The 288358-nt window shown below is 35.8% G+C and overlaps 18 protein-coding genes and 1 pseudogene across 22 annotated transcripts; 6 read left to right on the top strand and 13 right to left on the bottom strand.

The window, feature by feature from the left end:
• Positions 1 to 535: 535 nt before the first annotated feature.
• LOC136798079 (autism susceptibility gene 2 protein-like) lies at positions 536 to 30322 on the bottom strand. The gene is made up of 10 exons (XM_067054669.1): positions 30146 to 30322; positions 9127 to 9357; positions 8433 to 8645; positions 7531 to 7576; positions 6876 to 7196; positions 6208 to 6407; positions 4455 to 4535; positions 3824 to 3901; positions 2771 to 3071; positions 536 to 2230 (listed from the first exon to the last, which is right to left on the bottom strand). The coding sequence occupies exons 1-10, from the start codon at positions 30218 to 30220 to the stop codon at positions 1440 to 1442; spliced, it is 2337 nt and encodes a 778-aa protein (XP_066910770.1). The 5' UTR covers positions 30221 to 30322; the 3' UTR covers positions 536 to 1439.
• Positions 30323 to 43028: 12706 nt separating this feature from the next.
• LOC136798078 (contactin-5-like) lies at positions 43029 to 63468 on the bottom strand. Of its 2 annotated transcripts, XM_067054667.1 has the most exons (22): positions 63246 to 63468; positions 56637 to 57014; positions 55618 to 55917; positions 54431 to 54724; positions 53795 to 54112; positions 53228 to 53512; positions 52634 to 52957; positions 52063 to 52323; positions 51464 to 51633; positions 51093 to 51186; positions 50438 to 50740; positions 49746 to 50063; positions 49330 to 49504; positions 48570 to 48739; positions 48095 to 48256; positions 47577 to 47619; positions 47307 to 47413; positions 46923 to 47057; positions 46341 to 46466; positions 45410 to 45493; positions 44710 to 44834; positions 43029 to 44481 (listed from the first exon to the last, which is right to left on the bottom strand). In XM_067054667.1, the coding sequence occupies exons 1-22, from the start codon at positions 63316 to 63318 to the stop codon at positions 44320 to 44322; spliced, it is 4407 nt and encodes a 1468-aa protein (XP_066910768.1). In that variant the 5' UTR covers positions 63319 to 63468; the 3' UTR covers positions 43029 to 44319. The 2 variants fall into 2 exon arrangements, with proteins under 2 accessions (XP_066910768.1, XP_066910769.1); XM_067054668.1 differs by lacking the exon at positions 45410 to 45493.
• A 7705-nt stretch (positions 63469 to 71173) lies between these two features.
• LOC136798076 (uncharacterized) lies at positions 71174 to 75077 on the bottom strand. Its single transcript, XM_067054666.1, has 5 exons — positions 74932 to 75077; positions 73981 to 74261; positions 73515 to 73576; positions 73065 to 73212; positions 71174 to 72901 (listed from the first exon to the last, which is right to left on the bottom strand). Exons 1-5 carry the CDS (start codon positions 74958 to 74960, stop codon positions 71850 to 71852), a joined length of 1572 nt encoding a protein of 523 aa, XP_066910767.1. The 5' UTR covers positions 74961 to 75077; the 3' UTR covers positions 71174 to 71849.
• Positions 75078 to 76321: 1244 nt separating this feature from the next.
• LOC136798075 (micronuclear linker histone polyprotein-like) lies at positions 76322 to 80851 on the bottom strand. Of its 4 annotated transcripts, none has more exons than XM_067054662.1 (7): positions 80585 to 80851; positions 80236 to 80286; positions 79480 to 79948; positions 79200 to 79335; positions 78984 to 79033; positions 78217 to 78325; positions 76322 to 77981 (listed from the first exon to the last, which is right to left on the bottom strand). In XM_067054662.1, exons 1-7 carry the CDS (start codon positions 80777 to 80779, stop codon positions 76502 to 76504), a joined length of 2490 nt encoding a protein of 829 aa, XP_066910763.1. In that variant the 5' UTR covers positions 80780 to 80851; the 3' UTR covers positions 76322 to 76501. The 4 variants fall into 4 exon arrangements, with proteins under 4 accessions (XP_066910763.1, XP_066910764.1, XP_066910765.1 ...); XM_067054663.1 differs by having other exon boundaries at positions 76322 to 77978; XM_067054664.1 differs by having other exon boundaries at positions 79200 to 79332.
• Positions 80852 to 99265: 18414 nt separating this feature from the next.
• On the bottom strand, positions 99266 to 110378 carry LOC136798085 (uncharacterized). The gene is made up of 8 exons (XM_067054673.1): positions 110252 to 110378; positions 107338 to 107694; positions 106882 to 107071; positions 106550 to 106615; positions 103847 to 104194; positions 102083 to 102226; positions 100162 to 100233; positions 99266 to 99780 (listed from the first exon to the last, which is right to left on the bottom strand). Exons 1-8 carry the CDS (start codon positions 110303 to 110305, stop codon positions 99464 to 99466), a joined length of 1548 nt encoding a protein of 515 aa, XP_066910774.1. The 5' UTR covers positions 110306 to 110378; the 3' UTR covers positions 99266 to 99463.
• An 11254-nt stretch (positions 110379 to 121632) lies between these two features.
• On the top strand, positions 121633 to 125147 carry LOC136798087 (aspartate dehydrogenase domain-containing protein-like). Its single transcript, XM_067054675.1, has 8 exons — positions 121633 to 121713; positions 121965 to 122097; positions 122310 to 122394; positions 122636 to 122785; positions 123375 to 123480; positions 123712 to 123832; positions 124386 to 124540; positions 124947 to 125147. The coding sequence occupies exons 1-8, from the start codon at positions 121668 to 121670 to the stop codon at positions 124982 to 124984; spliced, it is 834 nt and encodes a 277-aa protein (XP_066910776.1). The 5' UTR covers positions 121633 to 121667; the 3' UTR covers positions 124985 to 125147.
• A 95-nt stretch (positions 125148 to 125242) lies between these two features.
• On the top strand, positions 125243 to 134319 carry LOC136798072 (N-acyl-phosphatidylethanolamine-hydrolyzing phospholipase D-like). Its single transcript, XM_067054659.1, has 5 exons — positions 125243 to 125406; positions 126728 to 126926; positions 130998 to 131695; positions 133286 to 133400; positions 133876 to 134319. Exons 1-5 carry the CDS (start codon positions 125342 to 125344, stop codon positions 134047 to 134049), a joined length of 1251 nt encoding a protein of 416 aa, XP_066910760.1. The 5' UTR covers positions 125243 to 125341; the 3' UTR covers positions 134050 to 134319.
• Positions 134320 to 135853: 1534 nt separating this feature from the next.
• On the top strand, positions 135854 to 138356 carry LOC136798074 (uncharacterized). Its single transcript, XM_067054661.1, has 3 exons — positions 135854 to 136061; positions 136485 to 136746; positions 137200 to 138356. The coding sequence occupies exons 2-3, from the start codon at positions 136497 to 136499 to the stop codon at positions 138072 to 138074; spliced, it is 1125 nt and encodes a 374-aa protein (XP_066910762.1). The 5' UTR covers positions 135854 to 136061; positions 136485 to 136496; the 3' UTR covers positions 138075 to 138356.
• A 186-nt stretch (positions 138357 to 138542) lies between these two features.
• On the bottom strand, positions 138543 to 145479 carry LOC136798073 (arp2/3 complex-activating protein rickA-like). Its single transcript, XM_067054660.1, has 7 exons — positions 145175 to 145479; positions 142315 to 142440; positions 141984 to 142193; positions 141454 to 141722; positions 140608 to 140758; positions 140166 to 140237; positions 138543 to 139407 (listed from the first exon to the last, which is right to left on the bottom strand). Exons 1-7 carry the CDS (start codon positions 145466 to 145468, stop codon positions 139366 to 139368), a joined length of 1164 nt encoding a protein of 387 aa, XP_066910761.1. The 5' UTR covers positions 145469 to 145479; the 3' UTR covers positions 138543 to 139365.
• A 110-nt stretch (positions 145480 to 145589) lies between these two features.
• LOC136798071 (uncharacterized) lies at positions 145590 to 146470 on the bottom strand. The gene has a single exon (XM_067054657.1). The coding sequence runs from the start codon at positions 146369 to 146371 to the stop codon at positions 145736 to 145738; it is 636 nt and encodes a 211-aa protein (XP_066910758.1). The 5' UTR covers positions 146372 to 146470; the 3' UTR covers positions 145590 to 145735.
• Positions 146471 to 151209: 4739 nt separating this feature from the next.
• Positions 151210 to 154950, top strand: LOC136798070 (large ribosomal subunit protein uL23-like). The gene is made up of 4 exons (XM_067054656.1): positions 151210 to 151317; positions 151501 to 151846; positions 154512 to 154581; positions 154882 to 154950. Exons 1-4 carry the CDS (start codon positions 151299 to 151301, stop codon positions 154894 to 154896), a joined length of 450 nt encoding a protein of 149 aa, XP_066910757.1. The 5' UTR covers positions 151210 to 151298; the 3' UTR covers positions 154897 to 154950.
• Positions 154951 to 158754: 3804 nt separating this feature from the next.
• Positions 158755 to 165477, bottom strand: LOC136798069 (glutathione hydrolase 1 proenzyme-like). The gene is made up of 9 exons (XM_067054655.1): positions 165274 to 165477; positions 164843 to 164994; positions 163949 to 164107; positions 162824 to 163016; positions 162033 to 162340; positions 161428 to 161749; positions 160584 to 160824; positions 159985 to 160134; positions 158755 to 159073 (listed from the first exon to the last, which is right to left on the bottom strand). Exons 1-9 carry the CDS (start codon positions 165408 to 165410, stop codon positions 158879 to 158881), a joined length of 1857 nt encoding a protein of 618 aa, XP_066910756.1. The 5' UTR covers positions 165411 to 165477; the 3' UTR covers positions 158755 to 158878.
• A 556-nt stretch (positions 165478 to 166033) lies between these two features.
• On the bottom strand, positions 166034 to 191063 carry LOC136798068 (elongator complex protein 3). The gene is made up of 8 exons (XM_067054654.1): positions 191018 to 191063; positions 169808 to 170090; positions 169205 to 169563; positions 168853 to 169014; positions 167818 to 168229; positions 167434 to 167536; positions 166609 to 166802; positions 166034 to 166270 (listed from the first exon to the last, which is right to left on the bottom strand). Exons 2-8 carry the CDS (start codon positions 170069 to 170071, stop codon positions 166097 to 166099), a joined length of 1668 nt encoding a protein of 555 aa, XP_066910755.1. The 5' UTR covers positions 170072 to 170090; positions 191018 to 191063; the 3' UTR covers positions 166034 to 166096.
• On the bottom strand, positions 183107 to 184403 carry LOC136798105 (uncharacterized). The gene is made up of 3 exons (XM_067054692.1): positions 184399 to 184403; positions 184134 to 184282; positions 183107 to 183489 (listed from the first exon to the last, which is right to left on the bottom strand). The coding sequence occupies exons 1-3, from the start codon at positions 184401 to 184403 to the stop codon at positions 183107 to 183109; spliced, it is 537 nt and encodes a 178-aa protein (XP_066910793.1).
• Positions 191064 to 197805: 6742 nt separating the features above from the next.
• Positions 197806 to 215691, top strand: LOC136798084 (pescadillo homolog). Its single transcript, XM_067054672.1, has 16 exons — positions 197806 to 197894; positions 198318 to 198397; positions 199282 to 199545; positions 199753 to 199846; positions 200280 to 200313; positions 200487 to 200530; positions 200689 to 200778; positions 201338 to 201454; positions 202183 to 202254; positions 202517 to 202559; positions 208745 to 208791; positions 209427 to 209551; positions 210008 to 210133; positions 211440 to 211723; positions 213382 to 213545; positions 215522 to 215691. The coding sequence occupies exons 1-16, from the start codon at positions 197874 to 197876 to the stop codon at positions 215588 to 215590; spliced, it is 1674 nt and encodes a 557-aa protein (XP_066910773.1). The 5' UTR covers positions 197806 to 197873; the 3' UTR covers positions 215591 to 215691.
• On the bottom strand, positions 204301 to 205646 carry LOC136798086 (D(1A) dopamine receptor-like). The gene has a single exon (XM_067054674.1). It carries the CDS (start codon positions 205624 to 205626, stop codon positions 204517 to 204519), a length of 1110 nt encoding a protein of 369 aa, XP_066910775.1. The 5' UTR covers positions 205627 to 205646; the 3' UTR covers positions 204301 to 204516.
• Positions 215692 to 223837: 8146 nt separating the features above from the next.
• LOC136798104 (fibrocystin-L-like) lies at positions 223838 to 277439 on the top strand. Its single transcript, XM_067054691.1, has 46 exons — positions 223838 to 223888; positions 225198 to 225268; positions 228110 to 228196; positions 228671 to 228797; positions 236331 to 236442; positions 236870 to 236927; positions 237364 to 237457; positions 237874 to 237927; positions 238286 to 238359; positions 238977 to 239087; positions 239887 to 240096; positions 240956 to 241254; positions 241752 to 241881; positions 243566 to 243693; positions 244163 to 244322; positions 244657 to 244862; positions 245181 to 245481; positions 245807 to 245949; positions 246428 to 246560; positions 246808 to 246900; positions 247373 to 247560; positions 252756 to 252993; positions 253748 to 253826; positions 254036 to 254267; positions 254562 to 254667; positions 255915 to 256331; positions 256791 to 256855; positions 257186 to 257447; positions 257693 to 258054; positions 258368 to 258653; positions 259253 to 259603; positions 260059 to 260355; positions 260622 to 260764; positions 261150 to 261366; positions 261793 to 261963; positions 262413 to 262658; positions 268530 to 269290; positions 269966 to 270179; positions 270645 to 270888; positions 271213 to 271407; positions 272587 to 273224; positions 273983 to 274187; positions 275067 to 275216; positions 276057 to 276190; positions 276416 to 276775; positions 277018 to 277439. The coding sequence occupies exons 2-46, from the start codon at positions 225205 to 225207 to the stop codon at positions 277437 to 277439; spliced, it is 9567 nt and encodes a 3188-aa protein (XP_066910792.1). The 5' UTR covers positions 223838 to 223888; positions 225198 to 225204.
• LOC136798100 (trichohyalin-like) lies at positions 229005 to 234544 on the bottom strand (annotated as a pseudogene).
• LOC136798037 (trypsin-like) lies at positions 263219 to 267154 on the bottom strand. The gene is made up of 6 exons (XM_067054626.1): positions 266927 to 267154; positions 266525 to 266640; positions 266010 to 266190; positions 264736 to 264986; positions 263632 to 263833; positions 263219 to 263411 (listed from the first exon to the last, which is right to left on the bottom strand). The coding sequence occupies exons 1-6, from the start codon at positions 267003 to 267005 to the stop codon at positions 263287 to 263289; spliced, it is 954 nt and encodes a 317-aa protein (XP_066910727.1). The 5' UTR covers positions 267006 to 267154; the 3' UTR covers positions 263219 to 263286.
• Positions 277440 to 288358: the final 10919 nt, after the last annotated feature.

The raw sequence follows: 288358 nt of genomic DNA, 5'->3' as shown, positions 1-288358 counted from the left end.
TTTTTGTCATTTTTTTCGGAAACTTTCCACTGTTTTTCCCGGGATAACCGGCAAGAGATTGGAAAGAGTTTGTTTCTAAAGATATTGAAGATCTTGTATTTACACACGAAACTACCTAACTTTCCAAGGCCTATTTTTCAACCACCCGGAGTCCTGGTCTTTTTCCACTAGAAAAGTGGCAAAGGAATCTTAGTGCGGAAATGGGAATCTTATACAAAACGACGGTAAGGCTTAGGGGAGACGAGAAGTTTTTTTCGCGTTGGTGCAATGTAACATGCACTATCCCACCAACACAAGAAAAAAGTGTGTGTCCCATGGTTTTTTGTGGTTTCATGGAACAAAAAGAGAAAAATGGGGTGGAGACACGAGAAAGCGTTTCAGGTTGATGGGATGGAACATGTTGCATTGCACCATAACGCAAAAAAGAACTTCTCGTGTCCTTAAGCCTTAAGTATCTCAAATTTTATTTACCCCAATCGCTTGATAGTGTAATTTGATTAAGTGAGATTGCAGGGTAGTATCTCTCGTTTGAGTATAGTTTGTAATCAATTAGTTATATTTTGTATTCAAAAGAATTTTGTTAAAGATCTCTATTTACAAAAAAAAGTCTCTTATCAGATACATTATTCCGACAATAAAAAATAAATAAAAAATTATTCCGTTTATTCAAAAACCATTTTAGGGATAATTACCCTAAAGATAAATTCTCCTTTTAGCTATTCAATATTCAAAAGTTGTAATTCCCGTAAGAGTCACAATAATAATTAACTTGTCTAGTAGAGCGGCCATTGGTTACTGAATTATCAAAGTTTTCAAAAATCCAAGCGATTTTAAAAGGGAAATGAATTAAAGATAATATTTAGTGAAGTGACTCTAGCCCTTGGATGAAATACCTAACCAGGCTATGAAATACCCTTATATTGTAAGCAAATGACGACCCATTACAAATTTTCTCAGTTTGTGACAGGAAGGCGATACTATAAGGCGGCAGAAATAAAAAGCTTGAAAGGATACTAAAATTTCAAATCTTTATAAACTCAACTTATCACTTTCGATAAAACGTTTTTCCCCCAGTAGAGACCCTCGCTTATTTGATCTTCTATTATTCGTCGCCGTTAAGGAAAGACCTCTGAAAATACTTTCTATAATTCGAATCTCTCTTTAATTCGATCAAATAAGGTTTTTCTGTTCAAGCTCGAATTAGAGAGAGAGTAAACTAGCTGGGAAAACAGAGGGCTAAAAATAATGATTGTTATAAAAAATTAACGTTTAAAACACGCTTCTATCTATCTATATGTATTTTCTTTCAAATTTCATTACTCCGTCTTCGATATAGTCAGGGTTACCGTACTTATAAAAAACGTTTTAGCTTTAACTCAAAAAAATCCATTCACTGTACACGTATAACAACAAATAATAACATCTAGCATCTGGACATTTCAACGATGTGAACTAGACCCACCTCCATATCTCGAGGTTCCAATATTATAGACTGAGAGTAGGTTCGCGCTACTCGACGGTAGAGGCGCTTGCCCAAAAGGAGCAGGATGACCAGTGTAAGGTTTTCTATCTAGTTCATGATGACGTGGCAAAATGCGGCTTGATTTTTCCATATCCATAAAGCTCTTTGTATAAGGACCACCCGGATGATCTATTGTCCGTAGTAAAGAAGGATGGCCGGAACTTCCAGAGTCCATGCGAGGTGCGGGTGAAATACGTGGAGCGCGCGGCGACTTCGGTGCGCGACTCATGTCCGGGTACATAGCACGAGAGCTACGATCCAAGTCTAAAAATAATGGTCTGTTGTATGAAGCCCTGTCAAGGTCCATATGTGAAGGATATCGCATTCTCTCTTTGTCCATTAAAAAGTCTTGCGTTTTCATATCCCCAAACATACGCGATGGTTTGCTGTCGCGCGACGGCTTTTGATCGTGATGCGATTGTAAAATAAGAGATTTATTTTCAGGTAATTTGACGTGTTTCGTGGATAATCTTTCACGATGTGTTTGAGACATATCCATCAAAGATGATGGATCTAAACCACCATAATGATGTGATGGCGGTTTTGGGAGAAACGGATTACGTTCCGATTCCATGTTCCGTGGCGGGAAACGGGAATCTTTTTCTTTGTTTCGGTATGCAGTTGACATATGGGATTGTAATGAGTGTTGTGAGTGTTGTGAGTGTTGTGGATGAGGGTTGATTCGCGATGGGTAATTCGTAGAGGTACCTGGAAATTAGACATATTTTGAAAGTTCTACAGAAAGTTCTACAGAAAGAAACAACATAGAAAAAAGTTGATCTGAAGAATATAACAACCAAACGAGTGGCCAGTAGACTCTCCCTTATTCGAACTTCTATTATTCGAATCTTTCTGTAATTCAAAATTATTCCCAGTCCCCGTCAAAACAAACCCTCTTAATATTCTTTTAACAATTCGAGTATTTTCTTGATATGCGTAAATAAAGATGACGTCATATTTCCTAAAGGGAGCACCCAAAAAAAGCCGGATTTTACAGATTTTGATCACCGTGTTTCTTTTTTAAGTAAAAGACAGGGGTAAAATTCCGGATTTTTTCGGGTGTTTCCGTTAGAAAAATGACTTACGCATATCAAGAATCTGTTATTCCAACGAACAAGATTCCCCGTTCGAGTTTGAATAAGCGAGAGTTAATATTTTCTTATGGTCGAGCTGTTATAGAGATCCTACTGTAGTCATTGACACGAGATTTATTTACTCAAAGAAGTAGAATAGAAAAAAGATAATTACTTGATCGACCAGCACTGTGTGATGAAATTGAACTGATCAACCCAGGGTTATGAAGTTGTGGGCGTTCAGGGGTGGAAGGCGGTAACGAATGGCGTGCCGCTAAAGCTTTTGCGTGAAGTGGATGATCTGTCGAAGGCGATTCCCCGAGTCGTGATTCCCCAATTTTGGAGAAACCGTGAGACGGGAAGGAGGACACACGATGCAAAGAGGAATCCCCTTTATTTGCGAAATTTGAATAGGCGTGGAAACCAGGGCGTCTTGAACGATCGGGTGATGGTTTTTGGAATCCAATTTTCTCATTCTGAAAAGAAATTAACAATATCTTAGTACAGTTGAGCCTCCATAATTCAAACACGTGAGGAAAACTTAAGTTTGTTCGAGTTAAGAAAATTTCGAGTTATGGAGTAAAGTTTATAAGGTATTGGCAGTGGAAGGGGCCATTAAACTGGTTTGAGTTAAGGCGACATTCAAGTTATAGAGTTCCGAGTCTAGGAAACTCCACTGTGTAGCCTATTCTTAGTATTGAAAATATCGAGCCTGTTTGTTATTGAAGGAAACGGCTTCAACGTATAATCTTCATAAAGTACAATGTTCAAAAAGCAGATTGAAAAGTGTTGCATCCAATTTGGAAGAAAGTAGAAATAGGTCAAGGTCAAAGTAATATAATAATAAGCAATACGTAATATTTTTTTCAAATGACATTACCGTAGAAGAGCCCCCCCCCAGCGTAAACTCTGATCACGATATCACGCAAATATTTCTCTTCAATCACGATCACGTAAAACAGAAAAAAAAGGTCAAAATCACACATCACCACTCAAAAATCTTTCAAAGCAAGATCACGTTTTAACCTCTGATTACGCAATCACGAAATAAAATTTTCCAAATCACGTAATCACGTTAGAAAAAAGTCCCTCGCGCCACCATGAATACCGCTTAGGGGGGGGGGGACTCGTAGAAGTAATGCTAACGCTACGTTATGTGATATACATTCTGGTACAAAGTAGAAGTTAATCCGTTTAAATCAAATATGAATGAAAATCACTGTCTTACCTTTTGTTGATGTGTCTGTACGAATCGTGCTATGTGCACATGCATTGATGCCCATTTGTTCTTATTAAGTATTTGTGGCTGAAAAAAAGTAGTTGACAATATCAGTAATGAAACAGAAGTACAGTAGACTCTCGCTATTCGAACTTGCATTATTCAAATGTTTCTATAATTCGAACTTATTCCTAGTCCCCTCTCAAGAGAAACCCTCTTAAAATACTTTCCATAATTCGAGTCTCTCTGTAATTCGGACAAATAAGATTCCCCTTTCGAGTTCGAATTAGCAAAAGTCAACTGTAAAAGCTTTTTAAGAGCCAAATGAGGAAAGACCTACAGTACGTGAAACATATAAAGCCAAAATATTTGCGCCTAAAAACCAAAATAAAACACATTACATTTTTGCAAAGGATATTTCGACCCAAACTTTCGACCCGAAAGTTATGCTTTTCTATGAAAACCTTCATTTACAAATAATGTTAAAGCTGAGTAGCTGTCCTAGATGGCACGCGTTGGTTTCAACGCTAATCCAACGTTATATGGACGTTGTGGACGTTAGATAAACGTTGAAACAGCGTTGTGTGCCAGCTAAGTAGTCGTTGCATCTATCTTCGAAGATATCAAGATGGCTTCTTACCTTGACGATCAAGTTTTGATTATGTGTTGGTAGAACAGGATTCGGAAAGACGTAAGGCGATACTGGCATACCGGGATAATACTGAAAAGGAGAGATATTGTGTGAATTATATATACAGTGCAGTCACTTTAACTCGATCCTCTGTGACTCAAGTGTCTCCTTAACTCGAACAAGTTTTCGAAATTTCCTTAACAATCTTGCATTCCCCGTGTGTGCGGCTCAAGTTATGGAAACTCCGCTGTAACACAATGTGTCAATGAATTACAGTGGTTTTAGACTTGCTTCAATCTCGTGAACATAAAAATGGATCTTTTAAACCTGTTTAGGTACAGAGTCTCCATAACTCGACCATGCACGAGGAACGCTAATAAGTTCGAATTAGGGAAATTTCGAGTTATGGGGATTGGTTTATATGGCGTTGTTAACTGAAGGGACCATAAAAATTGTTCGAGTTAAAGAGACATTCGAGTTATAGAGACTCTACTGTGCTTTGAAGTTGAGTAAAACATCTTTCAGAAACAATCCATATCGGTGATACATTCGAATTTGTAGTCTAACCTTAATCTTAAGATATTTCAGTCTAAATCTTGAAACAGCAGCCAAACTCTTTCCGCAAGCCATTTCGTGTTGATATAAAAAAACATGATAGATGCAACATGTTATGAAACCCCTAGACTAGATAAATCATCTAAGTTACTGACTTTAGACTTTTCCAAATTTCCATTCATTAAATTAATTGACTTAATTTTTGGATAACAACTTGTTTGTCTTTCTTTTCAAAAAAGTCACGTATGATAGTTAACGGCTTAAGACATGGGGTGGGCGTTATGTTTTAGATAAGGACATTGTATAGCTGCTCTTCCGCATTTAAAGGATTGAGTTTGAATATACGCTCCCCCATTTTAAAGAAAGCTACAGTGAAATCTCATTAACTCGAACACCCACGGGGAACACAAGATTGTTCGGGTTAAGGAAAATTCGAGATATGGAGTAAGGTTTTTAAGGTATTTTTAACTGAAGAGACGAAAAGATTTTTTGAGTTAAGGAGACATTCGAATAGACGATATCGGCTTAACCGAATTCTCCCCGAATGATTACCCATGATGCATTGCGCAAAAAAATACACGGACGATAATCCTAACCCTAACAATGCATCATGGGTAATCATTCGGGGAGAATTCGGAAAGCCGATATCGTCTATTATAGAGGTTCGTGTTAAAAGACTTCAATGAATTTAAAAATCCTACTAAAATGAATCTTTAGAATATTATACCGGTACAAATAATCCTTTCTCTCATTTGAATCACGGACCTCTAAAAAACTTCAAGTTGTATAAGGAGCACGAATCAATTAGATAATACAGTTTGTGATAATCATGAAGTTATTCTTTATACGGAAGTACCCAAAGAAGACCGGGTGTTTGCCACTAATTTTGAATTTAAACAATACATGTAGTGGGAAACGCCCGGGTTATTTTGAGTACTTCCGTATAAAACATTACGTCATGAAAATCATAAATCAGCGAGCTTAGTCTTGTTCAAATCTAAATATCGAAAAATCATAAATCATTTCAAACTTGTACCACTTACACCACTTTTTAATTTTACTGATGGACGTGATACAATCCTTTCGTGAGCGCTATCAAAATCATGAAATGAAAAAGTGAACTAAGGGACTGTATTCGAGTTTGAAAACTTTTGGTTTTTGTGAACTTAAAGGACAGACAGAAAGAAAAACAAAAAGGTTTCTTTACCATGTGCGACATAGGGTGTCCGGAGAGGCCGAACGGAGGAGGGTGAAAATGTTGATGCTGGTGTTGGTGTTGGTGCTGATGTTGATGAATATGACGCTCCTTCGAAGGTGTGTTTTCACGACTATTACTTTCGATGGTGATCTTTTCATGTCTGGTTTCTACTTGTCTGTGTTGGCCATCTTCTTTTGTGTACTCCGCATCTGTGAGTGAAAAGGAGAGAGTAAGAACCAGGTTATAATCACAAGATTCGCTGAATACGCATTCAGATGTTCTTAACTTTTTGGGTTTCCAAGCCTGTTTTTCAATGTTCTCATCTTATAAGCTTTGTGTGCCTATTTTTGCATAATCACCGAAGGAATCGTATGTTCTACAGCCTGTAAATGCCTTTGAAATGTTCGTAATCTTTGGATATCCTTATATCATTACATTAAAAATTACTATAAAGAATTTTTACAAGAGTCTTCATCTTTCAAAATAAGTTGCTTGAAGAAGTACGTTACGTTTCAGGAGATCTGAGGACGGATCCCGTGATTTGGGTTTATTTTCGGACGTCTATTTCGGACACTTTTCGTAGAAACTTCTTTCATGTGCTAAAACCTTCTATCTGTTAATGTCAGATTTTAGTGCTGTTCTTGTGCTTATCATAATGGAAAATTTAAAAAGGATACCTTTGGTTATGACGTGTTTGCTTGACGACCCATCTCTTGGTACACTAAGCCTGAAGTCTTCAACCCCTGTTGCCGGCTTTTCACTTCGCGTCGCATTTTCTGATAGCGTCGTGGTGCCAGTTGACGAGGAGACTTTCGACGACATGACGTAAGATGATTGACGCACGTTGTTTAATACGGTCGTAACAAGGGCCGTTAGTGGGTTCGTTTTTGCCGTTAAGTCGATGGAAGGGACATTCAACGGTGGAGGACTGACTGGTTTGATACTCTCCATCATTTGACAAGAAGTTGTGATAATTGGTGCTGTACTTGTGGTGAACTCTAATAATATGAGAGAAAGTGTATAGGGTTAAATATACTACTCACAATATATTGTCAAACTATATATTGGCAAGCACCAGCAATATATTGTAAATAGCTCACAATAAATTGAAAAGGTGTCAACAATATATTACCAGCTAGCTCCATTCGTAATATTGTGAAAGTCGAAATTCAAAACGTTAAAAATGAAGAAGTTACAAAGCAAAACAGATCGAAACGTTTTCGCTTCGTTTTCGTATGAATACTTCTTATCCGTAACAAATACCACACCGGAGCAATACGAAACCGTAACATGGTCTAAGACTATAAAATAGAAAATAGAAAATAACATTACCTTGCTTCGTGGATGCTGGCATCGTAGTCGTTGCTTCGATTTCCTCCTAAAAGAATTCAGTGAAAATAGAAAAGGTTGGAACAATCAAAACATGTTAAATGAGGATGTAAGTAATCAACAAGTCAGTGTGGGCAATTTCCTATCTTATAAAAAATCTTCGTACACCTACACAGAAAGCTCTTATATAGATTTTAGTTTTTTTTCTACTTTAAGATCACAGAACCCCATCGATGCTTGAAGAAATTGTTTCACCATAACTTTATAAAAACAAGTACTGTGGAATCTCCAGAACTATAACCTCTATTACTCGAAAAGTCTCCTTAATTCGAACAAGCTTTATCGTCTTTTCAGTTAACAATGTCTTATTAGTTAATTTCCATAACTCGAACAAATTTTTGAGTTCCCCCGTACGTGTTCGAGTTATAGAGACTCCACTGTACGCAGTTACACGAACGGAAAAGAAAAAGTTTGCACATGAGTATAGCAAACTTCCTCCTCGGATTGGTGTCTGCTAATCGATGTTTCCTTCCTTAACTTTTAAAGAAAACAGAAAATCTCTTTTTCCGGAAGCTGTACATTACATAATCATAGGAGAAGAGGTGGTCCAATTTGGAGGCGAAGGGACTGTTATTATTATTGCCCACCAGGATGAATGGCCACCTAAGCTTCTTCTTGTGGTACATTTTGTAATCCGGTCTCTATTCTTATGTTAGTTGCCCACTCGGCGCTTGTTGTACTGATGCACGTGTTTATTATTTGAAAGACCGGTTCATGATTATACTTTATATAACACTTTTACTGTATTTCAATATTTTTATAGCTTTGACTTCCTGTAACAGTCATTGACGGAAATTTTACAAATTTTCTTTTCTATAAATTTTGATAATAAAGATTTGACGAACCTTAACAGCAAGTGGTACTGAGACAGGGATTGGACTTGGTATACGCTGTGACGTCATATTTTCAATGATATCACGTGATGCTTCAATGACGTCATCCTTCTGTTCTTTCTCTTCAACATCGTTGATTGGTTCTTCTTGTTTAATGACTTGGTGCGCATGCGTTGTAGTGCAGGAACTGGAACTTGTAACCTCATTGGTTGATTCTTCAGGGGTCTGGGGGAAATAACAATTATGAATGATATTCGATATGATCTGAGAGCGTACGTTGATTAAAAATTCACGGGTTTATTGGAACAGGGTTGCCGCTAGACCAAAGTATGATCAAGTAAAACGACGAAAGGCGACCCTGTATGTGAATGGAAGAAAGAAACCACCTCGGCATCTTATCGTATCAAATCGGCATATTTGTATTTTGTATCTACAATCATGGACATCAATGTTTGAGAAAAACACTGGAAAATGTTGGGAAAACAATGGAAAGACCCGTCCTTTCCTCCCAGTGGCAAAGTTGTGTACAAATGGCCGTCCCACCGACCTTTCTAATGCCCTTCAACATTGTCACTGTCGTGGGAGGAAAAGGGTGAAGGTTATATTCTACTGTTGTCCCATAAATTTTCCTCCATGATTGTATGCCCATTATTAATGTAGACGTGATGAAAAAAGCTAAGGATCTGGAAACAAGTTTAATTTTTACCTCTTCATTTTTCTTTCTTTTTATCCTCTTCTTTGGTTTTACAGCCGACATATCTTCAATTTTCTCCGCCCTTCTCTTACTCTTTTCAACAGGAGCGGTAGTGGGCGGTACATTTTGTGGCGTATTATTCTTTGAGCGCCTGTTTGACCTCTTTGTGTTTGTTGGTGGGGCGGCATTGCTTGAAGAAGTGCTCTTGATAAATGAAGCACCTGGACGAATAGGACCATCAGCCTGAAAATAAAATAGTTGATTCAAAATCAATATTCCTGTTTATTTGAAAAGTTAAAATACGTTGCAGTAAAATCTTTTTAGACTGTTTGCGGTATGTAAGGATTTTAAAAGCAATTTATATTTTTAGGTATATTTTCTGTCTCCCTCCATTCTTGAATTGTTAAAATCGGAATTCCCTGTTATCTATTTAAGTAGTTAACTTGAAATTTCATGCGGCTAAAAACTCTTAAAGCTTAATCTTAAAATGTTCTTAAAATTTTCTTATAAATGTTCTAATCCTATATAAACACGTATAAACACTACAAAACAGAGAGGGAAAAACCACACAACGCAATTTAAAGCACGAGACGAGATAGAGGGGTTCTTAATTATGCGTAAAAATTATCTGAAACAAAAGAACAAAACTGAAAGGAATGTTCTAACAAAAGAAAAATCAAACCGGGGGTCATGATATTTCGTATTTCGGTTAAAATACGTCATAATTTATGTACGTGAATAAATTATATCAATGAAAGCTGGCAAAATAAACTATTTGAAGTGGTTATGTAAAGTGAAATAGGAACTTTTATTATTCCGATTTCTTTTTGATTTATTAAGTACATAGGATATAATTTCCTTCAATACTTATGGTCAAAACTAAATTTCCAATGCTTGGAGAATATATAAAAACTGAATTCTATGACCCAATAAACACTATATGCAATTATTTAATCAAATTTCCTGCAGAGGCACATTCCTTTAAAATCAATCTTCCCCCTCTTTACGAAAAGAAATTAGAAGCTCCCATTTTGAAACGGCAGGTCACAGCTAGTAAAATTCGAATATCATAAATAAGACACAGTTGCATCAATGTGACCTCTATTGTATGAATCAGACATCTCTAATACTACTTTTATCTGTTCAAAATTATCATGTATCGACAAAAATGGGTGACATAGAACGTGGAACGTGGAGTATAAAAGTCGCTTCCCTGAAACATTCCCGCTTATATTTTTCCCATTTAAACTTATTACAATTGTTGATATCTCACGGGCCTAAAACAATACCATAAACAGAATACCATGAAAAAGATGGGAAAAAGCGTGTCTGGAAAATGCATTTTAAAGTCAAACAGAGAATTTCAAGAATTCAAGCTATGCTTTAGACGATGCTATCGTCCGTATAATATAATATTATGATATAACATAGTTTGTATACTATAAAACGTAATATGTTTCGCGGCGGATAGAGTCTGTGTTTACGGACGATATCAATTTGGCGCTTTTCTTGATTTTATCTTTGCCCTTACCGACCTTGGAGAAGGGTCGGTGATTTTTGCGAAAAATCCCTGTAGATTTATAGACGAACTTGGTAGAGAAAACCAAAACAACACAAAATCGAAGGGAAGGATGCAAGTAGGGAGTGAACTTTATCCAAAGAATGGTTGTTTTCTTTGGTGAAGAAGTATGTTATTGTGGGATAATTTGAAGGCTGAAGACCTTACTTAAATGCATTTGCTGTTTCTTTAGCTTTTTTGACAATATTAGTTAGAAAGGGATTGTTTTCCTCAAGGCCCACAAACAAATTCTAACTTTGATATTTTGGAAATTTTATTCAACTTGATGTAGCATCTAAAGGTAAGGTTTATATTCACTGGATTTTGTAGTTTATTCTTTTATGGTAGCAGGAATCAGTGTCAGTTAAAACTGGAATATTGACTTTTTCCAGTTCTGTCTTAAGTCAAGTATGATTTTGTGCACGTCAAAAATCTTCAATCACTGAAAAGTTTCTTCTAAAGAAAAAAGGCCTAAATTTTAATAGATTTTACTTCCTGCTTATTTTTGTTGGGTTTGATTGATTTTAATGTATAGCTATCTTTTTAGAATTTTTCAGCTTGGCACTTGAGTGACGGTACAGTGGTACCAGCAATATATAACCATGGTGCGGTTATCTGGCACATTTCAACCAATGCATTTCTACAAAATTCAACCAACACCTTTTTCAATATCAGACCGACAACCTCCACCGTCTCTAAACAACACTTTCTGCGATATCTAAACAACACTTTTTGCGATATCTAAACAACTCTTTCCACAGTGGCTGATCAACACATTTCCATGGTGGGCTGATCAACACTTTCCATTATGACTGAAGGGGGGGTTTTACTTTTACGGTATGACAGGATTGGCCCTTTTTTAGTACGGTATTACGGGATTTGACGGGAAAAAAAGGGGTGCATGTCACTAGTCCGACACTTTCTAGTCCGACAGTAAAATAGTCCGAATCTATAAAATAAATTTACAATTTAGAAGTCTTTTTTCCCGACGTCACTTTTGTCCGAAAAACGAAAGATTTTTAGAGTGTCGAATGTTGAATAAGGGTTCGTTAAATTTGACTCGTTCGTGAAGGCTTAATCCTAATAAGCTTCCCAAAATTTAAGAAAAGTCGGGTTTAGGGGTCCAACCTCAAAGTCAAAACTTTGGTTGCTTATAAAAGATGGGGCTCCTCTTGGGCGATTCATATTTCGTTTGATATGTTTGTTTTTTTGACTCGTTTTCGGACAAAATTGTTGTCGGAATACTGAAGCATTCGTCAAATCCAACGTCGGGCACTTTTACTGTCGGACTAGAAAGTGTCGGACTACTGACGACCTCCCAAAAAAAGACGGGAAAACGGTATTTTAAAATCAGACGGTGACGGTATTTGGCCTTATTTGTTGTCATTATGCCGGTATTTGAACCTGTACAAACCGGTGCGACGGTGTTATTATTTTTTCCAATTTTCGGGATTCCGGGATTCAGCAAAAAATTTAACGGGAAAACGGTATTTCGAACCCCTACAACCCCCCCCCCTGGAGGAAACCCTACATAATATCTGAACAACACTTTCCACAACATCTGAACAACGACCCTTCTATGATACAAGAGCAGTACTTCAAACATCTTAACCAAAAGTTTCTTTTTGACTATATTTTCCGCAAGCAGCTGGTTCATTCAAAAACAGTTTTTCTAAGCCTCAGGTCTAATGAAAATTTGAACCATAAATTTTTACGGTGTTAGAAAAATTGTATCGAAAAGAATCTTTTTTCACTTCAAATCTCCACATTCTTCTGGAGAAATGCAAAATTATCTGCTACCCAATCAGCCCATACACAGAATGCAAGATATAAAATTTCCCTTCACTTTAGGGTATAATTCAAGGTGAAACACTGAAATCTTTTATAATAATTTACGGTGAAATTTCAGCTAATCACCAAGTAATTATTGAAAGATTACAGTTTTTCACCGCCAATTCATCTATAGGTCAAGGTAATTGTTTTTTTCTTGTGATATAGTTTGCAAATTTCATCTAAAATTTTACAACTATAAATCCTGCGAAAACACAAATTTAGTTTGAATCTTGTAAAAAAATAAAAATTTATCATAATTCCTGAACCAGTGATCAAAATTACTTTAAATTTAAAATGTAGGGTCACTGTGACGATTGAAATGTATTTGTAAAAAAAAATTCCCCCAAAAATATGTGGTTCAAATTTTCAATTTTAGACCTGAGGCCGAGAAGGTATTTTTGACTGCAAACCAGATGCTTTGCAAAAAATACCTACCAAATTTCTTTATTCAAATATCCTTTTAAATGATCCAAGTGGCAAGCCTGTAACTGTAAAATCCCACGTAAAAATGAATTGATTTATTCAAAATTAAAAAAAAGATAACCAAAAATACGATAGAAATTTCATACACATTTTTTTTGCATGAAAAAAATAAATATTGAATATAATATGTCTTTATATAATGCCCTCTTGATTATATAGAAGGGCAAAATAGCAACTATTACTAATACAATAATGACCGGTTAGTGAGGGCTGTACTGAGAAATATTGCCCGAGGTCAAGTAACGACCGAGCTTGCGAGGTTGTTGCGTTGACCGAGGGCAATATTTTCAGTACAGCCCGAAAAAAACCGGTCATTATTGTATTTGTTAACCGTTTCCTTCAACTTTGATTGATTTTTAGCGCTTTATCCAGGAAAAATAGTGAAATAAAGCAGAAAAAACAAACGAAACGAAAAGAGATAAAAAATTGCTATAATTTCTGACGTCAGAAATAAAAAATGAGAGAAATGATGTCAACGCATTGTTCATTTTCCTTTGAAAAAGTGACGTCACAATGAATTTTCCTAACGACGGGCAGCTCTGGACAATGTAGGCCCGTCGTCATGCGAAAAGAACCAATTGCATTGCGCAAAAAGCCATGTAGCCCGCTTCGAAAAAGTAGCCGGTTAACAATAACATATAGCAGTCGATAAGAAGATGAATAAAGAAAAGTCTTTTCTTAATGACTATCTTGCTAGTAATGGTTGTTATTTTGTCCACAATTGAAGTTGGTGTCAACATTATTGGAAATGTTTATTATATATTTACTTTTCTATATTTAATAATTATCAAAATTATAATCAGTATATGACAACTTAGCACAGGAAAAAAATTGGTCTTTTAGTGAATTCACGGTGAAAAGCTGCAATCTGACAACAATTCACGATTAAATTTCACCTTTTCATTGTGAATTATTAATTGCAGCTTTTTATCGCGAATCCACTAAAAAGTCATGCAATGATTTACATTGAATTTTTTCTGTGTTGGACTTGAAAGGTTTTGGAAGACCATAAGGTGGGACCAATTTGAATTGTTGTTTTACGGCCCGGACCGAACCTAAAATTTATTAAAAAATCAAAATTAATGCCGCAATCATTCACACAGGAAAAATCTAAAAAAGTATATATATACCTTGATTTTCGGGTGAACACACGTATAATTAACTTTAAAAAGTTACAATTGTGAAAATGAAATCTTTTAATTTCACCCAATATATCATGGTGATTAAAGAAAAAAAAATTGCTATGTGTGTGACTAGTAGACTACTGCTTTATTCAAAAATTTAAAAGCTTTCTCAAGTTTTTCAGAATTTTATGCTCAATTTTTCAATAAAACTGCAATTCACCAATAATCTTTAATTTCACAAGTTTGGTATAATTACTGATTTTTGCTGTTATAGACTGCAGATGTTTTCACGGGTGTAATTATTTACAATACATTTTAATTAAGTATGATTCATTCTTTTTTTGCAAACCAAACTGATCCTCTTTTTTCGTTAGCTTGCGGCCTGTAAGAAAAAGCAAGCCTTATACACTGGAGATAAGCCTGGTGGTTACAAGTTTGTATTAAAAAAATATGAGTCTTTCAAAATAAAAGAGAAAAAGCCTTACTGCTTACCTCTTCTCTCTTTTATTCTTGAAAAAATATGATACTTGCTTGAATCTGAGTTCTGCTTGTTAAAAATAAATTCAAAACAAAACATTTACATAAAACACCTTGTTGCAAAGAAGTTACAAACTAAAGTACTAACTAATAGGAGGCTAAGAGACTCAAATGCTAAAGAATTGCATAAAACATTTCCACACGAACAGATCAACAACTTTCTGTCGCCCTGTTTTGGAATCATTATTCCAGTCGGGTCAATCTGTATTAGCAGCAAGAACTGCCGCGGGATTTACCAGTCAGACCCGACTGTTTGTTTACATTTGTTCGAACCGGGCCGGCCGATCACACCGCTAACCAAAATCCAAAATTTCCGCTTTTCTACCAAATTGATATAGTCTAAGACAACAGCTACTCCCGTAAAAAATTCCCGTCTTCACGTTTGTGCCTCTTAGATGAAACTCGTCTTAGACTATAGCATAGTCTAGCTATGCTTTTATCTAAAAGGATTACACGTTGTTTTTTTTATAAGAACGTCAAAAATTTTCGAAGCCTTCGGATGTTCTTAGTTTTTTGGATTTGAAGCCTAAAAATGTTCTTAAAATGTTCTTATTTTCAGCATTTTCTGAGCATTTTGATGTAATTTCTTAAGAAATTGCATGTTATTAAGTCTCCAAAGCCTTTGTATGTTCTTAGAATGTTCTTAAATTTTTGGGCCTCGAAGCCTTATGTTCTTATATAGTTTGTTCTTATAAAAAAAAACGTGTATCAAAGTAATATAAAAAAAATCAAATCCTGAATTTACAATTTTGTCTAATGAGGTGTGTATTTTAGGAAGCTTTTTAAAACATACAACTTAATTATGGGTCGTCAAGGTGCACTATGGGTAGTCAAGGAGCTATTTAATTGTCATGGTGGCATGAAATTCCAACTCATTCATTGAGGAAAAGTAATTATAGAAATTATAGACGAGTAGGAAGAAAAAATAAAGTAGTTCCTTCTTGGTTGATTATAATAAGCAGTGCCTATAAATTTGCGATTTTTCCATATTCTTTACATTTAATTTCTGAGTAAGCTCCTTGAAAGATTTCCTATGATTTTGTAGACAAAAAATACCTATTTTAATGATGGAACATTGGTATTTAAGCCTTATAGCTTGGAGATGAATGAAGGATCTATCTTTGTGCCAACTTGGAATCGTGGAAAATCTCTTGCTTTTCAGAATAGGGATCTAACATTTTTCTTTCCTAGACTTCAGGGTATCTTTATGATCCAACTTACCAGTGGAGAAGGTAAGTCAAGCCGGGTTTGTTGAAATGCCTCGAAAACCCTAATGTAAGACTGTAGTAGGATGTGTTTCGGCTTGAACGACATGTTCTATCAAAACAAGTTCTACAATATTTTTATAACTGTTTTCTTTGAAATTCAAAATCGGAGATTCAATTTCAAAAGAATGTTGCAAAAATGAAAAATGTTGTGTCGAGTAATAATACCTAAAATTGACATTGATGTCTAGTTTCAATATGTTCGATCGCCTATCTATTATGCCTAAAAGCCTGAAAGAGTTTTGTTTTAGCCCGAGAGCCGGAGTTCCAATCAGTCTAATAAAGTCGGTATATAAAAGGTAAATAACAGACACAGTCAGTACTTGAAAGAGTTGACATATTGATGTATATCTTGGCCTTTTTAAAATACTATTTAAGAAATTCTGGGATGTACTTAATCAAAATCTTGACATTTGAAAACTTGAGATGTTTGCCGGCTCTTCTTAAAAAACAAGCCGATGACATTAATATTGCACGAACGAGGTACACAGTATTAAAATGCCGCAAATGGTCCCAGTCACACATAAGAACCTTTCCTAATATTTAAGCATATAAGTCGGCCCAGTAAGGCCTAGGGCTGAAACAATAAGCTTTTCGTGATTTCGAATCAACAGTCTCTCTACTTTTTGAATATTCAATTAAATTCAAAAGTGAAAAAAGATATTGGTCATTCAATAATTTTATTGAAATTCAAATTGGTTGCTGAGTCATAAATACCACAGTACCAATTATCTACAGTACATGCAGTCATTCATGTAGATATCATCGAACTCGAAATGAAATATCTGTAATACACCTTTTCGACCGTACTCGCGCGGTCAGGCGCGTGCCACTTTATTATTTGATTATCCCCCTAAACTCGATCCCGTCTTTTTTTGCACACTTTTTTCTATTGTATATAGGTGCGAAAAAAAGACTGGGACGGTCTTAGGGTGGTAAAACAGACAGAAAAATGCCCGAGCGGCAATTGGCGGCTACGGTCGAAAAGGTGTATAACAAGTAGATATTTATTGGCCCATACAATGGTGTCTGGCTTTATTTCAAACTGTTTCTCTAAAAGAAAAGACTATCAGAGACAACTGTACTACTAGTAGCCAAGTGATAACGTGTATCGGGTCATAGAGATCAGCTTAATACTACAAAGTAGATTAAAACCGTAAATTGTGTAAAGAAAAAAGTTTTTTGATATCTTGATTTGAATCACCCTGACTGTATTGAGTGGAGGAAAACAGAACGCGGTATTTGGTTGAATTTTAATATATTCAAGCCTTGATTTCACAAAAATAAGCCAGTTTGATGAGTTTATGAATTAAAATACATTAAAAATTTTAAGAAAAAAAATATGACAAGAATGTCATCAAAAGTTCTCAAGGAAGGCGGAGTCTTGGGGTTGACAAGAAAACCAAAACAAAACTGTATGTATACATGTGTGCATTTTTTTGGCAAGTAAACCCACCAGAGACCAGTCAAATAATAATTTAAACATGATTATTTTCTTTTTCAAGTTAACTGAGCTATTTCTTAAAAATTTCAATTTTGGGGGTCCTAGACTTCTGCTCATCCTCAGAGGAAAAGTTTTTTATAGGAGGTGTACAGGTCTTCAATTCAGACTACCCCCTGATATGCTTCAAAATGAATGGTGATTTAAGAAAAAATATACATTTTCAAGGTGTCTTATATCCTCTGAACCCCCCACCCCGTATGTTGGCGTGGACCCTGTTCTTGTGACTGGTAACGAACCTTTACTATGATTGACATATTTTGAATTTGGATGACCATGCAACTTAGAAGTTTGACCTCCAAGATTTCAGCTTCTAGCTCAGAATTCAGGAAAAATCCACGAAGACTTAAACGAAGATTGAAATATAACACTCTTCCCTCAGTTTCAACACTTCAAAATACAGTAGAATACAAGTTATTTTCCTCAATTTTTCCCAAACGTTTCTGCTTCCAACGGCATTACAACAAGGGTGCGGTTATTTTTTAGTTAAAAAAACAGATTTGCTTTGCCATAAATGCGAGTTTTACCTTCCTGCACATTTGGTGGGGGAAATCTATTCCCTATGTAGGGAAGAACGAGGATGAGTAGTGTTTTCTCTATAGGGTAAATATGTTTATCAAAGTGGGAAGCAGAAGCTCAAAAAAGTTGTCAATATTCTCATAGTTGGCTTTTGAACGCGTAGGAAGGTTGAGGACGAATTACAATAACAAAAGTAGTGCTGGTTTCGAAAGGTAGGTTTTTCCCATTTACATTTTTTTTTTACAATCGAATCTCTTACACAATAAATATGTAATCAAATGTTAAAAATAGTAAACAAATGGACAGAGGTTCAATACCAAGTGAAGAAAAATTACAGGTTTTTTGGGCTATAAAAATTGTCATAAACAGCATCTTATATATTTGTCCCCATAATGAAAGGCGTAAAATCTATTCTCGTACTGTCCATATTCGGAATTTTACGTAGTAGAATTTCATGAGAGCTATCAAAGTCCTAAAAAAGAACTGTAGGGAGTTGGTAGCAGTTTGATACCAGTTTACACCCCTGTATCAGTAACCCGTTGGATAACCCGGTTTAAAAAATTACCAAAATTGGCTTAATTTAAACCCTGGTAGGGAAATGAGTAAACCCGGTTCAAATTAATTGTTTTAACCTGGACAGTAATCGTATTAGTTATGTCAACTCGGTCAAAACCGAAAAAAAACACATGAATTCTAGGAGCCTAACTACCTGAAAATGAATGTTGAGGAGAAAATTCTCACGCCAGTGAGTTTTTTAAAATCTCAAATTCAAACCCGATAAAATTTTACTTTTTCAAAGCCACCCTGTGGATTTCAAAATACCGGGTCAGTGAGACAGGGATATTAATACGGTGCAAATAAATATCCCAGCTGGCTCACAACGTTGTTTTAACGTTCAAATAACGTTATTTGGACGTTATGAATGTCACATGGACGTTGTTTTGACGTTGTGCGCCGTCTGGGATATGGATGAACTTGCTAATCAACTTCAACACACTGTGGTTGTTTGAATAAAAGCTCAATTTCAAAACATTGTGAAAGCAATTACCTTTTAAAAATCAAATGACATCCGGCTTACAACCGCAACGCTTTATTGACAGTCAAAACAATCAAATTTAATAGAATCCTGAATCATGTAAATCGAATAAACCTCAGATAAAGAATTTGGACTAAATTGAGGGACGCTAACATAGAATATTAGTGTTTCGTCTGTATTTTGAGAACAAGTGGGCATAGGGATTTCTGTTTTGGTAAGAAGTAACTTGAAAAATGTGATATTGATAACGGTGTGGTAGAAATTGTACTAAAAATTGGGGAAATTGTGTTAAAAAAAAGGATTTCTGGTCCCCTTGGATTGAAGATAAGTCCAATCAATCTTTGTTTGCAAGGATGGTCGTAAATCTAATTTCTAATATACTGGTGAAGTATTTTACATACTTAAGGTAATCCCACCCACGCTAACGAGTCGAAATTATCATTAGCTTAAGATATCCGGAAATATCTTAATTTAAAACAATAAACATAAACACCATTTGTACATTGTTTTTAGATCTCAATTTCAAGCATCAATCCTTTTAAAGATTTTGCTTTGACACAATTTCAGGCCTTACAGTGAGTTCAACTGCCAATTCCTGCATTAATTACGCATGCGTAATTTGTCGTTCTTTTAAAGCACATGTAGTTAATTCCCGTGATAAACAAAGAGGAATGAATCCGTAGGGGTGATAAAGTCACTTTCAGTCGGGGTTGTGGACGACAAAATTTGTCGTTCTTTATGAAGTTTGTCGTTATTTTTGTCTATTTTAAGTAATGCAGAATTTGTTAGATAAACCCCCTCTTACTTGAACCAAGGTTATGATTCTATGACAAACTCCATGGTCAAATGATGACGTTTTCAAGGGGAACGAGATCCATCCATTATGTGTACACCATCAAACTCTGCTCCGCATGGATGTGGCGAATGTTATGCTCTGGACTAGTTATTCAGCCAAAATATTTAAGACCGCATTGAATTTCGTCTAAGAACGAACGCTCGTGCAACGCGCGGACTAATTAAAATCTTCTTGAATATTAGGGTATGTGAATAGAATCGTCTCCTGTCAATTGGAGCAGGATGGTGAATTTTTTGGCTAAGTAACTAAATTCCAACTGTCTTATGATATGAAAATTCTTATAAGAAGCTATAAAAGAGTGGAACATATACTTAAGTTTTATCAAGTAGTGTTATCTCTTTAATAGCAAGGTCATTCGGAAATCCTTATTGACAATGTATTACATAAATAACTACCCCTTTCTCTCTATCTCTCTCTCTCGCTCTTGCTTCTTAGTCACAGGATATTATAATATGTGCAAACAAACGACACAGTGGAGATCTGCTAATAAACCCGTGTGTTATTTTGACATGTAGCCATTAACAAGGTTTTAACATAACTGGATAATTTGCCGTAGTTGACAGACAGTTTAAAACCGTCTAGACAAGGCTTGGGAACGAGAAAAAGGAATATTAATACCTAAAAACTAAAAACAATACGATTCTTTTATTGATCGTTGAACTGAACACAATATCACGAATGTATTTCGTCCGCCAAATTTTCCGAGAGATCTGTTTCCTGAACTCCAATTGATTGGCTAATATTGGGTACTTTTAGTTAAGCATTACGAGAATTGGTAACGAATCAAATAAATTGGGAAGGTAAAAACAGATCCACAGTACCGTAGGCTGCCCCCGATTCCTGGGGAAAATTTAAGGACCGCAACTCAATAGTTTGCTTTCCGAGATGACTTCAGCGAACTCGTTTCGAAATAAAAATGAAAGTGACAAGTTTAATAGTTTGAAGACAAGAATTCCTTCTTTTGATTTCAAAAGGCTTGGAAGCTCCTTGGATTTGTGTAATCATTTCAAAAGGAATAGAAATTTAGTGCTTGCTTCTGGGTTATTATCAGAGACACTCAAGTGACACAGTACACTGATCGGCGTCCTTTTTGTCACACATCAAAAAACTGTCAAGAGTTCAAAAATGATTGATTTCCACGTACACATACAGTAAACATCTTTTATAAGAGCTAGTAAATTTTTTTTAAGCTCGGACGTTCTTTTTCTGGCACAATAATCAAGTGTTCTTATCGTGTTCTTATTTTTAGAGCGAAATTCAGGCATTCTTTACCAACAACCCTTAAATTGCTTGAAATTCAGTCATTCTTTGCCCAGGCTTGCTCTAATTTATTGACGTTTCTAAATCTCGTTGCTCTTATAAAGTTACAAAAGAGAGTGTATACTGTATGAGAAGAGAAATAATAAATTGGCATTTTCATCAGCTTTTACAATCAATTAATATACCGCCTGGCAATCCGGCCAAAAGAAACAAGTTATTTTTCTCCTTTCGGCTTATATAAATAAGTTAATGGCTCAATCACTTTCTTGACTAGGGGAATAAAGGCCAACAGAATCATTCCATTCTCAGGTGTGTTATGAGCAATCACGCATTTTTTCCAAATTCACGCATTCGGTATCCATTAGCTAAATTTGGACTGAAATACCGGTAAACGAGCGTGGTAACCTTAACAACAAACTTTAAACAGAAAGTTGATGAAAACTGAATATGGAGTGACTTTTTCGAAAAGAATCAACAAGGGAAACTTTTTAATGAGTAGAAATTTCCAATAGAGAGCCTTTAAATCATATCTGTTATCCGGAGTATCAAGTTGCAACACGCTTTTCAGATTAATCTCGACATCAAACAGTTGAGGCAAACGGGTCAACAATAAAGAAAAATATCTCTTTGAAACCATTATGAAAAATAAACAACAGGGCTGAAGTCTGACTGAAGTCTGGCGGTTAATATAATGAATGAATTCTCTTAATCCAGTGAGTTTAAATTCTTTTTGGAAGTTCGAATATTTCGGAAAAACAGGACTGCACCACTACTACGGGTTGAAATGAAGTCACGTGATTCATATTTCTTTTTTTCTAGGACCTAGATAAATTTAGTCTAGATCGCAGACCTCTACAAAACCCCAGGTAGTATGACCGCAAATCCGCTAGTGGATGCAAGCAGCCTAAGATAAGTTTCGACAGTTCTTCATACATTGGCGATTCAAAATCTTTGATCTTGTTAAATAATAAAGATTTAATTCAGCTGTGTATTTAATTCGCATATAGAAGCTCACGTGTGAATCATCAACCGAAAGATTAAACATATAACCCATATAAGAGTTGTATGAAAAATTGACACCTAAAAAATGATCATATTACAAATTGATTTAGATTAGAATCGGGAATTTTTTTCCGACAGAATGAAATTTGGATTTGGACTATGACTAACCTTTTGTACCTTGCGTCCCCGTCAATCTGAAGTTTAAAGCTACGCCACTACTGAATGCTATCAGATAGGAAATAGACCTCTCTGTCTAGGTGAGAGATATGCCATCCATTATAGATACGTAGTTATCTGATATTTCGATAGCGGATTGGCGGCCGCCCACGCTAAAGCTCTAAAGGAACAGACCAATTTCCCAGCGGAGAGGAATGATAGGCGACCTTTTATGTGCCGCATACCGCAAGTCAGGTTCAGGTGCCCGTGCGCGTAAGCCTGAAAATATTACGCCTGGACCCACCCAGCCCCAAAAAACGAGGGCTGGGGTCCAGGCCTCCCACTGCAAAATCCTTGACACTGTCTTGCAAAATTCCATTTTCTAAAAATCCCAGTAGTTGAAAATGTTCGCGACCTTCAGAGCTTTTAGCGTGTCAGGTGAAAATTTCTGCATCTGTCTGTTACATAAGAAAGTAGATTTTCAGTCCTATTACGTTTTAATCGGGTAGCAGTTCCTCACATTTCCATAGTACCGGGATGCCGAAAAAGCATTCGCTCGTCCCAGCTTGCAAACAACTACGTTGTTTCGTTCATAAAACGTTATATGAACGTTGTGAACATTAGATCAACGTTAAAACAACGTTGTGTGCCAGCTGGGTGGGATGTAATGACAATTCTGATAAAAATGTGAATCATATATAATGTAACGTGTGTCTAACAACAAACAAAGCTGGGTACACACTACACTTGAATGAAGGAGGTGTAAAAAGAGATTTATGAACTGTTATTAATCGTTTAAGACGTTAATTGAATTTCAAAAGTTCAGTTTACTATTTTATAATGTTCGTGACGAGATATAAGAAATATTTGTGGGATGGCCCCATTGAGTTTGAAGCAAACATGGAGCTATAGAACAATCCACTGGATGTGAAAGTAGCATTGATTTCAAAGCCCCGAAGGGGCTAGATCCGAACCTTCTGGGTAAGAAATGAAGCCACTTATTTTGTGACCCGTGTGTTTTCCAAAAAAAGAATTTAAATGCGGGGAAAAATTAAGGCTTCACTTTTTCTTGCCTGAGAAAGGTTGAAGATTCCTCTCTAGCCCTTTCGGGGCTTTAAACTCATTGGAACGTAGTCACAAGTCGCGTATTGGGTTTGATGGTCCTGGTGGTTCGAAACACGGGTCAAAACGCCAAAACATTTGACTTATTACATGAATATATGGAAGTATTTAACGGCCTTGTTGTAAACTGCTAGAATCAAATTTAGAGTCAAAATAATGGGGTTTTTATTAACACGAAAATCTTTACGTCTCCTAATGCTAATATTCATGTAATAAGGTATTTCAGTAAAGAACACTTAAGCAGAAAAAATACTAAAAATTTCCTTTTCATAAACAAATACTGATTTAAAAATTAACCACAGTCCAATCAGTATCTACCCACACAAGAGTAGACTATTGGATATTTCTAAATGACCTCTTAATTGTTTCAGAAATGAGCGGTATCAAGTGTAACCTCTTTTACTTAATTATGATTGAAATGAAATATATCAATAAATCATATCACTTGAAAAAAACGCTAAAACGCAAAAATACTCAATTGAGTTTAAAGCACCGAAGGGGCTAGAGAGGAATCGTTAACTTTTCTTAGGCAAGAAAAAATGAATTTTGCTGCATTTAGAATGGCGGATTGACACTGTCACTGTCTTTGTACCAGAGTGTACTCTAATGTAATCTCACCTTTATCACTTCGTAGTACGCCAATGAATTTTGAAATAAACCGGGTTTGTGTACAGACAATTGTTTTAGCGGCATATTTTTCGAAATCCGGCGATAGGTTTTAGTCTGGCGTTTGTGTGGAAACCACGCAGGTCACCCGCTTTGGATGGGAAATAAGTGGCTTCATTTCCCATCCAAGGGTCTTCCCCCTTCGGGCCTTATAGAATCTATCCGATACACCCAAAGTGTCAGTTAATTAAAAAAATTTAATGCAAAGAACATGTGGGGGTCACATTTGCAATTTGGAGATTTTTCAAAGAGGCTAGTCTAATATAGACTGATTTAACAATAATTTGATCAGAAACTATATTTGAATGAGATCTTCTAATATTGATTTTGAAAATATGAAAACACATAAGGGATTTTGTGAGTAAAAGAAAGAGGGAAATGTGTTTTTCAAGAGAACCAAACAGAAAAATCGTTTTATATTTGATAACAACAACAAATATTGGATTGGAAAAAAAATTTGAATTAGTACACGATTTCTCTTTAAGAACATTATCCCTAACCTGTCTAAATTAAGCGAAGTTTGATTGTTTGTTTAATGGACGTAATCAGTTCTGTACCAAAATTAATTGTCTTAAGAATGGTGTTTCTGATAAATCCAAGACTAATAGACGTCTAAAACTAGGACAACACCGGAATTCTCCCCCTGAAGTTGGAAGACACCCCCTTCTCACAGACCCACTGAGACTACTTCCCACTGGAGAAATTGACGAAAATATCGTCCCCGATGGAAAATTACTCTCAAATTTTTGTCCCCGCTGAAAATATTCAAATAAACCAATCCTCACAGCAAGATCTCCAGCCCCGCTAAATTTTCTGATTTAAAACCATAAGAATTGAAATCCCCAACAATAAAAAATACATGGGAATACAATCTCCATCAAGTTTCAGTCCGTTATTTTCATCTCCACTGACTAAAAAAATCCTACCAAGTCTGTGAGAAGGGGGTGTTGGAAGGCGTACTCCTCTTACACTGGAATGTGCAAAAAGGTTGAGAAGGTCAGAAGAGAGTCAAACCTCATGAGAATTTCACAGCCAAATATTGTAAACAAGTTTACGCACCGTTGAGTTACCGCAAACTGCATAATATAACAGGTTTCGAACAGGATCAATAGTTCTTTTCAAATTCGAAGTAAAAAAGTTCAATAAACAAGAATTTCGCAGTAAACAAATAGCAAGAGTTATTGTCTCACATGTAATTAATTTTGGCTTACATAAGCGATTTTCTTATAAAAAATATTTTAGGCTAGATTTTTTTTTTTTGAAATGAGAGGATAATTAAGGCTAATGAGGTTTTCCGAATAATTTTAAGCCCTTACTTCTCTTCTCTCCACACCCTGCAAGATCATCTTCCGTCTTTGGTATGTTTGTTAAAGATTTTTTTCTCTACTCTAGAGTCCACCCCTGTAACAGGTCTGCACCTCTGTATCAATTTGTTATATACACCCTATCTAGCAGCCCCGGTGGAATTTCTTCTCACAGTGGGATGAGAGAGGTGCGTCGAGGATGAAGATTTCTATCGCATTCCCAATGGGGAAAGAAATTCTATTTTTCCAGGGGTCAAAAAAGTTTTTGCTGAACAGTTGTAAATGGGGATGAAAACAAAGTAAGTTTTCCAGTGGGGCTGAAAATGCAGGGTTATTTTAGCCCAAATTTGCAGTATGTAAGGGGTCCCACCGGGTCTGTCTACACCCCTGTGTATAGCAAAAATATGTTTTTTATGAGATCTCGCGTTTATTGATCCGTTAGTTCCTTGGTGAAAGAAAGACAAAAACTTATTAAGTAGTCTTAAAAATTGGGCTAAGTCACAATAAATATGTGGACGTGTGGAAAGGCTATGTCAAAAGTCGACAACCTTCGTATAGCTTTAAGAAAATTGTTTTTCCTTTTTCCGCATAAATAAGTAATCACGGTTTGATAGAAAGAAATACAGAGAGACTCATCCCGTCGTGAAATATGGCTGTGTTTTTTATTTGCTTCAAAACTCTTACTTTCTTGATGTTAATAAGAAAGGAGGGTTTTTATTTCACTATAAGTAACTGTTAGTGTCGAGTTACATTTCAATACAAGGCATACATTATAGAAAAACAAAACTTCAAAATTCCTTTTTTGATCGAGGAAATCACAACAAAAACTAAATTCAGCGTCCTTGGGTAAAAGAAAAGTCAACCCTAAAATTTCACCTTCTATTTAACCTCCTAATTTCTTCTCTTCCTCCTAAAGGTAAGGTGGCCAATCCAATGAGTTTGAAGCCCCGAAGGAGCTAGAAAAAAATCTTCAACCTTTCTCAAGCAAGAAAAAGACAAGCCCTAAGTTTGCCCCGCATTTAGAAATTGTGTTTGAAACACACATATCACGTGTTCTAGATGGCAAATAAGTGGCTTCATTTCCAATTCAGGAGTTATGGATCTAGCTCCTTCGGGGCTTTGAAATCAATGGTTATATCCGCCCAAAAGGATCTCTTGGTGACAACATGCGCCCATTTACCTACAGTAACTAACATGCTTAATCAATATATTAATCATAATTACACCAATCTCATCAACTCATTTAAATATCGCAAGATTCATTACTCACTAATTACAGAGAGAAAGAAATTACAATTTTTGAAAATGTAAACAAGATGAGAAAATGACTCCCTGAAGGATATATGCCATATTATCAAGTAATTGACACGCTGAAGAAATCTCGTACACCCGTCTCATTTTGTAATTTTAAAAGATCGGAGAATGTCGGGTATGTGCAGACCGGGCCGTCTGCGCAAGTCCGACATTTAAAGAGACAATTTAGACATTTGTTGTTTCCGTAACTATATACGCAGACAAGAGTCATTCCGACTCTACCGTCCGCAAATACCCAGCACCTATTTTTGCCTAAAAACCCCCGGGCATAAGAACAATCTTATACTTAGATTTCAGGATGGGTAAGAAAATTTTAAAAATCTTTTAGTGAAGAATATTAAAGTTTAATAACAAAATATTTGATGATTTATATAACTTTTAAATTGCATAATGAAATAAAGTTTGGTTTTGCTATTTCAGCTGTCCATCGTGCAAGTCATTATGCAATTCTTTATGAAATTATCATATAATTTATTGTTTGCTGGTGAAATGAACCAATTCGGTATGTGTAATCAGCCCTAACATCAAAAAGAACTTGTTTTAGTCATTTACAGTATCCTTTTTTTGATTTTTAAATGTTACGTATGAACTAAAACTATAGAAATCTCTTGTCGGCCTTGTGGTACATGGATGTTGAAAAAAACTAGAGCGGTTTCAAAATCTTTGCCGGCTTATCTCACTCAAAATAATCCGATTTTGACCGCTTTTAACACCCTAACTGGTCAACGTTATTTCAACGTTCATCTAACGTTGCAGTATATGAGCGGTAGGAACGTACGTTGAACGTTTTTATGATGTCCTGTGCCAGGTGAGAAGGTAGAAAATCGCGTCACGTCAACAGTTCAGAGACAAGAAATGCTTTTCATCATGACAAACGAAAACAACGTAAAAATGTCAATCTCGTTTTTAAAAAAAAGACCTGATATGTAATTTATGACGCAACCGAAAACTATCAGATGATTGATTTTTCTAAGTTAGTTGAATTGATGCCAAAAAATGAGCAATTTGTTTTTTCAAGGAATTTTGAATGTTCTCATGGAGGTTTTACAAAAAAGCCCGTTAAAAGCAGATATCCCTCAACTTTGCCCTTTAACTTCCTACGTTTGCCATAAGAAAGAGAAACATCAGCTTTTTGTATTTAAGGGTTACATAATCTGGCTCTTTCAGAAAAAGTTATTTTAAAGACCTACTCTATGAATCCACGGTTAAGGCAAACTTGAATGTTGGACAAATTCAAAACTTTTTTGATCATTTCAATCTTGATTAAAGGTAAAGTCAAGGACAAGAAAAATCCAGTGGGATTCGTTTTAGCCTAGGTCAATGCTATTTTGAATGGAAAATGCGATTTTATCGGCACATTTTCTCAGAATGTTTCCTCGCAATGCGGTTACAAAAATCTTTCGAAATTTCATACGTTTTTTTTTGAGGAGATTTTTAATCTTTTGAGTTGCATATGGTTTATGTGATTCTTATCCCATATTTTTTTCCGAACTGATAAAAAAGTTAAAATGAGAAAAAAAGGGTTTCAAACTAGAAATGAATTATTCATGTTTTTAGACTCATCGAAAATTCTGCAGGTCTTTCGAATGTAAATTTCGAATAGATCTATATCAAGGAATATCGATCTTTACTTATGGATCGATATTTTTTCAGATAAGGTTTTCACAATGTAAGTTCAACTTGATTTTGGTAGGCAGAAATAACCGAAAAGTTCGGGAAAAACGGGCAAAGAATAACCTCTCAAATTAAATCCTGAATAACGAGCTATGTAACCAACCTTTTATTACGAATTCTCGTTTATGAATTAACTTAATAGGATCATAAGAAAAGTCGTTATGTCATTCATAACACAGAGAATTTCATTGCAGACTTATTTCTATCACTTTGATTCTAAATTGCAAGCTAAAATTTTAAAGAATGAGTTAATTGGAAATCAAAATGTTCACCCCCAAAGGATTGTAAAATCATTGCATGGAATGTCGAATATTTTTTTTAAGTTATCCGGTTACTTCTCGAAAACCATTAGCGTCTAATTTCAGTAAAATATACAAGGAAAAATATACAAGAAAATGACTGATTGTAAGTTCTCGGTAGAATGGATAATTCAATAATAATTTTAAATAATTATTTCCCATCAGAATATGATTCATTCCGATTATATTGTCTGGATTTGGCTAAGTCAGTGACACGGCAAAAGATGAACCAAAAAAGGTAAAAAAACTCGAAAAAAATTTATTCCCCTTGCTGTAATAAGGAAAATATGTTTTAAACTACTCATAAGATTTTCAAGACAAAGTGTGAAGTGAAACTAACAACACGTCAAATTTAAAAACAATATCAAGAAAGTTTTTGTGAAAAGTTTGAAAAAAAACAAAATCACTTCAAAATCGGAAATTTGGATTCAAGTTATAAACTATATGAAATAAAACTACTTTAGATTTAAAATGTGTATCTTATCTTTTCTGCTAGTTAGAAATTCCTTTCAGACCCCATTTCTTCCAATATCCTTAAAATTCTAAACTTTCTGGAAAATCCATTTTCATGAGAATTTTTAATAATTTTTAATAACCCCCAAAAGTGTCCTCTAGTGGAATTGACACAATCCATTTTTTACGATCCCTTTACGATAAATTTTTGGTGGGCTTGATAATTCCGGACCGTTATATTGTACACCATAAGCCCATCATCCATAATCTCATTATAACGTTACATGAACGTCTAAACAAACACCCCTGTATCACAGACCCGTAGGGACCTCATACCCACTGGAAAATTAAGCAAAAATTTCGTCCCGGTGGGAAAATACCCTTGAATTTCAGCCTCACTGGGAAATTGACTTTGATTTCATCCCCACGCGAAATTCCATGTTTAAAAATTGCACTCCAAAACCATCCCCACAGGGTTTTTTAACCTATACAATGTCTATCCCCATTAGGATTTCAATAGGAATTTTTATATCCACTGAGGAAACAAGTTCCACCGGGGCTGTGAGACAGGGGTGTAAACAATGTTGGGTGTCAGCCTGATATTTTAATGAAGAAACGTCCGGAGATCACCAAACCAAAGTAACCAGATAAGATTAACAATATCAGGGTAAAAATAATCCCATAATACTCTCCGTATCAGTAGCACACCTACCCGAACTCTGAAGCTGTTTTATAAAATCGCAACACATTGCGTGCCAAGATGACCCGTGGCTAGGGGTCACCGAAGTGGAAGATACATATTGAAAAGCGGCGACTACAGGAAACCAGTAAAGTAGCCTTCCTTCTTTATAAAAGGGGGGAGATTTCCTTTTCCCTCCTACCTATGAAGTCTGAAGATAACGTAAGAAGTTACTTATCAAAAAGGGTTCCATTTTTATCAATCAAAGACAATTTAGAACCTTTTTCAAGAAAGAAAATTACTACCAGAGAAAATAAAAATCTACGGAAAAATAAGAGAAAATTTAAAGGGAAAAACCGAAAAAAATGAAAACAGAAAATGAAAACATACCTCCAATTCTTCCAAGGTTTTGTAGGAGATGACCAGGAACTCATCAATAACATCTTCACTTTGCGAAGGAGGCATCGTGACCAATATACACTCCTACATACGAAAAGATGATCCCAAAAAATGCTGATTCAAGTACCCAAATAAACCAATCAACCAGTTGTTCCAAAAAGACAAGACGCACACTAGAAAGTCTTTAGTATAAGAAGAAGCCTTCCAGCTTAGTTGTCTCTACGTAATATATAAAAAGCGGGATTCCTATAATGTTATTTTTCTATTTTTCTCTTATATATCTGGTTATAACTCTCTCTTTCTCTTCTCAATGTCTTTCTATGTACTACAACTTCTCCTTGCAATGAACGCTTATCTGTTCTCCTATTGTTATGAGAAAAGTCTCTCTTTTTGAATCGCGACACCATTTTTCTTGTCTTTTTATTAAAAAACGCGTTTTTTGTGTTGTATGTTGATTAAGAGGATATTCATAACCCCCGTCTCTATTTTATTGAGTTATCAAGAGTATTTTTTTGTAAGAACACTGAAAGATTGAGTTTAAACTGTAATGAGTTACAAAAAATGTGTTTCGAAAAAAGTTGTTTAAGGCTCTTTTGATGCTGGTTTGTAAGCTTAAAAACTGACCATGAAAATCTTATTGTGCACTATATAGCAAAACCTAAAGCACTATGCTTTGTCTCGAACTGTAAATCCTTGAATACAAAATTTTCTTATAAAAAACAGAATTAATTTCTATATAATAATTGGAAAGCAATCGAGACGATGAGTTGAGACAAGCATGTATGTGTGCAACTGTCACTCCTTTTGTTCTCCGTAATAACATCATCGCCTCAAATACTCGTGGGATCTGATGTTTAAGATTTTGCGGTCTGAAAAGACTTCTTTTTTAACAGAGATTATTTTTGGGGCCTCTCGTCTGTCCTTTTTACCTCGAAGGATTTGAGCAAAGAACAATGAGGCTCAAAATCGCCAAAAAATGAGAATAATTTAAGAACAATTCTGAGACTATGGGATTACTCAATTTCAAGCAATTCAGGGGTTTGAAGATGTGACAGTTTTACTGTCGCCCCTTTTGATGTCGTTGTCTCGGTGTATGAAGGAAAGGAGTGACGGCATTTTGTTGTCAAATGTGCGTGATGAGAAAATAAAGGATTTTATGCTGTCGCTGTTTACAGTGATTCAAGAAAATACGTCAGTACTTCAGTGTTTATGACCCCGGGTGTATGCCCCCATGCAATTTCTGATCCCTTTATAGCTTGCATGTATAATCGACAAACAAATCATTATTTAGTAGAACTTTAGAACGGGGACTAAGCTTTGGAATTCAATCATATAACGTTTATCTAATGCCCGTAACGACGTCAGTTCTACCGTCGAATGGACGTTAAAACAACATGTCGAATTCAAGTCTACAATTTCTTCTTCTCTAACTGTACGAGACTAAATAAGATTTTCGGGTTATCAAATGGTAGAAATCTATGCCGTCTTCTCGGGTGGCGTGAAAAAATGTACATATTGGATTTAGTGAGGAATTTACATAAATTTATCCGAGAATTTATCGATTTTCAGAAACTCTATTTTAGTGCCAAAATTTTGTAAACATGTTTTTGCGAATCTTGAAAAGTGTTTATTTCTTATAACCCTGGCATACCTTAAACTTACCACTTCAGGAACTTAAAGGCTAGTTTTTAGGCTTTTTGATGGACCATAAAGGCTGAATGAAGGCATAAGATGTTAGTATGGTGGTCATAACTCCTTGTCTAACCAGAGGAATGTAAAGAGATGGAAAAACAGCTTCTTGAAAACAAAGGAAAAACGGCTCGTCATATTAATACCAGGTCTCTTGCCCTTAAGGGAGTTTATGTCGAGTAAATAGGTTTCTTTTGTTGTCGCTATAAAAAATCTGCATAATTAGCGTGTTGTGACAAAATTCTTTTGTTTCAAGCCTGATTATGCGCAAACTTTTAGGGCTTATATTTTGGGTACACCTCTCCTATACGAAAAGGTACCCATATCTTCTTGCTCAGAATTTTCTAGTGATTCTACTGATATAACCGCATCTTGACCGCATCATTATATGGAAAGCTAGAGCGCGAGAAAATTATAACTTCATCTTGATTTTACTCGACTTCTGACAGTTTTACAAGAACCAATTTAATATCATTGCGTTAAGGATTTCTTTTGCTATACATTGGTAAAAATATTGCTCCTTATTCTTAAAAATTGAACTAGTAATCAGCGAAAAAGGAAAAACAAATTTTCATTTTTATCGTCGAATCATGTGGAAACCGTCCGATTTGTATGGCGAGCCGTCTTTTCTGGACTTTTATTTAATGACCTAATCAATGTTTTTACAATAGAACTTTCAATAGAAGTGATCGTTGAACTTTGAGTAATCAGAAAAGCTGTTTTTCCATCTCTTTACATTCCTCTGGTCTAACTCACTAGACTAAATAACATCAGAAGTAATCTAAGCTAGTGTCATCTTCCTTCGTTCCGAGTTCAAAACTCCACTATACTCTTCGAGTAAGGCCTGAAAGCATGTAGTAGACTAAAGTAATCAAAAATTACATTCAGTTAATCCTCCGCTCACTGGAAAATTGGGCCAAAATTGACTTTGCTTTTATCGCCATTTAAAATTGAATGGAGAATATTGCACTCTAAAACTATTCCACTGGATTATTTTGACCAGAGAACAATAATAGAATAGATTTTCACACCCCCCCCTGTGAGCCCCAAGTTCCGGGGCTGTGAGAAAGGGGTGCTGTAAACATACCTTGAATATTAGAAGCAAAGTGAAGATGAAAGAGGAAATTCTTCTTTTTCGACTATTCTTTTGATGAAAAGTCTTGAGTGTTAAAAAACAGCAGCTTCGTACATTTTACGTTTCGTCCTTTTAAAAGGGAAAAACAAACACATTATGAGAAAAAGTTTAAGAATGTTTTTATAAGATTATCTGAGTTAAGTTATATTTCCTTTAAAATCAGTTCTTTGACTGATGACACACATGATTGAAGTTCAAGAAATTCTTGACCTTAAAATAACAAATCAAAAACACCATATTATAATACTATGTGTTGAATGGATGAAAACTTAGTTTTAATATTTTTTTATAAGAACAGTCCTCAGTTGTTCTCATTTACATATTCCATAATATTTTACAAATTCTATATGTTCGTTAGCATATCATAACTTATACTAGTATATTATTCTATTCTAACTTTATCCTCTAACTTAAATCATATAGCTACAGTATGTTCTCGTGGTATTTTTGAGACTTAGTGTTCTTATAAAAAAGCAATTTAGAGTTCACAAAGCACTTGAGACCACACACACCTTCTTAATAGAACCTCGGTCCTTAGTATTGGATTCATAGATTTGAAAGATTTTGAAAAACAACTTGAGAATCCAGGAATGCGACATCTTCAGATATGAATGTCCATATCCATGGATAAATTGTGGAGTGTCCCAAAAAAGCTTTATCCGAGCTTTATATAAAGAAAAATCCTCAAAACTCATTACCAAAGCTGGGCTTAGAATAATTGAAATAAGATTAAAATTCTATGTTCAATCAAGAGATATACAATTCCCAAGATGATTGAAAAGGTTTTTGGATATTGAAATCTTATTAAGTAAACAAGTGATAAATTAGGCAAATATTATGAGGATAAAACTTTATATGACAATTTGTCTGCTTTTTTGGGACACACTGTATTTAGAGAAATGGTAAAGTAAGGCTCGTCCCAGTTGAGTACTATTGAAAACACATACAAATTTAATCTATACGACACCCCAGTCCCACTGGAAAATTTAGCCAAAATTTCGTCCCCGGTATACTAAAATTACCCCGAAATTTCAGCCCCACTGGGAAGTTGACTTTGATTACATCCCCATTTCAAATTTCATTGTAAAAAAATGCACTCCAAAACCATCCTCACTGGATTTTTTTAGCTTGGCTCGAGAATCTCTATCCCCATTGGGATTACGATGGATAATTTTATCCCCGCTGTTGGAAAAAGTTTTACCGGGGCTGTGAGACAAGGTTGTTATACGAAAAAAGGACACTAGAAAATGGAACTTTTGAATGAGCAAACATGGATGATATGAACTTCTAAAAATGTTACACGTTTTTAAGAACAAATATTATAAGAACAAAAGGCTTCGAGGCTAAAAAGTTAAGAACATCTTTGAAACATTTAAATGCTTCCAGACAGAAATTTGGACCAATATACTCAGAAATTGCTGAAAATAAGAACACCCTTAAAACCCAAAGTTAAGAATATCTGAATCCCTCTGAAGGCTTCAAAACTTTTTGATGTTCTTATAAAAAAACGTGTACTTCGTGGAAATAGCCCAAGCCATTAAAAACTTCATCATACTTTCCAATTAATCAATTTACTATCGATCAAATCTAAAAACTTGTGTACCATAATTGCTAACGACGTTAAAATTCAAATAAAACACAATCAGGCTTTATTCTGTAACGAGATGAGGTATTAATTGTCTTTTAGGGTCTCTCAATCTTGACCTTATAATTCGCGATAAAGTTGAAAAAGGTACACGTTTTTTATAAGAATATCCAAAATTTTCGAAGTCATCGGATGTTCTTAAATTTTAATCTTTGAGTTTTAAGCTTCAGTTCTTATTTTAACCATTTTGTGAGTATTTTTGTTCATTTTCCTAAGAATGGTGTTTTAGAGTCTCCAAATCCTTAAAATGTTCTTAACTTGTTCTTAACATTTTGGCCATCGAAGTCTTATGTTCTTGTATAGTTTGTTCTTATAAAAAAAGTGTATTAATTTTGAGTCGATAGGTTTGGTTTTAAGTTTTTTTTTAACATTACCAGACAGTTTACAAAAAGAAATCTCAAGCTAGTGTAAGATAAAGCTTCTTGTTCTTGGTATGATCTTATACAGCCGCGCTAACAAGAAGTAATTTTATATGTGTGTCATAATTTTGTAGCAACAGGAAACATTTGAAATTGGATCAGCCTATTTAACAGCAACTCAGTTATAATCAATGAGTTGTTGTTAATCAGCTATAAAAGAAATGGAAGGAGAAAGGTACTTTAACTTCCATTCCCTGGACTACTGCAAAGGGAAATAATTCGAGTTGTTAATCTCCCGAAAAAAATTATTCGAAAGTTACTGTTTGGGACCATTTTATGGGACTGTAACTCTTGTTCGAAAGAGAAAATATAAAATAATATAAGAATGCGTAACCGAGGTAAACGTTCAAAGAAAAATTTCGTAATATTTCATTTCGAGTTATCTTTCCGTATCTTTCCAACGGCTTGTAAACCTTTACACACCCCTGTGTCACAGATCCGCTGGGACCTCAGCCCCACTGGAAAATTTTGCCCAAAATTTCGTCCCAGGAGCAAAAACAAAACTACAATTTCAGGCCCACTGGGATATTATTTTGATTTAATCCCCACTGAAAATTCATTGGAAAAACTATACTCATTAGGAATTCGGTAGAAATTTTTATCCCCGCTGAGGTAAAAAGGGGCTATGAGGCAGGGGTGTCTTTATTGACTTGATGAACGTGGTGGTAGAGTGTAACAAAAGCAAGACAAAATGTATCAAAACCCTCTATCGTTCAAGATATAACAGTTGATTCTCTCTAATTCGATCTTCTATTATTCCATACGCTCGCTCCATTATTCGATGGAAATCTAATCCATGTTTCATGGCTGGCTGGTTCAGTTTTAAAGTATTTCGAAAGTTCTTATATACACGCAACATTTTCCCCACGCCTTTCATAAAACAGCCAGGGGGCAGCTGGGCAAAAGACCGACGAGTAGGTGCGGGCCCTAAGAGTACCTTTTCCAAAATGTTTAAAAAGAGGTTTAAAATGCACTGTAAGGGTTGGAAAAACTAGAGATGTACTGTAAGGGTAGAAATTTCAGAAAATTCTTGAAAAATCTAGATATTTTGCCCAAAAATATTAGAATTTTGACCATTTTTTGCACTCTAAGGGTTGAAAACTTTGGGGGAAATGCACTCTAAGGGTATGGTTTTCACCGATTTTTGCTGCACTGCAAGGGCGTAATTTTAAAAGACAACTTTTGGCCCTCACATAACGTCAGTCTGCAAACCAAGTGCCCCCCCCCCCCGGGCAAAACAGTAACCAGTGCAACAGGGGGTGAATCAAAAATCTTAAACTAAGACCTAAGAAATTTAAGGGCTTTTGTCTCCGTACGGTACCGATAAATTATCTAATTCTTATAAAAAAAGTGAGGGTAATTAAAGAGGAAATAGCTCATTAAATCTTGTAATGAGATCGGTAATTGCTTCCTTTGTTTTCTAAAGTGATTGTCGAAAATAATATATGATTTGCTTTCATGGTGGTGTGGCTACAACCAGAAAACTTCCGTCAGACTTCAAGCAAACCAGGTGTAAGACACATGCATTCAAAATCTTCATATGAATCAGGTCGGTAATCTTCACATTAAATACCACAGTGCAGAAAGGGGTCTGATCCCCCCTGCAAAATTTTTTTCTGTAAGCGACCCAAGACTTGAATTACCGGCCCAAGACCTGCGAAACTTTGCGATTTTTGAGACTTGCTTTTTTTGAAATAAGACGATAAATGATCCGTTATTCCTACTTTTATTTGATGATCTTACAATTAATGTATTCTACTAGTTTTTTTTTTACTTTTCCGGACGATAAAATTCAGCTCTTGGTCGCTATAAATTCTAAAATCAGGGCAAAAAAGCAACTTCCAAAGTCACAAAGTTTCGCAGGTCTTGGGCCGGTAATTCAGATCCGGGCCGTTAAACCAGGGCTTGGGTCGCTTACAAAAAATCATCCCCCCCGCATCCCCCTTCTTAGCATCATGACCCCAAGGATTTTGGACAAAAATAGCTAACAAATATATGTGAAATATCTTCAGAGAGAGAAAGAGAAATAATAAACTTCTTTCTTCTTTTTGACTCAGACTACTCAAACAGAAAACTTCCTTTCATGAAGACCAAATTTCATAACAGTGCTTGAAAATAATCTACAATAAATGTAAGCCCCCCTTCTCAAACTAGGGGCCCCTTTTTCATGAAAATTTCTGATCCCCCTTTTTCATTTTTTCAGAAGGTGTCATCCCCCCGTTAAGAAAAGGGGGGGGCGGGGGATAAACTATGAAGACCCGGTGGAATGACCTTCAAACTGTCCAAACTTTATTCTTGCAGAGTTAAAATATTCACCAGGGGAATGAATGTGTCAGCAGAAACATAAAACGTCAGAACAATGGCTGTGTTAAACAAATTATGAGTGGCCCAAGGGAAGTAACAAAAATTCGATGTAAAAATGAGTCAAATGTGACAGCGTACAATACCGTGGTAGAAAGTATTTTGATATTCGGGGAAGCCGAGGGGTTTGGCACGAGAGGGAAAATTCAGCCACCCCTTAGCTATGACACTGGTGTATTAGTAGAAAGGAACCCGGGGGTAGGTTCTAGGGCAAAATGGGTTACGGGGATGCGCCGCTGGTCAGGGTACCTTTTTTCACCTCCACGAGTCCCAGGTAGGGTCGCAAAAACACCAAAATAGAAAAATCAGTACCTCGTAGGGTGCCTTTTTTAGAAAATTTGAAGAAAAAGTAGAAAATTTAAGAAAATTTTGGAATTTCAGTCCCTCATTCAGGGTCACTTTGTTCGCAAATATCGGCAAAATTAAAAAAAAATATACGAGTCCCGCGTAAGGTCCATTTTTCGAACATCAGCGGAGCATTCCTGTCGGTCGGCAAGGGTAGTACCCCCCCCCCCCCCCCAGGGAAAGGAAAGAAAGATAAATCTAAGCCCTCGAATTGAAAGTCTTCCAATTCTTTAAAGCCCTGATCACAATATCACAATAAACCAGGCAAGATCTCTATACTTCCTATACTGCACACGTTTTTTTATAAGACTAAACTATATAAGAACATAAGGCTAAAAAATGGCCAATTTTTTAAGTAAATAGACAAAAATGCCCACAAAATGGTGAAATTAAAAGTGGTACATCTTGATGCATTCCACTTCAACCCTTATTGAAGTATGATCACACAAAAATGTTCCGAGATTTATCCAAAGAATTCTCATTGACGGACCATATTCTTCCTTTTCATATCATTACAAGATGACGCTAGGGAATTACATATTCAATACTAATAATCCCCAGTGCGTTTTTCCCTAGCAAAAAAACACATCATTTCAACGGTTTTTTTGCTAAACAACCCAAACAACATCTGAATGAAAAATGAAAAACGTCTCAAACAAAAGAACGAAAATGAACAATAAACCTCTTCCATTCATCAATGGAGTTTATTAGTTTTAAGTTTTTTTATAAGAAAATTCTTCTCATTCTTCGCACTCAACAACTCGTAACTCGCAAACTTGATAGCAACTTGAGTGCACTAGTTCTATTTTTTTATATGAGAAAATTGCGAGAAAACGCACTTGACGACTTGTAACTCGTATAAACTCACAAATTTGATAACAACTCGAAACTCGTATGTCACCAATTCACGAGGAAATTATTTTTAAGTTGTATATAGCATATCAAAAGGTAGACTGGGAATCCAGTCGTTTATAACGTTTTTGTTGAAAGCGGGAAATTTTTATGTCGGGATATGGTTAAAATAATATATTGATGCTCCTGTCAAGTTTTCTACTTCCTATTTTTTACTTAGTTAAGTTAAGTCGTCTAGCATGCTAGACTAATCAAAAGGTAACAATGATTTAAAAAAAACTCGATTCAAAAAGAATTTCCATTTTATTCTTGATATGCGTAAGTCGTTTTTCTAGCGGAAATACCCAAAAAAGCCGGGATTTGACCTCTCTCTTTTACTAAAAATAGAAACACAGAGGTCAAAAACCGGCTTTTTTGGGTGCATACATTAAAAAATATGACGTCATCTTGACTTACGCATATCAAGAATACAAAGGCTACACATACAAATCTCGAATCACGAAAATCTTTAAACGTAATGTCATGCTGTCAATTTGCGATCTTACCCTTTTTGAATAATTATCCGTTTCAACATGGAATTATTACAGACACTGGAAAAACAACGAGCTGATGTTGCCAATTTCTCATGTACAAGCCTTGTCCGCAGTAATGATATTATTGTTCACCCTCCTTCCACCATTAAATGATTTTCCGTAGCATTTTAATTGCATTTCTCATCAAAATACACTTATCCAATTCCCAAATGAGACTTTAAGTTCTCCTCCGAGATTCTAACTCATCTAGTTGATTACTAATTATACGTCGTTATGACGTTTTAAATTTCGAGAAAGATGCAAAAACATGTTATGTATAAGAAATTGAATATTGACACCAGAAATTTTTAAACTTCAACCTCAAAAAATCCACCGTGCCACCACGTGCCACCAAAAGATTTTCATACCACAGTGGAACTATGAGACTCGCATCTAATATATGTCAATCTCAGCTCTTCTCGGAGAAATATTGGAAAGATATTCCCAATTCAAAATTTCGTGTCATTATAAGCATTTTGTTTGATTTTACTCGTCTGATGTTCCGACCACAAGGAAGTGTCTTAGGTCCACTCCTTTTCGTTATTTACATCAATGATCTAGCTGAAGTTACCAACTCAGAAATGTTTCTCTTTGCCGATGACACAAAGCTTGTTGAAGAAATAAATAACGCTGAAGATGCAATTAGACTTCAGCACGATATCGAGGCAATGGAAAAGTGGTCTGGTGACTGGTTGTTGAAATTCCATCCTGACAAGTGCCACGTGTTGACACTAGAGAAATTCTGGAACATTCAACATGCACATCCTTACGAGATCGCTGGCTCTGTCCTAGAACATGTTGATCAAGAGAAGGATCTTGGAGTGATTATTGATAGTGAATTGAATTTCGAAGAACACATCTACACCAAGATCAAGAAGGCTAACTCGATCGTTGGATTGATTAACAGAAGCTTCGACTTCCTTTCTCCCGAGATGCTCAGCACACTTTTCATTGCATTTATGAGAGTACGCGCAAGCTGTTTGGTCTCCACGGCTGATCAAACACTCTGATGCAATTGAAAGTGTCCAACGTAGGGCCACAAGACTTGTCGGTGGTTATAGAAACCATTCATATGAAGAACGTTTACAAGTCATGAACCTAACCAGCCTCAAGATCCGGCGTAAAATCGGGGACATGGTGGAAGTATATAAACATCTTAATGTCTATGATAAATCTTCCCTATGTCAGAAACTCGTTCTTCGAAATCGACCTCAACGTAAGCACAATCTCGAATTAAAGAGGAATTTCGCTGAAGACGACATTCATTATCACCATCCTTCGACCGTTAGGTCGGAAATACCGAGTATCTCTCTCTCCACAGCTCACGGTCTGACATAACTGTTTTCAGTTCTTCTAACTCGAGCCCTGTTTCCCGCCTCAGCCTGTGATTCAGCAGTCCCAAACACACCCTTACAGTGTATTCAGCTAAAAAAAGAACCTTGTAGTGCATTCTCTCAAAAGTATACACTAACAGTGCATTTCGGGGTCTCAAAAAACCTCCCTTAAGGGCGGCACATGCCGGCCGTGGGTCGGACCATATGAGTGACCCCCCCCCCCCAGGGAAAACTAAAAACAATTAAAGAAAAGTTATTGGTACTGGGACACAAAGCTGTAAAATGTAGAGAATGTTCTTATAAAAAAACTATACTCTGTATTAGCAAAATTTAGTTTAATTTTTCACACGACAGCATTGAGAATGATTGTGAACAAGCAGACGACAAACTCATTTTGCGTGCAAACAAAATTTTTTTTCTTGCATACGACACTTCGCACAAATTAATTAATCTAATTGCCACTCCCCCAGAAAAGGATCAAATGAACTTAATAATAATAAAGACTTTTTTAAAAGTTAGGCTACGTCATATCTTCCTTCGTTTCGAGCGTAAAACTCCTACTCTTCGGGCTATGGGTAAGGCCTAAAAGCCTGGAGCTGTCATTATGTAGATTATTTAAATGTTAACTCTCTGTCAAACTGGACTGTTGACTACAAAAAAAGAAAAATTAGGTTCAAAAACACCAAAAAGCAACATTTTTAGACTTAAAAGTTAAGAGCATCCGAAGATTGTTCTTATCATGTTCTTATTCATAGGATGCAATTGAGGTATTTTAGGCGTTATACCCAATTTTTACTACTTTAGCCCCCAAATTGCTTGAAATTGAGTAATTTCAGCCTCGGCATTATTACCCTCTTATTATTGGGAGATTTTGAGCCTCCTTGTTGTTATAAAAATTTTCTTAGAAAAAAAGTGTATAATTTCATACCTTTCAACCCATTTGGAATATCTTTTCATCCAACGAGATGCATCTTCAAGGATTGGATGATTCGTCCGCAAAATTAACGTTCTTTTTTGCCATAATACCACCCACGTCAACATAATAATTATCAATATTCATTAGTATTCATTAGTACTATATTAATTTTTCATTTTTCATTTCATCTGAAAAATAGAATAGAAAACAGGTGAAAAAAGATGAAAAATTATTGAAGAACAGTCTATGCAAAAATAACAAAGAAAATTATTTTCTTTGTTATTTTTGCATAGACTGTTTCCAAGATGTAGCGAGGAGACAACAACAAACCAAATGTAAATTGTATGACGTTCAGTGTCTTCCAGAAAAACTGGGTATGGAAAACATATTGTCCAGAGGTATCAAAAAAATTCTGGAAAACTGCCATGTCAATGGGGTGATATAGCTGGTGATATATCTACCAGAGGGAAAGTTCAAGGGAATAGACTTTTGGAGGATCTAAATTTCCATGGGTAGATCATTACATTGAAAGAATAATTCATCCTCCACCCCCTTCATGATAAAGTAAAACCTCTTTCTCTAGCACACCCCTGTCTCAGTGACCCGGTGAGAATATTTTAGATAGAGGGAATCAAATGAATTGTCTCATCCACCGATGGGGGTGGAAAATCCTTAAACCTTTGAGAATTGTGCATATTTTGTACTCATGGAAATTAAATTACTTGGGATGATTTCTCTTGTATATAGGGGTCTCGCTGTCTTTGACATTTGGCTGCTTTATTATGCGGAAATTACTAAGACATTACTGATTTCAAGTCCCTTTCCAGCCTTTAAGTAAGTAATTTAACCTGATGCTTAGTCAAATTTAACGACAAGGAGTGTTCAATAGGAATAGGACTGGTCATCATGAAAACAAAGGGCATGAACTTGTATCAGTTATGTACCAGAGTTTACGTCACGTTTATCACTCGTACTACGACAAGGAATTTGGAAAGATGTACGTTCCGTAATAAGAACGTCAAAAAATTTTGAGGCCTTCGGGTGTTCTAACTTTTTGGGTTTTAAGCCTTAAATATTTCCATAGTAGACTCTCACTAATTCGAACTTCCATTATTCGAATCTTTCTATAATTCCACTTCAAAGAAAAACCCTCTTTAAATACTTTCTATAGTTCGAATCTCTCTGCAATTCGAATAAATAAGATTCTCCTTTCGGGATGAGCTGGAGTTTTTATAAGATACTTCAGTAATTGGTCATTTGAAGTAATAGAGATGACGCGTTCTTTAGAAGAAGCAATTTGTCACAAGATTCAACCATCAACCGAATCATCGAAAACCTTGTAAAAACTCCTTTCGAGTCCGAATACACGAGAGTCAATTGTAAAATGTTCCTTTTCCCGGCATTCTGAGAGTATTTTAAGTTTAAGAAGTTGCACGTTCGTAAAGCCTTAACTTGAAATTTGGCCTCGTTTTTCTTATAAAAAACTAGCATCAGGTCCGTCCCTTAATAATAAAATATTTTGTTTACAACAAGGACTTCAACCAGCAAAAGTGAACTGAACAGAAGAGAAGAATTTGATAAAATATATGATAACATATTATTATTATAATAAAATGGTAAAACTTTTATTTTTAATGATCATGAATCAAAAAAATTTAAATAATATAGAAATCAAAAATTATTTTAAACGCCCTCTCTAAGTAAAGGTATAAGAGTTTATTTTTTACAGGTAAAATATTAAAATTTCAGTACCTGCGGTGTTACGTTTTGACGTATTAACTTGTACATTATAACAAAATAACAAAAAAATGGATAAAAGTTTTTCATACTATGGAAATATTAAATAACGTATAGCAATATAAAAATATGAAAGTAATCATCATCAGTCGGACAAAAAAGTCCGAAATATTTGTATTGTTTCTAAAGGGGTACAAACTGTTTCAGAGGATTTTTAAGAACTTTAAAAATCTTTGACAATTTAGGAAATACAGCTGAATATGATAGATAGTAATTACGGCAATACAGTATACAATATCATTAAAGAGATACCGAAATTTAAATAAGTTAAAATTCCCTTGGATAAATAAGTCTTAATTTGCTCGAAATAGAATATGTTCAAACCACCCCAGCTTCAGACGTAGACCGGACACTTTTGACAGAGATCAATCTTTATCATGTCATGACTCTTAATTTGTTTCCCTATTAGACGTACCATGTAACATTTTAAATCCCTTTTAAAAATAGAAAACCAAATAAAAAAATCAAGTAACAAATATCACATCTACAGTATTATATCAATCATATGTAAAAGAAACAAGAAAAATAACATAAATTTTTTAAAAACACATATGGTCTAAGGTCTAAGATTTGTAATAAAAAAATCATATTTTCAATTTGTATAAAAATAGTGGTGCAAAATATGGACAGTACGAACTAGTCTGCGAGAATTATTTTGTTACGTTTAGTTCGTAATAGAGTGATAACGTCGTAATATATTATCTATATCATCCAAATGTTGGGAGTTTTCTTCTAAAAACGAAGATTATTCCTCTTGTACCAAAAAAATGTCTTATACGAAACTCTTGGAGCCAACTTCGGATATAAAATACATCATCGTTAGATGCACATAATAAACAAGATATCACAATTAATACCACATGATTATACCGGTAAGCTAACCTCAAACAGCAAAGATCATGTTAACCCCAGTAATATCTCGTAACTTTTGGTATCTTTAGAAGATCGAATAAAAAAGCAGCCAGTCATTCCTTCTGTTCATACCCGGGCTCCTCCAAAAACAAGCTTGATCAGGGCCTTCCAATGATGGTCAAGCAATTGATTGCAGCCAACAACCCCATATGAAACCCCAATAAAATCTCTTTTTCAATCGTGTACTCTTATACAAGGAATCCAACATATTTATCATCTTGCTCGTCAATATACTCATTGTCACTTCTGTAAGGTTTGGAACTAGCGATAGATGAGGGCGTTGGCGAATCACGCCCGTTGACGCCCTGGTGAAAACCGTTGGGCGGTGGAGGAGGTGGTTGATCGTAAGTCTGAAATAGCAAAAAATGAAGAAAATTCAATTAAAAGTAGTCACTTTATTGCATTAATGAAGCAACGAACACCTGTGCACATACAAGTCAGCAAAGATTCATTGGGTCGAAAATGATTTTGAACGGTAATAAATGGCGATAAACGTAATTCCTGAATGAAAAATGGAGAATGAACTGTTTTAAACTAGATTTCCACCCGATATCTGAGATCTGAGCTAAAGTTTTTACCTTTGCAGACGGTTTCTTGAAACGTTGAGCATTGAACGCCCCTGGCGCTCTGTTAAGCGCCCCTTCATCAGAGGGCGGGCTTCGGAGATGATCATTAGTGTAAGGTGGCTCGGGCATATCTTCATCTGAGAGGAAAAATCGAGTTAAAGCTAATTATTTTTCGGAAAGGTTTGTGATGATGAGAAAACAGGGTAATAATCATTCTAGCTCTAAAGAAATCTAAATCGTATTTTGATAAATGAGTGAGTTGGGTGGATATGTGTATGTATGAATGCATGTGTGTTAGTGCGTTTGCGTTGTAGTCTAAAAAGGGCCTAAATACCAGGAGCAGGCATGGATAAAATAGCTGCGAAAGAAAGCTCAGAAGACAATAACAAAGAGGAGAGAGGCTTGAGAAACAAAGTTATCACTGACACGAGACAGTCAACGCTAAGTCATTGTTGTTAATTGAAACAGCTGAAAAACTGAAATTCCGAATTTGTAAAAAACAGTAGATGAATTCCGGATTTTTCGGGCGTTTTTGATAAAAAAAGGCGTAACTTTGACTTAAAGATGTCATAAAACAAATTACACACAACAAAAACATCCACATATACATGCACACAAAGACTGATTATCGAAAAAAGATTAGAAGTTTTATTTGGAACAAAAGCGTGAGGAGTTGGTGTTGATGTGTTTTGTTTAGAGGGGGTAAAGTTACCTGAGGATAAGCGTCCGCGGCTATTCCGAATATTGCTGGCGGGCGGAGGCGGCCGATTGTTCTTTAACAGTGGCTGATGAGCATCTGGACGAAAAAGGGAGAACAGAGAGTCGGTTATACTAGGCAGGCTATTGTTAGTAGTTTCGGATGTATAGTTAATAGTTAGTAGTTTTGGTCCTTTTGTGATTGTTGAAATTTCTCATTTCTGTTATCAAGAATAAACCTTTCAATGTTATAAATTATTTATTTTTTATCCAGCTTGCTTTCGAGTTGAAAGCAAAGTTGTTTCAGGACTTTGGGGTGGAGTTGTGTTGGGGAATATAATTATGTGTGATTATTCTAAGTGTGATTGTGAAGTGCATGGTGTAAGAATTTACAATATAAAACATAACTATAACAATATGTCTACTACGTTTAACAGCTGTCTAGTCTATTGCTATTGTCTTCTGGCTTTATTTCAAGCATTAAGAACATTTTGACGATATATGCTAGAGAAGGAGTTCGACCACTGTTTTGATATTTTAACATAAAAAAAAACCAGGGGTCTCAGACTTTACCTTTCACGAGTGGTTCGGATAGGGAGAGGTAATCTTGACTAAAGCATATCATTTAGAATTAGATTTTCCACCAAAAAGTTTTGGGTCAAGCTGGAGTTTTTACAAGTTCTTTGATGACTCTGTTGGTCGTTAAATGTTGAGACAAACGATTTTATTACTTTTTCTAAAGAACGCATCATCCCTATTGTTGAAAAATAACCAATCAGTTAAGCATCTTGTAAAAACTCCAGCTCATCCCAAAGTTTTGTCTCCGGAAGTGTTTCAATACGGAAATGGATCGAATGGACCGACGCGTAGCGCTGAAGTAAACGTACTAGTCTCAAGGGAAATAAAAAAGATGAACGAACACGTTTAAAAGATTCAATGAAACTCACCACGTTCATAAGGGGATTCTGGGTAATCATCTAAGTTGTCAACTGAATATCTATTATTGCGTGAGATTTCTGATGGTCGTGGTCCGTGGTTCAATTGGTTCATGGATCTTGAATAATTGTTATAGTCTACGGAAAAGATGTTCAAAATTCATGACGTAATGTTTTCTACGGAAAGACCCCGGTTTTTGCCAGTAGTGGCAAATTTTATACAACTTTTGACTAGTTTAAATTTGCCACTACTGGCTAAAACCACGGTATTTCCGTAGAAAACATTAAGTCATGAAATCATGAATTAGAATTGAAATTGTTAAACCGTTAAAAGGGTAAGTGACATCACAGGGGTCGAAGCATTAGCACCATTGCATAAAACAATCAACACGCAATATTAATATACACAATGTCAGTACATTCAATATTCTTGAGCAAGTTACAGTGTGCGATGTTCAAAATATTACTCCGTTTCAAATTGCAAAATTTATTTTGCAGCTAATCCAACAAGATCTTTGAAATTTCGCAAAATTTGAAGTAGAAAACGTGAGTCTCTGTCTGTGGAAGAACTTGTTGTGGAAGAAAAAGTAGTACCTCGTTTATCTTTCTTTGGAAGTCTACCAAATGATGTATAACTTGGTGTAGGATCTTGTGGGCCTGGAAGGTAGCTCTCTGGACGGTGAACATTATCTCCATAATCACGACTTGGAGGATCAGCATAATGATGTACTAAGGAGATAAAAGTTTAAGAAGTTTGGCTACAGCACATAGAAGAAAATTATCGTGATATTTTTGATGCTCTTATTGTTCAAAGATTTATTCAAAAATGTTATTTTTTCTCCACGAATCATTGAAAACTGCAGCTTTCCAACGTGAATTTTCCAAAAATGTCACGGTGGACTTTTTCCTTTGTCAATCTGTTAATTCTGTTTAAAATAAAATTTTATAAAACTTTTGGGATCATTTCAAGGTTCTTACAGTTACTGTCGTATTCCGGAGGTGGCGATTTTGAAGAGTCGTCAATGATGGTGGAGTCGGCGTCGTAGGGTCCAGTTTCAGGGTAACTTGACCTGATGTAATCACCACTGCAGAAAAAATTAAGGAGATTAAGAAAATTAAATCAAAGAAGATAGATATTATTCTAAATATGATAAAAACAAACTTGCGTTCTTCTTAACTCAAAACTCGCAACTCGAAATCACTATCCTAGACCGTTATGTTCGATCGAATGGAATCATAATGACGTACTTTTTTATTGTGTCAATCGGTATGTCGACTTGTACGTGTGGATCTGAAATAAAAAGAGAAACCATGGTAACCACATATGTGTGGGAAAACAGTAATGAAAAACTACCAGCGATATTCTGATAACCCTGGATAACCTAACAAAATGATGGACCTTCTTCGAGATCTAAAGCATCATCTTTGAAATCACCGTGGCTGTCATTTTTTAAGACTTGATTTCATCTTTATCATATGGCAAGGCTCCATAAACATGACGGAATAAACTGCAGAAGATTTGTTTTCATCACAATGATTTGCCAAAATTTGATGGTAGCAAACACTGATCCAAAAGTCATCTGGCGTATAAGAGGAAACCCTAGAGTGTCACTTCGATTTGCAAAAAACAATCAAGAGTAAATAAAACATGTTCAAATTATAACAAATTTAAATTGTAAATTAACCTTGACACTTATTAGCCTTTGCTGCTACCTTTTAGTCAATATGTAGTCAACTGTTACAGAACAATACAAACGAACACTTACTGTGCGACATTTTGTCATCATTCTTTCGTTTATGGATGCAGATGAAGAGAACGATCACCAATAGCAACAACAATGCACCACCACATCCAACACCAATCGCTATGATGTCTGTTTGTGATAAACCTGCACTTCTCGGAGCCGCTGTGGGGTCACCCATTTTAACTGAAAATCGAAGAGAAAGATTTGTTACAAACCAGGCGACAAGGGATGGGTTCAAGTTTAGCAGGGGAAAATGACGTCAAGTTTCTGCATCCGTTACAACGGCGATGCAGTAATACTGTTTCTCTTGACTACGAGAAAAACGTCACCTCTTTTTATAAAACTAGTAACAAAATCTTGCACTTTTTTTTTTAGGAACACCACCAATATTTGCAGTAAGTACCCTTGAGTACTAACTGATTTATTAATGATACCCAAGGACTGCCTTGATACTAAGTGTCATTGTGAATGAAGCCCTTGTTACATAACCACTTACTAGGATCAGATACGCCGACTGGAGGAGCAAAGTTGCCACGTGAATCATATAAAAGGAAGTAAATGTTGTATGATTCGCTTTCATCAAGACCTTGTACAACGTATGTTCCGTTACTTGGGATGTCCGTAATCTTTTCCGTTGTCCACTCATCTTCAATGGTTGTCTGGTATCTGAAAAGTAAATCAGAATATTTATAATAGAGATACAAAGAAAATTTGCAACATCATAATTTAAATGTATAAAGTATACCACAAAAGTTGATTGATCTGCAACTCATTCTAATGTTTTTAAAGCAATACAACCAAATGACATCAAGATTTTCAAAATCAAAATGGTAATGCATCAAGGTACTTAATGATGATTGCGTTCTAATAACAACTTTCTGTTGGTTAACATAGAATCTTTGAAGTTTTGTACCAGTAAGAAAGTGATTTATGTTCTTATGGATTGCTTTATTCATTGCAGTCGTGCAACTCCCAAAGGAGCTCTGGTATAGTGGTCATTGACCTTGATTGCTGCACAGGTGATTGAGGTTCGATTCCCACTCGCAGCGGTTCACTTGGCAAGTGAACGAACCTTCGCGCGGGGTAATCCATGCCATGCGAGGGGAATTGGGTTGTGAGGGGAATTGGGTTGTCAGTCCATAGTGCTGACGGAACGCTCATTGAATACGTTTATAGTTGCGAAGATATGCCTTGGAGCCTCCTGCAACTCAACCAAAAAAAATCAAAACAAGAATAATACGGTTTGTTTGACTTACTTAATCAGTGCGTAGTCCCATTTCAATCGGTTATCGGGTAAATCACGCTTCTGTCTGCTATTGGCTTGTGGGTTTGTTTGTGGTTTTGGTTCTTTGGTGATCAACCATGAAACTATGATTGTTTTGCCATCAGTACCAAGATTGAAATCAACGTCTGCCACAGATGGTGGTGCGTCTAAAAAGGAAAGTCAGAAATTCGAAAATGAAACATTTCGGACATCAAATCAAAAGGGTAAAAAGGGTAAAAAGAAGAAAAGATTGAGTTTTAGGATCTCCAGTTAGGTACAAGAATAAGGAAATTTTATCTTTGTCGTATCATTTACAATAGTTTTTATCTCATTTGAAAAAGGGATTTCACAAGGAAATAAGCATAGCGTAAGAAAAAATTAAAAAACGTGAAGGGAGCTGTTCCTTACCACTCGTCTTGAATTCGATTGCACTAGATTTAGTGCTTGTGCCCATCATATTTTTTGCTGACATTGCAAATTCGTAAGTGGTGCTCGGCTTACGATTAGTGAAAACATATCGGTTCTCTTGCGCTTGTCCAATCCTCAATTCGCGTGGTGACTTCTCAGCGAAGAGGTCATTCTTCTCCTTGTAATAGAGGATAAATTCGACAGGGTGACCACCACTGAAGCCGGGAATCCAGGTTATGGTGATGTTGACAGCGATGGGGTAAGTAGCTTGCAGGTGATCAGTTGGTGTGTTGATCCTCACTGGTGGTTCTGGACGACCTGTTAAATCAAAAACAAGAAATCAAAATCTATCTATTGATTGCAAAGTGAACTTTCTATTACATACCCTCTACATGTTAAGCTTTAGAAGGAACTCCCTTTTCATCAAGATATGACTAAACTATTTTATCGAGAGTAGATTTTAAGTTGTTCAGTATTTCATTTCACGCCCTAGTGTTTGATCATCGGCTCCGGTTTTTAGTTTTTACTTTGAAGGAACGTAAAAAACAACTTGTAAATCGGCAAAAATTAAAAAGATAAAAGCAGACTAATGAGTTGACGAAGAGTCAAATGCTATCTCTTATTATTCTAACGAGATTTTAACCAAAAGGTCATCGACGGAGAGAAAAAATCTAAATTCCTTTCCAACCTACCTTTTGCTAGAACAGCAAAATCCTGTGCCACCTCTCCCAAAGCATTTTGTGCAGTACAAACATACTCGTCACCAATCTGCTTGACAATGAACGTCAATTTCGATTCAATACCAAATAAAGTGGACACCTCCCTGATGTTGTAAATCCCAACACCATCCAATAAGTTGCCAGTACTTCCTTTCTCCTTCCAGAAGATCTTCGGTACAGGATAACCTTCTGCTTTACATGTTAAAGTGACGGTGGTACCTTGATCAACACCAATCTTGGTGTCGGCTGGTGAAGTGGTTGAGATAACAGGAGTGTCTGCGGAAAGAGAAAAAATAACTTAGACTGACAGAAAATAAGCATAGCGTGTGATCGTATTAAAACTATGATGACAGATAAAGTTGATATGTACAGTTAAATATTTTTGACAGTTTCTCTCCTTGTTCTAATAAGGTTGGTATCCACAGAAATCGCAAATCTTGGATAAGCCCAAAAGTGAGTGCATTTCAGAAGTCTCACAAATATCAGCAAAACCAAATCGAACCTTATTAGATTTACGGAAAGTGTCCAGTCGTGAAAGTCCAGATCAATTTGCTAGAGAACAATATATAGAAGCAAATTTTGTGGGTTTTGGTAGGTTTTGGAGCATTTGTTGACGAAAAGGACTTACGTCGTACAAGGACGTCGACAGTATCGGTAGCAGAAACTTGTTGACCATCGACTTCATTGGTTGCTATGCAACTGTAAACACCTTTGTCTTCAACCTGTGTGGAAATGAATAAAATTTCAATTAAATGATAAGTTTTAAATTTGGAACAAAGTAATTGCTAGTTTTGTCTTAATTTTTGTCTTTAATTTTATACAATTACAATGACGTGAGTAATTATTTGGAGAGCAAGAAATCTTCACTTTAAACTCTTTTATGAAAGGTACAACAATAACAACCGCTACGACATTCTTAATCACAAACTGATGAAAAAGATTTCCGTTATATAGACAGCAAAGAAAATGAAGAAATTTTGCGACCTAAAGAATCGTTACCTTGATGTTTTCCAAGCGAAGGCTGTTTCCATAGCCTTTGATCTCGAGGTCTCCCCTCTTTTGCCATTTGATTTCAGGTTTTGGAACACCAATCACATTACAAGTCAATGTCAGGCTCGATGTTAAGTCAGCTATTTGTTTACCAGTAATTGAAGTGATTTCTGGCTTGTCTGAAATGGGAATCATGGAGAGATTACCGATGAGGATGGAGAGTGGTATATCTTTTTTGTTTTGTTTTGGTTTCAATTTTTTATCAACAATTTTAAAAGCATTATTAGACCTAATTTAGAAGGCTGGATTTTTGCCTAATCACCATCCAATGAAAGAGATGGCAGTAGATCGATGCAAAGTCATTAAATTAAATCTTGTTTCAAAAAGATTGGAAGTAGTCATTGCATTGACTAATAGGTTTCGAGCAACAGGTCAGAAGGAAAGGGGGCTATAGTTTCTACTCAATAAAAGTCTGGAGTGGAATCAAACAAAGGAAGCTCACTCAAGATTAATACAATAACGACCGGTTAGTGAGAACTGTACTGAGAAATATTCTCCGAAGTCAAGTAACGACCAAGTTTACGAAACTGGTTATCAAAAAGACGTACAAGTCACAAGAAGTGTTCCAATGGTGCTATTAGTTGAACCAACAGTATTCGAAGCTTGACACATGTAACTGCCTGTGTTTTCTTTCTTTGCTATCTTCACAACAAAGTCTTGTGTTGTCTTGGACGTTTCACGACCATTGAAAAACCAACGATAACTTAATGCATTGTTGGGTTTAGCGTTGACAGTGCATGAGAAAGCAATATCCGAAGCAAGTTCTTTGACTGTATAGTTCTTTAAAGGTGAAAGGAATTTTGGTGGATCTAAAATAAAAAATGGGCTTTATTTCACTCATCAAAAGAAAACAATAAATATTTATGGATGGTTGGATTTCAAGATTTTCCTTGAAAAAAAACGTTTCGGGTTATTTGTCCGGTGGGGAGAATTAGAAATTATTTCGGGTATCAGGGTAGATAAAGCAGGCTCTTGGTAAAGTAGCAATAGCTCAATGCATATATATTTTTTGATAAATTATTAATTTCATAAAAAATCTTTTTTTCTCACGTTGATTGAAAAATAAATTTCACTAGAAGAAACAGTTTGTTATTAAAGAGTTAAACAATGTTGACTTACAATTAACAACCATTTGGACACCAGCTGTTGCCCTTCCGCCTCCATTATACGCCACACAGGCATATTTCCCCTCATCCCTGGACCTGATGCCTGTAAACTGCAAAATGGCTACAACACTACGCACTCGGTCATTTGGGTTGGGTTGGTTAGAGGAATAAGACTTTGTTATGACACCGTCATCAAATTTGGTAATGTTCAATCCATCTCTGGTCCAAAAGACTTTCGGTGCAGGTCGACCAGTGAAATAACATTTGATTTGAACAGTTGCACGCTCAACAGCTGTGACTAATCCCTTAGGGAAGGGCGGCTGTGGCTGTGGACGAACTAAAAACAAGACGCATTATGGAAATCATAATTTCACCATTCGGCTAAGAATTATAACTAATCATATTCCATTGCTTTAATACATTGTAAAGCTAGAATAAAAGCAATTATATCTGGAAAATATTTTGATTCCACAAATGTATATAATGTAATCAAGCTATCTAATTCAATTTTTAACGTAAAAGATTTTCTTTTGTTTCATTTCTATTGTGCAATTTAATTGTTCATAAGGTAAAATTTGAATTGAACATAGAAAGGTAATAATCTTACTAGCAACAAGAATTTTGATTTTCCTTTGCTCCTTTGTTCCCAATTTTGGATTACTCGCCACACATATATAATCGCCTTCATCAGAAATTTGCATTCGATCAATGGTAACACTTCCCACGCTGTTGTCAGTGTTCAATTGACGTCCATTTAACTGGATATTGTATAAAGCTGCTGGTTCACTGTCACTTTTACATTCAATGGTGACTGGTTTGTTTTCTTCGATTTGGACTTCGATACGAGATTGGTTGTATCCATTGGCAGTAATATTTGTTCGTAATGGACCATCTAAAAGAAGATTATTCCCATTTCTTTACCTTATGACTTTTGCTTCAACTCATTGGGAGTTTATTACACTTAGATTTTGACATATCCCACTAAAGTTCCGCCGGTTGAAAACCTTGTAGAGGCGTCAGTCTTCTAATTTTCTCAGCGTAGTCTTTGTCAAGGTACAGGTGCTATCAGCAGTTGACTTAATGATATGTAATCAATCTCATGTAAATTGGTTCCTCAGATCTGGAGAGATTTCATGCAATAACATCATTTTTGGATTAAAAAAACATAACTTACATAAAACTTTGACCTCCATGGTGTCTTGTTTCGAATACCGTTGATCTTTATTTTTCTGATTTGGGTAATTATAAGCAATGCATTTGTACTCTCCTGTCTCGTTGACTTGGACATTATAAAGAGTCAGTTTTCCTGATTGGTTAGGTGATCCTAATTTTTCCTCTCGGACTTGACCACGGGCATCTTTATACTTGCGGTACCATTGGTAGGTGGCAGCAGGGACTGCATCACTTTCACATCTTATTGTCACATTGTGGCCTTGATTGACACTTGCTTCTTTGTCCAAGTGGTCAGGGAACCTGACAGGCTCTGGTACATCTGTAATTCAAGAATTAGGATATTTAGGTAAGGTTTCCAAGGTTCTAATAGTTTTAGATTTCTAGTAGTCAATAATGAGAATGAAATAGAACAACAAAATATGACAGAAATTCATTAAAAGTAAGGCTAAGAGTGCATTTTCACAGAGGATTGAAAGAATAAATCTATCTTGATTATATGTACCATGCGATTTCCAAAGCGCAGAAGATCTACTCACATACAAAATCCCAAGTCTTATTTCTTCACCTGGAAAATTTTATTAAAGTGAATATTTTGCTAAGAACAAGTGATTTGTCTGGATTTGTTAAATCTACTTACAAGTTACGATCAAGTAGGCTCCTTCTGGGTCTCCTGGGCCATATTTATTTCTTCCTTGACATGAATACATAGTAGCCATTTCACGGGTTGGATTGATAAATCTTAAACGCTTTCCATTATTCTCAATGATCAGGTTATCTGTATTACTCTTGATTTCTACTCTAGTTGGATAGCCTTTGTACCATGTGTAGCCTGTGGTTGGTGGGTTTCCACGAGCTTCACAGTTCATCTCTTTAGCTCCATCGCTTTCAAAAACAGTTGTGTTGAATGGTTTGTATAAGATATAAGGTTTGTCTAAAAACAGAACAACACATGAATGTTAAAATTCATGATATGCACCATTGCAATGTCTTCCATTCCACCCAATAGCTGATTGGTTGAAAGTGACGTATTGACTGATTTTACGTCACTTACGACCAATGAGTTGTTGATTCCGTGATGTAATGTCAGAAGACATTGCAGTGGTGCATATCATGAATATACTCAAATTTTGATGAGAATTAAATTTTTATTGCTAAAAACCCATAAACAAAGTAATACTGCTAGGGCGACACAATTCTACAAAGGCTGCAACAAGTTTTGTTTTTAGTTTTATGGTGACCATTGAAAGCCATTGGTATTTCAAGGTATTTTTATGTGGTCTTGAAATGTTATTTATTAGTGTAATCGTTGCATCAACTCAACGGAAAAGGGAGCTTGCAACCCAGGTATTTAATCAGTACTTAGCAGGGAGCTGGATTTTATCTCAGGCAAAATGCACTTCTCGATTTGTCAGTGTATCTCATTATTTTATTCAGATATCTCTGAATATCTTGATTATGCAAACAGAGAGGAGGAGTGCAAGACTACTAATGGAGTCCCCTAAAAGAACCAAAGGAAATGAGCTTTTTGTTTACTTATTTTCGTAAAAGCAATTGGCTATAAAGTGACCTAGAACTGGAAATTTAAACGTTGACTGCAGTACCCAGCAGAACCAGCATGTATAGTACACAAATACTAAGCAGAATATCAAAATTTTGAATCTTAAAGCCCTGTACACTAAATTCAAAAGACCAACTCACTGCAGGATACATGCCATCTTTTTATACAGACCCCGCTCTCTGTGCAAAACAAAAACTCAATACTGTCAATTCTGAAGCTACAGTATCAACAGTAACATAAGACTTGAAGAATAACAAAATACATACGCAAAACTTTGAAGACAATGTCATAACTGTCTTCCTCATTATAGCCATTGGATACAATACAAGTATAAGTGCCAGCATCTTTGTATGACAGTTTTGTGAAATTCTTATATAGTGTGTCCATAGCTTTGATTTTATCAGTCACTGGTTTAGGGTCGTCTTTTGCATCATCATCAGGTGACTTGAATACCCACTGAAACGTTAAAGGCTTTGGATTTCCAGCATTGACTTTACATTTGAGTTGGAAATCTTTGTTTTCTTGTTCAGTGATTTCAAGAGGATCTTTAATGATTTTTGGTGGTACTGGAAAAAATATAGGAGATTATTGAAAAGACTATTGAGGAAAAAAACAAAAATCCTGCCGAAGATGAGAAAAGATAAAAATAATTAGAAAAATATCAAAACCAAGAAATACACCATTGACACAGTGTTGCAAATAAATAAATTCCAGTAATTGGCTGGAAATTTTGGGAGCATAGCTAGAATAATTTGAGCAGAGGGTTATTGGGGCGCTCAAGGCTAAGGGGGTACAAAATTTTGATGATCCTGAGATTGGCTAAACACTTATTTTGATTTAAAAGAAACGAACTAAAGAAATGTAATTGACATGATGAAAAAATTACCAAAGAAGTCTATAAGCCTATTTAGCCCTTAAATTAAAACCAGACATAATGAAAAAGTAAGTTTCAGAATGACTGTTAGAGACTACAAAATGACATGTAATTATGGTCACCGACCATTATTTGCAGCACTGTATAACTCTTGACAGAAGCTTTAATAAAAGGTTATATACAGGGTTTCTAGTTTAAGTGTTTGTCATTGGGTTTGGGTTAACATGAATGTAGACAAAAGTTTCAAGCATGCACCTGGAATATATCCTCAATATATACATATACAATATCCCAAAGGAACTAGATTAAATTTCTGTTTCATTTATTATATGAAAAAAAAAACAAAATGGCCAATCCTTGCAGTTGCTTATCTGATTCACATCTAAAGTGAAATCAAAGATATGGACTTACCTATGACACCAGCCTCAATTTGGCTTTCAATGTTAGGTTCTGTGAGGCTTGTATCAATTCTACGTAACTGGTAAATCCCTTCTTCTAAAATTGTCATACCAGATATTGTAATCTCAAAATCAAAACCATTTGATCTACTGTTTATAATGGCCAGATTAGAAATTTTGTTATAAAATTCAGGAGTCTGTTTATTTTTTATTGTTGAAGTTTTAGAAACTTGTGCTATTGGTTGTCGTCCAAAGTCCTGACCAGGTCTTTTAAAAAATAACCGAAGCAAATCTTGGTCCCCCAAGGCAAAGTTTGCTTTCCATTTCATTGATAGCCTTTCAGATTGGCGAACAACGACGCGGGCTTTCTCAGGTTCCAACTTTTGCTGAGCTAAAAAAAAGGAAATTTCAATTACAAATGATATAGAATGAAAGTAAAAAAAATCGATTTTATACTTTTGCAGGGGGGAGAAGTATTTTCTAAGTAGAGCTCAGTCCCTCAAGCAATTAAAGAGCTCAAACTTTCTTTCCCATCTAAATAAAATGGTAAGAATCTAATGAAGTAAGTTTCAAATATGCAATGTTTTCTATTTTTAGAGAAAATCTTGATATTTGCTTCATATCAGTTAAACACACTGATTTTGTATAAGATTCCCATTTCTGCACTAAGATTCTTGTCACTTTTCCGGAATCTTTCCACTATTTTTCTGGGGATAACCAGCATGAGATTGGAAAGGGTTTGAACCTTATTTTTCAACTTCCCGAAGCCTGGCCTTTTTACGCTAGAAAAGTGGCAAAGGAATCTTGGTGCAAAAATGGGAGAAAATCTTATACCAAACAACGGTATAATGTTTTAAACTGCTTTTTTTTAGATCTGAATTGGTAAAGGTCTATTTCAAGAGATTGCTTTGAAAAAATTTATCAAGAAAATTTTGACTTGAAACTTTGCAAAAATATCTATATATTAATAGCGGTGCTCAGGGATTTTTCCAAGCACCAAGCAATGCCTCCGTTTTTACTTTCAAATTGAGTTTTTAATAAAGGCGTAAGCCGCGATATCAGAGGCTAGGGGCGCCTTGAGCCCCCTGTGGGTCCAGGGCTAGCCCTGGTGGGAGGTTGAGAAAGCTGAGCATATTTTTGTCTTAACTAGCACTTTAAAACGGTTAAAATTGAATGAATTTATAGAATTTATCAATGCACTCAATTTGAATTGAGTTTAATGCCACCGTCTAACGCCAACGGGGGAATTTGGGTGCTTGGAAAAAACACTGGGTGCTTTGTGTCAGTGTGTCACCACTTTCATTTTCGCTTTGATTGTGTTTTAAAATTATGACTTTTGATCTCTTGCTCCACAATTTGTTCTATTGGATTCGCGCCATTTGCAAAAGATTGGATAGAGGTTCAGCCTTTGTTTTGAAATTTAAGGCCCATCTACATTTAGTAACTTTAATTTCTGCCCAGACTTGCCTTTTTCTCTCTTCTTTTGTTTTAAATGTTTTCGAATGTATTTTAACGATCATATTTATTAATGACATTCGAATTCTTTTCAAAACAAAACAATTTTATTTCATAGAAAAGAATATTTCAAAAGTAAATCAAAACATAAAAATCAAAAAGATTGTGGACAACAACAGCATTCAAAAGGCGATATAAAGCATAAGAAAAAATTAGTTCACTTCTTTCTTTTTATAAAAATATTCAAGTCGTTGTGATTGTTAAAAAGTGTGTATATAACGTTTTATGTTTAAATTCGAAAAGTTATGAAAAGGGTTTAAAAAAGAAACTTAGAATTGCCTTTTTTTTTCTCGATCTGATAAAAACAAAGAGTTATGCTATTCTTTGTGACCTTCCCACTTTTTCCTGAAAAATTGTCATTTAAACTGGACGCATATTAACAAGAAAAAAGTAAAAGATCAAATTTAACCATATAAAACACTTTATAAGTCCCTCTTCTCCTTTTAAAACCTATTAAAAGGATAGATAGTTCGAGTTTACTCAGTTATCGCAGAACTGTATATTGAGTTTTATATATCACCTTCTCTTTTATTGAAAATGAAATTGAAATTATTCTTCATTTTCAATAAATAAAGGAGATGATTTTTAAACAATTTTTAGACACCTAGTGTCTATCAAGAAGATCAGATGTACGTTTACGATTGAGTAAAGTAACACAACAAGTACTTCTTACACGCCAATGGTGAAATTTAAAAAGAGCTGTGATTTAGATATTTTCAGTACAAAGTGCCTGCATGTTTATTTTAAACTCAATGCAACGCAAACAGAAAAGTTTTTTGATGACCTTTGTACGGTCAACTGCTCTAACTTGGGACGATTGGTTGAAACATGGGACTGTTGATATCTGGCCTGTTTTTTTCACTTACTGTTAAATCTCTTTGACAACAAATTTGTTTTGATAACTCCATCAAGTTTATCAATCATACTTTCTGTCATAACATGTCACGATAACTTTCACTGATGGCGCGCTTTTTTAAACTTTTTTGTTTTTATTCAAAATGACCGGACGCCCATTGGAGAATTAACAAGATGGGATAAACAAATAACGAGTGTGTCCTTTGCCGCGGGAGTGACGTCAAACGCTCCATGGTTTTGCCACTAATTTGTTCTTCTTTGTTCCAGACACTCGCGTGTGTTCCACTACAGATTTTTTTCATATTTCTATTTAAAATCCTACTTGGTGCAAAAGAGAAATATATATCAAATTTCCAAATTGCCGTCCCATGTTTTGTTGGTTCCAAGTTAGAGCAGTTGACGGTATGAATGAAGAGAGCCAACCAAACTTACAAACTGCCCAGCTAGAGGACTCATACCAAAATGTAAAAAAATGTTTTATCTTCGCTTTCAAACGATCCTGAAAAGGCACCAGGTTGTTTAGCACCAGCATTATTTTGTCTGGTGTTGGTGTGAGCAGGGGGGGGTAAAAAAGCTGTTAAAATAGCATTTTTTGGCACAGGACCAGACGTAATCAATCACCAAACTAATCGACTTTTGTGAAACTTAATCGAACGACAAAAGTTCAATTAGATTCTTTTAAAATCAAACTTTTCAAAAAAGTCGCTAAAATTTTGTGTATGCGAATAAGTTCGACAAAACATTAAGTTCGACAAAACATTAAGTTTGACAAATCAGTTCAACAAAGTTTGACAACAACAAATATTTGACAAAAACCAAAATGTTGAAAAAGTTTGAAAACAATTAAAGTTCAACAAATCGGCAAAAACTTCGTTCAACAAAGTTTAACGACAAAAAATGTTCGACAGATAATAAACTCTGCTCAACAAAATTCCGTTTGACAAAGTTTGACAACAAGAAATGATATGTTTGACACCTTTGACTTATTGCTAATGCTAGGATGATAGAATGGCAAGATCCTGGATGGTTTCCTACCGTGAGATCGGGTAACTTGCATCAGTGGAGGGAAACTTGCATAGCCATCAAATGACTGACCAATCAAAGCAGCAAAATTTCAAAACAAATGAATTACGCAGCTCGCACGCAGATCTACTCCTACCATTTTTGTTTTGATTTGAGTTTGTATTTTAATGACCTGACAGGTCATTCATTTGAGGGCTATGCATGTTTGCCTCCACTGATGCAAGTTACCTGAACTCACGGTATGTTTTGAAGAATTTGTGGGTATCGACATGGTTTCTGCCCCCCCCCCCTTAAAATAAGGGGGGAGCAAAAAAATTGCCTTTTAAAAAAGGGGGGATTTTTGTCATTTTCTTTAAATAAGGGGGATTCTTTATCAAGGGCTGCAAGAATCTATCAAAATAAGAAAAAAGGGGGGACTAAAATATTTGGTTTTATTGATAATAATTTTCTTTGTCTAATAATATCTTCTTTCCAGTTTTTGTGCTCACAATCTCATGCCCACTATTTTGCAGACCATGCTATATTGAAAGTTATGTACATTAGAACAACCTTTAACATACCAAATCAAACCATAATAATAAATCAAACCATAGAAACTATCATTCTCCCCAATTAGATAACGTTTTAAGGTGTTTTGAGGGTATAAAAAGTGAAATATTCCTTCGTCGCCCAACCATGGTGGCCAACATTTTTTTCCTCTCTTCTATCTCTTTCTATTGTAAAAATTGTTTGATGAAGGGTACAAAGATTTTCTTGAAATAGTTGGTCGACATCAATGATCTTTGACATTAATGATCTTTGACATTTTCAGCTCTGTCGCATCCAAAATTCATGTCATAAGCATGAAATCTTACTTGTGTTTTACTGCCTAAATTCTCTACTTGGGAAGACCACTTGCTTGACCTAACTTAAACTAGGACTACAATCAGAAAATATTCCCAGTTCAAATATAAAGATAGATAATATTTACAAGGCCTAAGATATGAACAAAACACAACTGTTATACCAGGTACTGCATCTTTTGTTTGGTTTTATTCATAAAAAGTTTTATTTGTATCATTTGATTATAGGATCCAGTTTATTTCCAATGATTTCTTTTTATTGAATTTTATTTAGTTGGATATCATTATGTACTAAAAAAGAATCTGAGGGGGACATTCTAACAAGGGGTACTGGTAATTTTTGTTCAATTTAAGGAGGAAGTTTTCTTTAAGGGCAAAATTGCATTTTAAGGGGGGACTGAAAAAGTTGGCAGAAACCATGATCGATCAAGTCTATTCGATTGAAGTTTGACAACCGAACTTATTTGAACATTAATCGGACAATAAAGTTTGATTAAGTTCGACAAATAATAATAATAATAATAATAACATGCATAGCCCTCAAATGAATGACCTGGCTGGTCCTTAAAATTACAAGTTAAATCAAAACAAAAATGGTACCGTAACTTGGTCTAATGTCGACATCCCGTCTCTAATTCCGACACCCTTTTTATCAGCTGAAATTGATAGAAAGGTTGAAACTGTTTTTCTTGGCTTAGCAGGGCTGCAAATGAATATTTTTAGTCAATCGAACATCATGTCCGACAGAAATGAAATCCTGTCGGTCAAACTCAAAATCCTGTCGGTCATTCAGTGTATTTTTTTTTAAGTTACGGAGAAAGCGAGTAGGAAAAATAAAAGTTACCTTTGAACATTTTTTTACTGTATATAACAGAGAAATTGATTCGATAAAAGTGATCTTAGAAACACCCTTGGAAGTTACGAAGAAAGCAAGTTGATCAAAGTTAACTTAGAAACACTCTTAAAAATTAAGAAGAAAGCGAGTTGATAAAAGTTAACTTAGAAACACTCTTGAAAGTTATGAAGTAAGCAAGTTGATGAAAATGGTCTTAAAAAAACTCTTGCAAGTTACGAAGAAAGCGAGTCGATAAAAGTTTAACTTTGAAACACCCTTGAAAGTTACGAAGTTAAAGCGAATTGATAAAAGTGATCTTAGAAACACAATTGAAAGTTACAAAGAAAGCGAGTCGATAGAAGTTAACTTTGAAACACCCTTGAAAGTTACAAAGAAAGCAAATTGATAAAAGTGATCTTAGAAACAAAGAAGGTTACGAAGAAAGCAAGTTGACAAAAGTAATTTAGAAACACCCTTAAAGAGTTACAGAGAAAGCGGGTTGATAAAAGTGATCTTAGAAACAAAGAAAGTAACGAAGAAAGCAAGTTGATAAAAGTTAACTTAGAAACACCCTGAAAGCTACAAAGGAAGCGAGTATTAAAAGAATAGGCTAAGTAAGAGACAGGGGTGTAAGAGATTTATTTTCAACTCTCAAGTTAATGGTTTATTCCTTTTTTCATTCGGACATCATGACGTCGACACAAAAGATTTTCAGTCGGTCAAATAGCTTTTTCAGTCGGACATTGATCGATGACCAACGCTTATTTGCAGCCCTGGCTTAGTGGTCACAGAGGAAAGCTTTTTCAATCAGTGATTCAAACTTTCATATTAGTCCTGTCTCTAAAAAAGGGTGTCGGAATTAAATGAGGGATGTCAATATTAGACCAACTTACGGTAGAGTGGAGCAGCGAGCGCAGCTGCGTAGTTCATTTGTTTTGACATTTTGCTGCTTTGGTTGGTCAGTCAATTGAGGGCTATCATGCATCGCATGTTAGCCTCCCCCTGATGCAAATATGACCCTGCCGGTGCACCCGACAGTCGGGTACTGTCAGGTGTTTCGTCGGGTGCTAAATTTCTAAATTTGTGAAAACACCCGACAATAGCGCAACCGACAGTCGGGTGCTAAATAAAATTCCTAACTTTGTTACATGTCGGGTGCTGTTAAAAGCGCCCAAGATGTAGCACCCGACAAAGTAACCAGGAAAGGTAAGGCAAATCCGTATCAATTGTAAATACATGGCCCAAACAAAATGTTCGGGCCGGTCCAATAATACTTTTTTGCCGACCCATGCCGTGGGTCGTCTGCGCCGGGTGCACCGTCAGGAGGGTCGTATGAAATTTACCCGACTTCACAGTACATTTTCTTCTCTCACCTTGGAAATTTCAAATTTTGCCCTTAGAAATCCTGTGTAGTCTGCCCCCATGTTACAGACAAATTCTGGAGTGGCCCATTATGTCTGGACAGGACTTCATCATGATTTAAAAACGTAAAAAGTACAATGATGGCTCATCATGGTCCTCCTCTGGAAATAAATGATAAAAAAGGTCTTACCATTGACAATTTGCCTTGACATTGATGCCAGAAGCCATGAAATGAAAAATAATCCATTTAAATTTATATACATCTTCCTAATTTGTTGTGTGTTTTCGTTTTTGTGTTTGAAAAAAGTTTGTAGAATTTTTCTTCATATGATGTTTTTAAAGCTATCGCTCCCAAACCAAAGCATCACAAGTTGACGTTATCATTCATTATCAAGGTTTCTTTACTACTCTCTAAAGAAAAGATATCATCATTATAAAATAGTACTGCTGGTGTCTTTTACTTTCCCTTTGTAACATTTCAATGGGTTTTTATATGATAAAATCAACGACCAAATCAAAGAACTGACTTGCGATTCATTAGTCATGCTTGATATTTATTCGATTTTTTTCACCCTAACCGGTTCTATTCATAAAGATTACTATAACTGAAACGGCTAGGAAATAAAACAAAAACAAATCCCGGTTGTCAAAGGTCAAAGTTAATAGGCGGGTGGCGGTAAGCTAAGTAAGATTTTGGCGGGTAAAAATCAAAATGTCAAAATTTCGCGAACGATTTTCTTTTCGCAACGCTCTGAAAACCTGCCGTTTACATAGACTGGGAATCCGGTCGTTTATAACGTTTTTGTTGAAAGCGGGAAATTTTTATGTCGGGATACGGTTAAAATAAACTATATTGATGCTCCTGACAAGTTTTCTACTTCCTATTTTTTACTGAGTTAAGTCGCTAGACTACCGTTTACAATACAATAGAAAAAGACCACAACTAGAGTCACCCTGTAGTGAAAGACCGAGAAATGCAATAAAATCAAAATAAAATCTGATAGGAGGGGTCCACTAAGGTTTCAAAGATTTGGCGATATATAATACCACGATACAGTTAAACTTTAGTTGAATTCTAATGGAAATAGAAATTCGGAAACTCGCTAGATGATGTACCACCCTGCACATTACATACATACACACATTAAAAACACATGGCAACAAAACTGACAACATCATCATGTCACTGGCACTGATCAAATAGACTTATCACACTTCCGCTAAACAAGATTCATCTATTGAAATATCCCCGTAATAAAAATACTTTGCTAATTATGCTTGGCCGGATTGAATAGCTTGAATTGCTCTTTCTAATTAAACTTAGGATTAATTGATTAGAAGCAATCGATCAAGATGCTCGCACTTTGTTGTTAATCGGCAATAAAAATTTTATTCAAGAGTGCTAATGATATGACTTTAAAGTGAGAAAAACTCGAGTGGGGGCTGGACCAATACAAAAAGTGGATAAGCATTAAAAAATACTCGTGAACTCTACTTTTCACCAGATACACCCAGAGTTAGTAAAATCCTGCGTTGCAGCAGTTGCGCTTTTGTTGTGGCTGTTAAAAGACCCAATTTCTATATGCAAAATTCAAATTTATTGGCATTCGAAATGTTGCAATAAACTTTACACGGGACGTTTTGTTCTTAATTTCCCAACGACTAATGCTTTCATTAGAACCTTCCGCCTTAGAACCGCAACTGATTTGACGATAATGCCAACAACATAGAAACAAACATGCATTCAAAGTTATCTTAATTTGAAATCTGCAAACCGAAAAAAACTATCCGATAAAAATTATTTGTTTGATGACCGTTCGACAAATTACATGCACGCTATCCATCATTGAGATTCCGTCAAAATCAATAGACATTAACCCTTAGACCACGAGAGACGCGTATATGCGTCCAAAACAAGCCAAAATACTGAGTCTCAGACTTGAGGCCATAGCTCCTCAACACTTGTTTTGAAGGGGCACAAACCAAATGCTTTCAGAAAAAGTATAAATAAAGCTTTCCAATGGTACCAAAACCATCTTCTAAATCAAAAGCTACAACCTTTTATGGCACTTTAAATTTTTGAGTTTCAAAAAAGAAATTAGAAAAAAACTTCAACTTTTTCAAAAAAAACAGCGCGCAAAAAAGGTTAATATATTTCAATTAAGAGATAGATATGATACCCTACCATACCACTATATCATTTTAACTGTTATTTGAAACTGTTTGAATCATGTTTTAATTCTTTTGTCATGTTTTATTATATGACGACGCGCTTCTTAAAAATCATAGTATGTAATGGACGGAACTTTATAAGAAACTGTTCTGGTGTACTCGTAATACCTTGGTGCCCTTAGTCAAATAATAAATTTGGAAAGACTAAAATGACTATCGCATAATCTGTTTCGATGTGCACACCCCTCCTTTTATTAAAATCGCGACTAAATTTCCTTCAAAGACATAAACTTCTTTATCACAGAAAGAAAATACATACAAAACCACTAACAAAACCGCGATCATATTATATCATGTATAGGAGAGAAACATCTCTTGTTATAACTGATTCCAGTCTGATCCATAATTTCACTTTTTACAAAAGTGACAGGTAGTTAGTTATCTTTCATTCACACGTTCCGATAAATTGACGTATAACGCATGACGCACTGTTGTTAGGGGTGGGTGGAAAGAATGCCAAAAATTGTCTGAAGAGTGGTCTGAAGTAACCAGAACCTATAACCTATAACCAACTTCCCATGTAAGTAATACTATAATAGTTATCGGGCAGTTGCGAGTAAAATATGAGATGTATTTTACAAGTTCCGAGATTTTTCAGTACAATATTCTCCGAGCTTTTAGATGAGGAAAATATACGGAGAATCCGGAACGAGTGGTTTATCGGTGACCCAAAAAATGCACTTTTTGTGTTGGAAAAAAGCTTATTTTGTAGCAAAGTGACATTAGTTTGCTGCTACCGCTACAATATGCAACAACATCTTTTCGTCAATTTATATTTTATACATGTAAAATACAAGATATATTGTACTCTTTTTAACCAATCAGATTGCAGATATTTTTTGGATCACTGATAATAGAAACTCTTTCGTTTGAAGATGAACTAGGAATAGGAAGCCTAGAAAAACTAGCGTTCATGTCAAAGCTCTGTCTCACTACACAAGACGAATATTCCAAACTGATGTTTTCAAATTTGAATGAAAAATACTCAATGACCTCAATATCTTTAGAAGTTCTAACAAAAAAATTAATCAAAATTTTACTCTAATTTTTGTACTCTATGGATAAGTTATTTTCTCTATCGGGCAATTTCTTAGCAACGTCATTATTGACCAACTACTCCATTTTCTTTTTAGTAAAATGATGTTGAAATTTAAATTGACGAAATGAGACAGGGCTGTAAAACCATATATAGCTCTATAGTCTGAATCGCAGACCTATATAGATATACTTCCTATATAGGAAGAAACCTTTTTCACTAGAGGATGAACTGAAGCCTAGGAGCTCTATGGTAAAACAACAATGTATGCAAATTGCGGGAAAAAGAGGAAAAACTTTTGAAACTTCACTTCAAATAACCATTAGTTTAAATCCACCAAATTTCAAAGCAAATTAAAATTTTTCCTCCCCTTCTTACCAAAAACACGACAAAAATGTGTAAGGTGTTGTTTTCATTTCTGAGAGAGAATCGCAACAACACTTTTGACAATCTAAAGGTCATATGTCAAATCACAAAATAGTAGACAGTATCATTACATGGTGATTTCCTTACGAAGTTAATTCAATTGTTTGTAACAGTCTGATCTCACAGTATTTCAAAATTCAAACTGTTTTCTCTCTCTACACATACTGCTATGTAATTTCTATTCTAATGTAATGCAATGACAGACTACTGTCACTGCAAATGCGAGGTAATAGGAAAATATTCTGACGTTGTGTACACCTCGTAACGCTTAAACTATCATTTCAGCTGAATTAGATAAAACGAGGAAAAAAATATAATGAACTATGAATTAGAGAATAATTTTGAGGAAGACGATGTTGAAGAAGATGAATTTTTTTCGTTTGACCAAAAAATTTTATTACCCTTTTCTCCCCGGGGGTACTAGGGTTGCGAGCTGACTGGGGGGGGGGGTACCGCCCAACTTTCGAACTTTGGACCATTACCCGGACATAAAAGGAGAAAACAAAGAAAAATTTTGTGAATTTTAAGACCCTTAGCGGGACAAATTAGACCAATCTTGACCAAATTTCGATCTTTCAGGGGGTAAAAAATTGAAATTTTCCTATTTTTCCGACCCTTAATGGACTGAAATCTATTTTCTGATTTTTCCGACCATTAGTAGGACTTTGGAAGTCCAAAAAAGGTACCCTTAAGGGCGGTACATACCATACCCTCAATTTGCTTAAGTACCCCGTACCTTAAGTACGTCGAACTCCACTGATTTCAAATATATATTAACAGAAAAAGTACCACTTGTCCGAAACGAAATAAGTGGAGGACTGTATATTTCTATTAGATGTTTCTTCTTCGTGGTCAAACTGTCAATCATAATTTCTATTCCACGACACCACTGCAAAAAAGAACACATCAAATACCAGAAAACAAAAGCCCATATACCATCTACTCAAAGAAGAAAATAAAATTCTGTAAAATTAAGAAGAAATCATAAAATTTTTATTATGAAATTTCGAAAAAAATGTAAAAACCTTAAAATAAGAAAGTGAATTACGAATTTATGAATTCTTTATCCCATCAGAACTTTGGTTTTGTAGGATAGCGGGATTTCGACTGAATATTTCATGAATAAAGAATTGGATATTAAGAAGAAACCACAAATTATTTTTGAAATCAATGCTGATGAATATTCACTTGCAAAAGCTACACCATAACTGTGTAAGAAGTACAGTTAACATATTGACAGAAGTTTTAGTTCGAATTAGAGAAAAATGATTGGAATTATGGAAAATTCTAAAAAACGAAGTTTAGTACAAGATACTGTTAAAGAATACCAGTAAAGCAAAAATTTGAAGAAAATTTTTTTTAATTTTCTTGAAAATTAACCACCTGAGGAAAATAGTCACTTTCGTAACAAGAATCTTGTTACGTGTGGTCCTTGCGAAATCGAGATTGTATATTCGACAGATCGTTTGTTTTTACACATCCCTTTAGAACTTTAGCGTGGCGTGCAGAAAACAATGTCGATCTGATCTCAGGTTATCTGAAACCATCTGATTTCCTCGTTTGAAGAAAAATTTACTAAGTAACAATAAAGCTGTGTCAAACGTAGTCTATGTAGTAGCTATTCATTTCAAATATTTTTAAGATAAGAAGAAAAGTATCAAATATTTTCAAACCCTTTCCTAACTGTCCCACCATCTGCTATAAGCTAATAGGAAAACTAAACTTTAAAAAGTACACTATAAGCTGGAACAAAAGCTTAAGCAGGCCTTTTTAAAAGTAGACTCAAAAGGAATAAAAGAGGTTTTCAGTAGAGTGAGCTTAGAAGGTAAAGGGAGGCTTTAAAATGACTTTAAAAAAAATTCTTTTGATTTGATACATTCCAATAGAAAACAAGACGACTTGAAGTCGAAAATTTCGCCTAGAATTTGAACTACATGGGAAAAACATAGATTAAGTTAATCTGGGATCTACTTTACATCGAGCCTTGATAAAACAATTTTACAACAAGAACAACGAGGCTTAAAATCGCTGAAAAATAAGACCAATTTAAGAGAAATTGTTGTTTAATTTTTAAAAACTCTCATAAAGTATATGCTTATAAAAAATAGATATGCTCTTATTGCACGCCATCCCTTGTTTACTTTGTAAGAACTAATACCGAAAGGTATATCACCATCTATCAAGAGTTATTGATTTGATTCTTATAAAGTATATGCTTATAAGAAAAATAAATATGCTCTTATTTTGCGCCATCCCTTGTTTACTTTGTAAGAACTAATTACCGAAAGGTATATCACCGTCTATCAAGAGTTAGTGATTTGATTCTTATAAAGTATATGCTTATAAGAAAAATAAATATGCTCATATTGTGCACCGTCCCTTGTATGCTTTGTAAGAACTAATTACCGAAAGGTATATCACCATCTATCAAGAGTTATTGATTTGATTCTTATGGAGTAAATGCTTATAAGAAAAATGAATATGCTCATATTGTGCCCCATCCCTTGTTCACTTTGTAAGAACTAATTACCGAAAGGTATATCACCGTCTATCAAGAGTTATTGATTTGATTCTTATAAAGTATATGCTTACAAGAAAAATAAATATGCTCTTATTTTGCCCCATCCCTTGTTTACTTTGTAAGAACTAATTACCGGAAGGTATATCACCGTCTATCAAGAGTTATTGATTTGATTCTTATAAAGTATATGCTTACAAGAAAAATAAATATGCTCATATTGTGCCCCATCCCTTGTTTACTTTGTAAGAACTAATTACCGAAAAGTATATTACAGTCTATCAAGAGTTATTGATTTGATTCTTATAAAGTATATGCTTATAAGAAAAATAAATATGCTCATATTGTGCCCCATCCCTTGTTTACTTTGTAAGAACTAATTACCGAAAAGTATATTACAGTCTATCAAGAGTTATTGATTTGATTCTTATAAAGTATATGCTTACAAGAAAAATAAATATGCTCATATTGTGCCCCATCCCTTGTTTACTTTGTAAGAACTAATTACCGGAAGGTATATCACCGTCTATCAAGAGTTATTGATTTGATTCTTATAAAGTATATGCTTACAAGAAAAATAAATATGCTCATATTGTGCCCCATCCCTTGTTTACTTTGTAAGAACTAATTACCGAAAAGTATATTACAGTCTATCAAGAGTTATTGATTTGATTCTTATAAAGTATATGCTTACAAGAAAATAAAGAAAAATCAAACCTGTGAAGCTAAAGACACAAAGATATAATGACGTAATCCAAAGAAAACCTGCGAAGATCTTCCGTGGTTGTACGAGCGTGTAATTTGTAAATTGATTTTAGTGAGTTCGTCCACCGTATCAAGTACTTTCGTTTTCTAAATTTTCTTCCGATATCGCCGCCGCACCATGCCTATCGTAATACTTTCGCTAAGGCGAAATTAAAAATTGAAACATGAAAATTTAAATTCCAAACGTTAAAAAAGATTACACAGCCAACCAAAAGAAAACCTTTATTCAAAATTCTTCATTTTGCATTTTAAATCGAGAAATCTGAGTAAGATTTCTTCTTCCAACTGATTGAAAATATTATTTTAATGCAAAATTTATGGAGTTAGGAAAATGTCTTTCCTTATTCAATACTTAACTGATGATAATCCTTAGTGAATAGAAATTTTTAAATAACCTTCAAATATTCTTCTCTTGTCATCAATGTTTCAACTTTTTTTCCTTTTTTTCAGTTTGTGTTCAAAATTTATTTTTGAAATACTTTTGGATTCAAGCTGAGCTACCGAAAAATCGAAAAATCAAAAAATTTCTTCAATTGAAATGAAACGATAAGAACTCAGGCTATGCTCCACTGAAAATGATCAAAAAATATCATTTAAGAATTTCAGTTAAAATATGATAGCACTTATTACAAATATCTTCTTAAATAATATCAATTTGTAAGCAATCCCCTCTAAGAATAAATAAAATTTTGACCAATAAAATAATACGTAGTATAGGCAATAGTATCTAAAATCTACTTTAATATCTGATATTGTATATAAGAAAATTCATATAAAAACTAAAGGAAAGCATGTAACCTTTCCCAGCAATATCTATCATGGACCACTTTTTTGCTTTTTGAATCTTATGGTATGATGAATTCTGTGTCTCACAACTTTTTGGTACTAAATCATTGAAGAACAAATGCGAAGGAGTGCTTTAAAAAAACGAAATTGCATTGAAATGGATAAAGTAACATCACTCGGTTGAAGGAACTGAACAGTCCTGTCTCACAGCCCCGGTGGAACTTTTTTTTGCCAGATTTTCCAGTGGAGCTGGAGTCCCAGCGGGTCTGTGACACAGGGGTGTAACTGAGATGCTAAAAATGATACACCTCCACCGCAAAGACAACAAGAGAAATTGTATCAGACACAGAATGGTGCCTAACTGTAACAGACCGTACTCCGCGGTTCTTTTCTCGTAAAGAAGAATTTAGCTAGGAAGAATGCAGAGTTTAAACTATAATTTTAGACAACCCCGAGGTTTGTATGAAAATTAAATACGATGTAAAAATTAAATATCAAAATTATATGAACAAAAAAAATAAACTAAAAGCTAGAAAAATACCTTGCGATGTCATATGAAAGATCTCACGTTCTAGACTACGAGCCAGTTTATCTATACGCTCATCATCTCATTATACAATTAACTCTCTATAATTCGAAACTTTCTGTAATTCGAACTAAAATATTAGTCCCCCAGCAGAAAAGTGGTTTATTACTAATTACTCTCTGTAATTCAATTATTTTTCTAACTTGTAATTTTTTTGGTCCCTTGAATATCGAATTAGAGAGAGACAGTCAACTGTATTAAAACTTAAATCCTTCAAAATAATAGATCAATGTCCTTGAATAAGAAGACTACTTTTACAGGTTTTGCCAAAGTTACGTAGCTATAAAGAAAATTCAAACTTTTAGAAAGTAAACGTCTATTCATGATAATAAAATCAGTGGCAAACGCTATTTTGGGCTATTCGGGGCTATTTTGGGTGCTTCCGTATAAAACATTACGTCATAATACCATGAATCAGCCACATTACACACGTTCAGAATCACCATCAAGAAATCCAACCTTTCCTACCAAACAATAAGAAAGGATCATAAATAGTTTTCCGTCTACGACCAGTATTAAGCTCAACTTTATCGATTGCTCTCATAACCAACTTTTCAATCTCTCGTTGTTGGTCGCGTACGACATATCCGTCACGTAAAGATCGCGCGATAGTGTAAAATCGTGGGCGTACAGTCTGTCTTATATACTGTAAGATATCTGAAAGTTTTTCACCACGTTTATATAAATCTGCTTCGGTTCCTATATGAAATTCTTTCACGAATCGACTATTTGGAAACACGTTACCATGACAAACTGAAAATTCCGTTTGCTGGTCCTTCCCTAAAAGCCGTTGACTTGATGACAAACAAAAATGTATTTTCGATAAACTGTCAATCTGTTTCGGCGATAGAGTCAATAAGAAAATGACGAATTCCGGCAATGCTGTCGGTTTTAAAAAGTACTTCCCGGTCATTGAAGTGATTGCATCATTAAGTTTTTGTCGGACAGCTCGAGTATCTTTTGGTTCAGACTTCAAGTGTAAATACAAAAACATGTCAGAGATTTTATGAAACATTTCTTTCAATTTTTGGTTAAGGTCAGTCTCATCTTCAGAATTCTTCGGCGAATACAATTCAGGTAGAATGGCATCTAAAACCTTTTGCGTTTTTAATGAGACACCATGTTCTATAAAATTTTCAACGCCACTTTCGCAACCAAAATAATCTTCATCTATGTCAACAAACACACTTAAAGTCTTCTTAAAAGTAATATCTTCAATAAAATTCGATTCGGAAATCTCAATAAAGGCAAAATTCCGAAGTTTCTTACAATCCGTTAATGGGATGGTTGTTGCGTTCAAAACATTCCACGGGTTCTCACGTATACAATCATACATACCGCCCGCTACGTAGCCATTACGTAATGGGCGTTCGCAAGTACACGCTACATCGCCCTTTAAACCTTTGATTTTTGTAGTACCTACGAAACCTTTCGTGTGGTACGTTTGATTGTTCTTTAACCAGCTAGGTTTGACCCATATGACTCGATCCACAAAACCTTTGAAGAAGGAAGCATAAAATTGAAAAGAATGGAACTTTAATGTTGAGATACCAAAGGCCAGCAAAATGCAGGATTAAGTAATACGATTTTACCATATGGTTTTTGTTGCTATCATAAATATCTTCAAAGCTTAGAAGGATACACTCATACACAAATATACCTTCATAAATTGACGAGAAAATGAATCGATCGTTGGATTCCATCAGTGGAAGAAAGTCACGTTCCAAGCGAACTTTGTTGTGTTGGAAGTATTTGAGTTTGTTGAGTAAAGAAGGTGAAGCTGTGTCCGAATGCGCATCGATGTGAATCTGTCCGAAAAAGTGCAAGATTTATTAAAAGCCGTCTAGTAGGTTTCCTTTTATTCTCTAACGAAAAAACTCCTTATCTGGTACTCAGACTAGCCCTCTGACCCTTCTTATTTCCAAGAAATATTAAGAAGGCAATGTTTTAACTTATTTGTTCACAACTGAAACTCAAAGATTGATTTTGGTCATTATTGCTTTAAAGTAAAGCTGTATTACTATTAGTTAGTTTCTTAGTTGTGCCTTTAGGTTCCTAAAGAACTTTTTAGCAATTACGCTAGCGCTGTATATACTCAAATAACTCTTACAATAGTATTTCCTTTGGCCTGAATCAAACCTTCGACAATAGCTTTGTACCAGTACGGTATCACTGAAAAAAACAAAAGATGGGTATAACAATTGAACATGTTTTTCACCTGAGATCGGTTATGTAAGTCTTAGGATCTCAAAGCCTTTGTAAATTTTTAGATTTTCATATATATACAGTTTTTTGAAAACTGTGTAGAAAAATTTAATTTCGCCAGTATCGTACTTTTCTTGTCTACAACGAGGAGGCAAGAAATTCACATACTTGAAAGAATAGTAACTTAAGCTAACCAATGGAAAATTATAAACGCCTATCCAAAATTCCTGTTACTTTCTTCATTTTTAAAAAAATTCTATAATCAGGTGACACTGCAACACTATAGGCTCTTATCTCCTCTTAAAAGACCATTTGGATCACACCACCAGGAGGAAGGAACCAAAAACCAAAGCGAAAACACGTTATGATACCTTCTTGATGTTGGTCAACAATGACAACTGGTACATCCCTCCCATGGAGTGCGCTCATTTTCAAATCTCTATATCTTTCCTCATATGGTCTTATTGGTTCTTCTTCGTCGTGCATGAGGTGAGGTGCACCAGCTAGAAAGACGTAGATCAATAACATCACAATGATGGAGAGCGCTATTATTTTGTTTCTCTTGCTCTTCCTCATGGTGTTGTCTTGTTGTTTTTGTTGTCCTCTCTTCAGTTGTTTTATTGGAAGTTCATTATCATTGACTTTGATGTACCTGAAACATTAGAAAAAATGAAATTACAATCCTTTTCATAATATTAGAGACATTTTCATAACCACAAACGTATTGTAAGAGGTCTAACTTTTAGGTCGGAAGGATAGTGTTTTAATGTTAGACTTAGAACCTTAGGATTTCAGAATCCAAAAATTCAAAAATGAGTCATAAGGCTCCGAATATGACCTAGACATCTATAAACCCCTCCAAAATTGAAAGAATCGATTGAATCACAGCGTTATAAATCATATATATTGTGTGATTTTTGTTATGCATTTTGTGACTCAATTTCCATATTTTGGTCTCAAGAGTTTTAAACTGAAGAAAAAACATGGACCATGGTTTACTGTATACGATACGATACTGTTTACGATACTAATAACTTTCAGAAAACAATAGTCTAACTAGAGACGAATACACGTTTTTTATACAAGAACAAACCATATAAGAGCATTCGGCTTCGATGCCAAAGATATTAAGAAGAAGTTAAGAACATTTTAAGGCTTTGCAGACTCTAAAACACCCGATTTCTCAGGAAATTGGGCAAAAATACTTACAAAATGGTAAAAATAAGAACATTCTAAGAACATTTTTAGGCTTAAAACTCAAAAACTTAAAAACATCCGAAGGCGAAATTTTACATGTCCTTATAAAAAAAACGTGCACATACCGATGAATAGAGGTTGATATTGGAGCCATGACACATTGTTTTTCTCGGTGATGGTCTGGTTACTGGAGGTGAATTGTCAATAAATCTGCTGCTCATAATGTAAATTGTTCTCTTTTATTTCGTTTTTTGTTTGTTTCTTTTTCGCTAAAGATAATTGAAACATTTGAAAAGAGATTAGCAGAAATTCATTCCAAATTATTGAAATAGGAAGTTCCTTTAATAAATGACGACTTCCAACTTTTGAATACTAAGCAATACTATTTCATTCACATTTACACATGTCAGGATATCTAATCCATCCTAACTAAAATCCTTGACCCTTTAGATTTTCTTCATTTTCAAACCTTTACATATTAGTTTTTTGACCCATAGATTTCTGGTGGAAGAGTGTCCAGTTTTGAAGTCGACTAGTCTCCCATGTTGTATTATTTTAACTTAGACTTTCGAACGTTCGAGTTTCACAAGATTCGAACCCCGTAGGTCGTCAAGCAGGATAAAAACGAAAATGACGGACTGGTGAGCTCAAAAGCTGGACACACTTTATTTCATAAGAAAGCTCGATTCAGCCAAGTAGTTAATACATAAACTCGGTAATTATATCCTGACATGGTTCTTAAATTGGTTAAAACAATTAGGTCTACATCACTTATAAAAAGAAGGCAAGAAGTGCTTATCGGTCAAACGAAATTGAAGTTCTTTTTGTAACACAGCAAGTTATCATTATATTCTATGAGTAATACCAATTATTTTGAATTATATTAAAATGTTTATAAAATATTGTTCAATATTTATTTATAAAGATGAATTCAAATCATTCGTATAAACAATCTTGAACATTTTTGAAATTTTGTGTAGGAATAAATAAATATCAGCTGACAAATTAATAAATTCTACCATGGACAAATCTACAAAGTTTTCATTTGGAGATTTAGTACTGACAAAATGACCTGCATCAAAAGCTACAAAGGTATTTGCAACTTTTATTAAAAGACCGACCAAATTTAAGAAAGAAGTTGTTCAACAGTTCTGGCAAAATACCCAGTTACAAGTTTTTTCGACCTAGGTCTTGTCAAACTTGGGTCGAAGAATGAGTTTTTCCTTTGATAATTTACTCATTTACGAATATTCATGATAAAATTGGCCAAAAAATTAAGAATGTGCCAGAATATCACGATCATACATAGAATTTGGCAAAATATGCCAAGAATTCCATTTTTAGAACATTTTAAAACTATAAATTACCAATTACCTTCTTTCACAAAAATGCCATGTTATGCTTTAGGTTCGTATAACATGTTCAATTCTTACTTATAAAAATGTTGTAAGAAGATTTTTAGGATTATTTTCCCCAGAAAATTAATTTCATCCATGATGAAATGAAAAACACCACTTTTATAAAAGAAAAGCGTGTATTCAGCAAATAAATAACTTTTCTAAATTAGTATTTTATTAATTACAATGGATAAAAAATAATTACATAGAAAAACATTTTCAAGGAACTCTCAAACAAAGCAACATCCAAATAACCAGTCAAACAATAAATTAATGAAACAATCAAAAGCCAATACCATCAAGGAGTGGTACAAATGATAATTGAATCTCTAGAAACAGGACTATAATGGCGGAAAGTTCTTCTGAATTTTCGAAAATTGAATGCTTTCTTATCTCCAAACGGTGAAATAGGACTAATATCAGCTTTAGATTTCTTAACCATATCTTTCAGAGGTGTCTCCTCAATTATAGTTTTTCTACAAGTCGTGGAGGTTTCGAAATTCTTTTGTCCCTCTATGCAATTTGTAGACTTTCTACCTGTTTTGGATGAGTTTGGATTTTCCTTTGGAGTGGTTGCAACTCTATCAGTACAAGTTGACTTTTGCGATAAAACACATGGAGATACTGTCTCGTCAAGTGAATTCGAGTCCCAGTTGAAATCATTAAGAATGTCGTTCACGGCCGATGGTGTGTGTAAAACAGACGCGAAAATACAGTCATCCTGGACTGAATCATCTTGAATTGAAATATTGATGCTTTTCCCTCTGTTATCCAGTTTGGTCACTCTATTCTCTTTGTTTTTTAAAGAGCTAGCATCTCTGGAACTGGAAGGTTTACTTTGGTTTACACCAGAATAAATTATATTGGAACAGGAAGATGATTCTATTGCAAGTTTGTTTTCTTTGCTGTCATTCACAGTACTCCATAAAGAAGGTCTTGTTGTGCAAATCCCCGATTTCCCAGATGCCATCATTTTAGGTTCATTGTTATCATCATGTTTGATTTTGCGGAATTTGTATTGTCTCCTAGGAGGTGTTGTCTTATGTTGATCAGATATTTTAGGGTGTGTGATCTCCACCGTGCTTTCAGAACTTTCATCAAACTTTATTTCAAAATCACATAATTTTCTCTTATTTTCTGAAGATCTTGTGATGGCTGTATTGCTTGCTGGTGATGAATGTGTTGATAGTGGAATAGGTGAGGCTAGATCATCTGATGTTAAAATAGTTTTCTTTTCATTGCATTTCCTGGGGGGAGGTTTACGCACAGGCGAGTCTTCTTGTTCGAAACTGCTGTCAGGTAAAAGTTGCAGACGTTTAAGTCGTTTTGATCTTGTAGTAACTGGCTCAATCATGCTTAGATCTTCGTCGGAATTTTCATTATTAGAGTGTTGATCTTCATCTGAAGACAGTAATACTTCTATGCGTTTTTTCATATCATTTGCAATCTTACAACTGCTAGAGCTCGCAACATTTCTACCACGTAACTCCTCTCCTCTCCTCGAAGAGCCTTGTTGGTTATCATGACTATCTTTTGATTCTAATTCCGTTCTATCTTCTTCTTCAGAAGATTCGCAATCTTCCTCACTGGATGAATTTTGTTCTTCATTCTCTGGTGAATATTGAGATACGAATGTTGTCATTGACATTTGAACCATTCTGTTTTGTCTCCTAATTTTCTCCATTGCTTGATCTCGACCGACACGACTTGGATATTTCTTGGAATTGGATGAGGTTGAAGGGGTTGTGATGCTTGGTCTCCTTGGTTTTATAGTTCTACTTTGATTGAAAATGAGAAGACAAGGATTGAAAGACAATAATTTAAAGTAATAACCTGGAAATAACTTAAGAGGTAGAAAATTGAAAATTAACGTTTCATCCTCTTTAATGAAAAGAATTTGACCGGCTTTTTTATCATTCCACAAAGTCATTGTTGGGAAATCGACCATTCCCAGGTATTTAGTATGATTAGAAGACTGGATACTCAGAACATTGAATAAAATTTAATTCTGACCTTGTTCTTGAAGTAGTTTGTTTGTGACTCATATCAATCCATTGTTCTCGTGTCGAACCTGAAGATCTTCTTTTGTCAACCTTTGGACAATATCTGATACTTTTACGCTCTGAATATTTGAAAAAGATGTTTGAATTTTAAAGACAATTGGAGACAACAGACAAAACGGTAGATTGTTACAAAAACCATTCCTAAGGTAAAAATATAGCTTCATTAGCCACCATAACTTTTTGCCTAACAACTTTGGCCAAACTAATGCAATATTCAGTTGAGCGCTTAGAGGAAGAGAAGAGACGTTTTGGCCCTGAGTGAGACATAGCATGCAAATCAAACCAAAAACCCAAAATTGACAAGCTTTACCTTATTGGAACTAATTTTTGCGGGTTTTAATTTTAGCGTTTTTCGCAGTTTTTCGTCAAAATCGCGAAAATTTGATCCCGCGAAAAAATTTGAGAGTTGAAAGCCGCGAAAATTAATTCCCGCGAAATACAGCTTTTTCCAATTTTATTGAAAAATTTGAAAAATCCCTAGGAAAATGAAAGAAATTTGTCCAAAAAAGGGCAAAACCGCGAAAATTAAAACCCGCCAAAATTCCAGAATGAAAAAAACCGCGAAAATTAGAACCCGCGAAATGCAATTTTTCTGATATATTTTTTTCCGACCGCGAAAATTAGTTCCCGCGAAAATTAGTTCCAATAAGGTAGTCTACAATCAAGAAACTCTGTGAGACAAACTTAAAACAAAATGAAATTTTAGAAAATTCTTACTCTTTCTTCGTTTGGGAGGCTTTATTACTGTTGAAGAAATTAAGATTGAGCTGAAAAAAAAACATGGACAATTTCAATTAACTTGAAAGCTGACTGAAAATAAATCACGACAGTCTAGCAGTCACTTTACCAAGAAAAAACCAATGGATAATTTAAAAAGAAAATTTGTCTTGAAATCTTTCTAGGAGCTTTGTATTAATGAAAAGGGACGTATACCTGGATTGCGAAGAAACAGTTTCAATGGAATGTTTATCTTCTTCTACAGCTTCTGCTTCATCATTGGAACTGTTTTGCACTGAATCGCTCTCATTGTCATTGTTTATTGGTAAATCCTGCACATCCTGCCTAACTGCTGAAAATAACGAAAGTAAAATATTATGATATAAGTAAGGTATGATTTGTACAAACAGCAGAATTATAATATTTTGAATACATAAAGTCTAACACTTGGAAATGTATGCTAGCAAAAATACCACATAAAACATTTTAATAAAACCTGAAGTTGTTGTTGAAGCTGCACTTGGTTCCTCAAATGCATCATCGTCATCATTAACATCATCGTTATCAAGAGGAGCTACAAATTCATCTTCAGAAGCATCTGTTTCTTGCTCTTCTGTCAATTGTTGTCTCCTAGCAGCTCTGGTTTGTCTTTCCCTTGAGCTCTGTTGTCGCTGATCGCTACTACTAAGTTGTGCATGTCTGGTTGTATAATTTGTTATTAAAGATGAGGCTGTAGATGTTGTTCGACCTGATCTTAATCTGATGGCTCGACCTCTGACAGTGGGAATATTGTAACTTGGCGTGAAGCTTTCATCAGGGTCATTATCGGTGTCTTCGGACAAAGAATCTTCTGCAATTAGACCCATTGCTACTTCATAATCGTCTTCAGCAAAACTGATGTTACTCTGGTTCTTGTCCTTGATACGTACTTTTTGAGTGGGAATGTAAGGTTTACCTACTGTCACCTGGAAAACAAGAATTATTTACTGTAAAGAAAAGATATTTGGTATTTTCTAATTCAATTTTAAAATCCCACTTGACCCAGAGTCTTTAGCGTTGTCTGTATATATAAGTTATAAATACCATTATTATACACTAATTATTAAATATACCTTATTGAATTTTGTATTTTTAAAAAACGTAATTTATTTGGCTGATAATTGTCCTCAATACGGGCGGCATGAAACTCTGAGTACCAAAATATACACGTCTCATTTTTAATCAATTAATACAAATATAAAAATTGCAATACCTTTGTAATACATCGGAACCTTTGTTTACACAGTGGGCAAGTATTTGTTTTCTAAAAAAGTGAAAATATACAAATAAATTGACTGTATGGATTGAATGGTTTAGGAAAAATAAAATTCCTTCTTAAACTATCCCCCCCCCTTTTTCATGAAAATTTCTGACCGCCCCCTTCCTCATTTTTGTGGAAGGTGTCACCCCTCACCCTTAAGAAAGGGGGGGGTCTGAACTAAGCAAAGAAAATCTGTCCAAGGGTTTTCATTTAAATGAGCTGTGTTCTGTTCTTTCTATATTGTTACTATGCATTACAAGGAAGAAACGAAAGATGAAAGTGTCAACAAATATCTATTTACCTTTGACCACTCATGAATGCAAACAAAACAAAACCAGTGTGCACAAATGATGACACCTCTAACATTCACTTTATCCAAACAAACTACACAATCCTTTGGTGCTTCATTTGCATCTGATGATGAATGATTGTTTTTGGTTCGACCTCTGTTCATTAATTCAAGACCTTTTTGTTTGGCTTTTCTTGAAAGTGCCATTATTGCCTTCAGAAATTCATTCAGATTGTATTATTGACATTTTTACTAAATAAAACAATGGGCATAGGTGGAGTTAGCCATTGGAAAAAAGAATACTTTTTATACTTCTATATTTATGGTGCACCCGGTACAAAACCAAACTTAAAAAAAGTAGATTTAAAAAAAGCAGATATCAAAAGATTTTGGGAAGCTGATATCAAGAAAATGTTGACACTAAATAAGTTTATTTAGGTTTCAAAAATCTGCTCAAAACATTTCTAGGACATTCTATCTTATCTTAGGGGAGAAACTATTAGTCATTGTTACCTGCTGCAACATCTTCAAAACATTTAAGCAGGTTAGATTGTTGAATTCTTAGGCTACATCACCATCGACCCTGACTTGACAACAATGGAAAACAAAATATGACAATATACATTATTAGTATAACCAAACGTGTTCAAATGTGTCCAACGCACTGGGTTTAATTTCAGTAGCTTTAAATTATTCATGGGCCTGATCGTAGTAAAACAAACAAAAAAGTACTAGTGCCAGGCCCCAAAAATTAAAATTTTTGAAAAATGAAAAAAAAACACCAAATATTCATCCTAGGGAACAAGTGTGCCAAAATGTTAGCCAAATCTGAAAATTTTTGAAGTCTCCAGGCTTCCCCAAAGTTGGAAATAAAACAAGCTATTCTTTTTCAGATGACGCAGGATGACGCTATGTTTTTCTTTAAAATTTCAAATTTCCAAAAACTTTCGAATGTTTTTGTAAACTGTTTCAATCAGCTCCTGATAATGTTTGAAAAGTTTGAAAATCATTTGATCAAATGATGTCGACATAACTCATTTTCTTTGAAAATAGCTGATGTCACAATCAATTTTCTTAACGACTACGGGCAACTCAGTGCTATATAAGCTTATTGTCATGCAAAAAGAACCAATTACAATGCATTAAAAACAAACTGGTACAGTACATCCCACTGTACTCACAGTACATTCCACTGTACTCATCGTACACCCATTGGACACCACTCTACAATGTACAGCAGTGTCCAGGGTCGTTATTCAGCTTGTTTGTACTAAAGATTCTCTTTCCCGCATTAAGACTTTCCTGATTTGTCTGTGATTTTTTCTGCTATCTCTCCTATAATAGCCAATATGAGATTGGAAAGGGTTTTCTTCTAAAGGTACGGAAAATCTTGTGTTTTCTTACAAGACAGCCTAACTTTTCCAAAGCTCACAAATCGAATTTGAATTAGAAAAACGTCAATTGAATCGTTTTTTAAAAGCTGATAAAATCACCCACACACCCACATCCCAAAACATCAAACACCTGAAATCCCTGAAAGTTGATGAAAAGCTGAATGAATGATTTTCGCTATATCGTCCTGTCCGAAATCATTTTTTGCATAATGTTTTATCAAAGTTACTTAAGTGTTAATTATCTTTTTTCTTTTTTCATCAGATACAGCTTGGTAATGACTAGCCTGGAGATCCATGCTATGATTTCTTATTCTATATACTGATGGCGAAATATATAGCATGGTATGGGCTGACAGTTTGAATTTCCCATATCCTAATCAAATCCTGTTATTGTTTCACTGGTCACACTTTCTTAAAGAAAGCGTAAGTTCCGAAATTTGGTTTTTATTTTAGTAAGTGAGGACAGCGCTAAATTCAAATTTCCCACTGTAATTTTTTTGAGGCCAAAATCGGACTCACAGCTCTGACCTGTCAAGTATTCATCAGATTTTAAAAAAACACGCAGACGGGTTACTGTCTAGGTAATGACACACTTTCTGCAAAATTTCATGTTTTAACTGTCTACCATTTGTCTGGAATCATAAATTTTGTGTCAATTTTTCCTTATTTTGGCAATTTTTAGTTAAAAAAATGGCTCAGTTTTATGGCAGCACTTTCTTTCCAGGAAGGTATTTGACCTGGAATTGCGATTTTCCATATATCCAACTTATTCATGTGTTTTTTTACAAAAAAACCTTTGAACCTTTTTTCCATCTTGCTCTACAATCATGGACAAAATATTTGAGACAAAGGGGAGTTCCCGGCGAAAGGATTTTTAAGCGCCTTAAACTACAGTTGGAAAGTAGAGTTTTAACTCTGAGTTTTAACATGAGACTTCATAGTGGGCACCCCCCCCCCTGGATTCTGGGGGGGTTGAGGATTTTCAGATTTTTAAAAATAGGTGCGGGTTGGGTTGATGAGAAATTTCAGGTGGGGGTAACCCTATGTAGGTGGGGGTAACATTTTTCAGGTGGGGGTTGTCAAGTTTTCTGTATTTAACTTCGTTTGATTTTGTACTTTTTTGTCTTTTTCAACTTTCCACATACTATACTAGATAAAAAATAAAACAAATGACTGTCATAAGTTCTGAAGGTTAAAAAGAGTTCATTTTTTCTCCAGTCTTTTCCTTTCCAGTTTGTAGTCCTCAGGACTTTTAACTGGGATCTTTAGTGTTCCTAAAAGGAACAAGACCTCCAAATTCGAAGGTGTGATTCGATTGCACCGTTTTGCGCATATGAGTTGGAGTATGGTGTAGCCCCTTTCTACCGGCGAGGTGTTGGCAGCAGTACACAGCATAAGTTGAAGAAATTTTGAAGTATTCTGAAACTCCAAGATATGATTTTCAAGAAATGATTTGACAGCTTTTAATTGGTCTGGTTGCTGCTTCTTAAATCTGGCAGTATTGACTCCAGCAAGCCAGATACCTCCTAAAACTCCAAAAGACTTCTTCAATTCATCTTTCAAATGTTGCTCTTCGCAATAAATTTTCTTGGAAAAAAGGATAAACTGAATTTTCAGGTGGGGGTTCAAAGATTTTACAAATTTAGGTGGGGGTTGCTGAAAAAGGTGGGGGTTGGGCTGATATGAGATTTCAGGTGGGGGTAACCCTATGTAGGTGGGGGGTGACCTTTTTCAGGTGGGGGTTGGAGGGGTGTTGCCCACTATGGACTTAAGACTTAGGACCTTAGAATCTCAGGATTTAAAAGTTCAAACTTGCTCGAATAAGGCTTGGAATGTAGCCTAGAAGCCACCAAACCCCTCTAAAATCGAAATATTCAGTGAAAGAAAGTGGAAGTGCTAAAATAGCAATTCTCACCCGAACTTAAATTCTGAAAAACGTTAAAATACACTAAAATCTCAATATATTTCGACCATGATTGTAGTAGTGATTTTCTGTTTACCTCCATTTTGTCACCAGATTTTGTCCTGTTTGAAATTGTTGCACATTACCATCATTTTTTGAAATTCTGCAAGGAATAAAGTTTACTATGGTTGAATATTGTAATCTAGGATAGAGCATATTACTTTAATTGGGAAAAAATAAAATTCAAAGCCCATTTGATTTGATTTTAAGGGTGTTAGAAGAAAATGTCCTGTCTGAAATCACTTGTCCCGTCCAAAATCATGATTTTTCAAATATCTTTCAATTTGTAGTAAAATGAGTGTTTAAACATTCAGGGAGTTATCAGACCTAATGCGTAATGGTAAGAGAAAAGTTCAAATAGGTCAATTAAAGTTATGTTTTTACACCTTAAAACCTTGAAAATAGGAATTTCTTTCAGACAATTTTCCAGTAAAAACAGGTATTACATGAAAATCACTGCTGCGTGCTAGAACAAAAAAGGGAAAGATTCTCAAGTGTTTTCTGTTTGAAATTTGTTCACTTAACTGATCATTTAGAAATATAGTGAAGTTATCATATGCACTGAAGAAAATACAAACTAGCGACTAACCATGACAAAGACAAAAAAAACGAAGGAAAAGGAAATAACATGGAAAAGGAAATAACATGGAAAAGACATTACAAATGACATCAATGGATTTTAAGCATGTTCAAATCAAAGTTCACAATAACGACTTTCTTTCATGGGAGATTCTACTCAAAGTTGTACATGTCTTTTCCGCAACAGGGTACCAAAATGCCAAATTTCAAATTGGCAATAGAGATTTTAGCCTGAGAAAATTAGAGTTTAGCTCTAAATATTGCGTTTTAGTGGGAAATACAATTCCATAATGGCGGACTTTGGCAAATTTCTAACAAGAACCATTTTGGTTCTCCCAGAGTATATCCAGAATACTTTCAGCACCAAAAGATTTCAGGACCCTATTTAAAACCATTTTTGAGATTTTAGCCTGAGAAAATTAGACTTTAACTCTAAATATCGCGTTTTAGTTGGAAATGCAATACAATAATGGCAGACTTAGGCAAATTTCTGACCCAAACCATTTTGATTCTCCCAGAGTATTTTCAGAATACTTCCAAGATCCAAAGATTTCAGAACACCATTTGAAATCATTTTTGAGATTTTAGCCTGAAAAAACCAAGTTTTAGCTTGAAATATTGGCATTTAGCATGAAAACTCGATTTCTAGGGCGCCATTATGGATTTATAGGAAATTTTTGAAAACTCAAAATTGATTTTTCCTGGAGCTTTCTCTGAAGTGTTTCATTGCTGAAAATTTCAAGTGTATACCTTAAAAAGTTTAAAATTTGTGGGTCCTCAAAAATGCTGCTTTCATGCATTTTGCTACCCAGAATCCGAGAAAATCAGCCTTTTTAGCTTGAAATTGAACATTGAGCGATCTCCCTGGGGTTATTTTGTCTTTTTATGTTGAATATTAGTGCAAGACACCATTTACAAACCATTTTGACCCTTTACTGGGCTTTCATAGTCTTAAAATGGGCAAAAAATGCCATTTTTACTCATTTTTCGCTTTAGTGCGAATCAAAGACCCCCCTGGGGAATGCTGGATTTTTGACCTAGGAGGTTAAAAATTGCGCAAAATGTCTTACAATAGATTAAATTTTCACAAAAAAATACTACACTTTGAATTTTTTGACATCATGGCTAAAATGGGAGTTGACGATCTACCCTATTTCTACGCTGAAATCTGGAATTTTGCTTTTTTTTTCAATTTTTATGCCGCCATTATGGATTTTCAGAATATTTCTAGATTTTCAAATTAACATTTTCTCAGAGTATTTTTGGTATACTTTCACTCCTGAAATTTTCAGATCTGTGGCAAAATTATTTAAAAAGTTATTTAAATTGGAAAATTGCATTTTTTTGCATTTTTCCCCCCAAAATCGGCCAAAAATAGCCTATTTTTACATTTTTCGAGCTAATTATCACTTCCATTCAACTTATTTTGTTTTGTCTCAAAGGAATTTAACCTAAGAAATGCTTTCAAGGTGATTAGAGATGTTTTCAACCTAATTTAGGGCTTAAAGAGGCCAAAAATAGCCATTTTTCACTATTTTTGACGATAGTGCGAATCGGAACCCCCAGGGGGAAACAACCAATTTTGGACTTCTGACCTTAAAAATTGTGCAAAATGTCTTGGAATAGGTTAAATTTTCACAAAAAAATACTACATCTTGAATTTTTTGACTTTGGGTTTTGACGCCACACCCTAGTTTAGGAACTAATATTTTGCCCTAAAAAGTTAGTTATAGTATTGTCTTTCCTGAATCTGAAGTCTGCCCCAAAGATTTCTGATAATTTTAAGTCTTTCCTTACCATTCTCGTAGAGTCATCAATTTTTGTTAAGAAATTATTGAAACCAAGTTTAGCTCATTTAAAATTTCCTGTTGAATGGGGAACATCAAGACTGGGTCAAAATAAAGACCAGCTTGGTTACCAACTTAGAACAACTGTTTTCTGCTCTTAAAACTACTTATCACTATCAAAATTTACCAAACTGTTGCGGAAAGGACATAATCTGAAATTTTAAGTATGCAACTGTTTTCAAAAACTGTCAAGAAAGCAATTATTCATGGTTTAAAGTATTTAGTATTCAATTTTACACTTTTAAATTGCTTAAAAATCATAAGTATGACTTTTTATGTATTCCTAAAGAAAATAAATTAGTTCTCAAATAATGTTGCGGAAAGGACAAAAATTAGAGGGAACACACTCTTGAAGATCGTGAACGGTGTAGACTGGTTGGTCTGGATTGAATGATAAGATGTCCTTAAGAGCTTTCTTTAATGTTGCCCCAATGCCATCTGGGATACCTTTACCATGTCCACTTTCAAGCCAAATCCATTTAATATCAATTTTATTATTCAGAATATGAATGTAATAACCAGTACATGGTTCTGTTTCTGTACTGAGATGTTGGCGAATCAGAAATAAAGTTTATTTTCTTAGCACCAGTCTTCACTAGTTCATCAAGAATTGGTTGAATGCTTGTCATGACTGCGGGAGCTTTATGGTCAGTGCAATCACTGATGGCGCAACGAGAATATCTGCTTATTTCGAACCATATGTACATTGGGTGAAGGCGAACTGTATCTTCATGATAATACGCTGACTTTTCTTCACGGCTTTGTCGCATTTTGGCATTTTCTGACCAATCGAGCTGAATGGTGATAACGTCAGATTTAGATTGGGCCTCTTCTCTTGCAAGTTTAAATGCTTTGTATTGCGAGTGAACACGAGACTTGTGGTCATGCATTATTTTCAATTCGTTGAGAAGTCTTTTTTTGAATTTGGTGAAACTTAAAGTTACTAGAACTTTACAGCTAACTTTCTTTAACCTTCTTTTTTTTTTCTTTGTGGTTTCAATTTTCTGCCATTATGAAAATGTAATAGGCGCACTGAAGTTAAGATCCTTAACTTTTCTGACAAGCTCATCAATATTGCGATAATCCATAGTGTCATTCCATCTTATGTCAGTGCGTTTTGTGAATTTTCTTAGTGCCTCAAGTTTTATTTTGGGATTCAAGCACATTACACAAAGACAGGTTCCCCAATCGTTTGGGTTAGGCTTCACCACATTGAAAGGGAAATTTTGCGAAAAATATGATAAACTGCACTCGTTGGAGTTTTCAGCCTTGAATTTCTCAAATAATGAAGAAATTGAACACAAACGATATCTGAGGGACAGGATCTCGTCGGGATCTGCAGGGTTTTTCTTCATTTTTTTGTATCCGTACACATACGTGAGACATCATCTCGTAGAAAAAACTTTCTTACTAGTTCTTGTAACTCAGTTAAAGCTTCCTTTTCTGATTTAAATGAAACGTTCAAAAGATTTACCCCAAGCTCTTGCCTCATTTTGGTGTTAAAGCCCAACTGGGAGACCATCATGCACCAGTTTAGATTTTACTTTCTTCTTCTGAGATGGACTTGGGCTCCACAGCTTCATTTTGGGTACTGGAGCTTGTTGAAGAAGAGGAGTGTTCATTATTTGATGAAGATGACTGTTCACCGGTGCTTGTATTATTTTTTTCATAAGATCTTCTCAAGCGTCTCATCTTATTCTTTACAATAGATTTTTGTGGAGTGGAAAAAGTGTTATCAGTTCTGGTTTGCAACCTTTTCAACTCTTTCTGTTTTGCTCTATAGTTTTTCTTTGCCAACCCTAACCCTAACCCTAACAACCCTAAAGAACTTCATTCTCGTTAGATTTTCTGTCTTAAGCTACCTTTCTGTTTGCAGCATTCTTTCTTTCGCGATCTTGATCCTTTAACTTTCCATGTAGCCTTTTGTTCTGATAAATAATTGCTCTTTTTTCTCTTGATCTCTCTGTGCTAGTTTTACCCATTTTACTATTATATCTAATCTAAAGAAAAAGATACACTTTTAAATATGAAACAATTTGTGTTAGGCTAAAACCTTTAGAAAATGAACTATCATCACAACATCAAATTTCATATTTGATTGTTTACAAAAAGTTATCTCTGCACGCCAAACGTTTTCCCATTCAAAATTGAATGTTTACAAATCAGAAAGCAATGCATGTCTTCATGAAAAGTTCAAAATTAAAAGAAACATTGGAAGAACTAAAAGTAGTCCAAAAAACCTAAATACAATCGAAAAAACATACCAAACTAACTCAGAAATTCAGTTTTAAAAAAAGTTGCGGAAAGGACATTAGTGTTGCGGAAAGGACATCATGTTTGAACCTTGATTACTTGTGGACAACACAACATTCAGAAACCAAACTTATAAAAATAATTTCTTTATAACAATGCTAGCAAACTGAATAAAGAATTCAAGCCTCTACACCCCATGGAAAAAAATTGTGTACAAATGTTTAGCGTTGCGGAAAGGACAGATTTTGGGACCATGACTTATTGACTTCCAAAGATGTATGAATTCTAGATCAAGTACAGCATCCTTTTAAAATTAAAAAAGATTCTATCAATGCTAGATAGAAGAGCTTTTAAAAAAAACCTGTTTTGGGTGGTGGAATAGCAACAGTAGAAACAATTTTTCTGACTCAAACAACAAAGTGCTGCGGAAAAGGACAAAATTTGGAGCCATAATGAAACCTGAAGTAAATACCATATGATTTTATTAGAAGCAAAGAAGGAAAAAAATCATACAAAAATTTACCTTCCCCATACCTTTAGAGTATGAAATCAAGTCACTGTAATGGTAGAACCCTTTATAAATGGTACATTTCAGTCTCAGTTCAAAGGGCACTTTTTTGAAAAAATGCCAAAAATTGGCTTTTTTCAACTTTGGACTCAAATTTTTGAAAATGACGGTCCATGTGCCAACTTAAACTGAATTTCCCATGGGGGCACATGTAAAGTAGAAGCTTTAAGCCAATAAAACCCCTGCCAGATCGTCTCCTTGAATAGCTATATCAAAAATTGTTGCGGAAAGGACAATGTACAACTTTGAGTAGAATCGCCCTCATACGACTTTCTTTTTTAAGTTATAAAACTAAAACTCGGGTAAGTTATGGCACGTCTCAAAAACTGAAAATTACCATAATTTTTAGATTGCATTAGTCGACAGAAGATGACCAAACAAATGACTGAACATGAAGGGTATATACTATGATGTTTCTAACCTGAGGTGTAACCTAATTTGTTTTTTCACTCATTTTCGCGAAAAAGCGCAAAAACTGATTATTACGTCATAATCGATGACGTCATCAAAACTAAAAATTGAATTTCACCAAAGATGTATCTCATTAAAGTTGACGTCAGCAGAAATCAGTAAAAAACGAAAAATCCTATCTTTTGCTGACGTAATCAGAATTTCAAAAATAACGAGAAGTCAGTGCTCTGTAACCTGGATAACAGCTGTTCATAATTTTTTCTACGTTATTTTCTTGAAGCCTCTTCGTAAGAGAATGTGTCTTTCTGTAAGGAATCTTATCGGTAACACTTCATGGCAGATTAAAAAGACAATCAGACAACGAAAAAAGCTTCTTCATTTTCATTTTCGCATTTATGGGGAAGAATGAAATTTTCAGAAGATGCTTTACAGTGTTATATTTGATATGAGGATTCCCATCTCCGTAAAATTGCGATTCCCCATGGATTGCAAAATGGTGGCTACGGGTAAACCCTTTGTTCTTTTGCTATATTTTCTTTTGTTCTATGTGACGTAAAGACGCTTCACAAATCAAAGTATATACTTCCATATTATCCTAACAATTTCATAAACTACGTCACAACCACGGAGCACTGACTTTTACTTTAGTTTTATGACTTGTTCTCACTCGTCTGCTTTTCGTAATAAAAAGAAAGTTGTTATTTTGAACTTTGAACATGCTTAAAATCGAGGTACTTCCACTAACTGACTTTAATTATCCTTCGATGGCATGGAGTTTGTTGTTTGATTTTATCCGGTCTGGATACCGTGAAGTCGGGTAACTTGCATCCAGTGCAGTGGAGGTTAACATGCATAGCCTTCAAATGAATGACCTTAAAATACAAAGTTAAATCAAAACAAAAATGGTAGAGTAGAGCTGCGAGAGAAGTTGCGTAGTTCATTTGTTTTGAAATTTTGCCGCTTTGATTGGTCATTCGTTTGAGGGCTATGCAAGTTAGCCTCCACTGATGCAAGCAAGTTAGCTACCCCCGACTTCACCACGGTAATTATGTGAAAACATGGCATGTGAAAAAATTGGCAATTAAAGTACCTGGTCTTGCCTGGTTAAATTTTTTAATCAAACTTTAATCGTTTGATGGAGTTCGATTAGTTCGATAGTTCGATTGTTCGATTGGTTCGACAAGTTCGATTGATCGGGTCTGTCTGGACACTGGAGTATGTTAAAAAATAACTCACAAATAACCAGAAAGTCAGAAAAACTACGAACAAGAGACTGGAAAGTATGAAATAAGTCCAAATCTGTCTTTCGTATTTATGAAGAAGCCACGACCTAGATTGATCAGTTCTGAAGTTCAACATATCTTGATCAGTTCTGAAGTTCAACATAGTCTATCACAAGATTTTTTTCTGCCTTGACCTCTTCTGTGCCGCCATAATTTTTCCGATTTGAAAATCTTGTTCCGATTTTCGCCGATTTTTTATTTCGCGCCCTTTTTTGGGCGTGGGGCGGGAGAGGGTGCAGCAAATGGCTATGCGGCGGGGCGTGGTGGTTGTGTAAGGAAAAGGCTGATTTGATTTGGAAACTACAGTGAAACCTCTAATTAGTGGACACCATCGGGGAAACGGGCTAGTGTGTCCATTAATTAGAAGTGTCCGTCTTTTAGAAGCTTTTGATTTAAAAGAGCTCCAATTTTAAAATAAGGCCATCCAATACCGTGAGTAGTACTGAGTACAGTGAGTATCACAGCGCGAATATTTTCTCTTTGAAAACTTGACCTCTGATACTCAGGGTAGCCATCCAAGGGTGTTAGAAATCAATAAATTCGAGTCTAAAGTATACCACACGTTTTTGGCCCAGCGCTAGCGAGTGGGCCTTTAAAGAGAGTGTCACTATTTTTTTCCGTGTTTCCTTCTGTGTGTCCGTTTTGGTAGAAACGGCGGTTTATACCAGTAACACACTTTTTGCCGTCTGGAGAGGGAAAAGCTTGCGAAAGTCGGGTACTGGCTAAAAAAGATATATTTTCTGATTTCGCGCTCCTTAAACAACAAACGTTTTCAAAACAAAACAGATACAAGATGGCGGTTGAAGCGAGGAGATTGATTTCATGTGTTGATTCTTACTTTCTTGAACATTTTCTTTGCTTTAGTGGTCAAGAGACTTTCAAACCAAAGAAACTTTGTAGTGATTTTTTTTTGTAAACTTTTTCAACATTCTGTCATATGTTATAGTTTTCATAAAGCTTTCTGAGTGAAAATTCTATACCTTAAATCAATTCTGACTTTCACTTTTAGTTTTTCTTGTTTTCAAAAAGACTTGATTCTGGATTTGCTGATGAACACTAAAATGGAGTTCATGTGTAAATTATAGCAAGATTGGAACTTTTTCAATCATACTACGTGTGAAAATGGTTATTTCTAGATCTGTCTCGTTTAACGAATTGGTGGCTTGGCTTGATTTTTCAAACTCAACACGGAATTATTTCAAATACCGATATTAAATGGAATATGGCAATGGAGACTAAAATGCAGCTCATGTGTAAATTTGAACAAGATTGGAACTTTTTCCATGATGCTACGTGTGAAAATGGTTATATATTTCTAAGTCTGTCTCGTTTAACGAATTGGTGGCTTGATTTTTCAAACTCGACACGGAATTATTTCAAATACCGATTAAATGGAATATTGCAATGGAGACTAAGATGCAGCTCATGTGTAAATTTGAACAAGATTGGAACTTTTTTCCATGATGCTAACGTGTGAAAATGGTTATATATTTCTAGATCTGTCTCGTTCAACGAATTGGTGGCTTGATTTTTCAAACTCGACACAGAATTATTTCAATTACCAATTAAATGGAATATGGCAATGGAGACTAAACTGCAGCTCATGTGTAAATTTGAACAAGATAGGAACTTTTTCCATGATGCTACGTGTGAAAATGGTTATATATTTCTAGATCTGTCTCGTTCAACGAATTGGTGGCTTGATTTTTCAAACTCGACACAGAATTATTTCAAATACCGATTAAATGGAATATGGCAATGGAGACTAAACTGCAGCTCATGTGTAAATTTGAACAAGATTGGAACTTTTTTTCATGATGCTACGTGTGAAAATGGTTATATATTCTAGATCTGTCTCGTTCAACGAATTGGTGGCTTGATTTTTCAAACTCGACACAGAATTATTTCAAATACCGATTAAATGGAATATGGCAATGGAGACTAAACTGCAGCTCATGTGTAAATTTGAACAAGATTGGAACTTTTTTCATGATGCTACGTGTGAAAATGGTTAATATTTCTAGATCTGTCTCGTTCAACGAATTGGTGGCTTGATTTTTCAAACCCGACACAGAAATTATTTCAAATACCGATTAAATGGAATATGGGCAATGGAGACGAAACTGCAGCTCATGTGTAAATTTGAACAAGATTGGAACTTTTTCCATGATGCTACATGTGAATATGGTTGTTTCTGGATCTGTTGTGTTTTACGAATTGGCGGCTTGATTTTTCAAACTCGACACAGAATTATTATAAATACTAATTTTAAATGGAATATGGACATGGTAAATGTAGACTAAAATGCAGCTCATGTGTAAATTTGAACAAGATTAGAACTTTTTTCATGCAATGATGTTGTTTCTTATGGAAGTTGAATTTAATGATATTTTGAATTTGATTGTTTACCTTCGGGTAGAAAGTTTCGAGCTTTCAACATTCAATTTATTTTTGATTGACTACTGTACATTATGTTTCGTTTATTTTTTCACTTCCCTGTTCTAAGAAATGAAGAAAGGGAGAATTATCCTTGTCGACTTATTTTTCATTTTATTTTGCTCGACGCAGTAAAATTTTAAATCCTTTGGACATCCCTTTCCTGAAATCTTGTTAAACATTTTTTGGAATTTTTGGAAATCGCGTAAATTACGCTTTTGCTGGGCCTTCACGCCTAACGGGCTTCTTGTTTTCTTTATAAGAATGGTGTAAATCCATTTTATCATGGATATTCTTAGGTGGCCGCATCTTTTTGATTAGCTAGACTATAAGGCGGTCTCCCTCCATATATTTTCTGTGCATATCATCACTTGTATCTTTTTTGTAGTGTTAAATGCATGGTAAATAAATACTTACTTACTTACTTAACTTTTTTGAGAAAATCATCCTAAAAAATTCTTACAGCATTCTTAGGTTAGGATCCTAATTCAGACTAAATTTTTATCGTGGAGATTCTTATAAAGTGTATTCTTAATCTTATTAAAAAAAACGTGTACTTATCTGCAGACACTAGGACACAATGAGAACAAGAGAAAGGTTATTGAAAATGCAATAATTCACTTTGCCCACCACTTTGCTTACATGACAAAATGTACTCCTTTAATTGGGGGATTAGTACTTTGAACCAGATAACGTAGTTGACAAAAATGCTGTAGTGATCACTCGAACCAAGGACACTTGTATACAAGTGTCCTTGCTCGAACAGACGAGCAGAATCAATGGTAAAGGAAACTGCACTAATGGCCAATGTGAAGTGAAGTGAAGATATGACCTGCTTCAGCCAAAATATTCAAAACCGCGTTGCCAATTAAATAGATCAAAGCCAACCTCGTTCCCTACGTATTATCAGCTTTTTAATGCTTACTGATATAGCACTAGATAATTTCTCTAATAAAATAATTGATATTCTCTGGCGTCAGTAAGCAACGTAAATAAAGCCTGGAATACACGGAAAATCGACCCATCTTGTTCAGTTAATTAATAAAGCAAGCAAAAAATAGTTCGATTTTATAAAGTTTTGCCCTTCCTTAAACACATTTTCTCACTTTTTACACCCTTACAGAGCTTGTACCATTTCTCTAATTTCGTCCCTTTCTTACAGTGTGGACTTTGAAAATCCCGAAAGTCGTACTTTTACTTTGAGTGCCAGCCAAGTCTGGGGCTGTCAATATCATCATGGATCATGGCCGAGATAACCGAAATAATATATTGAGATTTTGTGTATTTTTACAACCGCCAAAATCTGCAAACTGTCTTCTCTTGTTGTTAAGGTGACTGACTGTTTTATAATATGATTTCAAATGTTATAATTATCAAAAAGAATTTTCGACAACCATTAAAAGCTTAAACATTTGATGCAAGTTTTTTTCCTAAAAAATAACATTATTTTGAACAAAAATATTTTTTTCACGACTGAACACAAATTTAATGTATAATAGCACATCAAACTCGTCCCCGTGTATCCCAGGCTTTATTTACGTTACTTATGGACGCCAGAGAATATATTATGTTCTATCAACCTCGTTCCCTGCGTATCAGCTAGCGCTATCAGTAAGCATAAAGAAGCTGATAATACGCAGGGAACGAGGTTGATAGCACATAATTTAAGGCTTGAGGACGCGAGAAGTTTTTTTCGAGTCAGTCTTTTCTTTTTTTCCAATGCCAAAATGCCGAATAGTTAGATATGATAACAAAACATCGTTTTTTCATAGTTTTCGGGCAGTATTTAAAGATTCACTTATGGAACACCTTCAATTACAAACTAGTCTGAATCGCCGACCTCTACAAAACCGCAGGTAGTATATAACAAGTGATACTTTTATGGACCTACCTGGTTATGTATTTAACACATATATAATTGATATCTACGTGACGTGACCATTAAACAATAATACAGAACATAAACAGTGACGATCTATTAAAATTAGTCGTTTGTTTCTTAAAAAAAAACGTTTAGAAAACAAAATTTCATGCTCTTGAAATATTCTTTCATATTCAAGACTTCGTGAGCAAAAAAACATCTATCTCATCAAAAAAATTGAGTAATTTGGCTAAGAACAATTGATGTATGCTTATTAATAGTGATTCTTAAAGATAAAGATGCGTTTTTTGAGCTGAAAAATTCGTTTTTTACAAATATCTGCTTGAGCCATCTTTTAATACTTTCATGCAAAAAATCAGAAAAAAAACAATGATCCAATATTTCACAAAGTCCAAAAAACTCGTTTTTTAGCTGTTTTTTGGCCCAAATTTGCCCAAAAACATTTTTTTTCGAAAATCGGGCTGCGTCACATTCGAGGGCTTATAGTTTAGTTATGTATCTTTGTGCAAAAATTCATAAAGAATGAAAGAGCCAATCTCGAAAAAAGACAATACCTAAGTAAATTGATAATGTGCTTATAAAAAAATATCGAATTTGGCCAGTTTTTCTATAAAAAAACGCCAAGCAGCCAAAATTTCATGTCTAAACACTAATATTTATCAAAAGTAAGCAAAAAAAACATCTATCTCATAAAAAATTGAGTAATTTGCCTAAGAACATTGATGTATGCTTATTAATAGTGATTCTTATAGATAAACATGCGCTTTTTCAGCCAACAAAATTTTTTTGCAAAAATCTGCTTGAGCCATCTTTTACCTATGATAGTACCCTACTTTCATGCAAAAAATCAGAAAAAATTAATGATCCAATTTTTCACAAAGTTCAAAAAACCCGTTTTTTAGCTGTTTTTTGGCCCAAATTTGCCCAAGAAAATTTTTTTTCGAAAATCGGGCTCCGTCACATTTTGGCCACCACCATTTTGCACCTTTGGACCAAAAATAAAAAGATTCCTATGATTCAATCCTGAGAAAAGTTGCGGTAACAGACGAACGGACGAACGAACGAACACAGGTTAATTTATAGGACCTCCACCCCACCGGGGTAGGTCCAAAAAGAAGGGCAATCTCCATTAACCCGACCTCGACCCTGACCCTTGAAAAAGGCCGACCCTCGACCCTTGGAAAAAAGCCGACCCTCTCGACCAAAATACAATAAAAAGCCGACCCCGGGTTAAAAAAAAAAACAGTTTTTTTGGTAGTGTTGTTTTAAATATAAAAGTTGAGCAGACAAGCATGGGGTGGAATGGGATACACACGCTTTTTTATAAGAATAATGAATAGTCAACCTCGTCGCCCCCCCCCCCCCCCGTATTATCTGCTTTTTGATGTTTTACTGCGTGAGTGGAAGATAATATGATACCTCTCGTGCATCAACTTAAAACGTAAATATTAAGCCTGGGATATATGGATACGAGGCTGATCATACATGTTGGTCAATAATATGATGCCCGGGGGGGGGTTTGTGAAGAATATTCTCATCCTCCTCCTCCTCCTCCCCCCCCCCCCCACCGACGACTATTCTTGAAGTATTCTCTAAGTGTTCTAATGATCAGTTTTTGGAATATTCATCCAAAAAAAAATCTTATAAAAGTCGCTAAAGCATTTTTTTACCCAGGGTCGGCTTTTTATTGCATTTTGGTCCAGGGTCGGCTTTTTTCCAAGGGTCGAGGGTCGGCCTTTTTCAAGGGTCAGGGTCGAGGTCGAGGTCGGGTTAATGGAGATTGCCAAAAAGAAGCACAAATTTGTTAGAGAATGCGCAAGCAGCCTAGTTACAAGCTCCTTTTTTTATTAAGCGACACAAAATTCGAATTTTCGAACCTGATGAGTAGGAAGTAAGGGCATGGATATTTAAGAATTGTTTTGATATAATTTTTTCTCTAAAAAATAAAAGAGATAATTTTGAAAAATACATAATAAACTTCATATAAATTCCATTTTCAATAAAGTACACGCTTTTTTATAAGAACATCCAAAATTCCTGAAGCCTTCTGATGTTCTTAACATTTTGAGTTTCAAGCCTACAAATTTTCTTAACATGTTCCTATTTTCACCATTTTGTGAGTATTTTTGCCCATTTTCCTAAGAAATAGGCTGTTTTAGAATCCACAAAGCCTTTAAGTGTTCTTAACTTGTTCTTAATATTTTGGACATGATCGAAGCCTTATGTTTTTATATAGATTGTTCTTATAAAAAGTACGTGTAGTTCGTTAAATCCGAATCCGAATCTCATTTTCAAATACCTTTATTACTTTAATGGCATTCTCATAGTAGAGGGCATTTTGTAAAATCACTCGATTGTTTTGGTCAAAGCACTTGTTATACATTTTTGGAAATTTCAACCTTAGAGAAATCGAAATTACGATGTTTCCAATTTTTTTTCGGACACTTTAGTGTGATTTTCGGACAAATATGACGGTCTCAGGCAAAAATCATAGGGTTAAAAATTAATGAAAATTTTAGCTTGAGAAAACCGAGACCTGTTTGTTGTATATTTTTGGAAAGCTCTCAAAAAAATAGGATTAGAGATATATTGCAAGTATAGGTGATTTCAGTACCTAACTCGAGATATTGAGCTTCAAAAAGCGCAAAAACTGGACAAAACAGCTGTTTCTGGCTGAAAAACACGGTATTTGTCCGAAAATCACACCAAAGTGTTCGAAAAAAATTGGAAACATCGTAATTTCGATTCCCCTACCCCTTAGCTTTCCAAAAATGTATAACAAGTGCTTCTAACAAAACAATCGAGCGATTTCAAAAAATCGAACAAAATTCCCCCTACTATTTATCATACACGAAAATGTATACAAGCCTAATAGAACTATTATATATAAAAAGTATTTTCAGGATAACCAATTCCAATACACCTTTTTCCAGTTAGCCGTTTCGTATAAAAAGTCACCAAAATTTCGAGTAAACAAACCAACCCATAAACAAAAAAATGTGCAGAATAGATGTGCTTTCTATGCTCTTACTCGCTGGACATTTTTTGTTCATGTTTTTTTAGCCAATGAGATGGTTTGTTTACTCGAAATTTTGGTGACTTTTTATACGATACAGCTAACCGTAAAAAGGTGCATTGAACGTACGAAGGTCTAACAAGACAATAACTTGGTCCGTAAAACTAAATATATTAAAAAATATGAATATCATTGCATGAATATCTTTTTTGAATAAAAAAATGTGCATGTCCATGTTCAAAGTACACAAGTATACCGTATCTGGGGAGAAGTTGGAGTTTTAACAGTCATCTATATTGCTTCAAACAAGGAACTTCAAATGACAAATTAATGAAGTATCTTATAAAAACTCCAGCTCATCCCCCGGTCTGAACTACTTACGCAAAGAAAGACTTTATGGCCAATATGTAATAAATTTTAAAATTTTAAGAAGAAATTGATTATGTACAAACTTCCTATCTAATAAAATTCGAGTTTTGATTTTTAAGTTAAATTACCTTTTCTATACAGTGCTTCTTGAAAAAGATTGGACGTGATAAGAATATCTCGAAAAACTATTAACTGCATTCATTTAGATTTGAGAAATTTAGAAGCGAACGATTTAGGTTACCGGGGGGGGGGGGGGGCACTCAGGGTAAACAACCCACCGTACGTGCGGCCCTTAAGAGTCCTTTTTAAAAACTTCCCTGAGTGCACTGTAAGGGTCCTGGGTTTAGTTTTTTTTTCACAGTAGAAATCTGACCAGTTGATTCTTGACGCACTGTAAATAGAACACGTTCTACGGAGAAATAATAAAAATAATACAAAAAATACAATACAGCATTAAGAAAATAAAACACAAACATAAATAATGAAAACATTTTTCGTTCAGATATAAAAGCATAAAGTGACAAAAGTAAAAAAATATCTTACGTAAAATTTACATTAATTTGTAAAAATATTTAAAACGTGTTTGATAAGGTGTATGCGAGCACTTTTAAAGAGTCAGTCGAGCATAAAAGGACATTTATTAAAAATTACCGAGGACTCTAGTTGTGATGATCTATAAACTATTTTGAATAACGAAATCAGTGTCATGAAGATTTTTTGGGGATTTTATCCACTTTAAGTGGTTTAAAAGTAATTTTATCAGATTTGAATAAAATCAAAGCAAAAATAAATTAGAATGAATTGGGGCCCCTGGATTGTTCAACCAAAATTTGCTTGGAAATTCTAACCGATTTAGTGTCTACCACTGCAATACAATTTGTGTTTTTGCATTACACTGGATTCATTACTGGATGTTCTTTAACAATATCTAAGATTCTTTGTACCAACGTTTCATAACCAATCACTTCTAGCCATGCCATAAATTTCTCCAAAGGGAACTCTGGTTCTTTGATTCTCAATCTTACAAAGAACATATCGACAGGTTGATCCTTTTGCATTATTTCTCGGACATTTTCCATTTCAATATTGAGGTAATCCCTCAAAAAAGCCTCAATATATGGCTGCCATTTAGGATCTTCTTTGATCCAATTATCTAGTCGACGATATGGTTTGATAAGTTTGTCTCTAGCATAGAAGAGAGAATAACCTACAAATAAAATAAATATTAATTCTAAATATGGATACGTAATAGTTATTGGTGACCTAAAAAATGCAGGGCACTTTTGTAGCAAAGTGCCGTTAAATTGCTTCTGACGCTACAATGCAACAAAATCTTTTCGTCAATTTATATTTTTATATGTAATATTGTGCTCTTTTTAACCAATCAGATTGTAGATATTTTTTGGATCGCCCATAAATTTCATTTTCATTGTTAATACGTGGTGATAAGAAAGGAAAAGTGATTTAATTGGTATTGTACTAAATATTCAAAATTTGATAAGAAAAATTCAGTTTCCGTTATTGATAAACAAAACACCTGAAAACTTTTTGAATCTTCAAAGATTAAGAAGAAAAAGTCTATACTTACTCTTTACTTTTTCTGATAATTTTGGGTCGTTTGCTAAAAGCGTCACGTTGCCTGATTCAATCTTCTCGATGTCTGAAAGTTAAACAAGCAACATGCTGAATGGACCTACCTGATGATGAAACTTAGATAGCAATAAGGAGAAAAACAATCATTAAGAAAATATAGCGGTTAGCGAAGTTCCGGTTGCAAAATTGCAAAAGTTTTATTGACAATTGAATCATGCTTGATGGTGGCATTGTTATCAATAATTTTTTTAAGTGAAAAAACAAAGAAATATATGGAAAAAGCCCAATTCAAATCTGCAAAAACGGGGATTTCCGGCATACTTCCGGCATTTTCAGCCGGAAAAACATGATTCTCAAAAATCCGAACGGCCACACTTAGGGCATTGCTGATACACATCTTTGAGCAAAAATCGAGAAAAACGATTAATGAAATCTCGACAAAATGGCAACAAACCGGTTTTGACGGCATATTATAGGCATTTTTGGCCGAAATCTTTTTCTTCAAAAATCAGGCTCCGTCACATTTTAGGTATTGCCATTTTGCATCAGTGTGCAAAATTTCATGAAAAAATATAAAGTACAGCTCGAGAAATTTAAGAAAAACCGTTTTTCCGACGATATTCGGCTGTTCCGGCGATTTTTAGAAAGTCCCGGTATCAAAAATCAGTTTTATTGACAATTGAACCATACCTGATGGTTGGCATTGATACCATAATGATTTTGCGTGAAAAAACAAAGAAATATCAGGAAAAAGTCCAATGAAAATCTGCAAAAACGGCGATTTTCGGTATATTTCTGGCATTTTCGGCCAGAAAAGAATTTTACTCAAAAATCGAACTCGGCCATGTTTTGGGCATTGCTAGTACGCATCTTTGTGCAAAAAATCAGAAAAAACTAATGATGAAATCTCGATAAAATGCCAAAAAAACGGTTTTTCCGGCATATTTCCGGCATTTTCGGCCGGGAAAAATGTTTTTTGAAAATCGGGCTCCGTCACATTTTAGGTATTGTCATTTTGCATCAGTGTGCAAAATTTCATAAAAAAATATAAAGTACAGCTCGAGAAATTCAAGAAATACGGTCTTTCCGGCGAAATTAGGTTGTTCCGGCGATTTTTAAATAGTTCCGGCTTCAAAAATCAATTTTATTGAAAATTAAAACATACTTAATGGTGGGCATTGCTATTAATAATCTTTTTGAGTGAAAAAACAATCAATTATAAGGAAAAAGTCCAATGAAAATCCAGAAAAACGGCGTTTTCCGGCATATTTCCGGCATTTTAAGCCGGAAAAAAATTTTTCTCGAAAATTGGACTCAGCCATGTTTTGGGCATTGTTAATACGCATCTTTGAGCAAAAAATCAGAAAAAACTAATGATAAAATCTCGAGAAAATGCCAAAAAAACAGTTTTTCCGGCATATTTCCGGCATTTTGGGCCGGAAAATTTTTTTTTTTCCAAAATCGGGCTTCGTCACATTTTGGGCATTGCCATTTTGCATCATTGTGCCAAAAATTAGAAAAAACTAATGAGCCAATCCTGAGAAAAGCTGGTAACAGACGGACGAACGGACGAACAGACGAACGGACATCGGTTAATTTATAGGACCTCTACCCCACCGGGGTAGGTCCAAAAAAATAAAATTACACATATGAAATCGTGGATTTACATCACATGTGAAATTTTAATAAAATGAAGATATACTAGAGTGTTGTTGTCGTCGAATTGCGAACAAAGCTACGTTATATCGAATTTTTCTGTGTACACTTAATTTAAGTAGAAGATACTTTTCAGTCAACTAAACTAGCCCTAATTGTCTAAAATCCATTGATATCATTAATTTTTGCCAAGGTATCAAAATTCAGGATAAACAGGCAGATCAATAAAAAGATTTTATTAGACAAGGTAAAAGTCACACCTGCTTTGCTTAATGTCTTTGATTCTACTTCAGCATCATTATGGAGATGATTAATGGTTGTATGATGTTGGTGATCTTGTCTTGCATAAATCATTGTTTGGTAGTTGATGTAGTTAATATTGTAAGTATGTCCAACATTTGGTGCTAAGATTCAAAGGAAGATAATACAAAAACATTCATATTGAGGTTATAGTCAATATCATGGTTACATGTAGATAGGGACCGCAATGATTTTTTCAAATTGTTTTTAGCGCATTGAAACCATGCTCATTGGAAAGAGCATCAAAAAAGAAAAAAAATGAGGGGTCATTCATCAAAATCGGCCAAGCCGTTCTCGAGATATGAAATTTTCTATCTCCTGAAAATGACCCTTTTTTTGGAACGATTTTCGAGGATTTTTGAAAAAATCATGGTTAAATAGGTTTAAAAGTGAAAATCCGGGGGTTATGTCGAAAAATACATTTTTTGCAATAACTTTACTTCTATTAATGCTATAACATTGAAACTTGGCACGAAGGTTCTCAAGACAAAGTTTTAATTTTTTATCAATTTTTTTTTTCAAAATTCTCGTTTGCCGTACGAATGAATCGAAAATATCCTGTATGCCGGAGAGCTGGCAGATTGTCACTCTCCGTGGACTTTGAACTTTTGAATTGTAAACAAACAGGCGCTCAACAATTCTGTAGAATTTCTCGAATACCAATAAACTTTGAGCCAAAAAAGACAGCAGAGCGCGGTTGAAAATATTAATTTTTATTAACAAACAATATGTAAAAAAGGTTGAAATTTCATATTATCTTTGTCTTAATGCCGGGGAGGACAGCTAAAGCCCTCAAAAGTGGCTTTTTCCCAGAAAAAACTGAATAATTTTTTGTAGGATTTGATTGGGTCAATGAGACAAAAAAAAACAAACAGCGCTGATCTCTTCCAGTTCCAAAAATGTATAACATCATGGGGGTTTGAGGACGCGCTCACCTGTCTAAATCCAATTTTCTGTTGGTAGGTCGTCTGCCATTCCAAATTTTACAAAATTGCTCATATTTTCATAAAAAATAAAGTTATGGCCACCAAACTTTTACAGGACATTTATTTAATGATAAGAATGCTTCTAAAACTTATCCCATGGTTATAGGTGGTCTAAAACCTAAAAACAATATTTTGGTCGATTCCAACCATTTTACCCCCGTCTTTCGCGGTCCCTAATGTAGAGATCTTCATGTTTTGTGTATGGGATCGCCTCTAAAGATTCGAACGTTCGCTTCCATATAATGGCGAAATTATGTAACTTAGCAAAACATGAATAACCTCATTAAAAAAATTGCCACGTGTCCTAATAGACAGCTACTTTTTCCTCGAGACACCGAGGGCATTATATTATCAATAATAAATTGTGTTTTGGCGTTATTTCCGGTTGATTTTTACGATTTCTATTTCTATAAATTAATCCAAAGGGTACATTTATATTTACATACTAAGTTACGTTTGGAAATTGATTATATTCACTTATAAGTCCTCTATATGGCTTTTCAAGAACTTTCGATAAGTAAAGTGCTTTCGGGTTTTATCGTCAAAGTTTTGGTGTCAATGTTTTGGTGTCAAAAAAAAAGTCCTAAAGAATTTTCCTAATCATTTGTAGAAAAACTCTTACATACTTCATTCTTTAAAATGGACCAGGTTTGGTTGTGTCACATAAAATATGTCATGGCGGTCCTAAAGGTTTGCCCCCTACTATCATTGCAGATCACTTGAATTACTCATTTATACCTTGTGGTGGCAACTTGCGTATTTTTTGACATGTCCTGCACACTTCTTCTCTTCTTTCATTTCGTATCCTTTGATTACTACTATTTGGCTTAAACACTATAGATGAATCACATTGGCAAATATCATTTGAGTCGTGCTCATGTAGCCTTGTTACGTCACCATCACCACTATTTTCATTATCATTATTATTATCAAGAAGACATTTGTTTTCTTCTACTTCTTCATTCTCTGGCACACCTGCCAAATGAGGATCTTGTTCGGGTGCTGCATTTCGGGAATCAGTACTTTCTGATGAGATAACAATGTTGATTGTTTCTAGTTGGTTGCTATCGAAATAAACTTGTTCATCTAGAGATAATAAAAATGACACTGGTAATGAAGGTTTAACTATTCTTGGTACCATTTATAACTTATAACAAAAACAAAATCAAGAATTGAAAAAATTGGACACCCATTGGAATCGAACTCAAAGCCCCATGCATATGAGACAGACGATCTAACCGCTTGAGCTAACCACACTTTGAAAGTAATGAGAGAAAGGGTGAACTGATAAGAAAGAAAAAGGGAAGAAAGAAAAGCGAAGAAAATTAATTCCCGCTTTGATGTTGTTATCAAAAGAAAAGGATCAGTCATGCCGAAATTCCTTTCCACATGTCAGCAATCTAGTTTCTATAAATATGAAAACTAGATTGTAAGGTATATTCTAAAAAAGAAAAGTTGGTTATCTAAACAGGGACATTAATAGTGCTTTGCACTAAAAAAATTGAGTACAGGGCTGCAAATAAGCGTCGGTCATCGGTCAATGTCCAACTGAAAAAGCTATTTGACCGGCTGAAAATCTTTTCTTTTGTGTCGGTCATGATGTCCGAATGAAAAAAGGAATAAACCATTAACATGAGAGTGGAAAATAAATCTCTTACACCCCTGTTACTTACTTAGCCTATTCTTTTAATACTTGCTTCCTTTGTAGCTTTCAGGGTGTTTCTAAGTTAACTTTTATTGACTTGCTTTCTTCATTACTTTCTTTGTTTCTAAGATCACTTTTATCAACCCGCTTTCATTGCAACTCTTTTAAGGGTGTTTCTAAATTGCTTTTGTCAACTTGCTTCGTAACCTTCTTTGTTTCTAAGATCACTTTTATCAATTTGCTTTCTTTGTAACTTTCAAGGGTGTTTCAAAGTTAACTTTTATCGACTGGCTTTCTTTGTAACTTTCAAGAGTGTTTCAAAGTTAAACTTTTATCGACTCACTTTCTTCGTAACTTTCAAGAGTTTTTTTTAAAGACCATTTTCATCAACTTGCTTACTTCATAACTTTCAAGAGTGTTTCTAAGTTAACTTTTATTAACTCGCTTACTTCTTAAAACTTTTAAGAGTGTTTCTAAGTTAACTTTTATCAGAAATATATTTCAAAACCAAAAAATTTAAAAATCCATAACTCGGAGTTTCATGCTCTAAGCAATCATCAGATGTAACTAAAAAATTAAAAAGCTGTGTGAAAACATGTTACAAAATTGGTAAAATGAATTGTCAGGAGGGACATCAAATGTGTCCGGAGGGACGTCTTTAAAGTTTTTTAAAAAGAATTTGCTCATATGATGGCACATGGAGATTAGTACGGTTCTTTTGTTTATAAGTTTGTCTTTGGAAGTAATTATGTGGTACTTTTCGGTCATACAAAGGTTGCACGATTTGCCCCCATTTGAATAGGGTTTTGTGTGATCGATGACTTTCCAGGATAACAGGGTTGAAATATTTTTGCGCTGTAGTTTCCATACGTACTTTGAAAGTTCAGTGGAATTTTCTTTTTCCTCATACCTAAAAGTATGTTTATGTTGGTTCCATCTCGTTTTGAAGGTATTTTTGGTAAGGGCGATGTAGTTAACACCCTCGTCATCTGGGGAGGATTTTACCGTACATTGGTATATTAAATGCTTATCCAGACAGTTTCCGTTTAGAGGACATTCATTTTTTGCACGACAGTTGCAGGTTTCATGGGTGGTATCATTGGCTCTTCGCGGTTGAGAATTTTTCTATTATGGGATGAAATAATGCTCGAGACATTTGGGAGGCAGCTGTAGCTGACCTTGAGGTTATTTCTATTGAACAGCTTGTGTAACCTGTGCGTTTTTGGAAAATTTTTGCTCACGATTGATAGGAAACGTTTTGCAACATCGGTTCTGACGTTGAGATTGAATGGCGGATCAAACCAGATGATTTTACGTTTTCATGAAACTCCGAGTTATTGATTTTTAAATTTTTTTGTTTCGAAATATATTTTTGATTAAAGAAGCTCTAATCCTGGCTGGTTTTATCGAGCACTCTTTGAATATGATTTCACCTCATTTGATTGATAAGTTAACTTTTATCAACTTGCTTTCTTCGTAACTTCCAAGGGTGTTTCTAAGATCACTTTTATCGAATCAATTTCTCTGTTATATACAGTAACAAACTGTTCAAAGGTAACTTTTATTTTTCCTACTCGCTTTCTCCGTAACTATATACACTGAATGACCGACATGATTTTGAGTTTGAGCGACAGGATTTCATTTATGTCGGACATGATGCCCGATTGACTAAAAATATTTATTTGCAGCCCTGTAAGTACTATGGATGGGGGATTTTATCGACTGGAAAAATAGTCATACTTCAAAAATAGTTTCCAAAAGATGCATAAAATATACATTTTAAAGTCAATTCATACCTGTTGAAATATATGGTGTTGATTTCCTACAGTTCTTGAAGTTGTAATGTCTGCAGATACAGAATGCTTAAAAAAGAATGAAATGACATTATTCATATAGATTCATTAAAGCATTCTCACAAATTATTTAAAACTATGAATCATATTCTTTGTCTGAACATAAACAGATGGATGACCATCCTCTTTCACTCCTCCCCCCACCCCCACGAAAGATATCTTTTGTTAATAATTGTTAAATCAGAATCCATCAGAACTATTTTATTCAAGATTTTTTGTTCGAGAGATGAATTAAAGAACCAATTAAAAATCTAAATCGTAATCTCATACCATACCTGCAATACTGATGGCTAATACAGTAAACACAGAAATATAAATGACAGTGACATTGACTTTGGTATCTTGGGTATCATTGTGATTTACAGCCTTGGTTGTGTTTTTCATGGCTGGAGTTGCAGTTGTCTTTGGTGTTGAATCGGTAGGTGAAAGAGAAATCACTATATTACCATTACAACGACAGTTTTGCTAAATTGAAAAATTGCAAAGAAAATCAAAAATGTGTATAAACAATTATAATCAAAATAATGAAAATTGATCACCCTAGGGAATTAGAACTTTGCATGGCAATTGATCCTCATTCCCTAGTTTAGCAGTTCGAGCAATAGTCCAAATAACAAAAAGTGTTGAAAAATGGTATATATTATACAACCAACTAGACTCAACTTTCCAGAAAATTGCTGGTTTTTGGCAATGAAAAAAGAATTTATCTTAAATCAATAAAATATACTCACAATTGACGTTGGGCTACAATATATTTTGTTTCTTGCAGACATTCGTTCATTTTCTTCACAATACAACTCACAACAAGGAGTACATGTCTCAATGCTGTTCCTTCCAAATCCAGGGAGACAGTCACAAATATAATTTTGAGCCAGCGTACAGTTTTGTGTAGCTACTTCATTGTCTCCACATTTTGAGCAGTTACTACACAAACGCATCGAATTATCATATTCGTTGAAATTTACCCCAAGCTCACATGGAATGCATTTTGTGGTACCATAACAGTGATGACTGTCAACTGTCGGTTCATTCAAACCTTGTCCCTTAGGACATGTTGGACATGGAAAATATTGAGTTGCATTGACGACCTGAAAATAATTTTATCAATCATCAATAAAACTGCAGGACGACGTATATTGAAAGTCACTACAGTATGAATAGTAAAATTAGGGCAAAGTATAGGGAAAGAGATCTCCTCGATTCCTCCACAGAGAAGGCACAGGGTAATTTCCAAGCTCTTTTCCTTACCACCGTTTTGGTCTTGAAATTTGATTATGAAAAAACAACCTTAAAATTTGAAATGTTTTGGAGCAGTTTAATGTGAATGTTGATGCCAATCATGATAGGGGGGGTACAGTTTCCGAAATACCAAATAATTTAGCGAAAATTTCCAAATTTCCTCAAAGTAATACTTTCAATTCCGATACCAATATTTGGGGTATTTTTCCTCGTTTTGACTAATTTTCCATCAAATTTGATTTTTCATTAATGAATTCCGAAAAAGGAGGATAAAAACTTTATATATAATACTGAAATCTCAGAGCAAAAATTCAAGGATTTCCGATACCAAAACAATTTCAGAATTCTGAAGTACCGAAGGAATTCTCCCTGATTTCCGAAATTCCAAAGAAAAAAAGGTAGATTTCTGCAATTCCGTAATACCGTACGCCCCCCACATTATCTTTATCATTTGAAAGTTGAGTGATTAAGATAAAAACGGCAATTATTGCTCCTTTTGGCAATTATTGCCGAAAACAGCAATTTTTTCAAAGTTGAAATGCTGAATCAGCAAAATGTATTTTCCTTATAAAAGCAAAGATGTCAGAGGTGTTTGAAAATTGTAAAATTGCATTGAGAAAAAGGTTTTTCAGGTTTTTAAAAGTGATTTTTTCAATTTTTCGTTGCTCAATAACATGAAAAGTTATAAAATATGCAAAAAGACCCTGCATCAATGCCGAAACACAACCAGAAAGAGATAACAAAACCCCTTTGTATTCTGTTTACATATGACTCAATTTTGCTATCTGCATTTCCAACAAAAACTAGTTGAAAACAAAACTAAACGAGGCACAGTGGGCCTATCCAGACGCCCGCGCTCAATAGGATCGATCATCGGAATGGCTCGATGACGGATCGATATATGATCGATGGATTACTTAACGATCCAGATAGGAGATCGATAGAGGATCTATACTCAAGATTTTCAGTTAGTCACACTAGCGTCCCGCCAAAATGCGTATCAATGATTAATGCTGCGAAAGCGCTATATCGTTTACTTGACTCTCAAGCAAAAAAATGCGCCGCAAAACTTCTAAAGGGGTTCGTGAAAAAATAACCCGGCGCTTTTTAATGAAATTAACATTTTCAAAAACTTTGAGAAATTGCCTAAAATTTGAGCCATAGATGAAAAAATTTGAGCCAAGCCAACCTTGAAAACTAATTTGAAGATCAACTTCCCAAGAAAAAGATCTACGGGGGAGGCGGAACCCACCTAGATCCGCGCACCGCCGGATAGGCTATCTCCCGGAAATTTTGCCGGACCTCAGCAATGACCCATTTACATGTGCGGAATTGTTTTTATATACTTTAGCGTATAAACAAGGCCTTAAAAATCGAAGCGCTGTCTCGGGAATTGAATGACAAATTTTGGTTGGTTGATTTTGGCTGTTGCACGGTTTATTTTGTTTCCAACTTTCAAGTTTTAATTAATATTGTCTTGCAAACTTGATTCAGGTAACTCTCATCCTTGTTGTTGAAATGTATCCTGTAGATGACTGATGTTGTTTTTTCTGAAAGCTTTAATTTCCTAGTGTGACTAACTGATTTTTTTAAGCTTATGATTAGTTATCGATTATTTATCGATCTATCATCGATCTTTTATCAATCTTATCGACCCTATCGACTCATACATACTCAATTAACAATCGATAACAAATCGATTAACGATCGATGACGAATCGCTTAACGATCGATGACGTATCAGTATACTCGATTAAAATACTAGCTCGATAATGGATCAACAAAGGATCGATACTCATGACTTTTTAATGGCTGAATCTTCCATCGATCTCCATCATCCGGATCGTTAAGTAATCCATCAATCACCGATCCGTCATCGAGCCGTTCCGATGATCGATCCTATCGAGCGCGGGAGTCTGGGCCTATTTATCGCGAGGGCTCCAAATACCATGTGTTCAATAATAATAAAATAAACTTTTCTTTCCAAAAACGGGAAAAATTGCCAAAAACTGCAGTTTTTATTCATTTACTTTTTGAATTTTTCTGCTGATTCAGCATTTCATCATTGAAAAAATTGCCGTTTTTGGCAATTTTTATTTATTTACTTTTTGAATTTTTCTGCTGATTCAGCATTTCATCATTGAAAAAATTGCCGTTTTCGGCAATAATTGCTGAAAAGAGTAATAATTGCAGTTTTTATCTTAAACACCCAACTGTTTGATAAAAGCAATACTTTCATTTTGAACTAAATACTGTCAACTGCTCTAACTTGGGACGATTGGTCGAAACATGGGACTGTTGCATAGGTAGCTAGTCAGACCGAATAGCGGTGGTAAAAAAGTGCTTGGAAATTACCCTGAAGGTAGTGTAAAAAGTGAAAAAGAAAAGAAAATTACAAAGTTATACCTTCATGAGATATGAAGCTACTAGCAAAAGGAAAATGATAAATGCTTCCTTCATTTTCTAAGAAGTAGCAATCAAGAAAAGATAAAAAAAAGACTTTGACTTCTTGACTTCTTCTTTGGCCGGCCGGTTGGTTGGATAGCTCTTCACTTGCCGTGATTTAGTTGGAAAATAGCTCATTCCGATACATTTAAAATTTTCCGGGGGTTCGACTATTATTGTCAAAAAGCAAAAAAAAATGGTTTGATTTCAGTTTGATTTTAATCTTGTAGCAGGTATGGAAGTTATATTTATTGGTTATCTTTTCCTAGCATTTTGGTTTGGAAAAGATAAAACCTCTTGAATATATCTATTTAAAAATAACATCAGGTTGAACCCGATTCATGATATTCATGGCGTAATATTTTCTACGGAAATATCCCGGTTTTAGCCAATAAAAAGCCGGGGTCTTTCCGTAGAAAACATTACGTCATGAATATCATGAATTCGAGAGAGGTGAACATTCTAGAAATAAATATTATTATGTTGATTGGGGGAATTCCCGGATACTCTGTACATCATATGGACCAATTAAAAACGCGCAATCAACTTTAGCGCATGCGCAATATCTAGCGTTAAGATGTTATTTCCCAATGCATGTCAAAGGGTATTTACCATCTTCTTTTTTAGTGGTTCCATAAAATTTAACGCGCTAAAAGCATGGATTTGCATTGGCCAAGAAACTGATTCGAATTCTAGGCCAATAAGAAAAGGTTTCTTTTGCGCGCTTCTTCCTGTTGCTTGAAAAAAACATCATCCCGTTCAAAGACTGATAGTGGTGATTGTTTAGACTGACACCAAGAAGGAAAGTTGGATTTTTGCAAGGTATTGTTTCCACTTATTTTTACATGTGTTTCATACTTTTCTTCAATTTCAATTGATAGGAAGTTGTGGGGTTTCAAAGTTTATGAATATGCATGGCGGCTTTGTGCTAAATCTTGCTACCATTTTCAACTTTCCCCCAGTTTAGTCGCACTAGTGTAGCAACTCCAGAAGATTTTTCAAGTTTTAATTTTTTTTCAAAATCTATCCTATCTAGAAAGAAAATGAGGGGTCATAGGCCTCCAGTGGATTAGTGGTTGTAAAGATATTCAAATTTTAGTGTCAAAAATTTGACTAAAAATGTCAAAAAAAAGGTTAGGAAAATAGCTTGGAAAAATTCAAAAAATGTGTCAAAAAAGAAAAAAAAGAAATTTTCCAGTCATGCTTCTTAAATTTTGCATATCTCTTTTTCTAGTGTAGCTAGAGACCTCAAATTTAGAGGGAGAGTTCTTTGATGGTGTTAAAATAGGCATACTGGAGAAGTGGGACGTGGGACGGTGGGACGCTCAGGTGGGACGCTCGAGTGGGACGCTCAGGTGGGACGCTAAGGTGGGACGGTAGTGGGACGGTAGTGGGACGCTAAGGTGGGACGCTAAGGTGGGACGGTAGTGGGACGCTAAGGTGGAACGGTAGTGGGACGCTAAGGTGGGACGGTCACAGGTGTTTGCCTTAAGCAAAAGTTGGTAATGCAAAGTCTCACAAAATCGCATTCAGCAAACGCAAAAAAAAACTCCATAATGGCGGCATCATGCGAGAGCAAACAGAATACCAAAATAAACAAATTTCAAAGGCTCATTGTAAGTGATTGAGTGAAGCTATCATCAAAAAATAAAAAGAAAACAAACCTTTAACTATTCAATAATCCAAATAAACAAAATATTTCAAATGAATTGATATTTAAGTTTGAAAACAAGCACCATTTCCACCATACACTTTTAGAGCAAAAAGCAGCATTTCGCTGAAATCTGCTGCTCTTCCCGGGCAAATAATTTCTCAGAATGTCAGAGAGTCTGGTGCTGAATACATAGTTTAGTGGGTTAAGCTTGTTTTAGTTCTCTATCTTTAGATAAAGCCTGAAAACCTCATCTGAGACGGGGGTCATAAACGATCGTTGTCTATTTTGCAGTCGTACAATCTTTTACTTCTCAAAACCATTTAGATTCAGGTTTTATATATAATACCAAAGATATTTAACCGAAATTTGTTTCATTAAAGCTATTTTCTTTCAGCGAAATAAGCCTTTAGTAAATATTTAAACCCCCGGTTTTATTTCGATATTTACAATGTGATTTTATAGCGAGAGTTGGGAACCGGCTAGATTGTGTGATCTGATTGGCTGAATGAGCAAACGCGGGACTCGGCCCAGGACTTTTTACCCGCGTTTACGGCAATGTTTATTTTTTACACTTTCGTTTTCAAAATCTGTTGAACATGGATTTTGGCTTGTGACGATTACCTCGCATAACATCTGTGCGGTAGTGGGACGCTAAGGTGGGACGGTAGTGGGACGCTAAGGTGGGACGGTAGTGGGACGCTAAGGTGGGACGGTAGTGGGACGCTAAGGTGGGACGATAGTGGGACGCTAAGGTGGGACGGTAGTGGGACGCTAAGGTGGGACGGTAGTGGGAAGCTAAGGTGGGACGGTAGTGGGACGCTAAGGTGGGACGCTAAGGTGGGACGGTAGTGGGACGCTAAGGTGGGACGGTAGTGGGACGCTAAGGTGGGACGGTAGTGGGACGCTCAGGTGGGACTGTAGTGGGACGCTCTCTCGTAAGGCTTTTGTATTTTTGCTTCTCTGATAATTATGTACGAGTAAAAAAGAACTCAATATGAGTAAATGAATACTTTCACAAAACACATATACATGATCTGTTCTTCAGTTTTCAACCTACACAGGATTTCGGCCAAAATATATATATTGATTTTTTTTATCATATAGTGGATGATAAACGAATAATAATAATATTCAAATTGGATGTTTGATCGAAAAGCTACCAAGCAATATGCGTGCGAGTCAGAAATAAACACCGGAAAATGTGTAATCAATTTCTGGCTCCTTATCTTCAGGCTCATATTGTCTAATTTATAGAACAATTTTATTATTTTCCAACACTTTCAATCCTTTGCAACTTTGTCTAGGCTAAATCTGGGAAAACCTAATGGCCAGTAAAACTTTTTTACCCCCTTTAATCAGCCTGACTATATTTCGAAGAGTTTATATTTATTGAGAATAACAAAGTAATCTATCGAATCAGAGGGGTTTCCCCAGAAACACGATTTTGAATTCGAATGAAAAGAAAACATTCTAATTGTAATAAAGGGCTTTCCCCTCAACATGAGTGGGACGGTAGTGGGACGTTCAAGGACGTTCTTTTATTAGAATATTGTCTTTTTGTCTTTATAATTATTTAATGAAAAATGTGAAATCAATTTCTGGCTCCTTTTCTTTTGGCTTGGCTAGTAATTTATAGAACACTACTGTAAGTCTGCGATAACGTATTTCGAAAAAAAATGATGCACAAACAAATGAAAATAAAACCAAAAAACTCAATAAAAATCTAAAAACCACTTTCAACGATGGACACGCGACTTTAAAAATCTTTAGCCTAGTCAACTTCATAAAATTTGATGAAAGAAGTTTTTGGGCGCCACGTGTATGTTTCACCTCACGGGTTTTCCCTTTCACGTGAACAATGTGGATACTTTTATTATTCATAGGCCATTTCACGGTCGAAATGGATCATGGGTAATCAGGACTGATTGCGCCTCCATTACGGCTTCCCGTTGGCTAGACGCAAAAATCTTCAATTTTTTTCAAAACTTTGGACCAATAGTAAGTCGTTATTAGCGCGCAGTGGTCCTGATTACCCATTACGCTTTGCGACTGTGAAATGGCCTATGCTGATGGTGTAACCCTTTGTTGTCGATTCGAATGTTTTCCTTTCATTCGAATTTTGAATTCGAAAAGTAAACATCTTGTCTCTGGGGAAATCCCTGTGATTGGAATGTTCATTTTTTATATGATACTCTTTAAAATCAGTTCTCGCAGATTTAGACATTTAGCCTCTAGGCTAAAAAGAGCGTTAGAATTGTTGAAATTGCTATGTAAATTACACAATTGAATTACACAAAAAGAGCCAAGAGGAAGAGCCAGAAATTGATTTATCTGACTGACTAGCTTTTTGTGTCTTTGTAGCTTCGATCAAATTGATTATGTTATTATTTTATAATCCATTCACTATGAAAAAAGTCAAAAACATTTCGATCGATCTGTGTATTGTTTATAAGTACTTGACCTGTCCCTCTTCACTGTATTATAAAAAGAAAAAGACAAAATACATATAAAAGAGCGTCCCACTACCGTCCCACCTTAGCGTCCCACTACCGTCCCACCTTAGCGTCCCACTACCGTCCCACCTTAGCGTCCCACTACCGTCCCACCTTAGCGTCCCACTACCGTCCCACCTTAGCGTCCCACTACCGTCCCACCTTAGCGTCCCACTACCGTCCCACCTTAGCGTCCCACTACCGTCCCACCTTAGCGTCCCACTACCGTCCCACCTTAGCGTCCCACTACCGTCCCACTTGAGCGTCCCACCTGAGCGTCCCACCGTCCCACGTCCCACTTCTCCAGTATGCCGTTAAAATATTATTATATAAAAATATTTGTAAAATATTTAGTATATTTATCAAAATAACGAAAGATATATCTTTTTTTGAAAAAAGAAGACATTGCATTGTTTTATTTTTGTTTTTGAAGAAAATAGCTTGGAAAAGGTTGAAATGAGTCAAAAAAGGTGGTAGGATCCATTTTCAAGGGGCCTCTGGAAATGGAGGAACAAAAACTTATGAGTAAAGAATAAGCAGTGCGTCACAAACAGCCATATAAACAAAACTCAACATTCTCACAAAAGATGTCTTTTTGATTTCCCAAACATTCGTCTCAAGCGTTCCCTTCCACAATAATTTATGTAAATTGCAATTGCGGTCAGTCCACAGTCGGCTTCAACATATACACGTGTTTTTATTTACGTGACCGAAGTGCCTACTAAAACAATCCGGGGGTAAATAGCGAACCAACACAGCAGATTATTCGTAAGTATCTTTTGGCATTGACAATCAAATACAATATATTATACTATATTTCCTTAATTCAAAAATCAAAAATTCCTTTTTCATTCGCGAAAAATAAAAATAAAAGAATAATGAATTAATATTACATACTAAGACGCCCCCGTCTTTTACTCTCATTTAATTTCCAATATCTCGGTACGTGCAAAACGCCCGTCCGCCCAATATCCACCCAATCAGCTTAAATTCACTTTAATTGTCCTTTGACATTCAAAAAATAGTATTTAAAAATTACGAATTTATAATAATTACAAAAAACAAAAAGTTTGATACTTCATTAGTGAAATATTCAATAAATTCCTAGTTTCAATTTTCAGTGGGCGTTCTTCTAGGGCTTCGTTTATCGCGCAATTTTTGCGTCACACAAACTTTCTCGGCCGCTCGTAATAATTATACATTGCCAAATTTGGTTCTCCATTGTCGAGTATGGATCGATGGTGACGTCACCTAAGCATAAAAAAGAAAGAATTTCGTCAGTTTTATGCATATATTAATTTGCGAGATATTCTATTCGCCGCGCGAGCGCACTTTTCGTAGACTAGTCGGAGTACTTTCTTTTACTCGCGGGATTGATGGTAACTTTTCATCTTCGTTATTTTTAAAATGAAGCACAACCGAAAAAAAACGAAACTTCAGAAAGTTGCGTATTTCCAGTGAGTAAACGACTCTGACAATTAACAAAATTGATGATGATGATTTTTTTTCGGTCAGGCCAATGTCTCGTATTGGGGGTTCTAGTCTTGAGCCCAAAGCCTACACAGGATTGCAGCGTTTGGTTAAACGAGACAAAACTCTAAAAAAGCTGGTGTTTTGACGCGCTTCCGTGCTCTCGAAATATCGCGGTTTGAGACGCACTGATAAGTTTTTCTGAAAGGAGAAACCCCAAATGAAAAGAAAATCCATTTCGGCAGAAATAAAAACTTTTCTTTGGGACATTCCCATGCTAAAGAAGTAAAAAAGTTAAAAAAACTAAATGAAAATGAAAGAACTAGAATTAGCGATTGTGATTTTTGAATTCCTCACCCTTTTTCTGATAAACATACAAAGTTTCAGCCTCCAAATACATTTTCCTCCGTTTCCAGACACATTTGTTCTTCGATAGTTGCAAATTTTTTTTCTCCCGTCGGCAAACAATTTTCAAAATGTTGCAAAACGTTCTGCATTTTACCAATTTGCCGTCTAGCCCGTGTCTACAGTGTTACATACCGCTGGAAAGCTAAGATCACAGGCTTTCATTTAGTAAAAACCGGAACGCTTTAGCATACATAGAAAAAAAGTTTCAAGGGTTCAAAGTTCACGGAAAAATAAAACATTTGGTTTGACGTCAACGAAAGTTGCATGACTTCTGGAGTCGCTAACTAGTGTCCCGCCAAAATGAGTTATCAAAGATAAATGCTGCAAAAGCAGACACAAAAAACACTGACCCATTTACATGTGAGTAATTATTTTTAATTTATTGTATAAACTAGGCCTTAAAAATTGAAGCCCTGTCTCGGGAATTGAATGACAGTGTAGACCTAAAGCTCTAAAACAGCATCTAATAACATGAAATAAAACCAGAATATGATTCTTCAATGGGAATCAAAACTATAAAGTGCACTTACAAACATCAATTTGTCAGATCTAACAAAATTAATAACCGCACTGTCATCATTGACAATAAAACAAACGATTTTCTATACAGTAAAGAGCCTTGTAAACATTCCAACAACTTCCATCGAAATGATCTATCACAGCTCAGTCTACCATTTTTAGCGCGGCCCGAAGATTGAGCCGAGAACTCTCCGCGAACTCCTGTGCAGGTGAAAAACTTCAATCTGTCAATCATTTTCTCAAGCGAAGAGTGCGCGAAGCGATTCTAGCTTTACGATAGTGCCGCGGGTCATCAATGGATAGTATTCAATTATCATTATCCCTTTATTTTCATTCCTAGAACTTTTGCAAAAAAAAGGAAAAATAGAAAAGTTGTATTTTTTACTGCTTTATTCACATACTGAATTTGAAAGATCTTCTATGTGGCGTTGTTTTGCAAACTTCAAAAAACTGATTTTTGTCCCGCCTTTGCGGGACTTTGGTTTGAGTGCAGCATAGGGTACAAAGTCCAAACATACGTTTCCCATAATTTTTGTGTGAAGAGTTAGGTCTATACTGAATGACAAAATTTGGTTGGTTGATATTGTGGCTGCTGCACGTTTGCAATCGGTCATTTTGTCTCATTTTAAGTTTTCAAGTTTTAATTATTGTCTTGGGAACTTGAACTTGATTCAGGTAACTCTCATCCTTGTTGTTGCAAAAACACCCTGTAGATGACTGATGTTGTTTTTTTCTTGAAACTTGATTTCCTAAGTGTGACTAACTGCCTTCCTCAAAAAATGAAGAAGAAATTCACAACATCACGATGGAGCGCTTCATGACGTTACCCGCACGGCAAATTACCTACATGCTTGTAATTTGTTCATTATACAGGCTCTAAAACATAACAGCATCTTATAACATGACAGTCTAAACTTTAAACTCCAGGGGTTTTTCCAAGCACTAAGCAATGTCTCCGTTTGTACTTTCAAATTGAGTTTTTAACGAAGGCGTAAGCTGCGCTATCTATCCGAAGGCTGGATAACAGAGGCTGCGGGCAGCTTGAGCATATGTCTGTCTTAACTAACACTATAAAACAGTTAAAATTGAATGAATTTGTAGAATTTATCAATGAACAAAATGAATGAATTCCTTAAAAGTCCTCTCAAAACTAACCGTTAAATTTAACTTGAAATCATATTCAAAAAACAAATCAAAAAAACTAAAATTATCTAAAGAATTGCTGCCAAATGATAAAAACTCCACCAGAGTTATATAAATCTTTTCAAAAGACACTCAAAAGAGTGTTATTTTTTAAAAAGCTTTCAATCAGCAAAAGTTGAATGTATACCTAGAATTTATTAATGATCAAAGTTAATTTTAAATTACTGAAAATATCTAAATCACAGCTCTTTTTAAATGAGAAGATGACGAAAAAAATGATATAGTAATAGAACCACTATTAGCAAAAAAAAGATAAAAGAAATACCAAAAAAAGGAAATAGTGCATCTAAACCAGCACTCTACTTAATTGAATGAGCTTAAACTCAAATTAAACTCAATTAAAAATTGTCTCCTTTATTGAAGATAAATAATAATTTCAATTTCATCTTCAATAAAAGGGAAGGGGATATATAAAACTCAATTAAAAGAATCAGCTACAGCTGTGATAATTGAGTAAACTCTAACTAGAAGAGAGACTTATGAAGTGTTTTATATGGTTAAATTTGATCTTTTAGAGAAAACAGTAATAAAATCTAAAATTTTAAAACTCAATTTGAATTGAGTTTAATGCCACCGTCCAACGGGGGCATTTGGGTGCTTGAAAAAACCACTGATTACTCCCATATCATCAGGATTAGAAACTATGCTAGTCTTACCTCTTTTATCTTTCCCTTTACAAAAATGGGCCATTCCAGTTTTCATTCGTTACCCCCCCCCCCCCCCCCCAATGGACAACATGGAATTTCTGTAGCAGATTGCTTTCAAGAAAGTCAGGAATTTCTGTAACAAATTTACAAAATACCTATCAAAACTGTGGAATTCAGTTACTGTTACCTAAAAAAATCATGGAATTCAAATACTTTTAAATGCAAAATTAAGTAAAATTCATGGAATTCCGATACTTTCTCTTTAAATTTATTTCAAAAATTGATGTCATCCATTAGGGGGTAATGCTTTTTTTCGGGAATGGCCCAATACAATGCTGATAAATTGACACAACACATGTGTACATGTACATTGACAAGTACTGAGATCAGGTAACTTGCATCCTTGCATCCAGCTAACATAACAACATGCATAGCCCTTAAATGAATGACCTGGCTGGTCATTAAAATACAAAGTTCGCGGACTCTATCATTTTTGTTTCTACTGATGCAAGTTACCCGCACGGTAATCCCTGAGAGAGGGGCTGTGGTATAGTGGTCATTGACCTTGGTTGCTGCACAGGCGACTGAGGTTCGATTCCCACTCACAGCGGTTCACTTGGCAAGTGAATGAACCTTCGCCCGAGTAAACCCATGCCATGTGAGGAGAATACACCGTTTAACAGTGTCGACTGTGCACGCGTATGAACAATTTTCCATTGTTGGACCTACCCCGGTGGGGTGGAGTTCCTTTAAATTAACCTTCGTTCGTCCGTTCGTCCGTCCGTCCGTTCGTCTGTTACCAACTTTTCTCAGGATTGAATCATAGGAATCTTTTGATTTTTGGTACAAAGGTGCAAAATTGTGGTGGCCAAAATCTGACAGAGCCCGATTTTCGAAAAAAAAAATTTTGGGAGGTAAACTTGGGCCAAAACACGGCTAAAAAACAGGTTTGAAATTGGATCATTAATTTTTTCTGATTTTTTGCATGAAAGTAGGGTACCATCATAGGTAAAAGATGGCTCAAGCAGATTTTTGTTAATAAAAATTTTTCAACTCAAAAAACGCATCTTCATCTATAAGAATCACTGTTGATAAGCATACATCAATGTTCTTAGCCAAATTACTAAATTTTTTGATGAGATAGATGTTTTTTTGCTCACGAAGTCTTGAATATGAAAGAATATTTCAAGAGTATGAAATTTTGGTTTCTCAACGTTTTTTTATAAGAAATTTTAAAATTTTTAATAGATCGTCACTATTTGTGTTCTGAATGATTGTTTAACGGTCATGCTCACGTAGATATCAATTATATATGTGTTAAATGCATAACCAGGTAGGTCCATAAAAGTATCACTTGTTTTGATTTTGGCAACCACAGGAAACTTCACTCTCCCCCGTAAAAAATGGTAGGTAAACATCCAGTTCTCATAGGAAAACCCAGCAGAGAAATTGTAGGTAAAGAACTCCTTTTAATCATAACTTCTTTTCCTCTAGATGAATTTCTGTGAAATTTTCGGGAGAGATACATAAAATTGTCATTAATATCATGTTCAAATATCTAAAACATTCTCTTTAAAGGAAAGAAAAAATTGGCAACGTTTCCATTTCTCTAACCTTCCACAGTATTAAAGTGAGCATTTTTACCTACTGCCTCTACGGTGGAGATGGCGAGACTGTTAAACGGTATATTGGGTAGTCAAGTCCAAGGTGCTGACAGGGCGCTCATTGAAAGCGTCTATAGTTGCGAAAATAGGCCTCAAAGTCTCCTGCAACTCAACCAAATAGAAATAGAGAAGTTTATATCAAAATCTGCAACAAAAACGAAAGTGGTCTCTTCCACTAATGAGGTTGCCACTATTTCAAACTGCCCTTTTTTTGGCACCCGTAATCTTGATATACAAGTTTAAGTCTATACTTTCGGAATGAAAACCAGAATATGATTCTTCAATGGGAATCAAAACTATACAAGTGTACCTAAAAACATCAATTTGTCAGATCTAACAAAATTAACAACGGTACTGTCATCATTAACAACCAAGAAACAAAGCATTTTATGTCAAGAGACTTCCCTTATCAATATTTTTTGCTGAGTCAGCAGTTTTTCAGCATATTTACCCATCTTAAAAATGAATTATCTCGAGATTTGGACATCGAAAGTTAACAAACCATACCATTTTTGGATACTACTAATTCAGGGTTATCCAGCCGTGGGAATGATTTTTTCTGAAAATGCTTCTAGGAAAATGCTGACGTCATCAGAAAACGCCCAAAACGTCTATTTTTCGCCTTAAAAATGCCATTTCTCGGCACCAGGTGGTCGAAACTTAAAAACTAACTCCATTTTCTTTATCTACTTTTCAAGCTGAATCAGTTGGTAGCATCAGATATTTGATTTTCAGACTTCGAAAAAACCGTTAGTAAAGGGGGGACCCTTGATAAATTCTATCGATTAACTAAAAACCGATTCACTCAAAAACTGCAGGAGATTCGAAGGGCAAATTTAGAAATAGCACTTAGAAATATAAATTTTTGGTAATAAGAAAAAGAACATCTGTCAAGAATCTTGATGCATTCAAACAACTTTATGTCTAAATGATTTGCAATACCAATAGCATCATGTCTGCTTTTAAGGCTGAATGGCTGTAATTGTTGATACCACCATTCAAATAGAAAAACCTATTTTGTCATAACTAAAGAGTTTTGACATATTATTGTATGGTTCCCATGGGATTTCCTTCTCAGATATCAAATTATTCCCGATGAGAGCAATAATTACAAGTTCATTACAAATTTCAACCATATTGTTCCTCTAGCTGATAATGCCTGAGATACAGTATGAGATTTATAGTGTGAGAGGAAAGCAATGGATAAAGTTTTGAAAATGAAATACCATGCTCACTATTTTGCTTTTCTCTCATTTTGAAAGGAAATAATATATTGAAAATATTTTATTTATTTATGAACAAATAGTATTTTCTTTAAATATGCATGAAAAGAAAAGAATTGGAATAGTTGGTTACGGCCATATAGGTGAGTTTTTTCAAAATGTTTTTCCAGAAATAAAATCTTTGTTCTTTTTTTTCCTTAAAATGTAATCATTATATTCTCCTCCTTAGTTGAACAACCTTCATCAGAAGCCTTTGACCTTCAAGTGGCCGCTCATCACCTATGTATATCGGTCTCCCCTGTAACCTTTAATTGATATATAAAAATGATTAATTCTAAATAAATTTTATAGGTTTTACTTTTAAAAGGCTTCTATAATTTTTCATTACTGTAAGGTCAATACATTTTTGACGAAGTTCAAAAAAGTGAAAACTTGTGTGTTGACTTTGTGTGGAATAGATCCTTTGACAAAATCAAACATCTTCCGAAAGAAGTTCAACTTGAAAATCTTGATGAATTTAGAACGAGGTGAAAATACTTTTCTTTCTGATCTATCTATTATTTTTCGGAAGGATTAAATGAATCTTTCTAATCCTTTAAACCCAGAGGAAACGAAATATGCTGTCAAAACCACTTAAAAATTGGCTAAACTTTTTGATGGAAAACACTTTGAAACTATTGAAAAATATATTTTAGAAACCTTCTCATTCTTGTTTCATATTCTAATGTTTCTTCACTAGAAAGGTTGACATCATCTTAGAAGTTGCACATATCACAACAACTCAAAAATATGGAGAACAATTTTTAGAACATGCAAATTTTATGGTAAAATCTTCATTATTGTGAGCTTTTTTGTTTAAGATGTGGAAGATCTTGAGCAATGTTTTAGTTTCAAAAACTCAAATCTTATAATGCCTGTCTGATTTCTTCTGGCAGTGAATGAAATTCAATGCAATTGATTCAGAAAAAATATGTCAACAAGAAAAACCTTTCATTCACAAATTTGACAAATTCGCTTTCAACATGTCGAAAGATACATTGACTCTCGGTATCTCTCTTTCATCAGATAGGATCACCTACTGCTTTGGCTGATGAGGATCTTGAAGCCAGACTGAGAAAGAAATCCTTAGAAACTGGTTATGGATTGTTTGTTCCTGCTGGTGCATTTTGGGGTGGTGAAGATGTACAAAAGATGGCTGATCAAGGGTCATTGAAGGTAATCTTATAGACAAAAATAAGTCTCTAAAAAGATGAGACAATGTTTATTTCTATGAGGATGGATGAGCTTTTATAAAGAGTAAAAAAAGAAGTTTGATTTGATTTGATACACTTATTTTGTATCCAAATTCCTTTTATAAATCAAAGCAAAATGTATTTTCGATACGCCTTCCAACTTGGTCGACTTTTTAGGGGACTTGTAATAAATTTATGAGGAAGATTTGTTCTCAGTTAACGCCATTTTTTTAGGCCATATCTAAATCAAACCAACAAACTCCTGCCAAGACTCAGTGATATTTTCCCAAGTCTCAAGTGGTGTGAAGTGCAAACTATTTTTAGCATTTGAATTGCTTAACTATATTGATGTTACTTTATCCCTTCAATGCAAGGATATCTTACATTTTTCACAAGGGGACTCATACACTAATGTTTTCAATACTGTTGTTTGGAAGAATCCTCCTCTCCTCTCCTGAAAAGCTGACCGCGCCCCTAAAGGTTGATAGGTGTATAGCGTTTAAGGGTTAATAAATTGATGTGCCTTTTTTAGAGTTGAGTTAAATCTTAACGTAATGTGTTTTCATTTCCAGGGTTTGAAAGTGACAATGAAAAAACATCCATCTTGTTTCAAAGTCCTTGGCGAGGTAGCTGAAAGGAATGAAAAGGTTGGAGATGAACCTGTGGTATTATACGAAGGTTAGATAGGTCTTTCTTTGGTTTTTCAAATTACATGTTTTTATTACAACTGTCTCCACTTATAAGGTTTTCATCTTCTTCTCATGCACTATTCTATAATTTTCCCCATCATATTAGGTGATTTCACCTTGACAAAACTACTTATTTATCTAGACTAGCTTAATAATCCTGAACGTATTAATTCTACAGTGAAATTAACCAAATTTTGTACAATATTTTGCTTACAATTAGGTCCAGTTCGAAAGCTTTGTCCGTTGGCACCTGCTAATGTAAACACGATGGCTTGTGCTGCACTAGCCGCACATAATCTAGGTTTTGATAAAGTTCAAGGATGTCTTGTAGCTGATCGAAGGTATACAGATCTTGAACGTGGATATCCAAGCTGTAAATTACTTTCTTACTTTGATGATTCTGCTATTTACAGCTTGGCCTAGCTAGATGCTTTTCAAACCCATTCTGAGATATTCTGCCCCTTCTGATATATTATCGAGTTTATGTATTCGAGATCATCATCATCATCCTTCGACCTAGGTCCGAATGGTCCACTAGGTCCACTTTATTCGAGATAAATCTAGGGGGACGGTATGAAGCAAAGTTGACATGTCTCCAAAATCACCGTCCACTTTGCTCGACGACAGTAAAAACACCAAGATACCGTCGTCTATTTAGGTGAGCAAAGGCGATATAGAGTTAAATAATAGAGTTTGCAGCCTGGATATCAAGGCTAAACAGATCATGAACGTGATTCGAATAAATACAATTGAATTGAGGTTTTTTGACCATTGTCTATGTTATGAAAATGAAGAATGAGACAAGATTTATTTTTCGAAATTAAAAACAATCATCAGCAAAATAAAATTATTGATCATAAATTTAGTGATAATTGTTCCAGTGTTTTTTTTCAGTTTGAAATGCCACATAGTAGAGATAGAAGTGACAGGACCTCCTTTAGGTGATAATGGTGAAGAATTCACAGTCAAAACAGTTCGAACAAATCCCAGCAAAACTGGAGTTGTTACTGGTAACGCTACTTATGCATCCTTCTTCCAAAGTCTAAGGCGTAAGTCTTTTTTTCCAAACTATTTATGTTCAATACAAAACCAATACAGCTTATCTCGCCAATTCGAACTCAAATGGGAACTTTAGTTTGTTCGAGTTAAAGAGAGATTCGAATTATAGAAAGTATTTTTACGAGAACTGAGAATTAGTTTGAATTGAGAACGATTCAAATAATAGAAGTTCAACTTAGCGAAAACCTGCTTTGTTATTTTTTGGTGTGTGTTTTTTTTTGGGGGTTTTGTATCCAAGTTTAGGTCTAAGTATTATCACATTATTGTCGTTTTTTTTAAAGTCTGGTTGGTGGTTTAACAAAATCTTCCAGGGAAAATTTTTCTTGAAAAGTTCAACAAAATCTTTGTGGGGAAATTGTTTTTGAAAGTTACAATACTTTATGACTTTCTTTTTAGGTGCATATGGAAAAGGTGGCGGTATCCATTTATGCTGATTCAGCAAAAACGAAATTCTAGAGTATTTTTATAGCTTTATTGTAGTTAGGTAGCATAGATTTATTATAAAGTTATTATTATTTACCATTTACTTTTTTATATAGGAGATTAGTTCTTTTATAAAAATCATCTAACACAAATTAAAAAGTAATAATGATTATACTTTCTTATTTCTAATACTCAACCCAAACAAGTGAGCACTTCTGTCAAACAATTTTTCTACTCTGTTTAAGAGTCTGCTTTTGAATTTGAACCATTTTATATGTACCATATAACTTTCTGTGTCTTTCAGGAGAATGAATAAACGTAATGAATAAATAAAAATCATGAATACTTAAAGACGAACAAAATATTTGATGTTCAAAACAGTCTGGAATTGTCGCAGTTTCTTTAAAGATGTGAATACCTTTCATAGACACATGTAAGTCAAGTTTCATTAGTTTTGAAAACGTGTTTTTATAACAGTATTAATAAAAGGCCCATAAAGATTAAAAACGTTTAGCTTGTGTGGGCTGTGATGAAGTAGGGACCACTCAGGCAAATTTCGCCCACTTTCTCTTGTAATTCGTAATGAGAAAGTCTTTGTTAACATATTACTAGCTGTATGTGCAGCGTCGCACGCTGCGTGTCAATAACCAGTAAATCATTATACATAAAAAACTCTAACGGAAGATAGATAGCTGCCGAAGAATTATATGATTCTCATTTTATGGTAGAATGCCTGAAAATTAGTTATTCTTGGCTCTTTCTTGGAAACATTTTGGCATGTCATTTCTTCTCGATTCATATATTTCCGGAGAAAAAAGATGACCTTACATTGCAATTGTCCACCACAATTAAGTTTATGGCCCAAAAGAATTATATTACAGATCTTTTAGCGACCGTAGCATGAAGGTAGAGCATCCAGCTACGGTGTGCAAGGTTGGGGGTTCAATCCCCAGCCGGGTCATACCAAAGATTCCCAAAATGGTACTTGATGCCTCTCTGCTTGATGCTCAGCAACTAAAGAGACGGATTAAGGGTAAGTGGAGAAATCCAGGGAAAGGAGTGGCGCTCTCCCCTACCTTCTGGTAGACAGCTATACGAAAAGGGAGCCTTCGGGTCGCCCTCGACTGCGGTCGCAAACTTAAAAAAAAGAAGATCTTTTAGCCATCGTGGCTAGCCATCGTGGCTGGACAATCAAGGGTGACTTTGAAAGACTTGTTTTGAAAGTGTTTTGGAGCTAGTCTAGTGTGGTAGAAATTATGATTATGGTGCGAAAAGATGATGGTTCGACGCCATGAAGAGGAGAGTTTGTAGAGTTTTGTTAGATTTTTAAAAACTTTTAAAAAAATGTAAACACACACGCTATAGCGTATTAATATATAGATTACAGCGTCTAGTAAAGTAAAATATTGTCTTTATGTCTCAATGTCTACGTGTGTAGTTTTACGCTACGTTACTACGTGAGTAAGTAAAGTAACGCATGCGATTTTAAAGACCATTTGTTTACCGTATAATTGTGATTACCGTAACTTGGTCTATTGTCGACATACCTCATCTTATTCCGACACCCTTTTTTAGAGCTGAAATTAATAGAAAGATCGAAACTATTCTTCTTTGCTAAGTGGTCAGAGAGGAGAAATACTTTCTCAATCAGTGATTCCAACTCCAATATTATTCCTATCTCTAAAGAAGGGTGTCGGAATTAGATGAGGGATGTCGATATCAGACCAACTTACGATATCTTTCTTCTTATACAGATCAATAAATATATACCTCTGCAGAACACTAAAAATGTCGACGGAAACTACACCATCGATGGAATCTGAAAAGTACCCTTTACCGAAGCTAGAAGATGGTCGTTTCCAGTTCCCTTGGGGTGAAAAACGTCCTGGTGTACATCAAGTCTTATGGGGTTTCTATAAAAGCAAAGAGACGTCTGGTATTCCTTCCAAACAGGTACTATACTTATATTTTTTATATAATTTTTGGAGTCTGTTGGAGTATATAATCTTTGGAATATATTATATTTTGTGAAACTTTGTGGATTTAAAGTATACCTACCAAATCCACCAAAGACCTTTGAAAAGGATTACGGTTAAAGTATTTGATTTGACGATTGTATGAAACCTTTCTGTAATTTCTAGAACTAGCCTTAATTCTTAGCTTGTTAAAATTACATCTGACTTTGTTTAGAGCTTGTGTCACGTGATGAACTGTGGAAAGCCACTATGCACATATTGTGCATTTTCAAACGAAATACGAAAACAGACAAACGAACGGGGTCTTTCAAACTGCCTCTGATCGGGGTGGGTTCTCCCTGTTTGGGGAGATTTATTGTTTGACACCCAAGTATACTTGTAAACTGACGCTTATGAAGCGTGACGAACTAAATGAAGCAGAGTCTCCGCAGAGCCAACTGCGGAGGGTAAATGTTAAATGGTACTGACGAAATGAAGCAGAGTCTCCGCAGAGCCAACTGCGGAGGGTAAATGTTAAATGGTACTGACGAAATGAAGCAGAGTCTCCGCAGAGCCAACTGCGGAGGGTAAATGTTAAATGGTACTGACGAAATGAAGCAGAGTCTCCGCTGAGCCAACAGCGGAGGGTAAATGTTAAATGGCTGGACTGAGACGAAATGAAGCAGAGTCTCCGCTGAGCCAACAGCGGAGGGTAAATGTTAAATGGCTGGACTGAGACAAAATGAAGCAGAGTCTCCGCTGAGCCAACAGCGGAGGGTAAATGTTAAATGGCAGACACGGACTATGGACTGATTTAATTACAGAGACTTTACTACGTAGATTTTATGGTTATTTATTTTATTGAAGAATTGATGCATCAAACTTAAACCTTGCTACTACTCGTGCTTTGAATTCTATGATACCTAACCGGTTCTCTTCCAATAATAGCTTGGGATCCTGAACTAATCCGGGGACAAATATAAATATTGCTGTTGAGGATAATTGTCGGGAGTTACTTATTGAGCCGTAGCGTCCCGCCCGTGACAGATGGGGGCTCAACCGGGATTGTTCAGGAAAGCATCGAATAGTGACATTGGTTTGATTTGCATTACCATTGAGTTTTACCGTATTGAAATTGAACTTGAACATTATTGACATTGATTATTACGTATGGAATTGTGCATTTAAAATGGATGTGGTTATTACTGACATTTGACGTTGAATTATTATGAATGAAATTGCGTATTTAAAAGTGGATGTGGCTATTATTGACATTTCATATGAAAGTTGATTAAAGTGGTGTCAATTTTAGCAAAAGTTAGAAATACATTCAAAAGACGTACAGAAATTCATGCTGAAGGAGAGGAACGAAGTTTTGGTTGAATTGTTTAAGACCGAACTGTTTGTTTGATCACTTGAATGGCTTGCAAGTAGCTGTAAAACCTATATAATGTTTGCACGGTTGAACAAACATTTTGAAACATTTCAAGAAAAATTCGGTTGATCAAACATTGTTGAATGTAGTTGATTGATGTTTGTCTTGGTTGATCGAACAACCATTATGAACCCATTAAGCTTTTCTCTGGCTCAGGAGTTTGGATAATGGTTTTGAAATCATCAAAAAGTTTATGAGATTTTTTTTCGGCTGAGAAGATAACCTTGAAGGAGCTGTTGGAGCATAACCTAAGGGAAGAATTGCCCAAAGGGAAAAAGAAGACGAAGCTAGCCAGGGAAATCACAAGGCAAGAAAGAGAACTTCGAACGACGGAAAGGAAAATTCGAAGGCTGAGGTACTTGGAGAAGAAGCAGAAAGATCTCGTTGGTGAAATTCAAGCAATATCTACATCATTGGAGCTGAGGGAGTACAAAAAACAAGTCCTCTAACAAGTTTACACTAAGCTGTCAACGTTTAGCTAACTTGTACTTGTTCCAAGTACTTACCTAGCGTTCTGTTGATTACCTACGGACTTGGGGTTACTTCTTTTAAGAAGGAGTTTACCCATTTAACCTTGTAGGGGCTGAGAAACATGATGTATTCCTTCGACGAAGATCCAGCAGCATTGGAAGACGTGTTCCGAAATGAACTTTGGGATTTTGTTTCGATCTTCACTGATGATATTATCATTTACAGTGACACCTTCGAGGAGCACCTAGAGCATATCCAGACCATATTCAAACGACTGCGGGACGCCGGATTGAAAACGAAGCGAAAGAAGTGTCACTTTTGTGTTCCAGCCCTCAACTTCTTGGGTCATGAAGTGTCAGCTGAAGGGGTCAAGCCAAAGGTCGATAACGTCAGGAAGCTTTTGGACGCCAAGAAGCCAAAAACAACCAAAGAAGTCCAGTCATTCCTAGGGCTGACGGACTATTATCGTCGCTTTGTTCCTGGGTACTCGGAGATCACCAGACCTCTTTACAAGTGCATCCCAAAGTTTCAGTGGGGAGAAGAGCAAGACAAAGCCTGGCAAACCCTAATTGAAAGGTTGACAAACCCGCCCTTGTTCGAGTTCCCGGATTTCAACAAAGAGTTCATCCTCAACACAGACGCTTCTGGATTGGCTTTTGGGTATGTGTTGTCACAGACTTCGGGTGATGATAAGCCACATCCAATCAGATACGGAGGTAGGGTTCTGAGAAACGCAGAGATCCGATACACGATCTCAGAGAAAGAGCTGCTGAGTTTGGTGTATGCAGTTAGGGATTGCAGTCAATATCTCGAAGGACGTTTCTTCACCATATTTACGGATCATCAACCCCTGACTCATGCGTTGCGATTCCGCGATTTGAGTGGACGCTTGTCCAGATGGGCTGTTCTGCTTCAGCAATATTCTTTTGACATCCGCTACATGAGGGGAGCGAAGAACAGTGATGCAGATGGAATGTCGCGAGCTCCCATCCAACCTGTTTCTGAAGCATTCGTTGGGAGTGTTCGACTTGTGCCCACGACGGAGATAGCCGCAGAACAAGAGTGTGACCGACCATAATGAAAGTACTTTTGAGAGTTTGGGGACCAAACTTCCCGTTGGCGGAGGTGTTGTCACGTGATGAACTGTGGAAAGCCACTATGCACATATTGTGCATTTTCAAACGAAATACGAAAACAGACAAACGAACGGGGTCTTTCAAACTGCCTCTGATCGGGGTGGGTTCTCCCTGTTTGGGGAGATTTATTGTTTGACACCCAAGTATACTTGTAAACTGACGCTTATGAAGCGTGACGAACTAAATGAAGCAGAGTCTCCGCAGAGCCAACTGCGGAGGGTAAATGTTAAATGGTACTGACGAAATGAAGCAGAGTCTCCGCAGAGCCAACTGCGGAGGGTAAATGTTAAATGGTACTGACGAAATGAAGCAGAGTCTCCGCAGAGCCAACTGCGGAGGGTAAATGTTAAATGGTACTGACGAAATGAAGCAGAGTCTCCGCTGAGCCAACAGCGGAGGGTAAATGTTAAATGGCTGGACTGAGACGAAATGAAGCAGAGTCTCCGCTGAGCCAACAGCGGAGGGTAAATGTTAAATGGCTGGACTGAGACAAAATGAAGCAGAGTCTCCGCTGAGCCAACAGCGGAGGGTAAATGTTAAATGGCAGACACGGACTATGGACTGATTTAATTACAGAGACTTTACTACGTAGATTTTATGGTTATTTATTTTATTGAAGAATTGATGCATCAAACTTAAACCTTGCTACTACTCGTGCTTTGAATTCTATGATACCTAACCGGTTCTCTTCCAATAATAGCTTGGGATCCTGAACTAATCCGGGGACAAATATAAATATTGCTGTTGAGGATAATTGTCGGGAGTTACTTATTGAGCCGTAGCGTCCCGCCCGTGACACTTGAAAAAGATATGAAAAAAACTCACCTGGACGATAAATCACTACAAGTGCAATATTTAAACCTAAGTTATAAGAGGAACTTTCAACGAAACCCACTTTTTAGCCGACAAAAACCAGTTTAATTTTGCACTTTTTCTACGCATTTTCCACCGTCAAATTCTTACCCCAATAGAAACTCTAAACCTTAGAGGATCTTGTAGGATTTATTGCTTTCCGTTTATTCTTAAGGAGTTGGATGCCATAGACGCGATGAAAATTCAGAAGTTGGACACAGAGAAATTATTCAACCCTCCGTCAACTAACATTCAAGCTACATGGTTAGGCCACGCCAGCTATCTGATACAATTCGCCGGAATTAACGTTATATTTGATCCCGTATTTGGTGATCGTATCGGACCGGCTACTTCTTATGGGGTCGGACAAGCAAGATATCGGAAGTGCCCAGTGACGGACGTATCCGAGCTTCCACCGATTGATATTGTTTGTGTATCGCACGATCATTATGATCATTTAGACCGCACGACCGTCGAGCGGCTACAAGCGGTCCATGGTGATACTATACACTGGTTTCTACCATTGAAATTTGATGACTGGATGAACAGTCTAGGGCTAAAAAATGTGAACGTCAAAACCTTTAATTGGTGGGATGAGGACAATATTGAAATCAAGAATAAGTCGGGAGAAGTTAAGGCTACCATCGCTTTCGTTCCTGCTCAGCATTGGTGCTTAAGGGGGCTTACACGGAAAGGTTTATTTCCTTCATCAGATGAAAACACCCGTCTTTGGGGTGGATGGATTGTTAAATCAGGGGGTAAAACGATTTATCATGCAGGTGATACAGGATATTGTCATATTTTCAAAAGCATTGGTGAACGATATGGTGAAATTGATTTATCTTTGTTGCCGATTGGAGCATACACTCCAAGGTAAATTCATCAGCCCTAGGTTTGATTATGCTTACTTAAGCACTCTATTCAAACTAGCTTAGTCTTAAAAGATCTTGTAATTTTGTAGAGATAATGAGTCGGCATCTCTTTAATAACAGTTTACCCGGCGTAATATTCCGGTCGACTTTAATCTTTCGTTTTCGTAAAATCTAAAACAAAACCGAATCGAATTATGCTTACTGTCCAAATGTAACATGTTGTTTTTTCCTCAATTTTAGTTGAGCTAGAATCTGAGAATTTCTGTCTGTCCGTATATGTCTGTCTTCAAAGTCCCCAGGAGCTTGAACCAGTGTGGTTCACACCATTCACAGGAAAAAATTTTCGATTTCCAAGGTTGGAAACTTCAAGTTTTCTTAGTTGGAAAAAGATAAAATCCAATGGAAAATCCAACCTGAAAATGTGGGACATTCTCCAAGGTTGAAAATTTTGCATTTTCCATGGCATGGAATTTTCGTAAATCCAGGTTGAAAAAAGCCAAAATCCAAAAAGTGATGTCAGAGATGTGGAAAAGAGATCTTAAACAAGGTTTTTGTTTTTGTGAACAGTCACTCGCTAGCCTAGGCTCGATGGCTCCCGGTCAATCTCTCGTTATTGTTCGCACAGATACGTGGTTGATCTTAGATCACTCACACAGCTCAGCAGGGCGCTATTTGAAACTATGACACAAGTACCCTATGTGCTTCACTGTGCGAACTCACTGCGATTGACCGAGGCCGCTCCGAAGAGACGCCTCACAAGGACATGCGCAGAAAATGGTTAGAAAAACGTAATTTCCACATGGATTTTTAACGTTTTCCAAACTGTTTGGAAAAACACAAATTTCCAACCCAAAAAGTCTAGTTTTCCAATCGAAAGAGTTTCAATTTCACAAAAATGTGTTTTCCACATGGATTTAACGTTTTCCAAACTGTTTGGAGAAACACAAATTTCAAACCCAAAAAGTCTAGTTTTCCTATCGAAAGAGTTTCAATTTCACAAAAATGTATTTTCCACATGGATTTTTAACGTTTTCCAAACTGTTTGGAGAAACACAAATTTCCAACCCAAAAAGTCTATTTTTCCAAGAAAGGGTCTCAATCTTAGAAAAATGTAATTTCCACATGGATTTTTAACGATTTCCAAACTGTTTGGGAGAAACACAAATTTCCGACCCAAAAAGTCTAGTTTTTCAACTTGAGGTATCAAATTTACTAAAATATGTATTTTCACATCGATTTTTGACCTTTTTTTTCAATTCCCAAACTGTTTGGAAAATAAAAATTTCCCACCCAAAAAGTCATGTTTTCCAACCAGCCTTGGAAAATTGTCATTTCTACATGGGTTTTTTTCACTTGATTTTTCAAGGGCATTGGTTTATTCTACAAAACCTATGGGTAATTTACGTTTTCCAAATCAGCTTACAGTAAGGTAATCGCTCAAATTTCCAACCTTCAATTATAAAACCAAAATTTCCAACCCAAAAATATTGAATTTCCAACCTTGGAAATCGAAATTTTTTTCCTGTGATTGTGAATATCTAAAAACTGCCTGGATGTAACAAATCATATTTTTACTTTATCTTCTATCCAGAGAAGTGTTAAAGTTTCAACATATCAATCCAGAGGAAGCAGTGATGATTCACCAAGATGTTCGATCCAAACAAAGTCTTGGGATGCATTGGGGAACCTTCGAATTGACAAAAGAGGTAAAGATGAGATAGTGCTAAACGCTAAAGTATCTAATATTTAAAGGAATTAATTTTCGCGGAACTAATTTTCGCGGTGCGAGGGTACTAAATTGGCGCATTCTGCGGAACTAAATTTTGACGCACAGCCTTATTTATTGATTTTTAGCTCATTATTCTTGTGAGTCAGGAAGAAAAGACACATTTTTATTCTGCTACTGGCAGTTTCATGCCACTTTTGTGACAATCTTCAGGCACACAAAAGTGACATGAAACTGCCAGTAGCAGAATAAAAAAGTGTCTTTTCTTACTGACTGACATCGCTCAACATATGTATCGAGCACTGTAAAAGACTGAAGAATTACTTACATTATTCTTGTGAGTAATTTTTCAAGAAATTTTTATCTCATATCATTGCTATTGAATTTTGTTCTCTGACAACCCTGCCTTACGATTTTCATGTTTTTATTATACCACTCCACTCCTTTTCTTACAGCCATACCTTGAGCCTCCTGACCGCTTGAAGAAAGCCATGGAAGAGAAAGAACTCAACCCAGAACATTTTATAGCTTTAAAACATGGTGAAACGAAATTGATAGGAGATGTGAGTGAAACTGTAACACCGAAACAAGAGATTCTTGAAACTGAACTGGAATTAAATAAATTGTGAATATTTCCACGATTTTCCATGGATTTGGGAGGTACTTTCGATGGAATTTCCAAAATATTTTGTGAAAATTATCAAATTTTGTTCCCCTGGTTTTACCTTCTTGAGACTTAAATCTCAAACAGCATACACTATTTGGGCAAAGAACTCGAATCAAGTGTCATTAAAATGGTAATATAAACTTCATGAAACAAAATTTTTGCATCGAATATGTTTTGTCAAATTTCAAAAGAACTGGTATATTCAAATTGCAAAAGAAGATGTTTATTCGAATTGCGTTTTTAATTAAGTTCTTTACTGATAGAAAGTTTTTGAAGATGTTAGTGAAACTATACTACCGCAGTACAACTTGATTCTTGAACCAGAACTGGAAACTACAAACATTCCCATATTTTCTCTGGATTAAAGGAAAACTTGACTTTTGAGGAATTACGAATCCATAGCATGACACGAGTGCGTGTGTTTGGGCCTTATTAGGATATGAAGCTGTATACATTACCACATCCCTGTCTCAGCCCCGGTGGAACTTTTTCTCTTTGTGAAGACGAAAGTGTCTATCAAAATCCCAATGGGTATAGAAATTCTATTAGTAGGGGGAATTTTGTTCGATTTTTTGGAATCGCTTGACTGTTGTTAGAAGCACTTGTTATACATTTTTGGAAAGCTAAGGGGTAGGGGAATCGAAATTACTATGTTTCCAATTTTTTTTCGGACACTATGGTGTGATTTTCGGACAAATATGACGGTCTCAGGCAAAAATCATAGGGTTAAAAATTAGTGAAAATTTTAGCTCGAGAAAACGGAGACCTGTTGTATATTTTTGAAAAGCTCTCAAAAAAATAAGATTAGAGATATATTGCAAGTATAGGTGATTTCTGTACCTAACTCGAGATATCAACCCTTGAAAACCGTGTTTTTCAGCCAGAAACAGCTATTTTGTCCAGTTTTTGCGCTTTTTGAAGCTCAATATCTCGAGTTAGGTACTGAAATCACCTATACTTGCAATATATCTCTAATCTTATTTTTTTGAGAGCTTTTCAAAAATATACAACAGGTCTCCGTTTTCTCGAGCTAAAATTTTCACTAATTTTTAACCCTATGATTTTTGCCTGAGACCGTCATATTTGTCCGAAAATCACACCAAAGTGTCCGAAAAAAAATTGGAAACATAGTAATTTCGATTCCCCTACCCCTTAGCTTTCCAAAAATGTATAACAAGTGCTTCTAACAAAACAGTCGAGCGATTTTACAAAATGCCCTCTACTATATTGTTTCCAGCTCAAAAAATCCAGCTGGGATTAATTTATCCATTGACTTTCAACATTTCAAACTGGTAAGAAATCAAAAGCCATTTTCCCAGTGAGGCTGATATTGTAAGGAAATTCTTTCTTTCTATTTGGGATGAGGTCCCCGGGTCTGTGACACGAGAATTTATTATCTGTTCAAAGAACTCGAAGAAAGTATCGTTGAAAATGTGTAATGTATTATTTATCACCAATCATTCTTATGCAATTTAAAAATGTCAGAGCGATTTTGGTATTTGTCACATGATCCTTTGCCCTTTTATTTATCACATGTACTTTCAGTTTGCATTTCTTATCGAATTCATTGTCATTACTTTTATTTTAATATTTTTAGTAATTAATTATTGATAGGAAGTCAAATAACTATCAATAATTTCAAATTTTGTACATGAATTATTCAACATTTTGTAGAATTTCAAAATAAATTTTATTAGGAAAAATTCCATAAGAGAGGAAAGAAATTTATCCTACATTGTATTTTTTGTGACCTCGTGCATGACTCTGACAGATAGTATTTTGAAATTTGAAACCTTGTTTTGATTATATAAATTGTGAAAAGAAAACGAAAGGGTGAAATAAGGGCATTTTGATTTGATAAGAATGACTGTCTAAACTAAACTTGCATTGATGAAGTTGTTATTTGCAAACGTCGAGTTAGAGATAAACTTTGGAGGATTACATTATATCTGTCTACCTACGATATAGCTAAAGGTATGTCTGTTTTTTTTTGCAATTACTTTTAAGTATAGGGGGGGGGGTAAATTAAAAGCCACTCTATAGTTAGGGAGCCCCCCTCTCGAAAAAATATTCAAATGCATTCTTCGAATCGGCCAAAATTATATTCCACTCATAAAATTGACGTGGGAAGGAGTCCGAGAAATTGAGCTTGATCTCTTTAGTATCGCATTTTTGGTTTCAATTATAGATGGTGTTTTCTTATTTCCCGCACCCTCTCTTTCAGGCAAATATCTTAGTGCAAGGTCCTTACGTTCGTTTTCGTTCGTTCTTGCAGTAGAGAGGTAGTATTAGTTGAAATTCTAGGGTTCGATTTGTTAGAACTGTCATATTGGGTGAGAACCTGAAATTATTTAATGTAACATAATTTTACATATCAACCATTTTTCGTTATTATAGAAACATAAAAGGATGAATCGTTTTGCGAAGCTAGCCCGTTTTTCGATGAAAAATTTACAGCATCGATGTTACGTCACATCTAATACACGAACAGTCGACTTACGCTCAGACACTTTGACGCGGCCAAGCGCTGAGATGAGGCGTGCTATGTTTGCAGCAGAAGTCGGAGATGACGTTTATAAAGAAGATGAAACTGTGAATGAGTTAGAGAGACTAGCTGCTCAGCTATTTGGAATGGAAAAGGCTTTGTTTGTGCCGACTGGTAAGGATCGAAAATTAAATAGAATTTAAAAAATTCATTAAAATTGAAGCTTACATGCTTTTTTTTAAATAGAATACACTTTATAAGAATTTCCATGATGAAAATGGCCAAAAAATTAAGAATATGGTAAGAATATCACCATCATGAAATTTAGCAACTGAACCTAAGAATACTATTTTTAATGCATTTTAACCTGTAGATTGCCCATTTCGATCTTAACCTAAGAATACGGTAAGAATATTTTTGGATGATTTTTGCCAAAAAGTTTAGAATATCCATGATGAAATGAAAAAACACCATTCTTATAAAAAAAGCGTGTATTTAAATTTTTCTATAATATTTCAATATTTCTATCTGGTTGATTAAGAAGCAGAAGTTTTGGGCTTCCATCTTTTAGTGGCATGGAATGTATAGCAATAACTTTGAGTTAGAAAATAAATTTATTTCCATTAGGTACCATGGGCAATCTTTTATGTTTAATGTCTCATTGTTATGGGCGTGGCGAAGAGCTCATCATTGGTTCGAACCAACATGTGTATTTGTATGAGCAAGGACATTTCATGCGGTTGGCTGGAATCGGCGCACGTGTTCTACCTAACGAACCAGATGGGACGATCAAACTAGAATCAATCAAACAAAACATAAGAAACGCTTCCGATTTTCACCAATCAGAAACTAAGTTAATTTGTTTGGAGAACACTCACATGAATTGTGGTGGGATCCCTCTTACCAATGATTATTTGAACCAAGTTGGCCAATTAGCACGTGAAAATGGGTTGCAGTTACATATTGATGGCGCTAGAGTGTTTAATGCAGCTGTTGCAACTAACCAACCTTTATCTGATATTTTGGTAGAGGCTAACTCGGTTTCTATGTGTTTATCAAAAGGACTTGGGTGCCCTATTGGCTCAGTAATAGGTGGCAGTGAAGAGCTAATGAATAAGGCTATTCGCATTCGAAAATCCTTGGGCGGTGGAATTAGACAGGCGGGATTTTTGGCGGCGGCTGGTTTATACGCCCTCGAACATGGCCACATATGGATACAACGAGACCATTCAAATGCGAGAATGTTAGCAGAAGGAATACAAGAGTTGAAATTTCATGATTTAATTAAAGTTGATCTATCGAAAGTCAAAACGAATTTAGTTTTTACTGAAACGCCACCAGGAAAATCATACGAAATTCAAGACCGTTTGATAGAGAAAGGAATACTTTCCATTGCATTTTCGGACACCAAGTTAAGGTTTGTTTTACACCATGATGTGGGCGAAAGTGACGTTCATTATGCCCTTGATAAACTGAACGAAGTTTTACAAGAAATGTCTTAAAAACTTTACAGTATCATGTATATTAATATTTAGTATCAATTTTTTACTGAATTTTTAATTTATGATATTAATCATCGAAAGGTCTCATAAAATCTGTAAATTTTCAAGACAAAGCCAATTGGTCTTTTCGAGCCAACTCGAATAAAAGACGTTCGATATAGTTTGAATTTGTATTCTCTCGATTGTCTAATAGAGTCTACTACTCTAATAGGGGTCTAGGATAAGCGGGAGGGAATTGTTTGGAATAGTTTTCTGAATTTTCAGAGGGTTGGAATAAAAATATCTTTCATAAAATTTTTTTCTAGGTTGACCCTATTTTCGATGAAACTCTACTGGACTTTGTCCCGGGTAGAAAATTGTTAACAGATGGGTTGATATATAGAAGGATTTAGACAAAATAAGAAGCGGGACGTTCATCAGAGACAAGAGAGTCTTGCTGGGTCATAAAACAAATAACACGAATTTGGATTTTCCTAAATGGTAACAAAGATAAAATTGTCTTTTCAGTGAAATACATAGATTTATTGACTATTTACATTTATAATAATAAAAGGTATAGATAGATTGTGCTTTACTTTTAATGATAATAAAAGATTATAATATAAAATATACATTTCGGTAAGCACCACATTCGGAAAGTTGACAAACCTCAAATTCAAAATTCACCAACATATGTCTCACTCTAGAATCGTCATGTGATTTTGTTAGAAAAGACACTAAAAAGAGACTCTGTCTCCGTGTGTTTTAAAATTACGTTGATAGCTTTTAAAATGTGTATTGGATTTTATAAAAATCGTTTCTTACTTATCAGTTTCACACCCGTGTCTAAGACCAGAGACCAAACCCTATTGGAAAAATCGTCCTGAACAACAAACTTCTTACACGTGAACAACGTCGAATTTTCATCCATCGCTACTCGAAAAAAAAGCAATCAAAGCTTTGGGCGAATTTCTGACTAATAGGCTGTAACCGATTGAATGCAAGGCGCGAAAGGCATTTACCTCCTTTATTTTTCCTCAAAAAGACATTGGCTAAAAATTCTCACCGGGTCATCCAATGACATTATCCGATACAGAGGTGTATTCCACGATTCTTCAAAGTTAAAAAAAATCGCTCTTAAAATGGTGTTCTAGCAACTATGCGAAATAAATACAGTGTCTGTGTGCATGTCTAAAAACTTCATTCCAAACCAAAGAAAAGTATCTTTTAAATTACCTTCGCAAACATAAAATACTTTTGGACAGATCTCTCCACACTCAACATCACATCATTCTTACCAACTATCTTTTCATCATACTGCAGGCGAGGATACGAAAATTTGCGGAGAACTTTCCTGAAAGAGAAAGGATAAGAAGGGTAAGTGAAGTGTCTTCTGGATGTAAGTCAATAATGCAGTGTTGGAACATCTAGGGGCCACTCACATATTGATATTTCCCAACACTAACGTCAAGTTGACGCGTTGGGGTTTGGGTGGGGGTCAGAGGCATTGACGCTGAGAAAACCAATCAAAACATCGATTTTCGCGGCTGATTAAATTATAATTGTTCTAAAGGTTTGGGGACATGAGAACTTGCGTTGGTGCAGTGCAACATGCTCTATCCCACCAACACAAGAAAAAAGTGCGTGTCTCATGGTTTCTTTTCTTGTTTCATGGGACAAAAAGTGAGGAAAATACCCAAAAGACACGCTGATTAGGGACAAAAGTGAGAAAAGCACAAATAAAATGTTATTAAAAGAAAAATGGGGTGGAGACACGAGAAAGCGTTTCAGGTTGGTGGGATGGAGCATGTTGCATACACCAACGCGAAAAAACTTCTCGTGTTCCCAAGCCTTACTGATATTTTTTTATTTTGTTAACTACCCTCGCTACGCATAGTTTTTTCCTCTATTTTTCATGGGTTTTACACAAAAAATTGGCATCAAGACGAGACGAGGACTTGGACTAAGCGTCATTTTGACGTTAGTCGTGGGAAGAATCGATATGTGAGTGGTCCGCTAAATATCCGGAGCCTAAGAAATATCCGGAAATCAAAATAAACGAAGAAGATTACTACAAAATTCAAGGAAAAAAAACAAAGAAATGTGACCTACAAAGGGAAAGCTGACACTTGGTGATCCTTCTTTTGATAGCTCGTGTTCCGGTGTGAGTGCAGGTTTTGCATTCTATGAAAAATAGAAACAGAAAGACTCTTTTAGTATCACAGTAGTCATACACCATAAATCCAATCGAAATGTAACCCATGCCAGGGCATCGATCGGAAGAATCAAGAGAACTCTGCATAAGATGAGGTCCCTCGTAGATTTATTCTGGGTTTTAAACAAGTTGTTGATTTGATAAAAAAAGTGAAAACTAAAAATCTAATTTTATTCATTATTTGACGTTTCGGTTGTTGATTGAAAATCAAGTAGAAAACGAAAAGACTTTTTTTTAAACACTTGAACAATTTGGCAAGCCTTTGTAATCTGTAACACAATAGCTATCATGGGAGTTTACCTTTCTATCTCTTTCTAGGTTTATCGAAAATTTTCTTACGTGGAATTTCTTTTTCAATGCATTGCTCAGCAAGGGGGTCAATCCTTCTCCCATGCTCATCTCGTAATTGTTTTTCACCAGTGGTGTTCCTCCAGGGCTTCGGATGACGTTTCGCTTCCGTAAACGACTTTTGAACGGATTCTCCGGTGTTCTATTAAAAGGAAAACATGAAAAATCCTTACCTTACCAATCTAAAGAAGTACAGAAAGAGACAACATAAACTAAGGAGTGACAATATGATGCGATACACGTTTTTTTCTTTAAGAAACAAACTTTTAAGAAACATGAGGCTCAGAATGCCTAAAAACTAAGAAACATCTAAAAAACATGCTGAGGCTGAGAATGAGAAAATAACATTTTTTAATTCGTTTTTTTTTAGAATCTTCCAATGAAGACAAAGTTCCAAAAAAATACTTATAACAGTTAGAAACACTTGAGAAAGTCAGAAAATCAATATAGAAGATAGGAAAGTACCGTAGGTTAGTCTATTAGACTATTGTATTATCAACATGCGTCCTTTAAGCTTGACAAAGTTTAGAAACATGTAAGAAACATTGAAGGCTCAAAAGGCCGATTTCCGTCCGTCGTCGTGATTATCCTGGCATGCTTAACCTCAGTAATAACGACCAGTGGAGTCAGGATGGGGGGGGGTTCGTACTAAAATCTATTTTTAAGTTAATTTATTTACCACCGCGTCACTTAAAAAACATGATGGTTGAGATCTTAGTACCGACTATCCCTGGAAGGGTACGACTTTTCGGTTCAGATCAAGATTGCTGATAGTAAATTTTAGTCCAAATAAAGAATAGTAGTGGTTGCAAGCCTCTTTACTGATTTAGTAATAACCTTTTCTTTTCATGAGATCTCCGACCACCGCTGTGTTTGGTAGCAGATGATCCTTGGCCATCCCGTCGCCTTGGAGTCAACCGCTTCGGTGAAACGGTAGTTCGTTTCAACTTCACTTTTTTAAGTTGAGAAAGTGAGATCATGGGTCCTCCTCCACTCGAAGGGACATTCTCCTTGTTTGATTCTGTCAAGACCTTAGTCACTTTCTTTAGGGTGACGGTACTTAAAAGTTCTTTAGTGATCTGTGGGTTGTCTGCTATTTCCTTTTTCTGCAGAAAGAAAAAAGAAAATCAAGAACTGTAAATATAATTAGACTACGCAATACTTGTTAAGAATACGACAAAAAAGCCAAAACAATGTTTTTAAGATAACAAAGGAAGCGATAAACTACAGTTAATCATGATCACGAACATTGCCGTAATCTCCAAAAAGTAGGATAAAATCATTCTTATTAGTTCTAACACTCCATTTATTAACTTTGAACATTTCTCACAGAATCGTATAATGTGATAATAGCAATAAACTCTTACCTTTGGATTTTCGATCTTTTTAACTGAACGAGTCACAACAATTTTTGAAGGAATACTCATTGCAGGTGGTGGTGGCGGCGGAGGGGGCGGTGGCGGAGGAGGAGGAGCCATCATTTGTGGGGCGGAAGGTAGTGGTGGTGGGATCAGATTATTGATCATTGGTGCTGTGTTTGCTGATTGTGGAGGTATGCTAAGAAGTATATTTTCAACCTTGAACGTAACAATAATGAGACGATGAATTGACTATTCTGAATGAGTATTCAAGGAAGGTTCGTCTATTTAACGTTTTATTAAGATTTCTTATTCTTTGCTAAATTGCAAAAAGTTTTACCTTCTCTTGTGAGCCTTTTAACAGGGCAACCTCCTTTTCCAGATGTGATATTCGTTCTTCGTATAGTGAAAGTCGATCTTGCGTTCGCCTGAAAGGTCTCGTCAAATATTGTGAAGCGTTGTTGACCTGATGATAGAAAACATTAATTTTGTTTTCAAGAACTTAGACTGTAGTGCGCAGTGTAGACGAGTATAAGGACAAAATGCATGCTACTTAACCTGCAACCCATTTCTTCATATTAAAATTCTTCGCATTTTGTATTGTGAAGTGCCAAAGTCAAGGGCGCAAAAATTTAAATTGATTAATTAAATTAATCGCACGATGGGTTATTTTTTCTTATTTGGCACGTCGTCAAAGAGAGCAATTAATCGTTAATCCCACTTTCCAATGCCGCGCTAATGTTTACAAAATTGATTTTAATGTTTTTTCATACATTTTTTTTACATCGAACGTTTTAATTGCGTTCGAAATTTATTTTGTGAGAAAGAAAATCATATAAACAATAAAAGAAAGACATAAAGAGAAGAGAAAAAAATAAAACGCTCAGCGTAATTTCTGTAATTTAACTCTAACTGGGAAAAAGAAGTGAAAGCCATTGTGCGATTAGCTCGTAATCATATAATAACTCGCACAATTTGAAAATTGCACTCGTAATTTTTTTGTTATATTCGAATTGCACTCGTTATCATGTGATTACATAATATACTAATTTAATTTAAAAATTAATTTAATTCAAAAATCAATTTAATTGGTCAGCCTAAGCTGAGCATTCAAATAGGTAAAATTCGGTTCTTCTTCTTCTTCCATAAGACGGCAATGTTGTTTTACGATTTTCCGATCTCACTTTGATTTCTAAACTTTCTTCCGATCGGGTTAACCTTTTGGGTACTTTTAGCGTGCGTTGTTTTTACAGATCATAATGTAGTTTCAAGATGGCGGCTCAAGTGATAGTCAGATGTGATCAGTGTTGTACCAAATTATTTCCAGTGTAAATCTGTTGCAAGCTTCAATTTCTGTCATTTATTTTTTTAACTCGGCAAATCAAACAAATGATTTTCATCAAGGGGATTCTTTTTCTATATCCTTTGAAGGTTTAAAGCCGTTTGCTCAAGTTTTGTTTATGTTGAATTTTCTGATATATACTTTTTCTTTTTATTGCTGCTTTTTAATATAGTTTTTGCAATAAAAGCATATTTTCCTTGTTTGCCTCTAGGGGAATTGATGGTGTTATGTTATTGGGATTTGATAAAGTTTACAAAAGTACAGCTACTGTATAAATTTGATATAAAGACTGGATGCAATCGTGCTTTTTTGGACTTGGACGTGTTTGTGATAAAGAAGGCGAATCGCAAAAAACTGTTTGGTTCCCGTCATTTCTACTTTAAAAAGTGGGAGTCGTTCGGTCATCCGAAATTATTTTTCTGTTAAGAAGCAGCTATACATCTTGTTGAAAGGGAATTCGTGTGGACTGATCCGAATTTATAATTGAGAAACCGTGGATAAATTGGTGTTTTCGGTTTACTCTCCTAGCATGCGGCTCTCTACTTCGATTTGAAAACTTTTAAACACAGAGCGTGCAGAGGTCGACAGTGGAAATCCAGCAAAGCAGCGGAAAAGCTTTCCGACTCTCCAGCTCGTATAACCGTAAATCAGATGACGGGAACCAAATGATGACATCACATCTCCTATTATTGGACTTGCAAAATTATGACAAATGGTCTTTGGAATTTGATCATTTATATTAGTATTAATATATACAGTTCTTATTGAAATTTATCAAACTATTTTTCACGCAGTTCCGGATGCAGATTGTGTTTTTCTAACCTTTTCTAACCTTGGCGCACATTTTGACTGAATGATGGAATGGAATGAATGGCGATAACAGTTACACAACATGCTGTGCACACTCTCGTCACAACTTGCACAGTCATAACAAACAGATCAATCTGGTCTTCATTTAACATTGTTTTAAAGTTTAAAAAACACTGCCAGTGCTTGGCACAGAAGAGAGGACTCCCAGTTGAAATTAATTGCTACACCGCTGCCCTGTTGAATTTATTTATTATGGTTGTGTGTTTATTCCGCCAAGGCGGTAAATCAATCGCCCAAATTCATAGACCAATCAAAAGCGAGTTTAAAGCAAAACGGGGGAAAATGAGCTTCCCCGCATAGTTGTGAATTTTAAGTTTTGCTTTCGACTATCATTTGCGACCAGCAAAGTCTTCAAGATGGTTGTGTGCATGTTGTGTAACTTGACGGTTACTAAACTACAAAATTTATTTACCCAGACTGGCCATCCATATAGTACGTACACAGTGAAGGGGGAGAGGGAGTTCAGCAAAAGCGTACATCTATTGTTTAAACAAAGTCATTTCTACTGTTCTCTGTGTACAAGGGGGAGGGGGTGTCAAATATTTGGAAAATCTTTGCGTACGTACTATATATGGACAATGCTAAAGAGAAGTATACTTTGAGCTTCTCGTGGGGGGGGGGGGGGGGTTGGAGGAGCTCTCAGGCTTGTTTTACATAATTTTAAATCAAGTTATCAAATGTTTCACATTTTGTACATTATTCAACATATTTAGTCTACTCTGTTTCAGTGCATCTCTTACATCTGTTAACCCACTTATTAAAGCTATCTAGCTAAGCTCTATTGCCTGACCTTCCAGCCTCGGCTGGTTTATTCAAATTGATCTAGTTTAAAATCATAACCAATAACTAGAATAGTAGCGCAGGGAAAGGTTTAATATAGGGCAATTAATTTAGCTCCACTGCACAAAATGTAGTCAACATTGCACACCTGTGCACACTCTAGATGAAAAAGATTAAACAAAACCGCAACAAAGATCAATATTTTTACCTTTGAAATCGACAGATTGACCAAAAAGGTGATTGGATACATCAAACCACTTGTCACCCTCCTAAATATTGATTGTGAGGTATAGCTTGATTCTGTTTTGATACTCACAACTACATTTTTCTGTATATCATTTAATAAGTTCATTTTAACAAATTCATCTTTCATTGGAGCTATTTTCCTCTTGATTTTTGTATATTGTTTAGTAGTATCTTCACGTCTCTTTTTCAAAGTCCTCTGAGTCCATTTTTTCGCTCTATTTTCTAGTCTTGTTTTGGGTCTTTTACGGGGTGCCATTTTTAATTTGTTTTTCTGAAAAGAAAAATGGATTAGAATTAGCTGTATCTATCGACTGGAATACTGAAATTTTCTTATTTGGCTCAATATAAAAAGCTTTTGAGTTTAAAAATACACTAAATTCAGAAGGGTGGTAAAACTATCTTAAAAATCATGACATAAAAATGAATAAAATGTATGTAAAAATGTATGGTGTAAATACAAAATTCTAAAAAAAAACTATTTATGACTATCTTATAAACAGCAGTCAAGCTCCATCCAATTGTTTTAAATCCAACTTAAAGATTTCAACTCTTCATAAACAATTTCGCCCATTTTATCATACCCAAGAGGTGAAGGGTGTAGATAATCATCCCAATACAATTTCACATCTTTCTCATCCAAGGAAAACATTGGAAGCTTGCTTGATAAATCACATAAACAAATTTCTGTTGTATTGGTAGATAATGAAGTCACATTGTTGGTCATTTTGGTATTGAAGTCTCTCCTTAACTTATCACTAATTTCTTGACTCATTGAAGCCTCATCTGATTCCACAAAAAAACCCTCCATAGTGGTCAAGACTAAGATTTTACTCACACCTTTATCAACAGCGATTGAAATCAACTCTTTGAACTTTTCATACAGGTCAATTGAATGTTCAAGTTCTGGCTTTTGCAAAATGTCATTTGTACCACCTTGTATGATCAGTATATCAACTGAACCATCTTGATGCATAACACCAGGTAGCCTTTTCATCATATCAACACAAATAGTTTCACCACTTATACCAGCATTTATGACGTTAGCATTAGAATTTTGTGATAACAAGCTTTGAAGTTTTTGAGTGTAAGGGTGAAAGGCACTTCCAGCATCGATCCAACCCTCGGTAAGAGAATCACCAAAACAAACTATTTTTTTCATTGTTTTTAGGAGTTACTTTAAAAATTCATGAGTTCGTTTGGTAGAATCTAACAAACAGAGATAGTGGAGCCTTTTAGTACAATGATACCTTAAAAATGGTGATAAAAGTTAAAACTTGGTACAAATAACTGATGGAGTCTTAATTCCTATCACTCAAGACAGTAACATTCCTAATAGTATTTAAATATTCTCACAAGAGTATAAAAAGTCTAACTAACAGAGAGGACAAAGCTACGGTAAGTTGGTCTAATGTCAACATCCCTCATCTAATTCTGACAAACTTGGCTTTACGCTTGTGATGAGCTATTTTTTTCTCAATAACTTTTCCTCTTTGTCAATCTGTAATTCAGGGGGTATTGGGCCATTACTAGTTAGGTTCAGAGTTGGACTTGAGAGTCACAATAAAGGATATAAATTCCAAATCCGAAGGTCTTTGAATCCCACTCGGTGCGATAATTTGGTTGGTCGAAATTGATGGACAAATAAAATTGACATTTAAGAAAACTCAGTTACATATAGCAAACCAAGTATAAAGTCAAAAGAAACATGGTAAAGTGAAAGATAGGTAAGGGATAATATAGGTTGTCGTGCTCTGAGCATTTAGCGAAATGTATTCTATTAGGGTCCTCCAGGGTTTAGGTACCCCCAAAAAAATTAGGTATATCAGGCTATGTTTTATGCCCTTTTAGCGTCCGGTTATCGGACACTGCCCCTCCTGAAATTACTAAAATATTGGTAAAAACAGCCTTTTTAGTGGAAAAACACTGGAAAAGGTGCCTTTTTTGGCCACTAACAGACGCTGCCTTGCCTTTCTAAAATATGGCCTGTATATACCCCCAATCACTTTGGTAAGTACCACCAACATTTTTAAAATTCTAAAGTAGCCCCCAGCTTTGAGTTACCCATTTGGTCAGCGAAAAAATATTATGTTCTTCTCCTTGCGAGACTGGCTTGTTTTCCTTCACTGTGATGTGATTTAAAGTACAGTGTACAAGAAGCATACTGGGTGAAATGGGAAAGACAGACAAAGTTATAAAGTCTTAGCAGTGAAAAGGTTCAATTCAAAATTGGAAAATTGGGCTACTGTATTCAAGGAAATACTTCATACAAAAACAACAGCCCCCGCCCCCACTAATGAAAATGCAGGTACCCACAAACATATCAGGTACACAATCCTAAATTTAAGAATACTTCCAGTTACATGGCTTTTTTAATGCTTTTTTTTAGGTACCCCCAAATTTCTGGGGGGGGGTTGGACCCCTAAGATTCTGACACACCCTACCTTAAGAGCCACATTCTCTAAGAACCAGGTAGGTGGTGTTAGTATGAAATTTTGTTTGCCTTCATTTTTGGATATTTGGTAGACAATAGTGAAAAACTCAGAATCCCAAAATTTTTTTAAGTGTGAATTTTCTAGGCTGGCGAGACAAAAATAAGGCCCTGGTTACACCAGAAAACGTTTTAAGGTTTTGAAAATCATTGAAAAGTATTACTTTCCACCCCAGGAATGAAAAAAATCCAAATTTCTAATCACTGTGTAAGCCTGGAATTGTCAGTAGCCTCTGTAAATCCCTTGTAAAGTAACTGGATTTTCGGGAATTATGGGGGGTCTGTTGTTGATATAGCAAATTTTCAGGGACTTTAATCAAATATTTGAACAAAAGGAATAGCTGGAAATGATTTTCTGAGGAACCTCACCAATATCTCTCAAGATTTCTCTTAAATGTAACAAGTCTTACAAACCAGTATCTGTTTCCTGGGTAACTGAAGGTTGTTTTAAACTTGAGATTTTGTAGATTTTTGGCTACATGAGGTTTTCTTAGTATTTGTAGATGGCAAAATGGAAATTTTGGGGTTCAGTAAATATCTGATTTTCAATTATCTGTCAGTATACCATGGAAACTTTAGAAAAAAATCAACAACATGGGTTAGAATCACTTCTAATCAGCTCACAGGACTCATCCAAATTGGACTTAACTCTATGAAATAAAGAGCCCTATAAAGACTAAGTCCTAGCAATCTAAGCCAATATTCAGATCCTACTATGAGAAGATTGTTTCAGGTTTTAGGTCTGGATCTTTGATATTTCAATACTTTCCCAGGCATTTTTGGCTTAATTTTTCTCAAATCTGCTTATAGATCACATGGGTATTATTTTTGTTCCTGAAACTAGGCAACTTTCTCTACCAGGAATAATTATCAGTTTTTCCCAACATTAGTCGCAACTCTTGAATAATCGAGGCAAATATCGCACTTTTTGAGATTTGCACCTTCTTGTAGAGCCTGTAGAGCCCAGCCAGGTTGAGTGAAATACTTCAAATTTTCAACATTTGATCTTTGTTAGTTAGTGAACACTTTTTGCCAAAAATAAAATTCCTAGAATGCTGAATAATCGAGGCTTAAATTTGTTAAAAAGTGAGTTTTTTTCCATATCTAGGACGCCATTATGAAAAATGCGATTAAGGTCACATGGGTTTTTTTGGACTTTTTGACACTTTACTGTGAGTACTTTCAGAAAATCAAAAGAAACCCATGTGACCTTAGTTGCAACTTGAAATATTTCCTCTCAAAATCAGACTTTTACACTTGGCAAAAAAAGTCCAAAATTTTAACTAGCCCTCAAGCCGCCATTATGGATTTTTGGGACCCAAAATTTTGGGATTCTGAGTTTTTCACCATTGTCTACCAAATATCCAAAAATGAAGGCAAACAAAATTTCATACTAACAAAATTGTCCAAAACCACCTGGTTCTTAGAGAATGTGGCTCTTAAGTTGGTCTAAACGAACATCTCTCTTCGAATTCTCCGACACCTGTTTAGAAACATGAATGATAGGATATGGAAGGTTGGAATAACTGATTGAAACTTTACTTCTTTATTTATTGGTCAGAGAGGAAAACAACTTTTTCAAGTGATTCTGACCTCCTAGCAGTCGGAAATTTGTTCGTTTTTTTGAGGTCACTCAATTTTTTTAGTCAAAGAACTTGTTATACATTTTTGGAAAGCTAAGGGGTAGGAGAATCAAAATAACTTGAGCGCCAATTTTTTTTGGACACTTTGGTGTGATTTTCAGACAAATATGATGGTCTCAGGCCGCTTCAAAAAGCACAAAAACTGGACAAAATAGCTGTTTCTGGCTGAAAAACACTGTTTCTTAAAGGGTTATTAGGAGTAGGTACAGAAATCACCTATACTCGCAATATATCTCCAATCTTAATTTTTTGAGAGCTTTCCAAAAATATACAGAAGGTCTCTATTTTCTCAAGCTAAAATGTTCATTCATTTTTGACCCTTTAATTTTTACCTGATACCATCATTTTTGTCGAAAAATCACACCAAAGTGTCCAAAAAAATTGGCACCCAAGTTATTTTGATTCTCCTACCCCCTTAGCAGTTAGTCACACCAAAATGAGTAACAAAGATTAATGCTGCGAAAGCGCTTTATCGTTTGAGCCATAGATGAAATAATTTGAGCCAAGCCAACCTTGAAAAGATCAACTTCCCAATCGAATCACAATCGAATATTACCCAGGATTTGCCGTTCGATTGCTTTGATTACGTTCTATTGTATTCGATTATGTTTGATTACATTCGCTTGATTCAATTGCATTAGATTTTATTCGCTTTCGTACGGCACGGTACTTAAGTACTCGGCTGCACACGCTGGAAAGCTCTAACGGAGTGATCCAATTTAATTCAATCGCAATCAAACTCATCGAACATAATTGTAATCGAACGAAATCGAATATTAATCCAGATTAATCGAATGTAATTGACAATCAATCGAACCAATCTAACCTTACTCAAAAGCAATATCGAACACACAATCGAATTTTACCCAGGAATCGGCCATTCGATTGAGATTCGACAATTGAATTGCAATTATCCGATCGCGTTCAATTACATTTGATTAATTCGATTGTGATTTTTGTTCGAAGTCGTTCGTTTGACATCGTCTGGATAAAAGGAAGTTCATTCTATGGTGGCCGCCTATATCTTGAAGTGAAGGTGGTTGAACAAAATGTTTTTGGCATATTGATGGAACTGACTATATCCCTATTTTTCCTTTCTCTGAAAAGAGTATCGTAATTAGATGAGGGATGTCGGCATTAGACCAACTTACACGGTATCCCCATATTCTAAAAACTTTTAATAAACTTAATAATAACGTTTAATAACTCAGATATTTTAAGGTGAGACATGAAACCGGCAAGCCATGCAGTCAGTCAACCCAGGCTCATACGCCACAGCAAACTGCGGAGCCAGCCAACCCAAACCCCAAGTCACAACAAAGATCCCAAAACCCCACTGATGCCTCCCAGACCGACACCCAGCAGCCAATCTGTATCTAAAATCAATCTGAAAATGAACTAGCTACGGTAGAATTATGTACCACAGGAAGAAGTGTCAAAAAATTTGATAAACTTATTATTAAACGCTAGAATTCGATAGAAAAATAGATAAAACTTAAAAATAGTTAAAAAGTAAACAGGAAAAATACTGCACCGAGTTGAACAGTCGAACAGTCGAAGCTGAAAAATGAAACGTCGCTTGGTGATTTCCCACATCTTCCGCGCGATGATTTGAATTTTAAACATCGACTTTGCTTTATTACTTATGTTTTTCAACTCTTACTTATCTTTTCAATTTTGTGACTATAGTCAATTGAGAGTTTATTTTAACTTCATATAAGAGAAAAATGCATCAAAATGTGATGCTTTAGTCTGAAATAGTGAGATAATTTAGCTCAAAAAGTTTTGAAAATCTAATTTGCTAATCGAAAGTGTACTATTGTTGGCGTTCAAACTAAAATTTGGTTTAGAGTAGTAATTCGGAGAAAATAAATAGAGTTTAGTCAACAATTTGGTACCGTATTAATGTCCTCGCTGAACTTTCACGTTTCTTTTTGAGAATCAGTGAAGGCAAGATGGCTAAGCCAAAGCAGGGTAAGGCACTCCAATGTTTTTATTATTGACGGTTGATATCACAATATGAAATTGTTGTATGGATAACAGATTTTAGAAGTAATGAATTTGTTTTTGGATAGGCTATGATTTAAAGAATTACTTTTTATGTGCTGAGGGAGCACCACCATTAATATTTTGTTTTTTCTCTTTGAATATATTTAGGTGGAAAAGACAAGGCAAAGGCTTTGAAAGCCAAAAAGGCTGTCACCAAAGGACGTAAGGTGACCAAGGAAAGAAAAGTCAGAACTGCAGTCCAATTTCATCGACCAAAGACCTTGAGTTTGCCAAGAACTGGATTATACCCACGGAAATCTGCACCCAAGACCACCAGATTAGATCAATTTGCTATCATTAAGCACCCATTGACCACTGAATCTGCTATGAAAAAAATTGAAGAGAACAATACTCTGGTCTTTATTGTTGATACTAGAGCTAGCAAACCACAAATCAAGCTTGCTGTCAAGAAATTATACGATATCCACGTTGCTAAAGTCAATACTCTTATCAGGTAATAATGATACAAATCAAAAGGTTTTTTGCCCTTTATAACAGTACCAATAATGATACTTTGTACTACTTGTCCATGCCAAATCAATGGATTGATAGTGTAAAATGTGTGTGTACCATACATAATATACTAACATAAATTATCATGATATTGACGGAATCTTCTACGATAAATTTTGAGTAAAACTGCCCTAGGCTTTTGAAATTCAACAGAGTTTTCGGAAGGAATTGCGTGTCAGAATAATAAAGGGTGCAATTGCACGCTTGCAGCTTACCGCCCGTTTCAGAACAATTTCGATAAGCGTGTAATTACATCTGGATTTCCCAGACTGTAGTAGGTAGGTATATCGGAATGTTGAGAGTAAGCTGTGGTATTGATGACCAAAACGAAATTCCATTAAAAATTCAATAGAAAAAATGAAAGACCCTTTATCGTAGCGCTCACTTATTTACTTTTTCCTTTAGGGGCCGTTGACATTTGACTTTCAAATTTTTTAACGGCATTTGGCCGTTAAGGGAATGTCAAAATCTCTTTAGGGGTCAACTCACCATATCAATTCTTTTCACCAGAAAATATTGATTTTTGAGACGTTTATTCCATACAAATGTTACTTTCCATATTTCTTTTCCTCCTTTTATCAACTACTAAGATCTGCTAAAGTTTCATACCTAGTATTCACTATATTAAGTATTCACTTCGCTATTTTTTAGAATAATTTTAACCAAAACACACAACCCGATGTTTATGTCTCGTGTTCCTTTTGTTTAGACGGTCCGCGCGGCCCTTGAATTTTGCAGACGGTCGGTCTTTTTTTCTTTGAAATGCCGCTATTCTTTTGAGTATGATTACGGAGATAATTAATTCGCCCAACTTTCGGAAAAAAGTTTAGAAATTATCTCCGTTATTTTTAAAATGTAAACTGAGCGAAGCCGTAGCGATATTAAAGATGGCTGACGAAACAACGATGAAAGTGAAGGATAAAACTTAGAGTTTCATCGATTTTTGACAATTTTTTAACTTTAGAGAATTTGACGGCCAAATGCCGTTAAAAAATTCGAAAGTTGAATGTCGACGGCCCCTTAGCACGCTATCCAAAATCCTTTCCCTGAGCAATTTTAGGGGTTGTTTCAGAGTATAACATTTTTGCCTCAGAGTTTTAAAAACCAAGGCTGTTTAACAATTGTGAATTCGGCCGTTGTAAACCTCCAGAAATGGCAACATTTTTAGCGGGCTGTTTGTTTTGATTTTAGCAGGAATGGAAGCTTCAGTAAGATTTTGGTTAAATTATGAAGACCATTAACCCTTTAACTGCCCATGTCGGCATATGCCGACATGAGCATTTTCGATTTCTTTGCCCATGTCGGGATTTGCCGACATCGGCACTTTCCATTCCTTTGCCCAAAAATTTAACTCTTCTACAAAGATTTTGTATTAGATGGTTTGAAATGAAAAAAGATCTTAGTTAAAAGCTTTTCTATGTTGAAAAATAACTATTCAACAATGTTCAACTCAAAATTATAGTCCTTGGCTGATACTTCATATATTATTCAGAAAATGAAGTCAAAATCGCTACCTTTTGACCATGTCGGCAAATGCCGACATCTGGCAAATAGGTCGAACCTTCTTTTTTTCCCGTGGCAAATAGGTCGAACCTTTTTTTTTCCCGCGGCAAATAGGTCGTACCTTAAAAAAACGACGGGCAGTTAAAGGGTTAAGGCGGTCATCGAAAAATTGTTCTATTCGCGTCACCCGCCCGCATCAAATCTTCCGCTGATTTTCTGGTGCGGCGATTCTGAAAAAAATCTGGGAAAAGCAATTTGTTCTTTTAAAGTATAGCTTTTTTCTCAATTGCTCTGACGACCATCGAAAAATTGTTTTGCTCGCGTTACCACCCGCCCCTGAGTTACTGGTGTGAATAAAAAAAACCCGGGATTTTTTTTTGACCGTCCGTCCGCATGCATTTTTAATACCTGTTGCGACGCGAACAGAGCATTTTTTCGATGACCGCCTAAGAAGGTGGATAGGTATGTTTTGAAAGTAACGGTCTTTTCCCGTTACGCGTTGCAACTTTGAAAATGGACGTTGCCCCTAAAATACCTTATAAAATGAAAACAATTAAAGCTAAAACAGGGCTGCAAGAAGAAGTAGTTGATACAGAGCTAAGAATATCGAAATATGACTGAAGCTGAAAGACACTACCACCAGGATATAGTAATATAATATCTGGTCTGCCCCTGTTCCGGGCTAGGTTTGAAGGCAAAATAATTGATCAATAAATACAAGTATCGTTGATTTTGAGCCAAAAGAATGTTCCAAATATCATTCGGAACAAGGGGCAAATTAGCTTGGTCATGTTTGGGACTTTCCAAGTACAAAAACAACCCTCTGTATGGCCTAAACATGCTAAGGCCAATTAGTCATGGGAGAATGTGGCGGTCTTTAAACTAATAACTCCAACATAAATAAATGATTCTAGCAAAGTAATGTATGCTGGCAATTCTTCAACTTTAATATTATTAAATGGCCCGGAAAAGTTTAGGCCATACTGTGGTTCCCACTAAATTTGTTGAAAGAAAGCCAGGCATATCCAAAGCCAGGTATCCAAAGAACACTTTTGACCGGTATTAGGGAAGTTTTTGGTTAAACTAATTTTATGATTTTATAGACCCGATGGAATGAAGAAAGCATACGTACGATTGGCCACTGATTACGATGCATTGGATGTTGCCAACAAAGTGAGTTATTTTTAGTTTGAAAATTTTTCCACCGAGTAAACTGAACTTTACTTAAAAACTTTCTGGACCTGAAATTTTGGAAAATATTAAAGGGCTTACTTACATTGCAAGCTCAAGAATAGCAAATCTTTTTATTTTTCTTATTGTTTTAATATATTAAAATCTAATTAATTGTCCTATGCGAAGATTCTAATAAGTATTTGAATTTATTATCCATTCATGAGGTCATTACTTACTATTCAATTTGGTAATTAAGCTTTTCAACACATAACTCAATTTTCTGTCTGTTTTATTTTTCAGATTGGTATCATCTAGACAGAAACTAGTCACCATCCTTGCCTTGAAATACACAGAAAAATCCAAAAATAATGTTGTTGTTTGAATCCCTGTCTTTATTTAAGAATTTTGAGTCGTGAGTTAGAAATATTGAGCGGGGAAGCCTATACATAATGCATTGAACATTGATTTTTTGGACGTTCGTCTGTTACCAGTTTTTCTCGGGATTGGCTCATTAGTTTTTTCTGATTTTTTGTGATGCTAAATGGTGATTCCCAAAAAGTGCCCAAAAATGGGTTTTTTTGGACTTTGTGAAATGGCTTCGTTAGTTTTTTCTGATTTTTTTGCATGAAGATAGAGGGCAAGGCTCTTTTGTGGCAGAAGCAGTTTTTTTCTTTTGGAAAAACTTTTTTGGTCGTAAAAATCAGATTTTCTTATTTAGGGAAATTGGATTGATAATTTTTTCAGATTTTAAACGCCTAGGCAAAAGCCAGAGGAATGTAAAGAGATGGAAAAACAGCTTCTTGAAAACAATGGAAAAACGGCTCGTCATATACCAGGTCTCTTGCCCTTAAGGGAGTTTATGTCGAGTAAATAGGTTTCTTTTGTTGTCGCTATAAAAAATCTGCATAATTAACGTGTTGTGACAAAATTCTTTTGTTTCAAGCATGATTATGCGCAAACTTTTAGGGCTTATATTTTGGGTACACCTCTCCTATACGAAAAGGTACCTATATCTTCTTGCTCAGAATTTCCTAGCGATTCTACTGATATAACCGCATCATGACCGCACCATAATATGGAGGGCTAGAGCTCGAGAAAATTATAACTTCATCTTGATTTTACTCGGCTTCTGACAGTTTTACAAGAACCAATTTAATATCATTGCGTTAAGAATTTCTTTTGTTATACATTGGTAAAAATATTGCTCCTTATTCTTAAAAATTGAACTAGTAATCGGCAAAAAAGGAAAAAAAAAATCAAAAAATCATGTAGAAACCGTCCGATTTGTATGGCGAGCCGTCTTTTCTGGACTTTCATTTAATGACCTAATCAACTTTTTACAATAGAATTTTCAATAGAAGTGATCGTTGAACTTTGAGTAATCAGAAAAGCTGTTTTTCCATCTCTTTACATTCCTCTGCAAAAGCATATTAGTGAGGTTAAGTATACCGGGATAATCACGACGACGGACGAAAAATGTAATGGGCTAGTGGAAATACGAAATTTGATTGGTTGAAACTCACTAGCCTGTTAAATTTTCGTTCGTCGTCGTGATTTTACCGATTTACTTAACCTCACTAGTGAGGTTAAGTAAATCGGCAAAATCACGACGACGGACGATAATTTAACAGGCTAGTGAGTTTCAACCAATCAAATTTTGTATTTCCACTAGCCCATTACATTTTTCGTCCGTCGTCGTGATTATCCCGGTATACTTAACCTCACTACTATTACCATATACTACCGGGCCACTTAATCGCGCCACCCAGTCTATAGAAAAAGCTTTAAGTGGACCCTGGGCTAGAGAAATAGAGACTAGTGTGAAATAAATTTAAATTTGGCGAGAATTAATTTTGGCTAATGGCCTAAAAGTATAAATTTAAATTTGGCGGGAAGAGATTTTGGCGAATTTTTTATTTTCCCTAGTCTTGGATCAATTTTTGAGTCTTGACCACAGATATCTGTAAAGCCCGAAGGGCTAGATTTGCGGCTTTTATTAAAAAGTGAAGCTCATCTTTGGAAGGATTTCCTACCAGAGTCACGTGACTAAAATATGCAACTTCACCGGTTTGAGAGATGTGAAATAGCGTTTGCCGCCTACGTTTTTTGATCTCGCGCTCCGAAAACAATTAAAATGCTAGATCCTATCCATCGGCACGAAATTTAAAAAGTCAAATTTTTGCTGCACTTTTTTTTGCTGGAGAAAGCTTAAAGTTGCCTATCTAGCCCTTCGGGCTTAGATATCTGTGGTCTTGACCTTTATATTGTCCTTTTAGATCTTCTCGTTAAAATCGCGATTAAAAGATAGTTTTGATAGTTGGGACAGAGTTAAATGATAGAGATCTTTTCAGGATAAGTGAGGGCGGCTCGTCAATGGAAGATGTCATTTAACTCTGTCCCAACTATCAAAACTATCTTTTAATCGCGATTTTAACGAGAAGATCTAAAAGGCCAATATAAAGGTCATCGTCATCATTTGTTGATTTAAAAAAAATATATCTTTTATAATTTATTAATGATACCTAAATCCTATCAAAGTTTGAAGTTAATTGGATGCCTATAAGAGCCTATTAGCAAAAGAGCGGCAGGGTGGTGGGAACCCCCTGATAAAAATAGGGTTAAGAAGGTGATTCAAAGATTTATAAAGCCCTAAGGGTGTCGTGCATTAAAAAACATTGAATGTTGCAAAAATCCGCGAAGCTTCTTATTGATCAGGACAAGTGCTGAAATTCTATTGTAGTAATGTCACGCGAATAAACGAAAATTTAAAATATAAACTGGAAATGTGGATACCGTATGACTTCGAATAAACGCCGGGGGCGTTTTGAAGAGTTTTGACCTCGACGAACCGCCGCCTTATTCCCCTGGAGAAGCTGTTTTTCCACACAGATATCTGTAAAGCCCGAAGGGCTAGATAGGCAACTTTAAGCTTTCTCCAGCAAAAAAAAGTGAAGCAAACATTTGACTTTTTAAATTTCGTTTTAAATTTTAATTGTTTTCAGAGCGCGAGATAAAAAAATTAGGCGGCAAACGCTATTTCGCATCTCTCAAACCAGCGAAATTGCTTGTTGTCACGTGATTTCTTTAGTATAGTAGGAAATCCTACCAAAACTTGCTTCACTTTTCGATAAAGGCCGCAAATCTAGCCCTTCGGGCTTTATACAAATCTGTGTTTTTCCATCTCTTTACATTCCTCTGAACAACCCATACCATTTTCGGATACTACTAATTCAGGGCTATCCAGCTGTGGGAATGATTTTTTCTGAAAATGCTCCCAGAAAAATGCTGACGTCATCGGAAAAGGCCAAAAACGTCGATTTTTCGCCTTAAAAATGCCATTTCTCGGCCCCAGGTGGTCGAAACTTAACAACTACCCCATTTTTTTATTTACTTTCCACACTGAATCTGTTGTCTCACTCAAAAACTGCAGGAGATTCGAAGGGCAAATTTTTTTGTCAATTCTACACCCTATTAGAAGCATAATATCAAAAATTTGCCCTGATCTAAGGGGTTCCCTACGAAAACCATTTTAAGGCCTTTTCTGAATCTTGGACGCTGGTCTAAATGACTAAAATCTTCCTTTTCAAACCCAATCAACACTGATACAATTAAAGTATTAAAATCACAAGTTTCTAATAAACGCCCCTTCCCTAGAGGGGAAGGGGGAAGGGCTGTTTATTTGAGGGGGGCGTTTATTAAATAATTTTCCTTTTAGGAGGGGCGTTTATTCGAGGGGGCGTTTATTCGAAGTAATACGGTATGTTTCTTAGTGAGTTGCACTTTGATGCGCTTTTAACAATAAGGAACCGAGCATAATGCTAGTACAGGGCCTACGCCATGAAATTGAAAGTGGGGCAGGGGGAGGGCATGTCTCCCCGGTGGCGATGGCCCTGTAGTAGGCACTAGATGATGCATTTATCCATATAGACGACTTGAGCTACGTGACTGAGTGTTTTAAGCTCCTGGCTGTTAAAAGCTGTGGCAAAATCGCTATTTCCGAGAACAAAATTAGAGCCCGAAAATTTGTGCTCCGAACATTCTAAAAAGTCTCCTACGTCATATCCTCTTTCATTTCGATCGAGAGCGTAGAACTCCTAACCTGGAGCTGTCTATTGTGTAGATAAGAATGGGTAGGTAATAATAACATTATAAATTTTTTATTTTATTTTATTTTATACTATATATTTTATTTTTACCCTAATCATCAAATCGTTGTAAAATCCCCTCGGTGACAATATAGTTTCCAGAGCTTCCAGGAAACAAACTGCAGTTGCTTAGCAACACTGTCTGGTTGCCGTTAGAAACCATCTGGTTCACCACCCTTTCGATAATCTGATTCAGCGAAAAATCCAACTTGATTTTTCAAATAGTTTCTACAGAACGTTTTGAAAGCACTTCCAGCGATTTTGCTTTTTTGACAGATTCGTTTCCATTGTTTTGAAACACGTGTAATGGCTTGTACGACCGCATGGCTTCCATCTGTTACTGTCATCTATCGAGGGATGAAAATATACAAATGATACACAAAGCCTGTGCAGCGGAGACAAAGATTGCTGTATCTTTTGATAGAATTCGAACTAGTATAGTGGTTATGTGCACATTGAAAAGATAATCAAGAGCGGAATATTACCAAATAGAAAGAAACCAAATAAATTTCGAATATGAAGATGAAAAATGAAGAGAAAAAAATCAACTTCGCGAACTGTGCTGTAATTAATTGAACTTAAAATTTGTCACTGTGAAAAAATTATTCAAAAATATTAATTCAATTGAAAGATATAACCCAAAGTATATCGCACTGATTGACCTATAACTAAAATATCATGAAAAAATGACAGAAAAACCCTCTTTATAAAGTAGTCAACCAGTCAGAAATTTTAAGCTGTATTTTTTGAAGATTTTCTAATTTTCTAATATTTCTGCTTCATTTTTCATCTTATCTTCATTTTTCTATTTTTTTTTTCTGTTTTGAAAATATTCCACCCTCATTATCTTTTCAACAAGCGCAAAAACGTCGTTTCATTCGAATTCTATCAAAAGTTACAGCCTTTTTCTCTCCACCGTAGATTTTAGTTATTATTTTGAGGTCTAATTTCAAATCTCTCTAACAAAGTATTAATTACTTTTAATCGTTATCTTTTTCGTCCAAGAGAAAATCAAAAACACCAAACCAAATGAATGTCAATGAGACACTAGACTATTAAAATAGTCGTCTATGACACTGCAGCTAACGCTCGCCTTACGCCCTCTACGTTCGCTTAGCGTCGTTATTTAATTCCAAACTGAACTCACGGCTTTTTTCTTACTATTATTATTATTCGACTTATTTCCCGATTTGTGAGTACGAAAAAACGACTGTCTTACAGTCTAATGAGACACAAAAACGTTAAACTATTAACTTACATTATGTCCTTTCTTTTGCAGAGTGTTGACCGTCTCATTAGGCATCCTCGTTTCCGCGAACACGTTGTCAGGTACCCATTGTGCATGAATACGAGGCTGTTGGATGGCATCACGGATACTCATTCCAAACCATAAATTGTTCATTATCACCTGAGAAATGGGAAAAGTTTTTATTTGGATGTTATCTGATGAGTTTTAGCCCAACTCTCGGGTATCTTAAAAGATTACGTCATCTCCAAATGTTTATGTCATGTTTCTCATTATTACATAGACTTTTAACGCACTTGCTTCAAAAAAAAATAATTAAAATTGTTGTTTTGAAACCTGGTTTGCTTGTAAAAAGTTTTTTGAATTGTATCAAAAGTGAACTTTATTCCCTTTATGAAGTCAAAGTCAATTTCCCAGTCGGGTTGAAAATGTACGACATTTTTTCCAACGGGGACGAAGTTTTGGCCAAATCTTGAGTGGGGCTGGTGTCCCAGTTGGTCTGTGACACAGGGGTGTTAATATTTATCAACACACAACTTTGGCCAAGGAATACAATGTTTTGTTCAAGATAAAAGGTACTGAAAATAGAACGATTCCGCTGCGGCAGTTACCTGGGCAACAGCTGTGGTGATGATGGATCCTCCTGAACCACCGATCGCTAATTTGACATTGAATTCTTTATCTAGGATCAATGTAGGTGCAGAACTCGATAGTGGCCGTTTGTTGGGTTGGATAAAATTGACTTCTGAAGGTGGAAGACCAAACTCGTTCGCCAAGCCTGGTGTGCTGAAGTCATCCATCTCGTTGTTGTAAATAAAGCCTAGTTTACATGAACGGAATTTCGCACCCAAACTGTTAAATAGAATAAAAGAGAAAAATATGATAAGAAAATTAAAAAAAAACCACAGTTTTCTCCTGGGTCATCCAGCATGTGAAACTTGCAAATGTTAAAACTAAAAAGATGACAGAAAACTTTTGGTTTTAAAAGTAGAAAGTTCTTCCCTTGGAAATTTTTTCAAAAACCTTTTTGATATACTCCGTGTGTTTCCATTGTTTTCTTATGCCCCCTACTTTTGGAAAATGTTAAGAAAAGAAACCCCCGGGCAGAAAGGCTATGACTATTAAGCCTATCTTAGGTATGAAGGTTTGTGTCATAAAATTACCCCACCACTACCAGAAATAATTGTTGTTAAAAAAATTAATGAATTAAATCTAAAAGTTCGAAGAAAAATACTACAAAAGTGTTGCTCGAAAAAGTCAGTCAATAAAATATAGGTAATTTAACTTCTTGTTGAGTTGAACTCTCATTCATCAGAAGAGTGCTTGACCAATCGGAATCGGAAGCATATATGTACTATTGTCGAATACAAAGCACATTAACTTCATTGGACAATAGTATATAGGTCTTCATTCAACAATAGTATATAGGTAATTTATAGGTAATATGTAACTTACTATCCGTTAACGGTACTCATGACAGTCACTGCATCTCCGTGTGGCCCGATCACAACTAAATGAGTTGTACCCGTCGTCACTTTATCCGAGTTCTTCACCTCGTAATAACTCGGCTTATGCGTACGTTCGTCATCAATTTTTTGTCGAGTTGACTCGGCATATGTAGTGTTCATTAGTTCTAACACGATATCATCAATCCCTTCGGCGTGGTCTGGATCGGCTAGCTCTGTTCGCCGCGCGTACGCGAATTTGAACGCTTCAATAAAACGATGATAGATCAGTGAAGGGTCTTTGACGTAATCACTTTCGTCCATTTTATATCCTGAAAGAAGAAAGATACCATAGGTTATGCATTCGAGGTGGCAGCTTTGTTGCGTCCATTTAACATCGTGCCAATTTAAGAAAAACGTTAGAAGATCGTCGAAACATGACAGCGAGTAATGAGCGGGTGAAAGAGACGAACTGAAGTCGGTCTCGATACAGTATAATATGCAGCTGAGACTAACTTTTGATAGAATTTGAACAAGATAGCGGTTTCGTGCTTGTTGAAAAAAGAGACTCTTGAATATCCTTTCATCTCCACACTAACAACAGGAAGTGCATACCTTTCAGAATATTTAGTATGTATGCCAAAATGGGTCCACTAGCAGGTGGTGGTGACGTCACAACCGTATCTTCTCCTAGCTTAGTAACCAGAGGTTCTCTTGAGATGGCTTCATAATTTTTCAAATCTTTCTTTGAGATTATACCACCTTGAGCTTTGATTTCTTTCACGATAGTTGAGGTCAATTCACCGTTATAAAAAGGATCTGCATTTCCTGCTTCAGCCAAGATGGATAGTGTTTTCCCAAGCGCTTTGTTGTACACTGTGTCTCCTGCTTTTAATGCTTTACCCTTTTGAATGTACTGGTTTCTGAAAATTAAAAAGATTTCCCATTATTAAATAGCAATGGAAATTGCGTATTTCGACTTTAGGCAACAGATAGCAAAGATCTTTATATATCCGGCGGATAATTATAACAATGCTGTTTCATAGTCCATCTAACGTCCACGTAACGTTAGATGAAGCCGAAATAAGGGTTGCTGAAGATCATAGTATCATATTCTTGTAGTGAGGATTGCAGCATGTATATAAGGGAAGCCCCTGACCATCTTATTCAAAGAAAGGGCTAAAGTGGGTGTTCATCGAGTCAACTTTGTATTACATAATCTAACCGCCAATGAAATCAATAAACTTAACTCGAAGAGAATGAAAAAGAAAAAACGAGGAGTAAATAATGACATTCTGAATCTACAGGCTTAGGAAGCGTGTAGCGACTTGGTGGGGGCTCAATTTGTCTGAAAATATTAAAAGATGTTGTATTGTGACGTCACTTCGCCATGTAGGAAACCTTACCTGAGACAACTCTCATTTATCACATCATCTTTCCATTTATCTAGAGCAATTCCCAATGATTCAGTGATCTTATATCCTTCATTGCATAGTTTGATGGCAGGTTGAAACAACTTTTTCCATGGTAGTTTTCCATACAACTCATGGGCATATTGCATACCTCGTAATTCACCGGGAATTCCCACAGATAATCCACCTGGTATAAAAAGAAAAAACAATCTTTTTTGATCCAGTTCACATAAAATATTTTTCCAAAATGTAATATGTATGTTGAACGTACGCCGTTGGGTTGATACTTTTTTACTGGTTGAGAAGAGCTCGACGCTGGGAAAATCCATCATTCAAATTTTTGTTTTGACATTCGGACCAATGAGACAGGGAGGTAGAAAACGAATATTTTGACTTTAACACGTTTAAAGAATGTTCGGAATCCCAATGTTCTTTGATATAAAACGTAAGAATATGATCTGTTATATCGTAAAAAGTAAAGGTAAAATGAAAATTAGCTAAAATTTGAGGACGTTTTGAAAAAAACTTTCTAAACATATGAATAAGCATAATTAAAGGCTAAAAATGGAAAGCATAATGGGTCCAAGCCCAAATGTTCCCTGTAAACTTATAAAGCAGAAAGAGTGTAACATGCTATGGGAGGTATTTTTTGGCCAATCATCGATTCTACTTTTCAAATTTTTACTCTCAGCCTTTCAGCTTCTCAAATCAGCTGTTCAGCTTATATTTATTCCCAATAGCATTAACTCAGGCATCAACTTGATTTAGAACACAGTTATTCAATTTGAGAAGTTATAAAGTTAATCTGAGACGCTAAAAAGATGATCTGAGAAGCTAAAAAGATGATCTGAGAAGCTGAAAAGATGATTTGAGAAGCAGAATAATCAATTCTTAATTTTTGAAGAAGATAAACTTTAATAGTAAAAAGATAGCATAAAACTGAGAAGTTGAAATTATAATCTGAGAAGCCGAATTCCAAATCTGAGAGGCTGATTTTAGATTTGAGAAGCTAAAATTGTGATTGGCCGTAAAGGTACTGCCATGGTGTAACACTGTGTTCCCGTTCGGTAGTAAGTGAGATCGTTTCTAAAATGAAGATTTATAAGACAAAAGACTCACCTCTAATGCCGTTTTCTGGATTTCCTTTGAACAGATTTTCATGAGCTTTTGAAGGAGCACTTTCACGAAAGTCAATAACACGTGCTTCTTCTTTCTCTTTCATGTAAATAAGCATGAAACCTCCACCACCGATCCCTGTACTGTGTGGGTTCATCACACCTGTAATGGGAAAAAGATAACTTGAGGTTGTTATTAGGGTTCAATTTAAAAAACTGAAGGAATAATTTTTGCACCATTTGAGAGCTCTTAGCCTTCGTGGACAACTATTCTTAGACTTCAGACATTTTCGTTGCAAAAGAGGTACTTTAGTTCTGATTTACGACATGTTAATGGAAGACCGGTAAAAAGGCATTTTAGAGCGTAAGCTCTAAGTTTAGACGGCCCACTTTTCGCCCTGTCTATTCAAATTGTGATTTAAAGTGGGCAGAAAGTTGGCTTTTGACGTCAATGCAATGTCTTCTTTCAACCCTTTTCTAGCAAAGATGTTAACTGTCCACTTTGTGCCTACTCTTACAATTAGAATAGGCAGGGCGAAAGGTGAGGCGTCTAAACTACACGTTTTTTTTTTATAAGAACAAACTATATAAGAACATAAGGCTTCGAGGCCCAAAAATTTAAGAACATTCTAAGAACATTCTAAGGCTTTGGAGACTTAAAAACATGCATTTTCTTAAGAAATTACATCAAAATGCTCAAAAAATGCTGAAAATAAGAACATTTTAAGAACATTTTTAGGCTTTAATTCCAAAAAACTAAGAATATCCGAAGGCTTCGAAAATTTTTGACGTTCTTATAAAAAAAAAAACGTGTAGAGCTAACTGAACGGCAACAGCCAGCGAAAGGTAAAGGCGGCTGAGACAGGTGTTGTAGTGGGAGAAAAAACCATATCAATACCTAAACATAACATTGAAGCAATCGCACTATCTACAGCTGATCCACCATCTTTAAGTATCTGGCTTCCGATTTTACTGCATTTCTTGTTGTCAGTTGCCACGGCAGCATGCTTGAAAATGGTGTCACGCAAATGAAGCTTCGTCTTGACTGTTCTGTTAGAAAGGTCACAAATACAATATTATTTAGTAGGTCAAAGATTAGTTATCAAATAATAAAAAGGATGACCCTTCCATGGGGCAGAATTATTTTCTACGCTTTAGACCATTCTTGATTTCAATCTTTCTTAGTTTTAAGCTCTACAAGAAGGAGATATTTTTAAAAAAAGTTGACTTTAGAAATTTAACATGTCTCAAAATGTACTTTCAGTTTAAACCTTTTTCACGACCCAAAGAAAATCTGAAAATGACTTAAAATATCAGAAAAATTCTTACGATCCCATCCATAATCTCTTTTGTAAATTTTGTATCGAATCTCGGACGTCCGGTTGGAAGTATGCCAGGCCAAGTAACGCACAACTACATAATAAAATTCCTAAGGTCGCTTTGCTGAATAGAAGTCTTTTGATCATATTAATTTAAAGATCTAAAACTGGCAAGAGAGAATACGCAAAGATACATACAATATACAATCGAATAATAAAAGTAGGAAAATTTTACAAAATTATAGTTAGAAATTACTATTAGAAAAACCTTCCAAAATTCATCTTAGGATGAAATCAAAATCAAAAGTCCGGTATCCAAAAAATCAAAGTTAATCTAATCTTTCCTCTATGCACTGTTTTGATGCGAAGACTCATTTTCAGCATAACTTAAATTAAGTTTATGTTTTCTTTTGTTCTGATTGAATGTTTGATTGTTTACTGTTTGAACATGTGATTCACATAAGAGGAAACACTGGCACACCGGTGTTTTAAAAAAATAATGACTTTACACCCCCTAGCATAAAAGTCAAAACAGCGTCAATTTGGTGCCTGAATTACGTTTGACATGAACATTGAGAAGACTTTGTATGCCAAGCGGGCCAAAATCTCCGAGTTTCAGGCTTTGACTCCAAGATGAGAGAAGCCGAATAACTTATTAAGTGAATTTTATCTAATTGCGAACGAGATCGTAAATTTTCAAATTGTGTTAACTCGTTAATATAAGACTAGGAACTAATTTTAAGATCAATATTTTGACTTTCAGATAATTGTATTTTATTTTTGAGATATAAAAATATAGAAACAAAGAATTGAAAACTTTATTCCCGTGGCTATTAATCATCTTCAAAGTCAGTCAATTTTTTTGACATGTAAGGTCCATCGAGTTCATAGCCAAGTTTACGATAATAGTCACGAGTGCCTACGCCAGAAATGACAGCTATCTTGGTCGAAAAATGTTCCTCGCGGGCTATCCGGGCCGCTTCTTCCATTAGAAGTGTGCCAAAACCCTAAAAATTACAGAGAATAAATTACTCAATGCTATCGAATACTGATGTTAGAAAATTAGTGTTTAGACTGCGTGGATTTAATCGTTTTATTTATAAGAACAAGGTATATAATAACATCACGCTGATTTTACCAGTTTGATAAAAAGAGTACGAACCAGAGAATTAAAACCGACAAATTAAATAATACTAGAGTTTGAAAAATAATTAGCAGTGACGATTTGATAAAAAAAGGTTATCGAATAATACAACTTCCAATTCCTCCCCAGTCTTTAAGGTCAAAGTTGAAAAAAGACGCTTTTAAACTTTATGAAATCACTCAAAGCTAAATCTCAATTCACCTGATGTTGGAATTTGGTCGGATCACGTGATCTTACAGGAACGACACTCCCATAAACGTGCAACTCGCGTACGATGGAACATTGTTCACCTTTCAACTCCGGTCGGAATACTTCTTTCGAACATTTCCGTAATCGCAGTAAACCGACAAGAATGTCTTGCGCAGGATCTTCGTAAGACAAAAACGTCTCCCATCCTATGTGAAAAGGTGCGCTTACATTTGAGCTACGGTACAGGCAAATTTCCAGGTGTTTGAGCTGCTACCGTTTTTATTTCAAAGATTGAGTTTGAATTCAGTTCGAAGAACAAAATAATCAACCCAGGCTCTGTTTAATTAGTTGGGAACTATTAAAACACAAAGAATTAACCTCAGAATGGGCTTTTTCTGTTAATAAGGGCCTAGGACATCAAATTTTTGTCTTGATTCTCATGGCTCATGTACAAAATTAGGATCGAGTTTCAAAATTCAAGTAAAGATTGAGTTTCTGCCACCGTTATCCGGTAGCAGAAAAAGCCTGGAAATTTGTCTGACGGAGTTACACACAATTAGAGGAAAAAGTATGAGATTGTAGAATTTGAAATAACATTGAAAGTGGCAAAAGAGACAAATGCTTGTTTCTAGAACTCAATGTAACGAGTTTTCAAATAAAGAGCGAAGGGAAGTAAAATCGAAGCGAAAGCTCGTACCATTACGAGGATTCTCGCCTTCTTGATCGTGGCTGATGTTCAGAAAAACCAATAAATGTAATTGTTCATTCAGTTTAAAAATGCAAAAACAAAAATAGGAATTGGTTTTAAAGTCAAAACCAAATGAAATATATAACTACCTCCATTTGCAAAATAATCTCTTCGTATCAGTTCGATTTCATAAGGGCGAATATTTTTGTGAATTTCTTGTATTCCAACCTCACGGGTACGCACATCACGGCACTAAAGAGCAGAATAAAACTGATAGCCTGGAACAACCGGCACTCTGCCACAGTCTACAATATTCAGGTTTTGTGAGGGAATTTTAAAAATATTGTTGAAAGAGATCGCGTTTACTAATTTGAGTCAGATTGTACAAGAAAATTTTCTCGAACAATAAAATCAAATTTAGATTATTTATTACCAATTTTATCCAGTTTTCCCTTTAATAGTCCAACGAACCAAGAAAAGTAGGACCCAATTGGTAAATTAAATGAAAAGATGATAAAACATGATAAAAATACCTCAGTTCCAAAATCTTTCATCCTAGCAAGTGCCAACTCCCTTAAATTGCCGTGTTCAACACCCGAAGTGACCAGTGGCATTGGAATATCACGCTGTACACGGTAAATCCTGGTCCACGGTGGAACCAGAGCTAATATACGTGCTACAAGATCAATAAGCGTGTTCGGTGAGTAACTTTTATAGCGTCCAGTTTTCCACAACTCGTACAAACCAGTACCACGAATGACCAATGTGGGATAGATTTTTAGACCATCCGCTCGGAATGCCGGATTCTCAAAGAATTCGATAAACTGTTCAATGTCCCGTTCTAAGTCAACATTTGGGAGGTCAGGCATCATGTGTGCGATGACTTTGTAACCAGAATCTTTGCCCAAATGAAATGATTCACAAACTGCTTTTACTGTGTGACCTCTGGTGAGAGAAAAAAGAAAGAAAGAAGTTGAAATTGAATTTCGATGGAGTATTTTACATTTTCACAACTACCCCATACAGCTTTTGAACAAAATATTTGGTGGGAACGATCTGAGAAAGACAATTAAGATTTTGAAATGGTCAACGAAATGAATAACCGATCCTCTGTATCTGAAAACAAATAGAGCTTTTTTTCTGACACTTAAAAACACAGTGTAGGTCTTATAATAGACAATTCATTGAACACGCTTTAAACATTCCTTTCTAGAAACCAAGATCATGTGTAGTAGCTTTATATTTAATTTCCATTCAGTTAGTTCTTTTTTGAAAGCTATTTTGAAGCAGCGGAGCTTTGTAATGCATACTCTGGCCACCACTTTCCCACCTCCCACTACGCCAACTCTCCCCCTGGCTTTCAAAGTTTCTTCAAAGGGTATTATCGAGGTTAAGTATTTCAATTTCTGTTCAGTTAGTTTTTTTTAAGAAAGCTATTTTGAAGCAGGCGGAGCTTTGTAATGCATACTCTGGCCATCTCCCTCATTTTTCTACCTCCCCCACGCCGATTATCCGCCGATTATTATTAGGCTTACAGAGTTTCTTCAAAGGTTAATTGATTTTATCACCTGTTAGTATCACGTGCAACATCTTCGTAAACACTTTGAACACCGATTTCCAGTCTTGTACACCCATATTGAAGCATAGAACTCAAGTGACGTTTCAAGCAATAATCGGGTCGTGTTTCGATTGTAATCCCTATGCACTTTGTTTTGCTTTTCTCTGAATATCTGAAAATAGAATGAAAATTATTTGCTTCCACTATAATTTCTGCTTCTACGTGAAAAGTGGAGATGATAAACTAAACTAGCCTTGCGAATTCGATGAAGCTGTTACATTGAGTGCATACGAAATTAACAAACCTAGGATTTAAAAACAAAATTAGTTTAGTTCGAGTCAGCAACTTTATCAAAGACTTACCGGACAGCTTCTTCAACACTGCTACTTGTATGTCCGGACAGTGCATCGTGGAGATTCCGGATAAAATAATCACGATACTCTTCATCCAAAGCCATGAACGTTCCACCCATGACTATAAATTCCACTTTATCCACACTATGTCCTAAAGATTTTAATTGCTCCACACGGTGCCTCGTCTGTAAGAAGGGATTGTATCTAGCCCGGATGGCACGCATTGATGTTGGTTCATAGCCAGTGTACGACTGTGTTGAATATTCGAAATCAGAATCAGGACCACCAGGACAGTAGACGCAAATGTTTCCAGTCATATTGATGTGGGGGCACCTGTGTGGCTTACACATCACTGCTACCACTGCAATCTACATAAAGAAAATGTAATAAAAGGAAGTCCTAAAATGATTTTTTGTAGTTAGAAAATTCAAAACTTTATCATTCTTTTCTCCGACCAACTGTTTCGTTTGTAACATTGTCAAGTGAAGAAAACATCAATTTGAATATAATATAGGTACTGTTATTACTACGAAACATCAATGAAAGCCCCCAAAGTTAGCATTTATTTTCATACTTAGGAAATAGCTTTAAAAGTAAAGGATTTTGACTTACACCTGATGCAGTTCTGACTGGTTTTGCTTTCAATTTAGGAACCAAGACTTTACGATAATTAGCTGGAACTGCTGCAATGATATCAACAAGTCTTGGTTGAGTAGACAATCCATACTTCCTGGACACTGCATTCTTGAGTTTATTTAGATTGATGTCTTCTTTTCTCTCGTGAGCAGCTATCAACTGGCTTATGATGTCAGTAACAGTCATGACCATGAGCTCTGATCGTGACATTCCAGCATAAGCTGGATTTTTCTGCTTCATATTTTTGTATCTTTTTTATCTTTTAAGAAAATAACAATAAATAATTATGTATTTACCCCATAAACAAATCTATGGAGAAGGGAGGGCGGCGAAAGGTTGAATGAAAATGAAAACAGAAAAAGCTGGTCTAGACGCGACAAAGGAATAAAACTTTGTTCTAAATTACTGTTTATTACCGTTACCATTAGCATTATCATATCATGCTATGGTTTAAACTAAAATTACAATTATTTGAAATATATACATCGTGTTACATCGTGTTTTAAAATATATTCTTGCTGTTGATAGATTATTCACTAAAAGTGAAGGTCATAGTTCGTTATATGATGATAAAATCTTCTTAACCATCAAAACTAATTTTGTAGATCGTGTTCATAAGCGTTTTATTGAGAATTTCTTTGAAAATTTCAGTTTTTCTTGCTGTCGCCATCATTCTTGGTATAATCTTGAGCTTTATCTTGTATTAACCCAATTAATGAAGACATATTTGGCACAGCATAGTTTTGCGATAAAAAGACACCAAAGATTGTTCCAACTCCTAAGCCACTAAGGAGTGACACTGCCTTAGGTAAGTTGCCTGTCATCGGAGTCAGTTAACCATGTTAAATATTCTATACTTTTTTGTGTATCAACCTGTCTTTTTTAATGAGAAAAATCATTAAAAATAAAATCTTTCTGCCATCAAAATGTTTTGAAGACAATGAATGGTGTTGTGATGCATTTAAGGAAATCTATATATTAATAAGCTTATTGTTTAACACAGACTTCAATAATAAAAATCTCAGCCGTGGTTGAAAAACTAAAAATTTTGTTCCAGTAAATTTATTTTGAGTTCTGTTAATAATCGGCCTGAAAAAAGAACTACTCGCCCCGAACTGAAATTTCTTTACGTTTACATTGATTATCCGGACCGTACTGAAATCTCAGACCATGGCATGCAAACAATATGAAAATCTCAGTATGCCTTGTATCGAAAATCCATGTAAACAGGTCCTCAGTTTCAAAATTGACCGATTGAGCATAGCATAGCTTCAGCCAGATTTCTAGCTCCCCCCAACAAAGTAAAGTCCCCCCAACAAAGTAAAGTCCCCCCAACAAAGTAAAGTCCCCCCAAAAATTTAGCTCCCCCAAAAAATTGCCTTGTGCTAGGTCCAATTTTTGTTATGATATAAAAAGCGCTTAGTCAGCAAGATAAGCTAAAAACAAAAACATTGTTCTCCCGCCCCCATAGAGAGAAGTCAATAAAAAATATATGCGAGTACAGTACTGATAAATGAAAACTAAATTTTACTTGTATTAATATTTATGTTTACAAATCTTTTGCTTTTTTTATTTGATTTAATAGCAAGATAAGATATCTTTTGAAATTAGCTGAACAGCCCCCAGAGTCTCAGTCAGATCGTTTAGGCCCCCCAACAATCTAGGTCCCCCAAATATTTTGGTAATTTTAGCCCCCAGGCTCTTTAAAGGCCAAAATATTTATCCTTCTCACATTTCTCTTTTTTTATATGTATAAATTTTTGAGTCATTGATTCTTCAAATGACATCATCAAATTTTATTCATTAGTCAATAGTCATGCTTTCCATTTATTTATTATTTTTCACCGTTTGTATCCTATCAGGTAGAAATTGCCATGTAAATTCCTCCATTTCTTTTGTTTGACTTGATGATAGACTTTAAATATCAACTAAAATGTTGGTTGTTGCTCAATTTTTTTTACCATGGACAACTTTGACGATAGAGAGAATTAAGCTGCTTTGAATTATAATTTTCCGCAAAGAGGTAGAGACAGAGGAAGAGGTGAAAATAGAGGCACAGCACAAGGTGTGGGCAGAAGCAAAAAGGTGGAGGTAGAGGCAGAGGACGAGATGTCGGCAGAGGCAGAGGCAGAGGAAGTTGTGAAGGTAGGGACAGAGGAAGAGGTCAAGGTAGAGGTAAGGGACAGGGTGAAAGTAGCAGGCTTTGAAATAACATCAGAAATCCAAGGCGACCTTAAACTGAGGCAGAATCCCAACTAAGGTCTCAGAACGCCCAACGTGAGGAAACGAAGGGGTAATGTAAATGCAGACCAGCCTGCTGGATGGCATCAAAATGCTCATCAAAGAGCTCAACAGCGGCGGACTCGTATTCTAAGCATATCACGTACTGCTCAAATGGGAAAGTTGCGTTTCCCCCGTTGCAACCTTTTCCACCTCAAATTCACCAACTTTTTACAGGAGTTTCAAACCAAGCTAAGGCAATAGACCTTTTCGCCTTTGCGTCCGCCATATTGAATTGTATGCAAAAATTATGGTTGCCGAATTGCCGTGGTGAAATTCCTTTAGAAAGTATGCAAAACATATGCAAAAAGAAAGTATTAAATAAAAACTTACATGCATAATTGGCACTATATTAAAGTGTAATCTTGTAGAAGAAAGATTAAATTTGCTTCTCTTGAAAACTAAAAACAATTATATTCACTCATCTCTTAGAACAAGCACTTCAAAAGACCATAACATTAGACAGAATCTCAAACTGAAAAATCACCCGCGAAGGTAAAAAACAATCCTTATTCGGCTGACGGCAAATTATTCTCCTGGGAATAGAGCCGCCAAATGATCAAATCAAAACATTGATAAAGTGTGACGTCATAATTACTGCTTTCAGTTTGCGTGTTTTGAAAGTTTGATGTGTGTACTCCGTCTTCGTGGAATTTCTTAATGGCATGAAAACAGAATATGCAATGTCTTTAAGAACAAATTCCTAAAAGGCTTTTGTTGTTCTGTAAATATTTCCTTTTGGATTAAGAAATTCCATCTTTTATTGTTCTAATGATTATAATATTTATTTATAAGATGCTTTGTTGTCTTTTTAATCTTTGTGTAAACTTGCATATGTTTTGCATACATTCCAACTAAATCCAACCACGGCATTTTCGTTCCTGTATTTTTGCATACAATTCAATATGGCGGACGCAAAGGCGAAAAGGTCTATTACTTTTTTATTTTCTGGTTTACGGACATTATGAGGAAAAGTTTTGGACAGGAGGATGGAAAAAAAATTAAAATAAAATTGATGTTTTAAATTTTTTTTATTTCCTTTAAAAAAATCTGAAATCGGAGGAAATAATAAAATAAAATTTTATGAAATTTCCTAAAGTATTGATTTTTTAGATTTAAAGACAAAAGAATAAAGTGCAAGATGTTAATAGATAGAGTCTATGGATAAAAAACACTAAAAATAAACTGAAACATAAAAATGTACACATAAAGACTGATACGGAAATGTAAGACTGTCATAGGTTCCCATTTAGGGTTCACCCTTATTAGGGTTCCCACTTAGGTTCCCCCATCCCACTTTTCTGGTATGCCTATTTTTATACTCTTGAATTTTAACAATCACATAAAAGGACTTTAAATAAAAAGCAACGAAGATAAAATGAAGAAAATCCATTGTGTATACAAAGAGTTATATAATTTAGTTTCTTTTTTTGTGGATAGGGAAATTCCATGGGGAAGTTCCCCCTGACATTAAGATCAAAGTATCTTTAAAAGGGCAGAATAGGGCACAGCTGTGTTAGATCATTTAACCCACTCTCTCTTCTCTTCTTTTCTTTTGTTTTCCTGTTTAAGTAAAGGTTTTTTAATTTTTTTCTTCTTTTTTGAAGGTCGGAAGAGAAAAAGTAAATAAAAGTTTTTGAAATCTCTATTTTTTTTTTTGGCAGAATAGCGTTGGCGGATCCGTAAACCAATAAAGAAAAAAGTATTTGCCTAAGAAAATTTGGTAAAAAGTTTTCGAAAATCTAATAAAGCTCTACAAAGCCTCCTCTTCATGGCGTTGAACCGCATCTTAGACAGATTTTCTATCACTAGACTTTGGGATGCTGACATTACGATGGCTTGAGAGATCTTAATAAATAAAATCATTCTAAAGCAATCTACTTAATTGTGGTTGAAAATTGCAATGCAATGTTTCTCCTTAAATATATGAATCAAGGAAAAAAATATGACTTGTCAAAATATTTTTTAATAAAAAACTAAGAATATAATTTTCTGGCATTCTTTCATAAAACGAGTATCTTATAATCGTATGGCAGCTATCTTTATTCCGTTAGAGTTTTCTATATGTATAGTGATTCACTGGATTGGGACACGCAGCGTGCGACACTGCGCATACGGCTAGTTTCTTTATAAATTATAAAAATAATTACATTTATTACAGCCTTTTTGGAAATGCAAAAGTTGTTGAAGAACATTCTGGAAGGCCAGTCTAAGCTTCAACTCCTATATCAGGATTAGAAACTAGGCTAGTCTTACCTCTTTTATCTTTCCCTTTTTTAACAGCAATACAATGCTGACAAGTTGACACAACACATTGACAAGTAATCTCTGAGAGAAGTTTATATATATTGAAATCTGCAACAAAAACGAAAGTGGTCTCTTCTACTGATTGGTTCCCGGCGCTCCTTTGCAGCTGTTTATCAAATTTCCACCAATGAAATTACCACATTTCACACGACCCTTTTTTTGGCACCCGTGGTCTCTCAGTGCCTTGCACGGCGGGCGCCTGTAAAATCTCATCCTTCATATATTTGTTTTAATCTGTGATACTAAGGCTTAGGTTTTTTCTCATTTTCAAATTTCTGAAGAAAACGGGAATTAGATGCAAGAGTTAGATTGTCAACAAAAATCATTGAATAAAAGAAGAACTTTAAATCTTAAACATTTTCATTTTGAAGAATTGGTGCAAAAAAGTGAAACATGGAAAAGTTTTATTTTTCATTGGTTCAATCGAAATAGGGGATTTGGAAAACCTCCTATGCTTGTTTTTTTGCACAAACCCCTGTAACTATGGGCAAGCAACCCGTTGCTAAAATATTGGCTTGGAATCGAAAATGAAACCACTGAAAACGAAAGTAAAATTGGCCTGTTCTCCAAATCCTGTAGTCTTGATTTACAAGTTTTATTTAGTCTATAATACTGTCAGAAATTTCCCCCTGTCTAGAAATATTTTTTACCCCTTTTTTTGTTATAATAATTCAATTGGAAATGTAATTGGACTCTAGGTATAGGGAACTGGGCCCAAATTTCTAGGTACCAGAATTATTTGCCAGGAACCATGCAGTCTTTTTAAGTCTTTGCTGTCACATTGAATACAGTCGTTCTGTAACAGACTCTCATTCCTGTAATAAGATTCTCCTGACTGAGAGATTTTCCCCATGATAACGGACATGAAAGTTTCTTCTACAGGTATGGAAAATCTTACTTTTGTTTACTTACAGAGCTGCCTAACTTTCCAAAGCTCATTTCTAAACTACCCTAGTCAGAGTGTGTCAGACTTGGTGATGTTTAAAACTTTCATTCAAAGGCAAACATGTTTTCACCAATGCGTTTGCAACTAACCAGAGGAATGTAACGAGATGGAAAAACAGCTTCTTGAAAACAATGGAAAAACGGCTCGTCATATACCAGGTCTCTTGCCCTTAAGGGAGTTTATGTCGAGTAAATAGGTTTCTTTTGTTGTCGCTATAAAAAATCTGCATAATTAGCCTGTTGTGACAAAATTCTTTTGTTTCAAACCTGATTATGCCCAAACTTTTAGGGCTTATATTTTGGGTACACCTCTCCTATACGAAAAGGTACCTATATCTTCTTGCTCAGAATTTCCTAGCGATTCTATTGATATAACCGCATTATGACCGCATCATTATATGGAAAGCTAGAGCGCGAGAAAATTATAACTTTATCTTGATTTTACTCGACTTCTGACAGTTTTACAAGAACCAATTTAATATCGTTAAGAATTTCTTTTGCTATACATTCTGATACATTGCTCCTTATTCTTAAAAATTGAACTAGTAATCGGCAAAAAAGGAAAAACAAATTTTAATTTTTATCGTCAAATCATGTAGAAACCGTCCGATTTGTATGGCGAGCCGTCTTTTCTGGACTTTCATTTAATGACCTAATCAACGTTTTTACAATAGAATTTTCAATAGAAGTGATCGTTGAACTTTGAGTAATCAGAAAAGCTGTTTTTCCATCTCTTTACATTCCTCTGAACTAACATAGTATACATCTTTTTTAAGTCAAAATTATACTATCAGCTTAGAACCTTGGTTACCCCTTGGTCTTTTTCCGATAGAAAAGTGGCATAGTGGAATCTTTTTAATATTATGAGGCCGGGGGGGGGGGGAGATCTTAGCGGCCACCCACATATAGATTTTGCCCATGCTTAGCGTCATTCTGACCTAATTAAAAAAGCCACCCACCCCCTACCCCTTAGTGTCTTCATATTATAAAATACACCGAAAATCGATGAAAACCTTTTTCTTCCTTTCTCACTTCGTGTATTGACGTCCCACTGCCAGAGAAGTTGCTTACCCCTTCTGCTTGGTACATTTCACTTGTTTTGTTTGTAGTGGTTTTGGTATATGACTTTTACACAGATTGGTTCCCAGACCCGCATAAGTTATGACGCAGAAAAAAAGCCCCAAAGTCTTTTAACATAATGAGCATCTCCGGCAGGGGGGGGTCATGCAGTTATTATATAAACACTATGACAATTACTACCGTGGTGGTATATAAACCAAAATTTGGGAAAACAGTTACTCCACCAGTGGACTAACTGCAACATGGGTGGTGCCTAAGCCCAAAATTGTCGATTTTGGTAGGATATGGTGTACTAAGTGAGCACATTTTTCAATTTTTCACTTAAAATTTTAGGTTTTTAAAAATTCCGGAAGCAAAAAAATTCAAAACATTTTTTTCAAAAGTCAAAAAAAAATCACAAAATTTTTTCTTTAATCAAGGCATGAAAGATATTTAAAAAAACTTGGAAAATAATTGAGATATTTAACTCTTGAACGGTCACTAATAAGACGTACCCAGTAAAATGGTATCAAAAATGAGGAATTCAGTGAAAAAATTGCCAAATTTGGCATTTTTGGGGGTGGTCTACACCAATTTTGAGGGTAAAATCAGTTAGTACACTATGGAATAACTGCAAGGGTGGTTGTGTCTGTAGAAAATGTCCAAAATTGCAGTTACTCCACATAGTGTCAAGGAGTAACTGCAAGACCCCCCCCTGTCTCCGGCATTTTACTATACCGGTTTACATAGTTTGCACCCCCCCTTTTTAATAGGGGGGGATGCCAACTTTCTGGAGGGCCTTTGTAGGGGGGGGGGTACCGAGATCTGCCGAAAAAACTAGGGGGGATGGGAATGTAGGGGGGGATCAAATAAAAAAGGGGGGTTTGGAAATTTATCAAGATTAATGAAAAACGCTAGTTATATTCTGTCATTGTTGGCTCGTGACTATAATACTTCATACTCTTTCTTGTTGATAATTTTGCTGGTAGGTGGGAAAGCGAGTTTCCTTCGAAACGGATTTTCTGTAAAAAAAAAGGGGGGGATAAGATTTCATTACAAAAGGGGGGGATGGGTATATAGGGGGGATGAAATAAACCTAGGGGGGTTCATACCCCTCTGCAAACTATGGTTTATTCTCGATGCCGTGAAAAAGAGACAAATTCGACATGAGTGTATTTTGTTGAATCTTGACAAATGGAAAAGGCTGCTTCCAGAACAGTCCAGAAAAATAATAAGTATGAAAATTATAGTTTTCTGGAAATTTGATATCTCTAGTAGATTTTCTTATAGCGTCACTTGATCTAACCCGCAAGCGTAGGAAAAATTGATATGTGAGTAGTCTGGAGATCCATACTCTCTATTCAAACTTAGGGGTCACTCACATATTGACTTTTCCCACGTCTAACGCCAAATTGATGCTAATTTGAAACCCCCCCACACCCACCTCTTAACGTCAAAGTTTAAAAATTATCAAAAATGGACGAAACTTTAAATTTTCTCCTTCACTTTCATCATTGTTTCGTCAGCCATCTTTAATTTCGCTATGGCTTGCTCAGTTTACATTTAAAAAATAATGGAGATAATTTCTAAACTTTTTTTGGAAAGTTGCCGGGATTACTTATCTCTGTAATCATAATTAAAACAGAATAGCGACATTTCACAAAAAAAGATTGGCCATTGGTAAAATTCAAGGGCCGCACGGAACAAAAGGAACTTGAGACATAAACATTGGGCTGTTTGTTTTGGTTAAAATTGTTCTATAAAATAGCAAAGGGAACGAATACTTAGGTAAATAAAATATGGGAAGTAACTTTTGTCACAAAATAAACGTCTCAAAAATCGATATTTCTGGTGAAATTTTTTAGCGTCACAGATTCTAACCCCCACCCCTTTGCGTCAATAGATCTTTTTTTTAAAAGGCAGCCATGTTGAATAATTATGTACTCCTTCCAGCGTAAAAACAATGATACAGCCATGCATAATTTTTAAAATATGCATGATACAGTAATTATGCATGGCTGTATCATTGTTTTTATGCTGGAGTACATAATTATTCAACATTGCTGCCTCTTTAAAAAAAGGTCTATTTGATGTAAGTCGTAGGAAGAATCAATATGTGAGTGACCCCTTACACTGCACATAAGCAGTAAAAAATCCCATCAGAGCAGAAGCTACTCATTGAGAGTATTGGATCAGGTGCAGTTAGCGTGGTCACTGGTTGGATTCTTTTGTAGTGGAGAGCACTGTTAAAGAATATAACCTAATGTCGTTTAAGCTAATAATGTTATAAAATACAGACCAGAAAGTATTTCACTGTTAAACAGTCCAACCTAGTCCACTGTTAAACAATCCAACCTATAGTCATGTCCGGTCCACTGTTAAACAATCTGACCTAGTCCACTGTTAAACAATCCAACCTAGTCCACTGTTTAACAATCCAACCTAGTCCGCTGTTAAACAATCCAACCTATAGTCATGTCCGGTCCACTGTTAAACAATCCAACTTAGTCCACTGTTTAACAATCCAACCTAGTCCACTGTTAAACAATCCAACCTATAGTCATGTCCAGTTCACTGTTAAACAATCTGACCTAGTCCACTGTTAAACAATCCTACCTAGTCCACTGTTTAACAATCCAACCTAGTTCACTGTTTAACAATCCAACCTATCCATGTCCGGTCCACTGTTAAACAATTTGACCTAGTCCACTGTTAAACAATCCAACCTAGTCCACTGTTTAACAATCCAACCTAGTCCACTGTTAAACAATCCAACCTAGTCCACTGTTTAACAATTCAACCTAGTCCACTGTTAAACAATCCAACCTAGTCGACTGTTTAACAATCCAACCTAGTCCACTGTTTAACAATCCTACCTAGTCCACTGTTTAACAATCCAGCCTAGTCCACTGTTAAACAATCCAACCTAGTCCACTGTTTAACAATCCAACCTAGTTCACTGTTTAACAATCCAACCTATCCATGTCCGGTTCACTGTTAAACAATCCAACCTAGTCCACTGTTTAACAATTCAACCTAGTCCACTGTTTAACAATCCAACCTAGTCCACTGATAAACAATCCAATCTATCCATGTCCGGTCCACTGTTAAACAATTTGACCTAGTCCACTGATAAACAATCCAACCTAGTCCCATCCCTTCCCAAGGAGAACTATTGTTCGTTTTAAAAATCGAAAAATCTGTGGAGCTCTTTTACGCTCCAGCAAAGAATTTCATAAAACAGCAATACAGGAAAAAGCTATCTTATCAGACAAAAATTTTCATAAACAGCAACTTGAGTAACTATAATCGTTTATTATGGGGGAAATCAAAAGAATTGTCGAAGGATAATCAAATTCATAAGTTTTGGTCGTTCAATGGAAACGTTTATATAAAGATTAATGAAAACTCGGGTAAGCTATGGCATGTCTTAAATTTACCATAATTTTTAGATTGCATTAGTCGACAGAAAATGACCAAACAAATGACTGAACATGAAGGGTATTATGATGTAGTTTCTAACCTGATGTGTAACCTAATTTTTTTTCGCTGATTTTAGCGAAAAACCGCAAAAACTGATTATTACGTAATAATCGATGACGTCATCAAAACTAAAAATTGAATTTCTCAAGAATGGTTTATCCAATTGTCTTCAAACTTTCACCAAAGATGTATCTTACTAAAGTCGATCATTTGAAAAAAATTTTTTTCGAAATTTTGATGACGTCAGGAGAAATTAGTGAAAAACGAAAAATCCTATTTTCTACTGACGTCATCAAAAAAATCTTTTTTCAAATGATGGACTTTAGTAAGATACATCTTTGGTGAAAGTTTGAAGACAATTGGATAAACCATTCTTGAGAAATTCAATTTTTAGTTTTGATGACGTCATCGATTATTACGTAATAATCAGTTTTTGCGGTTTTTCGCGAAAATCAGCGAAAAAACAATTAGGTTACACATCAGGTTAGAAACTACATCATAGTACCCTTCATGTTCAGTCATTTGTTTGGTCATTTTCTGTCAACTAATGCGATCTAAAAATTATGGTAATTTTCAGTTTTTTAGACATGCCATAACTTACCCGAGAATGAAAATCCCCAACAATCCTTTAAGGATTGGCCATATTAATGACCTTATTTCGAAATTTCCAATCTGTGGCTGCGTTTAGACCAACTGGCATTTGTAATTTGGCATTTGCTCATGAGGGATTCGATTTTAATAGCTTTTCCATTGTATTTTCTGTCATGGCATTTAAGAAATCGTCTTTTAGAGTCATTACTGAAAAGGTGATTCCCTCAAGTTCAAATTTGACAGATCAAACAATGAAAAACATGGAATTTCTCAAAAACTTTTTCTCCCTGTTTTGGTTCCTTTGTTTGATTCGAAATGCCAGAAAAGGGGATTCCTTTGCTCAAAATGGCATTTCAAATGCCAACGAAATGCCAACACGCTGGCATCATTAGGCATTTGACAAACCGAACAATTGCGCGGAACAATAGAATTCAAAAGAATACTGCAAGCAATTACAAATGCCAGGCTGGTCTAAACGCAGCCATTCTCAATAATGTTTGACATTTGATTTCAATATTGATGGTTTTATGTGTAAGGCTTGGGGTATGTTTTGTTTCTTTTCGTTCGTAAGACTTAGGGTAATTCTTATATTTTCCGTAAGTCTATCCTTGTGTTTAATTTTTTTGTTTTTTTTCTTAACATTTTTTTGGTTGTTCTATACCTATGCAGAAGCCTGTTCCATATGCGCTAGAAAATTAAAAATCGAAAATTCTAACTACTGTCCTAGGTGCAAAAGACGATCCCATGCTAAGTGTAACGGCATAGAAGCAAAATTCATTAAAAATATCTGCCTCTGCAAAACTTGCAGAATTGACGCATTACCTAATTTTGATTCTGATGATGAATTACCTGCTGGTAAAGACATAAGTTACTTAAAATCATATTTTGAGCATTTGAATTCTATCTCGAATACTTTTTCTAACATTGATTCGCAAAAAGACGACCAGATTAACGAGTATGACTATAATGACCACGTGATTAATTTTAACTGTAAATATTACAGTACTCAGGAATTTACCTATCTTCCTCTCAACAAAATTCACTCTCTTGTTTTCATCTTAACATACGTTCTCTAGATAAACACCATGACAATCTCATGACAATATTATTCTCTTGGTTTGATTGGTGGATTCTTTGCAACATTAGGTAATGTTTTTGTCATGTTTGTATCGAAAATCTCGTGCTTACGTAGTTGGTGGTTTGGTCTCTACCGAGAGGAATGTTAGAATTCCAGGGATTATCTTTTTTTCTCACGATTGGTCGAATCGTTCGTTAAACGTTTGCTTTCAGAGTTCATTCCAAATTTTGATTGGTGAATTTACAAAGCTATTTGATTGGTTGTATATTTGAAGAATAGAAGGCAGCTATCGTTGTTGTTAGCTACGGCGTTATGATTGGATAACTTTTATTGATAGAAGTTAACTTTAGAATAAATATGCTATTTACATTTAGTAAAGGATGTACTCGTGACAAAACCTATAGCCAAGCAAGCTAACATCGATCTTAAACTTCTATTGCATTGGTTGAATGCAATCAAGATATCTCTGAATGCTAACAAAACTGAGCTTATTATCTTTAGACCTATTAGAAAGAAAATAAACTACGATCTAAAAATAAAAATCAACGGACACAGACTCAGACCTAGTAACTTTGTGAAATATTTTGCTGTATACATCGATGAACATCTAAACTGGAAGCACCACATTGATTTTGTTTGCAACAAATTAAAACGTGCGAATGGTGCACTGAGTAAACTTCGGCATTATGTCGACAAGAAAACGTTTTTAGCATTATATTATTCTTTATTTCACTCTGGGGAAAACGCCAATCTGTTCACGCCCGTCGAATTCTAACACTACAAAAGCAAGCTCTCCGAATTATGACATTTTCCGATTTTCGAGCACATTCCTCACCTCTCTTCTTGGATCATACTTTTTTGACTTCGTAAAATACCTAAATATTCTTTTTATTTACAAAATCTTTAATCGAATGTTACCACCTCTTCTGCAAGAACACTTCATTTTGACTCGTCTTGATGATGTTGAGCGTCATGAAGTCATGCGATGTAAATCTGGTCTGTTAAAACTTCCCGAGGTCTCCACAGTAACTTATGGCAATTACTCAGTACTATATCAATCCATTTTATCTTGGAATGAACTTCAGAAATTCTTGACCTTTGATGATATGTCAACCTTATAATTGGATCGTCTTAGGGACTTAATTAAATTATATTACCTGTCGCAATATTTCTAATTATTTTTATCAAATTACCTATTCTAGCCATAGATTCATTTATATCTTACATTAACATAGGTACTTATTTTTATAAAAATTTCTGTGTATTTATTTCTTGTAACTTAACAATTTTGCGACCACCTCCTTAGTTTAGATTTTTTTCTATGAGTGTGGTCGCTAGTCTTGTTATAGACAAATAAATAAACACTACTACTACTAGTTTCATTCCTGGTCACTGGGCTTTTAAAGAAAGAAGAGACTCTCAGCTATCCAACGAGCTATAAAAAAAACTCTAAATCTTTCTGGTTCAGGAGGTATTGGCATTTATACTTATACTTGGTGGAAATACAGTACATAGTGTGATTTGCGTTGTTACTAAAAGAGGTAACGAGTGGTAACGAAGTGGTAACGAAGTGGTAACGAGGTGGTAACGAGGTAACCAGTTAAAAGCGGTGGCCCTAAGGGCTCTAATTTTGAATAACTCGATTCTGGTGAATGTAGAGCAGGACTTAATGTTTCTAGTGAATGTGATAGTGGAGTCGATGGTCCTGTTGAATGTGCAGCAGGGGTTGGTGGTTCTGGTGAATGTGCAGCTAAATATGGTGGTTTTGATGATTGTGCAGCAGGAGTTGGTGGTTCTGGTGAATGTGATAGTGGAGTTGGTGGTCCTTGTGATTCTGCAGCAGGACATGATTGTTCTGTTGATTCTGCGACATGAACTGGTGACTTTGCAACAGAACCTTGTTGTTCTGGTGATTCTGCAACAAAACCTAAAGCATCTGGTTATTCTGAAGCAGCAACTTGTGATTATGGTGATTATGCAGCAGGGACTGGTTGTTCTGGTGGTTATGCAACAGATCTTTGTGGTTATAAAGGTTCTACAGAAATACATGTTGGTTCTGATGCTTCTTAGCACAAAACTGTTAGTTTTGGTAGATCTACATCAGGACTTGGGATGGATGGATTATCGTGAATTTCGAATATATTGTATTCAGGTGTTTGACAGTTTTCTATAGGGCTAGAATTGTGATAAATGCTATCTAAAGACATTAACAACTGTCAGTGTTTGACTTATTTTGCCAGATACCTAATATTAGTAATAATGTGTTGGCTTATAGGTTTGGACTATAAGCTCCACCATTACATCCACAAGAAACTCAAACTCCTGCTCCACAATCATATGCACCAGAACCACCAAATCCACCATCAAATTCATCAGTAACTCCAACTTCATCAGCAACTCAAACTCCAACATTGCATTCAACAGAACCATCAACTCCACCATCACATTCACCAGTACCAGTATATTCACCAGAACCATCAACTCCTGCCTAACATTCACCAGAAACACCAATCCCTGCTGCTAATTCAACAGAATCACCGACTCCTTATGCACATTCACCAGAACCACCAACTCCATGATCACATTCACCAGAACCACCAACTCCTGCTGCACAATCATCAAAACCACCAACTTCAGCTGCACATTCACCAGAACCACCAACCCCTGCTGCACATTCAACAGGAACACCAACTCCACTATCACATTCACTAGAAACATTAAGTCCTGCTCTACATTCACCAGTATCGAGTTATTCAAAATTAGAGCCTTTAGGGCCACCGTTTTTAACTGGTTACCTCGTTACCACCTCGTTACCACTCGTTACCACATCGTTACCACTCGTTACCTCTTTTAGTTGCCTTTTTTGCTACAATGAGCTAGGAAAATATGAAAATGTCAATACTTCCTGAACCAGAAAGATTTAGAGTTTTTTTATAGCACGTTGGATAGCTGAGAGTCTCTTCTTTCTTTAACAGCCCAGTGACCAGGAATGAAACTAGGTTAGGTTGTCTACTCGTGACAAGGGATAGGACTAGGTTGGATTGTTAAACAGTGGACTAGGTTGGATTGTTAAACAGTGGACTAGGTTGGATTGTTTAACAGTGGACTAGGTCAGATTGTTTAACAGTGAACCGGACATGGCTAGGTTGGACTGTTAAACAGTGGACTAGGTAGGATTGTTTAATAGTGGACTAGGTCAGATTGTTTAACAGTGAACCGGACATGGCTTAGGTGGATTGTTAAACAGTGGACTAGGTAGGATTGTTTAACAGTGGACTAGGTCAGATTGTTTAACAGTGAACCGGACATGACTATAGGTTAAATTGTTCAACAGTGGACTAGGTAGGATTGTTTACAGTGGGACTAGGTCAAATTTGTTTAACAGGGACCGGACACGACTATAGGTTGGATTGTTAACAGTGGACTAGGTAGGATTGTTAAACAGTGGACTAGGTTGGATTGTTTAAACAGTGGACTAGGCTGGATTGGTAACAGTGGACTAGGTTGGATTCTTAAACAGTGGACTAGGTTGGATTGTTAAACAGTCGACTAGGTTGGATTGTTTAACAGTGGACTAGGTTGAATTGTTAAACAGTGGACTAGGTTGGATTGTTTAACAGTAAACCGGACATGGCTAGGTTGGATTGTTAAACAGTGGACTAGGTAGGATTGTTTAACAGTGGACTAGGTCAGATTGTTTAACAGTGAACCGGACATGACTATAGGTTAAATTGTTAAACAGTGGACTAGGTAGGATTGTTTAACAGTGGGACTAGGTCAAATTGTTTAACAGTGGACCGGACACGACTATAGGTTGGATTGTTAAACAGTGGACTAGGTAGGATTGTTAAACAGTGGACTAGGTTGGATTGTTAAACAGTGGACTAGGCTGGATTGGTAAACAGTGGACTAGGTTGGATTCTTAAACAGTGGACTAGGTTGGATTGTTAAACAGTCGACTAGGTTGGATTGTTTAACAGTGGACTAGGTTGAATTGTTAAACAGTGGACTAGGTTGGATTGTTTAACAGTAAACCGGACATGGCTAGGTTGGATTGTTTAACAGTGGACTAGGTAGGATTGTTTAACAGTGGACTAGGTCAGATTGTTTAACAGTGAACCGGACATGACTATAGGTTAAATTGTTAAACAGTGGACTAGGTAGGATTGATTAACAGTGGACTAGGTCAAATTGTTTAACAGTGGACTAGGTTGGATTGTTAAACAGTGGACTAGGTTGGATTGTTAAACAGTGACTAGGTTGGATTGTTTTAACGTGGACTAGGTCAGATTGTTTAACAGTGAACCGGACATGGCTAGGTTGGACTGTTAAACAGTGGACTAGGTAGGATTGTTTAATAGTGGACTAGGTCAGATTGTTTAACAGTGAACCGGACATGGCTAGGTTGGACTGTTAAACAGTGGACTAGGTAGGATTGTTTAACAGTGGACTAGGTCAAATTGTTTAACAGTGGACTAGGTTGGATTGTTAAACAGTGGACTAGGTTGGATTGTTAAACAGTGGACTAGGTTGGATTGTTAAACAGTGGACTAGGTTGGATTGTTTAACAGTGGACTAGGTCAGATTGTTTAAAAGTGAACCGGACATGGCTAGGTTGGACTGTTAAACAGTGGACTAGGTAGGATTGTTTAATAGTGGACTAGGTCAGATTGTTTAACAGTGAACCGGACATGGCTAGGTTGGACTGTTAAACAGTGGACTAGGTAGGATTGTTTAACAGTGGACTAGGTTGGATTATTTAACAGTGAACCGGACATGACTAGGTTGGATTGTTAAACAGTGGACTAGGTTGGATTGTTAAACAGTGGACTAGGTTGGATTGTTAAACAGTGGACTAGGTTGGATTGTTAAACAGTGGACTAGGTTGGATTGTTAAACAGTGGACTAGGTTGGATTGTTTAACAGTGGACTAGGTCAGATTGTTTAACAGTGAACCGGACATGGCTAGGTTGGACTGTTTAACAGTGAAATACTTTCTGGTCTGTATTTTATAACATTATTAGGTTAAACGACATTAGGTTATATTCTTTAACAGTGCTCTCCACTATTAAAGAATCCAACCAGTGACCACGCTAACTGCACCTGATCCAGAGTATTTTTGACCCAGTTTGAATTTGTTTACATTTGATTTGAATTTTGTGCCTAAAAAGCTGTTGATAAGATAGGGTTAGCCAATCAGGTTCATGCAATTCCAATCAAATCAATAATATTACGTGATTTCAAAAATTGTTTAAAAGGCCAATAAAATTCTACAACCGCAGATTTGGCATCTACAAAAATACCTGGCTACTCTGTTGGACGTGGCTTCTTCATAAAGACGAAAGACAGATCTGGACTCATTTCGTACTTTCCAGTCTCTTATTCGTAGTTTTTCTGACTTTCTGGATCTTTGTGAGTTATTTTCTATGTACCAACTTACTGAATGACAGTCAGTGCAAATACCTCTATTTAAAGCATGTTAAAAGATCACAATAACGACTTTCTTTTTTCTACAGAAACCAAACGAATGAGAGCAAGTCATTAAAACTAAAAGTCAGCGCTCAGTGGTTGTGACGTAATTATGGTAATTTTAACAGTTTCTTGTTTCTACGTCATTTTTTAGACCTCTTATTAGGAGAACGTGTCATTCTATAAGGAATTTTATAACACTTCATGGCAGATTACAAAGACAATTAGAAAACGAAAGCTTCTACGTTTTTCATTTTCGCATTTATGGGGAAGAATGAAATTTTCAGAAGATGCTTTATTCGATATGAGGATTCCCATATCCGTAAAATCGCGATTCCCCATGGTTGCGAAATGGTGGCTATGGATAATTCCTTTGTTCTTTTGCTATTTTCTATTGTTCTATGTGACGTAAAGACACTTCACAAATCAATGTACTTGCACTAACTGAATGACTTAACGACAGATCGCCACCGGTGGGATTCGAACCCACTAAATGCAAAGTTGCGATATTTTGAAACCCATTGCCTTATCCACTGCGCCACGGATTCATGCCAGGAATGTGTTTCTGACGGCTATTTATATTGTACAAACTGCAGACCAGACTGTATTAAGAGAAAATCACAAAAGAGTGCTTGTTTCGAGCTCCAACTCTAACCCTAACTGATAATAACCCAATTCCTAGCCAATCTGATACGTAACCACACCCAAACCACACTCATACCCAACCCTACCAGGTCGCCCGCAGGTCCTGACACTATTCCCGCATGCCGGATCCAAAAAATAGAACGACCCTGCCGATTCCCCAGACAATCCGGGGATTTCTTGTAAATGTCAGGGGATTTTAACATTTATTTTGAAACTTAGTGCCCCGGACGCCCCGGACTTGGTGTATTGTTTGCGCTACGCACGTAAAGATAGTGAAATATGCCTTACTGGCACTGTGATGTGCCGTACTGGCTATGTGGTGTGCCGTACTGGCTGCGCGACGTACTCTAACGGCCGCGCAGCGTGTATACCTGATCGTGCAGTACATTTAGATGGTCGCGCAGCGTGGTGTCCTAGTAGGTTGGTTCCCCCCCCTAGAAAATGGAAAAAAATCCCTCTCCCCCCCTTTTAAAATCCCCCCTGAGATTTGAAAAAATATTCCCCCCCCCCCTAGAAATTTTTTTTTTCAATTTTTTTTCAATTTTTTTTCAATTTTTTTTCATGTTATCCCTGCCTAAATCCGATGGGGTCTTTCAAAGATACAAACTAAAATGAAAACAAATCTTTCGCTGTGACACAATGAAGATACCAAAGTGTCAAACTGAAAGATTTGATACACTGAACTAAATGAACCAAAATAACAATAATTGCTTCATTATACAAAACATAATTTTTTATTACAAAATTGTTAATGTTTTAAACACGAGCAACAGCAACAGATTCAGAATAATAGAGGTAATTATTTTTACAACTCACACTTTTTTATCACATTTAATTGACATCTTGACATTATAGTCAAAAGATGTTTTGTTTCGAGATTTCTTGCAATAGTTTATTGTTCAACTTGGAGAGGGAATGTTTGTAAACATAGAATTTTTTTTCATGGCAGTTATTTGGGGGGTTGGATTTAGGCAAGGCTGTCGGATTTAGGACCACTCACGGTATACAATGAAAAATTGAAAAAAAAGTTTCCACAGAGTGAAATGAAAAGTTAAAAATGAACTGCTAGTGAAAGATAACTTCTAATCAATTTATTTACAAAGCGATAGGCCACACCAGAAAGATTTCCACAGTAGAAAAAAATAATGTCCCCAGATTTTTTCTCCCCCCTAGACTTTTTGGGGCCATTTTTTCTCCCCCCCTTTTGATTACCCCCCCTAGATTTTTGAAAACCATTTTGCCCCCCCCCCTTTTCCTATTTTCTGAGAAAAAAAATTCCCCCCCCCCTTTTAAAAGGGGAGGGGGGAGGACACTATTACATGTCCGGGGAAATATAGTTTTTTTTTCGATCCCCAGACATTTACCCTGGATTGTCCGGGGAATTGGCAGGGTCGTAAAATAGATACATGTCTTTTGTCTTTATGAAGAAGCCTTGCCTTCACCTACTCTGTTATGTCTATATTATTATTATTCATTTTTACTAAATGCTATACTTCTAAATCACACAAACAGAGTAGACGGGTCTCCCAGCTAATGGGCCATTCCAGTTTTTATTCGCTACCCCCCAATGGACGACATGGAATTTCCGTAGCAAATTGCTTTCAAGAAAGTCCGGAATTTCCGTAACAAATTTACAAAAAATTACAAAATGGAATTCCGATACTTTCTCTTTTTCAAGTCTGCCTGGAATTCTGTGCCAAAATTTATTTAAAAATTGATGTCATCCATTAGGGGGTAATGTTTTTTTTCTCGAATGGCCCATAATGTGAGGGACCCCTTTTTTTATCCAGCAAAATGATAGAGGTCTGTTGGAAAATTGTCATATTTTTCATTGTATAAAACATTACAAAGGCAAATTATTTTCGTTATTTGGAAAGACAGAAGGTTCAAGGTTTACTTTATTTAGCCTGGATTTTAAAGATTTAAATTTCAGAAAGAAGTTTTACCTCGTCATCATAGACCTTTTCGCCTTTCCATCCGCCATATTGAATTGTATGCAAAAGTTATGGTGGCCGAATTGCCGTGGTGAAATTCCCTTAGAAAGTATGCAAAACATATGCAAAAAGAAAGTATTAATATAAAACTTACATGCATAATTGGCATTATATTAAAGTGTAATCTTGTAGAAGAAAGATTAAATTTGCTTTTCTTGAAAACTAAAAACAATTATATTCACTCATCTCTTAGAACAAGCACTTCAAAAGACCATAACATTAGACAGAAACTCAAACTGAAAAATCACCCGCGAAGGTAAAAAAACCGATGGCTAAATCTTCATGATGCACCGGCCTTGCAAGTACACCGCGCGGGTACGCGCGGGCAAAATATTGTGCGCGTAAGCGCACAGGCGAGCGCAGCGTTTTGTTAGGGATAGGCAGCAGGCTGGCGAAGCCAGCCTGCTGCTCATCCCTAACATGCACCCAGACGGCTGTGCACCCTCCCAGTGGTGCACCCGTGCGTGTGTGGGGTCTTCCTGGAGGAATGGTGATCATAACAGTTTAGCCTAACTCGTGAGGTCTGTTCACCCGTACATACTATATATGTCACTCTATAAATAACCTTGAATTTCGGAAAATTAGCAGCCGCCGTAGCCCAGTGGTATAAACTACGTGTTTCGTAATCGGAATCATGTAGGTTCGAACCGGGGTAAAGTATTGAAAAGTTTCAAAAAATTTTCTAAGTCCCCGTGCTTGTCGGTGCATCATGAAGATTTAGCCATAGGTGTAAAAAACAATCCTTATTCGGCTGACGGCAAATTATTCTCCTGGGAATAGAGCCGCCAAATGATCAAATCAAAACCTTGATAAAGTGTGACGTCATAATTACTGCTTTCAATTTGCGTGTTTTGAAAGTTTGATATATGTACTCCGTCTTCGTGGAATTTTTTAATGGCATGAGAACAGAATATGCAATGTCTTTAAGAACAAATTCCTAAAAGGCTTTTGTTGTTCTGTAAATATTTCTTTTTGGATTAAGAAATTCCATCTTTTATTGTTCTAATGATTATAATATTTCTTTATAAGATGCTTTGTTGTCTTTTTAATCTTTGTGTAAACTTGCATATGTTTTGCATACATTCCAACTAAATCCAACCACGGCATTTTCATTCCTGTATTTTTGCATACAATTCAAGATGGCGGACGGAAAGGCGAAAAGGTCTATTTTGAAATTTGGTTTGGTTGGAATCTTGGGTCTCCCCCTAGTCTAGAAAATGAAAGTGTTATAAACCCATGTTTCCAAGACTTTCTAGTTATTGTTAGAGTCCAATTTTCAATACTTCCTGAGTGCTAAAGGTCTATTCCAAAAGGAAATAAAGTGAATGTACTTACCCAATTTTTCCGACTATTTCACATTTTCATATTTTCACGGACGCCATTTTTAATCCGATTAATCCGATCGAATATTTTCTTGAATCCAGTTTTGAATCGGGAAACTAATATTATTTAGCCTGTTTCTTCCATGAAATAAATATTTTCCTCATTTGTTCAGGCTAGTTCGAAAACAAACCCATGTGCTTGAAAATTTTTGCAATGAATGAAAGAAGATGCGAACAGTTCAGTGAATACATTCAGACAGTAAACTGGTACAGGTAAAAAAGTATGTTTAGTTTGTTCTACCTCTATTTCAAAAGGGATTATAGGCACAGAGAACGATTCTTGTGTTTGCAAAACAAAAGGGACACCCCGTCTCCCCAAACAGCCCCAAACCCGACCCCACCATTCATTAATTATCATTAATTTTATTGATTTTCCGTCAACTGCTCTAACGATTGGTCGAAACATGGAACTGCTGCATATCTGGTCTGTATTTTCACTTACTGTAAAATCGAAAGAGAAATCGTGTTGTGTATTTTTTAATATACCGTTCCTTGACTCAAATCAAATGACTTTGGAGGTTCGGTCGTGGCTTCTTATCTTCACAAAGATGAAAGACAGATCTGGACTTATTTCGTACTTTCCATTCTCTTGTTCGTAGTTTTTCTGACTTTTTGGTTCTTTGTGAGTTATTTTCTATGTTTTCTAACTTATTGAATGACTTACCGTGAGAGGTCCTAAAGCCGACAGCCCAGCCTAAAGCCGATGGGGTCTTTCAAAGATACAAACTAAAATAAAAACAAACCTTTCGCTGTGACGCAACGAAGATACCAAAGTGTCAACTAAACTGAGAGATTTGATACATTGAACCAATTGAACCAAATAACAATGATTGCTTCTTATAACAAAACATATTTTTTTATTGCAATATGCACAATGTCATAAATGACAACAGTAGTAACAGCATCATAAAAAGTAACGAGATGTTTTGATTTTCCAAAGCACACGAAAATATAAAAGAGGTCTGTGTACGAGCGTGCTCATTTTGAAACGTTACGTAATCAAGCCTGGTTTCTATTACTTTACACTGGCACTTGGCTTGATTGCGGGGCCAGGACTTTGTGTAAGGATACATATAGACGACGTATATTACATTATATTATATATTACATGATAAGAATACAAATAGACGACGTATATTACAATTATTATGTATAACATGACACCTTGCTCCTATTCTAGTAAAGATAATATATGTCGTCAAAGAGTACACTTAAATGAAGAGCTGTCCGATTGCGGGCCTTCCGTAAATAAACATCCGGACTTATAGGTGGTAAAGAGGGCGTTGATAGTTGCCGCCTCATTGATTCGATGTTTGTTATTCAAATTAGTGCTACCGCATCCGCCCTTTTTTCAACTTCGCGCCATTTTTACAATTTAGTCTGTTTGTTTCTTGATGGAAACCAGTCCAAGTTGTTTCGTATTTTTCCCGCACAAGTCACTTTTATTACAAAACTGTTATCATTTTAAACATGAGCAACTGATCCAGAATAAAAAGGTAATTATTTTTACAACTCGCACTTTTTAATTACATTAAATTGACATCTTGACATTACAGCTATCTTGTTAGATGTTTTGTTTCGAGAGTTCTAGCAATAGTTTATCGTTCAACTTGGAGAGGGAATGTTTGTAAACATAGAATTTTTTTTCATAACAGTTATTTGGGGTGTCGGAATTAAGCTGGGCTGTCGGCTTTAGGACCTCTCACGGTACCGGTACCGACAGATCGCCACCGGTGGGATTCAAACCAAACCACCCACTATAAATGCAAAGTTCCGATGTTTTGATAAACCCATTGCCTTATCCACTGCACCACGGATTCATGCCAGGTTAGCGCTTCTGACAGTGTAGACCTAAAGCTCTAAAACAGCATCTAATAACATGAAAAAAACCAGAATATGATTCTTCAATGGGAATCAAAACTATAAAGTGCACTTACAAACATCAATTTGTCAGATCTAACAAAATTAATAACGGCACTGCCATCATTGACAATAAAACAAACGATTTTCTGTCAAGAGCCTTGTAAACATTCCAACAACTTCCATCGAAATGATCTATCACAGCTCAGTCTACCATTTTAGCGCGGTCCGAGGATTGAGCCGAGAACTCTCGCAGAGCGCCCGAGCTCCCGCGCGGCGCGCACCGCGGGGATGAAAAACTTCAATCTGTCAATCATTTTCTCAAGCAAAGAGTACGCGAATCGATTCTAGCTTTACGATAGAACCGCGGGACATCAATGGATAGTATTCAATCATCATTATCCCTTTATTTTCATTCCTAGAACTTTTGCAAAAAAAAGGAAAAATAGAAAATTTGTATTTTTTACTGCTCTATTCACATACTGAATTTGAAAGATCTTCTATGTTGCGTTTTTTTTGCAAACTTCAAAAAACTGATTTTTGTCCCGCCTTTGCGGGACTTTGGCTTAAGTGCTTGAGTGCAGCATAGGGTACAAAGTCCAAACATGCGTTTCCCGTAATTTTTGTATGAAGAGTTAGGTCTATACTGTCTGACGGCTATTTATATTGTACAAACTGCAGACCAGACTGTATTAAGAGAAAATCACAAAAGAGAGCTTGTTTTGAGCTCCAACCCTAACCACCCTATAATTGATAATAACCCAATTCCTAGCCAATCTGATACAATCGTAACCACACCCAAACCACACCCATACCCAACCCTACCGGGTTGGTCTAAAAAGCAGGGTAGCCAATTGGGGTAGCCAATTGGGCTAGGTTGTGGGGTACCTAAATATTTTACAGACCAGAATAGAAATACCGAAAATGAATGCATAGAACCACATTTTACTGACCAGGGAGCACGAATCTGATTGATACTTAGATTGATCATGTATGATTCCAAAGATAAACAAAGATATAAATTACCACGTGTTAATGCACGAGGAGTAAGAAATAGAGCTTCATTATAATAGAGCTATTTCAAAAGACCTTTTGTACCTATTATAAGCTGCCATATTTAAAAATTTTGAAAGGAATTAATTGTTTGAAACATCTAAACATGATTTAAATTAAACAATAGATTCAATAACAAAGGATTGTTAAAATATGACAAGATTAGAGATCATATGGCCCAAAGGTGATTCCAAAGCTATTATCATCGAATTACAGCTTCACGGAAATAACAATTAAAAACATAAATAAAATCTAAATCTGAAATATTAAAAACTGTTTTGTATATATTTTTTATTCGGGTCTGTAAATTTTCAAACGAAGCCAAGAAGAAAGATAAAATGGCGCCAGGTCTCTTGAGAAGTAACAAAGTTCAGTACCTTTGGAAAAAAGGCTATTGTGGCTGAAGTTCGAAAGGAATCTTAAATTTTATTACATGGAATCATTAACAAGATGTTGTAATAGTTATTTCCACATGAAAACAGGTTTCAGATTTCAAAAGTTTAGGCAAAAAGAGGTACCCCATAACCTAGCCCAATTGGCTACCCCATTGGCTACCCTGCTTTTTAGACCAACCCAACCCTACCAGGTCGCCTGCAGGTCCTGACACTATTCCCGCATACCGGATCTGAAAAATAGATACAGGTCTATCGTCTTTATGAAGAAGCCTTCACCTGGAGGTTCAGTGTAATGGGGGCCAAATTGCCGTCCCATGTTTTGTCAGATAGTCCCAAGTTAGAGCAGTTGACAGTAGTTTTAAGGTTTTTAGCAGCGCCACTGACAAGCAGAGCAAATGTTTTTTTCCCTTCCCCACTCCCAGTGTTGGGTGTTTAAGATAAAAACGGCAATTATTGTTCTTTTCTGCAATTATTGCCGAAAACGGCAATTTTTTCAACAATGAAATGCTGAATCAGCAGAAAAGTAAGAAAAGTAAACAAATGAAATTTGCCGTTTTCAGCAATTATTGCTGTTTTTGGAAATAAAACATGTGGAATTTGACACCCTCACAATAAGTAAGTCCACTGTGCCTTGTTCAGGTTTGTTTTCAACTGGTTTTTGTATAACGCGTATGTCATTTTGTTTTCTGTTTTCTGTTTTCTGTCTGTGTGTCACTTTCGATTTCACAAGCAATGTTTTGTTCTCTATTTGTTTTGATTGACAGATCGGATAGAGCCTGGTTTAGACTTTATTCAGCCTTTGTTTTGAAATTTAAGGCCCATCTACATTTAGTAATTTTAATTTCTGCCCAGCTTTGCCTGATCCTGTTTTTCTCTTTTCTTTTGTTTGAAATGTTTTCGAATGTATTTAACGATCCTATTTATTAATGACATTCAAATTCTTTTCAAAACAAAACAAGTTTTTTTTATTATAGAAAAGAACATTTCAAATGTAAATCAAAACATAAAAATTAAAAAGTTTGTCCGTTCGAACAATAATAGCATTCAAAGGGCGATAAAAAGCAAGAGAAGAAATAAGTCCATCTCTTTCTTCATATAAAAACATTCAAGTGGTTGATACTGTTAAAAACTGTGTACGTCATTTTATTACATGTTTAAATTCGAAAAGTTATGACAAGGGTTTAAAAAAAGTAATTTAGAATTGACTTATTTATCTTTTCAAATCTGATAAAAACGGGGATAAAAACAAAGTTGCACTATACTTTGTGGCTTCCCTGCTTTTTCCTAAAGAATTGTCATTTTTACATTTCACTCCTCTTTACCATGACATTTTCTCAAATTGTCGAAAACTGGACGGCGTATTTAATGCGAGCGAAGCGAGAAAAAGATCTCCTGGGGAGGGTTAGAGTCAAACTTTGAAGATATCTTTTTGTTCATTTGATCGTTTTTTTAAGCCAGCTTCAACATCCAAAGGACTTTTAGTGCGTTCAGCTACAGCTTAACTGGCGTGCGACGCCGGGTACCGGCTAGTTGAATATTATTAACTTATTTATTTAAGTATTTCTGAGCCAGGGGGGGGGGGTCTTGCAGTTACTCCTTGACACTATGTGGAGTAACTGCAATTTTGGACATTTTCTACAGACACCACCACCCTTGCAATTATTCCATAGTGTACTAACTGATTTTACCCTCAAAATTTGTGTATACCACCCCCAAAAGTGCCAAATTTGGCAATTTTTTCAATGAATTCCTCATTTTTGATACCATTTTACTGGGTTCGTCTTATTAACGACCGTTCAAGAGTTATATAACTCAATTATTTTCCAAGTTTGTTAAAGTATCTTTCATGCCTTGATTGAAGAAAAAATGTTGTGATTTTTTCTGACTTTTGAAAAAAATGTTTTGAATTTTTTTACTTCCGGAATTTTTAAAAACCTAAAATTTTAAGTGAAAAATTGAAAAATGTGCTCACTTAGTACACCATATCCTACCAAAATCGACAATTTTGGGCTTAGGCACCACCCATGTTGCAGTTAGTCCACTGGTGGAGTAACTGTTTTCCCAAATTTTGGTTTATATACCACCACGGTAGTAATTGTCATAGTGTTTATATAATAACTGCATGACCCCCCCTGTCTGAGCGTCAATTTAAATATATGGCTAAATAAAAAGCAAATGATGGCAGTTGTGTTTTTTCCTCAAACCCCTGGGAAAAGTTTTTTTGCTGACCCAGCTATTTTACAAATCTCGGAAAAGAACTCCCATAGGAATTCTGATACCTACCCGATTGGTTAATTTTGGTACGGCTTCAAGAACGGCATAATGGCAGATAATTTAAAAGTTTCTGATGAGGAAATAATGTGGAATTTGTTAATGTTGATGGCTTGCTGATTCTGTAAAGAGAAAAGTAAACAGGTAAAGCTTTTTCTAACGAAGGAATATCGAAGTTCCAGCTGCACTGTAAAATATCATACGTAGAGGAAGAACATACTAAAATTTGAGAGAATTTTGTTCAAAACTTAATAAAAGCTTAAAAGACATGAATTTTATACACGATAGGTCTAGATTGTCTAGATTGGGAGTAGCCAGTGATCCAACAAAAAACTCAAAAAAAGAAGATGTTACATTGGATCAAATTATTGAAAATTGAGAGGAGAAGCTTTAGAGTACAAAAAGAAAGCACAATTCCCACAACAATTCTAAGGTCACAGCTCAAAACCAGATAATTTCCCATGCTAAGAAAGGAAGCACATTGATGCTAGCACTAGTAGAGAAACAAAAGAATATGAAAAGGACAGTGGGCATGATTATTGTAGGCAATCAAAAACATATTTTCCAACAATCCTTTAGATTGATTATTGAAGGTGATGGTGGGCTTCAAGTTGTCAAAGAAAGAAAAGATTTATTATTATCAGTAGGCCTTTATAATGTAAAGGTGTATTTTAATCCATGTGGACAAGTATTGATAAGTGTATGAAATTCTGTGAACAAAAAGGCAAAGAAAATATAACAAGTTTATGTTACAATAGAATATGGAAACGTTTCTTGGGTACCTTCTCCTTCATTATTCAGGGTTTTATCAGCTGTTCTTGAATTTAAGAGGAAAGTGTTGGTATGATGGTGCCAACAAAGTGTGGCCAAAGGTTAGCAAAATTTTGCTAGCATTAGGTCGCCAAAGCCAATTGAAGCTTGGTTGTAGGTATAAGGTATACTGCTGAATACCAACCTAAAATTTTAGAACTGTATCAGGTACCTTCAGGGTAATTTAGGGGAGGTCATCTATATTGTAAAGAAGGTATAATTATATACTTTGTACAATTATAGAAAGCTTCTGGGAAGTTCAAAATCTATCCCAAGAACCAAGAAACAATGAAAGTACACTTTGTGTCCAGTAGAAAGATATTCTGTAAATGGTATCATGATATCGATTTCATTTTTAGGCTCAATAATATCTAATTCAAAACATAATACAAAGCAACATAGAATAACAACATAAGAATCATGGGGAAAATGAAGAAAAAGGTACGTTTACATTAGTTTAATCCTTTAATAACAATCTGTAATATTTACTGGTTATCATTTGATTTGGAAGCAATAATTTTTTTTCATACTTTCATTAGTTATGAAACTGGTAAAAAATGAAGTCTGTTTACAATATATTTCCCATAACTCACAAGGCTTTAAATTTTTATAAGTTGCATTTTTTACTTTTTGTTTTTAGACTTGACTTATTTTAAATACCCTACTCATCTGTACTTATGAGTTTTTACAGGTTTCTAAAGTGATAGTCCATTTTTCAAAAATGTAAAACAAACGTAAAAAGGGTTTAAATTAGCTTTGGTTATTCATTTTAATCCTTGATAAATATTTCATGTAATCTTAGAAAAAAGCTTCTTGTGAAATATCCATGTTTCTTAATCTAGCTTGTTCTGTGTTTTATTCTAGGGAGAAAGTGGTGCTGCCACAAATTACATCAGCCGAAACCAAGCTCTCAAGAAACTTCAATTAAGTTTGGCTGATTTTAGGTAATTATAATGAATAAAAATATTTATAATATTAAGCAGATATTCGACAAGAAAAATCGGATATCGAAAATTTCAGTCGAGACTGAATAATTTCGATATCCGATTTTTCACGTTGAATATATGGTTTATCGTTCACCAATTAGCAGAAAAGCATTTTAATTTTCCCTACTTCATTCAGTCTTTCTCCTGTTTCTCTCTTTGTATGACATTTTCGAACGTTTTGCTATCTTATTAAGGATGTCAATTTCATTGTTTTTTTTCTCTCTTTAATTAAAAAACGTTCGAATTTCCTTTCTTTCTCTTTTGTTAAAAAGAACTTTCTTTTATATGTTTTTATATTTGTGACATTTAAATAATTATATCAAAAAACTATTTTCTTTATGCTCGCTGCTACAAAAGAGATATTTTACTATCGGATATCTAAAAATATTCGACAGTGCGTTTTGCTTAGAGGTGGACGATAAATATGATATAGTGGCCAAAAAGGAATTATTTGTAAAGGATAAGTGAATTTCAATACAATTTTCAAGGAAGGATAATCAACTAAAATCAGTTCAATAGTAAGAATTGGCTTGGCTTGGGAATAGCAGCTACTAGGATTTATTGACTTTGTGCTTCCAAATATTTTAATTGCAATGTAACTGTTATATAAAGACTGCCAATAAATATAAGAAATGAAAGAAATAAATATCTAGAAAGATTTTGATAGAGATCGGTAGAGATTTGAAATAATCATATTATTTTAACATTGAAATTTTAGTTTGTAAAAAAATATGCAAACTTTTCTCTGGACCTTGGAAAGACTTTTTTGGATTGAATTTCATTTCTTATCTAGTTTAGCTCTTCTTAAGAAAAATAAGATTTTCAAAAACCTTTGATTTTAGACGACTGTGTATCATGAAAGGGATCTACCCAAGAGAACCAAAGAACAGGAAAAAAGTCAACAAAGGCAGTACAGCATATAAAACATACTACTATGTCAAAGATATCCAATATATTGCTCATGAGCCTGTACTGAAAAAGTTTCGAGAATTTAAAATCTTCATGCGGAAACTAAAGCGTGCTATGGGCCGTGAGGAGTATGGAGATGCCAAACGTATCGAGGAAAATAAACCTGTTTATACATTAGATCATATCGTCAAAGAAAGGTTGGTATAATGTCTGTAAATTCTACACTTGATGATTGTCATAAAAGATTTAATAGGCTATAAGATATGGTAAATAAAAGAAACCTTTTTCAACAAAGCCTGTTTTTAAAATATCAACATTGTCTGTCACAGTATCAACATGATGGATGTAATTTTCAAGTTTGATAAAGAAGTAAACCTGATAAATTTTCTTTGCAAATTCTTCAGATATCCAACATTTACAGATGCACTTCGAGATTTAGATGATGCTCTATCAATGGTGTTTTTGTTTTCAATGCTACCCCAAACAAATCAAATAAAAGTACAATACAATTTTACCAATTCCTTCCATTTAAATGTCACACATGTTTGTCTTGTATGCATGTTAATTGTCAATGACAGTTTATAGATGGGGGTTTGTAGAGGTTGGAAATACCGTTTTCCCGTCAAGATTTTTGATGATTCCCAGAGTCCCGAAAATTGAAAAAATAATGACACTGTCACACCGGTTTGAAGAGGTTAAAATACCAGCATAATGACTAAAAATAAGGCTAAATACCATGACCATCTGATTTTATACACTTTTCCCTGTCTCTTTTTTCGTCAAATCCAGTAATATTGTACTAAAATAGGGCCCGTCACACCGGAAAAGTACAAACCCTCCCTTTATAATTATATGATTTGGATTATTTTAGAAAAGTGTATTCACCAAATTTTCAGACAAGCTTTTGAATCATGAAAATTTTTAACTTTAGGGAGAGTTTATTCAAAGATGCAAACGTCTGAAAGGTTCGAATTTATCTTTTACTTTTACTTTTACTATTGTACATACGTATCTTTTTTCTTTATGTGATCATTTTCAAAGTGGTCACTGTTTAGTAATGCAATAGTTAAAATTAGAAGAATGATCTCAATAACAAGTCGTATTTTAAATATTTGCAAATATTTTTACTCTCTTTTAGTTGAATTTCAACATTATATCATTGCTTCAAACTCCCTGAAGAAGGTATAACAGCTTATTGATCACATTTCATCAAACAAAAACACCAATCTTTTTATTTAGAACTAAGAATTTTGGTTTTTATATCTAAATCTTACTCTTTTCAATGTTTGACTAACAAAGCACATTCTATAATTTTTACTAATTTTTTTTCTCTTTTAAAGGTGTTCATCTCAATCAAAGGCATATATTACCAAGCAGAGATTCAAGGACAAAAAATTACATGGGTTGTTCCACATCAATTTGCTCAACATGTATGTGATCATGTTTGCCTAACTCATAAAATTTCAATTTGTCGACAACTCTACTCAGCCCAGGGCTGCCCTGCTATGTACTCACTACATATATCCAAAACATGATCTTTCAGTAGACGTTTTCTCCAACAATCCTTTTCTGTTAGAGTGTAATTGGAAGCTTGACATTTCTAGATAATTGTTTATGATTAAAATTAAACACTTAACACAGGAAAAAATCCGTGTATCACATGCGTGTGAAAACCAATTTCCGAGCATGTAATCCTGCAAAAAATCACATGCATGTGAAAATGTAATTCACAATCCATCTTTTCTCACTTGTTAAATAGAATAGAAGTGAGTTACTTTTAGGGTATTAAACCTCTCTCTCTAAGAAAAACAAACAATCCTATTTGTAATTTTAGATCCAGTCAGACACTCCATTTAAGTTGGCTTGTGAATTGCATTTTCACACGCATGTGATTTTTTGCAGGATCACATGCCTGGAAATCAGTTTTACCAAGCATGTGAATTCCATACTTTTTCCTGTGTAAAGGTTGCTTTGTCTTTCTTATTTTAGCTGCCCAACGATGTTGATTTCCGCATAATGATGACATTTATTGAGTTCTATACAACGATGGTTGGTTTCATCAACTTTCAGTTATACCACAATGTTAATTTGGCTTACCCTCCACAGGTACAGATCATATTGTAGAAGGTATGTGGTCACGACATTAGTCATTTACCATAAAGATTTTCTACCATTATTGGTCAGGAAAGTGTGTTATGAATGATATGAAATAATAATGGGACTCATAAAATATTTTAAAACGTTACGCAAATTTCATCTTTTAAAAACCTTGATCTTTGATTTCTGACCCTCAAAGATTGGCAAGAAAGTGGTTTTACCTTATATGTATTTTACTTTGCACAGCTCCATCACACAAGCTGTTTTAATGTTGTACCAATTGGCTCTCTGTAGCAATAGTTCTATCCCCTGGAAATAGGATTTTATGAAACATCTATATAAAGGTTATAGAGGTATAACATGAAGGGGATCAAAGGGGAACTACAGATATTTTTTCATTGTTGTGTTAAATATGGCAAAAATTTCATATGGCAAAAATTTTCTTGAAACCTGTTTTTAAAGCTACACCTTCGAACATAGGCTTTTGGCCGATTACCAGTATACTCGTAGTGAATGGGTCAGAATACCAGTAGATCTCTCTTGGGGATATAACTGTTGATACAGCATCAATTAGAATACAATTTGGTCAAAATAGCCTTAAAAAGTCAACAAACTGTCGTTGGAATTGATAGGTATCGGTTGAATATCAACAATGACAAAAAAAGAGTCGTCGACTCAAAATATTGCCAAGAAGTTGATCTTGATTGTAAAGTTTCTTGTTTTTTAATTTTTGACAGCTGAATATCAACAATAACAATAAAGAATCGTCCGATACAAAATATTGCCAAGAAGTTGATCTGGATGATGAGGTGATTATAGTTTATTTCTAATTGCAATGCATTTTTTTTGTGTTTAACCAGAACAGGTTCCTAATTTCTTTTTCTGATCATGAGGTGTTCTTACTTTCAATATATTTTGGTTCCTGCCGATTCAAGGCTTAAAACTTTCAGACAAGCCTGTTAAAAGGTTTGTGTAAAAAATTATAATGTATGAGAAGCTATTTTAATTATCATTTTCAACACTCACAAAGTCTAAACATCTGTAGATTGTAAATTTGTTTCTTTATTTCAGAAATTGGCTGCTTTATCAGTGAGTTTGAAGGCAACTTTGGAAGGTACATGTATTTCTTTGTATTCCTGATATGTAACATTTTACGGAGGTCTATTTTTTGCAAAGTTTTTACTTTATAAACCCCAAATATAAAGTTACTTGAGCAAAAAAGGGTACGGCCGGATGCGCCACCCTACCTTTTCCACCACAACGAGTTTTGAGATCGAACAAGCACGAAAGTATTAAAATTAGGCCCTCGTAGGGTGCGTTATTGGGAAAGTTTCATTAAAAAGGAGATCATTTTTAGAAAATCTTGAATTTTACTCCCGTACAGAATTTTCTCGGAAGTTGTAAAAAAAATTCAAAAAAATGAGTCCAACGTCTGTCCATTTTTCGAACTCTGGCTGCACACACCTCTGTTGGTCTAGGCTGCACGCATCCCCAAAATTTATTTTGTTATACAGGGGATGCGTATCGTGTATGAAATTCTCGTCCGAGAGTTACCTCAAATTTGCAGAAATTTACATAATTTCGTCACATCCAATCAAAGAAAAAAAAAATGAAGTCATTGTGCTGTTGTTTTCATAATTATCAATTTTCATTCATTGAACAAAGAAAAAAAGAAGTCATTGTATTGCTATGACGCATAATCAAAAAAGAAAAAAGAAAAGACCGGGGTAAGTTGGGACAGAAATATTTTACACGATACGCATCCATATCAAATCATATCATCAGAGGGAATGCGTGCAGCCTACTGTTGGTCTGGGTACACCCTGGGAGGGGGATTCACCGCGTCCCTCGTTTTTCTTTATCACCTAATGACAAATATTTTCTTCTTTTGTTTTCCTGAAAACAGTATATACTTTTTTCCGTATATCAGTATATTTCACAGTCGGAACAGCTTCTTTTTACATTAGCACTGTTTGAAGCTTGCAGACTCATTTTCTGTTAATTAAATTCTTTTTACAGTTTTACATTTTTTTACAATAAAATAAAAACCATCACAAAATAGATTACCGTTAAAATAAACCTTTTAAGGAAATGTTTTATGGCTTAAATGTACAAACTAATTATAATAGCTTATTTACAAGTTTTCTCTGTTGAGGAGGTAACAATTTGGTTCGATCTGTTCCTTAATATTTCAACTTTTCCTATCAAAACAAAGACGCTTAAATTTAAGTTTTTTCCCCCAAGTGAAGAACCATTCGGTTTAGTTTATTGCTCGGAGAAGAATAATTTCTGTTGTAAAGTCTTCATGATAATGAAACAAGCAGCCTGTCAACGTCTGGGACGAGAATAATTTCTATTGTAAAGTCTCCGTGAAAAATGAAGTTAACAACCAACTTAATTGAACTAAGTCCCTTTTATAACTTTAGCAGCCCCTATCTTTTTCCTTTTCGTTATTTTGCATTGATTTTAAAAGTATACAGCGAGCTCCGTTAATTTTCTCGAAATTTATCTGGTGCAATGTCTTTAATACTAGTTCCATCGCTTTAAATCCAATACCCGGGGGGGGGGCACGTGATTTTGAAAACGACCGTACCTTCGGCTAAAAATCAGGTCTCTAAAATCGGACCCTTACATTGCAGGAAAGATTTGGCTGAACATCGACTCTTATAGTGCATTTTTTTCCTCTTTTCAGGGCAAAAGCTTTTGAAATTTCTCAAAATTTCCCTCTTTTGTCCTAATTCTGCTGTATTAGTCTCCTTTTCAAAAATTTTCCACCCAGGACATTTTTATTCCAACCCCAATTCCAATTAAGTTTTGAGAGTTTTTCCGATCCCCCCGCTTATTCCAATCCCCCGGCTATGTACCCGAGAGTACTTACCTGGAGTACCCCCCCCCCCGGGATCCAATAGCGAGTCTGAAGCGATTTGGAATAACCCGCAGTTCTGACCCGCAAAGTCGAGGACGTTTAAAGTGCTGATTTACCGTCTCCGTTGCAGAAAAACACACAGTCATAAACTCGGCAATAAAGTGGGTATCGTCCTTTAGCCGATTTTGAATCTATGATGCTGTTCTCATCTCATCGAGCTCAATGTATTGAGTGAACTTCGTAAACTGTCTCGTGGTTCAGCTGTTATGAAGGAAGTTTCTACAGTGTCGGTCAGAACACCTTCCCTTCTGTTGAAGGAAGCACTGAAACTATTGTGAAAATTCTGGAACTTGAGGATGAGCGATTCCCTGACAAAGCAGCGAAGGTTGTTGTTGAAATCCTTCTTGAGATACATACTAATGATTGGGTTGATGACGCTGCCCAGCATTAAAGTGAAAAAGGAAATTTCTTCCATGACCAAGGGTATCCATCCAGGTTGACCTACTGCATCACAGAAATTCATGTACATCAATGGGAGATAGGTAGTGACGAACAACATTAGGAGTAGGCCGAACAGATGAACAACTCGAAGCTCTTTGCGTGTCAGGGAAGCTTCAATGTCGAGTAGCTTATCAGGTTTATTGTTACGTAGAATGGACATTCGTTTATCACGTATGAGACGTCTGGCCTTCTTGGTGACCATAGAGTAAACACATGTCATGAAGATGACCAATAGACACATCAAGACCCAAATAATGGTCACAAACACTTGATGTATAACGGCTTTGGAGGAGGAATGCTTCCAAAAGAGGGGTAGGAGGGTGATCAGACAGGGTAGGGTCCATACCATGAGCAGCTGTTTGACAGTGTGTCGAATACAAGTTAGCCTGTGGTGTAAGAAGGGTTTAAAGAGGGCGAGGTATCGATCCATACATAAAGCACATAAGTTGAAAAGCGACAGAAAGATCATATAGCAAATGAGGAAGCCTTCTACGTGAAGTGGTTTATGGTAGCTCTCCACTAAGTGAACAGGTATAAAGATGACACTGGTGAAAAGGTCAGATGCTGCTTGGCTGGTGATGAGCAGGTTTGATGGTTTCTTTTGTAGACGAGTTGAAGTAGCAAATGCTGCAACGATCATCCCATTTGTAGTGATGGTCATAAGCATGAGTAAGATGATTAAAAAGAATTTAATGATGGAGTACTGGTGATCTGTGTCTTCTGTGTTCAAAGGGTGTTGAGGAGTTGTTAGTAGACATCGGATGGTATGATTGGAAGAGGTGCAGTTCCATGTTATGTTGTCACTTATCATCATTTCACTAGCTTGTTCGAATGTGGTGTTGATTTCTCACTTTCACGCTACTGGTAAGTCCTATGGAGAAAGAAATTAGATTTATTAAAATCGATTTGGTGTTATATAATTTAGGTTGCCTTGTCGTTTTGCATTTTCAAGTTTTTCCAAAATCGAAGATCGTTTTTAGACGAATGCAGTGAAGGGGAGCATTGTGGTATGTGGTTCCACCCATTCCGTTCTATGCCTGCGACGAGCTATATGCTCTCCTGTGTAGTCTGAGTGTTATCACTATACATCATGGTATCTGTGTCTCGCGTGCGCAGAACCAGTGGTCTCTGGACAGCACTGTGCATCTTAAAATAAAAAGAGTGTGGTCCAGAAGTCGGGATGTTCTGCCAGATAACCGTATCGTAACTTTCTAACGTAAAGTCATATACTGAATTTACGCCATAAAAAACTGTAACTGGAACCTATAAACCTTGATTCTTTCCGTAACTTTCTGATGTAAAGTCATATACTGATGTTGCGCTGTAAAAAGCTGTACCCCGAACCTCCTTGAATTTTTGTGTAACTTGAAGACACATTACTCTTGTCCCTTCAGCTGCCTTGAGTCCCCTAAGCTTCACCATCGTACTCGCGCTTTTTTTATTGAAATAGACATGAAACAATATCGAGGAAAGTTATGACGCAGAACCAATCTTAACTTCAGATTTCTTCTTAATATTCATGATATGCACCACTGGAGAGCCTTCTGAGAACTTTTAAAATTTTCCACCCAATACGTCACTTAAACAATAGAAAAAGTGACGTATTCGGTGAAAAAAACAAAAACAGAAAAGTTGCATAATTTCGTGAAGTCATTGCAGTGGTGCATATCATGAATAGATTTATCTTCACCAGTAAAGACCTTTTCATAAATTACGTCACGAAAAACAATTTCCATTGTGATTATGACTGGGGGCCTATGACCCTTGAGACATTAAATTATTTTTTTGTGAATAGAAAGTAGTTTTGATAAAATCCGCTGGGAGTTAATCACCATGGCAATAATTTCAAAACGAGGCAAGTGATGTTCGTGACGTAATTTATAAAAAGTTCTATTGGTTGAGAAAATGAAAAATAAAGCAAAGGCTTACTTACCACGTAAAACTATTTTGAAAATCACATCAAGTCTTAGACTTTGTTGATACCTCAGCGACTCGATCATGGACTGAAATATTACCGTTGTGATTCACCTTTTCTTCTCATTACTATTTAACTAAAACTTTCCGTTCCAACCAATAGAAGACGAGAAAGAAGAAAGAAAACAGCACTTTTTTGTCTTTCTGATAACAAAACCATCTGGGTATTGGTAATCTGAAGTTTTTTTGTTGTTTTACAGTGTTTCTTTTTGTCTTCAGCAATATTCGTTACAATGAAAACGACACTGAAACTACTTTTTTGGTGATCAGATGGACTTTACTAATATATTCTTTCTCAATGCATGTCCTCTATCTTTCTCTTTTGTCTTTCACTTTCGCTAAGTTTATTTCTTCCGTGGTAATTATTAAAATGTCGGTTTTTTTCTCTCATTTTAACCGGACGAGAGACGATCCCCGTGCGGAAAACTTTTTTTAAATGTCCACCTTTAATAAAATTTCACACATTAAACTAAACAGAACTAAAAAGAATTACGGTACCTATTACACACTATCAACCCGCAGTCAGCTTTTAAGGAGACATGTTGATGCATTTACCGACATTCGCCGACTCTCTATTGCCTTATCGGCCCTTTTTACGCCGGCCCCTTTTACGCCAGGCCCTTATTACGCCACAGCCTGATTTTGGGCTTACGCTAATTAGAGCCGTAAATAACGCCAAAATTTGTTAGAATGGCTATTTATGCTTCAATTTACATTGAAATATCATTTTTCAGTAGTAAACTGTTGAAAATTCTATTGAAAATCACTGATTTTTGCGAAGTTTTTTAGATATGGAGTAAAATTATGGATAATTCACTTGTAAGTAAAAGTTGCAAAATTTTGGCCCTTTTTACACCGGCCCTTATTACACCAATAGCCTAAAAATAACGCCAATAAGGGCCGACGTAAAAAGGGCTATAGATAGACTGGAGTTGTTTATAATGGGTGTAATACAGTAGTATAGGCGTTATATGATAATACGATTATTGTTACGGGGTTTAGTTTGTATAAAACTAAAATTTGTTCCCTCTATAACTTTTTGCCTTATTTCTACTATGTCTGAATTAGTCGTCTAGCTTGCTTTTGTTTGTTTTTGTTTTGTATTGTGTTGTGTTCATAATAGGAATGTTAAAAATAATTGGGTATTGCTAAAAATCTTCCATCCCAATTATTGTATTTTAAAAGTTTTCATTTGAGGGATTTAGAAGTTTTATTGTGATAGTTATTACTTATTGTTACAGTAGAGGCAAGTTTTATTTGCTAGAAAAAAAGTGTAACTTCTGGTATTATGGTGACCCAGAACGTTCTATTACAGATATTTTTGCTATCTTAGGGTGTGGTTTTTAAGGACTTTTGTTAAAAAAATCTGGTTAGCTTTTTCGATCGAAATGGTTTTTTTTGTTGTTGTGAACCTTATATTATTTACAAATTCACGTTGTTTGAGCGAAATTTTTTTCTGTGCTACCCGAACAGTACCTGCTAGTTTCTCACACACAATACCATGTACTGTCTCAGTTCGCACAAAAGGCATTTTTCCACAAAGACATGTGCACAATAGTGTCCTAAGTCACTTATCTGATATTCTAAAGGTGGGTTGGCAGCTGCCCACGCTAAAGCTCTAAAATAGCAGACCAATTACCCATTGGAGAGGAATGGTAATCGGCCTTTGGTGCATTCCTTGTCGTGCTCAACGGCCTTTAAGCGTTGAACTCGAAAATCCCCGAAAACGAAGGCTTCGGTTCAGGTCATCCGCTGTAAAATTTTTGACGCAGTCTGGCGAAACCTTCTTCTTCTAAACCTTCTAGATTTTGAAATTTCCCAACCTTCAGAGCTTTAGTGTGTCGGAAGAAAATATGTGAGATAATCTTATATACTGTATATAATAGTAAGGATAAAAATGATCTTTAGAAAATCTTTATCGTCGAAACGATTTGACATTATTTCATTTTCTTCTCCAGATACAACGCAAGAATTGGAATTGGACAAATTCACGAATGATGATTCTGTAAGGCTTCCCATTATTTAAGTATTTTTTTCAAAGACACGCGGATAGTTGAATCTTTTTTTACTCCGTATTATATCACTCCCTACTAAAGTAATTAGATACAGCACTTGTTTATACAACACAATCTTCTTAACATGTTCTTATCTCCCCCCATTTTGGTAGTAAGAAATCGGGTGTTTTTAAGTCCCCTAAGCCTTAAAATGTTCTTAACTTGTTCTTAACATTTTGACCATCGAAGCCTTATATTCTTATATAGTTATATAGTTATAGTTGTTCTTATAAAAAAGTGGTATTCTCATTACTTTCTCCGAAGTAATTTATTTTGAAAGGCTCTGAGGACGAGGACACTTATTCTAAAGACAACTTATATAAAAAAATGAAAAATGAAGATAAAAACAACCCCAGGTATTCACCCAAGGAACAAGTGTACCAGATTTCAGCCGAAACGAACAAAGTTTTAATATTTGCTACCTCATACTAAATATTTGAAATGTTACAATTGGGCTTTCGAATAACAAAATATTTGAAGTTGAGCCCAGTGCGGTGCGCACTTTCGACTATATAGTTATAGTTGTTCTTATAAAAAAAAATTGTATTCTCAACGTCATTTTTCGGTTTGGAAATTGTTTTTAAAGAACGAAGAGGAGGCTAAACAAGCAAATGATGAAGAATTCGAAACCAAGTTCAAACAATTATTCGATGGAAAGAAATTCTACATTTCAAGGGAAGTGCCAAGAGATGCGCTCGTTTTCATTATCAGGTAACCTGTCAAGTTTATTTAAGTCTAGGAAAAGTGACACTACTTTTGCATTGTGTTCCTTTGCGGCGGGTGCGACGCCGGTAGACGGCTAGTTATTCTTCTACGATCTTTGTCTTTTAAATAGATTTGACGTTTTTTCATCCCTTTTCCTGCCTCCATCTCTTAATATTTCGGGTCTCTTTTTCCAATCGACGAGTTTGTAGCTTTCTACATCAAAAGTTTTCAATTATGAAAATGCACGTTTTTACTATTAGCGCGTATTTTTTCTTCTGGTTATATTATACTACGACTTTCTGTCCGTTGAGACCAGTTCCGATACAGTAAGTGGGAATAAGCTCTAATTTAGACTGCCGACTTTCTGTCTTACCTGGTCTAATCGCGAATTAAAGTCGACAAAAAGATGACATCGGCTGTCTAAAATAGAGCGAGCTTACTTCAACGAGTTCTTCTCCATAGATGTTTTGGTGGTGAAGTGTCTTGGGACGAAACTGTGGGTATTGGATCGACGTACACAGAGAAAGACGATGGTATCACCCACCAATTGATCGATCGACCTTCAATCAATAACCAAAGACTCGACAGGTTAGCTTATTTCTCTTCTTTCTTCGTCCATAAAATCATTTTTTGTTTTTTTTGTGGTGAAGATTCTTGGAATAGCGAACGACCGTAGTGCAGTGGTAGATCATCCGGCTACGGTTCACAAGGCTGTGGGTTCAACTCCAACCGGGTCATACTAAAAATTCTCAAAATGGTACTTGATGCCTCTCTGCTTGATGCTCAGCAATTAAGAGAAGGATCAAGGGTAAGTGGAGAAATCCAGAGAGAAAGAATGGCGCCCTCCCGTACCTTTGCGTTGATAGCTATCGAAAGAGGAGCCTTTGGGTTGCCTACGACTGCAGTCGCAGACTTACTTCTTGGAATAAAAATGAATTCAGCGCCGATTACAATCCATTATCATTGAGGATGTAATCGAATCCTTCATTTTTCACCCACAAATTTGCGCTGAATAAAAAATAAATTTCTCCCAATAAACTATTATCATATAGGACATGATTGGCTTCTCTTATCACCAAATTCGTTATAAAATTTTCCAGTTAATTTTGCTAGAACTGCTACCTTCTTAAATCTTTTTGTTCGAAAATAGAATAGCGGTGAAAAACAGCCAATTATCAGTGCTGATTAATTTAAACGGATCAATAACGATGTTTTAATTTGTCAAAGATAACTCTGTATCTTAATCTCCGCCTAGCTGAATTTTGCTTAACCACCTTTCCTTGAGAAATTGTAGTCTTGATAACATGAAAATTTCGTGACTCAATTCGTCTAAATTCAATTGTTTTTATCCGAGTTTCGCACTGCTCTTTTTTTAACGTTCGTTGCATCGATAAAGCTAAAAGATATTCCCTAAATTAGTTTTTAAGTGGATTCGACGGAAATTTTACGAAATGTATTTGATCTCCATTAAGGAACAATGCTTCAGCAGCAAAGGGGTTTTTGCGTACATAGTCAACGTGGGTAAGTCAATAAAAGGTTACAAAGTGAAACACTAAAGCGGAGGAGTTGTAATGTAGTAGAGGGTTTTTATAAAAAAGATTAATCTTCTCCTTATAGAGTGCTCAATAATTTAATAGAGCGTTACTATTATTGATATGCGTAAGTCATTTTTCTAGCGGAAACACCCTAAAAAAGCCGGGATTTGACCTCTCTCTGTTACTAAAAATAGAAACACAAAGGTCAAAAACCGGCTTTTTTGGGTGCTTCCGTTAAAAAATATGACGTCATCTTGACTTACGCATATCAAGAATTATAAAGCGTTGATACATTATCTATGTTTCTTGGAGTTTTAAGGGAAAGATTTTTATCGTGTATGCTTTAAATGATTTTTCAGGCATTACGTCCAACCACAATGGGTTTTCGATTGCGTCAACTCCAGACAGTTAGAACCGGTGAACGATTACGTGCCGGGCAGCATGCTCCCACCCCATTTGTCGCCCTTCGTTGAAGAACAAGAGGGCGATTACATCCCGCCCGAACGAAAACAGATGTTGGAGAAGGAGAAAGAATTGTTGCGCGCAGAGGCCAGTGGAGACGAAGAAGAAGAACAAGAAGAGGCTAGTGAAGATGAAACCGAAGAAGCAGAGCAAGAAAAAGAAACAAAACCTAAAAAGAAAGGTATAATGAGACTTACCCGTCTACTTTCCTAGACGCTCCTATTTAATTATTGTGATTAATTCGGTGATTTCCCTGCTATAAATTTTCAGCAAATTCCTTTTACCATTGATTTAAAATGTTTTTATATAGGCGAAAATATTTAATATTTAATAGTTAAAAATATTTACTCAACTCTACTAAAATTTTACCCAACAATTTATACCCGTCTTAAAATATAGTAAGACGGCGTGATACCAAGATCAATTGATCTTCTTGATGTTGAACTAGGCATTAAATATCTAGTGGATGAATTTACATGAGTTTGTATAGAAATTTCGCATGAATGCACCTATCAACCTGTGGGAGGCTGGGTTAGAGTTTACCAGAAAGAAATGACGTCAGAATGTTTTTTGTTGTTGCATTTACATTTAAGGCCGGTTTCCACTTGCGCGCGCTACGATCGCACTTTTGGGCTTCGATCCTTTTTGCTTGGAAAAAAGATTACGTCATAAAAATGTAGCGCGCGCTTGAAAAAAAAGTTGAACACATTTCAACTTTTTTCAACCGTTACGTCAGTTCGCGCCAATGGAGTTGCTTCATTTTTCTTTTGACCAATAGCGTGGAAGCTTTGCTCGAATGTAAAGAAAGATGGTAGCAAAGGTGTTGTTGAGATTTCGCTGATTGCTCAGAGCGCGACGAGCAATTTTTTTCCCCGATAATTTTTCCTATCCGTCATTCCGTGATTCAGGGGTATTGGGTCATTACCAGTTAGGGTCAGGGTTGGACTCGAGAGTCACAATATAGGGCCGAAGGCCCTCTTAGTAGCACTCGTACCCAGTGACTAGTGACAGCCCTTTTAGGGGCACCGGTAGGGTTGGGAGTGTCACCTATATATAGAGATTTGTCTATTCTATTTAATTTGTTATGAATTGCGTGATTTTGTTGTGCGGCGATGGCTCAACGGATAGAGGGCTGGCTTCCGAATCTGAAGGTCTTTCTTTGGTGGTGGTTCGAATGGCCTCGAATCCCACTCGGTGCGAAAATTAGACTGGTCGAAATTGATGGACACATGATTGATAGGTATGAAAACTCAGTCAGAAATGAGAAACTAAGTCTCAGAAAGTATAGAAAAAACAGGGGCTAGAGGAGGAAAGGATATAAAAAAGACAAGAAAGAACGAAGAGTCGTGTTTGAATAAAAAGTTCAATACCACTTTCTCTCCCTAAAAAGCTTTTCTGGCACACACAACACGTTGGCCACACAACACCACCTTTGCTACCATCTTTGTTTACATTTTTTTGCTGATGAAGCATTTTTAAAAGCGCGGGATATTTCTGACCATTAAATTTTCAAATTTTTAGAGCTTTGGATATTTCCGACCATTAAATTTTCAAATTTTCAGAGTTTTGGATATTTCCGACCATCAAAAGATATTTCCGACCATCAAATGATATTTCCGACCATCAAATGATATTTCCGACCATCAAATGATATTTCCGACCATCAAATAATATTTCCGACCATTATGCTATGATATTTCCGACCATTAAAGATATTTCCGCCCGTCTACGGAAAAAAAAATTTGCGGCACCGACCTGATATGATACATTTGTCTGATATAAAACGGGAATACTTATGTAAAACTAAAACCTTAACGATTCATTCTGTTCTATTTGCAGCTGGCAACAAACGCAAGCACGTCGAAGTGAACAAGAAAGATGATGACGATGGTAAAGATGAGATGAGCGCTGAAGAAAAGAAATTGGCATTGATGATGTTACCAAAGAAAAAGAAAGCTCTTTATGATAAAATCATGCACTCCAAAAAGAAGAAGGCCACACATGTATGTATAGTACAACATCTTCATTTTTCTCTTATTCGGATGCGGTGCCAAGATAAAATGTCACTTTGTAGAAAATGACAAGTAGTTGGGAGGATTAGAATAAGACCCCCTCACCAATTTTGTTTTTTTTTCTCTAAAAAAGGTCACTGCTCTGCTTTTTTAACAAGTAATGAAGTAAATAGATTTTGCAAAATGCCTCTGACCTTTGGTTAGACATGTTTTGACAAGGGAGCGTTTGAGGTCTTGCTCGACTTAAAGCGACACACAGATATACTACTACACGTTTTTTTTTTTTAAGAAACACACTTTTAAGAAACATGAGGCCCAGAATGCCTAAAAACTAAGAAACATCTAAGAAACATGCTGAGGCTGAGAGTCAGAAAATACATTTTTTTATTCGGTTTTTTTTAAGAACCTTCCAATCCAGCCTTTCATAAGGCTGATTATGTCAAAAAGTTTAGAAACATGTAAGAAACATTTAAGGCTCAAAAGGCCGATTTCTTAAGAAACATTGAGGCTGCTTGGTAAAACTAGTTTCTTAAAAAAAAAAAACCTGTACATGCGATAGCCGTACTGTGGATTTCAGAGATGTATCACACCAAAACTTCTCCTGCTAGAAAATAATTTTAAAGCGCACATAGATTTCTCTGCGAAAAGATATTCATTATATGAATCTCTGCAATGTATTCACGAAATTATGTAACTTTTCTGTTTTTTTCCTATTCAATACGTTACTTGTAACCAATCAAATGTTCAAAAAAGTGATGTCATGCCAGACATTTTAGTAGTGCATATCATGAATAGACCATGAAAGGGCTAGAGAGGAATCTTTAAGCTTTCTCTTAAGCAAGAAAAAGTGAAACCTTAAGATTTGCGCTGCAACTAAAATGACGGATTGTATTCAACACTTTCTTTGTTTTCACACGACATATTTTTCAATATCTCGCGATGGGTTTTACTTTCAATATGTCGTTTGTGAAAATCGAGGTATCGCGCGTTTTTGATGGGGAATAAGTTGCTTTATATCCCATCCAAGAGTTTCGAATCTAGCCCTTTCGGGACTTTTGAAATCAATGGAATAGACAGTGGGTTCATCTTGAAGATTAACCATCATTTTCTTGAAGGATTTTTTCATTTACATTTAAGAATAGCATTTTTAAGACGGGCTTAGTAGCCTTAAAATAAGAATTACTAAGTTTGTTAATCTGTCGACCTACTTTTGAGGTTACCATTTCGTAATGTACTTTTAAAAACCTACGAAATCCCTTCTTGATGGGGGTTGGTGAATATCTTGTGATTTAGAATCAACAAGAGAGAGTTTCCCAGAAAGACATTCCCTTTCCTTGCCTGATGGCGGCTACTTAAATTCCACCATTGCTTTCCTTTGAGGAAAAAACGCATTTCAACGTCGTCTTAAAAGGAGTTCGGCGATGAAATGTGCTATATCCGTGAATTAGTTATTGTATAAAAGTTGGGGTAGCCATCTTAGCCCCAGCCTAGGTAAAATTAATTGAAAATAAATTAGGCTCTAGCCCCGATGGCTGCCATCGAAAATTCATCATTTAACCCGGCTGAACAGTTAGCGTTAGCCAAGTCCCTGACTTAGCTAAAATACGCGTTTTTTATAAGAACAAACTATATAAGAACATAAGACTTCGGCCAAAAAAGAACAAGTTAAAAACATTTTAAGAACATTTTAAGGCTTTACAGACTCTTAAAATGGCCGATTTCTTAAGAAAATGGACAAAAATGCTCACAAAATGGTAAAAATAAGAACATGTTAAGAACATTTTAGGCTCAAAGCTCAGAAAGTTAAGAACATCCTAAGACTTTAAAATTTTTGGATGTTTTATAAAAGAACGTGTAAGTTAGACAAATGCTCCCTCTGTTACAATGTGGTGCTCTTCTGGTTACCTACCATCAATTGCTCAGAATACTTTTTATACTTATGAACATATTTTGAATTTTTTTCACAGGCTCGCAAACTCGAAGAGAAGAGAACACAGCACGACAAAAAAGTGTCATCCAAGAAAAGCAAAAACTAACATTTCGATCAGGAAAGTTTTATTTTTTGTATTTTTTTATAAGATTTTATCAACTACAAAATAACGAGCCTTATATTCTCAGTAGAGAAGACCCTTTTCAATTATTTCTTTCGGATATGTTTTGATGTTCCAAACTGGTCTAATTTATCATTTCAGTGTTAAGAGCTCTTCCGCCTTAAACGGATTTGGGTTTCCTTCTCGACGAAGTATATAAAGAGATTTCCATTTCAAAATCTTGCATATTAACCAAAGTTTCAAGTTTCATTTTGCACTGTTAAAATCATTTTCCATCTCAGCCTAAAAAGATTACTTTGACCATACTGTCATTTCTAGAGAATGGGAGGAAACAAAAATGAGGGAGGAAAAATAGGTGAAAGTTTATTGTGTCCAACTTCTCAACTTCCTCAATTTCTGTGATAATTGGGATCGAAAGTGATGATCCTTTGTGATGCTTGCATTTCAAATTTCTATTATAGTTGGCTAGCCATTTGGCTTACACCAATTATGGCCTGATCACAGTTTTGTCGAGCCCGAAGGGCTATAGATAGAGTGCTTTGACTGAAAAGTGTGCCGTGGTTCGGTAGGAAATGCTACCTAGGTCACGTGACATTACAAAAGAATTTCAGCGTTTGACCAATCAGAAGCTTCCCGGGTTTTCAAAAAACAATAGGAACAATATTTGTGATATTCACTTTTTTTGCTCGGAAAAGCTTAAAAGCACACCCGTTTACAGAAATCTAAGGGCCTGACTCTCTCGATGTACTTTCTGTGTTCTGAATACTTAGTAAGGAAACTCCGTTCTCCAAGTCGATCAGAGTGCTATAGAGCCAGAAATATACCACAATACAATTAAAGGGCTGAAAATTTAAGTTTAGTGGTCAATGTTTGGCAGTGAATGTTACATTTTAGGTTATTTTATAACTTATTTTCCAATCATAAATGCTCGATGTGTGAGATGGGAGTTTGAATGTTTCTCATATTATACCATAGTCATTATAAAAACCCCGGTCTGGAAGGCTTTTGTTTCTTTCTATTGTTAACAGATAGAGCTTGTGTTCGTAAATCGACTTTATTTTGCATACTTTTTGATCATGTGATTGAAATTTAGACCAATCCCAAAAGGAGAATTTGGTAACGTGATCAAAAAGTATGCAAATCGCAACTTGCCTTTTATTTATAACAAAAGAAAATTCGACAATAAAGCTAAAACAATACATTGCCAGACCAGTGTTTTTTTATAATGACTATGATTATACAATTCTTCATTTTTCTTTTTTGTAAATATTACGTATTGTATTTCTTTGTTATCTGGAGATTACCTTGTATCCTCATATTGTCCTTTGACGATATAATGATACACAGTGCGTCAAATTCACGCCGTAGCATCTATCGCTTTCACCTTGGTACTTCAACAATACGAGTTAGTCTGTGCAGAAACCATACTTCAAGAATTTCGAAAAGGAACACAAATACAACTGGTGAAATCTGAAGGACAAAACAAGCCCTGGGTTTTAAAGAGAACTGGACCCGAGTAATACATAGGCGAAGCGAGATACCCTGCAAAATTTATGAGGGAGTGCAGACGTTTATGACATATTCATTTTCTTTTAATAAAACAAAGACAATAATTACAGTGTCGTAAAAATCGCTCTCATCCATAAATTTAGTAGGGTATCTCGCTACCCCTATGGAATAAGGAAACAAGTGACGTGGAACAAAAATGCAGTTGTCCTGATCAAGTTTTGATTGAAGTTAACACTAAAGGTTGTATGAAATGTACGAAAGGAACGGACGAATTCGATTCAAGAAACGATTTTAAAAATTTGTTTATTATAGTCATGAGATCATCTCCTATTGTACCAAGACTTTGGTTGGAGAATGAGCGCTGATTTTTCTGGATGTTTGTTTGCAGTCTGGGGCGAGGAAGAGACTCGAGATACTGGTTACGTGGATACAGCTCCGGAACACGCGGGTAACCGGTGTAAAGATAAAACCCTTACAAAAACTGGAACTATTTTTATATTGCTAAATGTTGATGATACAAGTAAGATTATGACAATGAATTGAAAATCAAAAAACCAGCAACAGATTAAACTATTAGTAAATTAAAATAAAATTTACAAATGGGGACTGGTGAGTAACACAGATGAATTTTTCACACTTTATGAAACATTGTGTGTTGAATTTAAGATCGTGTCCATCGTTACTTTATGTTGTTTTGTTGACATTTATGCAATTTCCTAAAACCTTTGAATTGAAAAGTGTGCCCGTTACTATATCATGAGATACGGTATTTTATATTTTGCAACTATGCCATATATTGATCATTTTTACTTAGTACATGTCAAAGCCGGTGAATAGTTTGGGAAGTTATCCGGACGAATAACAAGCTTTTTTACACACGGAATTTTCCTCTCAGCTCAAATACCTTTCATAAATGTGGCTGGCCACCACTAAGTTTGTTTGACATCTCGTACTTTTTATCTATAAGATTTATGACGAATATCATTAAGAATTTATCTAGACTATGCTATAGTCTAAGACGAGTTTCATCTAAGAGGAACAAACGTGAAGACGGGAATTTTTTTCGGGGGTAGCTGTTGTCTTAGACTATATCAACTCGGCAAAAACCGGAAATTTTGGATTTTGGTTAGCGGTGTGATCGGCCGACCCGGTTCGAACAAATGTAAACAAACAGTCGGGTCTGACTGGTAAATCCTGCGGCAGTTCTTGCTGCTAATACAGATTGACCCGGCTGGAATAATGATTCCAAAACAGGGCGACAGAAAGTTGATCTGTATGTGTGGAAATGTTTTATGCAATTCTTTAGTATTTGAGTCTCTTAGCCTCCTATATTAGTTAGTACTTTAGTTTGTAACTTCTTTGCAACAAGGTCTTTCATGTAAATGGTTTGTTTTGAATTTATTTTTAACAAGCAGAACTCAGTATCATATTTTTTCAAGAATAAAAAGAGAGAAGAGGTAAGCAGTAAGGCTTTTTCTCTTTTAATTTGAAAGACTCGTCTTTTTATAATACAAACTTGTATCCACCAGGTTTATCAGTGCATGGAGCTTGTTTTGTCTCATTGCTCTAGGAAAATTTTATTAGAGTGGCATTTTTCAATCACAGCTTTTTTACTAGTGTAGCTAAGTGTTATGCATTATTTTTCTTTATCAAAAATTTTTTAATTTTTATAAAAGGCATAATTGTTGGTTTTGATTTTTTGTCTACATACACTGTCCAGGCGAGACCAATATAATTTGTGGTTTTTTACAGGCCGCAATAAGCTAAACAAAAAAAGAGCATCAGTTTGGTTTGCAAAAAAAGAATGAATCATATACTTATTAAAACGTATTGTAAATAATTATACCCATGAAAACATCTGCATTCTATTAAAGCAAAAATCAGTAATTATACCAAACTTGTGAAATTAAAGATTATTGGTGAATTGCAGTTTTATTGAAAAGTTGAGCATAAAATTTTGAAAAACTTCAGAAAACTTTTTAAAATTTTGAATAAAGCAGTAGTCTACTAGTCACACACAGCAAATTTTTTTTAAATCACCATGATATTTTGGGTGAATTTACCAGATTTCATTTTCACAATAGACCTTTTTTCAAAGAGGCCACCCTGTTGAATAATTATGTAGTCCAGCAGAAAAACAATGATAAAACCATGCATAATTATTACAATATGCATGATACAGTAATTATGCATGGCTTTATCATTGTTTTTATGGCTGGACTACATAATTATTCAACAGGACGTCCTCTTTGAAAAAAGGTCTATTAATTATGTGAGTTCACCCAAAAATTAAGGTATATACTTTTTAAGATTTTTCCTGTGAGAGTATGATCAGCATTAATTTTGATTTTTTAAATTTTAGGTTTGGTCGGGCCGTAAAACAACAAATCAAATTGGTCCCACCTTATGGTCTTCCAAAACCTTTCAAGTCAAACTCAGGGAAAATTCAATATAAATCATATTGCATAACTTTTTAGTGAATTCACGGTGAAAAGCTGCAATTAATAATTCACGATGAAAAGGTGAAATTTCAACGTGAATTGTTGTCAGATTGCAGCTTTTCACTGTGAATTTCATAGATTTTTTCCCATGCCAGCTGTCATATACTAATTATAATTTTGATTGTTATTAAAAATATAAAAGTTTCAAAATAAATGATATAGGTATAGTTTCAAAATAGTGAAAAATTATACAAGTAGCATGCTAAATTTTTTTGTTTTTAAAAAGGTATATATACATAATAAACATTTCCAATAATTTTGACCAACTTGAATTGTGGACAAAATAGCCAAGATAGCCATTAAGAAAAGAATTTTATTTAGTTATCTTCTTATTGACTGCTATATGTTAGTAATAGTTGCTATTTTGTCCTACTGTATTCAAGATGGGCATTATATAAAGACATTATATTTAATATTGTGTGAAATTTCATCATATTTTTGGTTATCTTTTTCTTTTAATTTTGAATAAATCAATACATTTTTACGTGGGATTTTATGGGCTTGCCACTTGGATCATTTAAAAGGATAATTTGAGTAAAGAAATTTAAAACGTGGTTTTTATTTTGACTATTTTTTGCAAAGCATCCGGTTCGGTCAAATACGCCTTCTCGGCCTCAGGTCTAAAATTGAAAATTTGAACCACAGATTTTTTGGGGAATTTTTTTTCACAATTACATTTCAATCATCACAGTGACCCTAAATTTCAAATTTAAAGTAATTTTGATCATTGGTTCAGGAATTATGATAAATTTTGTGTTTTCGCAGGATAAATAGTTGTAAAATTTTAGATGAAATTTGCAAACTATATCTGACTATATCACAGAAAAAAATAAAAGGAAATTACCTTGACGTTTTAGATGAATTGGCGGTGAAAAATTGTTCAATAATTACACGGTGATTAGCTGAAATTTCACTGTAAATTATTTAAAGGTTGCAGCGTTTCACCTTGAATTGCCCTAAAAAGTCAGGGGAAATTTTTATATTTTGCATTCTGTGTTGATTGGGTAGCAGATAATTTTGCATTTCTCCAGAAGAATGTGAAAATTTGAAGTCAAAAAAAATTCTTTTCGATACAATTTTTTCTAATGTCAAAGAAATGTGTCCTAAAAAAATATTTGTTTCAAACTTTCAATACCTGAGACCTGAGCCCTAGAAAAGTTGTTTTTGAATGAACGAGCTGCTTCCTAAAAATATAGTCAAAAAGAAACTTTTTGTTCAGATCCAGCTTGAGTGCTGCTCTCAAATCATCCTGTCAGAGGTGTCTCGTTCAGATGTTGTGGAAAGTGTTATTCAGATATCGTGGAGGGTACCCTTCAGTCATAATGGAAAGTGTTGATCAGTTATCGTGGAATGTGTTGTTTAGATATTGCAGAAAGTGGACACGGTGGAGGATGTTGGTCTGATATCGTGAAAGGTGTTGGTTGAATTTTGTAGAATGCTTTAGTCGAAAGCAGTTTGACAAGCACAAACCCATTCTTGTATGACTATGAACTGGTAAAAGTCAATATTTCAGTCTCAACTAACACTGATTCCTTCTACCATAAAAGAAACTACAAAATTCAGTAAATATAAACCTTACCCATAGACAAGGTGTCAGGCATTTATTTTATGTTGAAAAACAATTGTTTGTGGGTGGTCTTGAGGAAAACAATCCCTTCTAACTAATATTGCCAAAAAAGCAACAGCAAAGATTTTAAGCTCTCTAGCCTTCAAGAATATTCTTCTTCACCAAACCAGAACCTAGTGCTCCAAGAAAACAACCATGGATGATAAAGTTCACTCATGTCGTGTGCTTGCAACTGCTTCCCCTTTCTGCCTTTCCTTCCTTCGATGTTTTTTTGTTTTGGTTTTCTCTCCCAAGCTCGGCAATAAATCTACGGGATTTTTTCGCAAAAATCACCGACCCTTCTCCATGGTCGGTCAGGGCAAAGTAAAATCAAGAAAAACGCCGAGTTGATATCGTCCGTAAACACAGACTCTATCCGCCGCGAAACATATTACGTTTTAGATAATATACAAACTATGTTATATCATAATAATACATTATACGGACGATAGCATCGTCTAGAATTTATCATGCTGTAAATAGACTATTAATCACTTTACCATGCCTACGGGCTAAAGACCAACGGATAAAAATGATCCATGTATTATGATTTTGGGGACATTTGTTTATTAGCACAAAATATGTTAAAGTCGGTACATAGAAATCTTTATGCTTTAATGAGGTTACTGGCCACTAGATAGCACGCTATTAAAGAAGAGAAATTCGTTCTAAGAAGAATAGCCGATCATTTTAAGTAGCCTGGATAAAATCTATGTGCCTATCTTTGTATAAATGAAGGCTGTAGAAACACCATTATCGTGTTATTACCATCATTATAACTATGACATTTAAAATCTTAAAAATACTTCTATGGAAGTTTGGCAACGAAAGACCCCTTTTTCTTAATCGCCTTCAAACAGATTCTCATATTCCATGATTGACACGTACTTAGAATTTGTCATGAAATTTATCCAGGTCGGTGCACCGCTTTGATCTTTTTCATCCAGATTTTGGCGCGGTGATTGGCTAAAACAGAACAATCGCAACAAAACAAACGTCAATCATGTTCATAAACATTAGAACCCAGTCGATTTCGGTTTTTTGTTTTCAAGCAAAAAGCCGGGGGGGACACTCCAGGTAAGTGACCTACCGGACATGCGGCTCTTAAGGGTAGGTTTTTTGGACTTTGGAAAGTGCACTGTAAGGTTTGATTTGTGAGCAAGTGGGAAAAATTGCTCACTGTAAGGGTGTAAAATTTGAGAAGTTTCAAAAAAATTTGCCCTGAAAAGGGCAAAAAATTCAAAAAATTGCACTATAAGGGTCGATTTTCAGCCAAATTTCTCCTGCACTGTAAGGGTCCGATTTTAGAGACCTGATTTTTGGCCGAACGTACGGTCGTTTTCAAAATCGAGTGCCGCCCCCCCCCCCCCCCCGGGGGCAAAAGGCAACGTGCTCAGATCAACATACTCGCCACGTCCCTCTAGAGCAAAAGTGGAGTGTGCAGAATGAATGATCAGTTTTGAAGATCTGATTCGAAGCCATAATTAATTCCTGACACACGGGGAGATTGTATGCGTACGTTCTTATAAAATTGATTTTTTGAATAATGTGATTAGGATATTCTATTTCTCTTTCTCTAATGAAGTCGTATAATACAAGGGACTAATAAATAGCATTTATCTCACAAAAAAACCTGATTATCTACCACAAAATTTTACACATTACGTTTTTTATATAGGAACTAAATTACTTATCTTGATTTTTTGTGTTTTTTTTATTTTGAACGAAATTCAGATTGACAAGTTATGCTGAATCGTTGGGCAATGCGCTTTATAATGTACTCTCTCTCCAATTCAAGACTTCTATTAATTGATCATTTTTTAAATTCAAACTTAACCCCCTCAAGGGGGGGGGGTTTGTACTTTTACGGTGTGACGGGATTGGCCCTTTTTTAGTACGGTATTACGGGATTTAACGAAAAAAAAGACAGGAAAACGGTATTTTAAAATCAGACGGTGACGGTATTTGGCCTTATTTTTTGTCATTATGCCGGTATTTGAACCTGTAAAAACCGGTGTGACGGTCTTATCATTTTTTTGAATTTTCGGGATTCCGGGATTCAGCAAAAATTTCGACGGGAAAACGGTATTTCGAACCCCTATAAACCCCCCCCCTCAAGGGGAAACCCGAGTGAAATGTTTCTATAACTCGATCGAAAAGAGTTCTTCCGGTTTGACTTCGAATTAGTGAGAGTTAGCTGTGTAAGTGATTTCACTACTGTAAAAAACTATCAGAAAATAAACATTGTTTCTGATCGAATCGAATTACGTTTCATAATAATGCTGAACCTTGTCACATAAGGGAAAAATATGATTCCTCCTATATTTGCCATAAGAATGCTGACGGGAATCGTTTCAGCGACTTGTACACAATAACCATAGGAGTTCCCCTTAAATGTTTGTGAGATTCATTCATGCCCCCCGTTAGGTTATTCTTATAGCTAAATCATTAGTAAAGTATCATGCGAATTATAAGACTAAAGTTATAATGAAAGCTATTTTATCCTTTTGTAATACTAGTATTTTAATGATCTTAATGAACTTTACTAAAGCTTGTTCTCAAACCACAGAGGCATCGAGTGAAAGGAGAAATTTTATTACGTACGGATTCAGTTTTTTTTATAATTGCTTGTGTGTTAGAGTGAGCTGGATCTCCTCTAAAGATAAGGTAAGTGGATGATTATTACATAATTTATTCGCGAACACACATGCGACTCTTGCTTAGTTGAACTCTAATTGAATTCGAGTCCCTATGAAATTTGAATAGATAAATAGTTTGCCGCTCGTGTTAAATCAGTGAAACTCAACTTTTTGGACCTTCTTTTTTCGAGGGACTTTGTTTCGTCTATTAAAAGTTAAGAAATAACCTCAAAAAATGAACGTTTTAGTAGGATGAAAATATCAGCTTTTTCACATAATTTGAACGATATTATTGTCTTCTCAATTATGTTTATCGTGGGATTTTTACAGATTTTAAACCTTTAAATAAAAGGTTTTGAGCTAACTTAACTTTTTTACTTAGTTTGTTTCGCATGTGCTAATTTTAGTTAGGTTTAAAGCCTTTTTGTGACTCATTTTATAATTATTTCAGAGTTCAACTTCGTACCAAAACAATGGCATTTTTCAGACCACATCATTAAAATTCTCTCAGTATTTTAGTCTGTGTATTATCGTATTATCATTACACGGTATTATTATTTTGTCATCAAATCTTTTTCATCTATGTATCAGCTGCCTAGATTTTTCAAAACAGCAAATCTGTCATTGTATCAATTCCAAAGAATTCTTTCTTGGTTCGAAATCTAATTATTGTGTATCGAGAACTTTGTGGCCATAATTTCACTCTATCGAAATTCTCTTGTTGAATTTGATTCCCAACTTCATGTCAACCATCCATGTTAAATAAGGCAAATTTTCCGGAATACCCACGAGAAGGTTGAAGAAACTCCGGTTGTTAAAAATAGGCAGAAATTGAAGAAAGAACTCTGAAATCTTGAAGAGAGATCCACAGGGTCCCTAAAAATTGCTCATAGTCTCAGCAAATACTGTCCAAAGTCCAGTAGGTCTAGAGCATTTGACATAACTGAAATGACCGAGCATTTCGTCAAACAAGTGCGATTTCTCTCAAAAGTCCACTTTTTGTTGATACACTCTTTACTTTTTATAAGAAGCAGTAAAAATTTGCTGAAGCTCGACTGCTCTTATTTTTTGGCACTTTAAGCCTTAAACTGTTCTTATCCTGTTCTTATTTATAAGGTGTAATTGGGGCATCTTAGACTTTATACTCAATTTTCACTACTCTGACCCCCAATTTGCTTGAAATTGAATAATTTCAGACTCAGTACTATTCTTAAATTGTTCTAATTGCGATTTTTAGCCTCATTATTGTTCTTATGAAATTGTTGTTATGTTCTTATAAAAGAAAAAGAGTGTAATAAATTCAATCGTTTTTACATTTTCCACCTTCACTTTTTCAGCACTTTAATGCGAATGACAATGCGATTCATATTATGGACTTGGCTACTTTGTCTGCTCAACATATTTTTTGGTAAGTTTAGTTTTATAACGTTCTCTTTATTTTTAGCTACCCATTCAGGTCTTTCTAAACTCCACAGTGCAACGTCTTTTGCCAATACGTCTCTTTTGGAATAGCTACTTGGTTGCAAAAATGACGTATTGGGTAAGAAAAACAAGTAAATTTACATAATTTCCTGAAGAAAAATGACTGTGGAGTATAATTTTGTTAAAATAATGGCGAGTGAACATAACAGACTTTTAAGAACATTGAATAATTAATCAAAGCGAAATCAAATACGTCCGAGTTCGATTCCCACTCTAGTACTACGGTTCACTTGGCAAGTGAACACACCTTCGCCCGGGTCAACCCATACCATGTGAGGGGAATTGAGTACCACTACACTCTGATAGAAGATTGTGGGTGATATGCCAGACATTTGTGGTGTCACTCATCCTGTTCTGCGCCTGCGACGAGCTATATGTGGGTAAGCATATAGTTCGAGTGTCACCACTATGAATCGTGGTATCTGTGTCTCGCGTGCACAGAACCAGCGGTGTCTGGACAGCGCTAAGCGTTCCAACTTAAGGAGGAATTCCTACTTCGTAAGGAGTAGGGCCCATTCTCCAATGGGAAGGGCTCATATCATATCGGATCAAATACAATGAATACCTTAAATCACTTTTAATTGATCGATTTTCAGTTCAAATCACTAATTGTTACTTAGTAACCGATAACTGGTTTTCAAAACCATGTTGTAATACGTTGAGACTTTTTAACAATAAAATTGCAATACATTTAAGATGTAATTTTAAAAACTTTGATAAACTGATAATGGTTGGTTTCCGAACCAACTTTTCGTAATCTTTAAAAAGAATTTAAGAGATTTGTTCCTCTTTTTCACATTTCTCATGTTTTAAGTTGCTTCGAATCCGAAATGTTTTAGATTTCGAAATACAACTTATTTTCAAAATTGGAATTATTTGCTTGCCGATCTGGTTTTTCTATCCTATTAAATGCAACACACTCTCTAAATCGATGTCATAAAAAAACAATGGTACGCTTGCGTAATCGAGATTTGGGTAACCTTCAAGTGAGACCACCTCACAAAGCAAATGATCCGCTTATATTGTAGGATAAACTTTGTTAATGAAAACACATAGGAGAGGATAAACTAAAAGTTAATTAGATTTCTTTTAATGATCAATAAAACTTTTAAAGACCAACTAATTATATCTATATTAGTGACTTATATCGTATAAGCCTAATCATTGTTGGATGGTTCAAGGTCGCGATTTAGCTAAACACGAACCGGTTTTGATTAGAATCAACGAAAACCATCGATTTCAATGCTAGATTTAAAACCCTTGGATGGGAATCCAGCCACTTATTTCCCTTCCAAAACGCGTGACCCCGTGGTTTTAACGCAAACTCCAGGTTTCGAAAAATACCATATACTGTTTAAAAATAAAGAAAGGGCTAGACTCAATTCGATATTCTAAATGCGGCGCATAAATGTCTCTTGAGGCCTCACTTTTGCGATCGAACTTCTTCGATTAAAGCTTCCACGCTATTGGTCAAACGAAAAATTAAACCGTACCATTGGCGCGATCTGACGTAGAGTTTGAAAAAAGTTGAAATGTATTCAACTTTTTTTCGAGCGCACGCTACATTTTTATGACGTAATCTTTTTTCCAAGCAAAAAGGATTGAAGCATGGCGTTCTAAAGTTACTTTAGAACGTCATGGATTGAAACCAAAAGGTGCTATCACAGTGCGCACAAGTGGAGACCGGCCTTTAGACTAGTAACATTCTCAAATTCTCAACTTTTTAGTCAGATTTTTTTTATTTAAAAGTCGTAGCAAGACTTATCTTGATTCAAGATAGCCTGTATTGACATTGAAGTAAATAGAATCACAAAGGGCTCAAGAAAATAGCAAGAAATATCAAGAAACAAATAACTACACGTGTTTTTTTATAAGAACAATCTATATAAGAACACAAGGCTTCGATGGCCAAAATGTTAAGAACAAGTTGAGAACATTTTAAGGCTTTGCAGACTCTGAAACACCCAATCTTTTAGGAAAATGGACAAAAATGCTCGAAAAATGGTGAAAATAAGAACATGTTAAGAACATTTTCGGCTTAAAACTCAAAAAGTTAAGAACATCCGAAGGCTTCAAAAGTTTTGGATGTTCTTATAAAAAACGTGTAACTTACAATTGCTGTACGCTGCTTCGTGCATTAAACACTGTGTAGCAAGTGTAAGTGTTAGCTTGTATATTGATACAAATTAAAGAAATGAAAGCGATGGCGATGATTTTTGGTATATTTTGGAGCATCGTCGTTCTTATAAAAAAAGAAAGAGTCTAATCAGTTAATCAGTTTAACGGATCGTGATGATATTTTAATCTTGCTCAAACTATTAAAAGTTCTTCCTACCCATAATCGCTCAATTAATCACACACACTATTCAAATAGAATAGCTTAATTTATATAGTGAGGAAATGCTAAATTGTGTAGGTTGGATTTTCACATCTGTTATAGAATGTGTCACGCAAATTTCATTACCGCTTCTAAAAACCTATTTAACACTTGAGAACCCTTGAGAACGGACCGAGTCCGAAACATGTCGGGAAAAATCAAAATATAATAGCCGCATTCTTTTTCGCCGTTCAACATATTTAACACACTCTTTACAAGTTCTGGGTTTTGGACCTACCCTGGCGGAGATCCTATAAATTAACAAAAAAATATCTCTCTTTGCTCAAAAGTTGGTAGGCTGATCCAAGTCTCCCCGTTTCCGGCGGGCCTGACTTTTAGTGCAGTTGAAAAAAGAAAACTCACATATAATATTTCTTGTTCTTTTTCTAGTTACATGCGACAATGGAAAAGTGACGAGTATATCACCGAACGTTGGTAGTGTAAGAGGGAATTTACCAGTCACCATCAAAGGAGAAGGTACTTTATATTTCATAAGGGGGAATCCCACTTGTTCTACAGTAAGCATACTGGTCGCTTAGTTGTTCGACAGTTATTAGTTCGACATCTACTGTTCGACTGCATAGTTGTTCGACATCCACTTGTTCGACACTCAAAGATTTTTTTATAAGAACATCTGAAAGTTATGAGGCCTGTGGCTGTTCTTAACTTTTTGTGTTTTAAGTCTAAAAATGTTCTTTGAAATGTTCTTATTTTCGCCTTTTTGTGAGTATTTTTCTTCAGTTTTCTAAGAAACTCGGCATAGTTTCCTCCCCCATTTCTTTTTCGGAGGAAAATGGCAATTATTGTTTTGAATTTATTTTCCACTACAACAGGTTACTCTACAATGTAATGTATGATGGGCGCTAGAATAAGGCTTTATGTCAGTTGAGGGAATTAAACACCAGTGAGAGGGCGGTACATTTCAACCAATATTTTCTTTTCTTTATAAAGGTTTTTCGACCAATCAGTATGAAGGGAAGAATGAAGTGTTTTTTATTCACCGCCAAACTGGATCAGTTTTACAATGTAGCGTCATGGATCAAGCTACCACGGATAAACAAATTAAATGTGAAACTCCGTAGGTTTAATAAACTTTTTGTTATTTTATTCTTGCGAAAGTTTCCCGACTCCGTTAAAGTTGACCAACATTGTGATTAAGCATTTATAATAGATCTTTTCATAATTTAAGTTACAGGAACGCTTACCTCGTTTTCAGAATTTTTTTTATCATAATTGATTACGATATACGTATTATTCCTTTTTGGACATACCCCGGTGGGGAAGAGGTCCTATAAATTAACTGATGTTCGTTCGTTCGTTAGTTAGTTACCAACTTTTCTCGAGATTGGCTCATTAGTTTTTCCAGATTTTTAATGCCCAAAATGTGACGGAGCCCGATTTCCAAAAAAAATCATTTCCGGCCGCAAATGCCGGAAATATGCCGGTTTATGTTTTTGACGCATTCAAAATTTGTTTTTGTATGTGGAACAGTTTACATTTTAAGAACTCTTCCACTTTACCCACCACTGACCCTTTCTAAGCTTTTTACTCCTGTAAAGAGATTTGAGTGCATTTCATGAAGTGAAACAACTTATGAAAGTATGAATTTTCTTTTTGGACCTACCCCGGTGGGGTGAAGGTCCTATAAATTAACCCGTGTTCGTTAGTTAGTTAGTTCGTTCGTTCGTTCGTTCGTTCGTTCGTTCGTTCGTTAGTTACCAACTTTTCTCGAGATTGGCTCATTCAATTTTTCTGATTTTTTGCACAAAGGTGCATTACTATAAACCCTCGAATGTGACGGAGCCCGATTTACGAAAAAAAAATTTTCCCGGCCGGTAGAACCGGAAATGTCCCGAAAAAAGCGGTTTTTTGAGATTTTCTCGAGATTTTATCATTAGTTTTTTGCGATTTTTTGCCCATAGATGCACATTAATACTGCCGAAAAGGTGTCGAAAACCGTTTGCCGAAAAAAAATTTTTTCCGGTCTGTAGAACCGGAAATGTGCCGGAAATCGTCGTTTTTTCACATTTCCGTCACATTTTTTCAACTTATTTAATTGTTTCTTTACAGAAAAATGTTCTTTATGATGATGCCCAAAACTTAGCATCGTTTGATTTCCAAAAAAATCATCCTTTGAATCCGGAACTCCTTAAAAATCGCCGGAACAGCCGAAAACCGGCGTAAAACGGTTTTCCTTCATTTTTTCAACTTATACTCGACAGACTTTCATGATTTTTTGCACAATGATGTAAAATGGCAATACCCAAAATGTGACAGAGCCCAATTTTCGAAAAAGAAATTTTTCCGGCCGCTAGAACCGGAAATGTCCCGAAAAAAGCGGTTTTTTGAGATTTTCTCGAGATTTTATCATTAGTTTTTTGCGATTTTTTGCCCATAGATGCACATTAATACTGCCGAAAAGGCAAAAATTTTTTGCACAATGATGTAAAATGGCAATGCCCAAAATGTGACAGAGCCCAATTTTCGAAAAAGAAATTTTTCCGGCCGCTAGAACCGGAAATGTCCCGAAAAAAGTGGTTTTTTGAGATTTTCTCGAGATTTTATCATTAGTTTTTTGCGATTTTTTGCCCATAGATGCACATTAATACTGCCGAAAAGGTGTCGAAAACCGTTTGCCGAAAAAAAATTTTTTCCGGTCTGTAGAACCGGAAATGTGCCGGAAATCGTCGTTTTTTTTTCACATTTCCGTCACATTTTTTCAACTTATTTAATTGTTTCTTTACTTTTACAGAAAATGTTCTTTATGATGATGCCCAAACTTAGCATCGTTTGATTTCCAAAAAAATCATCCTTTGAATCCGGAACTCCTTAAAAATCGCCGGAACAGCCGAAAAAACCGGCGTAAAAACGGTTTTCCTTCATTTTTTCAACTTTTTTTTCAACTTATACTCGATAGATTTTCATGATTTTTTGCACAATGATGTAAAATGGCAATGCCCAAAATGTGACAGGGCCCAATTTTCGAAAAAGAAATTTTTCCGGCCGCTAGAACCGGGAATGTCCCGAAAAAAGCGGTTTTTTGAGATTTTCTCATTACTTCCATTAAATTCTAATTATTCGTTTTATAAATAGGTAGGTCCATTAAAGTATTACTTGTTTTATCTTTTTTGTTTCGTGTGACTCATTTCATAGCTGTTCACCTTCCACGCATCAAAACTTTTTATTCAGTAGAAAAAGCTTGGAAAGCCATCCGAAACAAACGTTTAATTTATGTTTTGGTTGTATTGAAAATTTGTCTTTGTGTGTGGAACAATCTACATTTTGAGAACTGTTCCACTTTACCCACCGCTGACCCCTTTCTAAGCTTTTTACTCCTGTAAAGAGATTTGAGTGCATTTCATGAAGTGAAACAACTTTTGAAAGTATGAATTTTCTTTTTTTATCTTTTTTTTTTCGTTTGACTCATTCCATAGCTGTTCACCTTCCACGCATCAAAACTTTTTATTCAGTAGAAAAAGCTTGGAAAGCCATCCGAAACAAACGCTTTAATTTATGTTTTAGTTGTATTGAAAATTTGTCTTTGTGTGTGGAACAATCTACATTTTGAGAACTGTTCCACTTTACCCACCACTGACCCCTTTCTAAGCTTTTTACTCCAGTAAAGAGATTTGAGTGCATTTCATGAAGTGAAACAACTTTTGAAAGTATGAATTTTCTCTTTTTGTCTTTTTTTTTTTCTTTTTCGTGTGACTCGTTTCATAGTTGTTCACCTTCCACGCATCAAAACTTTTTATACAGTAGAAAAAGCTTGGAAAGCCATCCGAAACAAAATTTAATTTTATATGTTTTGACTGTATTGAAAATTTGTTTTTGTGTGCGGAACTGTCTACATTTTGAGAACTGTTCCACTTTACCCACCACTGACCCCTTTCTAAGCTTTTTACTCCAGTAAAGAGATTTGAGTGCATTTCATGAAGTGAAACAACTTTTGAAAGTATGAATTTTCTCTTTTTGTCTTTTTTTTTCTTTTTCGTGTGACTCGTTTCATAGTTGTTCACCTTCCACGCATCAAAACTTTTTATTCAGTAGAAAAAGCTTGGAAAGCCATCCGAAACAAACGCTTTAATTTTTATCTTGGTCGCATTGAAAATTAGTTTTTGTGAGTTGAACAATCTACATTTTGAGAACTGTTCCACTACTTTACCCACCACTGATCCCTTTTTTAAAGCTTTTTGGACCTACCTCCGGGTACCCCGGTAAAGAGATTTGAGTGCGTTTCATGAAGTGAAACAACTTATGAAAGTATGAATTTTCTTTTTTTTTGTCTTTTTTTTCGTGTTGTTCACCTTCCACGCATCAAAACTTTTTATTCAGTAGAAAAAGCTTGGAAATCTTTCAGAAACAAACTCTTTAATTCTTTTTTATTTATTTTTTGGTCGCGTTGAAAAGTTGGTTTTAAGTATGAAACAGTCGATTTAAAGACTTTTCTTATTCACCCGACACTGACCTTTTTGCAAGCATTCTTTTCTTCCCTCTCAATCCGTTCTCGTTCCCTCCTATGCTTCTGTTCTCGTTTCCCCTATCCTTCCGTTCTCGTTAACTCTTATCCTTCCGTTCTTGCTCCCTCTTTATCATTCCGTTCTCGTTTCCCCCTTATCCTTCCGTTCTCGTTCCTTCTCATCCTTCCGTTCTCATTTCCCCTATCCTTCCGTTCTCGTTCCCTCTTATCCTTCCGTTCTTTCTCCCTCTTATCCTTCTGTTCTCGTTCCCTCTTATCCTTCCGTTCTCGCTCCCTCTTATCCTTCCGTTCTCGTTCCCTCCTTCCGTTCTTGTTCCCTCTTATCCTTCCGTTTTCGTTCCCTCTTTTCCTTCCGTTCTCGTTCCCTCTTATCCTTCCGTTCTCGTTCCCTTGTATCATTCCGTTCTCGTTCTCTCTTATCCTTCCGTTCTTGCTCCCTCTTATCCTTCCGTTCTCGCTCCCTCTTATCCTTCCGTTCTCGTTCCCTCGTATCCTTCCGTTCTCGTTCCCTCGTATCCTTCTGTTCTCGTTCCCTCTTATCCTTCCGTTCTTGCTCCCTCCTATCCTTCCGTTCTCGTTTCCTCCTATCATTCCCTCCCATCCTTCCGTTCTCGTTTTCCTCTTATCCTTCTGTTCTCGTTCCCTCTTATCCTTCCGTTCTCGTTCTCGTTCCCTCGTATCCTTCCGTTCTTTCCCTCTCCTTCCGTCTTTCCCTCGTATCCGTTCCGTTCTCGTTCCCTCTTATCCTTCCGTTCTTGCTCCCTCCCTCCTCCTCCTTCCTTCTGTTCTCATTTCCTCCTATCATTCCTTCCCATCCTTCCGTTCTCGTTTTCCTCTTATCCTTCTGTTCTCGTTCCCTCGTATCCTTCCGTTCTCGTTCCCTCGTATCCTTCCGTTCTTGCTCCCTCTTATCCTTCCGTTCTCGTTCCTTCTTATCCTTCCGTTCTCGTTCCCTCTTATCCTTCCGTTCTCGTTCCCTCGTATCCTTCCGTTCTTGCTCCCTCTTATCCTTCGTTCTCGTTCCTTCTTATCCATCCGTTCTCGTTCCCTCTTATCCTTCCGTTCTCGTTCCCTCGTATCCTTCCGTTATTGCTCCCTCTCATCCTTCCGTTCTCGTTCCTCTCGTTCCCTCTTATCCTTCCGTTCTTGCTCCCTTCTATCCTTCCGTTCTCGTTTCCTCCTATCATTCCCTCCCATCCTTCCGTTCTCGTTTTCCTCTTATCCTTCTGTTCTCGTTCCCTCTTATCCTTCCGTTCTCGTTCCCTCGTATCCTTCCGTTCTCGTTCCCTCTTATCCTTCCGTTCTCGTTCCCTCGTATCCTTCCGTTCTTGCTCCCTCCTATCCTTCCGTTCTCGTTTCCTCCTATCATTCCTTCCCATCCTTCCGTTCTCGTTTTCCTCTTATCCTTCTGTTCTCGTTCCCTCGTATCCTTCCGTTCTCGTTTCCTCGTATCCTTCCGTTCTTGCTCCCTCTTATCCTTCCGTTCTCGTTCCTTCTTATCCTTCCGTTCTCGTTCCCTCTTATCCTTCCGTTCTCGTTCCCTCGTATCCTTCCGTTCTTGCTCCCTCTTATCCTTCGTTCTCGTTCCTTCGTATCCTTCCGTTATTGCTCCCTCTCATCCTTCCGTTCTGGTTCCCTCTTATCCTTCCGTTCTTGCTCCCTCCTATCCTTCCGTTCTCGTTTCCTCTTATCATTCCCTCCCATCCTTCCGTTCTCGTTTTCCTCTTATCCTTCTGTTCTCGTTCCCTCTTATCCTTCCGTTCTCGTTCCCTCGTATCCTTCCGTTCTCGTTCCCTCGTATCCTTCCGTTCTTGCTCCCTCGTATCCTTCCGTTCTCGTTTCCTCCTATCATTCCTTCCCATCCTTCCGTTCTCGTTTTCCTCTGATCCTTCTGTTCTTGTTCCCTCGTATCCTTCCGTTCTCGTTCCCTCGTATCCTTCCGTTCTTGCTCCCTCTTATCCTTCCGTTCTCGTTCCTTCTTATCCTTCCGTTCTCGTTCCCTCCTATCCTTCCGTTCTCGTTCCCTCGTATCCTTCCGTTCTTGCTCCCTCTTATCCTTCCGTTCTCGTTCCCCCCTCTCATTCCGTTCTCGTTCCCTATCCTTCCGTTCTCGTTCCCTCGTATCCTTCCGTTCTTGCTCCCTCTTATCCTTCCGTTCTCGTTCCCTCGTATCCTTCCGTTCTCGTTTCCCTCCTATCCTTCCCTTCTTCCTCCCTACCGCTCTTCCATTTTTGCTTCCGACCCTTTTATTCTGTATCATTACAATCTTTTTCCTTCCGAACTATGCGTTTTGACATAGCTAAAAACACTGCTCCTCCTGTGATAAAGTTTGTCTAGACTTACTTTGTCCTACAAATAATAATGTGAAAGAGATCATAATGTGAAAGAGATCATAATTTACAAGTAATTGCTTCTGGTCTGTTTCAATGAAAATTATGCTTTTTCTGTGAATAAATTAACAGTAGCCACTTTGAAATAGAGTTTGACAAGTATGAAACATACTTAAAAATTTCGTTTAGATTAGAGAAATTGAGCTACTTTATATGAACCCGTAAAATGTTGAAGCAGAAAATTTGTAAAACATAAAAAAATGAAGCGACTGCTTAAGTAGAAATTTTCGTCATCTTTTGTGACTTCATCATTATATGAACCCTATAACCAACATTTTCTTTTCTTTCAAAACTTTTATGCAATGTCTATCAATCACTACCTGAAACTTCACGCATCCCCTCTGACATATTTTGATATATGGGCTGCATATCGTCTATAAAATTCCCGTCTGAGAGTTATTCCCCGTCTTTGTGTTTATGAGTTTTAGAAACTTGATTAGCTTGATTAGTAAGCTTTAAATATGTTTTATATTTTTGATTAAAAATTTGAATGGCTAGAGGTAAATACAATAATTGGATTTCTGAAGCTTTTTAAGAAAATCGATACAGGTTGCCCCAAAACTGGAGTAACTCTCGGACGGGAATTTATGCACGATACGCATCCCCTATATCAAAATAAATTCTGGGGATTCGCGCAGCGTGTCGCTACCTGGAATAGTTTTATAGATAAAGAAAGTTTGAATACCCTGCCTATTGAACACAACCTGCTAAGACTTTACTTATCGACTCCCTCATCATCACTTCGCTTGTTGTTTTTGCTCTTCTTTGCTTGTTTCGTTTTTCTTTTTTCATTTTCCTTATACGAAACTCAAAAATTATATTTGACGTCAGTTTTGATAGTTTTTGATGTCATCTTGTATCAGTTATTGCTCCAACTGACGTCAATTCCAAACTAGAAGCATTCCCTAATTTGCGAGATTTTTGCTTTTCGCAAGATCTGCAACCTGAAAGATATCTAGATATAATTTTTGGACCTACCCCTGTTCGTTCGTTCGTTCGTTCGTTCGTTCGTTCGTTCGTTCGTTCGTTCGTTCGTTCGTTCGTTCGTTCGTTCGTTCGTTCGTTCGTTTCGTTCGTTCGTTCGTTCGTTCGTTCGTTCGTTCGTTTTCGTTCGTTCGTTCGTTCGTTCGTTCGTTCGTTTCGTTCGTTCGTTCGTTCGTTCGTTCGTTCGTTCGTTCGTTCGTTCGTTCGTTCGTTCGTTCGTTCGTTCGTTCGATGATTTTTTGCATAATGATGCAAAACAACAGTTCCCAAAAAGTGACGAAGCCCGATTTTCGAAAAACAAATCTTTTGGCCAAAATTGGGCCAAAAAGTGCCTAAAAATAGGTTTTTTGGAGGTCATTAGTTTTTTCTGATTTTTTGCATAGATAGAGGGCAAGCGTCTTTAAAAAGTGGCTGAAGCTGTTTTTTCTGGAAATTTCTTTTAGCCGTAAAAATCGGATTTTCTTACTTGGGGAAATTCCGTTTTATCATTTTTAGGGAAAATTAGCATTTCTCAGAAAGAGTAGAATAGAATTAGGTACCTGACTTTTTTAGTTGCACCAGACTCTAGAATTTTAGAAATTTTCTATTTTCTTTCTGAAATTTTGAGTCTGGATACCCAGGCTAGCAAAGCTTTCGAAATTTTTTTGAAAATGTAATTAACCAAACAAACCGCGTCGTAGAAATTTTTCCAGGTTTACAGAACAAATAGACATTAGAGATAGAAGCTTCTAAACTAGTTCCTTTCTATAATTTTCAGGAGGCCACCAACTAAGGAGAACCAAGAGTACCATGTTAAAGTGAAAGTAAACGGTGTCTGGTTGAACAATGATGAACCAAAAACTTTCTGTGGTGGCACTTGCAACTTTCACGTATATATTTCGTTCATTTCTCTCTCCAAGCCACTAAATCACGATTCAAACAAATAAACAACACCAAAACTTTGATTTTATTAAACAAAGCTTTTCGAGTCTTTACTTACTCATCATCAGGTTAAAATGAAATTTCTACGTTGAATTTTTAGTTCACTCTTTAAAGGACATCATCTGACGTATATCCTAACATTTGCTTACAAAGCATCTTTAAAGAAAAGAAAGAAGAGCTTTTCTCGCCTTTCGGCGCCACGTGAACACAAAAACAAATTCTTTTGTTGTTTTTTTCTGTTAAGTCAGCATAGAGACGCCCTGCCTTCTAATTAAAAAAGAATATCTTCAACAAACATTTTTAACCTATCTTTAAGTTCAAGAGTTTTCCCTATATTACCTATTTTGTCACCCTCCCTAATTTTCTTTGTTATAGTATCAAATAAAATCGACACCAATCCTCGACAACATCTTTCCCGCAGCTTCGTTGCCAGGTTACTATTAATCATTAAATTTCTTATCATTGTTATGGCATTTACAATGTTTGTATTGACCTTGACTGCCTCATATTTTCCTTCGTTCTGAGCGTAAAATCTTCGAGATCTTAAAAATTACAGTATTATTTAAAGTTTTTTCCGTCTCAGTCGGTGTTCAGTCTCAACGAAGTATAGAAAGAGAAAATCCCGTCTCAAAACTCTGCATAATTCACCGAAATTTCAAGAGTAAATGCTAATTTGCTGTGTAAAATCCATTTTCCGTCTCAGACGAAAATCTTGCTTTTGCCAACATTCGGAATAATGAAAACTAAGGCAGTTGTTATTCGTGAGATAATTTTGATAGTGCCGATTACTTGAACCACCACCTGCGTGTGTTTTAATAAATAATTGCATTTAACATTTCGTTTATTTCAACAAAAATTGTATCTTTTAGGGGAAGTTATTCGGCTTGAAGGTACCCCATTTGCATGGCAAATATCTCGATTGGATCCCGATGGTTTTGATCCGGACGACCCGGAAATTCAGAAGTATGGAATTCTCTTAATGTAGATTTTTTGCGTTGTTGAAATTTTCATAAAGAAAGGGCCTAGAAAATGCTGATTTTGGACTCCTTTTTTTAAGTCCATAAGTGAATAAAGTAAGTTTTTAAGAACAAAAGAATATTTAAGCATGAAAATCATGAAAAGTAAGAGCAGCTGACCGGCAGTCGAAATTTACTCGTTCCATACGTATATTGTTTAAACGATAGCGAGTCGCAGTAGACAAAAATTTCTCAAATTCTCTATACCTATCATTCAGGAATTAACCAGCAGAAAAGATATTAAGTAATTTAGAAGAATCTGTCATTATGCTATTACGTGTGAAACATTCCATTTTGGACTAGCGTTTCTATGTACAAAATCTGATTTTGTCATTAAAAAGTACCTTTTTACTTGGTCTCTAGAATGTATATTGGAACTGGCATTTGCAATCCATTTGATTCAGAGGATAAAAAATTGTAAGTAAACACGTTTTTCTTACGTTGGGTTGTACTACCGTTGTTCTCAAAGCCAGACAGGAAATTAAATAGTTTTCTTAACCACCCTTAAAATCTCCTTGATTTCAGACCCCTTTTTTGGCACACCTTTTGAAATTGGGCTTTCACACGCCCTTTAAGTACAAAAAGTACTGTAATGACTTTAAGTGACTTCAATCGGATATTTGTAAGGAGTTTCTTTGCAATTAGACTTTGCAAAAACACGAGGTTTAAATCTAGTGGAAGCATGCGCATCTTTTAGTTTTCGTGTGGCATTAAGGTGACACGAAATCATAACATTGTTGTGGATTTTACGTATTCAAAATTTTTTTTTTTACAGACTCGGAACTTATCGAAAGGAAGATAACCCGTCTGAAGGATGGATCAAATGTCAAACCACTGTCAAAACACCAGGTATAAATGAGCTTAAATTTCTGAAAGCCTGAAAATCGTTTAAAAATGAAATTATATCGATCTTATCATAAGGAGTCGATGTCTGTAAACCATACTTTTCCTATTGCTGAAATTTCCGGAGGCTATTGCGAAAGGTCCAAATTAGGTAATCAGGAATATCAATTTTTCTCTTCGGGTACTTTCAAGCTGGCAAAGAGCGTTGTTCCAATCTAACGTTCGTTGAGTTGGTTTGTTTGACGTTTTGAGCCAGCCAGGTATCATGTTTAAATAGAAATGGAGTATTGATGAAAAGATGGATCAAACTCGTTTCTCTCTCCGGGCCTGGATGAACGTCTCTCACTATGTACCACCATACTTTTTTATAAGCATACAAAAATATAAAAACGAGCTCGGAGATGCTTACGTCGAGGGCTTGACAAGGCTGAAAAAAGCTTTTAAGGATGCTTGTACCCAAGCAAAATTTTAGGGAAATTCCGAAAATCCGTTAAATCCAAGCCAAAAACAGGCAAAATCAGTAGGCCCAAGGTAATGCTTATCATATGCCTATCACAAAATTTTTGCAATATCCGAGCCTAGATAATGCTTTAATGCAATGTTTTTCGATGTTATTTATTCAGGTTTTTGGCGAGCATCTTTTATCGCTTCCAACGTGGGCCGAAGTGCTGGTAGCAAACGTTTGGAGAAGATCGACAATGAAGGCCATATTTACCATTACCAGACCTATGCCAGTAAGTTGACTTCACTCTGATTGAAATTTTTATTCATCTCGAAAAAGTATAGAGGTTTTTTATGTTTTGTTAAGTTACGTTACTCCCGCCATTATGGAAACAAACGTTCGATATGCGTAAAAGATGGTCTCTAAAGATTCGAACGTTTACTTGCATAATGGCTGAAGTTACGTAACTTAACAAAACATGAAACAAAACATTTTTACTGGAATGAACTCCGGTATTGCACATCCTTTTTTTCTTCTTGGGGTTTGAGAATCCTCGACCCCGTGTATACCAGTATTTCTTTACTGATGGACGTAAGAAAAATATCATTTGGCGCCCATCATGCATCATTAAGCATTAGTACAAAATTTATGATACGCTGGAACACGGGATTTTTTTGAATCGGTGATCTAAGTCAATCAGTTTTAATAAGTGTGCACGTGAAAGCCATACCAGCGAAATTACAATTTTTTAGAATGTTTTCACTTAGAATTAGAATGTTTTCACTTAGAATTAGAATGCTTTCACTTGGTGAAAGTGGTACACACTTAGAAGCGAATGGACTTTAGATCACTCATTGATTTGAAAGAATCTCTTGTTCCAGTTTAATATTATTTTGTTTCTAATGCTTGTTAATGCTAACGAATGCTTGTAAATCATCCTTGGAAAATCTCTACTCGAAAATCTCGAAAACACGGCTGCACTTGTCCTGTCGAGCGATTATAAACATTTTCAAAAACTCGCAGCTCAAACTCTCCATATTTCGAACGCTAACAAAGTTTCAATATTGTGAGTTGTAAATTTGATCTTTTAGATGTTGAAAGCATTTCACCTGACTGCGGAAGCATCATGGGTGGTACCCAGCTCACCATCACTGGTAAAGGTTTTGGAAGTGCTGACGTCAGCAAAGTGAAAGTAAAAGTTGCAGGAGTGGAATGTCTAATTGATGAGGTCACTGATACGGTTATCAAATGTACAACTGGTGAAATTAATCCCCTTAATCTTGAAAGGGATAGTTTTCCAGGTAAGAAGATGGATATCTTATATTAAACACTAGATAGAGCTACTCTGTATTTTCCAGGCAACGTCAGCTAAAGCAAAATAATGCGCCATCTTTTCTGAAAGTAGGTCACAGTTCGGTACCGGCAATTCGTTGCCAAGCAAAAAAAAAACCTGAATGGCGCGTTGCGACGAGGCGAAAGATTGATCAAATTGCCGGCACCGAACTAGGTCTACTTAATCAAAAATGATGGATTATTTTTCTTCAGCTAGGGACGGTGTAGCTCTATCTAGTGTTTTATATAAGATATCTGTGGATCGAATGGAAGCATGACGATTGTATGTGAAGATAGATCAGTGTTTTATACAACGCGTACAAGGTTCTATCCTCTCTGCGAGGTACAAAAGGAGGCTTTTTCGTCTTCTAATTAATCAACAAAATTCTGCAAGATTTGAATGATCTTGCCATTTCTGTCCGAGATAAAAATGTTTGATTTGACTACTGTTTTAGAAAAGCTTATTGACCGTATTGAGATATATTTTTTATCTCGTTGGGAAATAACTGAAAACTTTCCAATTTTCCAAATTTAGCCAAATTTCGATGTACGATCTTCCCTGAAAAGGAAAAAATGGCCGAGGTGTTTTATTGTGGGGACTAAATAGCATATTTCATGGCCCATCCTTCTTATTGGCCGAAATGTATTTAAATTTTTGCCGGACATTTATATTGGTCGATTTCCATGACTCTGTTATTAATTGTTCGCTAAAGGAGCAAGAGGCTATCATGAAAAGCAAGACTACCTTCCCACGATTGAATTATCTAATTTAATGGATTTTAGAGTTTATACTTTTTATCTTTTATCTTCAACACCAATCTCTTTTAGGACCAAGAGGCTTCCAACAAGAACTATGGACAAATTGTAATGTGCGACACGTTGACGAGAACTTTGATGAACGTTTCAAACCAGGTGCTTCCAATTACGTCTCCTCAGTCCGAACGGACAAACAAGAGTTATCTTCCATCTACAACAATTATGATGGGCGTTTTGATTCACTTTGCGCCAAATTCAACGGATATTTCCGCCCACCTTACACTGGTTATTTCAAACTTTTGATCAATGCTGATGATACTGGTGACTTCTATTTCTCAGATTGTGAAAGTAACTGCACTGATTCCGACTTGGTGAGTAGAACAGTAGCGTAGCCTTACTAATATAACATTAAAATCATAAAATGCATAGTGTTTCTCAGTAGTGTAGACATGAGGGGCGCAAAATTTGTGTAGAAAAGCAGATTTGCTAGTCTACACAAAAGACAGCTCTAGGCTTATTCAGACCTTACTTAAAAGGAGTTTTACGCTTGAAACGAAGGAAGATATGACGTAGCCTACAGATATGTATGACACTGTAATTATCTTTTTACAATATCAATAGAGTGTTATAAAAATCTGCTCTCCTTATACAATTTTGTGCTCGTCCTGTCTACCTCACTGTAGAGTGGAGTCTCTTTAATTCGAACCTCTATAACTCGAAAGTCTCCATAACTGGAACAAGTTTTATGGTGGTCCCTTCAGTACAATGCTTTATGATAGATAAGAACAAGGTTAAAATTATAAGAATACACTTTATGGTTTGTGCTGGTTGTCTCAAAATATTATAATACTTTCTTTATGTTTTTCAGCGAAGGGTAGCGTACACTACAAGTTATACGCACAATTTTTGGACACACGTTGAGAAGCAACAGTCTGAATATATCTACCTTGACCGTGAAAAGTCCTACCGCTACGTAGCAAATTTCGCCGACAACATAGGTAAGTCGTCTTATAGTAGGGGGCAAACCCTCAGGGCTCGTGACTTCTTTTATGTGACGCAAACAAACCTAGTCCATCTCAAAGAATTCGGAAAATGAAGATTGAAAATGAAGAAGAAGAAAATCAACTTCAATTATCATTTTCACACGAGTGATTCTTTGATCTTAGAACATCATTAATGTTAAAAAATTATAGATATAGTCCAAAATTTATCAATGGCGGACTTTATTATAAAAAACAACAAAAAAGAGCCCTTTTTTAAGTCAACCAGGGCAAAATTTTAAACTGTATTTTTTGATTTTCTGAATGTTTTTTCGCATATATAACCTTTTCTAAGATTGAAGAGTTTCTGATACAAAAATGAAGATCTTAGCAGTAGATTTTTTTCTTCTTCATTTTTGGACCTACCACGGAGGTCCTTTAAATAGCGCTCCGCAACGCATACGTCATAATTATTACTTTTCAGTTTTTTTGACATCTGTACGAGTTGCAATCCCACAATTCAACGCGGCTCTATTAAAGATACGTGGAAGCTGTTATATATCTTTTGTCAAATGATGCAATTAACGTGCAAAAGGGATTAGCGCAAAGGTTGATGAAATTGGAACTCGTACAAACACATCGAGAGTAATGATTATGTCAAAAATAAAATCTAATTTTAGATTCAGCGCGGTGCGCTATTAACTGATGTTCGTCCGTCCGTTTGTTCGTCTGTTACCAGCTTTTCTCGGGATTGGCTCATTAATTTCTTTTATTTTTTGCACAGTGATGCAAAATAGTAACGGAGCAAATTGGGCAAATTAGGGCCAAAAAATGCCTAAAATGGGGTTTTTTGAACTTTGTGTGAAATCGCTTCATTAGTTTTTTCTGATTTTATGCATAAAGATAGAGGGCAAGGTTCTACAAGCAGTTTTTTTCGGAAAAATTTTTTTGGCCGTAAAAATCAAATTTTCTTATTTGGGGAAATTCCCTTATGCCATTTTTAGGGAAAAAAAGCATTTCTCGCGATTTGCTTTATATTTTTTTCTAATTTTTTGCACAGTAATGTAAAATGGTAATTTTTATAATCTGATGGAGTCCGATTTTCATAAAATAAATTTGGGCCGAATTTGGGTACTCAGGGTAATCTATTCAAGCTGCTCACTACATTTTTTTACTCTCTTGCTATTTTTCCTTTTTTTCTGATTTTCATCATCAGGTAGATCCATCTTGAATGTTCATCTTCGTTTTTCCAATTTTTTAATTTTTGAATATATTCCACTCCGGATTATCTTTTTAACGAGCACAAAACTGCTAACTAATTCAAATTCTATCGAAAGTTATTGAGGTTTGAGAAAACACTGCCAGCTAATTTGAAATAGACTTTAGTTCCATCTATTCTGAATCGCAGACCTCTACGAAATTGCAGAAAATATGAGGAACATGAATCCGTTGGAGAATTCCAGAGAAGCCAATTATTCATACAATTTTCTCCAACTCATCGCCTACCTCTCTTTAAAACAGATTTATAAGGATGCATTTAATATTATGTAATTCCTAAAGAGCAAGTAAAACTCAATAGGAAAAGTGCACTGTCTCAAACTGTCCTATTTTAAACGTAAACGATCATCGCTTGAAAGGGTCGGCGCGTTGAAAGTGAGTAATGTCTGAATTATATCCTCGAAGGCATCAATTTTCATTTCAGGCCAGTACATGTTTCAATTGGGACTTTTCGGTGGCAAAACATCTCACACAGAAACCGAATTGCCGGAAATTGCTCGTGATGAACAACAAGAAATCAAAGTCGTTTCCAATGCCCAACCCTCTGAACAGGTACAGTCCGCTTCTCTATAACTCGAACTAACCGCAGAATTCGTACTTTTTTTTCAAAATATGGAGAGTTTGAGTTTGAGTAAAGAGTCTTTGAAAATGTTTATAATCGCTCGAGGGATAAGTGCAGCCGTGTTTTTAGATTTTCGAGTATAGATGTTCCAACTATGTAGCGATGCAGATTTTAATTTACAAGCATTCATCACATAAGGATTTTGATTTCTTGGTGAGGTATCTGTCCAAGTCAAACCAATCTCGTCTGTTTGAGCATCAATCATACCTCTCTGATCAAGTACCATTTTTCGTACTAAGTTCGAAGTCTTTGGTAAGACCTGGCTGATGATTGTAGCCGAATGCTTTATCTTTAAATCAAGGTTCGCTTCTAAAACGATACTATTTAAACGCAACTTAAATACAAAAGTAATTTATTAAAAATTAGATGGGGAAATTGAATAAATTTTCCGATTGACAGATTTTAGACCTTTCCAACTTCAATGGTGGATCATTTAAATTGAAAATGGGAAGTCGAACCTCCACCAACTCATTGCGAGCATCAAGTACCACCAAGAAAGAAGAACTTCAAGCAATGATAGATGACGTCACTGGCATCAAGTGCACTTACTCTATAAATGGTAAGCAGTGTTAAAAGTTCAGTCTCAACGAAGTATATAAAGAGGCATTTCCGTTTCCAAATTCTGCATAATTCAGCAACATTTTCAAGAATATTTGCTAATATGCTGTGAAAATCAAATTTCAATCTCATGCGAAATACCTTGCTTTGATTATTGGCAGCAGCTGATAGTTCACCCATGTTTAAAAAAATATTTCACTGTCCCTTTAGAGCATGGATGGACAGATCCATCTCTCATATACCTGTTAAAAACAATATTATTTGGAATTTCGTCCAAATTTTCAAGAGAAAATAAGGGACAAATTTTTGACTTTCTTCATTTTAATCTTTTTCAGTGGATGGAGGCTATTTCTTCCAAGATTTCGAAGCACCTGACCCTAGAAATGAAATTGGTACACGTACATCCGAAAGACCATCAACGTGCGGACGAAAATCGTTGAGATTTTATAAGAACAGTTGGCATAACCTCTTCCATCTTGGTCGATCATACCTTCGAAATGGAACGGTCCTCGGACCCTATCGTCTACAAGATCACCATTATGTAAGTTTTTTATAAGTCAAAATATTCGAAATTATAATTGCACCCCAACCTCGTTCCCTGTGTATTATCAGCTTTTTTATTGCTTACTGATAGCCTTGGATAATTCTCTGACCTCTAGCAGTAACGTGAATAAAGCCTGGAATAGATTTTAGGGATAGATTTTAGTTTCAATCCGGTGTCTGTAAAAACTACGCGCGGGCGTTTTGGATGGAAAATAAGTGAATTTTGAATGAAATAGCCTGCTGTTTTGACCGGCATGTTTGAATACGGCGACAACAATGGTATGAATGAATAACACTCCAATTTCTATCTTTTCAGTTTTGTTTCTCGCACCGCGGAGACGCGAAAGTGTCGTATGTTCAACTACAAGTCGATTACGGGAATACAGAGAATGCCGACCGTAGACATGATAACGTACGTATCTCCGACTCAAGCGTCCACAACGAACACAAATGTTTCAATATCTATGACGCAGTTACAACTAGTTGGCTTGTAACGAGTAATAGAAAACTCGATGTCACTAAGGATATTCTGATCCGCCATCTTTATACTCGGACGTCATCTTACTCGACGAGAAGTTACTATGACAACGTCTGGATTGGAAATGAAGAGTTGAGAAGTACGTTTTTTCATTCGTTTGATTTTACGTGTAAAAGTATTGTGCGTTTTCGTAAATAGCTGTAAGTGAATTTCAGTGAAAACTCGAATCCATTGTCAAATTCGAAATCCCGACGTAAATTCTATTCATAAACGGGAACACTTCTGGCAAGAACTTATTTTGATGAGAGTAAGTTGTTTAATCGAGATTATGTAAGAAACTCTATGGATTTTGTAAAATAATCTCAAGTCAATCACCTCCTTTTCTACTGGTTTCCAAGTAATCAAGAATTCCTAAATAATCAAGGATTCGAATTTATTATTCATTTTATAATGTTGATTTTCAGTTACAAGGACAACCGAACCAGATTTTGATTGGTCGAAAACAGTTACAGTTTCAGACGACCTTGCAATTTCATTACACGCGCAAGACTGTATGGTCAATATCCCAAGGCTTGAGATCCATAACTGGGCTAAATCTACTGTTGGTGTAAGTTGTAGTATTTTCTCAGATACTTTTAGTAGGGGGTCATTCTTTAGGACCCATGACAACGATTTCCGGAGTGGAATTTTTTTGGCTTCATTCCAAAGAAGAATGTATTTAAAAACCTTTTTGAGAGGGGGTAATCAAAAAGGCCCTATGATGTATGACGCCTTTCTTCTCGAGTTTCGTTGAGAAATCCACCATATCCGCTTCAAAGTCCTCTTAATATTGTTTTTTAAGAGCTTTCCAATAGTATAAGTGGCTTTAGGTTTTGGCAACTTTGAATTTGCGTCAAATTTCGGGTTTTTGCTTGTGACCTCAATCTTTTGCCCATAAAAGAATCTGGGGAGACTTATTTCGAATGAGCCAAAAAAAGTTCCACTCCGGAAATTGTCACGGGTCCTAAAGAATGACAGTTGTTGGTTACTCAGCCGAACTCATCAAAGCTTAGGAATTATACTTCCAAATGTTCTCTCTTTTTCAGGCTAACATTGACCAGTTTACATCTAATGGACATTCAATCATTGTCAACCAAACAAAAGAATTACCAGGCCCGGCTACCGGTTCTTTTGATTTAAAATTCACGGACAGAAATGAAAAGGAAATCTTCATCAGAGGTCAAAACTCTATTTATTCTCTGTATTAGCATGTGATTAACAAAAATGATATTTTCCCTAAGATATTTTTAATTTTTCTTGGATATATTAGAACCTGATATCGACGAAACTCTATAATTGATTTATTCCTCTAGAGATTCTATTGTCTGTTTCTTTCATGTTTGAGACTCATACAGAACCTGCCATACTTTCTTTTCTTTATCATGTTATGAATTGTGAAAATGATCATGTTGAAAAATTTCTTTAGACATTCCTGTCAATATCACATCAGACCAATTGAGAGCTCGACTGGAAGGAGCATTAGAAGATTCTGCTGGGACCCTTGCTGTCACAAACTTAGGTATCCTTATCGAACATTTTCAAGAGTTGAATTAAAATAAACATTGATGGGGCTAGACGCGGTTTTATCGTCCTATGCCAACGACATGGAAAGATACAACTCTCTGACCATGTTCAGGCGTTACGGTTCCATACCGGAACGAAACGGAACAGTAACGTGTGAACATGGTCTCCGTCTCAGTTCTGTAAGACTATTTTTTGTCAAATCAACGAAAATTTTAAATTATATATGTTCTATTGGTATAAAAATGGATCAATTCCGCTTCCGTGGGCGCTGGGTAGATTCTTTATTAACTATTTGACCAGTAAAAAAAAATACCCGGAATTCAATTCACTGACTAAAAAACTGTTAAAGAAAATTTACCCATCAATAGTAAAGAGCTGTTGTTACCACGTATATATTTATTCCGCTGATATAAAAACAACACCTTCAGTTCTCCTGTTAACATACGTACGAAACTTTCACTTTCAAGGTGACTGTCATGGTTTGATTTGGTATGTCACTTTTAAATCGATTGGAGGTGATCTACCACAGTTCGAAGTGGTGAGCAAATCAGAAGACCTGCAGACAGATGTTGTCGTTAAAACCATGCAAGACGGAGGAATTGTACATGGTCCATTCACAGGTGATTTATTGCAACAAAAGATGGACAAACCGCAGGTATCTTGACTTGATTTCTTAAGCCTAAGCGTGTACTGTATTTCGCCACTATGTGAAAACCACTGTCAAGGGAATAAGTCTAGTTATACTGACATGGTTTCCCAAAGGTAGCAAAAAATGTGCATCGTCCGACAATCCTAATTTCGAGTGGGTCGGCATGTAAGAAGTTATATAAACCTCGAGTGTTGACGATCCCTTGAAATACAAACGTGTGAACCAAAATACGATGTTGGAATTGTCTCAAGTTTAAGTTCGCTAGCAATCTAATGACATTGACATAATGGCGCGTAAAAAGTAGGCGTTTTGTTTCTCGAGCCATTTTTTTACAATGAATGTGACAACAAGAAAGCAGCAAAAGAACATCGAAGAAGTACTTCAAGATATACCTTTATACACTACTACACAAGATTCTCCAACACAAAAAGACACTCAAGACACCTCATCACACCAAGAAAAAGACTCTCTTCAAACAAAAGACACAGATAAAGACTTTGTGACAAGTCCTGGTGGTGATGTATCTTATTCTTTTTCTCAACCTTATAATCTTCATAAATCATTCGTGGAGGAACCTATGGAGGGGGTTACACTTGAAATGATCCTTTACGAAATGAGGGTTATAAAGTATGACATTGCATCAAAGATAGAGAGTGTAAAAGAAGATATTACAATCAAGCTCCAAAATCAAAACTTGGAGATGAGAAGAGAACTGGACGAAATTAAGCAGGAACTTTCTTCGAAAAGCAAAATTATTGACGATTTGAGAACTGAACTGGATCAAGTTGGGAAAGGAAAGGTTGATTTGGACGACGTTAGCACAGTAGAGAGAGAAAACAGTGAACTTCAACAATACATAAGAAGGAATAATATCGAAATTGCGGGTATCCCTGACTCTGTGAAACAAAACGAGTTAGAATCGAAAGTGATCGAAATAGCTAAAGCCGTCAACATTGATATTCCTCCCAACGAAATCGAAGCTTGTCATCGCCTGTTCCAAAGAAAAAATCAAAAGGTCCAAAGCGCACAATAGTGAGATTTGTAAACAGAAAACTTGCAGAAAAGTTAATCAAAAAAGGCAAAGACTTCAGTAAACGTGAGGTATTTGAAAAAGCAGATTTGACAAATAAAATTTACATTAATAATAACCTTTGCAGTTACTACAGATTTCTCTGGGGAAGAGTTAAAGCGTTGTATGGTCGTAATGCTATTGAATCGTTTTGGGTGTTTAATGGTTCTATTAACTTGAGATTTAATGATGACACAGATGAAGTCTTGAAAGTAACACATTTAAATGATTTAATTGAATTCTTTCCTGATCATAAAGATCTCTTTGTTTCTAAATAATTTTTTTCATTCTGTAGCGTTTCTTATTTATATCTTAGTTTTTGAATGCTCTGTTTTTTATTATACTTTGGCTCGAGAAACATTTCTCTTTTTGCACACTGATTTTCCAGTAATGACAAACGATGATTGCTCTGTTTGCTCGAAAAAAATTACTTCTAAAACCTTTCATTTTTGTCCCAAGTGTGAAAGACGATCCCATGCAAAGTGCTTAGGCGTTGAACCAAAATACATAAAAAACATTTGGCTCTGTAAACTTTGTAGGCATGATGCTCTACCTAATCTTGAATCCGATGAAAAATTACCCATTGGTAAAGACATAAGTCACTTAAAAAATTATTTTAAACATCTAAATTCTATCTCGAATTCTTTTTCTAATTTTGATTCACAAATCGACGATCAACTTGATAATATTACTTATGATGATCACGTTAATCATTTCGACTGCAAATACTATAGTACTCAAGAATTTGCTTCTCTTCCTCTTAAAAACAAAATTTTTCTTGCTTTCATCTCAACATCTGTTCTTTAGAAAAACATCATGACAATCTTACTACTTTACTTCATAATCTCAATCATAATTTTAGCATTCTCGGTATCAGTGAAACCAGACTCAAATCTTCTATCGAAAACACTGAACTTTCTATCGACGGCTTTAAATCCTTTGATACCCCAGCCGTCTCATCAGTTGGGGGAACTGCTCTCTTTATTTCTAACTCTCTCAAAAGCAAACCTCGCACAGATCTTTCAAAGATAGTGCACTCAGCCTGTGGTAATCTTGAGTCAACTTTTGCTGAAATCGTCTTAAAAAATAGGAAAAACTATATCGTTGGTTGCATCTACAAACATCCAGACCTTGACGTTGATCTTTTTAATAAAAATTTTTTATCTCCTTTGCTGAAGAAAGCCTGCCAAGAAAACAAAAATCTTATTTTATTAGGCGATTTCAACATAGATCTTTTGACTTGTGACTCTGTAATCTCTCACTCTAAATTTCTTGATATTCTTGGTGCTTATCAGATTCTTCCAACTATTACCTTGCCAACACGGATCACTGATACCTCCAGTACTCTTATCGATAACATTCTTACTTCTCCTTTTAACTGTTCATCAACTTCTGGAAATCTAACTGTTGCTATATCTGACCATCTTCCTCAATTTCTAGTTCTTAATACTGACTGTGATTCTGACTACAAATCTGAACTTCCTTTTCGTCGAGATTGGTCCAAATTTGATGAGGCTACTTTCAAAGATGAATTCGACAGCGTTGATTGGAAAGATCTTCTTAAAACTGAAAGGGGGGATGTTGACTTATCTTTTGATTCTTTTTTGACTCGTTTTTCTTCTTTGTATGATAAGCATGTTCCTCTGAAACAGTTGACCAGACGTCAAGCTAACCTCCTTCTCAAACCCTGGATCACCAAAGGCATTCTTGTCTCGATGAACATCAGAGATAGCCTCAAAGACGACTATTTGAAAGTTCCTGATTCTTCACCCGATCTTAAGAAATTTCTTCGTGAAAGATACAAATTTTACCGAAATCGCATTGTATCTCTTATCCGTGCTAGTAAAAAACTCCATTATTCTCGCTACTTTTTTCAAAACTCAGACAATCTTCGAAAACTTTGGCAAGGCGTCAGAGAGATTATATCTTCTCCTTCTTCTTCAAACTCTATTTCTCTTAACATCAATGATTCTTTATCTTCCAACCCTGAAGAAGTATCTAAAGCTTTCAACGATTTCTTTTCAACCATTGCAGGTGAAGTTCGTTCAAAAATTCCTTTTACGCGTCATCATTTCTCAGAGTGGCTAAAGAACGAAAATCGAAATGCTAATGACTTTTTCATTGCTCCAGCTTCAAAACCAGAAGTCATCAAAACTCTCATGTCTCTCAGTGAAAATAAGGCAACTGGTCCAAACAGCATCCCGTATCGAATTATTTCTTCCAACTTGGACACGCTTTCTTCTATCTTCACTGATATTATTAATCTTTCTTTCTTTACTGGTATATTTCCAAGTCAGCTGAAAGAAGCGAAAGTCATCCCTGTCTTCAAAAACAAAGGTTCTCCATTCGATGCTGAGAACTATAGGCCAATTTCTCTTCTTTCTAACATTGACAAAATCTTCCAAAAACTCATGCATTCACGACTGATGAACTTTCTCGACCAATCAAACTCGATCTACCCATTACAGTTTGGATTTCGATCAAACCACTCGACTGAAACAGCCCTTCTCTATGCTATCAACAAAATATCAAATGCTTTGGATGAAGGTAAGTATGGATGCTCTATTTTCATCGATTTACAAAAGGCATTCGATACCGTCGACCATTCTATCCTACTATCAAAGCTAGATTTTTACGGGGTTCGTGGAAAAGCTCTTGATTGGTTTCGATCATTTCTTACTGATAGATCACAGTTTGTTTCAGTCTCTGGTAAAATTTCTACTTCTAAAAATATGAAACATGGTGTCCCTCAAGGCTCTGTTTTAGGCCCACTTCTTTTTCTCCTTTATGTGAATGATCTCCATATTGCACTTCGATATGCTTTGGTCAATTTGTTTGCTGATGACACTATGCTTTTTTTTGAGAACGAATCCTTGAAACCGATCGCTAAGCAAGCCAATATCGATCTAAAGCTTCTTATGAATTGGCTTAAAGCAAATAAAATCTCTCTCAACACTAGTAAAACTGAGCTTTTGTTGTTTCGTCCTGTCCGAAAGAAGATCGATTATGACTTGTGAAAATCAAAATCAACGGACATCGGCTTAGACCCAGCAAGGTTGTAAAGTATCTTGGTGTATACATCGATGAACATCTGAACTGGAAACACCACATTGATTTTGTCTGCAATAAATTGAAGCGAGCTAATGGAGCTCTAAGTAAACTTCGGCATTATGTCGACAAGAAAACACTAGCATCATTATATTTTTCCCTTTTCCAATGTCACGCCTCTTATGCAGCCCAGATTTGGGGGCAACGCCAAACAATCCACGCCCGTCGAGTTCTTATTCTTCAAAAACAAGCTCTCAGAATCATGTCTTTCTCTGACTTTCGTGCACATACTTTTCCTCTGTTTTTAGAATTTAAACTTCTTCAATTTTTTGACTTTGTCAAATACCTTAATATCCTCTTTCTTTTCAAACTTTTGAATCGAAAATTACCTCTTCCTCTTTTACAAACTCTTGAATACAAACGTCTTAATGATACTGACCGTCATGAAGTAATTCGTTGTAAGTCTGGACTTCTAAAAATACCCGAAGTAAAAACAGTGACTTATGGTAACTATTCAATTCTATACCAATCCATCTTGGTTTGGAATGAACTTCAAAATTTCGTTTCTCTCGATGATTTGTCTACACTAGCATTGGATCGTCTTAAAGATTTGAGCAAATTATATTTCCTCTCGTCGTACACTTGATTTGTGTTTTTTTTTTTTCTTTTTCGAGTTTGATTTTAAATTTTAACATTTTCCTTTCTTTTCTTTTCTTTTCTTTTTCTTTTTATTCTTTTGATTCTCTCTTCTTTTTAAATCTGTTTTTTTTTTTTCTTCTGTTTTTATTAAAAACGAAATTAAAAAACGAAAATTATTTCACTTTATTACCCTAGTATGATCGTTTTATAAACTTAGTATTTTTTTCACTTGTTGTTGTAATTATATCGTGCGGCCACCTCCTTAGTTTAGCATTATGTCTATGAGTGTGGTCGCTAGTCTCGCTTTCGTTGACAAATAAATGATTTACTTACTTACTTACTTACTTACATTGTTAAACGTCCTGTCCCATGCTTAGAAAATAAATCATGTGTAATAAGAACAATATTTCACTCAGACATAAATGAATTCATTATTTTCACTCAGGTCACAGTTGATTTATTCGGTTTAATGTCTACCTGCTCAAATGGTTCATGCGCTTACAACTACACAACGGAAAAGACACTAAACATTACCGCCATAACGCCTCAATCGGCCGCCCCTGGTGAACAGATCACTCTTACCAGTCAAGATTTTGTTGGAAAAACAGTTACAAAAGTTACTGTTGGGAATATTGATTGTTCAATTGATTCGACCTCAGGAGAAAATGTTGTGTGCACGATAGGTAATGTATACTATGAGTCGAAAAAATTCATAGATAGATAGTTTTATTTTATATGGATAGCAAAGTAATCTAGGACTTTTAAACAGTCTTTAGATTGTTTTCATAGGATCATGGCCAGCCCGGCTCTGTAATCTATGAACTGAACGGAAATGGAAGGGGTTTGAACCACGAACCCCCGGTTTGCAACCCTCACTTGCTATACCACTTGTCCATCGCTTCATTACACAATTGATAGAGTTTTATTTTACATGGACGGCCAAGTAATCTAGGACTTTTAAACAGTCTTTAGATTGTTCTCACGGGGTGATGGCCAGCCCGGCTCTGTTATCTATGAACTGAATGGAATAGTATGGATTTATACCACGAACCCCCGGTTTGTAACGCTGACGCCTCATACCACTTGGCCATCGCTGCATTACACGATTTAAGCGGTCTATGACTTAGTTATTCAAGCATGTCATTTTTCTAACTGTAGTCGAGGGCGAACTTAAGGTTAGGCTGGTTTAGGTTTAAAATCCTTGTCATACAGTAATGTAGATGTTATATGTTAATACGATAATTGTCACGGTATAATATCAGTTTGTTTGACTACAATTGTCCCTTTTAATTATTTTTACTTAATTTTAACTATGTTTGAATTATACTAACTTTAAAAAGTCCTCTTTTTGATGGCCAGTTACGTCAAAGGAAGGTGGAATATGCAACTCCTTTCTTGGATTTTCCCACTTACTAAAAACCGTTGATATTTTAACAGGTGAAGAAACGCGGGGAGGTCAACAGGATGTCATTGCGCATGTGCAAGGAATGGGCAATGCTTATCCAATCAAATTCGAGTAAGAAAAAGTCTTTTAGCTAATGATTTTTTTGCTTTTAAATGATAAAGGGTTTGTTAGAATTACGTAAAAGTAAGTTTAATTGAAATAATTTAACTTTCCTACGGTTCGTGCGAAATACTTGATTGAAACTCTACTGCGATACATAGGAAACTTGACAAAGACGTCTATACGTTTAGATAATGTATACCTTCCCTTTATCATCTTAGAGTTGCTATAGTGATCACATCTATAAGCCCATCCACACTTGGAACAAATGGTGGTGTTGACATAGAGATTAACGGTAAAGGTTTCGGTAAAGATGGTCAAGAGCTTGAGATACAATTGAAAATGGGCTCAGATAGACATGATTGCAATATCCATTGTTATTTAAAAGATTGCGGACCTACACGAACTTACTGTCGTACACCGGTACTTGTTGATGGGTCAGCTGAACTAGAGGTAAGTGGAAAATTTATTCATGTACCGTTAAGGGTACTAGGATATCGCGTGGTCCGGAAGTTTTTTCATAGTATTGGTCCCCTCTCTAGTAATTAGCCAGTATATGTATTTGCACTTTTGAGGGACGATTTGGAAAAATCCGCAGTTTTGACTGAGTTTTGTAAAAGTGCTTGTTCACCGTCGTCCTCAGTTGATCATGATCTAGAACAATCAGAAGCTCCTTGTAAGGGCGTAAGGGTCAAAAGGACAGAATAATACATATATAAACTTGCTGTTGTTTGTCTCTTAATATAGGCAAGCATCAATGGGTCAACGTACACCTATCCACATGTCATCACCGTTGGCATTGGATCAGACCCAATTGTCAATACATTATCCTTCCAAAAAGCTTCCGTCAAAGGTAACTCAGCCGTTTGTTGTGCGCAGATTTGTAATACTTGCGCAGATTTGTATTACCTGCGCAGATTTGTAATAAATTTTGCGCAAATTTGTAATACTTGAGCTGCGCAGAAATGTAATACTTCTCTGCGCACTTCGAGGGCATATGTTTTTCACGAAGAAAAGTTTCGAAAAAAAGACTTCATTACGAATCAATATATTTTAATATAATGGAAATTGGCTTTTGGCAGTTGGTTCTTTCAATACAAACATGGGATTTTGAATAATTTCAATATTTTTATTTTTCTTATAAGCATCAACTTTATAAGAAACGAATCAATATCTTTTAATCTAATGAAAATTGGCTTTCGGCGCTTGGTTCTTTCAATATAAACATGGGATTGGGAATAATTTTAAGTATTTTCATTTTACTTTGAAATAAACAGTTACCGACAAGAAATAATTTTTATTTTACGAGTTATTGATTAGTTTCTTATAAAAGCAGTTTTTATAAAAAATTATGTCCGCGCTATTCTCATAAACAATTTTTATATTACCAGATAAATTTCTTATAAAAGCACTGCTTAAAAAAGAAATATTAATTGATTATTTATTCGATGTGCTCGATAATCACAACTTCATGTGGGTATTATTTTCTAAGTCTTTTTTAATGCATTTTGTTCGCAGAATAGAATTTGGTTACCAATAAAAATATCAATTCCAAATTACAAATCTGCGCAGAGAAGGATTACATTTCTGCGCAGCTCAAGTATTACAAATTTGCGCAAAGTTTATTACAAATATCTGCGCACAACACGTTCAATTGTTTACTTGTTCCACATTTTTATTTCATCGTTTATCTCATGCTGATGTTTCTAATGATTCTCTACACTTTTGTTCTTAAAGTTACGTCAAGAAGTAAGTAAGTAAAATTACTTACACTTTTCTCTCGTTTATGAGTTTTTCTGCAATACACGTTTTTTTTTTAAGAAGCTAGTTTTACCAAGCAGCATCAATGTTTCTTACATGTTTCTAAACTTTTTGACATAGTCAGCCTCATGGAAGGCTGGATTGGATAGTTCTTAAAAGAAACCGAAATAAAAAATGTTATTTTCTCATTCTCAGCCTCAGCATGTTTCTTAGATGTTTCTTAGTTTTCAGGCATTCTGAGCCTCATGTTTCTCAAAAAGTGTGTTTCTTAAGAAAAAAAAGGTGTACTACAAATACAAGCAATACGTATGAGACGCTCTACAATCTATTGTACCATAGGTGGTCAGAAGCTATCAATAGCAGGTTCAAGTTTCAGTGAAGACAGTAAAGTCAATGTTGACACTAAAGAATGTACAATCGTAACCGCCAGTACGTCGCATATCGAATGTACGTTGCCCGAAAATGAACCAGGCGTCAAGAAATGTGCCGTGGTACGAAGCGATGGTTTCTCCAGTACTGAATTCGATATGGAGTACGTACTTTCCTTAACCAGCGTCTCTCCAAACAAAGGTTCCTACGCCGGAGGTTCCATTTTAACTATCACTGGAGAAGGCTTTGGAACGGTGGACTCTGACGTAGAAGTGAGAGTGGGCCAGAAAAAATGCGAAATTTTGACGATTTCGGATACCACGATTACCTGCAGACAGCCACCTGTCACGCGGACAGTTCAAGTGGGTAATAGCGGACAGCACGAAAGTAAGTATATTATTATATTTTTTAGGTTTTGAAAGCTTTTTTTACGTCTCCAGTGCAATCAACTTTGAAGGGAGCTTCTAAGTAAAACATGGCTCACTGATTAATTCATGTTATGCTCAGCAACATGTATAATTTTTTTCAAAAAAACATATGATGTCGATATTACGACTATTATACTGACAAGTAAGCTAGGTTTGGGACGATATCTTACAGGGATGAAGAGTGTAGTAGGATTGAGTGAGTTGGGCTAGGTTGATAAGAAGAAATACCAATGGGTCGAGGTTGAAAACCCTGTTGTTCAACACGCTCTAGCCAATATTTCCTCGTTTACCAAAGCAGCTCCTTATTAATAAAAAGTCCGCTTGCCCTTCTATCATCTCCCACCCCTCTGCCATGATTAATTGACTTGTTTGCTAGTTTGAAACGTTCAAAAATATTTACTTTGAATTTTCCCAATAGCATTTGGTATTGGGTACAAGTGGAGTAAAGAGAACATCAACATTCTGACTGGTGACACTGTGGAGGTACGTTCTTTCTTGATGCTGTCCGATGCTAGTGTAACTCCCAAATTATTGAGAAATAAAAGGGCCCTAGAATACTGTATCGTGTTTCATACTGGCACAAGTTCCCGGCAATACAGAGTATTGTAGATTTCATTTCAACCATTGAGAAAGTAAGCTAAATCTGAGTGTTCTTCGTGTTTTGAAGTTATAGTTCATAGTACTAAAACGCTTTAAGAAAGGTGTTCGCTAATATGGTTTCACCAGAACCGCTGACATTTTCAAATAGTTGGCTCGTTAGTTAGTCTGTTGTATGTGTAAGCTAATTTAATTTGTTCATTCTATATTTTATAGTGGTCATGGGGTTATTCCCCAGAATCAGGCGTGACATCAGGTATCTATCCTTCCGATCCCGATGACATACTCTCGTACGACGCTTCAAACTTCTACTGTCAACCATCACAATCGGGAACTTGTTCTAAAAGGTTCGATTTTGAAGGTGATTATGGCTTCACTAGCGGAACACTTAAAGGATATGGTTTCAGTTTCGGTGGTAACATCGTGGTCATTGAACGAACTTCGAATGTAGTTGAAGATATCCTCGTCCTTGTTAAAGGTTGGTAGTTAATTGAACTAAGTTATATATCCTCGCAAGCTTCCCTACTTAACGGGGTTCTTAAAACTTTGAATAAAAATTTTATTTAATGGAAAATATTTTTATTAAAGGTGCGAAGTCGGTCTTCGACGTAGCTCATATGAGCCTGTACCACGTATTTTTTTATAAAATCTTATTGCGTTATCTTCTCAGCAAAGAATAGTTTGGTACAAGCTAAGCTCATATTTGATTATTTGTTCTTCTAGGGTATGAATCCACCAATACCCTCCCATTCACGTACCGGGATGACCGTACACCTAAAATCACATCAATTGAACAAGATCAATCCACTGGATTAATGCATCGGTTACCAAGCCAACGGATCAAAATAAATGGTGTTGGATTCAGTAGCACGCGCTCGAAAAATAATGTCAAGTTTGGTTCACATCTTTGTGACGTCAAATCTGCAAGTGCGACATCCTTAGAATGTGATATGGATCTTACAAGCGAACCGCCGATGGATATTTTACTCCCAGTTTCACTTTTGGTTGAGGGGAAAGGAGACGCTCTTGTGCGAATCCGTTCCGATCTCAATTATTCTGTTGTCTTTCAACATGAGGTTTCCAGTGTAAGTTTATACCACACATTTCACACTGCTTTTAAAATTTCTTGGTAAAAGTGTTCAGTTTTTAGATGTTCCATTTTCAAAAGTTTCGAATCCCTTGACACATACACCATAGTAACAGCAACGATCAGACGACAAGTGAGATTGAATAGATCTTCAAGAATAGGTTACTGAACGGTTGAAATTGTATCTTTTTGCCTCATGTTATTCTGATATATAAAGGTCGGTCTCCACTTTCGCGCAAAATGTTGCTCGTGTTGCTCGAAAGTGGAGACCGGCCTTAACACTTTAATCGTTTATCCCCCCCCTCATACAGATTTCACCACTACGAGGCTCTGAACAAGGGCGTACGAAACTAACAGTTAGTGGTCATGGTTTAAATGGACACCTTGTTGAAGTCATCATTGGTGTTTCTGTTTGTGAAACTATCGAAAGTACGTACTCCCAACTGACGTGCTGGTCACCTGCTGATGCATCTGGCTCAGCAGATATCGAAGTCCAAGACAAAGGATATCAACTTGATGCGCAAAAGACTGAAACCCCTTTCACTTTCGTTTACGATTCTACTTTAACACCAATAGCGAAACAAGAAACTATCCGTGGTAAATGTTTTGATAATAACTTAATTCTCAACCTTACTTTTTCTTTCAAAAATGAATAATATGTTATCGGCCTTTTTTAAAGCCAGCCCTTAATTTAGCGCCGGAGCCCCTTCTACCTCGGCCCTTATCACGCCATTGGTCATTTTTCCACTTTTAGCCCGGCCATATTTTAATTCTAATCCCTTACGCCGGCCCGACGAAAAATCAACGCTAATAAGGACCGGCGTAAAAAACGAAATTGTGTCAAATCCACGCCTTTATTGTGTCAAAAATGTCTATCGACCGAAAGTGTTAACCACTGACCTGTATGAACCCTAGACAAAGCTATATCTGCCATCTTTGGCCGGATTTATTTTTTTGAAAGTGGTGTTTTATCAACATCATTACATGTTCTCAATGTCTATTGCTTTCGATGCATTTACCCCATTAGGGTATCATTTTCAAAATAAAACTCAGATCAAAGATTTTAGTTGGCCGGCGTTGAGAAAATTGGTCCAGTATTTATATAAAGGTCAGTACCCGCTTTTTCCCGGAGAAAAGGTCACCAAAACAAAAAAAGAAGCAAACCCGAATTCTCCATTTTCCATATATTATCATAGGTAATGTTATGCAAGATGTTGGCAATACGTTGAGAATCGGTGTGGAAGGTGGATCAACTACTCAATCTTATCAATTCCATTTCAATGATATCGTCATCCAAGGTACTGAAGTGGTGACAAAAGAAGACGATGTTTTCACATATTCAGATGCTTTTCTTCTCCCGCACGGTGGCTACTCCATTCGTCTCTACATCGAGGGCAAAGGATATACTCAATTCACGCATAATGGTAAAACCCAGGATTTCTACCCTGGTGCTATTACGGGAAAGATTTCTTCAGTCACACCACCCCTGGGATCAAAGTATGGAGGAACGGAAATTACAATCAACGGATATGGTTTCCGTGGCGAAGGTAATGTCATTTTAACGGGTTTTTGTCTGGTGTCTTTATTATTGTGACATTGGTATGTTTGTATTTCAAAAACTTAAGTTTGCCTCGAAAGCTTGTTAAAATGTTTTTCGACAATGGTCAATCATTTACGATTTCGTAAATAGTTAGTATAGGGTTAGTATAGAGTGTAGTACAGTAAAGTCTCCATAAATTGAATACGCAAGGGGATGCAAATTTCAAATTATTGAAATTTCGAGTTTGGAGAATCGTTTATGAGGGTTTCGTTAACTGAAGGGAAAAGCAAATTTGTTCGAGTTAAGGAGGCATTTAAGTAATAGAGGTTCGAGTTATGGAGATTCCGCTATAGATTTTCACAATCTTAAAAGTGGTAATACTTTTTACACAAACCTGCCCTCTATAAATCATATTTTGTAAGGGTCAAAAATATTTTGAAATTTTATAATTAAACTTTACAGGGGGTTCTTATCCGAATCGTCAACCCGGCTCCTCAGATGTTGTGATCGCTCAATCGACAGTTACCATTGATGGAAAGCCTTGTCGAATCACATCAAAAACAATGACTCAAATCAAATGTATAACACCACCATCTGTTGATGAAGTATGCCCGAATTGCATGACGGGACCGATTGAAGTATCGGTTGATGACCAAATCAAATCGACGACCAAGTTTGAATATTCAGATGATGAATCACCAGAGATCAGTTCAGTTTCACCGACCACTGGAAAGAACGGTGATACGATCACTTTAACAGGTAATGAGAACAAATGCTTCCCATTCAATTTAAAATTCATAAACTCTGAAGATTTGATGAATAAGAATTTCGTTGACCACCAGATTGAACATGTTGCATGGGCAAGGTTAAAAATAAGAATGCAAGGAGACTCAATGTCTTAATAGCAACCTGAATTATCGTTTATGATCTATTGGGATAATTCTACAAATCAATAGTTGGCTCGCCATCTATTATTGTTGAAACATGGTTAAATATTGATGGTATTTTATATTGCTTCTTTTCAGGAAACTTCCCACACAGCACAGGAGTGAGTGTCCAGGTTGGAGATGCAGAATGTCAATCAGTGATCGTGGAATCATCCACAAAAATCATGTGTACCCTACAACACCATACAGCTGGAAATACAACTCTCAAAGTCCACATCGATGTACGTATGAGAGAGTTACTTCATAATTCGTTTTTCGACGTCTTGTGTGGCTGATGAACTACAGTCAACTCTCTCTCTTATTCGAATTTCTATTTTTCGCAATTTTTCTATGATCCAAACTGAAATATTTATTCCCTAAGCTTAAAAGTGGTTTAAATTACTCTCTGATTCGAATAAAATTTTTGTTCCCTTGAAGATCAAATTAGAGAGAGAGTCGACTGTAATGTCACAAAGTTCTTGGAGAATTTTGATATTTTGAAAAGTATATATTATACCCCCCCCTCATATCTTAAGATTCAACCCTAAATACTATTTCCTCTTTGTTGAAGAACGAAATATCACTTTTCAAAGAGTGTTAAACAAATGTAAACATAAATTTCAATAGGGTTCGGGTGATTCAAACAGCGTACCGTTCGTATGCGGTTTGAGTGGAAGTGTTTCTGGCTCACCGTTAAGTGGGTTCGGTGGTGGAATTGAAGTGGAAATCAGTGGAACTGGGTATGGTGAAGATACTATGGTGACAATTTGTGATGTCGATTGCCCTGTCAAGAAAGATGAGGTGACTGTCACCAACATCAAGTGTTTATCTCCAGCGCAAGAAGGTGAAGAAAACTTGGTTTATTTAGACACTGGCCTCAGCCTTGGATACAAAATCGGTCACGGCCCAGGAATATCTTTGATCGGATTTTCTTTGATAGCTGTACTCTATTGGTAGCACTACTCTATAGCTGTACTCTATTTTAAACAGAAAGTTTCATTGAATTATAAATTAACCCACATCGAGTAGTGCTATGATCAAACTAATTAAAGATTAATTCTGTATGTTGAGTAAACAAAACTTTTAGGCTGATTTTTAACAACCATTTACATTTTTACAATATATTTCGGATTTATTATTACAAAATCCTTTAGTGAATTTAACCACAGTGTCTTGTTCCCCTTGTAAATGGTTAAATTTTATTGATTGAAAAGTGCATCACGTAAATTCTATAGCAAAGAATATATACCTATATGATCTTACATTTCAGGTCCCATTGATGTTGCGATAACATGCGCTATCAAGATCTCAAGCGGTGAACAAGAACACATCTTATCAGCTCAATATCTATATGATCCATCAAAGACGTCCGTCGTTACAGACGTTTCTCCGTCACGTGTCGGAACTGGAGGAGGCGTCGACGTCACTTTCACCGGCACTGGTATGTCGTCTTTGCTTGTTTTCTTTTTGACAAGTATATCTTTCTTCAATTTCTGTGAGATCTTTTGATGATATCATCAATATTCTATTTGAAAGAACGTCAACTTTATATACCAATCTTCATGGTCTTAGTTCTTCTAGATTGAAAACAGATTCTACACCCCTTTCATGGCAATTAGTTTTAAGCTCTAATTCAGGGAGGTTTTGCATGTAGTCCATCAGCTTAGCCTGGTGGAATAGAAACTATACGGCAATTGACTTATACATGATATGCACCTCTACAATGTCTTTAACATCACACCATAGACCTAATAGCTGATTGGTTGTAAGTGACGTAAAACCAATCAATACGTCACTTACAATCAATCAGCTGTCGGGTCCGTGATGTAATGATAGAAGACATTGCAATGGTACATATCATGAATTGATTTACCATTTTGTCTCTTCCAGGTTTCGATACATCTCCTGTTAAGCCTGAAGTCACCATTGATGGAATCGAATGTCAAGTCAAATCTGTTTCTTCAAACAGCATCATTTGTACTACACAACAGTCCAATGTGACGTCATTAAATGCTGACGTCATCATTCAATTTGAAAATAGTGGACGTGCCGTCGTATCATCACAAGTCACCTTTCAAGTTGTAGATGTTTGGTCTTCCAAATTCACATGGGGAAATAATGATCCTCCCAAGAAAGGTAATAATTCTCTTTAACTCTCTTTCAATCAAATTATTTTCATCGCCCGACGGGGGTGCTCCGTTGAGGTTCGAAAAATGGACCCTACGTGGGACTCGTTTTTCAAAAGATTTTCTGAAATTTTGCAAAAGAAATGACGCTGAATGGGACTGAAATTCCAAAAAAATTTCAAATTTTCTACTTTTTCCCCAAATATTCCAAAAAAGGCACCCTACGAGGGACTGATTTTTCTATTTTGGTGTTTTTGCGACCCTACACCTGGGACTTTGGGAGGTTAAAAAAGGTACCCTGACCAGCGGCGCATCTCCGGAACCCATTTAGCACCCACCCTCAGCGAGAAAATAGTTGTATTGGATAGTTTTCAAAGTTAGCACACATGCAAAATAAATGATTAGCAAATGACACACTGTTGGTACTCTCTTTGATTGGAAATAAAAACGTCTTTTTAAAATCTAAAATAAAAAGTCTGTAATAGTTACATCATAGAAATGTCGTCAAAATCTATAATAGTTACAAAGCTATCAACGAGTGTACTAAAAAGCACCAAGCAATTTCTTCAGCAAATTTTAAATCTCAAACAAAATCAGATTGTTTTGGAATAATATACCAAAATGTGAAACCGTTAAAGTTACGATACATTGTGAACCAATTTTTGTTTTGTGGTACGTTCAATCCAGTCCACAGCTCGTTTCACATTCGCATAAACTCCAGGAAAATCCGGTGACGCACAGCCTTGACCAAACGATGTCACTCCTTTAAAACAATGCATAGTTAATTACTGCTACCCAGGCCACTCCCTACGAATTTTATTTCTCTAAAAACTTTTAATTTCCTTTGTAATCGAACGCTATCGCTATGAATCTCGTGCAAAATTTTGGTTTTAAAATGTCGCAAATTCGTGATATTCATTACGTAATGTTTTATACGGAAACACCCAAAAAACGGGAAAAAAAACACGAAAAAGAAAACTCACCTCTCAGATAGTATCTGTTATCTCCTTTCCGTTTGCTTTTACACACCAATGGGCCACCACTGTCACCTTGGCAAGCGTCTACTCCTCCGACATCTAAGAGACCTGCACATATCATGTTTTGTGTAATCTTTGTGTTTAGTATGGCGTATCGTTCCTTGCAATCTTTTCTTTTAACGATTGGTAATCGAGCTTCTTGTAGAATCTGAATATTTTTCCAAACAATTCATAATTTGCACCATTGCAATGTCTTCCACGGACCCAACAGCTGATTGGTTGAAAGTGACGTATTGACTGATTTTACGCCACTTTCAACCAATCAGCTGTCGGGTCCTTGGAAGACACTTCTAACCAATAGAATGGTTTCTTTCCGTTTCGGAAACGCAACCGTTATGCGTGAACATGGTCTAAGAGTCCCGTTTCGCTCCAAAACGAAACAATGAAATGAAGCTATTCTATTGGTTAGAAATTACGTAAAAATTGAATGTAACCAATAGAATCGCTTCATTGCGTTTCGGAACCAAACGGAACCGTAGCGTGTGAACGCGGTCTTGATGGAAAACGGAAAATGGAAACATCATGCTTTAGAATGGTTGATAAAGGTTTGTTAAATAAGGTATTTATTCGAGTCAGTTAAGATTTAAGAAAAAATATTTCGAGAAATGGTATCGAGTAATATTACCATCCTCGATGGTTTAGTTTCGAATAAAAAGGAAATAGTTTTTTCAAACTACTTGATGACGGGGTAGTTATCGAATGTTATCTTCGTTTTTTAAAAAGAATGATGGGCACATGACACAAGAAACAGGTAGTAATGTAATTTTACCCTTGTGAAGAAATTTTCGCGGAAAGAAATATTTTCAGAATTTAGTTTTGCGGTTCACAGCTCGTGGAATTTAACTTCACGCCTGGGAAAATTTTATGTTTATAATATGGCTTATTTTGCCATTTCAAGACCAATTTTGCAGATTTTTTTTTTAATTCTGAGAATATCCGTGTTTTGCGGAATTTAATTTCGCGGACTTGTCAAAAAACCGAGAGATTAAAATTCCACGTAAATTTGTTCCGCGAAAATTTTTTCCCTTAAGGAAACGCTTATTTTCTTACCGGTGTTTGATCACCGCCAAAGGATGTGGCGCCCCACCCTGTCAATACGCAATCTTCATTATCAAATGTCATGTGTTTCGATGGTAAACTAACAATCTGTACATAGTCATTCAAAACAGCACCAGGTGTTTGTAGTTTAATTAAAGCGAAATCATTTTCTGATGTCAATGTATTGTAACTAGGATGAAGAATGATTTTACCAACTCTGAATTCTTGTTCGCGACCATCTCTATACAAAATATTGTAATCACCTATGATAGAAAGATGTTGGGGAAAGAAATGGTGCCGTCTTGAGATTGGACTCTTCCGGAAAATGTTCGTGTTCGGATATAGTGGCCGGGGATAGTGAAAAATCTACAAAATTTGTCTTGTCCGGGGGGTAAACTTGCTCTGTTTTGGGGTAAATTGCTCCGTTTGAGGGTAATTTCGAATGTCCAGGGGGTCAACTCATGCTTGTTCATCATGTCCGGGTGGTAAATTTCTAAAAGATCTTATATCCTCTACTCCTCATATTCAATTTTTTTCTGGAAGTCCATTGAATGATTGAATTGAAAATTTCCTAATACCTTGGAGTTTCCTTAGCTCGAACCTCTATATCTCAAATGTCTCCTTAACTCGAACAAGTTTGCTGATTCCTTCAGTTAACATTGCCTTTAAACCTTACTCCGTATCTCGAAATTCCTTAGCTGCAACAGATGCCAGTTCCCCATGCGTGTTCGAGTTATTGAGACTCCACTGTACAATGTACAAAGTTTTTTCGTCTCAGCGAGAATTCCGTCTCTGTATAATTTGAAGAATTTTGCTTAACTTGTTTTCAAAGTTCTAGTATCTTTGAAGTCAAATTTTATTTATCTCGTCTCCTACTCTGGAATATTGTTGGTTACAAAACGATTGCAGGCCTGGCGGAAGCTGGGAGACTGGAGAGACTTCAGCCTCCCCACCTTTGAGAAAAGCGAATTATATCTCATTTGAGTTTGCAGCATCTCCACTTTTACGGTTGTTCCGCCGGGCCTGGATTGAACCATAGATTTATAAGCCCGAAGAGCTAGATGTCGGGATTTAAGCCCTCACAGGCAAAAAAAATTGAATATCGGAAAAATATTGTTGCCATTGTTCTCGAAAACCTGCGAAGCTTGTTCAAGCGCTAAAATTTTATTGTAATATCACGTGACTTAGGTAGGATTTCCTACCTAACCTCGGCACATTTTCAGCAAAAGCACTCCATCTAGCCCTTTGGGCTTTATAAATCTATGGATTGAACATACACCTCATACCTAAGATGATTCTCAATTGTGGACGATAAAAGTTTCGAACTGGTCCTTTCTCTTGAAACCAATCTACACAATGAGCAGCTGTCAAAACCCATCGCTCATCGATTAAACTTCCTCCACATTGAAATTTCTTGGTTATGATTTGATTTGTTGTCTTGTTACGCTTCACAAATGAGAGCGCTGCCTGTGTTGGAAAGAAAATCAAAAATGATTCAAGTAACATATTGGTCCCCTCAGCTGGAAATTGGTTTAAACTATACTCTCTATTATTCGAATCTTTCTCTAATGTCTAGTCTTGAATCTGATACGGCGTATCAAGGTCATTGTGCCTATCATTAGTCTGAATCGCAGACCTCTATAGATATACTTACCTATATAATTTGTATATAATCTATAAGAAACTTCTTTCGCTAGAGGATAAACAGAAGCCTATCATGTGAAGGCGAATACTTTGGCACAAAAACGGTTTTTATTTCCTAAAGCACCTCTATAAAAGAAAATGTTTTCTTATAACATACCTGCCACCTCCATCGTGTGACGTTAGCATCACTACCACCGACAATACGAGCGAAATTCTCATTACAAACACGACTACCACACAACTCCACTGGCATTAATTCGAACCTTTCTTGTCCTGAAATTAAATGGTTTCTCGTTTATTCAAAGAAACTTGTTCTTGGGCTTAAAATTAAATTAGATAACGTATTTGGGCGGGGATGAAAGCCATTTATCAATAATTTCGGCACTTCTTTCTTTCCAAGGCGTTAAACATTCAAGATCTTTGTACTTGCTACGCCCCAGTAATTTCAACAGATACTTTCATTACCAGGTGGGAAATATTTCCTCCTCAATTTTTTCCAAATTATTGGCAAGCAAAGACGCTACTGTTTGCAATATACAATAATTTGAAAGTATCCTACCTGCTACAATCGAAAGTGTTAAAGCTATACAAGCTATAGCAAGGTAATACGTTCTATTCATTTTCACTCTTCGATTCATTGCCGATGCTTTCTTTAAAATGATTTGACATTTTTTTGCAATTGTTCACTTTTTATAAGGGTTTCTAATGATGAGCTTAATTCTCAGGTATTAAAAAGGAAGTAAACAGACCTAAGTGAGGTTTAAGTCGACCAGGAAATTAATTTAATTTGAAATGAAAGCTCGCGACATACAAAACATCAAAAATTATTGAAACCAGGAAAGTAGACAATTTGCTTACTGTAGCTTTCAAGAAAATTATAAAGGAAGTTATATAACAATTAGATATCCAAAGTTTAAGTTGTAGAATTCTATTTAAATCTGTATGATTCTTTATGTTTATTATGATTCTATTTAAATCTAATCTCTAATCACTATCCTTCACAACGGCGGACATTGTGAAAAGACTAGACTCCCAACTTTATCAAAAAGTCATTTTTGACATGATAATGTTTTTGTGAAACTCGGAAGTAATACTTAAATGTCAGATTAATACCTGATGATTTCCATGGGCAAAGCGAGATACCCTGCAGAATTTGCGAGGGAGTGCAGACGTTTATGACACATTCATTATTTTTTGTAAAACAAAGACAATAATTACAGTTTCATAAAAACTGCTCTCATCCATAAATTTTGCAGGGACTATGACTTCACTGATAATCAAAGAGGCCCCTCAGTGGTTTTTGTGATGGCGTGATTGGTGTTTTTCAAGTTCGTGATTTCGTGATTTAAGGTTTTAAAGTTTTAAAGTGCGGTGAAACAAACGTGATCAAAGTGATCGTGATAGAAAGGAAATTTAACTCGTGATAACGTAATTTATTATGGTGGCTGGAGAGGAGGGGGGGGGGCTCATCTAATAATTCAGTATCAGAAAGTACGACTATCGTTTTGTCTCTTATCTTGTTTTCTCCCTTGTATCCACGCGCTCTTCTCGGTCAGTGAGTGGGTCTTCACCCATAGGTAAAAATTGAAAACACATTAATCAGTAATGTATAAACTTTAGCTAAATATAAAATTTTGTCTTTTAGTACTTTGATAATCGTAAACATTTCCAGAATCTTTCTGTGCGCAATCCGACTATAAAAATAAGGGAATAAGGGACGTTCCTTACTAAAATGAGAAAACACACCATTTTGACAAGAAAATGATTGCATCATCTACTAACCTTATAGCATAAGTGACAACGGTCGATACAAAAATGATTATTCAGTGTGTCCCAATTTTCGGACATCAAAGTTTCAGACATTAAGTGACAGACATTCTTATAGTCCGGAAGCTGGGGGAGGTCAACTATGAAAGTCGTAGAGGCACAATCAAACATATATCATCATGTAGTACTATGTCTGAAGTTTCCGAATTTACTTGTTTTTACATCTTTACAATTCCTAATATGCACCATTGCAATGTCTTCAACGGACCCAACAGCTGATTGGTTGAAAGTGACGTATCGACTGATTTTACGTCACTTACATCCAATCAATGTATGATGTAAGAAGACATTGCAATATTACATATCATAAATATGTGTTATTTTCCCTTTTCCAGGTGATTTCGTGGTGATTGAGAAAGGCCAAACCATGTTATTGGATCAAGACACAGAAATCCTTAGTTTCCTTCTCATTAAAGGAGGGACGTTCATTTTTGATCGTAAAGACATCCACCTACAATCAGAATTTATCTTAATCACAGAAAACGGCCGTTTCGAAATCGGAACTGAAGATGACCCATTTCAACAAGAAGCTAAAATCACAATTCACGGACATGTCCGTAAACCTGAGTTACCGGTTTACGGAACCAAATCCATTGCCTTACGGACAGGCTACTTGGGACTTCACGGTCGACATATTCCACATACTTGGACTCGATTAGCCAATACAGTTGATGCTGCATCCACAGAAATAGAGTTGCTTGATCCTGCAACTGGATGGCGAGTCAATGATCAAATTGTATTAGCTTCAACAAGTAAAAGCATACGCGAAAATGAGGTTGTCAAAATCATTTCCATTTCAAGCGATAAAACAACATTAGTGATCGAACCTGCGCTTCGTTTCAAACATGTCTCGATTAGTCAAACTATTACTGGTCGGACGATCGAGACAAGAGGTGAAGTTGGACTTTTGACCAGGAATGTGAGAATTCAAGGTTCAGAACATGATGAATGGAATGGAACCATTACAGCATGTCCGGCAGAATTTGATCCTGACCAATTCGCCACACAAACCTGTTTTGATGGCAGATTCGGTCAGGAACGTGAGTCGGACGAGTTTGGTGTGCAAATCATGATCCACTCGGATCAGAAAGATCAGGTAAGAGTTTAAACCCTTACCATCTAAGACGTTTTTTCAACGTTCACTGAACGCTCTACCAGAATCTTTTCTAAAGTGTTGGTCTCACTTTTAAGACATGAAATTGTGATACTTTTTTATTATAATTGTGCCTATAACAGTGTTCAACGAAATTGTGCAAAACATGAAGAATCTGGCTAGATTTGTTGTTAAAGTTCATTTCCATCTGTGATGTTAACTTTACTTTGACCACTGCATAAGGTTACTGCCGATAAAGAAAATTAATCATAATATATTTCATGCATGAGAAAACTGTGTAAGAAAAAGTTTACGGTATAGAAATATGCCATTCCATTAACTTTCCATACACGGGGGGGGGGGGCAACCTTTTCAAGTCAAAAAAAATTTCTTGGAAGTGTGTGGATAACCCCTGGAAAACTGTAAAATTTGCAAAAAGACATTTAGAAAATTCTCTTTTTACTTTAAAATGACGGTGGACGAACTAAAGAATCTGTCTATTACTTTTTAATTTTAGAATAATTTTTTATCCCCTGGAGAAGGAAAAATAAAACACTCATTTAGACCCCCTTTGAAATGTTCGTCCACCCCCTCACATCTGTATGGGTATAAAATGAAACTGCCCAATAATACAACAAAGTTTGAAATGATTGATTTCCAAAAATGATCATTCATTAGGGTTTGGCTGTTGCACATTTCAACCATATTGAGATCACGAATGCTGGACAAGCATTCCGTCTTGGCCGTTACCCAATTCATTTCCACATGGAAGGCGACGTCAGTGAATCGTACGTCAAAGGATGTGCGATCCATCGTTCTTTCAATCGTGCGGTAACAATGCATCACGTCCATAATTTGGTAGTGGAAAGAAACGTCATTTATGATATCAGAGGTAAGTCAACGAAGCTCTAACTACGTTACTAAATCGGGCGCCATTCAGTTGCTCATATAATTCATGGTAATTATGCACCATTGCAATGTTTTCTAACATAACATCATGGACCCAACAGCTGATTGGTTGCAAGTGAAATCAGTCAATGCGTCACTTGCAAACAATCAGCTGTTGGGTCCGTGGAGGACAATGTGAAGCCACAACTCGTGGCTTTCAAGACAAGAAATAACATAAGTTTCATCTCTAAAATCCTCAACTACCTAATCATGTGTAACTTCATCTTCTAAAGGGTTGTTGATGAGCCTCTTGTTTCGAAACAAAGCCAATTCATCTACCTTTAGACTACGATCAATCACTGGATCCGTAAGATTAGATCAGATAAGTAGCTCAAGAAGGTAGGAAAGTTTTCTGCCTTTTCAACACTAAACATATGACACTTTCTTCTTGATTTTTTCCCTCACACAGGAAATGCCTACTTTATGGAAGATGGAATCGAAACAGGGAACGTAGTCCGTTACAATCTAGCTGTGTTTGTCATTCCATCAAGTTCTGGCTTAAATGTGGATATTACACCAGCGTCTTATTGGGTTACCAATGCTAACAATACAGTCAGCCATAACGCAGCGGCTGGTGGCAGCCATTTTGGATACTGGTATCAGATGTTTAAGCACCCTGATGGACCAAGCTTCGATGCCAACATTTGTCCTAGGTATATCTTGATAATTGAGCTTGAGTTTTAGATCTCTTAGCAGCAGACATTCCAGCCTTTTTTGTAGCACAGAGAGACCTGTGAACAGCGAATTTCAATCACCTATGATATGGAAATAAGAAACTTATTGGCCTAGGTCTTACGTCAAAGAAAGTTTTCTCTACATTCTCATATTCATTTTACTTGACAATTTATTGGTCTGTTAGTGCTGTTAGTCTAGAGGATCCAGAACCTGAACAATGCACAGGTTTCCTTAAGACCTCAAGTGTCTTTTTCTAATCCTAGGAATCCAAACATTCTAATCCTAAGACTTTTCCTCTTTAGAAACGTGCCAATGCTTCAGTTCCAAAACAATACGGCTCACTCGTTCGGTCGTTATGGTTTATGGATCTTTCCCATCTATCATCCGATGGTCGGAGGGGACTGCAATTCAAGAGTACATGAACCGGCTCATTTCCATTCGTTGACCGGTTGGAATAATATGAAAACTGCGGAATGCGTCGAATGCGGTTCCGTTAGGTAAAGATTTTTATGATCGTGAAATCGTGAGGTTAATTAACTTATTAATTCTTACGACCATATAGTTGAGACCTTACTCTTTGAAAAAAAAACTGAGTATAGTCATAGAGTATAGTCATAGATTAACGCAGGGTTACGTGGAACAGTGAAACTCTGGAACCCTTCTGTAAGACCTTCTGCAAGCTTGTTAGAAATCATCATTTTTGTCTAGCTTGAATTACTTTGATGTACATTCAAAAAAGGTCAACTTTGTCGACATATTACGAAATGTCTTGATGAAAACCACTTAATTTTCAATGAAAAGCCCCTGTGTATGTTTTAGAACCCCTAACTTTCCAATGTTTCGCTTACAGGTCTTTTTACGAGCCATTAAATTTCATAACAGTGTGTCTACGAAGGAATTTAAGTTGCGATTAATAGCGAAAAATACACTTTGATCGTATTTAGAACCAAAATGTATATAAAAAAGTACCATTCTCAAACTTTAGAATCTCATTTTATCGAAACGTTTCATTGATTGAAATTCTTCTCTATGGAAGTATCATTTTTCATGTTTGGTTAAGTTGCGTAATTTCCGCAATTTTAGAAGCAAACGTTCGAATCTGTAGAAGCAATCCCGGGGGAGGGGGGCAGTCAGGCAAATTGACCGACGGGTATGTGCGGCGGTTAGTTTTTCAAAATATCAGAAATGCACTGTAAGGGTGGACTTTTGATAAATGCACTGTAAGGGTGGAAATTTCAGCAAATCTGGGAAAAATTGCAAATTTTTGCTCGAGAATGTTGATTTTTTTTGCTCCAAAAGAGTTTAAAATTTGAAAAAATGCACTGTAAGGGTATGAATTTCACCGATTTTTTTCTGCACTGTAAGGGTGCGATTCTAAAAGCAATCTCTTACGCAAATCGAACATTTACTTCCATAATTGCGAAACTTACTTAACTTAACTAAACATGAAAACCTCTATTGACTATTGATTTCTATTCTTTATTATATGGTTGATTACATTTAGCTTAGATTTGTAAAGGTCGAGCGGGGTGATAAATCCGTGATAGCCCCACTTCATAATAGCCCTCACTACGTTCGGGCTATTTTGAAATGTTTTCAATGAACTTCGGGGTTATTAATCCCAAATCACCCTCTAAACCATGTTATTACTAGTACTTATTTATCTGCTTCTATAGGTTTGTTGATTTCATCTCGTTGGATAGTGATGCTGCAGGAATCGAATACATCGACGCTTCCTCACAAAACTCACCCTGGGATGGAGCGACCATTGAAAACTCACTCATGGTCGGTCATTCTAATCTCCGTACGATCGGTAGCTATGAACTGAAAATCGGTAGCAATACTAATTGCACCACAAGTGGTGTTTTACTGCCTTTTTCATCCCGGTTAACAGTCAAAGACACTACTTTTGTCAATTTCGATGAAATCACGTGTCATACACTCGGCACATGCGCACACTGTAAACCATTCGACGGAGCAGCCATCGTGAGAACCAAAGGACTGACTTTTAATAACTCTCCCAATAGAGTTTCTTTTCCTTTCGTTCACGCAACTGTGATTGATGATTTGGACGGTTCAGTATCAGGACATGTTGGTGCATCTATCTTGCCGACGTCGGGTTATCTAGATCCGGCTGATTGTACACAGAAACCTGAGTACTCGTTCGGTGTTGATGGTTCCGTCTGTAAGACAACTAAATTTGCTGCTATATCTTGGAATGAAATGAAACCGGAATCGATAGATGCTAAAGATGCTTATCTATCAAATCAACATGGTCAAGATGTTGTTCACTGGCGAAAGAAATCTAAAACAGGTGCTAAAACACTTAAATTTTTGGTAGCTACCTACTTCGTGCCTCTACAATCTTCCTTTTAAAAAATGGATGCTTGAATATTTAGAAATTTACGGATACCAAAATTTTCTATTTCTTCCCTGATTGACCTTGAAGGCTGAGTAGATTTTAAGGCAATTACAGTAAGAATCAAAATGATTTTCTTCGCTACCTTGTTTTGAGAAACTTTCTATCCCGAGCATATTTAAAACTTTGGAACAGGTACAATAACGGAAATAAATTCTCATGGAATACAGTAGTATAGCTGTTATATTATAATACGATTATTGTTATGGGACTAAAATTTGTTCCCTCAATTACTTTTTGCTTTATTTCTACATGTCTGAATTAGTCGTTTAGCTTGCTAGACTAAGACCATCATATTCGCACGTGACGGTTCTGTTTCACTCTGAAATGAAATGAAGCCATTCTATTGGCTACATTCAAGTGTTACGTCACTTCTAACCAATAGAATGGCTTCATTTCGTTTCGGAGCGAAACGGAGCCGCCACGTGCGAACATGGTCTAAAGTTTTATTCATGATATGCACTATTGCAATGTCTTCCACGGACCCAACAACTGATTGGTTGAAAGTCACGTATTGAATGATTTAACCTCACTTACAACCAATCAGCTGTTGGGTTCATGATGTAATGTCAGAAGACATTGTAATGGTGCATATCATGAATACATTCTGATGCATTATTAATCGTTGATCTTCTTTCTTACTATTATCACAGGACATCCAGAAGGATACACCACCTTCTTACCTATCAACCAAGAAGTCACATTATCCTTTCAAAATTCATCACAATTCACCAACATCTCCTACAGTATGAGTGTTATTGAAATGCCACCCGACAAATTCGCATATATCAAAACTGATTTTAAACAAATCCCAGACCATTTTAAAACTGTGGATATTGAAAAGAATAATACACTTACGTAAGTATTTTTACCCCTGTATCATCGACCCGACCGCTAGAAAAACAGACAGAAAATTAGCTCCGGTGCCAAACAAAAACACTAAGTTCGACTAGCAAACTAGCCTGTTAATTAATTATGTCAAAGGGCGGGAACATAAAGGTGGCGAGCGTTTGCTAGTAAAGGAGCTGCGTAGGAGAACTAGCAGAAGTTGGTGAAAGACTCCTGATCGACTGCTTTCAGCCCTTGCCGCCGACAAAATTTCTTCCTACGCTTACCTAACTCATACGCTCACTTTTCCCGCGTGATACCGTTCCAGCCCGACTGGCGTGTCAGTCTAACACCTAGTCTGAATTGAATATCTCTATCTAGACATATTGCCTGAAAGAAGCTATTTTTTACTAGAGGATGAGCAGAAACTTAGAAAACGGCCTAAGTGAGTTAGGGCGTGTTTTGATTTAAAAAAAAATACAAATCCCTAATTTGAGGCACCCACTCTTATGGACTTTTTATCCCCAAAGAAACTACTTAAGCTTCATCCCTAATGAGAAAATTACGATAGCTATGAGTTGTAAAAAATAGAAACTAAATCCCATTTCAATTGAAAACGCTTTTTTATAAGAAAATACGCTATAACAATATTCATGATGAAATTGGGGAGAATGTGCTTAGAATTTGACAATCATCTGCAATCATAGAATATTTATTAAATAAACTTCTTAAAATTCGTCATTTTACCAGGGCTGATTTCGTGGGCCCCCTCTCAAAAATGTTTCAAAATCCTATCTTCTTTCGAACCAATCACATGCGGTTGTGTCCCACGTAAGATGCTACTGATTATAAGGGTTGGCCCCTTACTACTTTAAATTAATTTTGAATTTCATTTTCGTGTACATCTAGATACCCCGAAGGCGATTTGTTTGAACACGGTGATTGGTATTGGAAAGAAACAACAAAAGAAATGACGTATTTGGTCAAAGGGGCTGGGAACGAGTCGAGCCCAGAACGCCTTCCCATCAATTTCAACGTTTACAGATGTTTCTTCTTACGGTAAGCGATTTAATTCCTTGTTAAAGCCGGTCTCCATTTTCGTGCGGAATGGGCGACAGTTTATTTCTTAACCTCTTTTTTTGCCTGAAGAAGAGATTGCGTCATAAAAAAGTTTCGCGCGAACAAAAGTAAAAGTTGAAGGAAGTTCTACTAAGTTCTACTTTTTCATCTGTTACGTCAATTTCGACCAATGGAATTGCTTCATTTTTCAACCGACCAATGACCTTACAAAACCGTTAAAAAGCTGTCACTCATGTCGTGCGAAAGTGGAGACCGGCCTTTATAGTTGATTTTTGTACTTTTGTCCAAACTTAACTTTGGCAATAATAATGAGACTACAGTATTTGATAATTTAACTTTTACGGCTAAAATTTATCCGAAGTTACAAGTTTTCAAACTCATACAAGTCTAATGGAGTATAATGAAAGAAAATTTGTATCTACAATGGGGTCTCTTTAACTCGAACCTCTATAACTCGAATATCTCCTTAACTCGAACAAGTTTCTGGGTCCTTCAGTTAACAATTTCTTATAAATCTTACTCCGTAGCTCGAAATCTCCGTAACTCGAATATATTTATATTCCACGTGTAGGTTTGAGTTAAAAAGACTACACTGTATACCCAGCTGGCACAAAACGTTGTTTCAACGTTCATCTAACGTTATATGGACGTTGTGAACGTTAAATAAACGTTGAAACAACGTTATGTGCCAGCTTGGTATAATACAGCTAGGACAATATTTTCGACACAACCTTGCTCCAACGAGTTTAGAAGAAATTGATAAAGAATTTCATTTCCAATGCCCTATTCTTATTTATAAATGTTCTTTATTTTCGCCAGATGTACTGTTCCCGAGCCACCCACCATTCCTGACGGCCGTCCATCTGATAACATTTTGTATTGGAGTAAAGCTGCTGATTGGGATGGAACGTTAGAGGGCTGGGGTGGAGCCAATGGAGAAATTCCCAAAGATGGTGAGTAGTCTGTTGGCGACAAGTTGCATTTTCTTTGACTTCGAACCTATGTCTATCAATTATGTAAACTCTATAATTAATTTCCTTGATATAATTTTCCACACAATGGTAGCAAAACAAGTAGTACGCACTTATCGTTAACAGAGTTAATATATCACAATCTTGGTTCTTTGAATCCTTCATTCATTCATTCATTCATTCATTCATTCATTCATTCATTCCCAGGTGAAAGTGTGATCATCCATCGAAACTGGTGGATGGTTCTCGATATGGACAAGCCCGTTAAACTGGACCGTCTCTTCGTCTACGGGGCCTTGGAACTAGAGCCAGACATAGAACACGACCTATCTGCCAATTTAATCATGGTCACTGGTCTTGGAGGGATGCTTATTGTCGGTTGGCCAAACAACACTATGTCTCATCCGGTATTCATTCGATTGACCGGTAACCATGATACACCGGACTTGCCGATCAACCAAAATTTGAATTTGGGCGCCAAAGCCTTGGGTATCTTTGGAAGAGCACAATTTTACGGTGAAGCAAATTCAGTACATTGGACAAGACTGACAGCTTCTTTAACTAAAGGTAATGATACTTTCTTGTCATCATTTCCATGTCTTGAAATTTACCTCGAATAAGTTTTGACGACCAAAATGATGCTACAATGTAACAATCTCTCGTAAAAACATTTTCAAGACATTGGTGCTTTTTCAAGATTTGTTTCTTGTTCAATAAAAGCTTTATTAAATTTTCTTATCTCTAGGTCTATGACTTTTCTGTAATTGATCAATAAGTTTATCCCTATATTTCTCATGCAACCTTTCTAGGTCAAACCTCTCTAACGCTGGAAGATGCAGTTGAGTGGAAAGTCCAAGATGAAATCATTGTCACCACAACCTCATTCGAACCAAAACAAACAGAAGAATTCACCATCTCTGCTGTCTCAAGTGATGGGAAAACCCTTACTCTTAGCAAAGCCGCTGAATACGATCATGGGGTTTTCCATGAGACAATAGGTGGTCGTGATGTTAAAATGAGCGCTAAAGTAGGATTGCTTACTCGGACAATTCGTATTGTCGGTGAAGACAGTCCAGAGCGTTCATTGGAGGATCAAAGTTTTGGTTGTCGTGTCTTGGTTAGCCAGTATACTCAAAGTGGTTTCTCTTACTCGGGTACCGCAAAGTTCAGCGAAGTTCAATTTAGCCATTGCGGACAGTATGGCTACACTGAGAAATATGACCCAAGGTAGGGTTGGAATATTCGTATAACTTTACTTTTAGAATATAATATTTATAATACAAATTCATGATATGCACCACTGGAGAATTTTCTGAGAACTTTTAAAATTTTCCACCCAATACGTCCTTAAACAATAGAAAAAGTGACGTATTGGGTGGAACAAAAACAGAAAAGTTGCATAATTTCGTGAAGTCATTGCAGTGGTGCATATCATGAATAGGTATATTTTGATATATCACGTGGTCTCCCTTTTGTTCTGTTTCGAAATAAGTTAGCGAATCTTTTCACAGACCTGGCGCAACAACCGTAAAAGTGGGGAGGCTGAAGGCCCAAACGGGATAAAATTCACTAGGAGTTTGAAAAAAAAATCTTATTTTCTTAAAAGTGGGGAGGCTAAAGTGGTAGATTCGCTGGATTGTAGGATTGGGATTCAAGGATTCGGATTCGGATTCAGGATTCGTAAAAAGCTTTGTAAAAAAAAATTGAAAAAAGATATTAACTTCAAACCAAAAGATCTTAAAAGATTACATAACATAGAGCAGTTCTTGACAAAAATTGATGTAAAAATGGGCGTGGCCTTGACACTAATTAGGGAAATTCCCCTTTTTAGGATTCAAATTTCCAGCCCATTGCATACTTTGGCTAGTTCTCAGTCCCTTCGTTGTATTTGGATCAATTTCTAAACACCTGATCTTATGACCGGAAATGTCAATGATTATTCGTGGACAAAATTTATTGACAAAAAGGGCGTGGCCTCGATGCTAATTAGGGAAATTCCCCTATTTAGGATTCAAAACACGAAAATTGCAAAGTTTGGCTAGTTCTCAGTTCCCTCGTTGAATTTGGATCAATTTCTAAACACCTGATCTTATGACCGGACATGTCAATGATTAATTGTGGACAAAATTTATTGATAAAAAAGGGCGTGGCCTCGATGCTAATTAGGGAAATTCCCTTATTTTGGACTCAAAACACGAAAATTGCAAAGTTTGGCAAAGTTTGGCTAGTTCTCAGTCCCTTCGTTGTATTTGGATCAATTTCTAAACACCTGATCTTATGACCGGAAATGTCAATGATTAATCGTGGACAAAATTTATTGACAACAAGGGCGTGGCCTCGATGCTAATTAGGGAAATTCCCCTATTTAGGATTCAAAACACGAAAATTGCAAAGTTTGGCTAGTTCTCAGTTCCCTCGTTGAATTTGGATCAATTTCTAAACACCTGATCTTATGACCGGACATGTCAATGATTAATTGTGGACAAAATTTATTGATAAAAAGGGCGTGGCCTCGATGCTAATTAGGGAAATTCCCTTATTTTGGACTCAAAACACGAAAATTGCAAAGTTTGGCAAAGTTTGGCTAGTTCTCAGTCCCTTCGTTGTATTTGGATCAATTTCTAAACACCTGATCTTATGACCGGAAATGTCAATGATTAATCGTGGACAAAATTTATTGACAACAAGGGCGTGGCCTCGATGCTAATTAGGGAAATTCCCCTATTTAGGATTCAAAACACGAAAATTGCAAAGTTTGGCTAGTTCTCAGTTCCCTCGTTGAATTTGGATCAATTTCTAAACACCTGATCTTATGACCGGACATGTCAATGATTAATTGTGGACAAAATTTATTGATAAAAAGGGCGTGGCCTCGATGCTAATTAGGGAAATTCCCTTATTTTGGACTCAAAACACGAAAATTGCAAAGTTTGGCAAAGTTTGGCTAGTTCTCAGTCCCTTCGTTGTATTTGGATCAATTTCTAAACACCTGATCTTATGACCGGTAATGTCAATGATTAATCGTGGACAAAATTTATTGACAACAAGGGCGTGGCCTCGATGCTAATTAGGGAAATTCCCCTATTTAGGATTCAAAACACGAAAATTGCAAAGTTTGGCTAGTTCTCAGTTCCCTCGTTGAATTTGGATCAATTTCTAAACACCTGATCTTATGACCGGACATGTCAATGATTAATTGTGGACAAAATTTATTGATAAAAAGGGCGTGGCCTCGATGCTAATTAGGGAAATTCCCTTATTTTGGACTCAAAACACGAAAATTGCAAAGTTTGGCAAAGTTTGGCTAGTTCTCAGTTCTCAGTCCCTTCGTTGTATTTGGATCAATTTCTAAACACCTGATCTTATGACCGGAAATGTCAATGATTAATCGTGGACAAAATTTATTGACAAAAAGGGCGTGGCCTCGATGCTAATTAGGGAAATTCCCCTATTTAGGATTCAAAACACGAAAATTGCAAAGTTTGGCAAAGTTTGGCTAGTTCTCAGTCCCTTCGTTGTATTTGGATCAATTTCTAAACACCTGATCTTATGACCGGACATGTCAATGATTAATTGTGGACAAAATTTATTGATAAAAGGGCGTGGCCTCGATGCTAATTAGGGAAATTCCCTTATTTAGGACTCAAAACACGAAAATTGCAAAGTTTGGCAAAGTTTGGCTAGTTCTCAGTCCCTTCGTTGTATTTGGATCAATTTCTAAACACCTGATCTTATGACGGGAAATGTCAATGATTAATTGTGGACAAAATTTATTGACAACAAGGGCGTGGCCTCGATGCTAATTAGGGAAATACCCTTATTTTGAACTCAAAACACGAAAATTGCAAAGTTTGGCAAAGTTTGGCTAGTTCTCAGTCCCTTCGTTGTATTTGGATCAATTTCTAAACACCTGATCTTATGACCGGAAATGTCAATGATTAATCGTGGACAAAATTTATTGACAACAAGGGCGTGGCCTCGATGCTAATTAGGGAAATTCCCCTTATTTAGGATTCAAAACACGAAAATTGCAAAGTTTGGCTAGTTCTCAGTTCCCTCGTTGAATTTGGATCAATTTCTAAACACCTGATCTTATGACCGGACATGTCAATGATTAATTGTGGACAAAATTTATTGATAAAAAGGGCGTGGCCTCGATGCTAATTAGGGAAATTCCCTTATTTTGGACTCAAAACACGAAAATTGCAAAGTTTGGCAGAGTTTGGCNATTTGGATCAATTTCTAAACACCTGATCTATGACCGGAAATGTCAATGATTAATCGTGGACAAAATTTATTGACAACAAGGGCGTGGCCTCGATGCTAATTAGGGAAATTCCCCTATTTAGGATTCAAAACACGAAAATTGGAAAGTTTGGCTAGTTCTCAGTTCCCTCGTTGAATTTGGATCAATTTCTAAACACCTGATCTTATGACCGGACATGTCAATGATTAATTGTGGACAAAATTTATTGATAAAAAGGGCGTGGCCTTGATGCTAATTAGGGAAATTCCCTTATTTTGGACTCAAAACACGAAAAATGCAAAGTTTGGCAAAGTTTGGCTAGTTCTCAGTCCCTTCGCTGTATTTGAAGGGAATTTCCGTAATCAGCATCGAGGCCACGCCCTTTTTATCAATAAATTTTGACCACAATTAATCATTGACATGTCCGGTCATAAGATCAGCTGTTTAGAAATTGATCCAAATTCAAAGAGGGAACTGAGAACTAGCCAAACTTTGCAATTTTCGTGTTTTGAATCCTAAATAGGGGAATTTCCCTAATTAGCATCGAGGCCACGCCCTTGTTGTCAATAAATTTTGTCCACGATTAATCATTGACATTTCCGGTCATAAGATCAGGTGTTTAAAAATTGATCCAAATACAACGAAGGGACTGAGAACTAGCCAAACTTTGCCAAACTTTGCAATTTTCGTGTTTTGAGTCAAAAATAAGGGAATTTCCCTAATTAGCATCGAGGTCACGCCCTTGTTGTCAATAAATTTTGTCCACAATTAATCATTGAAATGTCCGGTCATAAGATCAGGTGTTTAGAAATTGATCCAAATTCAACGAGGGAACTGAGAACTAGCCAAAATTGCAATTTTCGGTTTTGAGTCCAAAATAAGGAAATTTCCCTAATTAGCATCGAGGCCACGCCCTTTTTAATCAATAATTTTGGTCCACAATTAAGCATTGACATGTCCGGCCAGAAGAGAGGTGTTTAGAAATTGATCCAAATACAACGAAGGGACTGAGAACTAGCCAAACTTTGCCAAACTTGCAATTTCCGTGTTTTGAATCCGAACAGGGGAATTTCCCTAATTAGCATCGAGGCCACGCCCTTGTTGTCAATAAATTTTGTCCACGATGAATCATTGACATTTTTGGTCATAAGATCAGGTGTTTAGAAATTGATCCAAATACAACGAAGGGACTGAGAAATAGCCAAAGTATGCAAGGGCGGAAGTTGAATCCGAAAAAGGGGAAGGCCTAAAGCGTCAAGGCACGCCCATTTTTACATCAATTTTTGTCAAGAACTGCTCTATGTTATGTAATCTTTCAAGATCTTTTGGTTTGAAGTCATATCTTTCATTGCTTTACAAAGCTTGTTAAAAGCTTTTTACGAATCCTGAATCCGAATCCGAATCCTTGAATCCCAATCGGTTTGTGTAAACCGCAGGTTACAGGTCACAGGTTACAGGTTACAGGTTACAGGTCAGTGATGACAGGTTGACTCTAATCAATGTCATTGCAGAGGAAAATGTTTGGAAAACACAAAGAATTATCAAAAACATAATTCTCAAGCCATTTCATCCATATAAAACCATTTCAAACATCAAAATTTAACCATGTGCTTTTATCGATCTTTCGCAGTTTGCGCCGTGTATAACGCAGACCAGAAAATAATTTGAAACCATATTATACGTATAACAGGTATATTACATATTGTAATGTTTGTAATGTTATATGATGGTTACATATAATAAAACACATCGCTCTAAAACTACCTTCTCAGAGAACTCACGAGCTTCTGATTGGTGTAATTTTATATCCAGCCATATTGTTATCATCACATTCGGTATGCTAAATATTTTTGGTGTTTTTCTCTTGCAACACATGATATTTTGTGATTCTGTCAATATTTTTGTCAAAAATTGTCATTAAGTCATTAAAAATACAATTGAATGATGAATAGTTTTCAATTCTTCGAAAACCACTCTCTTAGGGACGTCACAAGCTTCTGATTGGTGCCGTTTTATATCCATTCACACTATCAACATCACATTCTGTATTTTAAAAATATTTTTCGTGTTTTTTGTCTTTTCTTGCATCAGATTTTATGATTCTGTTATATTTTTGTCAAAAATTGTCATTAAGACATTAAAATAATAACTGAATAATTAATTAGTTCCATCCTTCTAAAACCACTCTCTTACGTACCTTGCAAGCTTCTGTTTGGTGCCATTTTTTATCCATTCACACCATCCACATCACATTTTGCATGATAAATATTTTTCGTGCTTTTGTCTTGTTAGGCATCATATTTTATGATTTTGTCATTATTTTTGTAAGTAAGTGTCACTAGGTTGTTATTCTATTCAATTGTCATTTTATAATATCTAAATAACATGTATTACTTTTTTGTAATTTAATGCGTTATGTATTGATGTTATGTTATGTATATGTTATGATCTTATTATCTTTTTTCCGGTCTGCACTTTGTTGACCTGTAACCTGTGACCTGTAACCTGTGACCTGTAACCTGTAACCTGCGACCTGTAACCTGCGGTTTACACAAACCGAATCCCAATCCTACAATCCAGCGAATCTACCTTATATTTTACAGACTTCGAGTTTAGAAACCAATGTTCAAAGCTTTTAGAATTTTGAAAAAGTTACTAATTAAAAAGACTAATTCATACATTTTTGGTTATAATTTGAAGGCAAAATAATGAACTAAAAATGACCAAAGAAGATTTTTAAAATCAAATTTTCGAAGTAAAAGGGTCTGTAAAATCTCATTCCTAGAATTCCGGGCATATTCACTTTCACTTTCATTCTCTCGCAAATAGCCAAAAGGGGAAAGTATAATTACAAGGTCTCAAAAGAAGGTTTTCTATTGCTCATTCCAACATTTTAAATTTTCCGGGGGTTTTGTTGTTTGGAATTGATAAGGTAACAGTTAGGTAGGGTCAGGGTTGCTAGTAACGGCTTGTCACTGTGCCGGGTGCATACTTGGCGCCTTGGGCCCCGCAGGGTTGCTAGTAACGGCTCGAATTTCAGTCAGGTTGATAGTCGATGTCGGAATGAGCAGTAGACAACCTTCTTTTGAGACTTTGTAATTATCGTCTCCAAGCCAAAAGGGTTCATCGACTTTTTGGTACGTAACTAGTGTATATGTATAAGAATTGCGAAGCGATCCAGGCAAGTCACTCGATTCGCAAGTTGCAAGCAAAATATTTATAGGGTCACAGACTAGAAATTGCAAGTTAAAACAGATTCATAATCAATTCGTAAATGTAAACCCTGCGAAACCCCGACAACTGCTCAGGTCCAGGAAGGCCGAGCCTCTTTAGGGATACACTCAAACACTTCAGGTGTACAAATATACGACGTTTACTTCTAAGGATTTGAGGAAAATTATATGATTTCTTTCATGAATCGTTGTGAAAAGTTCAATCATCATTTTATTTGTCCGCCCTGAGCCTTGAGTATTTTTATTTCTTAGTTTTTGTTTTAGACTCGTTTTACTTCCGGTTTCGAACTCCTTGCGTTCAAAATTGAACTTTCGAATCTTTCTAATTTTAAATTTCGAACGTTCGAATAAAAATAACATTCGAAAACTTTTTTCCTAGCATAAACACCCGTGTCATAGACCCGCTGGAAAACTTACATACCTCTCTAGCCTCTTCAAAAGGTCTTCCTTGCAAAGAGCCCAGAGAATCAAAAAAAGTTAAACAAACTTGAAACATCACTCGGTTTATTGAGACAGAGATGTGAAATACAGAGGATTTCAAGACTAGAATTTAATAGAAATAAGTTGTCTTATGTAGTTTCAAAATTCAATAACCATATTAATAGGAATATTGTATCATTACATTGCATCGTAAATTCTGAAAAATTTAACAAAGTTCTAAAATTATAACTAAACTATTAGCGCTGTAAAATCCTGAGATAAAAATAAAGAAAAACCAGATAAAAAACTGAGATAAAGAAAGTATTCTCCAACAACGACTCTACTAAGTAAAACCTCTAAATTTTACTGGCTGTGATTTTTTTTCAAAGTTGGGGAACTCTTAGGTTAAGTTTGCTGTAGAGGCAAGTACTTTACAGTCTTTTACCCTCTTACTCGAGTTGTTGACAAACAGGAGCAAACTCTTCACATAAAAAGTAAAAATCTGTGACTTTTTTCTCGGCTGTAGCACAAGAATTTAAAACAGTTAAAATGCATCCATAAACATAATGTCATGTTTTGTCATTGTATTTCGACATTTTACAAGTCATTACCATTAATTACCATTACCAACAATAAAATCTTTTAAAATACAATCACATGTCAATGTTTCTCTGACCACCAATGTGTATTCCAGTATTCATAAACAACAAACAACAACCAAAGATCCCACATCATCGAGGGTCGGTCAAGCCAAAATTTCATAAACAACGACAAAGAAACATTTCTCCTTCCACTGAATAACAAGCGCAAAATATTTTTGCTCCCATCAATTCAAAATATACAAAAAGTCCAGCACTTCAACATACTACCAAGATTCAATTAAAAACCAAAAAGCCAAAAGGAATGGCTTTCCCACCATATGTATAGAGTTCATTTCTTCAGCTTAGATCCTCTTCTTGCAATGAAGCAACAACTCTGTTGAGCCTTGCCTGTCGATGAAAGAATAAAAGTTCCATCTTCTTTCTTCTCATTCCGCAAGTTCAGCTGCTTTCTTCGTTTCTTTTCATCAAGCACCATCTCTTTTCGAAACACCAATTTCTCTTTTCAAAACAATGTTGTTTTTAGTCAACATTCGAATTTGGAAAAGTTCGAAAGCCCTTCGAAAGCTTTGCTCAAGTCAATGCAATGACTTCTTGAAAAATGTCGCTTCGCAAAAATGAGCGCCATTTGAACGCTTCTTGAACGCTTCCAGTCCGCGCTGATTTTCCGACCTCTTCTTTAGATTTCCTAATTTAAACCTTGAGGAGATAAAGACAAGGCTTACCTAGTACCGGTAACCGCGTGTATTATCTCCGTAGCTTACAAGAATTGGTATATCTAAACGCACGAGGCGACACTTTTTGAAAAAAACGAATTTAACCATCCGTAATTCCAGGTCTCTCCGCCGCGATTCTAGGTTTGATCTAAGGAAGGGCGGACGGCTTTCTCAATCATTTCTGCGTTTGAAAGATTGGATATATATAGCAATTTTTCATTTGCACTCCCCAGCGTAGGTGAGATTTAAAGGTACATATACACGATAGCAAAACTGCTTCGCTCATGTATATTCGCTTCGCAAAAAGGTAAGCAAGTTTGAACGTATTTTTGAAATGGTAAACTTATTCATGTGCTGATATTTGGCAGTGTTTGTTGGCAAGGACTTACTTTTGTACCTGAGAATTTCTAATTTCTCTTGCAAGCATAATCAGTAAACGTTCAACATGCATTTATGTTTATTTAGTTTTGGCATCAGTTTGCCACAGTTTGGGATATGCAAAAAGTAGATGTCATTCTTTTGTTTAATCCGAGACAAAAAGGTAGATATGTCTTATTTTTGTAATTAATGTTGTTAATCAATAGCTTGCAACTGTATATCACTATTTAAATTCTTGTGTTCTTTTAGACAAACTGACAAATCTAGACCTGGCCTTCCTTGGGGGGGGGGGGTTTTCAGGGGGTACCCGATTCCGCAATTCCGTCAATTTTTTCTCCAATTTCCGTCAAACCGTCTTAAATTGAACCAAAATTCTGTCACCGAAATTTCCTTTGAAATTCAATATTTTTGTCGAAAATTCCGCAAATTTTGAATATCTTTTACCAATTCCGAAATTCCGCTAATTTTTTTGCTAAATTCCGTTTTTCCGCACTAAAATTGTCTAATTTTCCGCCTCCGTCAGAGAACCCAATTTCCGTAATTCCGTCTAAATTTTTGCCAAATTCCGCCACTCCGTCCGAAAAAAGGGCCGATTCCGCTCCTCCGCCAACCATGAAACCCCCCTTCCTTCTTCTTATGTTGTTTACGACCCACGGCATGACCCGAACATGTTCGGGCTCCTGATTAATACTTTTTAAAAATGACCCGCGCGTGGCGCGCAGGCCCGCGCAGTTTCGGGCCATGTTCGGGCCAGATTTTCGAAAACTTGCCACAATCGCGCGTGTAATTTCAGGACCCAATATTTATATTTTAAATTCCTTATATATTTTAGCAAACAAATTTAAAAATCTTCATCTTTATTCAAATACATATTGTTCAAATATAAAAGTTAATCATCTAATTTTCCAATTAAGTTAGGAAAATTATTAAAAAGAATGATTTGAATCTTACATAATATGGTCTTCTTTTTGGACCTACCTCCGGGTACCCCGGTGGAGGTCCTTTAAATTAACCCATGTCCGTTCGTTCGTTCGTTCGTTCGTTCGTTCGTTCGTTCGTTCGTTCGTTCGTTCGTTCGTTCGTTCGTTCGTTCGTTCGTTCGTTCGTTCGTTCGTTCGTTCGTTCGTTCGTTCGTTCGTCGTTCGTTCGTTCGTTCGTTCGTGTTCGTTCGTTCGTTCGTTCGTTCGTTCGTCGTTCGTTCGTTCGTTCGTTCGTTCGTTCGTTCGTTCGTCTGTTGCCAGCTTTTCCCGGGATTGGCTCATTAGTTTTTTCTGATTTTTTGCGCAATGATGCAAAATGGCAATGCCCAAAATGTGACGGAACCCGATTTTCAAAAAAAAATAATTTCCGGCCGAAAATGCCGGAAATCGCTGTTTTTCTGGATTTTCATTGGACTTTTTCCTTATAATTGGTAGTTTTTTCATTCAAAAACATTATTAATAGAAATGCCCACCATCAAGCATGTTTCAATTTTCAATAAAATTGATTTTTGAAGCCGGAACTATTCAAAAATCGCCGGAACAACATATTTTCGCCGGAAAGACAGTATTTCTTATAATTAATACTGATGAAAAGCAATCATTACTTTTTATTAAGTTCATAGCATCAAATACAATGGAAAACAAAGTAACAATAGTATTACGACTTATACGTTCTTTTGAACATAGAACAATAAGAAATGTTGTGTATCACGATATAGATTTGGATCTGTTGACATTGGAATTTATCAACTTTGTTAAAACAGACCTTAAAACAAAAACTTCACTACCGCCACCTTTTCGTACCTTCAAATATGACACAATGAAAGTTCAACACAAGGCTTTTGGCTCAAAGACAAGTGATCCTGTCATTAATACATTTAATGATGATGAACTTATTCTTAATATTGAGAAAAGTTTGAGGGATAATGGTATTGTAAATGAAACAGAAATCTCCTTTTTTGTGTTGGATGATTATCGCAAGTATCAGGAAAATCCGCAAATTGCTTGGTGATGAGAATCGTAACGATGTAAAGGGTTTGCTTTTGTAATTTCTTCATTGTGTTGATTTTTAAAACACGCTGTGTGGATAATACAGATAATGAGACTTGGTTGGTAAAATGTATGGTTATGGCGCATTTACCAGAATATTATTGAATGAGATTCCCAGAGGCTTGCCCAAACACAATCAAATGTTTTCAACTCCTCCAATGTTTCCAGGCTTTTCACAATGATTAGTATTTTGGGAAGTTGTTTAACCGGAAACAACAGTTTTAAGAAGATGGTCCTTCTTTTACAACAAAGTTGGCACTGCTGACGATTCCAGAAAAGTTTGTCTTTTTGACCCAACTTTCATATATTTTAGAAACTTACTTTAATTTTACATTTACATACACACAATACATACACACTTAAAAAATACATTGATTTATTTGTCATATAGAATATAGAATTGGACTTGCAATCGGACTATCCCAAAATAGCTTTTTCCTCAAGTTTTTTATCTGTATCAGGTATAAAAATTTATACTGCAGGGATTTTATGGCTTAGACTTTATGGCTTAGACTTTCTCTTTTCAAT

This window comes from Clytia hemisphaerica, unplaced genomic scaffold, assembly GCF_902728285.1.
Source record: "Clytia hemisphaerica strain Z4C2 unplaced genomic scaffold, Clytia hemisphaerica genome assembly, whole genome shotgun sequence".
Taxonomy (NCBI): Eukaryota; Metazoa; Cnidaria; class Hydrozoa; order Leptothecata; family Clytiidae; genus Clytia; species Clytia hemisphaerica.
The sequence above is the reverse complement of the archived record's forward strand: the minus strand, read 5'-3'. Positions and strand labels throughout refer to the sequence as shown.

What these genes read in the sequence shown, in the direction of transcription:
- LOC136798078 (XM_067054667.1), bottom strand. Translation starts at nt 63,318, where the DNA reads ATGTATATAAATTTAAATGGATTATTTTTCATTTCATGGCTTCTGGCA. An exon ending in AGCCTACTTGATCGTAACTT is followed by an intron (nt 54,113 to 54,430) that starts GTAAGTAGATTT and finishes CTTGAATTACAG; the next exon opens with ATGTACCAGAGCCTGTCAGG. An exon ending in CCGATTGACACAATAAAAAA is followed by an intron (nt 47,414 to 47,576) that starts GTACGTCATTAT and finishes TTTTTTCTGCAG; the next exon opens with TGGTGATTACATCAGGTCAA.
- LOC136798085 (XM_067054673.1), bottom strand. Translation starts at nt 110,305, where the DNA reads ATGAAGGAAGCATTTATCATTTTCCTTTTGCTAGTAGCTTCATATCTC. An exon ending in TAGCTTCATATCTCATGAAG is followed by an intron (nt 107,695 to 110,251) that starts GTATAACTTTGT and finishes AATTATTTTCAG; the next exon opens with GTCGTCAATGCAACTCAATA. An exon ending in ATTGTAGCCCAACGTCAATT is followed by an intron (nt 107,072 to 107,337) that starts GTGAGTATATTT and finishes TTTTCAATTTAG; the next exon opens with CAAAACTGTCGTTGTAATGG.
- LOC136798104 (XM_067054691.1), top strand. Translation starts at nt 225,205, where the DNA reads ATGCGAATGACAATGCGATTCATATTATGGACTTGGCTACTTTGTCTG. An exon ending in TGAAAGGGATAGTTTTCCAG is followed by an intron (nt 240,097 to 240,955) that starts GTAAGAAGATGG and finishes AATCTCTTTTAG; the next exon opens with GACCAAGAGGCTTCCAACAA. An exon ending in GTCGAATGCGGTTCCGTTAG is followed by an intron (nt 271,408 to 272,586) that starts GTAAAGATTTTT and finishes CTGCTTCTATAG; the next exon opens with GTTTGTTGATTTCATCTCGT.
- LOC136798072 (XM_067054659.1), top strand. Translation starts at nt 125,342, where the DNA reads ATGTTCAAAACAGTCTGGAATTGTCGCAGTTTCTTTAAAGATGTGAAT. An exon ending in AATACCTTTCATAGACACAT is followed by an intron (nt 125,407 to 126,727) that starts GTAAGTCAAGTT and finishes CTTCTTATACAG; the next exon opens with ATCAATAAATATATACCTCT. An exon ending in ATTGGAGCATACACTCCAAG is followed by an intron (nt 131,696 to 133,285) that starts GTAAATTCATCA and finishes TCTTCTATCCAG; the next exon opens with AGAAGTGTTAAAGTTTCAAC.
- LOC136798071 (XM_067054657.1), bottom strand. Translation starts at nt 146,371, where the DNA reads ATGAAAAAAATAGTTTGTTTTGGTGATTCTCTTACCGAGGGTTGGATC.
- LOC136798074 (XM_067054661.1), top strand. Translation starts at nt 136,497, where the DNA reads ATGAATCGTTTTGCGAAGCTAGCCCGTTTTTCGATGAAAAATTTACAG. An exon ending in GGCTTTGTTTGTGCCGACTG is followed by an intron (nt 136,747 to 137,199) that starts GTAAGGATCGAA and finishes TATTTCCATTAG; the next exon opens with GTACCATGGGCAATCTTTTA.
- LOC136798069 (XM_067054655.1), bottom strand. Translation starts at nt 165,410, where the DNA reads ATGATCAAAAGACTTCTATTCAGCAAAGCGACCTTAGGAATTTTATTA. An exon ending in TGCTTCAATGTTATGTTTAG is followed by an intron (nt 164,108 to 164,842) that starts GTATTGATATGG and finishes TTCCCATTACAG; the next exon opens with GTGTGATGAACCCACACAGT. An exon ending in TCACCACAGCTGTTGCCCAG is followed by an intron (nt 160,135 to 160,583) that starts GTAACTGCCGCA and finishes CCCATTTCTCAG; the next exon opens with GTGATAATGAACAATTTATG.
- LOC136798037 (XM_067054626.1), bottom strand. Translation starts at nt 267,005, where the DNA reads ATGAATCGAAGAGTGAAAATGAATAGAACGTATTACCTTGCTATAGCT. An exon ending in TTGGCGGTGATCAAACACCG is followed by an intron (nt 263,834 to 264,735) that starts GTAAGAAAATAA and finishes AAAAATATTCAG; the next exon opens with ATTCTACAAGAAGCTCGATT. An exon ending in TAACAGATACTATCTGAGAG is followed by an intron (nt 263,412 to 263,631) that starts GTGAGTTTTCTT and finishes ATTGTTTTAAAG; the next exon opens with GAGTGACATCGTTTGGTCAA.
- LOC136798084 (XM_067054672.1), top strand. Translation starts at nt 197,874, where the DNA reads ATGGGGAAAATGAAGAAAAAG. An exon ending in AAGATGCAAACGTCTGAAAG is followed by an intron (nt 200,314 to 200,486) that starts GTTCGAATTTAT and finishes ACTCTCTTTTAG; the next exon opens with TTGAATTTCAACATTATATC. An exon ending in AATAACCAAAGACTCGACAG is followed by an intron (nt 210,134 to 211,439) that starts GTTAGCTTATTT and finishes ATGATTTTTCAG; the next exon opens with GCATTACGTCCAACCACAAT.
- LOC136798068 (XM_067054654.1), bottom strand. Translation starts at nt 170,071, where the DNA reads ATGAAGCAGAAAAATCCAGCTTATGCTGGAATGTCACGATCAGAGCTC. An exon ending in CAGTCAGAACTGCATCAGGT is followed by an intron (nt 169,564 to 169,807) that starts GTAAGTCAAAAT and finishes TTCTTTATGTAG; the next exon opens with ATTGCAGTGGTAGCAGTGAT. An exon ending in TGAAAGATTTTGGAACTGAG is followed by an intron (nt 167,537 to 167,817) that starts GTATTTTTATCA and finishes TCTGCTCTTTAG; the next exon opens with TGCCGTGATGTGCGTACCCG.
- LOC136798070 (XM_067054656.1), top strand. An exon ending in AAAGTCAATACTCTTATCAG is followed by an intron (nt 151,847 to 154,511) that starts GTAATAATGATA and finishes ATGATTTTATAG; the next exon opens with ACCCGATGGAATGAAGAAAG.
- LOC136798079 (XM_067054669.1), bottom strand. Translation starts at nt 30,220, where the DNA reads ATGCCTCCTTCGCAAAGTGAAGATGTTATTGATGAGTTCCTGGTCATC. An exon ending in GCCAGCATCCACGAAGCAAG is followed by an intron (nt 7,197 to 7,530) that starts GTAATGTTATTT and finishes TCATATTATTAG; the next exon opens with AGTTCACCACAAGTACAGCA. An exon ending in ATCAAAACTTGATCGTCAAG is followed by an intron (nt 3,902 to 4,454) that starts GTAAGAAGCCAT and finishes ACTTTTTTTCAG; the next exon opens with CCACAAATACTTAATAAGAA.
- LOC136798105 (XM_067054692.1), bottom strand. An exon ending in TCATGGAGTTGGTGGTTCTG is followed by an intron (nt 183,490 to 184,133) that starts GTGAATGTGCAT and finishes GTTTTGTTGCAG; the next exon opens with AATCACCAGAACAACAAGGT.
- LOC136798086 (XM_067054674.1), bottom strand. Translation starts at nt 205,626, where the DNA reads ATGATGATAAGTGACAACATAACATGGAACTGCACCTCTTCCAATCAT.
- LOC136798087 (XM_067054675.1), top strand. Translation starts at nt 121,668, where the DNA reads ATGCATGAAAAGAAAAGAATTGGAATAGTTGGTTACGGCCATATAG. An exon ending in CTTGATGAATTTAGAACGAG is followed by an intron (nt 122,098 to 122,309) that starts GTGAAAATACTT and finishes TTTCTTCACTAG; the next exon opens with AAAGGTTGACATCATCTTAG. An exon ending in TAGAACATGCAAATTTTATG is followed by an intron (nt 122,395 to 122,635) that starts GTAAAATCTTCA and finishes CTCTTTCATCAG; the next exon opens with ATAGGATCACCTACTGCTTT.
- LOC136798076 (XM_067054666.1), bottom strand. Translation starts at nt 74,960, where the DNA reads ATGGCTCCAATATCAACCTCTATTCATCG. An exon ending in TGTTGACCAACATCAAGAAG is followed by an intron (nt 73,577 to 73,980) that starts GTATCATAACGT and finishes TGTTTTTTTCAG; the next exon opens with TGATACCGTACTGGTACAAA. An exon ending in TTTCTCGTCAATTTATGAAG is followed by an intron (nt 72,902 to 73,064) that starts GTATATTTGTGT and finishes CCTTCTTCAAAG; the next exon opens with GTTTTGTGGATCGAGTCATA.
- LOC136798073 (XM_067054660.1), bottom strand. Translation starts at nt 145,468, where the DNA reads ATGGCACCCCGTAAAAGACCCAAAACAAGACTAGAAAATAGAGCGAAA. An exon ending in TCAATCTGTCGATTTCAAAG is followed by an intron (nt 142,441 to 145,174) that starts GTAAAAATATTG and finishes TTCTATCATCAG; the next exon opens with GTCAACAACGCTTCACAATA. An exon ending in AGATCTCATGAAAAGAAAAG is followed by an intron (nt 140,759 to 141,453) that starts GTTATTACTAAA and finishes TCCTTTTAATAG; the next exon opens with AACACCGGAGAATCCGTTCA.
- LOC136798075 (XM_067054662.1), bottom strand. Translation starts at nt 80,779, where the DNA reads ATGGCACTTTCAAGAAAAGCCAAACAAAAAGGTCTTGAATTAATGAAC. An exon ending in GCATTCATGAGTGGTCAAAG is followed by an intron (nt 80,287 to 80,584) that starts GTAAATAGATAT and finishes TCACTTTTTTAG; the next exon opens with AAAACAAATACTTGCCCACT. An exon ending in AGCTTCAACAACAACTTCAG is followed by an intron (nt 79,336 to 79,479) that starts GTTTTATTAAAA and finishes CGTTATTTTCAG; the next exon opens with CAGTTAGGCAGGATGTGCAG.